Source organism: Haliotis cracherodii, unplaced genomic scaffold (assembly GCF_022045235.1).
Source record: "Haliotis cracherodii isolate W230 unplaced genomic scaffold, xgHalCrac1.p SCAF_2, whole genome shotgun sequence".
Lineage (NCBI taxonomy): Eukaryota > Metazoa > Mollusca > Gastropoda > Lepetellida > Haliotidae > Haliotis > Haliotis cracherodii.
Window position 1 is genome coordinate 61,078,262 of NW_027266275.1, and position 236,426 is coordinate 61,314,687.

The window sequence follows — 236,426 nt, forward strand, 5'->3', positions numbered from 1 at the left end:
AAAAAGATAGTTGTGACAGGAAGGATTGTATGGTAACTGTAGCAGACAGATTGACAGACGTTATTGACGAGAGTTGCGTGTAACACCAAGTTATTTCAACGGCAGTGGCCTCGTAGAATGTTACTATACTTTAAGTGTTTCTGTGGGCAGTGACGGTCGTAATTCAAACTCCTTGCACACTGACACCGCATCAACGTTATTTGTGCATCGCCACAACTTTTACTGACAAAGTGGGGAAGTTGGGTTGTGGTTCACGCGGAACGGACGACACTGTCTGTGTTTGCTGGGCTGCACCTTTGATATCGCCTCCAAAAATGTAATAGAATGACCCATTAAACGATGCTACACATCAAGAAAGCGTAGAAAGAACAAGATTCGTTCTTTTGGTATATCAAGGCACCAATTCATCTTTCATATTTTTTTTACTTACTTACTTACTTACTTACTTTGGAGATTTAACGTGCGCTTTCCGACTGATGCGTATTTCGCACACGGGCCCGGCCAGGCCATTTAATGTGTTTCCGAAAGGGGCGAAAGTGGTCTGTGCATAATTTTTGTGTGTCTTTGTGCCTTATATATCCACAGTTAACGAAAACATGGACTACATGTATCTACATTATATATATATGTGTATATATACAGGCTAGGTATTTGCCCACAGCAACACCTGCATAACTGTTTATTCACGCGTGGTGTGGCAGATTGTAATTAAACGATTAAACGAGAGCAGATATTGTAGACTCACCTGTAAATTGGGCCGACTCTGTAATTAGACACAACTTTGTCTGAGGCGAGTGACATTGTGCATTCAAGAGTAAACTGACCTAATTATAAGAAGAAAAGATTTTACTGAAGGTATTAGCCAATTCGCATATTCAAAGAGACAGTTACAATGAATTGCGATTAGTGCGCTTTACTGGGCGGACTTCTTCAGATCCAATTAGCGTTGTGGGCGCTAATCAGTGCATTAATTTGATTTGCTAAGCATTTTAGAAGCATTAGGTGTGGGTGTGTGTGTGTTGAAGATACTGTTATTAATGTCCTGGAGTACGCTGATGACCAAGCGCTACTCGCTGAAAATGAAAACGACCTAAACATGTTAGTAGACTGTCTGAATAGTGAGTGAGTGAGTGAGTTGGGTTTAACGCCGCTTTTAACAGTATTCCAGTTATATCGCGGCGTGTCAGCTTAATGTGGGAGGAAAGCCCGAAGTGATGCAGGTCTCAGACGTTTACCACTTCGGTGAAACCCACGAGCACGGTAATCGGGGCGAACCGGGATTCGAACCCACAATCATAGGTTTCTGGCGTGCCCAAGGGACGCAACTCTGCACAGCGAATCGCGGCGCCTTAGACGACTGGGCCACCCGTGCCCCCGACTGTCTGAATACCTTGTGCCATACCAACAATATGACCGTTAAAAAGGCCAAATGGAAGATAATCCACTTCGGGCCTCCATCAATGAAAAAGACTAACGTTGCGTTTAAGTATGGTGACGAGACTTTAGAAACTGTTGACTCATATTCTTACTTGGGGATTCTACTAACGGAACACCTGGACTATAAGCGTGTGGCGAGAGCAGCCGTCGGCTCTGCTAGTAGAGCACTGGGTCTACTCATGTCTAAGTACAAGATGCTGGGCGGGATGGAAGTTCGCACATTTATAACCCTCTACGACAAAATGGTGTGGTCAACTATAGAATACGGGCATGTATATGGGGTACATGCAACATGTGATGTATCAACGCAGGAAAGAACAGAGCTATGAGGTTTTATCTTGGTCTTAGGAAGTATGCCCAAAAAACCCTGCTGTAAACGGTGATATGGCCTGGATTCCACCTAGTCTACGTCAGTGGTGCAGTACGGCAAGACTTTATAAAAGACTCTCTTATATAAAGCCGGACAGAATAACAGGCACGATTTATATGAGGTGAAATAGATGGGCTTCCAGAAGAAAACGAAATTTGAACTTTAGAATACATCACAAGTTTAGTGAACTGGGCCTTGAACATTTTATTCCTTATGAAAATAACTTTAATTCGCAATTTATTGTATCTCAGGTCAAAAGCAAGGCTATGGATTTGTATGTGAAGAGTGGAAAGAGTCCATCAAGAAAGGGAGGTAATAAGTTGAGACTATTGTAAACTAGTAGGCAACAGCTGTCCAGCAACGTATGTTCTACTACCTGTGCCTCGAAGTCACAGAAGTGCAGTAGCCAAATTCAGATCTGGTACAGCCTCTTTACACATCGAGACAGGAAGATTTAATAAAACACCAGTGAATGAAAGGTTTTGTTCTAATTGCCAAACTTTTATTGAAGATGAAATACATACTTTATTGAATTGTACTGTTTATAATGATGAGCGTCAACCTCTTTTAGCACAATGCTCTTGAAAACGTGTCTTTTGTTTTATCAAATAATGTTATGTGTAATCTTAGTGCCAAAACCTGCCAAGCAAATTTACAAAAACGTAAATAGGTTATTTATAACAAAGTGTGATATCTCTTTACTATTTCTATACACGTTTGCTGTACATAACCTTAAACGTTTTAGTCTCTCATAACACGTACTGTATTGAGCATTGTTAAGTGGCCCAATTAATAATTTTATGTTGTTTTATATATGTTTAAAATTTTATACTGTATTACTCGGGTGAGACTTAAATAAACAATTGTTGGTCTGTATGTCTGCATTAATTTAATTAGTTTAAAAAGTACATTAATTAACCGACGCTCTACCACTGGACCAAGAGCGCCATCACGTAAGAGGTGCTCGTTTAACCCGAACGCAGTTCAAAGAAGATTTGATACAAGAAAAAGAAAACTTGAATAAATATTATCTAATTTAGATTAGGAACACCGACACGCCGACACTATTTACAAATCGTATTAACGATATCGGTAACAATTATTATAGCAAAACCACCCAGAAAAAAACAGTGAAAATTTGTCAATACAGATTCTCTGAAGTGGTTTGATAAAGAATGTTATGAACAAAGGAAAGAATTTAGATTATCTAAAAAGTGCTTGAAACGTTCATCTAACAAACAGAGACAGAATATGTGCTACAGCGCAAGAGATTATATAAGAAGACAATATGGATAAAATTTGTGCATCATAACTTGGTCACTTGAAAAATAAACACTCAAGAGAATTCTGGAAACTTATTTATAAAGATAAAAGGAAAAGACGCGATTGTGATCCTAATATATCAGATTTCTATGAACACTTCAAGGCTTTACATTCAGATATAAACTTTATAAATGTGACTGTGGAGGAAGAATTATTGAAAAATGCCTCAACTGAGTGTTATGGTACTTTAAATTTTCCAATAACATTGGAGGAAATACATGTAGCTATTAAGCATATGAAAAAGAATGAATCACCTTGTATGGATAATTTTTGATTGAATATGAAAATTTCTGATTGAGGTTATGGGTAAAGATATCGTCAAATTATTTCATTCTTTATTGGACACAGGGTGTTTTCCATCAATATGGCCAGTTGGTGCTATTGTACACAAGAAGAATTCCTGAGAAGACCCTAATAACTACAGGGGGGTCACTCTTCTAGAGCAGTTTTCGAAAACTCTTCACCAAGGTTATAAATTGTAGATTATGACGTATGTCAAATTTGTTTAATTTAATATCTGATGCTCAATATGGATTTAAAGAAGGATGTGGTACCATAGATGCAAATTTTTATTTTGAATATTTTAAGGTAATATTAACATATATTTAAAGGTAAAGTATTTTGTGCATTCATGGAGTATCCAAAAGCATGTGATAGTATTTACCGAAATGGGTGGTGGCTTAAACTTAGTAAGATGGGAATTTAATCGGTGGTAAGTTTATAATTATGTCCACTGCGCCAAACATCCAATGTATCTTGTGTACACTGCCAGAGGCCAAATATGGCCTGAGTCTAAATAAAGTCTGTCTGTCTGCCGTTAACGGGTCATTTGCACCTCATTAACACGCATGCGCAGTTAAGCAAACAATGATTTGCGCATGTGGGTACTGACATCACATCCCCTATAAACATTTGTCGATCAATGTATAATGATGTCATGTATTATCAGAGACCATATAATCTATTATATGGTCTCTGGTATCATGTATCAAAATATGTTTAGAGAAATATTCAGTTATAGTTCTGGACTTAGGCAGGTAGAAATCATGTCGCCACTTTTCTTTCTTTATTGAAGATTTAGAATTTAGTTTGCAAGAAAATTTACAATCTGGCATAGACATAAGTGATCTTATGTTTCTTTTATTACTCCTTGCTGATGCCATGGTCCTAATGAGTAAAACTGCTTCTGGTCTGCAGGGACATCTTGATAAACTTGCCCATTACTGTAACAAATGGCGGTGGACTGTCAATATTGACAAAAATAAAGTTGTAATTTTCAGAAAATAATATCAACCATTAGACATACAGTTTTTAAATGAATCAGTTTCTGTAGAAATAGTAAAACAGTTTAATCATTTCGGATTTTTATTGGTGTCAAATAGTAATCTTACTCCAGCTATCAAAGCGTTATCCGAAAAGGGATTAAAGGCATGTAATAATATTAATAACTGTGATAAAAAAATAAATTGATGTGAAATCTTCCTGTGAACTATTTGACACATGTGTGTTACCAGTATTACATCATGGTTGTGAAGTATGGGGTTGGAAAAAAGCTTATTGTATTAAGAGAGTACATCGTAAAATTTGTAAATTGATTCTGGGTGCAAAAGATAGTACTACTAATGTGCAGGTATAAGGGGAGTTGGGGAAATTTCCATTAAATATCCAATGTCAAGTATGTATGGTTAAATATTCGTTTAAGGTCATGTCTTCTTGTCTACTACTTGTATAATAAAAGACATGTATACGACTATATGTAAAATCACACGAACAACTGGTATAGTAAAGTCTATATTTTTTGTCAGAGAATGGCTATTACCATGTGTGGATTTAACCTTGTAACGTAAACGTTTCTTCCTTTTGTAAAGTACTGAGGCAGCGTCATAAGATAATTATATAACACCGTGGAATCGAGAATTAAGAGAATTGTCATATCTTTTATATAAACAGTTTAAGCCAATCTTTGGCATAGAAAAGTATATTAGTAGTGTATTGATTTATAATCATAGAGTCGCACTTACTAGATTGAGATTATCATCTCATGCTCTCCGAACTGAAACTAGGGGACATGGTAGTAACAGGATTGCACGGGGGAGAGAAAATGTATCAAATGTAATATCAACGACGTGGAAGCTGAATGTCACTTTGTATTAATTTGTCCTTTCTATAGAAAAGTGAGATGTTTGTTTATTAAGAAATATTATTATGTAAAGTCATCAGTTACCTACCCTGATTGAGTAAGTCGTGTTGTCATTTGCTCTCATACTATTTTAAATATATCGATATAAAGGAACTTTTCTGAAGCTCTGTCGAAAATAGACACCCGACAATGAATCAAGACGCATCTACAAAGCGAAAATCCGGCGAAAACACCCCAGAATTAGTAAAACAGCAGAAGACGACGACCCACGAGTTGGGCGATTGTGATTTTGTCAAGTGTGTAATGGCCGCTCCCGTCCCCACCCGGGTCGAGACAGAGACACTTCTCCATGCGTCCGCATGTGCCAATTAACTCTTTAAAGTGCTATTTCTATGACAGAATGTGTAAAATGGAGGCACGAATGATGGAGCAAGTTATGATTGCATTCAGGACTGAGATTACTGCAGTGAGAGATGAGTTTCCGTCTCACATCGACAAACTTACTGATAGAGTCCTGGGGATTGAAAAGACTTATGCTTCTGTCGTAAAACAAGATTCTTCTCAATCTGCGACGTTTGTTGTGAAAAATCTTAAGTTTGATGAAAACGAGGATAGTGATGAAAACGTGACTGTAAACAAAGTGCAGTGTGTGGGGCGAGACGGACTCCAGCTCCGAGACGTGAAGGTGGTGAGTGCAGTGTGTGGTGCGAGACGGACTCCAGCTCCGAGACGTGAAGGTGGTGAGTGCAGTTTGTGGGGCGAGACGGACTCCAGCTCCGAGACGTGAAGGTGGTGAGTGCAGTTTGTGGGGCGAGACGGACTCCAGCTCCGAGACGTGAAGGTGGTGAGTGCAGTGTATGGGGCGAGACGGACTCCAGCTCCGAGACGTGAAGGTGGTGAGTGCAGTATGTGGGGCGAGACGGACTCCAGCTCCGAGACGTGAAGGTGGTGAGTGCAGTATGTGGGGCGAGACGGACTCCAGCTCCGAGACGTGAAGGTGGTGAGTGCAGTTTGTGGGGCGAGACGGACTCCAGCTCCGAGACGTGAAGGTGGTGAGTGCAGTGTATGGGGCGAGACGGACTCCAGCTCCGAGACGTGAAGGTGGTGAGTGCAGTTTGTGGGGCGAGACGGACTCCAGCTCCGAGACGTGAAGGTGGTGAGTGCAGTGTATGGGGCGAGACGGACTCCAGCTCCGAGACGTGAAGGTGGTGAGTGCAGTATGTGGGGCGAGACGGACTCCAGCTCCGAGACGTGAAGGTGGTGAGTGCAGTATGTGGGGCGAGACGGACTCCAGCTCCGAGACGTGAAGGTGGTGAGTGCAGTGTGTGGGGCGAGACGGACTCCAGCTCCGAGACGTGAAGGTGGTGAGTGCAGTTTGTGGGGCGAGACGGACTCCAGCTCCGAGACGTGAAGGTGGTGAGTGCAGTGTATGGGGCGAGACGGACTCCAGCTCCGAGACGTGAAGGTGGTGAGTGCAGTATGTGGGGCGAGACGGACTCCAGCTCCGAGACGTGAAGGTGGTGAGTGCAGTATGTGGGGCGAGACGGACTCCAGCTCCGAGACGTGAAGGTGGTGAGTGCAGTGTGTGGGGCGAGACGGACTCCAGCTCCGAGACGTGAAGGTGGTGAGTGCAGTTTGTGGGGCGAGACGGACTCCAGCTCCGAGACGTGAAGGTGGTGAGTGCAGTGTGTGGGGCGAGACGGACTCCAGCTCCGAGACGTGAAGGTGGTGAGTGCAGTTTGTGGGGCGAGACGGACTCCAGCTCCGAGACGTGAAGGTGGTGAGTGCAGTGTATGGGGCGAGACGGACTCCAGCTCCGAAACGTGAAGGTGGTGAGTGCAGTTTGTGGGGCGAGACGGACTCCAGCTCCGAGACGTGAAGGTGGTGAGTGCAGTGTATGGGGCGAGACGGACTCCAGCTCCGAGACGTGAAGGTGGTGAGTGCAGTATGTGGGGCGAGACGGACTCCAGCTCCGAGACGTGAAGGTGGTGAGTGCAGTATGTGGGGCGAGACGGACTCCAGCTCCGAGACGTGAAGGTGGTGAGTGCAGTATGTGGGGCGAGACGGACTCCAGCTCCGAGACGTGAAGGTGGTGAGTGCAGTATGTGGGGCGAGACGGACTCCAGCTCCGAGACGTGAAGGTGGTGAGTGCAGTTTGTGGGGCGAGACGGACTCCAGCTCCGAGACGTGAAGGTGGTGAGTGCAGTGTATGGGGCGAGACGGACTCCAGCTCCGAGACGTGAAGGTGGTGAGTGCAGTTTGTGGGGCGAGACGGACTCCAGCTCCGAGACGTGAAGGTGGTGAGTGCAGTGTATGGGGCGAGACGGACTCCAGCTCCGAGACGTGAAGGTGGTGAGTGCAGTATGTGGGGCGAGACGGACTCCAGCTCCGAGACGTGAAGGTGGTGAGTGCAGTATGTGGGGCGAGACGGACTCCAGCTCCGAGACGTGAAGGTGGTGAGTGCAGTGTGTGGGGCGAGACGGACTCCAGCTCCGAGACGTGAAGGTGGTGAGTGCAGTTTGTGGGGCGAGACGGACTCCAGCTCCGAGACGTGAAGGTGGTGAGTGCAGTGTATGGGGCGAGACGGACTCCAGCTCCGAGACGTGAAGGTGGTGAGTGCAGTATGTGGGGCGAGACGGACTCCAGCTCCGAGACGTGAAGGTGGTGAGTGCAGTATGTGGGGCGAGACGGACTCCAGCTCCGAGACGTGAAGGTGGTGAGTGCAGTTTGTGGGGCGAGACGGACTCCAGCTCCGAGACGTGAAGGTGGTGAGTGCAGTGTGTGGGGCGAGACGGACTCCAGCTCCGAGACGTGAAGGTGGTGAGTGCAGTTTGTGGGGCGAGACGGACTCCAGCTCCGAGACGTGAAGGTGGTGAGTGCAGTGTGTGGGGCGAGACGGACTCCAGCTCCGAGACGTGAAGGTGGTGAGTGCAGTTTGTGGGGCGAGACGGACTCCAGCTCCGAGACGTGAAGGTGGTGAGTGCAGTGTATGGGGCGAGACGGACTCCAGCTCCGAAACGTGAAGGTGGTGAGTGCAGTTTGTGGGGCGAGACGGACTCCAGCTCCGAGACGTGAAGGTGGTGAGTGCAGTGTATGGGGCGAGACGGACTCCAGCTCCGAGACGTGAAGGTGGTGAGTGCAGTATGTGGGGCGAGACGGACTCCAGCTCCGAGACGTGAAGGTGGTGAGTGCAGTATGTGGGGCGAGACGGACTCCAGCTCCGAGACGTAAAGGTGGTGAGTGCAGTGTGTGGGGCGAGACGGACTCCAGCTCCGAGACGTGAAGGTGGTGAGTGCAGTTTGTGGGGCGAGACGGACTCCAGCTCCGAGACGTGAAGGTGGTGAGTGCAGTGTATGGGGCGAGACGGACTCCAGCTCCGAGACGTGAAGGTGGTGAGTGCAGTTTGTGGGGCGAGACGGACTCCAGCTCCGAAATGTGAAGGTGGTGAGTGCAGTGTATGGGGCGAGACGGACTCCAGCTCCGAGACGTGAAGGTGGTGAGTGCAGTTTGTGGGGCGAGACGGACTCCAGCTCCGAGACGTGAAGGTGGTGAGTGCAGTGTATGGGGCGAGACGGACTCCAGCTCCGAGACGTGAAGGTGGTGAGTGCAGTATGTGGGGCGAGACGGACTCCAGCTCCGAAACGTGAAGGTGGTGAGTGCAGTGTATGGGGCGAGACGGACTCCAGCTCCGAGACGTGAAGGTGGTGAGTGCAGTTTGTGGGGCGAGACGGACTCCAGCTCCGAAACGTGAAGGTGGTGAGTGCAGTGTATGGGGCGAGACGGACTCCAGCTCCGAGACGTGAAGGTGGTGAGTGCAGTTTGTGGGGCGAGACGGACTCCAGCTCCGAGACGTGAAGGTGGTGAGTGCAGTGTATGGGGCGAGACGGACTCCAGCTCCGAGACGTGAAGGTGGTGAGTGCAGTTTGTGGGGCGAGACGGACTCCAGCTCCGAGACGTGAAGGTGGTGAGTGCAGTGTGTGGGGCGAGACGGACTCCAGCTCCGAGACGTGAAAGTGGTGAGTGCAGTTTGTGGGGCGAGACGGACTCCAGCTCCGAGACGTGAAGGTGGTGAGTGCAGTGTATGGGGCGAGACGGACTCCAGCTCCGAGACGTGAAGGTGGTGAGTGCAGTATGTGGGGCGAGACGGACTCCAGCTCCGAGACGTGAAGGTGGTGAGTGCAGTTTGTGGGGCGAGACGGACTCCAGCTCCGAGACGTGAAGGTGGTGAGTGCAGTGTATGGGGCGAGACGGACTCCAGCTCCGAGACGTGAAGGTGGTGAGTGCAGTTTGTGGGGCGAGACGGACTCCAGCTCCGAAACGTGAAGGTGGTGAGTGCAGTGTATGGGGCGAGACGGACTCCAGCTCCGAGACGTGAAGGTGGTGAGTGCAGTTTGTGGGGCGAGACGGACTCCAGCTCCGAGACGTGAAGGTGGTGAGTGCAGTGTATGGGGCGAGACGGACTCCAGCTCCGAGACGTGAAGGTGGTGAGTGCAGTATGTGGGGCGAGACGGACTCCAGCTCCGAGACGTGAAGGTGGTGAGTGCAGTTTGTGGGGCGAGACGGACTCCAGCTCCGAGACGTGAAGGTGGTGAGTGCAGTGTATGGGGCGAGACGGACTCCAGCTCCGAGACGTGAAGGTGGTGAGTGCAGTTTGTGGGGCGAGACGGACTCCAGCTCCGAGACGTGAAGGTGGTGAGTGCAGTGTGTGGGGCGAGACGGACTCCAGCTCCGAGACGTGAAGGTGGTGAGTGCAGTTTGTGGGGCGAGACGGACTCCAGCTCCGAGACGTGAAGGTGGTGAGTGCAGTGTATGGGGCGAGACGGACTCCAGCTCCGAGACGTGAAGGTGGTGAGTGCAGTATGTGGGGCGAGACGGACTCCAGCTCCGAGACGTGAAGGTGGTGAGTGTTGTGAGAAAGCAGGGCAGGGGATCTAGACCAGGGGTCATCGTCGCCAGGGTCCAGTCCGTTGAGCAGAAGATACAGATTTTGAAAAATAAAATAAAATTAAAAGACAATAGATCATTCCCGAATGTGTTTATTGAGAATGATTTACCATATGATGTTCGAAACACTGAGGCATCTCTCCGTACCCTGTTGAGAGAGATGGGTAAGGACAGAGTACCATGTACGTGGTACCCGTCTCATCAGGAATGGGAGACAATAGGACACCAGGCGTCTTAGACTGAGTTGTTAGAACTGTAGTGGGTGGTCTTTGAAAGACAATGATAATTCGAACTTTAGAAACGATGTCTTATTGTGAGGAAATTATGATATTATAGGTTTGAGTGAGACTTTTTACGTGATGATGAGAAAATCACAGTTCATGTAGATGGCTACCAGTGGATAGGGCATAACAGAATGACATTCGATAAACATGCTAAAAGGGGATCAGGTGGGGTTGGGTTTTTAGTTAAGGAAATACTTCTTGATTTTTATGACTGTTCTGTACTTAACAATGAATATGAAGGGATTCTGTGGATAAAGCTGAGCAATAAGAGTGCAACCTACATATACTGTGTGTGTTACCTACCCCCCTGCCTGCTCCTCTCGCTATGGGACTGACCCCTCAGCGTTCTTCTCTACACTGCGTCAGCATGTTTATACTTACCAGAACGATGGAGTGTTGTGTATATTTGGAGATTTCAATGCTCGGAGTGATGACAGTGATTATATCGAAGGGGTAGACAGAGTACCGGCACGTTCTGTCATAGACCAAACATGTAATGTGCACGGACAGGAGATGATAGACTTTCTTGTAGACTGCAATATGTGGATGTTAAATGGTCGCATCGGCAAGAACGATTTCACGTACGTATCGACGCGTGGTAAGTCTGTAATTGACTATGTGTTCGTGCCCCACGAACAATTACCCCTGTATACTGATTTCTCTGTGGTGTGGATGAGTGATTTCATCTGAGAAAGGCAATTAGTAGTACCACATGCTATACCTGATCACTCCATCATTGAGTGGGTCACTGATGTACCTGTGTTCGCTCACAGTAGAGACAAGGACACTCAACCTGCAGGGGGAGAGCATATACGGCGCTTCAACGTGAAAGATATCCCAGGTGTTTTTCTGCAGGATGGGAACTCCGAGGCTGTTGTGGCTGCCATATAGCGTATAGAAGATAGTCTGTCTACACAGAGAAATATCAACTCAGCATACGATGAATTTGTGTCTCTTATTACCAAGAGTCTTGATGTTTTCTGCTCCACGAACTCGAAATCACCTAATGCTACTACCCGACACAAACGCACCGGTAAACCGTATTGGAATCGGGAGTTACAACTCCAGTGGAATAAAGTGTGTCAATTGGAACGTCAGTGGCGACGAGCTAACAACCAGGGACAGAAACGGAACCTACGTAGACTATACTGTAGTCAGAGAACCCACTTTGACAAGTTGCATAGAAAGGTTAAAAAATCATACCAGCTAAAAGAACAGAGCAACTACAGTATTGTAATTCCTCAGTATTTTGGAAATCCTTTGGTAAAATTGAAATTGGAAACGATCGCAAAGTCCGTATTCCCATGGAAGTTGCTAACGATGATGGTACCGTAATAACCGACCCTGAACTCGTCATGAAAAGATGGAGAGATGACTACGAAGTGCTCTACCACGACAACACCAACACAATGTCCTTTGATGATACACACCTGTCGTTTGTACGTAACTCTTTGACGACGGATGACGTCACAACGGTCCGTGATGACATAACAGCCATCAACCGTGAGATAACTCGGGATGAAGCCAAGGCTGTTGTTTGACTCTATACCAGCTGAAGCAATTAAGAACGATGTTTGTATTGACATTCTCCAAAGGTTGATCGAATACTGTTTCGAGAGCGGATGTGTTCCTGAGTCTTGGAAATCTGGAATTATCAACTTTATCGTTAAACCTGGCACCACTGATGTTCGGCAACCACTAACATACAGAGGTATTTGCTTGATTTCAGTCCCGTGCAAGGTATATTGTGACATTATCAGCCTCCATCGAAGATCATCACTTATTAGCTGAGGAGCAAAATGGCTTCAGGAAACAACGTAGCTGTATGGACCATATATACAGCCTGTATGAGATTATCAACAACAGGAGATGCTCTGACCAATCTACTTTCGCCTGTTTCATCGACATGAAAAAAGCGTTTGACAACGTAAACAGAGACTGCGTATGGTATAAATTGAAAATGTCAGGTATTGGAGGACCAATGTTGAAAGCAATTCAATCTCTATACGAAGGGGTCAATTGTGCTGCTCGGATAAACGACTCTTTAGCTCCATGGTTTAAAGTACAAAATGGTGTTAAGCAAGGATGCCTTTTCTCACCAAGCCTTTTTGCCATTTATATTGATGACCTTGCTCGCAGCATTAAGAACTTGAACTGTGGTGTTAAATGCGAATAAAAGTATTCCTCTCTATGCAGACGACATAGTGTTACTTGCACCGACATAAGAATATTTACAAATGATGCTCGACAAAGTTCATGAATGGTGTTTTAAGTGGAGATTGGAGCTTAATAGTGAGAAGTCTCAAGTCGTTCACTTCAGACCAGGCAGGCGAGAATGCTCCAAAGTAACGTTTAAATGTGGTGATATTACATTGAAATACACGCAGTCCTACAAATACCTCGGCCTCTGGTTCTATGAACATTTGGACTTCAAGACAGCGATCAACCAGTTGGCAAAATCGGCAGGCAGAGCTCTGAGTGCACTTTTCACCAAGTTTTGTGATGCAGGTGGAATCGCTATGAGGTATTTACTGCCCTCTATAATTCTTTGATCCAGCCTGTTCTGACGTATGGGGCAGGTATTTGGGGACTCTATGAACACATATGCCTTAACACAATCCAAAACAGAGCGTGTCGCTTTTTCCTTGGAGCCATTTGTAAAACTTCGAAAATCGCTACGAGAGGAGTTATGGGTTGGACCTCTTGTGTAACCAAAAAGCGTCTTGAGGTCTTCAGATTGTGGATGAGAGTAGGACTTATGCACGAATCCAGACTACCTAACAAGATACATAAGTGGTCGCTCAACCGGAAGAGATCCTGGGAACACCGAGTGCAGAAGCTGAGTTAAGCCTTGGGACTTGAGCAATACTTAACCGCAGTTAATTCTAAATCCACTGTACAACTTATTCGCAAGCAGCTGAACATTCAGGGTGAACAGAAGTGGTGTACTGACCTAAAGGACGATAAAGGACAGTTAACAAACGGAAATAAACTTAGGACTTATCGCATGTTTAAGAAAGACCTGTGCCCAGAAGCTTATGTAACCAATACAATGTCTAGACACCACCGCAAGTCCTTCATACGACTGAGACCCTGCAGTCTGCCTCTGTGTGTAGAGACAGGCAGATATTCTAAGCCACCTATTCCACTTCATGACAGAATCTGTCCTCTCTGCCCCCTAGAAATCGAGGATGAAGCCCATTTAACCATCACCTGCCCACTCTACTCAGATATAATGTACGATGTCTTCAAGTATGCCCTGAATGTAGACGATGAATTTACGCATAAAAACCCAACAGAAAAATATGTTTTTAATGCAAAATCCTAATTGCCAACTCTTACTTGCTTCTAAGATTCATCGCATGGTCAGAAGAAGGAATACTATTTTATGATTTATGTAGTTAACGTAATTTCTGTAATGCATGTATGTATGTATGTATGTATGTATGTATGTATGTATGTATGTATGTATGTATATATGTATGTATGTATGTATGTATGTATGTATGTATGTATGTATGTATGGTCTGTGTGTCTGTGTGTCTATGTGTATGTGTGTATGCTTGTATGCATGTGTGTGTATGCGTGTATGTATGTGTGTGTATGCGTTCGACTGAATGCATGTTTGTGCGAGAATCTATGTTGTTGATAGACCTGTATGATTGTTCTCATACAGGTTTATGTATAATTCATGTTTTAATTATATATTGAATGTATGTACTGTTTGTCATTTGTACTTTCTTAACTTATTGTTGTTCTGTTATATTTTAGATTATAGTGTCTCATAGGCCATATGGCCGGGTGCCTTTTATAATTCTATGAATGTACATTTTGTATTTTATCATATGATATGCACGTGACACTTAAATATACATTTCCCTCTCTCGGTCTTGGATCGCCTGGGTGACGGTATAGCGAGACAGCGGTAGCGCTATAGCGTGGTAACTGAGCTGGAACTTCTTATTCTAGTCATAGCACACATGGCAATAAACGTTAGTCATATGCCGCAAAGGTTTAACCTCATAAAAATAACACCCCCCGACGTTAGTTCATTCTACTACATCTTTTGGAGGCGATATCAAAGGCGCAGCCCAGCTGCCTGCTTGTGAGTGAGGTATCTATACATTGCTTTTGTTTTGTTTGTTTGTTGTTTAACGCCGCACTCAGGAATATTCCAGCGGCGGTCTGTAAATAATCGAGTCTGGACCAGACAATCATGTGATTGACATCATGAGCATCGATCCACGCAATTGGGATCGATGACATGCATCAACCAAGTCAGCGAGCCTGACCACCCGATCCCGTTCGTCGCCTCCTACTACAAGCATAGTCGCCTTTTACGGCACGCATGGGTTTTATCTGTACATAGAATGTTTGAGGGTACAACACAGAAGGCAAGCATTGGTTGTATTTGTGCATAGAATGTTTGAGGGTACAACACAGAAGGCAAGCATGGGTTGTATCTGTACATAGAATGTTTGAGGGTACAACACAGAAGGCAAGCATGGGTTGTATCTGTTCATAGAATGTTTGAGGGTACAACACAAAAGGCAAGCATGGGTTGTATCTGTACATAGAATGTTTGAGGGTACAACACAGAAGGCAAGCATGGGTTGTATCTGTACATAGAATGTTTGAGGGTACAACACAGAAGGCAAGCATTGGTTGTATCTGTTCATAGAATGTTTGAGGGTACAACACAGAAGGCAAGCATGGGTTGTATCTGTACATAGAATGTTTGAGGGTACAACACAGAAGGTACACATGGGTTGTATCTGTTCATAGAATGTTTGAGGGTACAACACAAAAGGCAAGCATGGGTTGTATCTGTACATAGAATGTTTGAGGGTACAACACAGAAGGCAAGCATGGGTTGTATCTGTACATAGAATGTTTGAGGGTACAACACAGAAGGCACACATGGGTTGTATCTGTACATAGTATGTTTGAGGGTACAACACAGAAGGCAAGCATGGGTTGTATCTGTACATAGAACGTTTGAGGGTACAACACAGAAGGAAAGCATGGGTTGTATCTGTATATAGAATGTTTGAGGGTACAACATAGAAGTTGAATGTCTTTTCCTGAAACCGGTTTGGTAGTCGTAAAACAGCATCTGTACCGCCAACTGGGTAAAATGGTTTGCTTGTACCAAGGCCATCAAAAGTAAGGGGTTTTTTTTCAGTATATCGCCGCTATGAAATTGGTCTATACCGAAGTGTCCCAGGATGTTCTATGCCCATTTCCGACATCGTCCATAATCCAATCTTCAAACGGTTTGCTTGAACCAACGCCGTCAAAAGCACCGCTCGCGGGACATCACCGCTATGAAACTGGCTTGTGTCGGAACGTCACCCATTTAAGACGTCGTCCATATTCGAGAAACTTCAAAGTACACCGGGAATCGCCTTCATGCGAATACCTAAAATTACCGTGCAGTGACCCCAATACAACACGTGGCTGTGAAGGCCTTGGATAGCGTTAGCGCTTGGGGGACAAAATGGCGCCCTTGTGTCAAGCAATTCGGCAGTGAAGGAAAGCGAGCGCTCCGAATGGTTAAATGGCTCCCGGTCGGTACTATGTATTATAGATCAGATCGTCTTGAATTGGCACCGCCATTTTGTTTAAAACAATTGCAAGTGGTATGAGTGATTGAATCCACTCCTGTTAATCACACTGGCTTCGTCATCACATTGTTATCTTTGTACATTCATCCCACCATGTGTTGTGTAAACATATCATGATAAACGTCCTCAGCATCACCTGATGAAGGAGCAAGAAGTAACTCTGAAACGCCGTGAACAAAGAATAAAAAAAGTTACTATCCATAAAAAAAAGTTTCATGTCATCATTTTCTTCTAACTTGTAAATGCCTTCAGTATGATACGCCTTTGTGTACAAATAAATAATGAAATAACTGGTCAGCGTATTTTGCTAAAAGCAAGGCACCGAACAGGAAATGTTATTTTGTTATTTCTATGTGCAAGTCTTTTGAAAACATACGAAATGAATGTAATATGCAATTTCCCATTCACCCGATACAGGGAGATGCATCCAAACTGAAGCTGTTGCTTATTTAGCAAATTCCCGAATACTGCGCCCAACACCGAAGTTATCCATGAAATACCTGGGCCCACCTGCACAAAGCGAACTTAGTACTGCGATTATCGTAAGTCTATGTTAAAGTATGGGAGTTACGATCATCTATCGCCAACATCGCTCTGCACACATCACTGATTGAATACGCACTTATAAAATCTCAGTAGACAATTGAGGTCTGTTAGCGAGCGGAAGTTGTTTAAGTTCGACAGCTACTTAATTGCAATTACGCAGAAACTATGTAAGCCGATCATTCAAAGTGTGAACTTTAGATTGTGTGGGACTACTTTCACTGTTTATAAACCAACATGGCGTCGCCCTCGTCATTCGGCGATCGAGTCAGAATTAACCATCGTGAATCTGGATAAACTTCAGGGATAATTGCTATCATTATCAAAAGAACAGTCTAATATACTGAAAATCCGTGTTTAACTGTGACGTATCTAAGGCATTTTATAAGTTTTGGCAACTTTGGAGATATAAATTTAGAAACATTTTTTGCGAGGGCACGAGGCCTAGCCGAGCGGGAACAATAGCCATATCTGTGCTTGTAGACCTCTGCGGCTTGAAACCTTCTCCACAAATTAAAATGGTTTTATTTGGCTGAAATATATTTGAATTGTTACCTTGTTTCTTTTAGTCGCTGTGTGTACATCTGACTACACTTCTTGACATTATGACAGAGGGCAGTTACTCTAGCGGACAGACCGATGGATTGCCGCGAAAGGCAATTAAAAACAATTGTTGTTTTGCGTATATGTTGCTTGGCACTGGATAAGAAACAGATTTTCGGTTGGAACTATATTGGCTACTGCCACTGTCCAACTGACATATCACTTACCCTATGACGTAATAAATATTAATGCGCCCATTCCAGGAAAACTCGCAATGTTTCGGTAATGTTTGTGAGATAGGGAAAGCGATTTTGAAGAACAGAATTAAAGAATGACATTATATGATAAAGAGGTTATCACGCTTGTGTGTTTGGTGATGGTAAATATCATGTATTAGGAATAAACACTATGCATTCCTAGAGGATATTTACCATCCCCAAACACACTCGCGTGATAACCCCACCTCTCTCTCTCTCTCTCTCTCTCTCTCTCTCTCTCTCTCTCTCTCTCTCTCTCTCTCTCCCAAACACACACATACACACACATACACACACACACACACACACACACACACACACACACACACACACACACACACACACACACACACACACACACACACACACACACGAATAATGAATATAATCATCTACTGAAGACATTAAATTACAAGACTTAATAAACCATAATTTAATGTATAAAATTACAAACACTAATGCGACACGACATCACACATTCAGCCTGGAAATACATATCAACCACCCGATGCCCAATTCGTCTCTTTCGGCGAGAACAGAACCTGTTACGTTGATCCTGTATCGTCAGTGGGGTGGTGACAGGAGCAATGTTGCGAGAGTAGAGGAATCTGGATGGGTAGGAGGGATGTTGATAAGTACAAATGCGAGTGAGCTTATTTTCCACATCCTAATTGGTGTAGAGTGAGTGAGTATAGTTTTACTCCGCTTTTAGCAATATTTCAGTAATATCACGGCGGGGGACACCAGAAATGGCCTTCACACATTGTACCCATGTCGGGAATCGAACCCGGGCCTTCGGCCTGTCGTGCGAACGCTTTAACCATAAGGCTACACGAAAGCCACAAATGCGTCTAGAGATGGAGATAGTTACAGACTCAAGATATCTCTACAGACTCCATATATTGATGCCTGTACGAACCATCAACTTCTTAACACTCAGCAATGTTTGTTTTACGCCACACCCATCCGATGGATTGAGCTATGAGCTACGTCTCCCACTGTCAAGATAGTATGCCACACAATCAACCAAGTCACCGAGTCTGGGGTCCTATCCAAAATATTCTGAGAACTTCTCAGAGATCTTGCTCTCTAAGAATGTTTATGAATACCCACCTCGACCGCCAGATCCATTTAATCCAATCAAACGACGAACATAGATTGCCGGAAACCTATAGCACATAGAATCCCACAAGTTGAAACACCTGATGAAAATAGCTCCCCGTTCATTCCATTCCAGTCCATTTGGGGTAAAAAAAACTTGAATAGTCACTACTAAACAATTTTCGTAATACAGATCCTTCTCTTGCTGGGTATTTATAATACACAACAGTACCATTGTTTAGAAATCCAGACCACCATCCATACGTCCCGGTAGTTTGAATCAAATGATCACATCTCGCCATAATGGCCATATCTGCTATCGCTGTACCTCCAGTCACATGTATGACGCTACTGTCCTTCAGAAGATCCTTTAAGAAGTCAGGGGACTCAGTTGCAAGGACGAAAGTCACGTGACTGTACCTCGAGCGGAAGTACTCCATTGCACGTTTAATGTATTCCACTGGGGCAAGCTGATAACCAAAATCTTGGTAATATTTCGCGACTAAGTCCCCTCTTCTGTAATGGATGCCGACTAAGGTGGCACTCGCGTTGGCTGTCAATGACCTTTCCTCACGAATCTTATTAAGAATACCATCTGCCAATGCTTTTGTAGAATCTGAGAAAACAAATTGACTCCGGATTTTGTCCTCGACGTGAGGGAAGTATCGCCATGACTGCAAATAACGTTCTATCCTGACATTTCTGTTTGAGTCGAACTTGGTCAATGCTTGGTCGAAGTCACACGGACGTTTTTCGACCAATTTCAAATGACCGCTCAGTGACTGAATCTTCATAATTGTCGCGTCCAATTTGAAATGTTTCACCAGCGGGTTGCTTTCATCAATGGCAACACTCATATTCTTTCTCGACGCAATACCATAAATAGATGCATAAGTAAACATCAGGTTTCCAAGGCGACCAGATTCCATACATATGATGAAATGTTTGTTTCGGTTTTCCGAAATACTGTTAGACGGGGTTTTATTCAGGTTTTGGCTCGGTGTTCCTATAGTTGTCTGCTGATTCTCCTCGCCGCCATCTTTGATGACGGACTTCGAAGGTTCTACGACTGTTGGTAGATGACTTGACACGTGGAATCCGTACACCACTATGGAGGCAATACCAAGTAGAACCATATATATTAGTTTTCGATCTGAAACAAAAATATTATTGAGTGAGATATTCGTCTTTTCTTCATGGTTTCTGCAATATGATCTCGGGGGACGCCATGGATGGACATAAATATATAGAGAATCGAACATGGGTTTTCAACTTGAGAACGAACTCGATGCTCAGTGCACGACTAATAAGCTAACCTGTTCTTGATGGGAACTGTAGTTAGTCGTCCGTCAATTGAACTACAGTAGTTTCGACAAAATTTGAACATGAAATCTGGTGGTTTTAGTGGGGCAGAAAGGTCCTGGCTCTATCGTACCATGCCCGATGTCCTATAAACTATATAAATATCGGACTGTTGAAAAACAAATGGATTGTCTGTCACAAAAATTACATTGTCAAATAGTATATGAAATTGACGATCCCTAAATGGGGGCCCTTTAGGAGTAATTTAAAAAAAGCAATATATACAGTTGTCCGAAGAAATTACTTCTAAATGCATTTATACAGAAGACTGGTAGCCATGAAACTAATGTAGCAAATATATTTACCTCTTTTAAAAACATGCTTCCAGGTGACGTCCCGACAGACCATCTTGCAAACAGGATTCACGTCTACAGTTTTCCCAAACCTTTCCAGATGCACCTGTGGATCATCACAAAACAACATAGTTTTAAAATCGGAGTTGAAAAGAATTGTACTAGCTAAAAGCGGCATAAAGCCATACTCAAACACTTTTACTAAGGCCATTATTTCGACTGCTGCTAATGCGCGATGTCGGGCAACAAACACTTACTGTTTTATACAAATTGTGTGAGTGGCGGGTGCTACCGGTAGGGCAGGTAATGCTTCCCCTTTTCGCGAACAGCTTGTGTCATCAGTGGTTTTCAGTGATCCAAGCATATAATTTTCACCACAATATGGCCCTCTACGATCAAATGAATATATTTTGTAGGATAATCGAGACTGGTTACTCTCTGGCGTTGATGTTCTATATCATCATTATCCATCTTCAGCCTTTATATCCATTATTCACATCTAACAGAATTTACTATAATTAACTATTTAACTAAAAGTGGTGTATAGTATACACAAAACACACACTTTATATAACATAATATTATAATTTACTTTTCTTCCTTTATGTCCAATATTCACATCTCACGTGCACATAATTTGTTTCTGTCGATTACGAATAATAATCTGTTGAGCCATACCAAGTAGATATTTTCATATTGACAAATGATTCTTTGCGGTAAATAATGATTGATTTAGTGTTGTTTTTAACCACCGCCAGACATATCCAACCTATCTCACTACGGCTTGTAAATAGTCCCGTCTGGCCCAGACAAACCACTGGTGGATATTTTGAGAATATTTCATCGAGATACCACAAAAAATGGTATAACTCAGTACACTGATGTGGCGGGGCAGTTGGCCTGGGAGACATTTCATCTATCTATCTATCTAGATATCTAGAGAGAATACAAAAGTTACTATTACTATAATTAAAATACAGCTACTATAATTAACTATTTAACTAATAGTGGAGCATAGTATACACACAACGTGTTACATGTTTATATAACCACGCACTGTTACACGGGAATAAATATGAACAAATCTGTATATTACACGGCTGTTCTAGATGCCAGTGGCTTTTAAGTGTATAAATAAAATTTGATATTATGGGAAACTCTCCACACCCAATTGCAATGGACACGATGGTTTTCGTCCTTAACCCCTTGGATGCGAGAGTGACAACGCAGAATGAATTCTCGGACAAGTCTCAGCAATATCTTTTATCAAACCGGTTTAAATATTTGTAGTTAAACACAATCGGGTAGGAAATTTTATATTCTATATTTTTACGTAATTTTATAGCCGGGAGTAGATACAGTGCCGCGTGAGCGCAATTCTCGCATAACCCTCGACCCGTGAAGGTCCGGGGTAGAATAGGTCTTTAGCAACCTATGCTTGCCGTAAAAGGCGACTATGCATGTCGTAAGAGGCAACTAACGGGATCGGGTGGTCAGGCTCGCTGACTTGGTTGATGCATGTCATCGATGCTCATGATATCAATCACTGGATTGTCTGGTCCAGACTCGATTATTTTCAGACCGCCGTCATGTAGCTGGAATATTGCTGAGTGTGGCGTTAAACAACAAACAAACAAAGCATAACCTTCACTTTTCAGGTCTTAGGAAAATGTGCGTCAGAAAAATTAACTTGGCATCCAGCGAGGGTTAACAACAACAAATATGTGACGAATAGCGAGGGGTGCATTCTACTCCTGAAAATCCCCTCAGGTTTGCAACAAATGATTGAACATGGTTTTAACCGATATACCCAAACGCCATGTTTCTCTCGCTTGACCTAACACGAATGCCCCCACGTCTGATTGACATTAATCCCTTGAAGACGCTTAGCTAATTATAAGGTTCACTTGGGGGCTAAATACAGTGACCACAGAACCCCGAACGATAATATGTCAAAATGATCTTCTGCATACTTTGTATGAACATATCTAATACCCTCAACCAGGTCACACCACCATCAACTAGAGCCCCGATCATGGATACGACAGAAGGCCGCTATTCCACACGAACGCTCTTCGTCCGAGCCGTTGTTTGTTATGTAACGGATACAGTTACTGGATGATGTGTTTCGCCAATCTGCTGGTTGATACAAAATATGCATGTGGTCAAATGGTTTTGTTGTGTGTGTTGCTATGGCACCGATCACCTGCATCTCAGTGTGTGCCATTCTTCACGTTGGAAATGAAAGATTAACCATCTAATGTGTATATGATCGATTGAGTGAATAGCATGAATATTTTCTGTACTAAAACAGGATCCAGCACATAGTTAATACATAACATGAACAGACAGAGAAAAGATTTCCGCCAGTAAACCCTGCTTCACATTTTGTCTGGGTTAGGGCAACCTATCCATAACACTAACACTAACCCGATCTCAACATAAATGATTTTTTTCAATACTTCTAGCCGGGGTTATGATGTTTCTAAATTTCGAGAAACATTTACCTTGACAGTAGTACATATGCTGACATAAACGAATTAACGGACGTCATAAACTGGTTGCGTAAAAACAAAACAAAACAAAACAAAAACGCCCAGTCTCTTTACGACTTTCGATCTGGATCAAAACTTCAGATCCAAATGGTCTACTGCTTCATTTGTATTGTATAGAAACCAATGTTGGGTAGAATAGTGTTGGCAGCAATATTCATTGTGTCAGCTGAACCAAAATAATCACTGTACGAATCGATTCTCCTCCTGTCAATGCAGTGTAACATAAAAGATAGTAACTCTCTTTCGCATAAGACTGTATATAGTATCAAGCTTGACACATAAGCTATGAATAAAACTGTCCCTCAAAAATCAAGCTCGTCTTACCTCCTCCCTCACCCTTTACCGTCCTCAAGTGATGTCAATTGCAAAATGCCAATCAGTAACATTGAGCCCGCAGGTAGACTGGTGTCCGTGTCTGCGCATGTTCGGTTTATTACAGCCTGAGGCCGAATAAGCGATGCATTGTTATCGACACAATAGTAAGCTTATTACATAGACAATTGTTCCAAGACAAGCGCGACTTGATGCCTGCTTGTCAAGAGCCAAATACCAAGAATTAATCTCATACCGCCAGAGAGTATGGATAATTAAAGAGTTTCTAATTAATTTGTACTGTACATCGACACAATATCTGATAATAATTATACAGTTTTTAGACCCTTAAAGGGACAAGACATCTATCAATCCATCATTATATCCTTGTTATCCTCTTTTATCATCCGGTCGTGTATACTTGTTCCCAAATTGAAATAAAAAAATCTAAAATGTCTTGTATTCCTGTTAGTACTTCCCTTCTTTATAGCAGATGAAAAACACATGAACGGACTGCGTAAGATGTGACGATGTGGCAAAGGTACTCGGCTTGCAGCAAGGAACCGTGGGTAGAAGAACGATTGGCTTCATACGACCGAGGCCTATATGGAGGTGAAGGGGTCGTTGTCGGCAACTCTACTTCTCAACCGCCAACCGAAGAGATAATATTTTAACATACACGTCTAAGACACTCTCGCAGTTCCCCAAAACGCAGATCTCTTCAAAGTAAATTTATCTGATACTTTGTCCTGCTCTTGTGAAAATCCATGTGAAAAACAACATACACGTCTTTCTTGAATGTCTCAATTACACTATTCCCCAAAATGTCATGTTCGCTCACATTAATTAGAGCTGGAAGTTCACGTACAATGCAACATATTCTCTACGGTGATGATGTCCCTCGCCGTGATATTGCTGGAATAGTGATAAAAGCGGCGTAAAACCATACTCACTCACTCACTCTACGGTGATGAATCTAAAGGTGAAGGTCACACTAACCTCATTTTCAACAGTGGTGGTATGGTGTCATGTAAATACGATAGACATGAATTATCAATAATACTGTAAATTGTACAAAGCTTTTTTCTTGTAAACTTGCAACTTGTAATTTGTATATGGAAGCATACCCACAGCATGAAAAACACTTGCTACTCGTCAGTCTACAACAACTCAAAACAGTCAAACACATTGTGTTATTCTATCCCCGGGAACCACTTGTGAATAGGCTAGTTGTTTAGAACAATATGCTTTTTATCAAGATCAATTTAAATTTGATTTCAGCGTTTTCTCTATACCCTTTTATGCATGTTTATGTTGCTTTATCTTATTGCTGATGTCAGTGTTCACAATTCTCGTGTATCTTTATGATACACTTTAAAAATGTTTCTCCTTCCTAATCTAACGTTATAACACTTCAGATCATAACAATCATCTGATACACAGCAGATGATGACTAGACATGTTGTATTTGGTTTTATTGTCCGTAAGGTCTTAAAATTGATTTTATTCGTCATTAAATCTTATGTCTAGTGCATATTTTCACAAACAGGACTGTTAGCTAATATAAGGAATCTAACATCCATTTGATCTTCCAGTTATCTTACTGACTGTTTTTTTTATCAAATAAGAGGATATACAACACACGTCAGACTAAGTAGAGACATTTTATGGATAACAATTTCTTTAGTTACATTTAGACATTAAGGTACAGATCCTTATACCGTTGTCAAACAAGGCAAGGATCTTTTCCGGAACATCCACCTTACAGTAAATATCGAAGTTGTTATCCATAAATTGTCTCTACTTTGTCATCCGGCGAAGAAATGCCTATCAAACATGTCATATGTCAGTCTGTTAACGAAGTTTTTTTCATATTTTGAAAAAGATAGTTGTGACAGGAAGGATTGTATGGTAACTGTAGCAGACAGATTGACAGACGTTATTGACGAGAGTTGCGTGTAACACCAGGTTATTTCAACGGCAGTGGCCTCGTAGAATGTTACTATACTTTAAGTGTTTCTGTGGGCAGTGACGGTCGTAATTCAAACTCCTTGCACACTGACACCGCATCAACGTTATTTGTGCATCGCAACAACTTTTACTGACAGGGTGGGGAAGTTGGGTTGTGGTTCACGCGGAACGGACGACACTGTCTGTGTTTGCTGGGCTGCACCTTTGATATCGCCTCCAAAAATGTAATAGAATGACCCATTAAACGATGCTACACATCAAGAAAGCGTAGAAAGAACAAGATTCGTTCGTTTGGTATATCAAGGCACCAATTCATCTTTCATAATTTTTTTACTTACTTACTTACTTACTTTGGAGATTTAACGTGCGCTTTCCGACTGATGAGTATTTCGCACACGGGCCCAGCCAGGCCATTTAATGTGTTTCCGAAAGGGGCGAAAGTGGTCTGTGCATAATTTTTGTGTGTCTTCATGCCTTATATATCCACAGTTAACGAAAACATGGACTACATGTATAAACATTATATATATATATATATATGTATATATACAGGCTAGGTATTTGCCCACAGCAACACCTGCATAACTGTTTATTCACGCGTGGTGTGGCAGATTGTAATTAAACGATTAAACGAGAGCAGATATTGTAGACTCACCTGTAAATTGGGCCGACTCTGTAATTAGACACAACTTTGTCTGAGGCGAGTGACATTGTGCATTCAAGAGTAAACTGACCTAATTATAAGAAGAAAAGATTTTACTGAAGGTATTAGCCAATTCGCATATTCAAAGAGACAGTTACAATGAATTGCGATTAGTGCGCTTTACTGGGCGCACTTCTTCAGATCCAATTAGCGTTGTGGGCGCTAATCAGTGCATTAATTTGATTTGCTAAGCATTTTAGAAGCATTAGGTGTGGGTGTGTGTGTGTTGAAGATACTGTTATTAATGTCCTGGAGTACGCTGATGACCAAGCGCTACTCGCTGAAAATGAAAACGACCTAAACATGTTAGTAGACTGTCTGAATAGTGAGTGAGTGAGTGAGTTGGGTTTAACGCCGCTTTTAACAGTATTCCAGTTATATCGCGGCGTGTCAGCTTAATGTGGGAGGAAAGCCCGAAGTGATGCAGGTCTCAGACGTTTACCACTTCGGTGAAACCCACGAGCACGGTAATCGGGGCGAACCGGGATTCGAACCCACAATCATAGGTTTCTGGCGTGCCCAAGGGACGCAACTCTGCACAGCGAATCGCGGCGCCTTAGACGACTGGGCCACCCGTGCCCCCGACTGTCTGAATACCTTGTGCCATACCAACAATATGACCGTTAACAAGGCCAAATGGAAGATAATCCACTTCGGGCCTCCATCAATGAAAAAGACTAACGTTGCGTTTAAGTATGGTGACGAGACTTTAGAAACTGTTGACTCATATTCTTACTTGGGGATTCTACTAACGGAACACCTGGAGTATAAGCGTGTGGCGAGAGCAGCCGTCGGCTCTGCTAGTAGAGCACTGGGTTTACTCATGTCTAAGTACAAGATGCTGGGCGGGATGGAAGTTCGCACATTTATAACCCTCTACGACAAAATGGTGTGGTCAACTATAGAATACGGGCATGTATATGGGGCACATACAACATGTGATGTATCAACGCAGGAAAGAACAGAGCTATGAGGTTTTATCTTGGTCTTAGGAAGTATGCCCAAAAAACCCTGCTGTAAACGGTGATATGGCCTGGATTCCACCTGTTGTACGTCAGTGGTGCAGTACGGCAAGACTTTATAAAAGACTCTCTTATATAAAGCCGGACAGAATAACAGGCACGATTTATATGAGGTGAAATAGATGGGCTTCCAGAAGAAAACGAAATTTGAACTTTAGAATACATCACAAGTTTAGTGAACTGGGCCTTGAACATTTTATTTCTTGTGAAAATAACTTTAATTCGCAATTCACTGTATCTGATGTCAAAAGCAAGGCTATGGATTTGTATGTGAAGAGTGGAAAGAGTCCATCAAGAAAGGGAGGTAATAAGTTGAGACTCTATTGTAAACTAGTAGGCAACAGCTGTCCAGCAACGTATGTTCTACTACCTGTGCCTCGTAGTCACAGAAGTGCAGAAGCCAAATTCAGATCTGGTACAGCCTCTTTACACATCGAGACAGGAAGATTTAATAAAACACCAGTGAATGAAAGGTTTTGTTCTAATTGCCAAACTTTTATTGAAGATGAAATACATATTTTATTGAATTGTACTGTTTATAATGATGAGCGTCAACCTCTTTTAGCACAATGCTGTGATATGTTTCCTGGTTTTAATACTCTGAAATACTCTTGAAAAAGTGTCTTTTGTTTTATCAAATAATGTTATGTGTAATCTTAGTGCCAAAACCTGCCAAGCAATTTTACAAAAACATAAATCGGTTATTTATAACAAAGTGTGATATCTCTTTACTATTTCTATACGTTTGCTGTACATAATCTTAAACGTTTTAGTCTCTCATAACACGTACTGTATTGAGCATTGTTGAGTGACCTAATTAATAATTTTATGTTGTTTTATATATGTTTGTAAATTTTATACTGTATTACTCGGGTGAGACTTAAATGAACAATTGTCGGTCTGTCTGTCTGCATTAATTTAATTAGTTTAAATAGTACATTAATTAGCCGAGGCTCTACCACTGGACCAAGAGCGCCATCACGTAAGAGGTGCTCGTTTAACCCGAACGCAGTTCAAAGAAGATTTGATACAAGAAAAAGAAAACTTGAATAAATATTATCTAATTTAGATTAGGAACACCGACACGCCGACACTATTTACAAATCGTATTAACGATATCGGTACCAATTATTATAGCAAAACCACCCAGAAAAAGCAGGGAAAATTTGTCAATACAGATTCTCCGAAGTGGTTTGATAAAGAATGTTATGAACAAAGGAAAGAATTTAGATTATGTAAAAAGTGCTTTAAAAGTTCACCTTACAAACAAAAGAGACAGAATGTGCTACAGCGCCAGAGATTATATAAGAAGACAATAAGGATAAAATCATAACTTGGTCACTTGAAAAATAAACACTCAAGAGAATTCTGGAAACTTATTTATAAAGATAAAAGGAAAAGACGCGATTGTGATCTAAATATATCAGATTTCTATGAACACTTCAAGGCTTTACATTCAGATATAAACTTTATAAATGTGACTGTGGAGGAAGAATTATTGAAAAATGCCTCAACTGAGTGTTATGGTACTTTAAATTCTCCAATAACATAGGAGGAAATAAATGTAGCTATTAAGCATATGAAAAAGACTTAATCACCTGGTATGGATAATTTTTGATTGAATATGCAAATTTCTGATTGAGGTTATGTGTAAAGATATCGTCAAATTATTTCATTCTTTATTGGACACGGGGTGTTTTCCATCAATATGGCCAGTTGGTGCTATTGTACACAAGAAGAATTCCCAAGAAGACCCGAATAACTACAGGGGGGTCGCTCTTCTAGAGCAGTTTTCGAAAACTCTTCACCAAGGTTATAAATTGTAGATTATGACGTATTTCAAATTTGTTTAATTTTATATCTGATGCTCAATATGGATTTAAAGAAGGATGTGGTACCATAGATTTTTATTTTGAATATTTTAATAGAACATATATTTAAAGATAAAGGTTAAGTATTTTGTGCATTCATGGAGTATACAAAAGCATTTGATAGTATTTACCGAAATGGGTGGTGGCTTAAACTCAATAAGATGGGAATCGGTGGTAAGTTTACAATTATGTCCACTGCGCCAAACATCCAATGTATCTTGTGTACACTGCCAGAGGCCAAATATGGCCGGAGTCTAAATAATGCCTGTCTGTCTGTCGTTAACGGGTCATTTGCACCTCATTAACACGCATGCGCAGTTAAGCAAACAATGATTTGCGCATGTGGGTACTGACATCACATCCCCTATAAACATTTGTCGATCAATGTATAATGATGTTTAGTCATGTATTATGTATCAAAATATGTTTAGAGAAATGTTCAGTTACAGCTCTGGACTTAGGCAGGGTGAAACACGCATGCGCAGTTAAGTAAACAATGAATTGCGTATGTGTGTACTGACATCACATCCCCTGTAACCATTTGTCGATCAATGTATAAATTAAAGATATTTAGTGATGTGTTAAGTATCAAAATATGTATGGAGAAATATTTAGTTATAGTTCTGGACTTAGGCAGGGTGAAATCCTGTCGCCACTTTTCTTTTCTTTCTTTATTGAAGATTTAGAATTTAGTTTGCAAGAAAATTTACAATCTGGCATAGACATAAGTGATCTTATGTTTCTTTTATTACTCCTTGCTGATGCCATGGTCCTAATGAGTAAAACTGCTTCTGGTCTGCAGGGACATCTTGATAAACTTGCCCATTACTGTAACAAATGGCGGTGGACTGTCAATATTGACAAAAATAAAGTTGTAATTTTCAGAAAATAATATCAACCATTAGACATACAGTTTTTAAATGAATCAGTTTCTGTAGAAATAGTAAAACAGTTTAATCATTTCGGATTTTTATTGGTGTCAAATGGTAATCTTACTCCAGCTATCAAAGTGTTATCCGAAAAGGGATTAAAGGCATGTAATAATATTAATAACTGTGATAAAAAAATAAATTGATGTGAAATCTTCCTGTGAACTATTTGACACATGTGTGTTACCAGTATTACATCATGGTTGTGAAGTATGGGGTTGGAAAAAAGCTTATTGTATTAAGAGAGTACATCGTAAAATTTGTAAATTGATTCTGGGTGCAAAAGATAGTACTACTAATGTGCAGGTATAAGGGGAGTTGGGGAAATTTCCATTAAATATCCAATGTCAAGTATGTATGGTTAAATATTCGTTTAAGGTCATGTCTTCTTGTCTACTACTTGTATAATAAAAGACATGTATACGACTGTATGTAAAATCACACGAACAACTGGTATAGTAAAGTCTATATTTTTTGTCAGAGAATGGCTATTACCATGTGTGGATTTAACCTTGTAACGTAAACGTTTCTTCCTTTTGTAAAGTACTGAGGCAGCGTCATAAGATAATTATATAACACCGTGGAATCGAGAATTAAGAGAATTGTCATATCTTTTATATAAACAGTTTAAGCCAATCTTTGGCATAGAAAAGTATATTAGTAGTGTATTGATTTATAATCATAGAGTCGCACTTACTAGATTGAGATTATCATCTCATGCTCTCCGAACTGAAACTAGGGGACATGGTAGTAACAGGATTGCACGGGGGAGAGAAAATGTATAAAATGTAATATCAACGACGTGGAAGCTGAATGTCACTTTGTATTAATTTGTCCTTTCTATAGAAAAGTGAGATGTTTGTTTATTAAGAAATATTATTATGTAAAGTCATCAGTTACCTACCCTGATTGAGTAAGTCGTGTTGTCATTTGCTCTCATACTATTTTAAATATATCGATATAAAGGAACTTTTCTGAAGCTCTGTCGAAAATAGACACCCGACAATGAATCAGGACGCATCTACAAAGCGAAAATCCGGCGAAAACACCCCAGAATTAGTAAAACAGCAGAAGACGCCGACCCACGAGTTGGGCGATTGTGATTTTGTCAAGTGTGTAATGGCCGCTCCCGTCCCCACCCGGGTCGAGACAGAGACGCTTCTCCATGCGTCCGCATGTGCCAATTAACTCTTTAAAGTGCTATTTCTATGACAGAATGTGTAAAATGGAGGCACGAATGATGGAGCAAGTTATGATTGCATTCAGGACTGAGATTACTGCAGTGAGAGATGAGTTTCAGTCTCACATCGACAAACTTACTGATAGAGTCCTGGGGATTGAAAAGACTTATGCTTCTGTCGTAAAACAAGATTCTTCTCAATCTGCGACGTTTGTTGTGAAAAATCTTAAGTTTGATGAAAACGAAGATAGTGATGAAAACGTGACTGTAAACAAAGTGCAGTGTGTGGGTCGAGACGGACTCCAGCTCCGAGACGTGAAGGTGGTGAGTGCAGTGTGTGGGGCGAGACGGACTCCAGCTCCGAGACGTGAAGGTGGTGAGTGCTGTGTGTGGGGCGAGACGGACTCCAGCTCCGAGACGTGAAGGTGGTGAGTGCAGTGTGTGGGGCGAGACGGACTCCAGCTCCGAGACGTGAAGGTGGTGAGTGCAGTGTGTGGGGCGAGACGGACTCCAGCTCCGAGACGTAAAGGTGGTGAGTGCAGTGTGTGGGTCGAGACGGACTCCAGCTCCGAGACGTGAAGGTGGTGAGTGCTGTGTGTGGGGCGAGACGGACTCCAGCTCCGAGACGTGAAGGTGGTGAGTGCAGTGTGTGGGGCGAGACGGACTCCAGCTCCGAGACGTGAAGGTGGTGAGTGCTGTGTGTGGGTCGAGACGGACTCCAGCTCCGAGACGTGAAGGTGGTGAGTGCAATGTGTGGGTCGAGACGGACTCCAGCTCCGAGACGTGAAGGTGGTGAGTGCAGTGTGTGGGGCGAGACGGACTCCAGCTCCGAGACGTGAAGGTGGTGAGTGCAGTGTGTGGGGCGAGACGGACTCCAGCTCCGAGACGTGAAGGTGGTGAGTGCGGTGAGAAAGCAGGGCAGGGGATCTAGACCAGGGGTCATCGTCGCCAGGGTCCAGTCCGTCGAGCAGAAGATTCAGATTTTGAAAAATAAAATAAAATTAAAAGACAATAGATCATTCCCGAATGTGTTTATTGAGAATGATTTACCGTTTGATGTTCGAAACACTGAGGCATCTCTCCGTACCCTGTTCAGAGAGATGGGTAAGGACAAAGAGTACCATGTACGTGGTACCCGTCTCATCAGGAATGGGAGACAATAGGACACCAGGCGTCTTAGACTGAGTTGTTAGAACTGTAGTGGGTGGTCTTTGAAAGACAATGATAATTCGAACTTTAGAAACGATGTCTTATTGTTAGGAAATTATGATATTATAGGTTTGAGTGAGACTTGTTACGTGATGATGAGAAAATCACAGCACATGTAGATGGCTACCAGTGGATAGGGCATAACAGAATGACATTCGATAAACATGCTAAAAGGGGATCAGGTTGGGTTGGGTTTTTAGTTAAGGAAACACTTCTTGATTTTTATGACTGTTCTGTACTTAACAATGAATATGAAGGGATTCTGTGGATAAAGCTGAGCAATAAGAGTGCAACCTACATATACTGTGTGTGTTACCTACCCCCCTGCCTGCTCCTCTCGCTATGGGACTGACCCCTCAGCGTTCTTCTCTACACTGCGTCAGCATGTTTATACTTACCAGAACGATGGGGTGTTGTGGTGTGGATGAGTGATTTCATCTGTGAAAGGCAATTAGTAGTACCACATGCTATACCTGATCACTCCATCATTGAGTGGGTCACTGATGTACCTGTGTTCGCTCACAGTAGAGACAAGGACACTCAACCTGCAGGGGGAGAGCATATACGGCGCTTCAACGTGAAAGATATCCCAGGTGTTTTTCTACAGGATGGGAATTCCGAGGCTGTTGTGGCTGCCATACAGCGTATAGAAGATAGTCTGTCTACACAGAGAGAAATTAACTCAGCATACGATGAATTTGTGTTTTTTATTACGAAGAGTCTTGATGTTTTCTGCTCCACGAACTCGAAATCACCTAATGCTACTACCCGACACAAACGCACCGGTAAACCGTATTGGAATCGGGAGTTACAACTCCAGTGGAATAAAGTGTGTCAATTGGAACGCCAGTGGCGACGAGCTAACAACCAGGGACAGAAACGAAACCTACGTAGACTATACTGTAGTCAGAGAACCCACTTTGACAAGTTGCATAGAAAGGTTAAAAAATCATACCAGCTAAAAGAACAGAGTGTTTTACTGGATCAACTACAGTATTGTAATTCCTCAGTATTTTGGAAATCCTTTGGTAAAATTGGAATTGGAAACGATCGCAAAGTCCGTATTCCCATGGAAGTTGCTAACGATGATGGTACCGTAATAACCGACCATGAACTCGTCATGAAAAGATGGAGAGATGACTACGAAGTGCTCTACAACGACAATACCAACACAATGTCCTTTGATGATACACACCTGTCGCTTGTACGTAACTCTTTGACGACGGATGACGTCACAACGGTCCGTGATGACATAACAGCCATCAACCGTGAGATAACTCGGGATGAAGCCAAGGCTGTTGTTTGACTCTATACCAGCTGAAGCAATTAAGAACGATGTTTGTATTGACATTCTCCAAAGGTTGATCGAATACTGTTTCGAGAGCGGATGTGTTCCTGAGTCTTGGAAATCTGGAATTATCAACTTTATCGTTAAACCTGGCACCACTGATGTTCGGCAACCACTAACATACAGAGGTATTTGCTTGATTTCAGTCCCGTGCAAGGTATATTGTGACATTATCAGCCTTCATCGAAGATCATAACTTATTAGCTGAGGAGCAAAATGGCTTCAGGAAACAACGTAGCTGTATGGACCATATATACAGCCTGTATGAGATTATCAACAACAGGAGATGCTCTGACCAATCTACTTTCGCCTGTTTCATCGACATGAAAAAAGCGTTTGACAACGTAAACAGAGACTGCGTATGGTATAAATTGAAAATGTCAGGTATTGGAGGACCAATGTTGAAAGCAATTCAATCTCTATACGAAGGGGTCAATTGTGCTGCTCGGATAAACGACTCTTTAGCTCCATGGTTTAAAGTACAAAATGGTGTTAAGCAAGGATGCCTTTTCTCACCAAGCCTTTTTGCCATTTATATTGATGACCTTGCTCGCAGCATTAAGAACTTGAACTGTGGTGTTAAATGCGAATAAAAGTATTCCTCTCTATGCAGACGACATAGTGTTACTTGCACCGACATAAGAATATTTACAAATGATGCTCGACAAAGTTCATGAATGGTGTTTTAAGTGGAGATTGGAGCTTAATAGTGAGAAGTCTCAAGTCGTTCACTTCAGACCAGGCAGGCGAGAATGCTCCAAAGTAACGTTTAAATGTGGTGATATTACATTGAAATACACGCAGTCCTACAAATACCTCGGCCTCTGGTTCTATGAACATTTGGACTTCAAGACAGCGATCAACCAGTTGGCAAAATCGGCAGGCAGAGCTCTGAGTGCACTTTTCACCAAGTTTTGTGATGCAGGTGGAATCGCTATGAGGTATTTACTGCCCTCTATAATTCTTTGATCCAGCCTGTTCTGACGTATGGGGCAGGTATTTGGGGACTCTATGAACACATATGCCTTAACACAATCCAAAACAGAGCGTGTCGCTTTTTCCTTGGAGCCATTTGTAAAACTTCGAAAATCGCTACGAGAGGAGTTATGGGTTGGACCTCTTGTGTAACCAAAAAGCGTCTTGAGGTCTTCAGATTGTGGATGAGAGTAGGACTTATGCACGAATCCAGACTACCTAACAAGATACATAAGTGGTCGCTCAACCGGAAGAGATCCTGGGAACACCGAGTGCAGAAGCTGAGTTAAGCCTTGGGACTTGAGCAATACTTAACCGCAGTTAATTCTAAATCCACTGTACAACTTATTCGCAAGCAGCTGAACATTCAGGGTGAACAGAAGTGGTGTACTGACCTAAAGGACGATAAAGGACAGTTAACAAACGGAAATAAACTTAGGACTTATCGCATGTTTAAGAAAGACCTGTGCCCAGAAGCTTATGTAACCAATACAATGTCTAGACACCACCGCAAGTCCTTCATACGACTGAGACCCTGCAGTCTGCCTCTGTGTGTAGAGACAGGCAGATATTCTAAGCCACCTATTCCACTTCATGACAGAATCTGTCCTCTCTGCCCCCTAGAAATCGAGGATGAAGCCCATTTAACCATCACCTGCCCACTCTACTCAGATATAATGTACGATGTCTTCAAGTATGCCCTGAATGTAGACGATGAATTTACGCATAAAAACCCAACAGAAAAATATGTTTTTAATGCAAAATCCTAATTGCCAACTCTTACTTGCTTCTAAGATTCATCGCATGGTCAGAAGAAGGAATACTATTTTATGATTTATGTAGTTAACGTAATTTCTGTAATGCATGTATGTATGTATGTATGTATGTATGTATGTATGTATGTATGTATGTATGTATGTATGTATGAATGTATGTATGTATGTATGTATGTATGTATGTATGTATGTATGTATGTATGCATGCATGCATGCATGCATGCATGTATGTATGCATGCATGTATGTATGTATGTATGAATGTATGTATGTATGTATGTATGTATGTATGTATGTATGTATGTATGTATGTATGGTCTGTGTGTCTGTGTGTCTATGTGTATGTGTGTATGCTTGTATGCATGTGTGTGTATGCGTGTATGTATGTGTGTGTATGCGTTCGACTGAATGCATGTTTGTGCGAGAATCTATGTTGTTGATAGACCTGTATGATTGTTCTCATACAGGTTTATGTATAATTCATGTTTTAATTATATATTGAATGTATGTACTGTTTGTCATTTGTACTTTCTTAACTTATTGTTGTTCTGTTATATTTTAGATTATAGTGTCTCATAGGCCATATGGCCGGGTGCCTTTTATAATTCTATGAATGTACATTTTGTATTTTATCATATGATATGCACGTGACACTTAAATATACATTTCCCTCTCTCGGTCTTGGATCGCCTGGGTGACGGTATAGCGAGACAGCGGTAGCGCTATAGCGTGGTAACTGAGCTGGAACTTCTTATTCTAGTCATAGCACACATGGCAATAAACGTTAGTCATATGCCGCAAAGGTTTAACCTCATAAAAATAACACCCCCCGACGTTAGTTCATTCTACTACATCTTTTGGAGGCGATATCAAAGGCGCAGCCCAGCTGCCTGCTTGTGAGTGAGGTATCTATACATTGCTTTTGTTTTGTTTGTTTGTTGTTTAACGCCGCACTCAGGAATATTCCAGCGGCGGTCTGTAAATAATCGAGTCTGGACCAGACAATCATGTGATTGACATCAAGAGCATCGATCCACGCAATTGGGATCGATGACATGCATCAACCAAGTCAGCCAGCCTGACCACCCGATCCCGTTCGTCGCCTCCTACTACAAGCATAGTCGCCTTTTACGGCACGCATGGGTTTTATCTGTACATAGAATGTTTGAGGGTACAACACAAAAGGCAAGCATGGGTTGTATCTGTACATAGAATGTTTGAGGGTACAACACAGAAGGCAAGCATGGGTTGTATCTGTACATAGAATGTTTGAGGGTACAACACAGAAGGCAAGCATTGGTTGTATCTGTTCATAGAATGTTTGAGGGTACAACACAGAAGGCAAGCATGCGTTGTATCTGTACATAGAATGTTTGAGGGTACAACACAGAAGGTACACATGGGTTGTATCTGTTCATAGAATGTTTGAGGGTACAACACAAAAGGCAAGCATGGGTTGTATCTGTACATAGAATGTTTGAGGGTACAACACAGAAGGCAAGCATGGGTTGTATCTGTACATAGAATGTTTGAGGGTACAACACAGAAGGCACACATGGGTTGTATCTGTACATAGTATGTTTGAGGGTACAACACAGAAGGCAAGCATGGGTTGTATCTGTACATAGAACGTTTGAGGGTACAACACAGAATGAAAGCATGGGTTGTATCTGTACATAGAATGTTTGAGGGTACAACATAGAAGTTGAATGTCTTTTCCTGAAACCGGTTTGGTAGTCGTAAAACAGCATCTGTACCGCCAACTGGGTAAAATGGTTTGCTTGTACCAAGGCCATCAAAAGTAAGGGGTTTTTTTGCAGTATATCGCCGCTATGAAATTGGTCTATACCGAAGTGTCCCAGGATGTTCTATGCCCATTTCCGACATCGTCCATAATCCAATCTTCAAACGGTTTGCTTGAACCAACGCCGTCAAAAGCACCGCTCGCGGGACATCACCGCTATGAAACTGGCTTGTGTCGGAACGTCACCCATTTAAGACGTCGTCCATATTCGAGAAACTGCAAAGTACACCGGGAATCGCCTTCATGCGAATACCTAAAATTACCGTGCAGTGACCCCTATACAACACGTGGCTTTGAAGGCCTTGGATAGCGTTAGCGCTCGGGGGACAAAATGGCGCCCTTGTGTCAAGCAATTCGGCAGTGAAGGAAAGCGAGCGCTCCGAATGGTTAAATGGCTCCCGGTCGGTACTATGTATTATAGATCAGATCGTCTTGAATTGGCACCGCCATTTTGTTTAAAACAATTGCAAGTGGTATGAGTGATTGAATCCACTCCTGTTAATCACACTGGCTTCGTCATCACATTGTTATCTTTGTACATTCATCCCACCATGTGTTGTGTAAACATATCATGATAAACGTCCTCAGCATCACCTGATGAAGGAGCAAGAAGTAACTCTGAAACGCCGTGAACAAAGAATAAAAAAAGTTACTATCCATATAAAAGTTTCATGTCATCATTTTCTTTCTAACTTCTAAATGCCTTCAGTATGATACGCCTTTGTGTACAAATAAATAATGAAATAACTGGTCAGCGTATTTTGCTAAAAAGCGAGGAACCGAACAGGAAATGTTATTTTGTTATTTCTTTGTGCAAGTCTTTTGAAAACATACGAAATGAATGTAATATGCAATTTCCCATTCACCCGATACAGGGAGATGCATCCAAACTGAAGCTGTTGCTTATTTAGCAAATTCCCGAATACTGCGCCCAACACCGAAGTTATCCATGAAATACCTGGGCCCACCTGCACAAAGCGAACTTAGTAATACGATTATCGTAAGTCTTTGTTAAAGTATGGGAGTTACGATCATCTATCGCCAACATCGCTCTGCACACATCACTGATTGAATACGCACTTATAAAATCTCAGTTGACAGTTGAGGTCTGTTAGCGAGCGGGTGTTGTTTAAATTCGACAGCTACTTAATTGCAATTACGCAGAAACTATATATGTAAGCCGATCATTCAAAGTGTGAACTTTAGATTGTGTGGGACTACTTTCACTGTTTATAAACCAACATGGCGTCGCCCTCGTCATTCGGCGATCGAGTCAGAATTAACCATCGTGAATCTGGATAAACTTCAGGGATAATTGCTATCATTATCAAAAGAACAGTCTAATATACTGAAAATCCGTGTTTAACTGTGACGTATCTAAGGCATTTTATAAGTTTTGGCAACTTTGGAGATATAAATTTAGAAACAATTTTTGCGAGGGCGCGAGGCCTAGCCGAGCGGGAACAATAGCCATATCTGTGCTTGTAGACCTCTGCGGCTTGAAACCTTCTCCACAAATTAAAATAGTTTTATTTGGCCGAAATATATTTGAATTGTTACCTTGTTTCTTTTAGTCGCTGTGTGTACATCTGACTACACTTCTTGACATTATGACAGAGGGCAGTTACTCTAGCGGACAGACCGATGGATTGCCGCGAAAGGCAATTAAAAACAATTGTTGTTTTGCGTATATGTTGCTTGGCACTGGATAAGAAACAGATTTTCGGTTGGAACTATATTGGCTACTGCCACTGTCCAACTGACATATCACTTACCCTATGACGTAATAAATATTAATGCGCCCATTCCAGGAAAACTCGCGATGTTTCGGTAATGTTTGTGAGAGAGGGAAAGCGATTTTGAAGAACAGAATTAAAGAATGACATTATATGATAAAGAGGTTATCACGCTTGTGTGTTTGGTGATGGTAACTATCATGTATTAGGAATAAACACTATGCATTCCTAGAGGATATTTACCATCCCCAAACACACTCGCGTGATAACCCCACCTCTTTCTCTCTCTCTCTCTCTCTCTCTCTCTCTCTCTCTCTCTCTCCCAAACACACACACACACACACACACACACACACACACACACACACACACACACACACACACACACACACACACACACACACACACACACACACACGAATAATGAATGTAATCATCTACTGAAGACATTAAATTACAAGACTTAATAAACCATAATTTAATGTATAAAATTACAAACACTAATGCGACACGACATCACACATTCAGCCTGGAAATGCATATCAACCACCCGATGCCCAATTCGTCTCTTTCGGCGAGAACAGAACCTGTTACGTTGATCCTGTATCGTCAGTGGGGTGGTGACAGGAGCAATGTTGCGAGAGTAGAGGAATCTGGATGGGTAGGAGGGATTAGAGATGTTGATAAGTACAAATGCGAGTGAGCTTATTTTCCACATCCTAATTGGTGTAGAGTGAGTGAGTATAGTTTTACTCCGCTTTTAGCAATATTTCAGTAATGTCACGGCGGGGGACACCAGAAATGGCCTTCACACATTGTACCCATGTCGGGAATCGAACCCGGGTCTTCGGCGTGTCGTGCGAACGCTTTAACCATAAGGCTACACGAAAGCCACAAATGCGTCTAGAGATGGAGATAGTTACAGACTCAAGATATCTCTACAGACTCCATATATTGATGCCTGTACGAACCATCAACTTCTTAATACTCAGCAATGTTTGTTTTACGCCACACCCATCCGATGGATTGAGCTATGAGCAACGTCTCCCACTGTCAAGATAGTATGCCACACAATCAACCAAGTCACCGAGTCTGGGGTCCTATCCAAAATATTCTGAGAACTTCTCAGAGATCTTGCTCTCTAAGAATGTTTATGAATACCCACCTCGACCGCCAGATCCATTTAATCCAATCAAACGACGAACATAGATTGCCGGAAACCTATAGCACATAGAATCCCACAAGTTGAAACACCTGATGAAAATAGCTCCCCGTTCATTCAATTCCAGTCCATTTGGGGTAAAAAAAACTTGAATAGTCACTACTAAACAATTTTCGTAATACAGATCCTTCTCTTGCTGGGTATTTATAATACACAACAGTACCATTGTTTAGAAATCCAGACCACCATCCATACGTCCCGGTAGTTTGAATCAAATGATCACATCTCGCCATAATGGCCATATCTGCTATCGCTGTACCTCCAGTCACATGTATGACGCTACCGTCCTTCAGAAGATCCTTTAAGAAGTCAGGGGACTCAGTTGCAAGGACGAAAGTCACGTGACTGTACCTCGAGCGGAAGTACTCCATTGCACGTTTAATGTATTCCACTGGGGCAAGCTGATAACCAAAATCTTGGTAATATTTCGCGACTAAGTCCCCTCTTCTGTAATGGATGCCGACTAAGGTGGCACTCGCGTTGGCTGTCAATGACCTTTCATCACGAATCTTATTAAGAATACCATCTGCCAATGCTTTTGTAGAATCTGAGAAAACAAATTGACTCCGGATTTTGTCCTCGACGTGAGGGAAGTATCGCCATGACTGCAAATAACGTTCTATCCTGACATTTCTATTTGAGTCGAACTTGGTCAATGCTTGGTCGAAGTCACACGGACGTTTTTCGACCAATTTCAAATGACCGCTCAGTGACTGAATCTTCATAATTGTCGCGTCCAATGTGAAATGTTTCACCAGCGGGTTGCTTTCATCAATGGCAACACTCATATTCTTTCTCGACGCAATACCATAAATAGATGCATAAGTAAACATCAGGTTTCCAAGGCGACCAGATTCCATACATATGATGAAATGTTTGTTTCGGTTTTCCGAAATACTGTTAGACGGGGTTTTATTCAGGTTTTGGCTCGGCGTTCCTATAGTTGTCTGCTGATTCTCCTCGCCGCCATCTTTGATAACGGACTTCGAAGGTTCTACGACTGTTGGTAGATGACTTGACACGTGGAATCCGTACACCACTATGGAGGCAATACCAAGTAGAACCATATATATTAGTTTTCGATCTGAAACAAAAATATTATTGAGTGAGGTATTCGTCTTTTCTTCATGGTTTCTGCAATATGATCTCGGGGGACGCCATGGATGGACATATATATAAAGAGAATCGAACATGGGTTTTCAACTTGATAACGCACTCGATGCTCAGTGCACGACTAATAAGCTAACCTGTTCTTGATGGGAACTGTAGTTAGTCGTCCGTCAATTGAACTACAGTAGTTTCGACAAAATTTGAACTTGAAATCTGGTGGTTTTAGTGGGGCAGAAAGGTCCTGGCTCTATCGTACCATGCCCGATGTCCTATAAACTATATAAACTTGCTTCGGACTGTTGAAAAACAAATGGATTGTCTGTCACAAAAATTACATTGTCAAATAGTATATGAAATTGACGATCCCTAAATGGGGGCCCTTTAGGAGTAATTTAAAAAAAGCAATATATACAGTTGTCCGAAGAAATTACTTCTAAATGCATTTATACAGAAGACTGGTAGCCATGAAACTAATGTAGAAAATATATTTACCTCTTTTAAAAACATGCTTCCAGGTGACGTCCCGACAGACCATCTTGCAAACAGGATTCACGTCTACAGTTTTCCCAAACCTTTCCAGATGCACCTGTGGATCATCATAAAACAATATAGTTTTAAAATCGGAGTTGAAAAGAATTGTACTAGCTAAAAGCGGCATAAAGCCATACTCAAACACTTTTACTAAGGCCATTATTTCGACTGCTGCTAATGCGCGATGTCGGGCAACAAACACTTACTGTTTTATACAAATTGTGTGAGTGGCGGGTGCTACCGGGAGGGCAGGTAATGCTTACCCTTTTCGCGAACAGCTTGTGTCATCAGTGGTTTTCAGTGATCCAAGCATATCATTTTCACTACAATATGGCCCTCTACGATCAAATGAATATATTTCGTAGGATAATCGAGACTGGTTACTCTCTGGCGTTGATGTTCTATATCATCATTATCCATCTTCAGCCTTTATATCCATTATTCACATCTAACAGAATTTACTATAATTAACTATTTAACTAAAAGTGGTGTATAGTATACACAAAACACACACTTTATATAACATAATATTATAATTTACTTTTTTTCCTTTATGTCCAATATTCACATCTCACGTGCACATAATTTGTTTCTATCGATTACGAATAATAATGTGTTGAGCCATACCAAGTAGATATTTTCATATTGACAAATGATTCTTTGCGGTAAAAAATGATTGATTTAGTGTTGTTTTTAACCACCGCCAGACATATCCAACCTATCTCACTACGGCTTGTAAATAGTCCCGTCTGGCCCAGACAAACCACTGGTGGATATTTTGAGAATATTTCATCGAGATACCACAAAAAATGGTATAACTCAGTACACTGATGTGGCGGGGCAGTTGGCCTGGGAGACATTTCATCTATCTATCTATCTATCTATCTAGATATCTAGAGAGAATACAAAAGTTACTATTACTATAATTAAAATACAGCTACTATAATTAACTATTTAACTAATAGTGGAGCATAGTATACACACAACGTGTTACATGTTTATATAACCACGCACTGTTACACGGGAATAAATATGAACAAATCTGTATATTACACGGCTGTTCTAGATACCAGTGGCTTTTAAGTGTATAAATAAAATTTGATATTATGGGAAACTCTCCACACCCAATTGCAATGGACACGATAGCACGCCGTTTTCGTCCTTAACCCCTTGAATGCGAGAGTGACAACGCAGAATGAATCCTCGGACAAGTCTCAGCAGTATCTTTTATCAAACCAGTTTAAATATTTGTAGTTTAACACCATTGGATAGGAAATTTTATATTTTATATTTTAAAGTTATTTTATAGCCGGGGATAGATACAGTGCCGCGTCAGCGCAATTCTCGCATAACCCTCGACCCGTGAAGGTCCGGGGTAGAATAGGTCTTCAGCAACCCATGCTTGCCGTAAAAGGCGACTATGCATGTTGGAAGAGGCAACTAACGGGATTGGGTGGTCAGACTCGCTGACTTGGTTGATGCATGTCATCGATGCCTATGATTGTCTGGTCCAGACTCGATAAATAACAGACCGCCGTCATATAGCTGGAATATTGCTGAGTGTGGCGTTAAACAACAAACAAACAAAGCATAACCTTCACTTTTCAGGTCTTAGGAAAATGTGCGTCAGAAAAATTAACTTGGCATCCAGCGGGGGTTAACAACAACAAAAATGTGACGAATAGCGAGGGGTGCATTCTACTCCTGAAAATCCCCTCAGGTTTGCAACAAATGATTGAACATGGTTTTAACCGATATACCCAAACGCCATGTTTCTCTCGCTTGACCTAACACGAATGCTCCCGCGTCTTATTGACATTAATCCCTTAACAGACGGAGGAAAGATTTCCGCCAGTAAACCCTGCTTCACATTTTGTCTGGGTTAGGGCAACCTATCCACAACACTAACACTAACCCGATCTCAATACTTCTAGCCGGGGTTATGATGTTTCTAAATTTCGAGAAACATTTACCTTGACAGTAGTACATATGCTGACATAAACGAATTAACGGACGTCATAAACTGGTTGCGTAAAAACAAAACAAAACAAAAACGCACAGTCTCTTTACCAATTTCGATCTGGATCTAAACTTCAGATCCAAACGGTTAACTTCTTCATTTGTATTGTATAGAAACCAATGTTGGGTAGAATAGTGTTGGCAGCAATATTCATTGTGTCAGCTGAACCAAAATAATCACTGTACGAATCGATTCCGCTCCTGTCAATGCAGTGTAACATAAAAGACAGTAACTCTCTTTCGCATAAGACTGTATATAGTATCAAGCTTGACATAAGCTATGAATAAAACTGTCCCTCAAAAATCAAGCTCGTCTTACCTCCTCCTTCACGCTTTACCGTCCTCAACTGATGTCAATTGCAAAATGCCAATCAGTAACATTGAGCACAGGTTGATTGGTGTCCGTGTCTGCGCATGTTCGGTTTATAGGCCGAATAGTCGATGCATTGTTATCGACACAATAGTAAGCTTATTACATAGACAATTGTTCCAAGACAAGCGCGACTTGATCCCTGCTTGTCAAGAACCAAATACCAAGAATTAATCTCATACCGCCAGAGACTATGGATAATGAAAGAGTTTCTAATTAATTTGTAACGTACATCGACACAATATCTGATAATAATTATGAGATGCAAAGTATTTTTTTTATATATATTCAGGCTAGCTCAATAGAAACTTTGATACACGTTTATAGTATCCCCAAAATAAGTAGGAATAAACTGATATAGTAAAATGACATAAAACTAAATTACATTTGCTGTTTACATATGAAAGTTTGCTACATTGATAAAAAATGTAATATATAAATATACAATTGGCCAATTAAAACTGTTTAATCTCACTCCACTTTATAATTAGTACTTTATTGTGCCAGAAAGTTAGAACCTCACTGTTCTTTCTCTCAACCCAACTCACTCACTCACACCTGTGCCTCGAAGTCACAGAAGTGCACTAGTCAAATTCAGATCTGGTACAGCCTCTTCACACATCGGTGTTTAACGTCGCGTCCAAAATTTTTGCACTTATATAGCGACTGCATGTACGTGTGTGTGTTTGTGTGGCTGCTTGTACTAGTCCGGACTGATGCCGATTTGTAGTGCTAGCTCACTGAGATGCCATGCCGCAGTTCAGATACAGACACAGTATACTGACTCCGAGCCGACCAGTCCTTGTTTTAGCCCCTTAATGTCGGAAAGGGTAACAACAAGTACCATCTTTTAACGTCTTTTGGTATGACGCAGTTGGGGATCGAACCCCGGACCTTCCGCTTTCCGGGCGGACGCTCTACCACTAGACCACGGAGGCGGTCTCTTTACACATCGAGACAGGAAGATTTAATAATACACCAGTGAATGAAAGGTTTTGTTCTAATTGCCAAACTTTTATTGAAGATGAAATACATATTTTATTGAATTGTACTGTTTATAATGATGAGCGTCAACCTCTTTTAGCACAATGCTGTGATGTGTATCCTGGTTTTAATACTCTGAAATACTCTTGAAAAAGTGTCTTTTGTTTTATCAAATAATGTTATGTGTAATCTTAGTGCCAAAACCTGCCAAGCAATTTTACAAAAACATAAATCGGTTATTTATAACAAAGTGTGATATCTCTTTACTATTTCTATACGTTTGCTGTACATAATTTTAAACGTTTTAGTCTCTCATAACACGTACTGTATTGAGCATTGTTGAGTGGCCTAATTAATAATTTTATGTTGTTTTATATATGTTTGTAAATTTTATACTGTATTACTCGGGTGAAACAATTATAGGTCTGTCTGTCTGCATTAATTTAATTAGTTTAAATAGTACATTAATTAGCCGACGCTCTACCACTGGACCAAGAGCGCAATCACGTAAATGGTGCTCGTTTAACCCGAACGCAGTTCAAAGAAGATTTGATACAAGAAAAAGAAAACTTGAATAAATATTATCTAATTTAGATTAGGAACACCGACACGACGACACTATTTACAAATCGTATTAACGATATCGGTAACAATTATTATAGCAAAAACACCCAGAAAAGCAGGAAATATTTGTCAGTACAGATTCTCCGAAGTGGTATGATAAAGAATGTTATGAACAGAGGAAAGAATTTAGATTATCTAAAAAGTGCTTGAAACGTTCATCTTCATCTAACAAACAGAGACAGCATGTGCTACAGCGCCAGAGATTATATAAGAAGACAATAAGGATAAAATTTGTGCATCATAACTTGGTGACTTGAAAAATAAATACTCAAGAGAATTCTGGAAAATTATTTATAAAGATAAAAGGAAAATACGCGATCGTGATCTAAATATATCAGATTTCTATGAACACTTCAAGGCTTTACATTCAGATATAAACTTTATAAATGTGACTGTGGAGGAAGAATTATTGAAAAATGCCTCAACTGAGTGTTATGGTACTTTAAATTCTCCAATAACGTTTAAGGTGTATACTTTAATATACTACTGGTATATTAAAAGACATGTATACGACTGTATGTAATCACACGAACAACTGGTATAGTAAAGTCTATATTGTCAGAGAATGGCTATCACCATGTGTGGATTTAAACTTGTATCGTAAACGTTTCTTCCTTTTGTGAAGTACTGAGGCAGCGTCATAAGATAATTATATAACACCGTGGAATCGAGAATTAAGAGAATTGTCATATCTTTTATATAAACAGTTTAAGCCAATCTTTGGAATAGAAATTAAAGTATATAAGTAGTGTATTGATTTATAATCATAGATTCGCACTTACTAGATTGAATTTATTATCTTATGCTCTCCTAACTGAAACTAGGGGACATGGTAGTGACGTAGTGCGTCTTTTTGGTGACGCAGACGTCCTTTGGGTGTTACTACTTAATTGGGTGAATTAGCGGTAGTAGCGGTCACGACTGGCTATCACCTTGAAGAACAGAGAAGGCTGCTGAGTTGATGGCGTTTATTCGGAGGAAGCAGAGTCAAGAACATTTAATTATGATAACAAGATACTATGATACATGAAAACAAGTGTTCAGAGGTAGAGTTATATTCATATAATCGTATACATATAATTATAATAATTCGATACAACACGTATGATCATAATAATAGTAGTATCGGCATACAAGAGATAATGACATGACTGTATAGATGTACAATATATTGTATTTTAAGGTTTAAAAGATGGTTATAAAAAGGCATTTATTAAGAGAAAATATGTCTAGTAGAAAACAGTACACGGTCTCACGCTGTCATGCGTGGATATTTAACAACATACTGTTATAACAGACAATATAATATAATGTTGGCCGACTCAGTTTTCATTGCTACTAAGTTGCAGGCAAATCATTGTTATGAGTAAGTGTAACTGAATGTAGGAACGTACAAGTTATTGACATTGGTACACATACTCATATCGGGATGTTGCCGTGCAACTAGTATGCTAATATACAAAAATATACGTTCGCGAGAGGAAGTATTGTCTGGATATTAAATCAATGATAATTTTCCCAACGCTAAGATATAGTCGAAATAGATCTAACCTACACCAATCATATTAAGATCGTAGCTGACAGAATAAGTTAACAGTTAGGTCAATAATGTCTTACCTTGAAGAACAGAGAAGGCTGCTGAGTTGATGGCGTGGAAGTAGAGTGAAGTTTGCTACCACCGACCGCCGTATATATACAACTCAGGCCTTCATTACGCTACATAACTAAAGATCACAACATCCAAGGTGTCAGCGGTTGATCGGCTGTAACCATGGATGGTTGAGTCATTATTTAAGGATTTATTAAAGTAGCTTGTTATAGTGCCTAACTGACGGGATTACCTAAAAGTCGGGCCGGGCCGGGCCGGGCCAAAGTTTTATTGGCTAATTACTCCATTATCGGCGACCATACCTACATATTATTGATGCAACATACACACATGACATTAATGAGCAATCAGAAACCAAAAACGTGCACCATATATAAGTGATTCGGAGTAAATCGCTTGAAAACCAGAAAGTGGAGCTGTGTGTAAGCATCGCTCATCGAACATGTTTGATAGGCATTACTTTGAAGTTGGCGGATGACAAGTTAGACACAATTGTATGGATAACAACTTCTTTAATACTGTAAAAAGCGACGTTTCGGTATAGATCCTTATACCGTTGTCAAGCAAGACTGAATGAGGGACATAGTGCAGAATATATATAGCAAGTGGAGGATTAACAGTAGAGGATTAACAGTAACAACAAAGGCATACATGGGTGGGATAACATGGGTAGGTGTGACAACAAAGGATGGTGCTATCACAACACGATGGACAGAAAACACATAGCTACAAGCCAATGGGGCACGAAGCCAATAAACAGGTGATTATTGTTTGATGAGTTCATAGTAGGCGGATGGGATGAAATAGCCTTGATCTCTGTTGATTGATGGCTTGTGGCGGCGAATGTGGACTGCTTCTGTTAGTTTTCTTTTGGTGAAATCATGGAGGTTTTTGGTGAGGATTTGGACGTTATCCCAGTTGATGTTGTGATTGGGACAGTTGATGATAGAATCAAAGAGCATAAAACCTCCACCATCAAATCCGACAGCAAATCAGCCATCTCGGACCATATCATCAACTGTCCCATCGTCTCACAATACGCTAATTTGATTATTCGATTACACTGAATTATACTGGAGAAACGTTTTTGCTTAACTTCAAGTCTTGTGTCTCATCAATCCTTCTCATAGCGTCCGTATATGCACGTTAAGTATGGAATTAATCCAAATTACACCTGTACTCAGCTTGCTTAATTGCCCCTTGTGTAATTGCAATCAAGTAGGTGTTGTGTAAATAATCAACCATTGGCCCTTAATTAGCTGTCCCGAGCTTTTAGTGGTAGTTAATAGGGGGTGTTCTCACTTTGCCATGGCCAGTTCCTATTGTTCCAGGTTCCAGGTCACTGGAGCATGGTAATCCCTTAAAACAACAGGTGCTACACCAAATTAGTTGCCCCCGATGGTTCCCTCCCTTAACGTAGACCTCCAAAATGCAGACCTCCCCAAAAGCAGTTAAAATTAGCTCACTAATTAATTGGGCCATGCTGGTCACACCTAATTAATGAATGGACTGGTCCACTCCCCTGCTATGAGGAGTTATCAATATGTTGAGACAATGAGCAGTAGTGGAAAACAACATTGTCTTACAAAAACTCCCCCTTTCTTTAATCTGCTCCCGGTACATCACAAATCTTATTCAAACATTACCTTTAAACAAGTTGTGGGATTTGTGTAAGAATATACCAAATGTTCTCAATCATATATTTGAACATGAGATTCAACCTCGTCCAATTAAGCTATGGCCGGACTTATGAAAGTTGAGTATGTCTTGTCCCAGAAAGGTGCCCCACATCACCATGTTCACCAGTATTAGACATACATGTTGACCAGTAATCACAGATAAATATGAATAGTGTTCATTTAATGAAATTAACAAACTAAACAATTTGAGTGAGTATGTATTCAAAGACGGATATAAAAAGGGAACTTTCATGTTGGAGTATAACCTCGCCAACCACTTTTCGGCAGTAAGCAGTAACAACAACTTTAGCCAAAAATTTCAAGATAAACTTAAAACAGAAAAGAAATCCACCAAAGAACCAAATAATGACAACCTAGAAATAAACCACCCTTACACAATTGAGGAGCTACTCTACGTCATCCAAAACAGGAAAAAGGACACAGCCCCAGGATTGGACCTAACTTCCAACCAAATAATTAAAAAACTCCCCCCTAAACTACTCCAGGCACTACTTAAACTATACAATCTCATCTATCAAAACGGACAAGTACCTCCCCCCTGGAAACAGGCCTTAGTCATACCAATCCCTAAACCTAATAAACCAGCTAATCAGACTAACTCCTATAGACCAATCTCCTTAACTTCAAACTTATGTAAAGTAATGGAATCTATGGCTAAAAACAGACTACAACATTACCCAACTCAAAATAACATCGTAAACCCAGATCAAAGTGGTTTCACTCCTGGCCGCTCAACCTTAGATAACCTCGCCCTTTTAGAGCAGGACATTAAAACAGGACAATTCAGCAAACAATATACTACAGGCATCTTCATAGACTTCTCCAAAGCTTTCGACATGGTATGGCGCGACAGGCTAATACAAGAACTACAAAAAATAGGACTCAAAGGTCAAATAATAAACTACATCCAGGACTTCCTAAACAATCGTAAAATAACCGTGGGTATAGACCAAACGCTATCGGACCAATGTCCCCTAGAAAATGGCACTCCCCAGGGCAGTATCCTCAGCCCCACACTCTTCAATATAATGATAAATGATCTATTCGAGGGCCTATCCCCTAAAATAAACATATCTAAATTTGCGGATGATGGAGCCCTCTGGATCCGCACAAAAAGCATTAAAATGGCCCAAAACCTACTTAAAAAATCTCTAAACAAAATACAGCAATGAGCTGACAAATGGGGCTTCTCCCTCAACTCGGAAAAAACTACAGGAATAGTATTTAAACACAAAAACATGAAATCCGCCACCCCAAAACTCCAGCTAAACAACAAACCAATCCAATTCCTAAAACAAACCAAATTCTTAGGACTATTTTTCGATGAACATCACCCCGGACGCTCACATAAATAATCTAATAACTAAATATAGCAAAGATCTAAACACGCTAAGATGCCTAACTGGCTCAAACTGGGGGGCCTCCAAAGACACCCTCCTCTCACTCTATATATCACTAATTAGATCTAAAATAGACTACGGATGTGCCAATACGACACCCTAAACAAATCCCTAAGCCAAAAAACTAGACTCAATCCAATATCAGGCTCTAAAACTAATAACACGCACTCAACATGGTACCTCCTACACTTCACTCCAGGCCTTAACAGGAGAAATGCCACTAAATCTACGCAGGGAACAATTAACCCTAAATTTCTGGGCCGCGTCTCAATCCAACCCCCTAATCCAAAACCTAATAAACAAAAATATCAGCCACGAAAAACCAAGCCCTAGCTCGAAAACACCCTCTACTTACTCCAATATCCCAAAGAATAACCAATTACTTAAATGAACACCAAATAAACAATCTTAAACAAAACTGTAAAAAATCAAATATCTTCACCCCGAAACTTAAAACACCCAAAATAGACACAACACTAGCTAGCACAATAAATAAACAAACAGACCCAAACATAGCAAAAACCACCACACTAGCATACATACATGAAAATTGGCCAAATTGGTGTCACATTTACACAGACGGATCCTCAGATCCGATCTCCAAACACACAGGTTTCGGAGTCCACATCACACAACCAACTAAAGCCACACAATCCTACCGACTCCCAAACAATCAATCAATATTCACGGCCAAACTAATGGGCATGGCCTCAGCCCTTCATAATCAACAATCTAAAAAACAACAAAAAATCCTAATACTTACCGACTCGCTCAGTGGCCTACAAGCCCTCCAAAATAAAAACACCAAAAACCGCCCTGAACTAATAAATCAAATACTAAAAAGCTCAAAAGATTTAACTAATAGTATTCATTTGGATCCCCGCCCACGTAGGAATATACGGCAATGAAAACGCCGATAAAGCAGCTAAACTATCCCTTAAAAGGGGGCACGGGTGGCCCAGTCATCTAAGGCGCCGCGATTCGCTGTGCAGAGTTGCACCCCTTGGGCACGCCAGAAACCTATGATTGTGGGTTCGAATCCCGGTTCGCCCCGATTATGTTTCTAGGTTTGTCAGCACCATACCCGTGATCGTGGGTTTCACCAAAGCGGTAAACGTCTGAGACCTGCATCACTTCGGGCTTTCCTCCCACATAAAGCTGACACGCCGTGATATGACTGGAATACTGTTAAAAGCGGCGTTAAACCCAACTCACTCACTCACTCACTCACTATCCCTTAAAATCCCAGAAACAAGCTTAAACTTACCCATCTCAAAATCAGAAATTAAAAGTGTCAACAAACATAAAATCACCAAAAATGGCATAACCTATATTAAAACTCAAATAGCCAAATCAAAAAGGTTCTAAAAAAACCCTAACCAAACCAAAAATTCTACATCCGTCCAAAAAAATCGACAGAGTAATCACTAAACTCCAAACAGGACATACCAACCTAAATAACCACCTCAAAATAATAAGAAAACACGCAACAGGAACCTGCCCACATTGCAAACAACAAGAAACCCCAGAACACGCACTCATACACTGCACCCAGTACCTAACACGCCGAACTACACTACAAACCACCCTAAATCTAAATAAGGCTCTTACTCTAGAAGCAGTCCTAAACCCACAAAATAAAATAGAAAAATTCAAAGCCTTAGGCGTATACTTAATCAAAACAGGACTAATAAATCACATTTAAAACCCCCATAAACTACCAAAACCAAACCACATAATCAAACTAACAAACTTCCATACTCAGCTCCCTTAGTTCGCCCCCAAACCCTCTTGTCATTTTTTCCAAACCTCAAAATTTCCAAAATTCTATATAAGCAACCACTAAAACACCCCTACTGGATTGCCAAACAACTTTTCCCCCTTTTCGGAAACACATTAAATGGCTTGGCCGGGCCCGTGTGCGAAATACGCTGCAGTCGGAAAGCGCACGTAAAATCTCCAATATAAGTAAGTAAGTATGTTGGAGTTCATTGTAAAATGGCCAATGCTCAGGTACAGCTGCAATTCATCCAAATTCGCGTGGTGGCCAGAGTTTAGTTTATGAAGGTCACAAGTTCAGAGTTAAGACAAGGAGACGCGAGACAGTTCACTGGAAGTGATGTAAGGCTGGATGTCCTGCAACGATCAACACCGCTGACAGCCTCATCACCATTTCAAGAATATCCACAACCATCTTCGAGATCCTGCTAGACTGAAAGTAGATACTTTCATTGCCAATATGAAGGACCTTGTCCGAACAGACTACAGACCAGTGCCTAGTATATTTCAAGAGGAACTTAACAGTAACTAATCAATTTAAATTTTCTTATTAAAATAATATGTTTGCATTCATAAATCCTTGCCTTCAAGGCATAGCATAGCAGTGTTTTTCAATGTCAGGTTTATTTTATTTTTCAATGTCAGGTTTATTTGAATTTGTGACATTTTTCTCAGATTTAGAGAATATTACTTAATGAGTAATATCTGTTATGCAGTGTTTTTTATTATTATATTGTTTTTTCAGAGCTGAGAACAACTGAGGCTGATGACATCCTGCAGACCGTTCCTACCCTCTACAGCGTTGGCGCCAGTCTATACCGTGCCAGAGCCAAGACACTTCCACCTTTGCCAAAACAACGACAGGATATCCAACTGCCTGACAGCTACCAGAGAACCGTCAGCAGCCAAGATTTCCTGCTTCACACCGAAGACGACAATAAGCTCATGATCTTTGCCACATCCCAGAATATTCGTCATCTTTCAGCTTCCAATGTGTACTCCTGCGATGGAACATTCTGTATGTGCCCCAGCCGCTTCTACCAGATATACACCATCAATGCCTGTGTCCACAACAAGATGGTCCCTCTGGTGTTTGCCCTGCTACCAGACAAGAAACAATCCACTTATCTACGTCTGTTTACCATCTTGAACCAGATGAACCTCCAGCTACAGCCCAACTTCGTCTCCACTGACTTTGAAACCGCAGCCCAAAATGCCGCCAAGATAGAATTCCCATGCCAGATTAAGGGGTGTATGTTTCACTTCAGACAAGCAGTATGGAAGAATGTGCAATGTTGTGGACTTCAGGTAGCATTTCAGAACAATCCATCAGTGAATCGTTTATCCGTCATGCAGCAGCACTTCCACTTCTCCGACTTTGTGGCATCGAAGACTTCTGGCTCCATGCTTTGGAATCGGTTGATATGGACATCCCTGGTGTAAGGAACTTTGCTGACTATGTGACTGAGCAGTGGGTGGATGGTGGAGAGAGATTCATGTGGAATCATTTCGACACTGTAGGTCCAAGGACAACAAACCATGTAGAAGTATGGCATTCGAAGTTGTCCAAACTTGCTGCTTGTCACTCCAACATATTTAAGTTTGCGAACCTGATCAAGTCCGAACAGAACTCTGCAGAGTTGACGGTGATGCAGCTGAATGCAGGTGGAATTGTTAGACCCACGAAGAAGGTGTACCGCCAGCTAGAGGAAAGGTTAGAGCAGCAAAAGAGACTACTTGTGACAGGTGTCACAACCACCCTGATCTATGGAGACAATGTCTCACATCTTGTCGGACTATAAATTGGATGATATGTTTCATATGTTGTTTGACTTTGGAAGCTGTGTGAAATAAAAGATGAATGTAAAACTTTGTTTTTTGGTTTCTTTTTTTAGTTAATATAACATATTTATTGACTGTTGAATGTGTTGCAAATAATACTTGAACCTGACATTCTTTTAGTTAATAGCGTACCGTTTCGTTGATAACTTATGCATTTGTTGAGGCTAATTAACAAAACCCATTTATATTTACTTTTGAACTTCCGTTAACATGTCTGTCCTAAAATGCTTCCAGAATACTTTTGTAAGCCATGATAGTGTCGTGTCCCTCACAAATACGAAATAAAGTTATAACATATCGCCATATTGGTATGAAAAATACTATTCCATAAATCATCCTATCACTGGCCACTGACAAACATTAGCAGTATTAGAATAAGAAACTTAATTAAATACAGTATGACGTGATGATGTGTAAGCATACAGAAAGTCGGACCCAACACAAGCCAAACACTTCTGATAGAGACTATGTTGAAAATGTAGAGGGAAAAGGGCTTCACTTTGAGCACCTTGTTTTCCATAAATACTGCGATCTGTGACATTATAAAGTGGTATATAGGTAGATATAACACTAATCTATAGATGTGAACACATTTGAAGATACATCTGTGTGTTTAAAGTTGATATTGACAGCCCGGGCCAAGTCGGACCCAACACAAGCCATTATAAAGTGGTATATAGGTAGATATAACACTAATCTATAGATGGAAACACATTTGATGATACATCTGTGAGGTTTAAGTTAATTTTGACAGCCCGGGCTAAGTTGGACCGAACACTTCTGACATAGATTTTCTTAAGAAAATACAGTAAAAGTGCTTGTCTTTAACGGACCAGTTTCCTATACACTGTGACATTATAAAGTGGTATATAGGTAGATATAATACTAATCTATAGATATGAACACATTTGAAGATACATCTGTGTGTTTAAAGTTGATTTTGACAGCCCGGGCTAAGTCGGACCCAACACAAGCCAAACACTTCTAATAGAGGCTATGTTGAGAATGTAGAGGGAAAAGGGCTTCACTTTGAGCACCTTGTTTTTATCTAATACTGCGATCTGGGACATTATAAAGTGGTATATAGGTAGATATAACACTAATCCATAGATGTAAATACATTTGAAGATACATCTGTGTGTTTAAAGTTGATTTTGACAGCCCGGGCTAATTCGGACCCAACACAAGCCAAACACTTCTGATAGAGACTATGTTGGGAATGTAGAGGGAAAAAGGGCTTCACGTTGAGCCCCTTTTTTTCTTTTAAGTACAAGGATCTGAGACACTATAAAGTGGTATATAGATAGATATGATACTAGTCTATAGAGGTGAATCCATTTGATGATACATCTGTGAGGTTTAAGTTGATTTTGACAGCTCGGGCCAAGTTGTACCGAACACTTCTGACACTTCTGAAGAAAATAAAGTAAAACTACTTGTCTTTAACGGACCAGTTTTCTTTAAATGCGATACACTGTGACATCATAAAGTGGTATATGGGTAGATATGATACTAATCTATATAGATGTAAACACATAAGAAGATACATCTGTGTGTTTAAAGTTGATTTTGACAGCCCGGGCCAAGTCGTACACAACACAAGCCAAATACTTCTGATAGAGACTATGTTGAGAATTTAGAGGGAAAAAGGCTTCACTCTGAGCACCTTGTTTTCTTTAAGTACAGCGATCTGAGACTAGTTTTGCTGATGTTAACCTCCATTTTCCATTGATGGCAGTATTTTTCAAAAATATTCAGAGCTTTTTGTAATTCATCTGGTGATTCAGCTAATAATACTGTGTCATCAGCATATAGTAAGATTAGTAGTTTAACGTAAGTATTTAACTGATTGCTGAACTCGTTACTGACTAGCTGCAGTCCTTGGAATTCTTTTTCTGCTAGAAATGCTTCTAAGTCATTCAGGTAAATAGAGAATAAGAATGGAGATAAATTTTCACCCTGTCTGACTCCCATCATGCTTGGGAAAAACGATGAAATCTTTCCATCAAGAGAAACACACGACTTAATTTCTTTATACAAATCATGAATTACACGAAAACATTTTCCTCCAAGATTAGAAATTTAAACATTTTAAGCCACAAGCTGCATCTGTCTGTAGTATCAAACGCCTTACTGAAGTCTACAAATGAACTGAACATTTTTTGTTTTCGGCTAAATATATGTCTATTAGCGATTTTAAAATAAATATGTTATCAATTGTTGAATGATTGTTTCTGAAGCCTGACTGGTTGTCTTTAAGCAGATTAATTGAATCAGCGAACGTTTGTAAGCGACACGAAATAATTGAGGTGAAAAGCTTGCCAAGACAGCTTACAAGACTAATACCCCTATAGTTTGAAGGTTCGCTTGGGTCGCCTTTGTTTTTGAACAGGGGTTTTATAATACCAACAAGCCAGCTTTCTGGTACAGGACCGGTGTCGAGGATTACATTGAACAGCTTGTTGTATAATTGTAACATTTTGCACGCAGATGCTTTTATATACTCATTGAAGATACATTCAATTCCGCTCGATTTATTATTTCTTAAATTATTAATTGCCTTTGTAACTTCAGCTTCGGTTATTGGGTTATCTAGTCGCTCGTGTACAAAGTTGGAATCAATGTTGAGCTCAAATTCATTGTGTGGGTTTTCATTTAGAGTCTTAAAATGCTTGAACAAACAGTCTAGTTAAATCTAGTTGTTGCGCTCGTTTCTCTTATCAAATGATTTTAATAGTGACCAAAAAGTTTTAGGATCATTAGTTTTTGTTTCACGAAGTTTGTTTTTACATTGAACCTTGAACCGTTTATATGACGATTTTAGGGTTTTATTATATCTTTTACTTGCACATCTAGGATTGTTTTTACTATCCGCAGTTTTCGTCTTCCTGTGTAAACGTTTACGTCTGTGATACTCTTTCCGGTCCATTTTACCGTCTTTATTAAACCAAGATTTATTTCTAAAGTTAACATTATGATTTACACGAGTTCTGCCATAGGTGAGTTCTGTTGCCTTTATAAGATTTTGTGCAATGCTATCTACAATATCGTTTATGTCACTATCTGAATAGTGTTGAGAGTTCACGTTCAAACTTTGGTGTAGATTATCTATACTTTTGATATCAATATTCTCTATAATGTTATGTTTCTTTTCGTCCAGCCATTTCTTTACTTGTGTTTGATTAGTGGTCTCAGTAGGTGTTGTGGAGTCACTAGATGTGACAACGTTATTACAATTATAACAGGACATAATTCCACAATGTATATCTGACATAATACCATCAAAATCTAATACCCCGAAGTCAGACATTATGGAGAATGTTTCAGGTGATACAATACAATAGTCAACAACGCTTGACCCCTTGCATGTGAATTTACCAACATCTTTATCATCACCGAATCGTCCATTTACAATAAAGACATTATTATTTCTACACAAGTTTAAAAGTTTGTTTGTAACCATTTGCATTAACTGATAGATTCCATTGAGGTTCTGTGCCATGAAGCGTTGTTGTTTTGTAACGTTTCACACTGTGTCGTAATACTGTCGTCTGCTAGATGGTTATGCAATAGGAAGTCATCTTTTATGAAATAATCATAAAGCGTCTTCGTTCGCGCGTTAAAATCAACTGTAATGCAAACATGTTTGTAGCTGCTAGAAATATCAAGATAATCTTGTTCCAAGGTATCAAATATTTCATTATAGAAATACTTACTATTGTCTGGGGGAATATATGCACAACATATTATGAGGTCACCAGTATCATGCATGAGAGTTTTTGATACTTTACACCATAATGCGAAATCAAGGGATTTGTGAAGTAAGTAGATCTGTTTAGCGAGTTCAGTTCTCACCGCGATCATTATTACTCCACCAGAAGCTCTAGCTAACACATTTTTGTGATGGTAATTTGTAAAAACATGAAAACCAGGTAGATCATTATCATCATTCTATATCTGTAAGCTTTGTCTCCGTGAGGCAAAGAACATCATAGTGACTTAAATTCTGAATAAAATCAGGATTTAACAATCGAGATCTTATGCCACAGACATTGAGGGAGAGTACTTTAAGTTTACCACAGTCCACAGCATGCTCATGCCTGTGTTATGTCGAGTCCATGGACCCTTATCTGGTCTAATAGCGTTGCGTCGGAACTCTTCTAGACCGTGATTTCTGGCGATTATTCTAGACTGGTATGGCATTGCCTTGAATGTACAGAGTGTTATTAATAAAGAGTTTGTCTACACTCAGAGCCGCCCGGTCTCCTGCTTGCAATGCAGCACGTCTAACTGGGTAGAGTACTTTGCGTCTCTCTTCAATCTCTTTAGGGAATTGTTCATTAACAAAGAACTGTCTGTTTCCCTTCAGATGATCGAAAGCTGCTTGCCTGACACTTTTTCTGTCTTCATAATCGTTAAGCTTGGCGACAATAGGCCTAGGTCTGTTGTTTCGTCTTTGCCCTACCCTGTGCACTCTTGCAAACGGAATCTCACGCTCAATTTTCAAATGTTGACGAATGAAGTTTTTTATGAGATTCTCAGTATCTTCATCACGTGCTTCGTATATGCCAATGAAAACCAGATTGTCTCTCATTGACCTTGTCTGTAGATCTAGTACAGTTTCTTTCAAAGTGTCAATCTCTATCTTACTTGTTTCATTTGTGTTCCTCCTGAGTTTGTCCATCTCTTCCTTGTTGTTCTCGAGTGTGTTCTTCATATCTGTGAGCTCCTCCGACTGAAACTTTACACTTTCCTCAAGATCACCTGTTAAACTCCGTAATGAATTAACATCCTCTTCTATTCTGGTCATCCGAGTATCCATTAGAGACAGCTTTGTTTCAATCTTGTCGAGTGTAGCAAGATTCCCATCAATATTCTCAATATTACTCTCCATTTTCCCAATTCTTTTAAGTAATTCTTCCACCCACGTCGATCGTTCATATACTTGATTTGGAGGGGCAAGACAGAGGACCCGTTTAATAGTGGTAGAAGGAAATTTCAATGGACAGCGCTGCCGCGACGAGATCATCGGCCCTGTTGCTCTACCGTCTTTACGTCGTCATGGCCCAGGCATTACCTTTCAACATGACAACGCCCGGCCTCATATTTCTCGCCTTGTTCAGGACTCTCTTCAACAAAACAACGTGAATGTCATCCCCTGGCCGGCTCGCTCCACTGATCTCTCACCAATCGAGCACATTTGGGATGAGATGGAACGGCGCTTTCGACGTCAACCATGTGTTCCACAGACACTCCAGGAACTTCGAAACATGCTCCAGCAGATATGGACAGATATCCCACAGGACTTTGTGCGACGCCTGGTCCATTCCATGAGACGAAGATGTGTTGCTTGCATTGCAACCTGAGGTGGACACACACGCTATTGATTTGTAAATTGACATTTTGGCATGTTCATGGTTTTTTTTTATGAAATCACGCATTTTCTGAAGTCAGTATGACAAATTAAACCTTTTGAACACTTACAGGAGTCTTTTATCTGTTGCAAACCGAAATTGTTTCAGATTTGCTAAAAAACATAACTTTGCATTAAATGTTCTAGGTCTTCAGCAACCCATACTTGCGTTAAAAGGCGACTATGCTTGTCGTAAAAGGCGACTATGCTTGTCGTAAAAGGCGACTATGCTTGTCGTAAAAGGCGACTATGCTTGTCGTAAAAGGCGACTATGCTTGTCGTAAAAGGCGACTAACGGGATCGGGTGGTCAGGCTCGCTGACTTGGTTGATACATTGGATCGATGCTCATGATGTCAATCACCGGATTGTCTGGTCCAGACTCGTTTATTTTACAGACCGCCGTCTAGTCATAGAGCTGGAATATTGCTGAGTGCGGCGTTAAACAACAATCGAACCAAACCAACCTAGGCTGTGTAACAACTGGGAATATAGAGGTGTGTGACAAATAGTACCTGTAACTAAAGGGAGATAACCCGCCAGACCCTTAGCGCCATGAAATTATTGACCTTATATGGGCCTTGATGCCAGAGGGATCAGCATATGTGAAAATCAAGCAATGTGAACCCAAAATTTTACAAGGTTGAAAATCTATGATGTTCCTGTCTTAGTACCGGTTATAAGGGCATCTAGAAACTGTTAAATTGACACCCTTTTACAAATGTACAGATGTTTCCTCCTCATATTTCAAACCTTTTTTCGAAACTACACCAGTTAAAGAAATTCATTTGAAATACTCAACGGGCCAGAACTTACGGGAGTAACAACTCCGAAAATCATGCCTGGACATTTCTGAAATTCCGGTCACAGCAAACATGTATTAAATAGTACCTGTGCATACGACAATAAAGAATGATCGTATGTTTCAAAGGTGGAGTTCACATGACACACGCCCAAAGCTACCTGTGTATATCCGGGTTGGAAATGATTTTCATCAACCCATGCTTGTCGTAAGAGGCGACTTACGGGATCGTGTGATCAGGCTCGCTGACTTGGTTGATGCATGTCATCGCATACCAATTGTGTGGGTCGATGCTCATGATGTCAATTACTGGATTGTCTGGTCCAGAATTGATTATTTACAGACCGCCGTCATATAGGTGGAATATTGCTGAGTGCTGCGTTTAACAACAAACAAACAATCAAATCAAAGCCTCGATATCTATCGTAACGATGACAGAGGACTCCTTTGTAGTGGGACGTCACAGGGATTTCCAAGCCGCAGACAACAGCATAGACGGGGAATCGAAAAGCAGGCAGTAACACGGAGTTCATAACCAACCGATGGCTGTCATCAGGTCATTGCTTAAAACGCATCAAAGACTTTCCGCACAATCACACATATTTCCAATATTATATTTTGGGTAGTTTTAAAAAAGGAAGAGTACATGTACATTTAATTGTAGCCTCGAAAGCATTTTAGGGAATTATTCAAATTATTGGTGTTGAAACATGTTTAACATCATGATTATAGTGATGCCAATTTTGGGCTACAATTTCTTATTTAAACTTCGATGAACTGCAACGATTCAACTATTACATAAACCGCTATTGAACATAAATGTTGATGATGCGGTGTAGCCTCGTGTTAGCGTTATGGATATTATCGTAAAGTTGTTGTCCTTTTTTATATATGTTATGATAGATAATTATTTAAGACTAATATATAAAATTCGAAAGGATGATGCCGATGGAAAACGAAAATGTTGTAAAAATAGACGCGTTAATAAGTAGCAATGATCGACACCGGTAGCGATTTTGCTTTCAGGGAGCGTTGCATAAGCCACGTCACAGTGGCTGGACGTCACAAATATGTCGTATTGTTGCGATATATATTGGGACTCACATTTAACGACGTTATTTTATAGGTTTAAAAACACACATGCAACCGATATAATGTGTAAACAAAGCTAGTTCTTGGCAATTAGCCTTAGAAACAACTATTTTCAACTCAAACAACAACTAGTCTAAATGCCTCACGGTGAAATTATTCAACTGGTATTGTCTACCATATTATTTCAGACTGCAGCAAGATATAACTATGCCATCCCGGGGCTACTGAACAATCACATGGGCAAGTTAAAAAGCCTTTTATCACTAAGTCAGTTGATTAAATAATCGTATCGAAACTGATTATATTAACATGGAATACGGTTATTTGTGCATGTCTTCTGAGCATCGTTAATTAAACAAACCTTCAAGGAGTTGAAAATGACTGATATCTATGGAAGCCGACGAAAGCCTTTTAGGGGCATTTGGTTTTTTTAAATTGTATTCTTGAAATTTCAAGTTACTAAATTGAAATTTCAAGATACTAAGTTGAACTTTCAAGATACCAACTTGAAATTTCAAGATACTAAAAAAATATTTGTAAAAATGTCCCTTAAAGGCATCCGTAGATATCTATTGAAACGCAAAGAAAAAAATAAATACAATATCCTGTATGCATTTTTCCCTATTGTTTTGTTGACAATATGGTCAGTCACATGACATAACAGACAGTAATTGAATTTAACCTGAAGTGTCTACCTCGGTTACGTCATGACGCGTGGTCACGTATTTATCAGGGTTACCTCCCATTAGTAAGACTGTTTTAAGTTGTCTCACAACTGGGCTGTCTGACTAATGGGAGGAGACCTTTTTCAGGGGCTCATTTACGTATAGGCATTCAAGACAAGTTCTCCTCATATAACCACATTTTATTGTAAAATATTACAAATACAACAACTAATCTCTTGACAAAACAATAAATAACATTTAATTAATTACACTTGTTTTGTGACTGTTCATTTATTATAAGATTCGAGTATTCTTTTAAATTATCGAAGAGCGATTCCCGAAAATGAGGCGCCGGTTTACGTTATTGTCTGTATATTATTAAACCATTAACTCATTTAATTATATCACAAAATGATAGATTCGACCTAATGATATCACAAATATAATCATAAACTATTTATTGACATCACAGTCGATTTTTAGATATCAACAAATGAATTTGTGATAATTTAACCTAATCATGTTTTTGTGATGTCTTTAAGTATATTTTGTAATATTAAAAAACGTTTTTTGATTTAGTTATATAAAAGAAAATCGAATTTGTGACATCAGTGAAGGAATTTCTGACCTAACATAGGGAATAAATATTGAAACGGCACTTCATACGTCCATAGGTTGACAGATCTGGTAGGTAACGAGAAATGAGAATGCTACATTCGGTATGTAAGAAAATACTTGAAAAGATCTTTCCCCTCAAGTACCCCTATCACACATAAACAAAACAAGTGTCCTGATAAGAAAAATATTGTCGAGCCCAACAAACTTCTTAGACGGCTGAGTGGAGACAAGAAGTTAGGCATGTAGAGTTATCTGCTCTTTACGGCCTTCATCTTGTATACCAACAGCAATTGTTTCGCTGCTTTTTTTCTTTCTTGTTTTATGTCTAGCCACTTTCGCAGGCAGGTACAGAAACTGGCCGCGATATCACAAGGAGTGTGCCTTATTATCACAAGAAAGGTGTTTATTGTGCCTCTCTCTCATAACTTGTTCATTTATTCCGTCGATACGTTCAATCTGGACCGAGGCAGCCCGAACGTTTCAAGGTGGCGGACATCACGTTTTCTTTGTAGAATTTACAATGGAAGTGTCAGATAATTCACGTTGTACTTTGCCTTATTTTAGAATTCTCAATATCAATTTTCAGTATTTTACAAGTTCTATTATTTCATATTTCGAATTCACACGAACCCCATGCCGTTCAGTCAGTTTTATAACTCTTTCAATGTTAATGTTTTTGACTGATTTTCGCAAAAAAAGACTATTTTGATCGTTGGGAAATAAACAAAATTTAAATTTGTAAAACCACAAATTAAACAGTATCCAAGGAAATAATTTAAACATTGCGTTAATTTCACCATTTGCAAGCGAAAATTAAACAATATCTTAATATTATCAATATTAAAAAAATCTTTACATATTTATGACGTCTCATAAATGATACTTTCGTCTTACGGTTGATCTATATCTTTGTTAAAGCAATGTATAAAAGTTATCTTTTAAATTTATCAAGAGGGGGGTTATCACCTCCCGAATAACGAGAAAAGAGTATCTCCACTCTTGCTTATCATTACACTAGGATGATGCTGAGATAGGATATGTATGACGATTGAGCTCAGAAACTCATACCAATGTAACTGAGGTATATTCGTAGTGTGAGGTTGCTGGTAAGCATTTCACAATTCGCCCCATGATTTATAAAATAAATGTCCTCATTGTTTACTGGATGTACCGAATAAAAAATTTGGTCTCCAACGAAAAACCATTGGACTAGCCGATGGATTTTGTACAATATATTTTTGTCAGAGACAGCACGTATTTGTTTCTGTCACTGCTACAAGTCATGCAATTTTGTTTAGTGAAAGGAGTAGCCGATCAGTTTAATTTCTCATCACTGCTAACTTTTTGTGGACATCCAGCCTGCCCAGCGATATTTATTTATTTATTTATTTATTTATTTATTTTCCATTCATGTATTTACGTATTTATTTTCTATTCATATATTTATATTTGTGTTGTGGGGAGGGGGCAACCCACGAAGACAAATTGTGTTTTGAAAGTGTAAATCAAACACTCACTGAGACGACTAAGTGAGTTATGAAATTAAGGTTAGGGTTATAAAACCTCATGGAAGAGAGTGGATCATTCATTGTTATAAAAAGCTCTGGTCCTCGCCACTTCAATCATAATCACGAAATATCGCCAGCTGCACAGACTGTTAAATTTAGTCGCTCGCAGTCACCTAACTGTCGAGTCTCACTCGGATTGTAACTGGGCATTCCTTGAAAAGAACACTTTGCAAGTACTGTGAGTAATATTCCTTATTTGCGGAATGGCTCGTTTTCACCTGTTAGGTATTAGAACACATGCGGTTAGCTTCGTTAATTAATCATCGCGATATTTCGTGTTTTTAGTGGCGAGGTATCAGATACTAAACATTTTTCATTACCGTATTGGGCCAGTCGTGCTTCAATATTGCAAGATCCTGCAATGTTTCAAAGGATCTAAAAAGTAAAACACAGGACAAGACGTCCTGACATTCCCAATCTGATGTGTCCGGGGAACCGGCACCAGTGGCGCTGACAATGTGAGGGGATATTTTATGTCCGCTTCAAGCTTACGTTAGGAAATGACATCACCATAATCACACAAGTGGGACAGCTGTTCTCTCGCTATTGAGCTTGAGTGAGTGAGTGAGTGAGTATGGTTTTACGCCGCTTTTAGCAATATGCCAGCAACATCACGGCGGGTGACACCAGAAATGGGCCTACTGAGCTTGAACTTTACAACTGGTCATTCGGTATCTATATATATATGTAATCATCAAACGTTACAAGAGAACACACGTAGGTCACTGCTACAATCAACACACATCTTTATTCCGTTACTGTACAAATCCAGCTGTGTTGACATCTCAACTGCCCTGTCCTCTCTTCTATTCTTACCGTGCACCCGCTGACCTATCAACACATCACCAGATTCGTTCTACAACCTTTTAGAGTTATTCCCCTTACATTGACCGTACAGAAGCTCCCAATGTTATTAAAATCAGATCTTAGTTCTCTAACAAAGATCTGAAGACATCCCATTAGGGATCACGTCAGAACGACCTTACGTCCGACCAATCAATGCGTCGCTTACCAGATTATGAAAGTGACAGTTGGAAAGTGATTTCTAATCATGCACTCTCGAAAACTTTAACATGGGGTATTCCGAACGATGGTTACGGGTTTAACGACTGAATCCTTACAATCTACACCATCTAATAATCATTCCAGAATGTTTTTTTGTTCAGATTTCAAATTTGTAATCGAGAATTTGTCAAAATATGCTTCGAAGCGTAGTAGCCAATTTCAAATTTGTGCCGTAAAGCACGAGAGAGCTGCCTTCTGATTGGTCATTTAATTGGTCAGTCAAAGTTCGCGCAAGGTCGGTCTGACGTGACCCGTAATGTGATGTCCTCAGATCTTTGTTTAGCGGTAGCGAGGACTAAGATCTGATTTTAATGAAATTGAGAAGCTCCTTCCCAGCACGTGAAGCCGAATACCCCTACCCCCGCTAAATTATTTTATTTGTTTGTCAATTTGAAGTTCTATTTCACTTCAACTATCATGCAATTGATATAGTAAGAATGTAAGAGGGAACTTGCTTGATTATCCGTTCGTCTGCAATCTCGAATCAATCGGATCAAACAAACAAAAAGGCAAATTCATCTAGGAAATCTGGTCAGTCATAAACCTTTTCAAAATTCACTATGATTGCATTCCTAAAGACATTAACAAAAGAATAAACACTACTACATTTGGGGTTAGAGGGACAATTTCAAGATTCTTGTAATGGCCGCGCCCACACTGGTGGCAGCGATGTTACCGAGAGTGTAACGAAGGTGTCACGCGCTGGGAAGGAGCTTGGTGGCAGCGATGTTACCGAGAGTGTAACGAAGACGTCACGCGCTTGAAGGAGCTTGTACATACATATCTAATTTTAAAACTGCAGCCTAGTAGGAACGAGCCGTCTGCATACTTAAGACGTGTTGTTGTTTTTAAATGAACGTTTAGCTGGAAAAGATGTTTCAAGAGTATTAAGACGGTCATGTCATTCGAGCGGGCTCAAAAGGAGTCTATGGTGGCGAATGGTACATGGTCATCCACGATAATCCACTGCATATTTGTATGAAATGGATACCAGGGTCCACTTGCACAAAGCGATCTTAACGCTAAGATGATCATAACTCCCATACCTTAACATAGGCTTAAATTAGTCGTAGCGCTAAGATCGCTTTGTGCAAGCAGGCCCAGGATTCGTCGCTAACATTCATACAGCCGCGTCCGGTCATGACGTCACCTCCGTCTCTGTTTTGAGCAATCTCATTAAAATCAGATCTTAGTTCTTGCTACCACTACTAAAAAAAGAACTGCGGACATCGCATTACGGGTCAACAACCTTTCGCGAACTTTGACCGACCAAATCAATTACGGCGCTTGTTTCAAACTGGCGACTTCCAGTCCCGACTACGCTTTGAAAAATATTGTTTCAAAATTAGAAATTTGAACCAAATATAATTCGGGAATGTCTAATAAATAAAATGTTTATGGTCGATATTGTGTGGAAGTACTGGCAGTACTTTCCATGGGCAATGGAAAGTCTCTTCCGTTTCAAATCTGTAACCCGTTGAAGCCATTCGTGACCAACTCGTGTTATTCCGGGACAATACCTTCTTGCAGGTTACGGAAAGGGGCGAGTGGTGACGAATGCCGTTGGAGCGAGAGACTGTCGTTCGGAATACCTCGTGTTGCACCTTTTCGAGGTTGCATGAAAGGAAAACACATTCCGACTGTCACTTTCCCGATCTGGTAAGCGACGCTCTGATTGGTCGGATGAAAGGTCTTCCGGACATGACCCGTATTGGGATGTCATCAGACTTTTGTTTAGCGGTAGCGAGAACTAAGATCTGATTTTAATGAGATTGTGTTTTTTGTAATAGACATGAACGTGGGTTCGAATCCCAGATTCACCCATAATATATTTTAAGGTTTGTCAGCACGATACCCGTGCTCATGTGTTTCACCAAAGTGGTACACGTCTCAGAGCTGCCAAACTTCAGAGTTTCCTCCTCTCAGAAGATTTAAATACGTGTCGTCGGATCCTTATACTTGGTGCCAGGTTTTCATTTTCACAAAGAAAGGTCTTTGAATTCAGTGCTTCTACGTGTAAAATTTGTTGGAGATGACCAAAGGTGAATTTAATATCATCAACCCATGCTTGTCTTAAGAGGCGAGTAACAGGATCGGGTGGTCTGGCTCGCTGACTTGGGTGATGCTTGTCATTGTATCCCAATTTCGTGGATCGATGCTCGTGATATCAATCACTGGAGTGTCTGGCCTAGAATCATATCCCTGGAATACTGCTGAGTGCTGCGTTAAACAACAAACGAATAAAATATCATATTATCATCGCTTCGTACAGTTGTCACGATTACTTGTCAATTCGAAAACGTTGTGATCGTCAAAACAACCACCAGTTCAGCCACGGAGAGTTGGGATGTAAAGGAGGCGTTCGTTATGTCACAGGGAAACGGATGACATAGAACCATACTACCCATACCGGATTTTACACCAGGCGATTGGCTTGGAATGTTTGGGGGTCACTGGGTTGCCTCCCTTTCACCACACTTTCATATTTTTATTATACATAGAAATTCCACGAACAAACAACGCCGAGAAAGCACTGCAGCACCTTTATAGGAGACGACGGTTGGGGCAGCTCTATGGTAGTGTGTGTGTGTCAGTGTAAGTGGAGGTCAGTGGTAGTGTGTGTGTGTCAGTGTAAGGTTGGGGCAGATCAGTGGTAGTTTGTGTGTCAGTGTAAGGTTGAGGTAGCTCAGTGGTAGTTTGTGTGTCAGTGTAAGGTTGGGGCAGCTTATAAGACACCTTGTAGGAAGGGGTAGCTCAGTTTCTTGGACCAACCATTTGATATTCTTGGGGCTGTTGGCTGAGCTTTTGTATCGAGATTAGATATTAGTACCCTGAAGCATGATTATTTTTTTCAACAATTTTCGGAGGCAATTTATCCCTCCTCTTCCCCCTCCTGCTTCTGTTCCTGAATGCAGAAAAATCGGAATTTATCCCCAGTGTTCATGTAAAAGATCATAGTTCACTGGGCAGGCTGGGTATTCTGAAAGGTATTTTGATGTTTGGCGCATACGTTCAATGAAAAAGGGTCTTGAAACGCTGACTGAAAATATGTTATGTCTAAGTAATAAAACTTACATTTTGACTCGGCAATGCTCGCACTTTTTTCTAAAGTATATTTATGGCGTGACTCGACTAAAACAACTGGTTAGCTATTGTGATCTATTACGGTGAAAATTAGATGTACTTTTACTTCCCTTCATAATTTCTAGCTGAAGACAATCTTTAAGTGGATAAAACAAGGACTGGTCGGCTCGGGGTCAGTATACTGTGTCTGAGTGGGGTAACCGTGTTAAACTGTGGTAAGAAGTGCGGTGTCACTATAAAACCGTGATTGGTTCAACAGTCCCTGGTATATTCGTGGGGCTCTAAATGTGTAACCCTGCATCGGCTTTTCATCCCATTATATAACTGAAATACTGTTCAAAGCGAAGTTAAACAAAGCACACTCTCCCAAAATGCCTACCGACCATCTCTTGAAAAAAATATGCTTGCTTCAGACTGTTGAAATATTAATTTTAGCCAAGTGGTCAAATCGTTGGCATGGCACGCTGAAATCCCGGGTTTGATTCCCTCCATACATGGAGGTACAATGTGTGAAACCCATTTCTTTGTCACCCACCGTGATATTGTTGGAGTATTGCTGTTTGGACCAATAGTTTCCAAATGGCATCTAGCCACCTTGGTCTATCTTATTGAAGGTTTCTTGCGCACACCGTTGAAAAACTCTGTGTAGCAATATAAAGTCCATTTTATCATTTTTTTTATTAATTTTCAATTATCAATATTCTTTTATGATTACTGCTATTTTGCTCGTTTGGTATTAATAAACCTTTCCTTAATAATCCTCAGGGTCGGAATAGGTCTCTTGAGCCTCAATGTGGTCAAATGGTAGAGCGTCTGCCCGGAGAGCGGAAGGTCGGTGGATCGATCTCTGGCTACGTCATGTTGAACGATGGTACTTGTTGTTACCCACCTTCCCGAGGCAAGAGAGTTAACTATAAAAAGTCTGGTTTCCACCCTTGCCGAACTAGGCTGGTATTATGGAGTTACGTTTTGGCTGGACTAACGAGTCTATGCATAGTCCAATCAAAATCGCGCAATGAAATCGAAATCTGGTTCGTGAACTGTCGTGCAGATTTCGGTCGATTGCAGGATTTGCAAAGCATGTGCACCCGCCAACTCGTCGTCAGCAGATATTTTCCAAACCTTTTCATGTTTTTAATCAAGGTGCTCGCGTGATTTGATGCACCTCGCGATGTAAGACCCGTTTTATGACAATATAGACCTTGATGATCGACAATATCTTCTTGACTGGGCGCCACCGTTTTGTTTGAAACAAATGCAAGTGATTGAATCTGATTGGTCCATAGGAGAGGCTTAGAAGGGACATAACTCGTAATAACCACTGGTGGCGCTACGATCGAGCCCAGGAATTCCAGCCAAGTTCGGCAAGGGTGGAAACTGGACTTATTAAGTCAGTTAACTCTCTTGCCTCGGGAAGATGGTTGTTACCCTACCAGGCGCTCGTCATTAAGGGGATAAAACAAAGACTGGTCGGCTCAGAGTCAGTATGCTGTGTCTGAGTGAGGTATTCATGTTGAACTACGGCATAGTATATCAGTTGGCATTATTAAATCGACATGCACGTCGTTATATAAGTGCAATAAGCATGAACATGACGTTAAACCCCATTCCACCTCACATCAATGCCCGTAAGAGTCTAATGTAAGGATCGAGTGCCAGGACGCGATCACAAGGCCCACAGCGTGTCATCATGACCTGAGGACATCGGGCGTTGCTCGCGCTTTCACTCACTGGTTTAGATGCTCCATATTCAATTAGTTACAGGCCGCCGCTCTAAAGAAACATTTATTTCAATGCAGTCGTCGAAGTCTTAGTACATCCAGAGTGTATTGTTTGGACTGGTTGCAAACCGCAGGTCACCGAATACGTTTCTAGGTTTACCCTTGAAGACCAGGTTAGAATAGGTCTTCAGCAACCCATGCTTTCTGTAAAAGACGACTATGTCTGACGTTAGAGTTGACTAACCGGATCGGGTGGTCAGGCTCGCTAACTCGGCTGATGCATATCATCGTATCCCAATTGCGTGGATCGGTGGATCGGTGCTCATGATGTCAATCACTGGATTGTCCGGTCCAGACTCGATTATTTATAGACCGCCGTCATATAGTTGGAATATTGCGTTAAACAACAAACAAAAAAACAAAATGTTTCTAGGTTTGTCAACCCAAAGTGGTAAACGTCTGAGACCTGCATCACTTCGGGCTTTCCTCCCTCATCAAGCTGACACACCGTGATATAACTGGAATACTGTTCTAAAACAGACTCACTCACTGAAACTGTTGGATTCAAGGACTCGCAGACATAAATAGAACGACCAGATGCGTCGCAGTGTACGGATCAACATCAAACGAAACTTAAGTACCACGGCGTCACTAGATCTTGGCGTGCCCACGTGTTTAGCTGCAAGGTTAAGTTCCGTTTCGTAAGTGTCGACTCTCCTTTCGAAGCTATTTCAAATTTAAAGAATTTAAAGCAAGATCTTCCGAAATGTGATTTGAGATATTTAACCAAGGACATAAAAATATTGGTTAATATCAGTCTGCACAATGCAAAAACGAGGCTATAGACGACCGTAACACCGTCATCAGTGGCCTTGGATACAAGGTGAGGTGAAATGGGGTTTAACGTCGCGTCCAAGATTATTGCACTTATATAGCGACGTGCATGCACGTGTGTGTGTTTGTGTGGCTGCTTGTACTGCCGATTTATAGTGTTCGCTCACAGAGATACCATGCGGCAGTTTAACATGAATACCCCATTTAGACACAGTATACTGACTCCGAGCCGACCAGTCCTTGTTTTAGCCCCTTAGTGCCGAGCGCCAGACAGGGTAACAACAAGTACCATCTTTTAACGTCTTTTGGTATGACACGGCCGGGGATCGAACCCCGGACCTTCCGCTCTCAGGGCGGACGCTCTACCACTAGACCACGGAGGCGGTCCCTTGGATACTACATTATGCTCACGTGTCTTCATTCTTCTATAAACGTACGACGAACACTCCAGGAACTGTGGGGGTATTTTTTAACATTGCAAACACGAACACATCGTTTGTTTACGTTCATTGGCATTGGAATGAGAGAATGAGTAATGTTGTACGCCGCTTTCAGCAATATTCCAGCAATATCACGGCGGGGGACACCAGAAATGGGCTTCACACATTGTACCCATATCGGGAATCGAACCCGGGTCTTCATAGAGATGATTTGCTTGTTTGTTTGTTTGTTTGTTTGTTTTTTAACACCGCACTCAGCAATGTTCCAGCGATGATATGACGACGGTATGTAAATAATCGAATCTGGACCAGATAATCCAGTGATAGACATCATGAGAATCGATCCACGCAATTGGGATACGATGACATCATCCAAGTCCACGAGCCTGACCACCCGATCCCGTTAGTCGCCTCTTACGACAAGCATAGTCGCCATTTAATAATTGACTACAATTGATTGATTGGTTTAATGGTAAAAATTCCATCAACAAAAAGTTTAGTCAGCTATGTACAAACACTTTGGCCGAAAGACCCCAAACAGGAAAGAAAGTAAGTATACTCCCATGTTCTTTTTTATGGTGTCTAAAAAATGAAACAAGGAGGAAATGCTTATTCGATGATGGTGTATTTGATACGGGTATCTCACAAAAGGATACTGTTTTCAGCATAGTAACATTTGTAGTTTTTTGGTCACAACCAATTATCGTTTGCCCGGCAGTTTATATCGTTTCAATATAATCAACAGGCATATAATCTTTCTGTTGATATTCATGCCTATATTTAAATGTGATTTTGTAGTTCAAGTCTCATATATATTATCACCAACGTGTCATTCAATACATATTTAATAACATTCACGCTCACACGCTCAATTGTCAGTTGGTGTATTTTTCGTCCATGTTCTGAAACGCTGGACGACACACTTACGATATATGTCATTGTTTCAGCGACCCTCTTATATTATGCGTTTCAATTTCTTTCACGAGTCTTCGCAATTATTGCACAATTTCCACAGTAATGTGAAAATTACTACGGTTATAACGAACTCAAAGGGACTACTAATTTTAGTTCGTTATAACCGTAATTCGTTATAAGCATATATACAGCATAACTACAGCATAATTATAGTCAGTACTAAAAAGTTAGTTCGTTATATCCGTTAGTTCGTTATAAGCGTGTTCGTTATAACCGTAGTTTACTGTTTATATTAAGATTCTAACAGTAAAATACCTGTCTCCTTGCACTTCTTCTGCTCATGACACTCCCCATCAACCTGTTTTGTTGTTTGTTTCAGCGACCCTCCTCACCTGATTCCCCCCGATCCGCGACCCCCCTCCCCTCCTCTAACACCCTACTGTAATCAATTGTCTCCGTACTGATAGCATTAGTCTGTGTGTTGAAGTTATCTCAGTAATGTTGCCTCATTTCAATCGAAAATGACCGTAATCATTTCGGGTCCTTCCGGCTCTTCTCGGCTTTCATCTCTGACGTCACTGCAGCTGTATGGTTTCCGCTCCATGTTTGTCGTAGACTTAACCAGGTAATACCGGTAATTGGTTTGTTTGGAAGCACAGTGCCCTGTTTCTGTAGTGCTGTCTTACATTGATATATTAGCTCTTTCATGTGTACTTCCCGGCAAGAAAAAACAATTCTGGAAACAAAATGTCTGAATTGGATCAAGTTGTTGCGTTTATGGAACAACAAACGTAATAAATCGGCATTAAAAGATATTGAAGTCAATCCTTAAAGAACTAAAGACAAAGAAGGAGCTCTATGAAATATATACCATACCTACCGAGCCTGAAAACGGAATTCGCTTTCCCCAATTTACAGTGACGTGTTTCCACATGTTCTGATATGTTCACTCTCACATGAAAAGAGTATTACATAAACATGTAATAAATAGACATTATTACACAAGCATGTGTGTCATGGTGATTTTACGAGACGATTGTCAGAATTATCATATTTCCCGAGCGAGAGCGAGTGTAATGCATGCATTCTTACACGAGTTTCGTAAAATCAGAATGACACATGTGAGTGTAATTTCTTTATTATCCATTATGTCGTTATCCTTTTGAGGCCCCCTTCAGAAAAAATGCATTGACACGGTATTCTAGTGGGAACAGTGGTTCCCAATGCACCGGAAAGATTTACTTTTTAACTTACATTTTTGTAATCCTCATAGTGTCTACGAAACGAACTTGGATGTGCCCCAGGCGAAATATTGTTCCATAGTGTCCATTGGAGGCCATATTAGCGGCCATATTGGATTTCCGACGAAAATCTATAATCTGCATAACTTTTCAATCAGCCATGGCACATAATCATCAAAGACTATCTTTTGCCTGTAATTTAAGCATGAGGAAGCGATTGAAAGGGTTATTTTCATGATTAGAATAATATGTAAACAAGTTTGGTACATTAAAACACGAAGCACTTGAAAAGTCAGAATAATTTAGTATATTTCAGTAAGACTTGCAAATATCCATCCACATACAAATCAAATTCATATGATTTCCACGAAGGCTGGAAGGAACAGTATTTAATTTCTAAATTGATAGCTATGCTCAAAAATAAGTCAGAATAACAAAGAAACGATTTTCTGAATGTGTGAAAAAATGAGTGCACACGCTGCACCGGTGTTGTGCTGGTCAGACCATATGTGAGGGGGATATTTTCAGTTAGAACTTCAAATGTGTGTCTGTTCAGATTCCCATGATGTTTCTCAGTGACTGCCAACTCCAAACATAAGGACTCTAACTTGTGTGAGGGGCGGTGGCCTATTGGTTATAGCGTTGGCTCCTCACGCCAAAACCCCGGGTTCGATTCCCCACTTGAGTACAATGTGTGGAGCCAATTTTCCGGTGTCACCAGCCGTGATATTGATGACATATTGCTTAAGGAGACGTAAAACCATACTCACTAACTCACTACCATTTGTGCAGCATGGTCTTGTTCTGATTCTCACGACTTGCATAACTGATTACATACTCCTCCCTACCTTGGTTAGAGCGTCCGCCCGGAGAGCGGAACGATGGTGGTTCGATCCTCTGGCCGCGTCATACGAAAATACTTTAAACAACGGTACTTGTTACCTGCCTGGCTTTCGGCATTGAGGGAATATAACAAGGACTGATAGGCTCGAAGTCTTCTGTGTCTGAGAGGTTATCCACGTTGAACTTCGGCACGGTATCTCAGTGGGCTAGCACTATCAAAACGGCAACAGTCCGTAGTAGTACAATCTGACACAGACACACACACACACAGACACACACACACACACACACACACACACACACGGGGCGGTGGGGTAACCTAGTGGTTAAAGCGTTCGCTCGTCACGCCGAAGACCCGGGTTCAATTCTCCACATGGGTACAATGTGTGAAATTCATTTCTGGTGTACCTTGCCCGCACTTTATCATGAAGTAAGACTTTGTAAGAGAGCATTGTAACAGGTATCATATTTAAACGATCCATATTTTTAACGAAAGGATAATTGGTTGTCAGTTATTTATGCCTGCATTATCTTGAACCGACATTTCAATTAATGTATCATCGGGATTGACGAATTTTTTTATTTGACACTAAAGAGAACAACTTTCACATTGTTTCAGATTTGTGTGTTTGTTTGTTGTTTAATGCCGCACTCAGCAGTATTCCACCTATATGACGTTGGTCTGTAAATAATCGGTTCTCCAAAGGGCACACAAATAAACAATTAATGCACACTGTTTCTTAATGTTTGGATGGGCTTTTGCTATAAACCATGCTGGGTGAGGCTTTCTGATGGACTGGCTTTGTCTGAAATGTTTAAGATTTGCTTATTTGTTTATTTGTTGTTTAACGCAGCATTCAGCAATATTCCACCTATATAACGGCGGTCTGTAAATAATCGCGTCGGGACCAGACAATCCAGTGATTGACATTCTGAGCATCGATCCACGCAATTGGGATACGATGACGTGCATCAACCAAGTCAGCGAGCCTTACCACCCGATCCCGTTAGTCGCCTCTGACAAGCACAGTCGCCTTTTACGGCAAGCATGTGTTGCTGAAGACCTATTCTAACCCGGATATTCACGGGTCCATTGTTTCAGAATCCGCATCCCATGACATGTGATAGTCTACCAAGGCTAAGGCGACACATGACAAGACGGTGTGAGATTAACAATTACATATTCCCAATATGTGTATATTCCTTAAAAGCTTAGAAAATAGTATGTATGTTGTTGTGGTACATTACTGTACTTATAACGATGTCACATGCTTAAAGTGTAATGAGATAACATGGGATGAGAAAAAAACTATGAAATAGATAATCATACATATCCTTGTTCGCGATCGGTACTCCAGATTCTCTCGATCTCCGTACCGGGAGCATTGGCTACTCGGTCCCGGTGTGCGTTCTGTCACATTATTATCAACCTGTACCCTTTCGACTTATTCCAACCTATCAACAATAAACATGGCTGTTGTCTTAAACTTGACCCCTGAGTTTTTCGAGGGCGAAACGTCCGCCCTTGGACAGTACCGACTCGCAATTTAAGTGAGTGAGTATGGTTTTACGCCGCTTTTAGCAATATTCCAGCAATATCACGACGGGGGACATCAGAAATGGGCTTCACACATTGTACCCATGTCGGGAATCGATCCCGGGCCTTCGGCGGGACGAGCGAACGCTTTAACCACTAGGCTACCCGACCGCCCCCTCTCAATTTAATACACTGCCCATAGTTGTATACGATATATTTACCTTATCGGAAATATGTTTTTGCAAGTTATATAAATGTTTTTGATACATCGCTTTGTCCTGTAACGAGTCACTTGTGAGGTCATAAATCATATTTTAAAACAAAACTCTACAAAAACACATAACAGTGCTAGGTTTGCTTAAATTGTGTCATATGTAGGCTGTCCCCCATGCCACGTGAACCGTTAGCACACGTTGACGTGAAAGGTACCACGCGAAACTATCACTCATAATGGTAACTATCTATTTCAAGGTTAAAGAACCTTTAAAATATAATCTCGATCAGGGCATGATGTTGTGAAAAAGTAGCCCCGAGCATGCCCTCAATAACAACAGTTTGAAAATCGTTTTTATTCACTTGCCATTTCTTGAAATAGACTCGACGCCGAGGCTATTTGTCTCCTTATACGGACATGAGAGGCGTGGAGACGTCATACATAACAGTAGTAATCTTGAACTTGAACTTGGCGAGATATGGCATCTGGGAGAAATGCCCACATAATCTGTATTGAGTGGGTTGTGATGTTGGGGCACATCGCATGCCATGGCTTCTTCAAGAAGCGAGATTCATCATCTTGCGTGTAAAATACATGGTGCCATTAGCACCTAAAACAACAGAAGCACCAAAATAACCATCAGTTTCGGAAGGTCAGGGTGTATCATGTTGGATGAAGATTTCCTGTGCGTATGTCCTCAGACAACCCCACTTTTCTTTCACAAGGCATTTTATCATTTCAGCATAATTAACATGCATATTATCTTTCTATCGACATTCATACCTATATGTGTACGACATTTTGCATTTAACGTATGTTATATTCATTATTCTGAGAGTGAGTTGGGTTAAATATCTTAAATGGCAAGGTTTCTTAAAAATCCTTTTTTTCCATATTCAATTTCTTTGTTTTCTTTCACGTAAGCTTGTATTTTCGTAGATAAATCAGTACTGTATCATTCAATCATGTCGTTTTTTCCAGTAATGTTCATACTCAATTGTAAGTTGTTTTGCTTTTTCTTCCATGTTCTTAAATGTTCGACGACACTTTTGCCATACATGTCAGTAACAGTAGTCGTTTCCTTTGGCCTGGCCTGTTTTATTCGTGAGTCTCCCAACCAACCTGGTTTATTTGTGTTGACTGGGACTGGATTGAAGCACTGCACTACTAAACATTATGACATTCATCAGATACCTGCCAGTGACCCCATTGAAAATCAGGGATTGAATTGGACTTCAGCAACCCGAGCATGTTTGTCTTAAGAGGCATCTAATAGAATCGGGTGGTCAGACTCGCTGACTTGATTGATGCTTGTCATCGTATTAATATATGCGTAAGGAAGAGAATTTATGGATGTCAACTTGTTCCTCATAATAAAAAAAGTGACTTCCATAAATTCTCTTCCCTATGTGTATCATTTCTAAATGCCTTTCAAAGATATAATTGCGTAGATCGATGCTCAATGTGGCAACCAATGAATTGTCTGTTCAAGAGTCGATTACCGGTATTTACAGATACAGTGTACACAGCCTTTTTGGGGGGAAGTTATGTTAAGTTGTTTCATTTCAATCAAAAATGGCCGTAATCATTTCGGGTCCTTCCGGCTCTTCTCGGCTTTAATCTCTGACGTCACTGCAGCTGTATGGTTTCCGCTCCATGTTTGTCGTAGACTTAACCAGGTAATACCGGTAATTGTTTGTTTGGAAGCACAGTGCCCTGTTTCTGTAGTGCTGTCTTTGATATATTAGCCCTTTGATGTGGTGTACTTCCCGGCAAGAAAAAACACAATTCTGGAAACAAAATGTCTGAATAAGGTCAAGTTTTTGTGTTTATGCAACTAGAAACGTAAAACATCGCTGTGCACCAATATGCACACAGTTTTTACGTTTATGCCTCCTGAATGCAAAAATATATTGAAGTCGATTCTTAAATGAACTTAAGTCCAAGTTGGAGCTCAATGAGCTATATACCACACCTACCGAGTCTGTAGACGGAAATCTCTCGCCCAATTTATAGTGATATGTGTTTCCACATGTTCTGATATGTTCACTCTCAAATGATTTTTATTTACATAAGCATGTAATAAATAAAGATTATTACACGAGCATGTGTGTCATGCTGAATTCATGAAACGAGAGTCAGAATTCTTCTATTTCCCGCACGCACAAACATACAAACATACACGCGCGTGCGCACACACGCACACGCAAACGCAAACGCACTGAGAAGCATCACCATCGAACACACAAAGACCGACTGCGTGGTTTAGTGGATCGAGCGTCATCCGGAGATAGAAAAGTCGGTGGTTCGACCTCCTACCAAAAGGCTTTAAACAATGGTACTTGTTACTCTGCCTGACGCTCGGCAATACGGGGATAAAACAAGGACTAATCAGCTCGGAGTCAGTATACTCTTTGTGGGTGTGGTATCCTTTTTAAACTGCAGGATGGTATCCCATAGCACTCAAAAACCCGGCAATAGTCCGGACTGGTACAAGCACACACACGCGCGCACGCACGCACGCACGCACGCACGCAAGTGCAATGATTTTGGTTGACCATTTACATCAGGATTTACATACGACATGGAAAATAGTTCGACCAGAGACTTGCGAAAATTATCTGATACAACCAAACTGAAGACGCAAATATTCCTGAAGTAAGACAGTTATCAATGTGTATTGTAACAGACCTCTGTTATTTTAGCGATACATTATTTTTTAACGAAAGGATAATTGTTTTTCAGTTATTTATGCCTTCATTATCTTAAAAACACATTTTTAAAAATGAACCCTCGGCTCAGAAAAAAGTATGAATTAATTTTGTGTTATACTATTTTACCTAAAACGATGATATGCTAATAAACATTTAATGAGAACAACCGAGAAATCGATAATCATAGATATCCTTGTTCAGGGTTCTAGATTTCCTGTTATCCCCGTCAGCATGTGTTTCAACGTTTTATCTAAATGATAGGTTTTCACCATATGTCACTGGAAGTTTTGTTTTTTGTTTGTCTGTTTGTTTGTTGTTTAACGCCGCACTCATCAATATTACAAGTTTTTGGCGGCGGTCTGTAAATACCGGTAATCGACTTTGGACCAGACAATCCATTGATTGACATAATGAGCATCGATCTAAGCAATTATAAAACGATGACATGCATCAATCAAGACCACCCGATTCTATTAGATGCCTGCATAGGTTGCAATTCTATCAGAGATTTTCACTGGGGTTACTGACAGGTCTATGATGAATGTCATATTGTTAAGTAGTGCAGTGTTTCAATCCCAATGTGCCTACATCCCCATGTACCGTCATATAGCTGGAATATTGCTGAGTGCGGCGTTAAACAACAAACAAACAAACAAACAAACAAACAAACATCCCCATTTGCTTACAGAAATTGCTGTAGGCACATTGGGAACTCAGTTTCATCCCTATTTATGTAAATGGACTCAACCACTATTGTGTTTGAACTATTTTTGCTGAGAGATGTGCGTCAGAATAAATGTTTAAAATTAGCCTGTCAATAGGGTCTATGGGAAACCCTTATGAAAAAATAGGGGTAGAAGCCATGCTTGCCGTAAAAAGCGACTATGCTTGTGAAAGAGGCGACTAACGTGATCGGATGGTCAGGCTCGGTGACTTGGTTGATGCATGTCATCGTATCCCAATTGCGTGGATCGATGCTCATGATGTCAGTCACTGGATTGTCTGGTTCAGACTCGATTATTTACAGACCGCCGTCATATAACTGGAACATTGCTGAGAGCGGCGTTAAACAGTTAAACAACAAACAAATAAACTTAAGGAAAAATCGAGTTGTCTCCCCGAACACCTCTCCACGACACAGAGCATGACAGATGATGAATACGTGACACTTGTTTATGAATAACAACCACTTTCGTCTTGACATGGACTTTTCAGGATCCATTCATTATATATCCCGTATTTAGTTTATATTCATTACAAAAGGTTTGATTAATGTACAAAACACTATTATGACCATCTTTATTGTTATATTTGCTGGTAACAAACCAAATACCAACATCAATCACCGGAAAATAGGAAACAGCATGTTTCATTTCACATTATAAATCCCCAGAGGAATAAAATATGTACTATTGTATCAACAAAAACAACAACATCAACAACAACAAAATAATAGAGAACCAATGAACTATTTTAGGATGAATGCAAGTTGTGTGTAATCCATAGGTGTTCAAACAAGCGATCAGGCCAGTACATGGCCATCAACACCTAGTCTGATTGGTTCAACCCTAAGGGTGGCGTGAGACAAGGAACTGTGCTCTCTGCTCTCCATATCTCAGCACCAACTCAGGCCGACGATATATTATCCCCCAAGCCCGATGACATCCTAGCTCCAATCGATGGTATGTGAGAATTACAGCTCAAAGTGGATTAAGGTTTACCTTTTCCTCATCCAAGAGCTATGTGATGACATTCCATAAGTCAGAAGACGTTCCATGTCTCATGCAATTACACGGAAAGGAGTTATCAATGGCGGACGCAAAGTACGTGGTTGTTGAGCTTGATTCCAACTTCAATTCTTGGGAGGGAGCAATAAATGCCTGCTCAAAAACGAAACATCAATGAATAACCCAGGCAAGTAAAGAACGTTTCGTCATGTCTCAGGACCAACTTTCGATTGCGAATTCGACCTCAGACGTGTTTATTATTGGTCCTTTACCCACATATTCAAAACCCCCCCCTTTGAAGAAACAATTTCGAGTCAAAACCGCTTTATGTTATTTGTGTTTCTTTTCTTAATTATTGTTTCATCTTTAAAACCTGTCCACTGAATAAGTTTACAAAAGATAAACCTGTGTCCATTTTGCAAAATCCAGGATAAATGTATGTACTGAGCGGGGAGTGCGTGTCGGTATACTGTCCTCTTCCTACTGGACTGCCGTCAGCTTCATTGTTATTTGCTTGATATCGATCTTTGATACCGGGTGATGTGATAGAATAGAGGCTGACAGGACAGGCTGGTAGGGCTGTTTTCAGCTGTATTATCTACTAAAACTACTGCTAAAGTTATAGATCTTCAAAGCCTTTGTCAATATACATGTGCAGGTCGATGGGTAGTTATTCGATATTTCAATAGCAACAATCTGTGAAAAATTCTATCTTTTTCTAAGGGGCAAAAAGCATTTTTCTAGCCTTTCCGACAGTACTTTAGTGCAAAATTGCGCTCTTGCATAGTAAGGGTAGTTGTTGGCCTATAAAAGTTTTGAACAACTGAATCACCAGCCTTGTCTGACGAACAGTACACTCTGCCTTTAAATTACTGAGGTCGAACCGCCCCATCCCCCCTTGTACGATATTCATCAAATAACAGGCGATGGGCGATTGCCTTGGAGTCTTAGCGGGAGACCTAATTCAGGTGTGATCTACAATCGATCAACCTCAATATACCTGGGAAATTGATTGTGTCACGAATTTTTCACCGGGGACCGTTTATCGAGGCGTCTTAAGTGACGGCAGCCATGAATCAACGCCTAATGGAATATAACGCGTTAAGGGTTTTATTACGAAAATGTGAATTTTGTCCATAGAGAGACTGGAACACAATTATTTCGACAGTAGAAGTAACTTAAATTGGCATATAAAGTTTAGCGGAGCATTTTACAGTATTCAGTCAAGATGCGTCAGCTTAATGTCAAGACGGGCGATGGTCTTCGTACTATCTTATAACCAACCCTATGTACAGTGCTGTAGCTATTCATTGTATGACTTTCACAAACGTCCATTTAAAAATACTGTTTGAGAGAAAACGTAATTTCACAAGTGAATCTATCTATTTTTCATCATGAAGTTGGTTTGTGATTAAACTAATGTGTAAATATAGCCGAGTGATACAGCAACGGGATGGGGGATGCATGTCATCGTATTCAAATTGCGTGGATCGATGCTCATGATGTCAATCACTGGATTGTCTTGTCCAGACTCGATTATTTACAGACCGCCGTCATATAGCTGGAACATTGCTGAGTGAGGCGTTGAACAACAAAGAAACAAATTATTTGGCGAGGGAGCTGTTACATAAACATATCATGTGGCGGATTATATGCCTAACAGTGAAAGAATTGCAAATGTTGATGATACGATGTTCATATTATTTACTGAAGATACCGAACCGCCTCCGGGGTGTAGTGGTGCATTGAAAGCGGAAGGTCGGGGTTCGATCCCCTGGCGGCTTATTAAAAAAATAGAAGATGGTACTTGTTGTTACCCTGGCGCTAGGCATAAAACATGGATAAAACAAGGGCTGGTTGGCTCGGTGTCAGTATATTGTGTTTGAGTGGCTTATTAAAAAAATAGAAGATGGTACTTGTTGTTACCCTGGCGCTAGGCATAAAAAATGGATAAAACAAGGGCTGGTTGGCTCGGTGTCAGTATATTGTGTTTGAGTGGCTATCTATTTTAACCCGTGGCGTTGTATCTCAGTGGGCTAGAAGTATGAAATCGCATTTGTCCGGAATAGTACAAGGAGGTGAGGTGAGGTGAAATGGGGTTAACTTCGCGTCCAAGATTATTGCACTTATATAGCATATGTAGGCATGTGTGGCTGCTTGTACTAGTCCGGACTGATGCCGATTTATAGGGCTAGCACACTGAGATACCATGCAGTTTAACATGAATACCCCACTCAGTCTCCGAGCCGACCAGTCCTTGTTTTAGCCTTTTAATGTCGAACGCCAGACAGGGTAACTACAAGTACCATCTCTTAACGTCTTTTGGTATGACGCGGATGGGGATCGAACCCCGGACCTTCCGCTCTCCGGGCGGACGCTCTACCATTAGACCATGGTGGCGGTCCTAGTAAAAGCAGACACAGACACGTGCAGTAACCTCGAATGTGACGTTAAACCCCATTTCACCTCATCAAACATTACGGCTGATCACTGTTAACTAAACACATGTTTCTTTAATTCTACTCATACCTTGTTCTTGATCTGTTACGTTCTTGTGGAAAGTTGACAATTTTACAAGTAATTCTATTTTTGGATCAACCAAATTTTTCACTCCTGAACGCCAAATTAAGTGGGTGGATTTCGAGTAGCAGTTTACGATAGTAATACGCCTTTTTTCAATATCATTTTCAAATTATGTCTGTTTAATTGTAAGATAGTCAGTGTTAAAAGGGGATATTGCAATGCGATACACGGTGTTTTTAATGAGTGGGTATGGTTTTACGCCGCTTTTAGAAATATTCCGGCAATATCACGGCGGGGAACACCAGAAATGGGCTTCACACATTGTACCCATGTCGGCAATCGAACCCGTGTCTTCGGCGGTGTTTTCAAATGTAGTGTACTGTAAAATGTCCATAAAATAAGAATAGAAAGTTTTTTCTTTAAAAGTCAGTATAAGAAATAGAAAACAGACCTCGGTTTCATCAATGTCACGGACAAACCCAACGGAATTTGAGCACGTTTACATAAAACAAAACACTAATTTATTTCACATAAAATGGCAAAATCGCAATATGAAGTAATATGAAGTAATGGCGGACACACAAGATACTGACTTGTGATGCCATTTTCTCAGAGACTAGTGTTGTGTTTCACTTTAAGAACATTTGACATTTTAATTTCAACCTTGATGATCAATTTCGCCAAGTTTCATCTTTTTAATATGCCTCAAAGTATGTTTACAGTGTTTGGACAAATAAGGTCTCTCTCATATCAATCCATGGTGACGTTTCTTTTGCGGTACAGTATATTTAAAGACTGTTATTGGTCGTACGGTTGTTTTGCAAAATATATGTAACCGCAAACTTAAATACGTGTCTGTAGGTAGTCCAGCTATTTGTTTTCTCATACACACGTATTTTGCCACGTGGTACGTCCAGGTCCTATACATATCACGTTGCTTGCAGGGGTAGAATTCTGCATAGCGTTATTGTGTCGTCCAATAATATAATGTCGCAACACGTTTCACTTTTTTCCCTTTCAGAAACATATATTGACATATATATTTAATACAAACTGATATGGATATGTACTTCTTCAATGTCTTAATCCTGTAATAGCATTGCACCTCCAAAATAATGCTTGTGGATCAGGTTTTTTGTACATACGCACACAAAAGACATACGAATAAATTGACACGTAGAAAACACGGGGAAAGTGATAGCTCATAACGGTAAATGCAGTGACGTATTATGACCGTCCATCATGTGATCGCATAACAAGCCGCTCACGCTACGTTGCTACCATATTTAGTTCTTGCAGCGCATGATAATGCATCATGCTGTCAAAACAGTGTTTGACCATTGACAGATGTGCAAATAAAACGTTATGGACACGGACGAACCTACGTCATCTGCGACCCTGAGAGCTGCTGGAAATAGAAGAACGGGAAACAAGATTCTGCTATGATGCGTGTGATTCAAGAAGTATGTATACTTATTGATAGTCCGACTTTGTTTTTGCTATGCAGTGGTTGGTTGGTTGGTTTGTTGTTTAACGCCGCACTCAGCAATATTACAGCTATATTACGGCGGTCTGTAAATAACCGAGTCTGGACCAGACAATCCAGTGATTGATATCATGCGCTTCGAGCCACGCAGTTGGGATCGATGACATGCATCAACCAAGTCAGCGAGCCTGACCACCCGATCCCGTTAGTCGCCTCTTACGACAAGCATAGTCGCCTTTTACGGCAAGCATGGGTTGCTGAAGACCTATTCTACTCCGGATCTTCACGGGTCTGCCATGCAGTGAGACGGTCCTGTCATTATCATCGGCACCCAGGCCTATATTTTCTCCACCCTTACATACAATACCCTGGAAAACCGATATGGTCATAATCGTCATAACTTGCAATGGTATGTGGTTCTATGTGTGGCGCCTTGGTAACAATTTAAGTGAAATTACACCAGTATAACCAGAATAACCAGTCTTGATTATCCGACTGAAAGATGACATTGGCCTTTAAGAAGGCAAAATAGCGGTGAAATATATATGAATGGATCACTGAAAATCAGTGATGACACCACGTGTTTGCGAAAATGGTAAATATGTCCTGCCCTACCGGTAACACATACAATTTGTATAAAAAGAATGTGTTTGTTGCCTGACACCGCACATCAGAACTCAAAAAAGAAAAAAGTGATGGATCGCTGGCGGCAGAGGTTATGGGGATGGGTGACCGTATTTATCAAACTTGTCCTCTGAAAGCTTCTAAATGTTTGACCCGCCATTACACTGACACATACGACGTGTTTTCTCATTATGCGAGTGAAAATGCGTTTCTCTTCATATAGCGATGAAAGGGTACCCGGAAGGATGAGATGGTTATGCGAATCTAAGCCTTCTAGCGACTAACCATCAACGTGGTTTGTATACTCCCCAGGGAGCTGAGAATACACTTTGAACACGTGAAGATTACAATGTCATGAACTTCGAACATTCCCCTCTGTGGAGCGAGTCTGACGCTGCATATATATAATTGTTATTATATACTGAACCAACTTAAAAACTTCACAATCCTAAAATTTTAACATTTTGACCAGTTATCATTGTGGCCCCTTATTGTGTATTTGAACAGTAATGGCCACGTATTGTCTTCAGATAACACCCGTTTTTGTGCAGGTGAATCGATCAAAATCATGTGCACAGCACTATAGAGGCAAAAGTGTTTTTTCACGTGAAACTGGTCACGTGGCCGTAATACCGCACGTGTTTTCAGCCATACTTGTTAGCAGTCATTAAAAAAAAAGAAAAACACAAGAAAACAAAAGTCTTTACGGCCATTTGTCTTGCCACGCCTTTCAAATGTGCAACGTGAACGTGCCATCGGCATGTTTCACACGGGAACGTCCGTAGCTGAAGTCGCAAGGACGATGGGCTGTAGTCAACGGACTGTTTATGATTTACAGAGGCGTCTACAGCAAACGGGTACCACCGCTGATCGCCCTCGGCTAGGTCGACCACGTGTGACGTCACATGCAGAGGATCGTCAGATTGTCTTACATCACCGCCGTAACCGATTTTTGACGGCTACATCAACCAGAAATGAACTGTTTAGGGGTTGACTGAGTGCGCAAACTGTTCGAAACCGTCTGAGAACTGCTCGCCTTCAAGCACGACGGCCATACTGCGGGCCCATTTTGACTCAATTACACAGACGTCAACGTCAATTGTGGGCACAGCGACACTTACGATGGACTCAGAGGAATTGGATTCAAGTCGTCTTCAGTGATGAATACCGATTTAATCTTCGATTTGCTGTTGGATCTGGCGAGGGTGTGGAGGCGCCGTCATGAACGTTACGCCCAGTGTTGTGTACAGGAAGTTGACAGATTTCGAGGCGGAAGTGTCATGGTGTGGGGAGCTTTCTGTGGCAATGCACGTTCCAGGCTTCGTGTCATCCGTGGCAACCTCAACGCTGCTGCTTACCGCGACCAGGTACTGGCACCAGAACTTCTGCCTTTTATGGAAGCACATGGACCCGGTTTGATCTTCCAACACGACAATGCCAGACCCCACACAGCAATTTTGACAAGGAATTTCCTTCAGAGTGCGGGAGTCAACGTCATGGACTGGCCGTTAAGGTCTCCCGACCTCAATCCCATCGAACACGTCTGGGATGCTCTTGGCAGAAGTCTGCGCACTCTCCAGAACCAACCACAGAATTTGCAAGATCTTGGCACCATTTTGAAGCAACAATGGCGTCGTCTTCCCAATCATGTGTTCACAAGCATCACAAGGTCCATGCGGAGGTGTTGTGTGGCAGTTGTCCAAGCACATGGTGGCCATACACGCTACTGAACTTGTGTGCCATCAGATTCTCGTGCTTGGGACTTATGATTTAAACTGTTGATGTTATTACCGAATACCGTAGGTGCTTGGAACAAATTATGGTTACCACCGTTAATTAGAATCCTTCTTTGGACATTCATGATTAAAAATTACCTTCTCTGATACATTTGTCCGTTGTATATCATATATGGGATTACTTTTAAAAATGTGAAGTTTTTAATTTGACTCGCTGTGGTTTTTACATCCATGCCTATTATGTTTTCTCATAATGAACAAACACTGAAGCTGACAAACCAATGCTTCACTGAAGACGGACAACCATGTCACTACATAGTTTAGACCTAGACTTAGCCCAATGATTAATATTGTGAGTAATGACACGATGGGACACAATCAACCACGTCCCTGAACCAGACCACCCGATCCACTTAGTCGCCTCTGACGTTAAGCGGGGCACGGGTGGCCCAGTCGTCTAAGGCGCCGGGATTCGCTGTGCAGAGTTGCATCTATTTGACACGCCAGAAACCTAGGAATATGGGTTCGAATCCCGATTCGCCCCGATTATGTTTCTAGGTTCGTCAGCACTTATCCGTGCTCGTGGGTTTCACCGAAGTGGTAAACGTCTGAGACATCCATCACTTCGGGCTCTCCTCCCACATTAAGCTGACATGCTGCGATATTACTGGAATACTGTTAAAGCGGCGTTTAACACAACTCACTCACTCACTCACCCATTCATTATATACTGAACCACAAACGCCTCCCCAAGTAACATTTCATGAAAAGTTGTTATTTAAATATCTGGGTAATTTTTGTCTAAGTTTCTAAAATTCAACATTAATTCCTTCCACATTAAGCTTACACGCCGTGATATAACTGGAATACTGTAAAAAGCGGCGTTAAACACAACTCACTCACTCAACTGTAAAATACATCTTTTTTTAGACTATAACAAACATTCTTTCGTGGAAATATTTCTATTCTGTAATTATACTGTCATCCGTGCTCGATGCACGTGGAATATATTCTCTGCAGCTGTCGCACGTGCTCCAAACTCCATCGTTCAGCTGTTCTTTACTATGAAATCCTAGGAGTTACACTGCCGCGTTGTCAGTGCATGGGTCAAGACTCTTCACAATAGTCGGGGCGTTGGGTAGCCTAGTGGTTAAAGCGTTCGCTCGTCACGCCGAAGACCCGGGTTCGATTCCCCACAATGGGTACAATGTGTGAAGCCCTTTTCTGGTGTCCCCTGCTGGAATATTGCTAAAATGGGCGTAAAACCATACTCACTCATTTCACAATAGTCCCACCTCCGGTACTCAAGATTTCCTTCGATTCTGCCTGTGCTCATTGCGTGACGCTGGACACGCCATCCTGACAAAATGGCCTCACTTCTGCAGCAGAAGAAGGAAGACTCGGCTGGAGACATGAAAACCCGTCTGCATGCCACTTTACTCCAATTCTCTGTCAGTAACCGACTGATCATTGACCATGATCACCATGACATACTCCACAATGAGTTTCACAGTAGCCATTTTGAACTGTAGCGTGTCCTTTAGCCTGCCTTTTATAACATGATCACCGAACTGAGCGGAAAGTCAAGTATTTCGTGGGGCCCAAAACTGGTAATTTTTCAACTGCTTGTATATTTTAGCGATAAAAGCGACAAAACCCTTTCCATAATCAACAAATATCTCCTAAAACCAGAGTCCACTGTGGCGGTCGGGTAGCCCAGTGGATAAAGCGTTCGCTCCTCACTCCGAAGACCCGGGTTCGATTCCCGACATGGGCACAATGTGTGAAGCCTATTTCTGGTGTCCCCCGCCGTGATATTGCTGGAATATTGCTAAAAGCGGCGTAAAACCATACTCATTCACTCACTCACTGACCTATGACCTAGGTAAACACGGATTAATTAGTTTTATTCTTGAAATAAAACAAAACGACAGTACGATTCCGACTATATCACAAGCGAGTGTTTCTGAATCACTAATAGTGATGATACCAGGTGTTTGCGAAAAGGTGAGGTATCCTGTCCCCCCGGTGGCACCAAATTCGATGCGTAAAATTCGGTATGACCTCAACACTTGAATGCTGTAACCCTGCTAAAACAACTTTTGAGCAAGATTCGTATGACTCTCTTTCAAACCTGATATGCTGATTTAATATTTATACAAACATTTAAAATATTTATTTGATCATTCCATATCATTCTGTTATGTGTCACTATAGCCGAGGTCGACTATAGGGCGTCCGCAAACGGTGTCCACCATGTTGGCGTAACGTTTAAAAAAATATTTGTAACAATTCACTTGAGTACCGAAATTAACAATAGATCCGTCAAATCCAAGTGAAATGTTGGTTCAAGATCAAATGGACATTAACAAGTGACAACTACTTGTCCATCCGTGATAAATGCATCGTTTAAAGAATAGAATAATGTCTCATAAGTGTTTCAACAAAATATAATTGGGTAGCGTATGTTGGGCATTCGTGTATCATTTTCTAGGAATTAGGAATTAGGAATTTCTAACTGGAATTAGGTATTAAATGGCTAAACCACGATGTTGCCGGCAAGCAGATGTTTTGGATGTTTTAATATTCACTGTGATGAAGATTTAGTTGTTTAACGTTTATAGTTAGTGGATGAGTGGATGTTGTTTTAGGCCGTCGTCAGACCGGGCTATAGAAAGTATCCACTTGAAAATTGGATTGGACCAAAGAATAACAAAAAACGTCATGAAAACATCACTAGGCTGAAACAGCCGCTGAAACACAGCAAACATAAAGTCCAAAACACAACTATGATACCCATATGAAATACATCACCATCGAATAATCATGTCTTGTTTCTTTCAATTCTAACCAACATCAAAGATGGGTGCAATAAGCAGGATGACATTCATTGAACTGCACAGATACCACACCCACGTCCCAGATCCCAGCAACGTCCAACGAAGCTAAGTGCAATCAAATGGTATCCGAAGGTTGATAAAAGTACTATTATCAGTGTTCCCGTTCGATTACAAAACCCTGGACGACCGTGATGACCCCGCCTTGACCAAGGTATAACCCAATTGTTTGACCAAAATTAGCACACGTCAACTGATATACGTCATACTGCGGTTTATCAAAGCTGGCAATGTCTACTCAACCCCTTCCTTGCTGGTTAGAATCCTCCATGTGACGTCATCGTTATAATTAATTAGCTGACTCAATCATAGATAAAGGCATTTAATGACTATAATTAACAAGAAGGCGTTTATAGTATGTATGTATACAGATATGCATCATGGATGTTTAACTTTCGCTTGTTGATAAAAATACTAGAATCAATCATGCAACTTTCATCTCTGCACGATGTTCATCTCGTTGTTTTGAACTTTCTTGTTGTTTTACATGCATAAAATAGGAAAGATACAACGGCAACTTTATCAAGCAACACAACACTTGTTTATATGTCACAACTGTGTGTTATATTAAATCATATCGCTGCTGTGTTGTTTTTGTAGATCTAAAGTTGCCTTTGATGGGTTGTATTTCGGGTATTGCCCTAAGTTATGCTTGATTAACACTGGTAAACACAGGCTGAATCTAATCCACCCCGTTGGCCAGAATTTTTGTGTTTGTTTGTTTGTTGTTTAAGGACGCACTCAGCAGACAGATCCAGTGATTTACATCATGAACATCGATCGACGCAACTGGGATACGATGACATACACCACTTGACTCAGTTTACTCAACAATTAATAAACAAACGCCGGATTTGATTTTTAAATTTATTTTGGCCATATATTCGATTCGTGAATGAATGTGAGTGGTCTGAAAACGCTGCATTAAACAGTATTTCAGCTTAAAAGTGAGTGAGTGAATTTGGTTGAACGCTGCTTTAAGTGGGTGAGTGAGTGAGTTTGGTTTTACGCCGCTTTAAGCAATATTCCAGCAATATCACGGCGGGGGACACCAGAAATGGGCTTCACACAGTGTACCCATGTCGGGAATCGAACCCGGGTCTTCAGCGTGACAAGCGAACGCTTTAACCACCAGGCTACCCGACCGCCCCACGCCGCTTTAAACAGTAATTAAGTCATATCACGGCGTGTCAGCTTGATGTGGAAAGAATGTCTGAAGTCATGCATGTATAAGACGTTTACCATTTTAATGAAACCCACGTAAATCAGTACGCCAAAGGGACGCAACTCTGCACAGCGAATTGTGGCATCCTAGGCAACTGGTCATGCGTACATTGTGATGTGGGACAACAGCCAGAGCGATGCAGACCTAAGACATGTACGCTTTGGTGAAATCCACGGGCACCGGTATGGTCCACACAAACCGAGGCTCATAATGAAAACGAATCTGGATTCGAACTCTCGGCGGATTCTTGCTTGACCCTGAGCAGTAACGGGGCGTCTTACACAACTGGACCACCCGTGCCTCCGCATGGATAACAGAGTGACCTTCAAATTTGATATACGTTATAGGTGTGTGAAAATACTTCCGCTACGGGTCATTCGTTACTTCTCGACCAATTCCGTATTCTGAAAGGAAACACGTTCCTCTGGGATAATACCAACCTCATAAGGTATGAGAGTGTACTAATATTACCAACCGTGAGACCGCCTGAGTGGTCTAGTGGTAGAGCGTCCGCCCGGAGAGCGGAAGGTCCGGGGTTCGATCCCCAGCCGCGTCATAAAAAAAGACGTTAAAAGATGGTACTTGTTGTTACCCTGTCTGGCGCTCGGCATTAAAGGGCTCGGCTCGGCTCGGAGTCAGTATACTGTGTCTGAGTGGGGTATCCATGTAAAAATGCGGCATGATATCTCAGTGTGCTAGCACTATAAATCGGCATCAGTCCGGACTAGTACAAGCAGCCACACACACACACATACACGTGCATGCACGTCGCTATATAAGTGCAATAATCTTGGACCCGACGTTAAACCCAATTTCACCTCACCTCACCAACTGTGAATGCAAATATCAAGAGAACGGTGGGGTAGCCTAGTTTATGAAGCGTTCGCTCGTCTCACCGAAGACCCGGTTCGAACCCCAACATGGTCATGGGTACTTTGCGTGAAGCCCCCGCCGTGATATTGGTGTCCCCCGCCGTGATATGGCCAAACTCACTCACCGCAAATATCAAGAAAAGGTAATGCATCTGGAGGCAAGCAGCTGACTGTGATGTTCTATATGCCTCTTTGCATTGTGACAGGACAGCGTCCGTGGTGTAGTGTATAGAATGTCTGTCCGGAGAGCGGAAGCTCGGTGATTCGATCGGTGGTACTTGTTGTTACCCTGCCTGTCGCTCGGTATTAGGGGATAGAACGAGGACTGGTCGGATCGGAGTCAATATACTGTGAGTAAGTGGGGTATCCATGTCAGGAGCTCGTCAACTGAGGCATGGTATCCCAGTGGGCTAGCAATAAAAAACAGCGGTATTAGTCTAGACTAGTACAAACAAACACACGCACGCACGCAAGCACGCACGCAAGCACGCACGCACGCGCGCGCGCCATATAAGCACAATAATCTTGAACGCGACGTTAAACCCCATTTCATCTCACCTCACTCACCTCATGACGGATTCCAGTGAATGAAGTGGCAGCTCGTGGAATCCTTACCTTGCTGACGGTAAACCTCTAAGGTCATATGGACAAGGGGTCTGGCGACGAATCAGACAAATCCCATCAAAAGGTACTCGGAAAATGCATGACGGCTACAATGTTAGCGTCGAAAACAAATCCGAATCCCGTGCAGGGATTCGAACCACAGAACTTCTAGACCAAGGAGGGGGTCTCGTCCTCATACCCAACCTGACAATGTAAGGATGTTAGCTATAGGTGAGGTGAAATGGGGTTTAACGTCGCGTCCAAGATTATTGCACTTATATATGTTTGTGTGTGTGCTTGTACTAGTCCGGACTGATGCCGATTTATAGTCCTAACTCACTGAGATACCATCCCGCAGTTTAACATGAATACCCCACTCAGACACAATTTACTGACTCCGAGACGACCAGTCCATGTTTTAGCCCCTTAATGCCCAGCGCCAGACAGGGTAACAACAAGTACCATCTTTTAACGTCTTTTGGTATGACGCGGCCGGGTAGCGAACCCCGGACCTTCCGCTCTCCGGGCGGAAGCTCTACCATTAGACCACGGAGGCGGTCGATGTTAGCTTTAGAATTACTCCACTTCCAATAGGGGCGGTTGGGTAGCCTAGTGGTTGAAAGCCTTCGTCGTCACGCTGAAGACTCGGATTCGTTTCCCCGTATGGGTACAATGTGTTAGGCCTATTTCTGGTCCCCCCCCCCCCCCCCCCGCCGGAACATTGCTAAAAGAGGCGTAAAACATACTCACTCACTCCACTCCCAAAACATTAGTACGACAAAACACACAGTTTCATGCACAAATAACTTTATTTCTCTCATCATTTAGCGTCCACATCAGAGTGATGTGGAGTATTGACTTCACGCTGACATTTCCATAACACGTATCCGTGAAGACATGGTTCATACTACGTACGCTAACGTATTGGTATGCGAATTACAACAGTGACTGCCGTTACGTCAATGAATGAGACATACTTTACGTTGACACGTCACGACACATCTATCTGCTGGTAAAGAGACATTTAGTACACATGATCAACTGCGCATAGGACATCGACGTCTGGATTTGTATTAACTCTGTATCGAAGGCGGTTCCATTAACTGAAGATTGGTAAACGCCATTGAAGAGTTTAGAATGAGTGAGTGAGTGAGTGAGGTTTTACGCCGCTTTAAGAAATATTCCAGCAATATCACGGCGGGGGACAATAGAAATGGGCTTCACACATTGTACCCATGTCGGGAATCGAACCCGGGTCTTCGGGGTGACGAGTTAACGCTTTAACCACTAGGCTCCCCGACCGCCCCAGATTTTAGATTGTAGTGGAAACATTAAGTGTCATTTAGAAGAGTATTAGTGACAGCTTAGACAAGATTTAAACTTCTTTACTCTTTCAATACGACCTTTCAGAACAGGTGGGTGCTATATACATTTATCAATCAAGGTAAATGCAGGTACTGGCTCTTTTTATCAAGCAAATGACCTTACTTCAAATTAATATCGGGGTAGCCTAGTGATTAAAGCGTTCGTTTGTCACGCCGAAGACACGGGTTCGATTCCCCACATGGGTACAATGTGTGAAGCCAATTTCTGGTGTCCCCCGCCGTGATATTGGTGGAATATTGCTAAAGGCGGCGTAAAACTATACTCACTCACTCATATTTTTATCTGCACCTGTACTGAAACCTCGCTTTGAAAGGATAGTGAGGTCTTCATCAAGTGCAGTGGTGTTTGAACGACAGGAATCCGACCAGGGACTGTTATTTTACCTGAGCGTACAGCCCCTTTAACGGTAGAGATATGTATCAAACATTTACTACGGCGAGCACAGGTGGCGATAGGACATGATAAACTTCCAAAACTTAACAATTATACAAAAATACAACAGGTCATATCAACAACCGCACACTCATAGCTATATCACAAAGACGGGTTGTTGTATCGTAGGAAAATAATGTGACATTGTTTGTTAAAGAGTACATTTCTTCTTTGCTGATTTTTTTTTTAATATATGAAACACAGAATACAAAATTAACTTGTGAACATCTTGTGTTTAAGTTTGTATCCACATTCCTGTGTACCGTTACAAAATCGGAACGGTTTTGTTACAAGAAAGCGTGTGGTGTCATACCATTAACCGTTGTCATCGGTACAAAACCTTACTCCCAGTTTATATTTACGCGAGTGTGTGTGCGTGCGTGCCTGCGTGCGTGTGTGTGCGTGCGTGCGTGCGTGCCTGCGTGCGTGCGTGCGTGTGTGTGCGTGTGTGTGCGTGTGTGTGTGCGTGTGTGTAATAAGTAATAAGTAAATTTGCTCAGTTCTTAGAGAACAAAATTTTGACAAACAAATGCTGAAGAAATATATTGTATGGTGTTGTAAATTAATTGCAAGCAAATATAACTAATTTATTAAATTAAACAGTGATGAAAGATGTTTAACGTTTGAAACGACAGTCAATTGTTAAGGGTAGAAACGATTTGAGCTTGGGAGTTGCAAGACAGGCAATAGAACAAACAAAGACACACAAGAATAAAAGATACAACACTTCGGACTGGTACATATCAACAGTTATTTGTACCAGCTTCAGGTACATGATACACAATGTACCATATCCATCATCTTTAATACGTCGAACACTGAGTATGAGCCAATCATTTAACATCGCAATATGGCTCCATTTATAAAAAATACTTTCAAATGCTATCAAGGGAGTCTTGGTCAGTGAAACACATATGTAAAAAAACATTCGGGATACAAACAACACATTTGGTATTGAGTACCAGTATACATTCTTGATAGTATGTTATCGACATATTTAAATCCATGGGTGAACCATTAGCCCGTTCTCAATCACATGCACGGGAGATTTGAAATTTGAAATACTATACTACCGGGCAAAAGTAAGTATACTTTTGAAAATTGGATCTGGCTAAAATATTACAAACGTCATCAAAACGTTACTTGGCTTAAGGTCCAAATGAAACGATAGCATATCGAATGAGCATTTCTTGTTTATTTCATTTTTAGCAACATCAAAAATGGGTGTATACTTTCTTTTGCCCGGTAGGGTTTTTCAACTTGGTATAATGTTGCTTAATAAATGTGAAAAACTGACAAATCTCTTCTGTAGGTCTGGCATATATGTAAGCACTACTTTGTACAAAATACAGTATAAAACAATATATGTACACGCATAAGTATCACATGTGCATTGTATGGACTTCAACGAGGCCTCATTTTCTGTTTGTTTGTTTGTTGTTTAACGCCGCAGTCAGCAATATTCCAGCTAGATGACAGCGGTCTGTATAATCGAGTCTTGTCATGAGCCTCGACCACAACTGGGATACGGTGACGTGCATTAACCAAGTCAGTGAGCCTGGCCATCCGATCCCGTTAGTCGCCTCTTACGACAAGCATAGTCGCATTTTGTGTCTGAACTTGACACATCACATCACATCAAATGTGTGTATATATCTCTACACTATCGAAGCGTGTTTTCCATGCGCGATATAAAGATTTTTATTCAAAGTACGCATGGTTTCGAGTTGTTTTTGATGAACATAATTATGGCCAACGTGACTGTTGTGTAACACTCCAGTGCACTGTGCGTTTGGGCAAATAATATATTGTTACGCTCTATTACGTGTTTCACTGTACCAGCGTAATAGTGAGTGAGTGAGTTGCGTTATTGCCGCTTTGAACATCATTTCAATAATACCTTGCATTTCTGTTTGTTTTGGAAGGAAGGCTCGAAATGTCTACGCTTTCAGAGTCACTGATGCCGCGATGAAGGGAGGAAGGCGTCTTGTCAACATTTAAAACGAGAACAGACTCTCGCCATTAACTACAGAGCGACCGCCGCGAATACCTGCAAGATTACGATGTGGCGTTAAGTAATAAGCACTCACTCACTCACTATAGAGCGAGTATCGGAGTTGTACCCTCGATTATACTAGATGCCTTTACGCCTAAGGGACGCAACTCAGCACGGCTCTAACTGTTCCTCATCTTTCCGAGGCAAGGGCGTTAACTGACTGTAAAAGTCCAGCTGGACTTTTACAGTCAGTTAACGACCTTGCCTCGGGAAGAAGACTGTTCCAGTGGTTCTGATAGTGTTAAGAACTACCTAATCGGCATATTCAATGCTTTAGTGACTAAGCTCTTATAAAGTTAGTTTTGGAAAACGAGTAATCAGGAAAACATATCTTCGAAAACTAAAAGCAGAATATTTTTTTGTTTTTGTTTCAGATCTTGGGAGGGAAATGGCGTTAATAAAAATGGACTTGCGACAGTTCATTCAGGTTGACCCAAGGCCTGTAGACACGATGCGGCCTGCCGCAGTACTAAGTACTAAGGGTAAGATACATTTGATGCGGTTACAAGGATAATACGCAGTATGTACAGTCAGTTTTGATTAATTCTCACTGTGATGTTATCATGGATATGCGTTTTGCGGCACAAAGGACATGAGCTGGACTGTCATCACCTTGGCAATGCGTTGTCATCTTCTTCTCGTCACCTTGGCAACGCTTTGTCATCATCTTGTCATCACCTTATCATCACCTTGTCATGGCCGTGTAAACAATGTCAGATTAGGCCGTGATCTGTGCAACCATAATATACATGCCGCACACATATCGTAAATCAATTCAATGTTTCACTAACATCTGTCATCAAGAGTCCTTCTGATGTGTCAAATGTGTCAGCATTCTGGCTGATATATTGTTCAGACAGTACGTCATATACATATTCACTTCGACGTACTATGTACGTCAAGGACTGATTCTTCTTTCATGTACAGAGATGGCGATATGACACTATGCTAAGTATATCAGCGTCCCTCTATACGGGATCTACAAGTTTGTCCACCTTTGAGAAGGTCGTCCAACGTCATGACGTCATGGCCAATGAGAATTACTCTTATGGAACCGCAATGGAAGCGGGCGACACTTGATCACAATCTTGACGCGTGCGCAGTGAATGCCACTGTGCCACTGGGCATCTCTGTGATTGAAGCATGCGGTTCCAGTGTGTGAATTCGTGAGGGCCGGAGCCGTATTTGCCGATGACCACTCGACCAACGAACTCGTCTCTGCTCTTGGAGTTGTGGTCCCACGCAGAGACGACGAGGCTTGTGTTGTCCAGTTGCTGGGGGGTCAGGTTGAAACTGACCGACTCGTTGAAGACGGGGTCCAATGTATTCTTCTTGCACGACGTCTTCTTGGTCTTGATTGGTTTCTCGAAGTGGACCATGGTGATCTTTACGAAGGGATCTGAAACCAAAAATTTGAATAATATATATTTTTTTTTAAATTTAAAATTTAATACATCAAATTTTCATTTCTTGAATGCATTTTAACTGCCGTGCAAAAGAAAATATACACTTATGTTTGATGGTGGCTAAAATAAAAAAACAAATAAGAAATGGCTATTGGATGGAGATGTATCAGGTATTCTTATCATAGACGACACATGATACATCATATATGTATCTCACAACATGTGACGTGCACGTGACGATTTCATAGTACACAGTAATGAGTAAAGCTGGTATTGTCAAGTGTACACTTTCTTTTGCCCGGCCGTGTATATGTGATGGTTTTACTTCGAAAACCTTTCCTATGGGAAACAGTGAATCATCCATTAAACGCGACCCCGTCAATCCGGAAAGCCTACTTTCTGGGCGATGTTGCTCTGAACACCCTTAATCCAGGTACACTATTCCTTAAGCCAGAAAGTTGTTCATCTGGCAAATGTCTGTGAGAACAGTACCATCCGGATTAATGAGGTTTCACTGTAAACTGTACTAAAACTTGTACAAAAATCAACAATCGAGTAGATATGAAAATGCAAATTATTTCTATTGCCTGTTTCTTTTCCAATTTGGATAAAGAAGTATTCTGTCTACCTACATGTTTTTATTTTTTGCTACTGCAGTTTATGTTAATATGAGTGTATGATATTTATATTTACTCATCGAAGCAATAATTTGTTTCCTGAAATCCAGAAAGCGATATTAATCTCAGTACCCCACAAAGAGCGTCGCCACCACGACAATAGGCTAACATCTAGTCTCTGAAATGAACATATCGTACAGAAAACAAAACAAAACAGTTGATAAATTATCTTTAAAAAAATAATAAAAGAGAGGCCAGAGACTCTCTTCTGCAGAATGCGTGAGTGGGTGAGTTTGGTTTTACGCCGCTTTTAGCAATATTCCAGCAATATCACGGACACCAGAAAATGGCTTCACACATTGTACCCAAGTCGGGAATCGAACCCGGGTCTTCGGCGTGACGGACGAACGCTTTAACCACTAGGCTCCCCGACCGCCCCTCTTCTGCAGAAATCTAGACTTGCCAAACATTATAGACTTGCATGGGCTGTATTTGATATATTTGTATCAGGGTCTGTAAGACAGACTACCACTACAACTGAATCCTTCACACACAGGCTTGCCATTTCTCTACCGGCTTCTCGCTACTCACTCACTCATTCAGTCACTACTCTTTCGCACTCTCTTCCAACGAATCTTTTTTAAGCGATACATGTTCTGGGATTGCCACTATTTTTATTGTTCGAAAATGTTCTGTCGAGCAATATTCTGAGACCCCCTAGCGTCTGTGTGCATAGATTAATGTTTTCTATGCATCTCTGTCATTTCCTGGTCTGAGGGCATCGTATACACTCATGGTGGTCAGGCTCGCTGACTTGGTTGATGCATGTCATCGTATCCCAACTGCTAAGATCGATGCTCATAATATCAATCACTGGATTGTTTGGTCCAGACTCGATTATTTGCTTGCTGCTGTGATTAAGCTGGAATATTGCTGTGTACGGCGTTAAATAACTAGCAAACAAACACATATCAACAATACGACGCAGATTGTCGCAACATGTTTCCTATGTAATTATATTTACAAAAGTCCAAAAATAAGGATAATTTTGGTGGCCATCTTGGATTTGGCGGCCATATTGGAAAATGTCGGATGGCCCTAGAGCCATAAATGCTCGTACCGGTATGACGAACTTATGTACCATATGTCATGCTTATAACTCAAAGTGCACTATTCAGTCAATAAGCCGCTCCACTATAACTTATAATTCCCGACTGCTCCCTAATAAATTCCGGGGGGAAATACCAGACGACCGTGGTGGAAAAAGACACAGGTCGAACAAAGAAACCATATTAAAGTATTTACTAAATCTCTTTAAACGTAGGGGCGAAGGCTTCTGGTAAAAATAAACGCCTGTCACAACATTCTCCTTGTAATAGAAGACTGTCCAAACGAAACCGCCATTGACATCTTTCAAGTACACTAACAACATTAACATGACAATTATTTACACGCAAACTGAAATTGGACTGCGACAAGAATAGTTTGATTGTAATGTCAATTCAATGTATTTCCAACCACAAAGCAGAATTATTTTGTTTTTTATTAGAATCTTGATCGAGAACAGAGCTGTGAAACCATCAATGATAAACGAAAATGTGTTGGTCAACGCATATGTTATTCGTGCTAAATCTTATTTCGTTCTTATTTCCAGTAGAAATTTCGTTTGAACAACTGTTCAATCTCTAGAACCATTTAAGCAGAGCCACTGGAAGCCCTTGGTGGCGATTTCAATGAAAAAAACACTTAGGGTGACCTTTAAAAACTGAAATCGATTTTCACTTTAACTTAACCATTGCTAAACGTTTAACAAGATGACGATAACTGACTGGAACCGTTTTAAGGATTCCACTGTGTGCTTGCTAGACAAGTTCCTTCTAAGATCTGTAATTACCGACTAGACTGCCGTGTATTCTAATTAATAATCTGCGTAAGATAGATGATTACTACACCTTGAAGTGAGTGCGAGAGGGAATATTGTTTCACGCCGCAACAAAATCCCACCTGTAAATACTCGCGCCAGTTAAAGCAATGATTAAAGTCACGAACGATCGACGCCGTCGGGCAAGACGACACCAAACATCCCAGGTCACACATTGTAAAAACTGATCCTCATTGATCCACCAGGGACAGGGGGTACTCGAGACTACTTCTGTAATGGAATTCCAACGTTGTCGTTAATCTATTCCAATGCATCTAAACTGTCGGACAAAACATAAAACATTTGAAAGTTGGACTTTACACATAAAAATAAAAGTGAGTGAGTATGCCTTTACGCCGCTTTTAGCAATATTCCAGCAATATCAAGGCGGGGGACACCAGAAATGAGCTTCACACATATTGTACCCATGTTGGGAATCGAACCCGGGTTTTCGGAGTGACGAGCGAACACTTTGGCCTCTAGCCTACCCCACCGCCCCCGATAAAATTACAATCGCTATCAATACGTTGGAAGGCTGAAAACAGCAAACTTAAGGTCCAAAACTCAACTATGAAACCAATCGAAAATCAATTTCTTGATTGTTTCATTTTTAGCCACCATCAAGCATGTGAGTGTATTTTTATTTACCCAGTAGTTTGCATGCATCTCACGACAAATACGCATCTGCCAGCTTGTGCCAATGCTTTAAAATTATTTCTGAATGCAAAAATCACGTTTCTTTGGCGTACGAGCTAATGGCAAGACCAGGTAATTTAAAGTACAGGCCGCGTGATCTATAGATGGCAGTTCCTCCTAATGAAATAAAGTCTGACACGCGACTTCGCAAGATGATCTCACCACCAGCCTTCATTAACAGGTGCTTGACAAAAATCTCGCGCGGTTCTAACTCACGTGTCATGTCGCATGATTGTTGACATACATTTCGACGACAAAGTGTATGCCCTTAAGGTTGTACTATAAAATATATAAAAAATAAAAAGACATTGTTGCGAGGCATTAACACGGCGCCATAATCAATGCTGTTTGCTGGAAAAAAAACACCTTTGTATTCCATTTACAGAATTTTTGTTGCCAGACACACTGAGCAAACTACTATTGAAATCAAGTGCACCCATATGCTATTTGTTAAGCGCCTCCTTCGGTGTCCGGGTGATGTTTGGAATCGCCCATCTTAACCCCGGTCTGTGAATCAAGCACAGTTATGCAATGCTGGAATTCAAGGCCTCTTAAAATACACTTCTTCTTCTTCTTTTGTTGGATTTAATGCCTATTTTAACAGTCTTACAGTTATATCGCAGCGTGTCAGCTTAATGTGGGAGGAAAGCCCGAAGTGATGTAGGTCTCAGACGTTTACCACTTCAATGAAACCCACAAGCACGGGTATGGTGCTGACAAACCTAGAAACATAATCGAGGCGAAGCGAGATTCGAACCCACAATCATAGGTTTCTGGCGCGCCTCGGGGACGCAACTCAGCACAGCGAATCGATACACTTTATATCTTCAAAATATATACTCCATGTATACAACCCATTTCACGTTAATTCAAAAGATTCAAAACAAACATATTCAAAACTTTGACTACTTTGACCATGCATTTCACGTACTTACATGGACTTCCCACAAATGCTTGACCGCGTGCAAAAAGATCTTATCCCCTACAACCTTAATTTAAGTTTAAAACTCTATGAACATTTAAATTCGTCGATCAAGGAAGGACGGTGCGTCAAGCAATTACTAGAATAAAGACATTCCCTTTTCTTAAAATGTTCCACTTGTTTTGCCGTCGTATGCCACGTGTTAAACATGATGAATCAAATGTCTCAACCACTGGCATATTTCGATGATAAATAAGTCGATCGAATTAGATAATCTGTGATCATTAAATGAAATCATTGCTGACATGAGAGTAAAAGTTCTTGAAAACACATTTGATGTCTCGAGACTGAAGCAAAGCGCAATTAATTTGAATAATTGACTCGTTACCATCAGATTCAAATTTCAACTCGTATTTCAACTATTGCAGCTGGATCCTTCCAACGTGGACATTGACGTCAAACAATCTCGAGTTACTCAACCTATGGAAGGCCGGCAGGGAGAAGACTAACCAAGAAACACTTGGACTGGCCTGGCTTAGTCTTAACAGTCGCCTGTCACAATGACTCATCACCCAAACTCAAAAACATGCTCTCAGATAAAAAAAAAAAACATGAAAAGACCAATTACTCGGCCGTACAAAAGAGATCCGGATAATTAGATTGGTATAAACGTCAATGACGTCGATGGTGTCACGACTGACGTCACTGAAAACTATCGCTCCCCGCGGGCATCCAATCCCCCCCCGGTCGCGAACACAGAGAATGTTAAATTTCCTTAAGCCAGAAAATACCAGATTTTGTCCCAAGGTGGAAAATCTTGCGCTTATCAATCCTTCAAGTTGTCATTTTCTGGAATGGTTCCAACAGACTGTGTCTACGCTTTTATCTAAATCCGTCCGCGGTAGCTAGGCTGTGAGCTTAAGTTGTTAAGGATCGCGTAAAAGTATCATTAACCGCAATAAAATGTCAAAAGTACAAATATAGCCCGAAAGTCCCTTTTCACTTTCTCCCGACAAAGGGGACAGGCCTTTTGCCACATGTTGGCCTGAAATCGACAGGAGTTGTTCAACACGGACCGCTTGGAGCGAAACGAAGAATATGATCTGAAAATATCTCCCGTGCTGTATTTGCTTCTAAATCTGTCATGAAGTAGGCAAATTAGTGCAACAACTCTATAATTGAGATCACTGCATGAAATGTATTGAATCATCATCATCATCATCATCATCATCATCATCATCATAGTAATTTTTGAAGGTGAGGTGAGGTGAAATGGTGTTTTACGTCACGTTCAAGATTATTGCACTTTTATAGCGACGTGCATACACTACTATGGCGACACTAAACAGAATCATCTGACAGAGTTAAATTGCCATGACAATTATTTGCAGACGTTTTATCCTTCGGAGAAAAGAAAAGTCCATCGATTTTGTGTCAATGTGGCATTTTGTATGACAGTTGGTTGGGTTACCTTAAATCTACATGTTGAACATTCAGCCATCTCGCCGCTCACCTGTCTTCTCTACCATTATCGGGAAATATTTCATATCTACTAAAGTCTTGTCCTTCCTTTTGCATCAGTCTGTGATTCCGCGCCAAACGACGGCACAATTTATCATCGGTATGTTTTTGTTCTCACAGGTCTCCTCGTTATACCACCAGGCTCCCCATTACACCGCCCGGGCGCTCATCTAGATGTCAACTGACTGTTGACTCACATTGATATCTGCACACTCAACCAATCAGATGACGCATACAGGACACTTAGGTTGGGAAGCAAGGTTGATATGACATTCAAAATATATTACCTCTTTATGCTCTGTTGATTTCAATTTATAGTCTCATTTCATCACTTGACGGTTTCAATATGATCACAATTTCAAAACAAACGGTTTCTCCAAAGCTAAATATAGGAATGCAGCGGGATCTACAATCGAACCCTCTACTGGTTTGTTTCTTCGGTTGTGTTTCAAATGTTTGTATGTATACAATGAATAGTAACAATGGCAAGGAACCACAGTCCCATGGTCGCGCGGTATGGAGAACAATCCCTCTACTTCTGAATGAAGCGCCCAAAGACTTCGGTCGTCACTTCATTATTAAACATATAATTCATATAGCATCCTTGTCGTCTGCAGCAAACTTGCATCCGAGGATCTACTTCAGTTCGTGGTCTTAGGCAAGACTAGACAGTATCCCAGTACCGAGGACCCCAAAGGAAATAGCAATATTGGCCTAGATTGTATACTGATTCTATAGACCTTGTAGAAGAGTCCATCTGTAGATTTTGGTATTACTTGATAAATCAGCTTAGTGTTGGCATAATCATGGTCACCCGTGAAGATCCGAGGTAGAATAGATCTTCAGCAACCCATGCTTTCTGTACAAGGCGACTATGCTTGTCAGAGGCGACTAACGGGATCGAGTGGTCAGGCTCGCTGATTTGGTTGATGCACGTCATCGTATCCCAATTGCGTGATCGATGCTCATGATGTCAATCACTTGGTTGTCTGTCCCAGACTCTATTATTTACAGACCGCCGTCATATAGCTTGAATATTGCTGAATGCGGCATTAAACAACAAACAACAAACAAGCAAACAAACATGATCATGATAATGCATAGACTGGCAATTCGTATGAGGTTTGTAAAGAAGTGGTGTTTGCATAATATAATTTAATATGTCATACATTTTTTCCATGCCTAATACACTAATAGACGGAACCCAGTCGTGCTATGAGAAGAGTACTAAAAAAACCAGCTGAACGTCCCTAGCGACACAGAAACTATTGTCACCACTTGCAATTTTCTTTAACAGGCAAGAAAGGCCGTCCCCATATAGATCAATGTTACGTGAGAAAAACGACGAACCAATGAGACTCTAAAGTACTTTGGTCAAAGTATCACTCCTTTATATTTATTTTATTTAATATTTATTTTGGTTATCTAAAAATACAGTAAAGTGACAGACAGTCTCAAGTGTTTCTCCACACTGAATATCAAGGGATTGTAAAGGGCACCTTGTTGTTTTTAGAAAATATGCACATATGTACGTAAGCAAGTCAATGGCGGATGACAATGTTTTTGCTGATGCCCGTTTGCGTGAAGACGGAACCAAGTTGACAAAATGGCCACGATACTAGATACAGGAGCCACCATTCCGAACGACACGATTTGTCACGAGTGAGATTAATATCTTTATTTCCATAATGTGCTATTTATGATCAACCAATCTCTTTGGAAACATTCATATTTGTTCCTCGGAGATGTTACGGTAAATGACGGAAATGTCCAAGATTCACTCACCTGAGCCTCCGACGAGGTCGGTTTGTAGAAGTTGTTTGGCCTTCATGACGTCGATGTTGAGCCGACCGGCACTGGGCAAGTAATTGAGGGAAAGCAGGATCTCTCCAAGGTCCTGACGCTCCTGAAATACACAAATAGAATTCTTAAAACTGCAGTCATATTTTTACATTGGAATAAGGACCCGTGAAGATCCGGGGTAGAATAGGTCTTCAGCAACCCATACTTGCCGTAAAAGGCGACTATGCTTGTCGTAAGAGGCGACTAACGGGATCGGGTGGTCAGGCTCGCTGACTTGGTTATGCATGTCATCGATCCCAATTGCGTGGATCGATGCTCATGATATCAATCACTGGATTGTCTGGTCCAGACACGATTATTTACAGACCGCCGTCATAAAGCTGGAATATTGCTGAGTGCAGCGTTAATTAACAAACCACCCAACCAACCAACATTGGAATAAGAAAAACACAGACATGTGTGTACATGGCACTGACAAAGATAAGTGAGAATTGTTCTATAATCCAGCAATATCACGGTGGGGGACACCAGAAATGGGCTTGATACATTGTACCCATCGAACCCGGGTCTTCGGTGCGACGAGCGAACACTTTAACCACTAGGCTACCGCACCGCCCCTGATAAAAATGAAGTAAATTAGGTCATGTTTATTACGAAAACAACAAGGAGCAATAGTTGTCTACAGGGCTAAGGTGCCGCAATTCGCTGTGAAGAGTTGCTTATCCTAGCCCTACCAGAAGCCCTTGGTTGTAGGTTCGAATCCTGGACTCTCACTGATTGTGATCGTGGTTTTGGCGGTGTAAAGTTCATTAAGGCGGCGTTGCATTGGTGCACCATCGTTCTGCTTGGGGTCTTCTTGGTGCCCAGCCTGGCGCCCTGGGTGAAGCGCAAGCGCATCCTACCCAGCAAACCAACTGCTTTGAACAGTTGGCATCATCGCAGCAAATGCTGCTACGCGATTGGTCAAATACCAGTGTCTTGAGTTATATGTATGTTTGGGCATTCGTACAGCGTTAACACTGTTAACACCTGTTGTGCACAGTGTATAGTCTTGTAAGGTCTTCAACCCGCAGGAGCGGTCGGGTAGTCTTGTGGTTAAAGTGTTCGCTCGTCACGCCGAAGACCAGGGTTCGATTCCCGACATGGGTACAATGTGTGAAGCTCATTTCTGGTGTCCCCCGCCGTGATATTGCTGGAATATTGCTAAAAGCGGCGTAAAACCATACCAACTCACTCACTCTTCAACCCACATAGTAATCAACAGCGAAATGTCCTCCCTTATTTCAGGAACATAAACATTTATTGACCATAAAAATATCTCTATTTGACGTCAGTTATTAAAATCAATATCTAGTGTGTCGTGACAATTTATATTCCTTTTCATCTGAATGTGAGGTTTTAATGTTTATAAAGTACTTGATAAAGTAAATATCATACGGCAAATATATCGAATCATTAGAAACCAAAATAATCTTCATTGTAGGCGAGAGTTAAATGTCGTTGAGTTGTTTCTCACACGTGAGACCAGAGTCCATTAAGGTACATAAGACGTATTTCCAACGCCATGCTGTGTGATATATGTCCCTGAAATTTCGATCTATAGATATTACAATCGTACATACTGCTTCAACGTGTATAGACTACATCGGTTAAAGTGATCTTGAAACGTGAAATATATGACGGCAACGCCTGAGAATAACAGATTCCATCGGGACAAAAAGTGATGAAAATTATACGAATTGATAACTGAAAAACTAGCGATGACAGCTGGTGTTCGGGAAAATGGTAATTCAAATTACTCAATCCAATTTGTTCCGTAATGATGATAATTATTGATTTGAAACTACTTTTGTCTGGTGATCAATTTGAAAATCGCTTTTAACAACACTGACAATTCTTTTAGACTGGCGCCGAATAGCAGCTGTTATCTTGCGTTGATCCTTGTACATATACAAGAATAAAATACATTTTCGAAATCTAGTGACAGACCCAATACATGCATCAAGCTACGTTGAACGTGGCTTGTTTTGCCCCTTATCACAAATGTAACCAGCACGCATGTCGGAAGCTGGAGAAACACAGGCGCTGGCATCTAAAGGGGTGTCAAACTACAAATGATGTCATTGTTCCTCCGTGCCAGACAGTGATAGAGCATCCGCCCGGAGAGCGGAAGGTCCAGGGTTCGATTCCCGACCGCGTCATACCAAAAGACGTTGGTACTTGTTGTTACCCTGTCTGGCGCTTGGCATTAAGGGGCTAAAACAAAGACTGGTCGGCTCGGAGTCAGTATACTGTGTCTGAGTGGGGTATTCATGTTAAACTGCGGCATGGCATCTCAGTGAGCTAGCACTATAAATCGGCATCAGTCTGGACTAGTACAAGCAGCCACACAAACACACACACTCGTACATGCACGTCGCTATATAAGTGCAATAATCTTGGACGCGACGTTAAACCCCATTACATCTCACCTCGCCCGTGCCAGACAGACAGGCGATAACGACGTAATACAGGTGACAATTCGACGTAAAATGATAGAACTGCGAAAACATGTTTGTTTGGACAAACGGTATTATACTGAATTACGATCAACTCAATCGATCGGACAAACGCTATGAAACCTTTTCTCATTGTTTAAGTAGCGATTAGTGCTTTTTCGAAAACAATATGTTCAAAGAGTGTCACAAAAAACAAAGGTCTTGCCAACTTCTATTTATGTATATGGTTGTTGGCAATGTATTGTGATGGAGGAATTACTGTTAAAGCTACCCACCTCACATATGGTAGACACAGATGTGACGGAGATGCGCGGAGACACATTTGGGAAAAGCGCCATACGCGTTCAGACGATCCCAATATTTACAAATAATTTTACTTTCCACCGTACGGCCCGTGTACAATATACATCAAGCCATTGTACAAGGCTGTTAGGCCACACTTTTTTTCACTTTACGGATCGCCGACTCTTGGGGAAATATTCCGAATTTGCTCTTTTTTATCCCGCCGAAAAGCTGATAGCATATTGCCTCCCAACTATTTTCTAAACAAGAACCCACTGAAGTTGATATATATTAAACATGGAAATCAAAATAAATTGATAGGATGCGGAGATGCACAACCGTGTTGATTCGCCAGGTTTGCATGGCTAAGAGAAACAGTGATCATCTGTATTACAGGCTCTCCTCCTATTAAACCATCTTTATATACCAGCCGACCTGTAGTGGTGCAGAAAACTAAACCATCTTTTCCTGTACAAAAAGTCCGTAAAGTAAGTAAAAAAGAGTGGCTTATCCCCTGCAACACTTGAATTCATTTATATTTGGGTCACTACGCAGGTCCCTCTATCCCTTCTGTGTGTAGGGGTGTGGCAGTCAGTGAGTGAGTATCTCAGTTATATCACTTAAATAAGACCCGTGAGGTTCCGGTGTACAATAGGTCATCAGCAACCCATGCTTGCTGGAAAAGGCGACTATGCTTGTCGTAAGAGGCGACTAACGGGATCGGGTGGTCAGGCGCGCTGATTTGGTTGATGCATGTCATCGATCCCAATTGCGTGGATCGATGCTCATGATGTCAAACGCTGGATTATCTGGTCCAGACTCGATTATTTACAGACCGCCGTCATATAGCTGGAATATTCCTTAGTGCAGCGTTCAACAACAAACAAACACAGACTAAAATCATGTTCAAAACCAACTCACAAGCTCACTGAACTGAGAATGTTCCAAAATAAATCTGGTCTTGCAGCTTTAAGTAAATCGTGTAATGGAACGAATGCCAACGCTGTGTCACATTGAAGCCATCACTACCCTCAACCACCTGCGCACGCAATTACGCACAACCATGCCATCTGGTCCTTCTTCAGGTTACCAGCATTATATCGCCCAAATGTGTTTTAAAAGATAAGCTTGCCACATGTGCGGCCTTGTAACAGAATCACAACGCCAAGGCTCACCACAGAATATTTCAACATAGCAAAAGCCATTCATAAGTGACTATAGACGCAATGGAAACGAGTCACTCGCCTTTGCCCACGTCAACAGACTTGAACTGACTCGACACAGTAGACAAAGCTTGAAGCAATGTTCAAGTCGCTGATGTAAATCTCTACAATGTTCTCTCACGGAAACGGTTGAAGCGTTCTATTCGTAATGTTTACCGGAGCATGACTATTGTACTCTCAATGGCTTAATGAAGCGTGGAGCATGGTTGTGTCTCAGTGGATGGGCGTCAACTGAGTCAACTGAGTCTTAAAACACCACTTTCAGGCCCATTGACTGCCGAGTTGTCGGGACAATGGGTTGTAATAATAAAGGGTGGTGATGTTTGTAATCAATGGCTAATAACAACACAATGTATCAAACAATTCGTGTCAACGCCCTCGTTATTTGTTTTAACTGCACAGCGTGAGAAAGGTAAACGATAAATCAGGCTCAACAAACTGAATAATTACCAGCTCATTTTAAAACTAGTTTCTTCGAATAAACTTTAAACATGTTGGTTAAGCACTGGTTAATGTATGATAGGCTACAAAAAACAATATTCTGATTAACGTAACTCCTCGTGGTTTGGGTGGACATCCTAGGAATGGCAAGCAGTCCGATGATGAGATGAGGTTTAACGTCGCGTCCAAGATTATTGCACTTATATAGCGACGTGCATGCACATGTGTGTGTGTGTGGCTGCTTGTACTAGGCCGGGCTGATGCCGATTTATAGTGCTAGCTCACTGAGATACCATGCCGCAGTTTAACATGAATACCCCACTCAGACACAGTATACTAACTCCGATCCGACCAGTCCTTGTTTTAGTCCCTTAATGCCGAGCGCCAGAAAGGGTAGCAACAAGTACCATCTTTTAACGTCTTTTGGTATAACGCGGCCGGTGATCGAACCCCGGACCTTCCGCTCTCCGGGCGGACGCTCTACCACTAGACCACGGAGGCGGTCGAACTTGACCTGAAGGTATCGAGTTACAAGAACAAACTTCATATCACTGGAAAGCTCTGGATGAGATGAATTGATCTGGTTTATGTCCAAATACGTACTTTGGCCATTTGTCCACAAATGGGCTCAAAAAAGCATTTCCTGCAGACATTTCTGTCAGAGGCTTATTTAAAAATTTCTGACGAAATATCTGCCAGAATTTAAATGTTTTTCACAAATATCACTTTATTTGCATTATTTACTTCAGTTCGTATAAACACTGACATTGTATATCGTGTTAAATATGTATCTGCATAGAAAAAAAGCCGCCTCTATTGAGACAAGGGCGCGAACATTTAGAGACCCGGTCGCAATCGTGAGGGCGTTTGTACACAAACATCTCCCGATCGCGACCGAGGGATTCGCCAAGAGAATAACTTAGAAAGAATTTGAGGATAAATTGTAACTATAATTTAAGTATTTCGTAGTAACATTATCACGTTAAAAATACTATTACAATTTGAAATTATGAATTCCTATACATTTCATGCGTGTAGGCTTTGACTTCAGAAGAACTTTTGACACGGTTAAGAAGAACAGAAAAAAATCATATCAATGTACACGCTAAATTTGAACACTTTATATAACAGTCGAACCATTCAAAGGTCTGGGTGGTGATAGCGTGTGGGACTAGGGTTGGGGCGGAACTTTTGTTTGAGAGAAATTATTCTGCCAAACAGCGCTTCAAGACAAACGGTTACTCTGAAAGGAAGCGCCAAACATTTTTTTTAGAATATCCAAAGTCCAGTGTACAACGTACAAATTATTCTTTTCCCGCACTTATTGAATATATCTTTTACAAAAGAATTCCCAGACCCTTTTGTCGGCCCTTTATAAGAAACTATGTATGTGACCTTACCGTGTTTCCCGGAGACAAGGGCTTCCACATATGACCTCCCTTTATCAGGTTGACATTAGACAAGGGGAGTAGGACTCTCCCAATGATGCAGTGCCGGGAATATTTGTCAAAGTCTTTCACTATGATTTCTAATGTCCTCATATGCACTTCTTTGTAGGAGATCTCGAACATAAAATACTCATTCCACATCGGGCACTGGCTCTTCCGCTGAACTGTGGTCTGCTGGGAGTTCTTTTGGTCAGGAAGGAGTGATATTTTACAATAAGGATTTGAATGCGCCATGTCTTGTTTGTTCTCGTCGAGACTAAACGGCGGGGGAAGCTCTTTCGCCTCAATAATTTTTACCACAAGGACCTTTGAGGATACTTCGTATTGAAGCCCAAAATGTAACTGACCAAGCTGATACTGGGCCAATTTCTGCTCGTCCGTCAAACACGGCTCATCCACTGGTTCGTTATCGTACAAATCTCGTTGTAGGTTCTCAATGCTGATTTCGCTCTCACTGGGTAGACGACGTTTCGGCTTAGGCTGGACGCTCTCCCTGTTGGCGGCCCAGAATTCAATAGGTTTCATGTCAATGACGGGTGTGGACTTATAATGTTTATATTCCCCGCTAATGTTGCTTGAAGAGGACACGGAGTCTGTTCGGGAGTTGTCGGAGTCGTGACGTTCCCTGCAGCTTCTGATGCTGTCGGCGTTGCTCCCCGTTGAGTCGAGGCGGGAGAGGGACTCCCGAAAAGTATGTTGGATGTCTGGTTTGACTTGGGGTTTGGGTTTGTTGGCCAGCCAGCAGTCGCAGCAGTCCTGTTTGCAGCATATCACCTCCAGCACCTTCTCAAGGACCTTCTGAGACTGAAACAGGGATGGATGGGTTAGAGTCTGAAAGTTTAGAGGAACACCACAAACACTACTCAGAGACCTTCTGAAACTGAACCACCGACAAAGAGGTTTATATGTTAGTGACGATATGTTTAGAGGAACATCCCAAACACTAGTTAAAGACCTTCTGAAACTGAACCACTGACAAAGAGGTTTATAGGTTAGTGTCGATATGTTTAGAGGAACACCCCAAACAGTACTTAAAGACCTTCTGAAACTGAACCACCGACAAAGAGGTTTATAGGTTAGTGACGATATGTTTAGAGGAACATCCCAAACACTACTCAGAGACCTTCTGAAACTGAAACATTGACAAAGAGGTTTATAGGTTAGTGACGATATGTTTAGAGGAACACCCCAAACACTAGTTAAAGACCTTCTGAAACTGAACCACTGACAAAGAGGTTTATAGGTTAGTGACGATATGTTTAGAGAAACATCCCAAATAGGTAATTACATACCTTTTGAAACTGAAACAATGATAAAGAGGTTTATAGGTTAGTGTCGGTATGTTTCGTGGAGCACCTCAAACGGTACCCAAAGACCTTGACCTTAATTAACATTGGTAAATATCGGGATGTTAGGGGTTCACCGCAAACGCTACTTAATGACCCTCTGATATGGATGGGTAAGAGTCTGAAAGTCGTGAAGAGGGTGGATGAACTCCTTCATCACTACTCGAGGTTAGAGGTCAGTAGCAAAGGTCAAAGAGCACATCCATTCCCTTCTCGAAGGCCTTAACCAACTACAACAAAGACAAAGTTACAAAGAGTACCGGACATTCATCAATGTTAGTAAGTATTGGCGAGGCATTCGATACCACTATGCTATTATCTGTCGCTTACATGTTCGTTATATTAGATTACCATGGATTTAGCATTTTTGGTAGAAGCAAAGCCAGGTTATAGATCTACAGATCAGTTTACAAGCCATACAATAGCAACAGTGGTCAGCTAATGCAGAAATTCACGAAACAGTAAACACGTTTCATAACAGCTGTCATTATATTTGTTTAAAGGACAAATATATCGCCACTTTGGTATTTTTAGAAGACCGACTCCTCCCAGTGTTTGGACAGCCGTGCTGAGAATAATTACCCGGTTATTATGTTCTACAAAGCTTGTGAAATCAACAACATCATTATTTCAACACGCACTGCCGTAGCTTGGGGATTTATGCCGAGTTCAGCAAATTTGACAATCATCTTCATTTTCTTTTCCAATTAGCAGATATCCAGATACTCGCGTCTCCCGCGACGAGTTCAAGGCAGAGTGAAGATAATAGCTTCCTGATAGTATTCATTAACCCTTGTGAGCTGTCATCGACTGCGGGAAAATGCGTATCGACTGGAATCGACTTTTTAAACCACACACTGGGCGCATTTGTTCGCCCCTTTAGATGTGGATTTGTATGTGATGAGAATATGCCAGGTTAAAGGGCGCCTTGGTGGCCTATATGTTAAATCTCGGCTTGTTTTTGTCTGGGGTTGTTCAGTGTACGTGTTGTGATTAGTAAACTTTCTAATACAATGTCAGTGAGGACACCCTAAATAATGCCAAGTGTATTTTTCACTTTAATTGTATATAAAATAGTTCGGACCCTGTTTTACGTATTTGGACATCTATATGATAATTGAACTACAGTGCTTGTCTTTGGCTTGAGAAGGGGGTGAGTACAAGTTATGTGAGGATGGGTAGGGGTGATGTGAGGATGGGGAGGTGTTATGTGACGATGGGGAGGTGTTATGTGAGGATGGGGAGGTGTTATGTGAGGATGGGGAGGTGTTATGTGAGGATGGGGAGGTGTTATGTGAGGATGGGGAGGTGTTATGTGACGATGGGGAGGTGTTATGTGAGGATGGGGAGGTGTTATGTGACGATGGGGAGGTGTTATGTGAGGATGGGGAGGTGTTATGTGAGGATGGGTAGGAATGATGTGGGATTGGAATGGGTAATGCCAGGATGGGTAGGTGTGATGCGTACGGGCGATCTTAGAATGGGCAGGGTGATGTAAGGGGTGAAGTTAGGATGGGTAGAGATGAAGCGAGGATGGGTAGGGATGAAGCGAGGATGGGTAGGGATGAAGCGAGGATGGGTAGAGATGAAGCGAGGATGGGTAGGGATGAAGCGAGGATGGGTAGAGATGAAGCGAGGATGGGTAGGGATGAAGCGAGGATGGGTAGAGATGAAGAGAGGATGGGTAGGGATGAAGCGAGTATGGGTAGAGATGAAGAGAGGATGGGTAGGGATGAAGCGAGTATGGGTAGGAATGAAGCGAGGATGGGTAGGGATGAAGTGAGGATGGGTAGAGAGGAGCGAGGATGGGTAGAGATGAAGTGAGGATGGGTAGAGATGAAGCGAGGATGGGTAGGGATGAAGCGAGGATGGGTAGGGATGATGCGAGGATGGGTAGGGATGATGCGAGGATGGGTAGAGATGAAGGGAGGATGGGTAGGGATGAAGTGAGGATGGGTAGGGATGAAGAAAGGATGGGTAGGGATGAAGCGAGGATGGGTAGGGATGAAGGTAGGATGGGTAGGGATGAAGCGAGGATGGGTAGGAATGAAGCGAGGATGGGTAGAGATGATGCGAGGATGGGTAGAGATGAAGGGAGGATGGGTAGGGATGAAGCGAGGATGGGTAGAGATGAAGCGAGGATGGGTAGGGAGAAAAGCGAGGATGGGTAGGGATGAAGCGAGGATGGTAGGGATGAAGCGAGGATGGGTAGGGATGAAGCGAGGATGGGTAGGGATGAAGTGAGGATGGGTAGGGATGAAGAGAGGATGGGTAGGGATGAAGCGAGTATGGGTAGGAATGAAGCGAGGATGGGTAGGGATGATGCGAGGATGGGTAGAGATGAAGGGAGGATGGGTAGGGATGATGCGAGGATGGGTAGAGATGAAGCGAGGATGGGTAGGGATGATGCGAGGATGGGTAGAGATGAAGCGAGGATGGGTAGGGATGAAGCGAGGATGGGTAGAGATGAAGCGAGGATGGGTAGGGATGAAGTGAGTATGGGTAGGAATGAAGCGAGGATGGGTAGGGATGAAGCGAGGATGGGTAGGGATGAAGCGAGGATGGGTAGGGATGAAGCGAGGATGGGTAGGGATTAAGTGAGGATGGGTAGGGTAATGGGGAGGATGGGTAGGGATGAAGCGAGGATGGGTAGAGATAAAGTGAGGATGGGTAGGAATGAAGTGAGGATGGGTAGGGAAGAAGCGAGGATGGGTAGGGATGAAGCGAGGATGGGTAGAGATGAATTGAGGATGGGTAGGGATGAAGTGAGGATGGGTAGGGTAATGGGGAGGATGGGTAGAGATGAAGCGAGGATGGGTAGAGATGAAGCGAGGATGGGTAGAAATGAAGCGAGGATGGGTAGGAATGAAGCGAGGATGGGTAGGAATGAAGCGAGGATGGGTAGAGATGAAGCGAGGATGGGTAGGGATGAAGCGAGGATGGGTAGGGATGAAGCGAGGATGGTAGAGATGAAGCGAGGATGGGTAGGGATGAAGCGAGGATGGGTAGGGATGAAGCGAGGATGGGTAGAGGTGAAGTGAGGATGGGTAGGGATGAAGCGAGGATGGGTAGGGATGAAGCGAGGATGGGTAGGGATGAAGCGAGGATGGGTAGGGTGATTGGAAGGATGGGTAGGGATGAAGCGAGGATGGGTAGAGATGATGGGAAGGATTGTGGCGGGTTAGTCATGTTTCATCATCAACAATGAATGCTCTCGTGTCGAAATATTTCAATAATGAGTTCCACAGTTTGCCATTTGGTTGTTATCACGTCAGCGGTAAACACACATAACGATGGCAGCGACCCATCTCTGTATATTGCAACTTGTAATGAGTCAGTCTTTTTCCCAATAACTGGAAATATTATTTCATATTCTATTATAGTCTTAAAAAGCCCCCTTTATGTTATACTTCGTTTTAAGAATATTCAGAGAAGTTATGCCTTATGCATTGCAAATATCCTTTAAAAATGAATGCCTTTCTTAGACCAGCTTTCCTCAAAATACTTTGGGTCATAAGACTAATAATTTAACCAGAGCGGTTCTGTAAAAATATTTGCAATTATTTCATGATTTGTTGCATGTTTTCTATAATATCTTCCCTATGTCAAAAGAAGTTTCCAAAAATGGTTATCAACCTTAGTAAAATAGTAACAGTCGATATTTGCTCTCATGTGGAAGATGTCTCTTAATGGAAAGAAGCTAGGGCTAGTAAAATTCATTTCTGAAAAAAAAAATTTAAAGAGGATTCTTTTAGAGATTCAATAAACATGTTCAAGTTTATGATTCTAAGTCTTCCATCCTTATAATTCTTTATTAAGTATGTTCTTTTAATTTTATACAGTTTATCATTCAAAATGAATTCAAAGAAAGTCCTTGATAGATTAGTCAAGGATGAACTGATGTGTATGTAGAGCAAGAGTTTCATGTAAATTCTTCAATTAATGTTAAATTTCTTTTTCTCCAATGAGCAAACATTTTTTTTTATTTCTTCATGGTTTTACGGGTGTTTATGACCCCAAACTGATTAATGAGTTTAATCCCTAAAACTTCAAACTGACCTTCATGCCAGTCTAAGTTTTTTATCTTGACAAAGTTTAATGCTACCGCCTGCCATCTATCCAAATTACCTTTGTTTTGTTAATTTGGATTTTTAACCAAGAAGAATTATATAAATTTGTCAGAGAATCGTGAAAGGCTTTTAAGCTATCTTCTGTACCATCTAGGTAGAATTTTAGAGAAGTCCATTTTGAATAACACATGTTGAAGAATTATTTATAAAGATATTACCAATTTAACAAGCCATCTAAAACAGCAAGTATAAATGGTGAAGAGACAGTATCAATTTTTTTTTCAAAATCAATTAAGAGCAGCATCCCAGGTTTGTTGCATTTTCGGGTTTCAAATATAATTTGATACAGTGTGTTGGGTTGTTATTTGTCACTGTTGTTGTCACTGTTAGGCATATAATCCGCCACATAATATGTTTATGTAACAGCTCCCTCGCCAAATAATTTGTTTGTTTGTTGTTTAACGCCGCACACAACAATAGTCAAGCTGAATGACTGCGACCTTTAACTCTATCGAGCCTGTACCAGGCAAACCAATGATTCATATTACCTCGATTAAACGCAGGACCTCGATTAAACACGGGGTAGTTTTTATGCACGGAATTTCACATCATTATCTTCGGGATTAAACGCCGGGGATAAAGAGTGTCTAAAAGAAATATAAACCCGTGCGTTTAATCGAGGAAATACGGCATGATCAGCTTCCAAACCCGTCAGGTAAGATGGTAGCAATCGACTAAGTGACCGTCCTCGCCATTTAGTCACCTGCAGTCTCACCCAGAATAACGTGCGCTAGAACCATTGACGTCAGCACATATCGTTGTAATGAATATGAATAAGCTGTTTAATTTCTCCAAGCATTCTCATTTGCGATTACTCGACATCGACTCACTAAATCAATACATGAAATGTCAGGTTTTCGTGAAATCAGTTCCCAAACACGTTAACATGGTAACTTCCTATATCCGTGGCGACTTTACGGGGTCCAAGCAACTACTCCAATACACCCAGCCAGGTTACACCAACCTTCACGACCCAAGACCTCTGGCATATTCCTTGGACTTAGGTGCCAAAATATGCCAGACAACATCTCCGTGAATACATTGGTTCGTTTCCAAATGATTCATTTCATTTTTATTGCCCATTGTTCGCCAGAACTGAACCTTCATCTGAAGAGGTCTCTTCGCCGTTGTATGAAATTGTCGCAATCCGACAAAATCATGACAACTATTTCACGCCGCTGGGTCCGCGAAGTAGGGTGTTTATTATGAAATCGATAATCACTAACCACTACATGGCCCTCATTACAGTTTATGTTCCTCCCTAAAGTCTGCTTCTCTCGTGGAAACAGATGGCGTTTATGTTTATTGCAAGCGGTGTTCACTGGTTAGGGGGCGAAAAAATGGTTTATTAACCGACCGTGTGTATTGGATATTACGCCGACGGGCGTAGAGAAATCTTGAAACGTTATCGCTCGTGCAACGGCCTCGTCGTGAACTCATCACTGGCAACTAGGTTATGTCCTGTTAGTTGCCCATACATACGTGGTATTTACTTGCGTCTTGTGTTAATGTTTTCGAGATGTTTTTTTTAAAATATAAAATGTTGTCTTATGTCGTTGAAAATGTTTGACATTATTCGGAGCAACGTGTGACGTTTCATGAACGCTCTTGTAAGATGTGAGATGAGTCGAGTGAGAAGTTATGATTCACCATTGATTTGGTGAGCTCACTCTTAGCTGTACATACGTCTTCTTTTAAAACTGTACACATATCTACTCTTAAACTGTACACACATCTACTCTTAAACTGTGCACACAGCTACTCTTAAACTGTACACACATCTACTCTTAAACTGTACACACATCTACTCTTAAACTGTACACACATCTACTCTTAAACTGTACACACATCTACTCTTAAACTGTTCACACATCTACTCTTAAACTGTTCACACATCTACTCTTAAACTGTTCACACATCTACTCTTAAACTGTACACACATCTACTCTTAAACTGTACACACATCTACTCTTTAACTGTTCACATATCTACTCTAAAACTGTACACATATCTACTCTATAACTCTACATATATCTACTCTTAAACTGTACACATATCTACTGTTAAACTGTACACATATCTACTCTTACTTTGTACACATATCTACTCTTACTTTGTACACATATCTACTCTTACTTTGTACACGTATCTACTCTTACTTTGTACACATATCTACTCTTACTTTGTACACATATCTTCAACATGAGAAGAGTGTAGCCAAGGGCATCAATGTCGCTTACATGTTTTGTTCGTCCCTGGAGTCACATGACATTCGTAAATCGTCACTGCGCGCAAACCTATTCAGACGCAACAAGTCAGAGCTGTGGTGATGCGAAAGCCAAAAGCGATCGATACTGGCCATATTAGGCCCGGCGCTTCGCATACCCCGACAACTCAAGTCGCGAACAGAATACGATTGACAAGCCAATACTGGCTGATAATCACATCATACATTTGAGACAAGCAAACCATATGTGTTAATTTCCGATAAAGAATCCTTCCGAATGTGGCTTTATGTCAGTGCCTGACTCAGGCCGTGTGTGTGTGTGTGTGTGTGTGAGAGAGAGAGAGAGAGAGAGAGAGAGAGAGAGAGAGAGAGAGAGAACGTCGCATCCAAGAATATTGCATGCAGTCCAAGAATAGTGCATACACGTGTGTGTGGCTGCTTGTACTTATCCGGACTGGTGCCGATTTATAGTGCTAGCCCACTGAGATACCATGTCGCAGTTTAACATGAATACCCCACTCAGACACAGTATACTGACTCTGAGCTGACCAGTCCTTGTTTTAGCCCCTTAATGCCGAGCGCCAGGCAGGGTAACAACAAGTACCATCTTTTTTGGTACGACGCGGCCGGGGATCGAACCAGAACCCTCCGCTCTCCGGGCAGACGCCTTAACCACTAGACCATGGAGGCGGTCCACTGGGATTCCGGGTTAGAATTGGTCCACCACACTCTGCAGCTTGTCGTAAGAGGAGGTTTAAGGGAAGGGGATGTCAAAACAGTCAGGCCCCGGGACTTTCCCGACGACATCGTTGTCCATTATATCATTCACTGCATTGTCTGCTCCAGACTCGATTATTTACAGACCGCCGTCATATATTTTTATTTTCAATGAGTGCGGCTTTGAACAACATACAAACAAAAATAACTCTACATTATGACCCAAAATTCACGTAAGACAGTATAAAACCGTCCTTAGTCTAAGACCGCTTCGTTTATTTGTTTGTTGGTTGTTTGCTGTTTAACGTCACTCTCAGAAATATTACATTACAGTATACACATTGTACCCCGAAAAAGCGAGGATTCGAACCCGGTCTTCTACGTGACGAGCGAATACTTAACCCAGTAGGCCCATCACCTCCCTTCGTGTGAACGAGAATTGGGGGGTAACCGGGAGAACTCGAATACAATAACGGTAATATAAATATAGTCAGAATTGTACAAAATGAGCTTTCAGCAAAACTTTTTATGATTATGGAATGGTTTTGTCGCTTTTGTTATTCACGAAACACGTATAATAACCCACGCTACCGACGTGGTGTTTCGCTCCAAAATCTCCCCCAAACCGACGCTAATCCAAAATCGCCCTCAGTACTGAAGGCGTTAATTTCCGTCTCGTGGAAGTCGATTATTTCTAAGAACGTAGGTGGGGTCTAGGCATATAAGCTATTACTTTACAATGAATACGTGAATTAAATATCATTGACGGGGACGAAAGCCGCAATTTATTCCGCCATACAACGCACCACCACCACCAACAACAACAACAACAACAACAAACAACAACAATAACAACCACCCCCGCGCACGTGCGACAAACATTGACTCTTTTGTCCAGACAGCACACTTTAGTGAATTAGCGTTGTCACTATTACTGAGATAGCATTTTAACATACAGTTAGGTGGTGAGGCGGGTATCAACGTCGCGTTCTAGATAATTGCACCTGCCAAACGACGTGTGTATGTGTGTGTGTTTAAGTTGTGATAATTTGTATCCACATTCCTGCTTACCGTTACCAAATCGGAACGGTTTTCTTACAAGAAAGCGTGTGGTGTCATGCCATTGACCGTTGTCATCGGTACAAAATCTTCAGTTAATATTTACGTAAAAAGAGCGGTAAAATATAAATAAATATTTCTGAATCTCCATTGCAACACAACGCCTCTGTTAATTATTTAATTGCGTGCGTGCGTGCGTGCGTGCGTGCGTGCGTGCGTGTGTTTGTATGTGTGCATATCCTTGTTTTATCCCGTGAATGTCGAGCGACAGGCAGCGTAAGAACTACCATATTTTTACGTTTTTGTATGATGAGGCCCTTAGGTCCTGAGGAATTTCCCCAAAGAGTTTCGTCTCTAGGGGTATTTACAGGTAGAACTACTTCTGCGTGCATGCAAAATATGATGGATGGCTTCTTACCAAGTCATGCCTAGAACGAATCAAAAGGAGACTTCCGGTTCGGGGGATAGGGTTAAGGGTAGTGGTATTTCTGTTCTTGAAATTTCTAGAACCACAATTACTTTGTCCTCATTTCTTACCCAAAGACATAAATCGGTCACTGGACATACAGAAAATGGGTCTTGAAGCACCCCCAAACAAAATCTGTCTCAAAACACGATTGGTCCCGAACAGTTATAACCCTGGTCCTCAATATACGTCATAGGTATTGTAGATTGAGCTGCCTGACATATTTGTAAAGGGGGTAAGTGCTGTATTGCATGAGTCAGATCTAATGATGGAATTATATCCTATTTTAACGTGGCCTCTTTGATTCTGTTGAAGACACTCTGTGGAGTGGTAGATCTGTTTATATTGCCATACGCGCGTCTTTGTTTTAAGGGGATGACTAACCATATCCTACAACTGACAGACTGCCACCGCTTGTCGGAAGTCTCTTGCCGTCAAAAATGGATGAAGCAGAGTAGGGGCGGATCTTTGACTGGAAGAACGTTAAACCTGCGCCATTCTCATACCTCCATTAATAACTGACCTCGAGCTAATGTCATGATTGAGTAAGCATTTTTAAGCCCTTGTTAGCAATATTCTATCAGAACCGCCATGTCAACATCGCTGATGCGGGACCAAATACGTTTCTGATTTATCGTTAGTCTAACCAGTGTATCTGTGATTGCGACACTCGTAGTAAGGAAGTCAGTCTAAACGTTTCTAATATCAAGGCTACCAGACTAGAATGATATCTGTAATGACTGATAGTTTACACATAGTTTAACAAGGTCACAATTGCCATGTCATAGTCGCTGGTACACGCAATGGATGTGGCCGAGATTCCCATTTGGGTATGAAGCCCAAATCGGGTGTCCCTCCCTCAATCGGTACATGCGCTCTTACTGTAACCTTCCGAACAAATGAACGCGCGAGACATCAAACGCTTTCCCAGGTAATTGTAAGAGATCTGTCTGTATCAAGTTAATTTCCTCTCTGACAGACTGCCGACATAGCGTGCAGTTACAGGGACTTTGACCCTGATTGGCCGTCCTAAGCTCTGAACATTCAGAATGTCACGAATGACGTCAGTTACGGTATCTCGGTTGTCATCACAGAACGACTCTCTGGTTCAAACGCCGGTTGATGTTCAAGAATGTCCGGTTTACATTCAGATTTCCTCGATTTATATGGTATTTTGATGTATTAAAACTAATGTGAACTTCAACAAATTTAGGCAAATAAAAATTATATAAATTATTATTATAAATTATATAGAAAAAACAATACAAGCCGTTGTATAAACTTGAGTTGGAGAGGTCTGAATAAGTTTTCATATTTGAATGATTACATTTCCGAATGTGGATCTCTTACACCGATGAGGGATGTCATGTCTTACCAACTGAAGCCAAGCCTTGGAATCAGAAAAAGGTTATGAGACGAATGTCGCAAAAAAAACATGTTTTTCAAAGATTAGTTTTTTTAATGAACTCTTTGCGAAGATGTATGAAAGACACGTATATCAGCCGAGACTGTTGTGATACAAGGATGTCTTAATCATGTTTACAAAAACGAAAACTCCAGATTACTACCGTGTATATATCAGGAAAAAAACACCTTGTCAAAGAGCAATGTTTAAATGTCACAATGTCAGAAGCAATACTGAATAGGGTTTCAAAGACACTGGTAAAGGTCGGGACGATTTGATTGTCTTTTCAGCACATCCACTCTGCTAGTCCGTACCTCGCGCTCGTCGGATTATCTCGCCTAGCAACTGACGTGTGTGCATCTTTGCTTCCATGGCAACGCTGACGTCATGGGAATATAATGGGGAAAATAAAACAACATTTTCTAACAGTGTGACATTTAACAGTGTATATCTACCGAATCTACCTGTCGTGAACTTCAGTAAAAGCAATTTGCGTCAACAAACACTCCGTTCTGTCAAATCGTGAACTAATTTGATAGCCTGAATCAAATTCATGCTGGATTAATGAAATAAATGTGTGCTATTAACACTGACTGTCGTAGGTATTCGTCTGCACATCCGTAGGACTATGGAACTCAATCTCATTCAGATAAACATGACCATAGTTTCTGTTGAGAGTCACGAAAGGTAAACTGGTACAATTGTAAAACATAATCAAGATTCTTCAGTTCTACCCTGTTTTATCCTGCTTTACCCTGCTTTACCCTGCTTTACCCATTTTGGCACTGGTTTACCCTGATTTAGCCGTTTTGACACTACTGGTTTACCCTGATTTACTCAGATTTACACTGCTTTACACTGCTTTGCCCTTTTTGACACTGCTTTACCCCCATTTACTCAGATTTACATTGCTTAACACTGATTTACCCACTCTGACAATAGTTTACCTTGATTTACAATGCTTAACAATGCTTTACCCTGCTTTACCCGTTTTGACATTGGTTCAGCCTAATTTACTCAGATTTACACTGTTTAACACTGCTTTACCCTGCTTTACCCGTTTTGACACTGGTTTACACTAATTTACTCAGATTAACACTGCTTAAAACTGCTTTACCCTGCTTTACCCCGGTTTACTCATATTTACACTGCTTGACACTTCTTGACATTGCTTTTCCCTGCTTAAAAATGCTTGCCATTGCTTTAACCTTGAAATAGAATCGCCGATTTTAAATAGAATCACGAAATATCGCGACGAGTAATTAACGAAGATAGCTGCATGTGTGTTAATACTTATAAAGGGAAAACAAGCCATTCCACCTTTAAGGAATATAACTTACAGCAATGAAAAACATTTTAAGTGTGCTTTTCAAGAATGTCAAGTTCTGTCAAGAATGTCATTGAGTTTTGATCACGTGGTTTCAACTCGAGTAAGAATCGACAGTCAGGTGACTGCGAGCGGTTATATTTGGCGGTTCGTGCTGGTAATGTACGCACGATGCTGCAAATGTAATCTCTTGCAGTCACCTGAATACCGATCCAAACTCACTCATGATGTTTGTCCCTAAGAAAGGTGACAATTGACAAGCGCACATTTTTTATCATTCTTATAAGTAATATTCCTTATCAGCGGAATTGCTCGTTTTCAATTTATAAGTATTAACACATGCAGCAGTCTTTGTTGTTTAATGATCGCGATATTTCGAGATTCGCCTGGGAGAATATATACCTGGCGACATAAAACGACGGTGACAATACATCCCGTAACACGAAAACTATAGATTTTTGTAACAACACGAAAAGGCCATACGAACGATTTGCTTCGAACATCTAAAACCAGGTAATAATGAACAGTAATCTATTGCCAAGACGTACAGTAGCTTATATACAGTGAAACTCCTTTAAACCGAAAAGCCTCGTTCTCAGGGTAATCGTCCGAATTAACAACTTTCTTTGTTAATGGATCATCCGTTGCTACTGTGGACTTAAATTGTATATCGACGTTCCCTTCAGAGTGAAGAATAGAGTCTCCAAATTATTTAAAGGGTTACACTGGATAAACATTGTTAGGTATACTTCACTGTTACGCAAGCACATATGTCTTCACGTGTTACACTATATGATATATTCATTCAAGAATAATATAAATATCAGATTTAAACGTCAGTCATCAGTGTATTATGAAATGAACAATTCTATAAGGTAGCTAAAAGCTAATGGCAAAATAACTTGTTCAGACAAATAAATAAAGGGCACTGAATCTTTAATCATATAATATATTGTTTATACTTCTTCCAAACTGAGAGATAATCTAGGTCAAAAGATGCTGCTTTTTTTCACTTACCTTAGCAAACATGATATACGTATTGTGTTGAAGACGTCAACAGGAGATGTTCACCGTTGTCCTTTATTGATTAGTATTCACCGTAGGTCATCGTGATTCTATGGAACACCGCTAGTGCAATGATGTTATCTGGCCGCACGGTCATAACAACATGGGCTACACTCAGCCTCTGAAAGAAAAGGGATATTTATGAGAGTAAGTTAATCACTTCGCAATTACAGCGGCATCACCAGCGAGATATTGGCAAAAGAACATAATCTGGGATGCCGCTGCTTATAGAGCAGGCCTTGATAACATGTGCTCAATCAGGGCGAGTCTTACTTCCTTACTAACCCTTAAAATGACTAATTTTCAACTAAGCCATATACGGAGCTGCAGTCATACATTCATAATACACTGCCTTACCTAAGCCCCCGAGGAGATATTAGGTTGTATATAATTTTCCCATCGAGAACTTGGAATTGTATACTCGTTCGGGAACATCATTTAGATTGACTAATGAATTTGGTTCAGTGGAGTAATATACACTTTTAAGTTCAATATATTTACACCAAAAGGGGATGTGTCGTGTTTTCACATGATAGAAGTCAGGGACAGAGTGGAGCTGGAGAACTAAATAGTATACTCAAATGAAGCTCATCAAATATTCAAGGGGCGGTCGGTTTAGCCTGGTGGTTTCAGCGTTCGCCCGTCACGCCGAAGACCCGGGTTCGATTCCCGAAATGGGTACAATGTGTGGAGCCCATTTAATATGTCCACCCGCCATAATATTGCTAGAATATTGCTAAAAGCGCCATGAAACCATATTCACTGACTCAATTTATTCAAAGGATGCTGATAAACAGTTGCAATAGATCATCAGTTTGAAAGATACTGACACAACATCTTGGACCTAAACATATTTCTCTTGCAAACATCTCCAACCTGAATCAAACCATACATGAAATATATTTAATTATGTGTATGCATAACAAACACGTAAAACATTTTGTTGTCTCGTTAGAGACTTTTTCAAAAACTTATCCATAGATTTAAAGGTAAGCTACAATGCGAAAGATCACATACTGTCGCCTTTACACAGATATCATAAAGGTACATTTAATTCCGACGTCTTGCTATTTTGTATTTTATTCCTTAAATTGAAATCCATATTGAATGACTCGTCTATTGCAAGATCCTACAAGGGCTTCTACGCAGTCTCGGGCAACAGGTAGTGAAATCTACAAAAGAAGACATATGTCTATTTCATGAAATAAATACCAGCCTGCTCGGTTGACATTTCCCTTGTCTGTTTACAAGACAGTCCAATTACAACAGCCCCGGGCTCATAATTGGTATTGATTATTGTCACGTCCAAGCTAGCGATCGATTCGGGGGAAATTATCGGAAAGTCATCACCATGGCAACTGAGATGTCGTCTATCACAACGCGAAACATATTACAGAAAGATTATGACACAGAAGAAAAACAATAATGCAAACATTTGAAAAAATGCAAAAACTTGGACAAAAAAAGTTTGTCAGTTATCCATTAAGATTTTGTTTACAACACGACATTATTCACATTATGAATCTTAACCTCAATAGTTGTTGAGGGCATAAAAGTAGAGAAATTACAAGTCGAACAAAAAAACGACAGATATGTTTCCCTTCTTGAATAGACCGCCGCCGTGGTCTAGTGGTAGAGCGTCCGCCCGGAGAGCGGAAGGTCCGGGGTTCGATCCCCGGCCGCGTTATACCAAAAGACGTTAAAAGATGGTACTTGTTGTTACCCACTCTGGCGCTCGAAATTAAAGGGCTAAAACAAGGACTGGTCGGCTCGGAGTCAGTATACTGTGTCTGAGTGGGGTATTCATGTTAAGATGCGGTATCTCAGTGGGCTAGCACTATAAATCAGCAAGTCCGGACTAGTACAAGCAGCCACACACACACACACACACACACGTACGTGCATGCACTCGGCTATATAAGTGCAATAATCTTGGGCGCGATGTTAAACCCCATTTCACCTGACCTCATCTCACCCTTCTTGAATATCCTCGACAAATACAGAGAGGGCATTTTCCTTCATAAACAAGGACTCAGGTGGCAAGAAACACACACGACTTTAATAGGTGACAAAAAGATGAACGTACCGAATAATAGACAACTAGATAGGAACATGATATAGAGAAATGGCGTATTTTACCTGCTGACACGAGTGACAGGCACATTCTTCATATATCACCTTTTAAGTCTTGACTATGTCATGAATGAAATGCACACCAACTGAAGTTTTGCAAAAGGCTCCTTGATCTACTGTGTGGGTTGTGTGGCTGTGTGAGCGATTTTTTAACACCATACAATATGGATGTATGAACTTTCCAAAAATCGATAGGAATGTTCAGATCGAATTACAAACTAAGCTGGAAAAATAATCTGCTGTCAGGTATGAATGGCAAATGATATTAACGTTTAGTAACGCGATCACTCCGACTGACATTTGAATAATCGCAGTTAGTGGTTTACGTGTATGCCGTATGGGTATGTTTTGTTTGTTTGTTTGCTGTTTAACGCCGCACTAAGCAATATTACAGCTATATGACGGCTGTAAATAATCGAGTCTGGACAAGACAATCCAGTTATTGATATCATGAGCATCGATCCACGCAATTGCGATACGATGACACGTATCAACCAAGTCAGCGAGCCTGACCACCCGATCCTGTTAGTCGCCTCTTACGACAAGCCCAATCGCCTTTTAAGGCAAGCATGGATTGCTGAAGACAGATTCTTCTCCGGATCTTCACGGGTCGTATGGGTATTTAACCTACCGTCAAGGTGTGACGGATTATACATTAAGAATCCATTTTCGCATATTCTTTTCTGTTTTAGAAAGTCTGGATTACTTGTAATCGTTTCGTAAAGGTTCCTACGCGCTGTATGTATAAATCTAGTATATAAATATTATACTGTGAGGACATGTCTGTTGTTGTGTTTTCGTCAAGTAGTATCAGTAAGGATAATCGATCATCGGTATTATCGTGACATGAACATTTAATCAAGCCAGAATCTGGACCCATCTTCCTGAAGCAAGGGTGTTAACTGACTATAAAAGTCCAGTTTCCAACCTTGCCGAACTGGGCTGGAATTTCTGGACACGATCGTAGGACCACCAGTGGCTATCACGAGTTATGTACTTTCTATGTCTTTCTTGTCGACCAATCAGATATCATATCACTTGCATTTGCTTCAAACACAATGGCGGCGCCCAGTCAAGACGATCTGATCAATAATCAAGATCTATATTCTAATAAAATGAGTTGACCCCGCGAAGTGCATCAAATCACTTGAGCACCTTGATTGAAATCATGAAACGATTTGCAAAATATCTGTCGACAATCAGTTGACGGTACACATTCTTTGCAAAACACACAGTCGACCGAATTCTGGACTTTGAAATCCATGTTGTTTCCGAACCGCATGTGTAGTTCGTTACGCGATTCTGGTTGAACTATGCATAGAATACTCTGGAATTCCACCCTAATTCGGCAAGGATGGATCCTGGAGTTTTGTAGTCAGTTAACGCCCTTGGCTCGGCAAGATAGTCTGGGCCAGACACTCCAGTGATTGACATCAAGGGCATTGATCTACGCAATTGGGATACGATGACATGCATTAACCAAGACAGCGAACCTGACCACCCGATTCCGTTAGTCGCCTCTCACGACAAACATAGTCGCCTTTTACGGCAAGCATTGATTACTGAAGACCAATTCTACCCCGGATCTTCACGGGGGTAGACAAGCATGGGTTGCTAAAGAACAATTCTAACTCGGGTCTTCACGCGGATAGACAAGCATGGGTTGTTTGAAGACCAATTCTAACTCGGGTCTTCACGGGGATAGACAAGCATGGGTTGCTAAAGACCAATTCTAACCCGGATCTTCACGGGGATAGACAAGCATGGGTTATTGAAGATCAATTCTAACTCGGGTCTTCACGGGGATAGACAAGCATGGGTTGTTGAAGACCAATTCTAACCCGGATCTTCACGGGGATAGACAAGCATGGGTTGCTAAAGACCAATTCTAACCCGGATCTTCACGGGGATATACAAGCATGGGTTGTTGAAGACCAATTCTAACCCGGGTCTTCACGGGGATAGACAAGCATGGGTTGTTGAAGACCAATTCAAACTCGGGTCTTCACGGGGATAGACAAGCATGGGTTACTGAAGACCAATTCTAACCCGGATCTTCACGGGGATAGACAAGCATGGGTTGTTGAAGACCAATTTTAACCCGGATCTTCACGGGGATAGACAAGCATGGGTTGTTGAAGACCAATTCTAACCCGGATCTTCACGGGGATAGACAAGCATGGGTTGCTGAAGACCAATTCTAACCCGGATCTTCACGGGTGCCATCATCAACTTCTCCCCTTGGTAGAATCAGTATCTCAACCTTGTCGGAGGAATCGACAAGAATGGGTATCGGATGGATACAATGTGAGACCGTGTTTATTTAACTGCATCGTACTCCGACAACGAGGTTAGTCTGAAAAAATCTCGATTATTTAGTCCGCAATGAACTAGCTGAAATATTGCTTTTTGTGGCGTAAAATAACATTCACTCGACCCATGGGGTTTCCGGGTTGGAATTGGTCCCTAGCAACCTATTCTTGTCGTTAGAAGCTATTTAATTAAACGAGTGGTCAGGCGCGTTGACTCGGTGCCATCGGCCCCCAACAGCGTGGGTCGTTGCTCATGATATCGACTCCATCATTTAAAGGCCACGGTCATATAGCTGGGTTGTTGTTTAGTGCAGCGTAAACAACAAACAAACAAACAGAAGAAAACAACTTGAAAGCAAATGACAACGCATACAAAAACAGGGACGATGCGTGGTAACAATGCATTTCCTTTCAGGGTAATACAAATGTTTAATAACAATAATCATACATATATATACTCATACTAATTATAATTACCCCTTTACTAACAAGCATTATATTTAGAGGGGGGTGGGGGGGTGGAATTAGCATGGGTGTATTATATACAACTTAAAATCGGAATTAACTGAATATTTATACAATTGGAAAACCAATAAGTATACAGCCTGTATAACCTAAATATATAAAATGCTGAATTGACAAAAAAATATATATACTTTTAATAAACAGCAGCGCCCTTGACATTTCCAATCATGTAGATTTGTACTGTTAAAACCACGGATCTGACATGTGCGACGACCGATAACGGCACCAGCTGTTGCCACTGCCACTGCCTCGCAAACTACCTGGTATCGGTGGCTTGATCAATCACACCTTTTATTCTCAAATAGAGTGATATGTATTGATATAGCGTTGGACGAACACCTGTCGAGATCCACTGTATGATGCACGTAGGAAGAGTGGTGAACCGTTATCCATACGACAAACAAAAGATATATATTTTTATAATTCACGAAATGTACACATGGTGATGATAAATAATAACTAACGGTTTTCATTTCGGGTAAAAAAAATGTTCACGCGGGATAGATTGACGTTCTTACTGTACTTTATTACTTGCCCGTGAAGAGATCACCCGTTTAATAAACATACAGCTTTATTACACATTGTGTAATACCAAAACGCGTGCTTATGTACTCTCGGAACACGTTTCACGAACAAATATTGAAAGCTCTCAACATCCCTTGGCGTATTCAACGACATTGTGTGTGGATATGATAGATCACTGGGATGAGCTCGATGACCCCAGCAACCTTGTTGCTAGGCTGACGTCACATGGTATTGTTTTGCCGATGGATCTTACAACAACATTCCACAAATTACGTCATCGGGTATTGTGACGTCATTGTAAACTTTGAGCTGCAAGGCCCCGTTCCACAAGGCGATCGTACTCTAGCGCAACGACAGTCGTTAGTCTAAGTTAAATTATGAGAGTTGTGATAGCCTTAGCACTACGATAATTTTGTGGGACGAACGCCTGAAATCTAAAGGTGGACCATTGTATGATATTAAATTCATACGTTTCAACTTTTGACGTGTTTGAAGTATTATTCTGTTAAACTCAATTGGATTATGCCATGCATGGATCGTGTAGGTGTCAGCCTATTTACACTCAACAGTATAATTCTAAACACATTATAAATGACAAGTAATAAATAAAATACTAAACTCGCTCTCGTGTAAAACCAATTTTATGAAACTCGTGAATAGTTGTAGTATCTGACTCGCTTTCGCTCGTCAGATACCACAACTATTCACTCGTTTCATAAAATTGGTATTACACGGGAGCTCGTTTAGTATTCTATATTTATTACCCTATACAAACGTGTGTTGTTTTTCCTTCATGCATGTAAAATAGAAGAATGTCTTTGAACGGTTTTGGGACCAATATTGTGTGAAAAACAAGACATCAGCCTGATAGCTTTCCGACACTCAATCACCATAGGGAGATGCTGAAAGGTAGCAATATAGGCTTGGACAAAGGAACTTATGAATATCACATGGATTTTATTATAATTTACAGTAAAATAAGTGTCATTTTTATGCCCCTCCACAAAACACTGTAATTGTTATTGACACACACACGCACAACACACACAACGACCTGCGCCCTGGCTGTTCCACATTAAAAGCCAAACGTTGCAGGAGGTCGAAACGGTCTTTAGTTAATCGCCTTCAGTTGTAGAAATGCCAACAATCAAGCACCGCGTAACCATGCCTCGTAATTCTCAGCCTTGTCTCCAGTCATCAACCAGTCTCAGCCACCCTTCCCAATCTCAGTCTCGCCCTCATTAATCACACCGAGAGTGATGACACATTTCTCCCGGTGAGAGCGATCTGCAGGAGTTGGAGTCTGGTCGTGCCTGCATGACATTTTGAAGGGATGCAAGAACAGTCCCTCAAGACTTGATCATGCCCCGGTCTTCTCGGTTAATGGAATTTTAACATTGTGTTTACTTTACAATAGCCGACGGTTGACAGTACGGTTGTTGAAGCAATATGCACCGAAACAATGAATCCTCTACCTCCATATTCATTTTAAGGGGCCCTGCTAAAACTGAAATGATTTATTGGTGAGATTTCAGAGCATTTAACAAGGGCGTATATAATGGTGAGTCAATAATGCATGGAATAAGTAGAGAGGGGTATTCGTAAGTCGAGGTGACAAAACATATTTTTTGGTTGTTGACACCTGGGCAATGATTAAATATAAAACGTCAATGACAGAGAATACCCAGTCTCGATTATCCGCTGAAACAGATCCCAAACAGCTAGGACTATTGTTTCTATGTCATCATGGCCTATGTTATAAGCAAGCTCTCTGTGTTAAACTGTTACAGTGGCGTTAGAATCTTGTTACCATATTCCGATATAAACATCACGTGAGTACAGTGCTTCGTGGTGTTGTTGATAGTGTGAATGAAGCGGTAGGGTAGTCAAGTGGTTACAGTGACGCCTCGTCACCCTAGAGACCCGGTTTGGGTCCATGCTTGAAGGCAGTGTGTGATGTGTTAGAGTACCCCGTGGTGGTATAGTTACGCTATGATACTTATTTTACCCTAAAGTTTCACGTGTAAGTTTCGTAAACCATCATGGTGCGCTGGGGCCCGTTCCACTAAGCGGTCTTAGCGCTCGGTCGATCGTAACTCCAATACTTAAACATAGACTTACGGCAATCGTAGCTCGGAGATGGCATGTTGAACAGCTCTGGCCTATAAGTGTATTGTCCATTCACGAACAGGTGAGCGTTAACTTCAACTAGAATTCATACCCAAAGGACCAGCTAAATATTCTTTGTGAAATGGGTCCTACTTTTGTAGCATGGTCCAACGTCCCTGTCCAATACTAGACGATTACATCACTTAGCTGTTCTCTGTCGCCATGATACGTAGGTTTGTACTGGAAGACTATCGCCTATACGGTGCAAAGCGTCGATACGCGAAATGGTCGTCACGTGGACTGGTTTAGTTGTACAATATTACAATGTTATAATGTTACAATATGATTGAGGAATTCATAATTCAATGGTATAACAATTGTTACTTAGCCTTGCTGTATCGAGTATGTCAAACATACATAAGGCAGGTGGCTGTTGGTAATGTTATATCGAACACACATAAGCACGAGATTATTGGTGCTGATGTGTCGAACATACATAAGTCATGTGGCTGTTGGTGCTGTTATGTCGAGCATACACAAGCACGAGGCTATTGGTGCTGATGTGTCGAACATACATAAATCATGTGGCTGTTGGTGCTGTTATGTCGAGCATACACAAGCACGAAGCTATTGGTGCTGATATGTCGAACATACATAAGTCACGAGGCTATTGGTGCTGATATGTCGAACATACATAAGTCACGTGGCTGTTGGTGCTGGTATATCAAACATATAGAAGACACGAGGCTGTTGGTGCTGATATATCGAACATAATCAAGGCACGTGGCTATACATGCTAAGAAACGAAAACACACACAAGGCACGTGGCTATAAGTGCTGATATATCGAACACACGAGGCACGTAGTTGTAAGTGCTGTTATATCGAACACACACAAGGCACGTGGCTGTAAGTGCTAATATATCGAACACACACAAGGCACGTGGCTGTAAGTGCTGATATATCGAACACACGAGGCACGTGGCTGTAAGTGCTGCTATATCGAAGATACACAAGGCACGTGGCTGTAAGTGCTGATATATCGAAACCACACACAAGGCACGTGGCTGTAAGTGCTGATATATCGAAACCACACACAAGGCACGTGGCTGTAAGTGCTGATATATCGAACACACACGGCACGTGGTTGTAAGTGCTGTTATATCGAACATACACAAGGCACGTGGCCGTAAGTGCTAATATATCAAACACACGAGGCACGTGGTTGTAAGTGCTGTTATATAAACACACGAGGCACGTGGCTGTAAGTGCTAATATATCGAACACACGAGGCACGTGGTTGTAAGTGCTGTTATATAAACACACACAAGGCACTTGGCTGTAAGTGCTAATATATCGAAACCACGAGGCACGTGGTTGTAAGTGCTGTTATATAAACACACACAAGGCACGTGGCTTTAAGTGCTGATATATCGAACACACACAAGGCACGTGGCTGTACATGCTGATATATCGAACACACACAAGGCACGTGGCTGTACATGCTGATATTGAACACACACACAAGGCACGTGGCTGTACATGCTGATATATCGAACACACACAAGGCACGTGGCTGTACATGCTGATATATCGAACACACACAAGGCACGTAGCTGTACATCCTGATATATCGAACACACACAAGGCACGTGGCAGTATCGAACATAATCAAGGCACGTGTCTGTAAGTGATGATATATCGCACAAGGTACAGGTGCAAGTACTGTTAGCATGCGGTTCCAGATGCCAGCACAGTTAGCATGCCGTACAAGTGCTAGCACCGTTAACATGCGGTACAAGTGCCGGCACCGTTAGCATGCGGTACAGATGCCAGCACCGTTAGCATTCGGTACGGATGCCAGCACCGTTTGCATGCGTTACAGATGCCAGCACCCTTAGCATGCGGTACAGATGCCAGCACCGTTAGCATGCGGTACAAGTGGTAGCACCGTTAGCATGCGGTACAGATGCCAGCACACTTAGCATGCGGTACAAGTGCTAGCACCGTTAGCATGCGGTACAGACGCCAGCGCCGTTAGCATGCGGTACAGATGCCAGCACCGTTAGCATGCGGTACAGATGCCAGCACCGTTAGCATACGGTACAGATGCCAGCACCGTTAGCAAGCAGTCCTGATGCCAGCACCGTTAGCATTCGGTACGGATGCCAGCACCGTTAGCGTGCGGTACAGATGCCAGCACCGTTAGCATGCGGTACAGATGCCAGCACCGTTAGCATGCGGTACAGATTCCAGCACCGTTAGCATGCGGTACAGGTGCTAGAACCGTTAGCATGCGGTACAGATGCCGGCACCGTTAGCATGCGGTACAGATTCCGGCACCGTTAGCATGCGGTACAGATGCCGGCACCGTTAGCATGCGGTACAGATGCCAGCACCGTTAGCATGCGGTACAGATGCCAGCACCGTTAGCATTCGATACAGGTGTTTGTGTCGTTAGCGTTAGGTACAGATGCTAGTGCCTTGTATATATACACTTATTGATAAGAACATGCAAGAGGACATGTATCTGACATCGCATTAAAGAATTAAAGAGATGAAATCCGTGGTCAACATGATCTTCATCGCATATGAGTTGGTTCAAAATTAAAACAAAACAGTCACATTTCTTTTAACAGGTAAATCAACCTAGTGGTGTCGGAGCACAGGTGCACGCGGTATGGAATACCTATTCCCATACACAGATGGATAATTTGTATCAAGCATCACAACGTACCACACAAGGTATAGACAGTGGACAAAATACATTTGATATGTGACGTACATACCAACGTCTGCATTGACCTATGGTGACCTTTTGCTGTCACGCGTAGTAAACAATACACGCTGAATAAACAAATTGTTGAACATAAAAATTTAATATTATCAGCACTTACTTTCACTGCATGTGCGTTATGTACAAAAATTCAGCAGGCTTTTCGTGTTTAACGGTCCCATCTGGAGCCATATACGCACTAGGTTAATTAGCCCGTTCTTTTCAATGTCAATTTCAAAACACGATGTGACAGCTGTCACCCACAATCTTATCTCTGCAGGTAGCACGACGAACAAGCACTGGTAACACAGAGAAAGCACGGAATATAAACATAACGATATGAAACAGCTTTTAAATAGCGACATATCATTATACACAGCGACGGTGTTAAATGCACACAAAAAATACCGTTGCATATTGCATGTCAATTGCATCGATGTATGTCAATATCACTTCCCCTGTCGCGTGCTGCACGATGCCAATAGCATTAAATAAACAAGACGTCGCCTACCTGCTTTGTATATTCCTATCTGTTGACAAGTGACCACGCGAAACGACCTGATCAGCAACAGGATGTCCTCTCGAATGATTGACCCACGGGGAGACTTGATTGAAATAGAGATCGGTTGCCGGGCAACACAATCCCAAATCGATTCTGATTGGTTCTTGCCTTAAGCATTCATTTCCTTTGATAGTCAAATGGTGTTTTCTTAGAGCGACAGAATACCGTTGACTAGACTGAAGGTGACTACAACTATGATCAATAATATGTGGCCGTATCTGTCCACTGTCGTCCTCTCTACACGATGTGCTGTATAACGAGGGGTTCGCTTATTACGTGATATTGACAACCTTCGAGCACTGCAAAATGTCATTGGTAAGTAAATTAATTACACGGGCACAGCTTGAAAACAGATCATACATACTTGTATTGATCAATAGATAAGCTGGAAAACAGTGATTACATTTTACGAAAAAATGTTTAAAAATATTTCTTGAAGTCATATAATATGACACATTGTTTATGTCAAAAATCGAATGCTTGTTTGACACATTTTGTTTTCACTTGATACACATATGTAAACATGTTATTTTTTATGACAAGGTCGTGTCAGTATTTACATTGTAAAACGACCTTTCATGGATGCAAAACAACTTTAATCGTAGAAGCATGTCTGGTTTCAAACAGAATACGTAACGTTCAAAAAGGAAAAACAATATTATTCAATTTATCTTTTAGACGCATGCCATAAGGCAATAGAAATAGAAGATAAATATCAGACATTCGTACAGTGTCAGTATGTGCAAGCGTTGTTTTCGATGTCATATAAATTACCTTTGAGGTGAAAAGCAGTGTTAATCATTTTCACCTGTTTGTCAGGTTTTTAAACATGGCTTGTTTATCATTTATCACTTTTCGTAAACAACACTTGACCTAGCATGGCCCTTAATTCATCAATCATTAAAAGGATGGGTTCATTTGTTCTAGGACAGGCAGACCAGCGAGATTCATATGGGAGTCACCAACGTAGCCATGGCCAGGCTCCATCATGCGAGTCTGACCCAGGCAACCAAGTGGTTGATAACATGAGCAACGACCCAAGCCGGGCCTGATCACCCAATCCCATTTAGTCTCTCTTTGACAAACATGGAATTATGACCAACTATTCTTTTCCGGAGTCCCCAATGTTATTTTCACCATATCTTGAAACAGAAAGGGGAGAGTAAGTCGCATGAGTCGAAGAGAATAGGATCGGGTTGTTATAGTATATATGGCCACTTTTCTTCATCTAACCCCGAGGGGCGTGGGGAAGCCTAGTGGTTGAAGCGTTAGCTCGTACAGCCGAAGACCTGGGTTCGATTCCCCGCATGGGTACATTGTGTGAAGCCCATTTCTGGTGTCCCCCGCCGTGATATTGGTGGAATGTTGCTCACTCAATCATCTAACCTGGCGGTGTGTATCGTTGTTCATGCTGTCAATCACCGGTTTAACACGCCACATATTCCATTATTTACAAGCCGATGTGACATAAAATGCCGGTTAAAAGAAATTATACACTTGAAAATTGGATTTGACCAAAAATTGCCAAAAGTTATCAAATCATTACTAGGCTGAAAACAGTCACCGAAACACCACAAATGTAAGGTCCAAAACGCAAATAAGATACCCGTATGAAATACATCACCATCAAATAACCCTTTTTTGTTTGCTACATATTTAGCCACCATCAAACATGGATGTATACGTTACGGAACACATTGTGCGTAGCATGCTGCTGAGACTTATATCAGATATGTACTGTAAGTCGAGTTATAGTGAAACTATTACGTATATATGCGAACTTTTAAGGTGCAGAGGGGGGTAGCCTAGCGCCCAAGACCCGGGTTCGATTCCCGAAATGGGTACAATGTGTAAAGCCCATTTCTGGTGTCCCCAACCGTGATATTGCATAAAACCATACTCACTTTAAGGTGCAGAAGTCAGGTGACCTATACTAGGAAGTGAGTTAGTTTATTTATACGTAAGCGAAGTAAAGGTTTGGGCAAAAAAAAACACACTTGATAATTGCATTTGAAAAGTACAAAAAGTATTCAAACGTTATTAGACTGAAAACTAAACTAAAACACTTGGGGTACAAAACACAACTGTGATACACATTTCAAATACATCACAATTGAATAACCATTTCTTCTCAGTTTCATTTTAACCACCATCAAACAGGGGTGTATATTTTCTTTTGTCCGGCAGTTTATGATGCTGGAAGAGTAAGGATAACGGGGTAGGATCTGGGATTCAAACCCACGACCAACAGAGTAATTGATTTAACCATATGCGTCGGCTTTGTGTGAGATTGCGTCCCTTGGGCGTCCCAGGATTCTATGATTGTTGGTTCGAATCCTATTTTCTCCTTGTTGCCCCAACAGTTAATTGACAAGATGTGATTAAACTGTTTGAGATTGCGTCCCTGGTGTGTCCTACGATCCAATAATAACCTATTTTTGTTTGTTTCACTTTCAGCCACCATCAAACATGAGCGTATCCTTTCTTTGACCCGACAGTTTAGTTTAGCAGATATGCTACCCGTGAAGATCCGGGGTAGAATAGGTATTCAGCAACCCATGCTTGCCGTAAAAGGCGACTATGCTTGTCGTAAAAGGCGACTAATGGGATCGGGTGGTCAGGCTCGCTGACTTGGTTGATGCATTCTATCGATCCCAATTGCGTGGATCGATGCTCATGATATTAATCACTGGATTGTCCGGTCCAGACTCGATTATTTACAGACCGCCGCCATATAGCTGGGATATTGCTGAGTGCGGCGTTAAACAACAAACCAACCAACCAACCAAAGTTAGATATGCTGACTGTCGTATCCAACTACATTAATACATCTTTTCTACCTGTCTAGCTATTCAGTGCTATTTGAATAAGATACATGACGAAAATAATCAATCAGTTATGCTGCAAATAAATATAACAACTGTATAATCTTCACGAAGTAATAAAATTCTGATAAAAGCAATGAATAGGTAAAGGGTAAGGATGCTTGACATTTGCCAATATGTCATCAGCAGCCTCAGCCTTCACCTCATCATTGCTTGACAAAAATGAGGTCCAGTGCAATTCCCTATCTTTACTTGTACCATATGTTCTGTGTTTTTTAGGTGAACACTTGACTTGCCTTTGCATGTGTTTGTGACGTGTGCCACCGGTTGGGCAGGATATGCTCACTTTTTCGCGAACACCTGGTATTATTACTGTTTGATAGTGATTCATAAACACATGGACATGATGATGTCAGAATCGTACAATCGATTTCTAATGGATATGGAAAGGGTTTTGTTGCTTTATTTTATCTGAATTATATTACTTCGTGGCGATAATAGTTTGATATATTATTTTTATTATAGGTTGATTAATTACGGAACACAAAGATAAAAAGCAGATGATAAATGCATCAAAAGAGGAATAACCCTAATTGGAACGGAAATCGTCCTTATATTCTGGCTCCCTGTATGGTGTAGGAAACAGTAGCACATGCTATTTGTAGGCGATGTGATCAGTCGCGTTATCGAGCAAAATCTTTATCTGTTATCCCCACAAGGGTCATTCTAATAGTATTGTAGTATTCTGTAAGAAGTTCAGTCAGACAATGTGTCGTCCAATCGGAACGTCTACGTGACTAGTCGTATACCCTGTATCGAGCCAATGGAAACATGTCATGTGTGAAACCAATACAAGCATACCCTGTCTCAAACGAATACAAACATACCCTGTCTCAAACCAATACAAGCATACCCTGTCTCGAACCAATACAAACATACCCTCTCTCGAACCAATACAAGCATACCCTGTCTCAAACCAATACAAGCATACCCTGTCAGAACCAATACAAGCATACCCTGTCTCAAACCAATGCAAGCATACCCTGTCCCAAACCAATACAAGCATACCCTGAATCAAACCAATACAAGCAAACCCTGTATCAAACTAATACAAACATACCCTGTCTCAAACCAATACAAGCAAACCCTGTCTCAAACGAATACAAACATACCATGTCTCAAGCCAATACAAGTATACCCTGTCTCAAACCAATACAGAATACCCTGTCTCAAACCAATACAAGCAAACCCTGTCTCAAACGAATACAAACATACCATGTCTCAAGCCAATACAAGTATACCCTGTCTCAAACCAATACAGAATACCCTGTCTGAACCAATACAAACATTCCCTGCCTAATCCAGTACAAGTAGATCCTGTCAAACCAATGCAAGTATATCCCGTGTCAAATGAAAACATGTATATCCGTGTCAAACCCAATACAGTATGTCCTGTCTCATACCAATACAGGAATATCATGTGTGAGACCAATGCAAGAATATCAAGTGTTAGACCAGTACAAGAATAACATGTGTTAGACCAATACAAGAATGTCAAGTTTTATACCAATACAAGAATATCATTTGTGAGACCAATACAAGTATATCAAGTGGTAGACCAATACAAGTATATCAAGTGGTAGACCAATACAAGTATATCAAGTGGTAGATCAAGACAAGTATATCAAGTGGTAGATCAAGACAAGTATATCAAGTGGTAGACCAATACAAGTATATCAAGTGTTAGACAAAGACATGTATATCAAGTGTTAGACCAATACAAGAATATCAAGTGTTAGATCAAGACAAGTATATCAAGTGGAAGACCAATACAAATATAGCAAGTGTTAGACGAATGCAAGCATATTCTATGTCAAAACTAATACAAGTATATCCACATGAGTGAGGGAGTGAATGGGTTTCTTGTCTTGTTTATTTCATTCTTACGACGTCCATGTGCTACATGAAAGCATAGGTACAACACAATCACTTTCAAAACTCTGCTTCTTAAAATTCATCCAATGAATAATACACGTTGCATTTAAACAAATATTGACAGATCCGTATGTGATTTCTTTCCGTAATTTCTGCAAACATACATAAACACCCATGCAAAATAATCTCTTCGAAGTTGCGATCGCGACTCTTGAATGAACTGCAGAGGTTAGACATGTCCTTTAAAAGCCAACTTGACAGGTCGAGACAGTTTAATCTTCTTTTTCAAAGCATCAGTTTAATTGTCCTTCAGCCAAGCTGCCTCGAGTGCAGAGAACGCGTGTGTACTTTGAACCGGAGCTTCCCGGCATGACGCTGTCACATATGTGTGTGCTTCGTGTACTTCTTACGACAGTAGACTCTACTGATTCCACCGATCAATAATGATGTACTGTGATGCTCACTCACATCAGCAACAGCTCCAAGGCACCGCTCCCAACAGCGAATTATACACAGCGCTCGTTACGGAACACATTGTGCGTAGCATGCTGCTGGGACTTATGTTAGCTATGTACTGTAAGTCGTTTTATAATGAAACTATTACGTATATATGCGAACTTTTAAGGTGCAGAGGGGGGTAGCCTAGCGCCGAAGACCCGGGTTCGATTCCCGAAATGGGTACAATGTGTAAAGCCCATTTCTGGTGTCCCCAACCGTGATATTGCTGGAATATTGCTAAAACAGGCGCAAAACCATACTCACTCACTTTAAGGTGCAGAAGTCAGGTGACCTATACTAGAAAGTGAGTTAGCTTACTTATACGTAAGCCGGATCGGGCTACGGTCGGGCTAAAAGAACGCACTTGATAATTGCATTTGAAAAGTACAAAAAGTATTCAAACGTTATTAGGCTGAAAACTAAACTAAAACACTTGGTACTGTGATACACATTTCAAATACATCACAATTGAATAACCATTTCTTCTTAGTTTCATTTTAACCACCATCAAACAGGGGTGTATATTTTCTTTTGTCCGGCAGTTTATGATGCTGGAAGAGTAAGGATAACGGGGTAGGATCTGGGATTCAAACCCACGACCAACAGAGTAATTGATTTAACCATATGCCTCAGCTTTGTGTGAGATTGCGTCCCTTGGGCGTCCCAGGATTCTATGATTGTGGGTTCCAATCCTATTTTCACCATGTTGCCCCAACAGTAAATTGACAAGACGTGATCAAACTGAAATAATGTTCATAGCGGTTAAAAAGCAACTCACTCACTCACTCTCACTGCAAGAGAAAAGCGGGACACTCGAAATCAGCTATGTTTTAACTTGTTGATATGCGTGTTTACCGATGAAAATGGTTCGCAGACAAAGGTTCAACTGTGCTAAATATTTATTGGTGATTTTATCTTTAAACATTCAACTATGGGCCATAACAAAGTGAACTAGTCAATGTAGTACATTGTTTGAGTAGTTCATTGCAAGTGTATTTGGTCTGCTGAGGCGGGGCCACGGGTGGCCCAGTCGTCTAAGGCGCCGCAATTGTCTCTGCAGAGTTGCGTCCCCTGGACACGCCAGAAACCTATGAGTGTGGGTTCGAATCCCGGTTCGCCCCGATTATGTTTCTAGGTTTGTCAGCACCATACCCGTGCTCGTGGGTTTCACTGAAGTGGTAAACGTCTCAGACCTGCATCACTTCGGGCTTTCTTCCAACATTAAGCTGCTGACACGCCGTGGTATAACTGGAATACTGTTAAAAGCGGCGTTAAACCCAACTCACTCACTCATTATTGTGTACTGGTATTGTGATTGATGTGCAGTAATTTGTATTGATTTGTAAATCAAGTGAATTTTGTAATACATTTGTTGATTGTATACCATTTGTTGGTTTCACACTAAGTTCTTTTACGTACAGATTTCTGGGTTAACATATTGTTTCAATTTGGGAATCGACTCGAAACACAAGTGAACGAACTGCTTTATTAGGGGGAAACCGGAGGACAAATTATATTTTCCAAAATAATCAGGAGCAGTTTTTTTTTTTCAGGAGTACATGTAGGTACCAATGTTTGATCAATTTGTTCGCCTGAATAAATATGGCAGTGCCTTTGAGGCTTGTTAGCTTGAACCCTAAAGCTCTATCCGGATCTCGTCATGGCCAAAGATATCCCAGTCTGAGTGTGAACCTTATAATGAGCAAAGGATTCTACCTTCGTTAGGCCCAGTGTTAATCTTATAATGAACGCTTTATAAAATGTGTTTAAATCCAAAACAAAATACCTAACTGCGTTCCTTGACCCATAGTTTTGTCTGGACATGTTGAGGATTGTCTTTAACAGCTGAACGTGTTACTCCCCACCATCACAGTAATTCATTTCATGTCCTTAGATAGAAATCTGTATTCCGTTTATGATTTAAGCACATTCCTGAACAAGTCTTGTATGCGTTTATGTTCTGAACACATGTTTTACAGCGCGGTTTCAGCCTTCGTGAGGCTTTTTAGGACAGAAAATGTTTTCAGTGCTTCTAAACACACACTGTTTTCCCTGAAAGCAGGCGCCGAAGATATTTTCTTCCACTCACAACAAATTAGGAATCTGGGTGACGTTGTACAAAACAACGTTAGCTCTACGACTGTCGTAAGTCTGTGTTAAGGTGTGAGATTTAGGATCACCTAAGAGCTAAGCTCGCTTTGTACAATGGTACCCAGGGCCCACTTGCACAAAACTGTCTTAGCGCTACGACTATTTTAAGCCTATGTTAAAGTATGGGAGTTACGATCATCTTAGCGCTAAGATCGCTTTGTATAACGGAACCAAGGGCCCACTTGCACAAAGCAATCTTAGCGCTACGGCTATTGCAAGCCTATGTTAAAGTATGTTTAACCACTAGGCTACCCCATCGTACACTCCATTCTGAAAGCCCACTCCAAGTTTAATACATGTCCATCAATAGTTTCTAAGAGAACCAGCAGTAGGTTGTACAGACGTACTGAATTGTAGTTCTGATTTATAAATATACATTGTTGATGTTGTAAACGAAATGAACTGTCTGTTGTGTAACGTAACCAGAAGCTGAATTGCAGAGAAGGAAGTTCGACCGAGATATAATACTGCATCGGGCATTGTTACCCGAGTAATCGCCGCGAGGCATATGTCGTCAGCCTGCTATTGGTCGACTCGCAGGCAGATACAATTATTTTTTTTGAGAATTCAGACAATGACGAATCGCTGGAACATTAAGTGCAAAGGTTTTTTGTTTTTTTAAAGGTTACTAAGTCATTTTTATTCGATCGTTAACATGCAATTCACATTTACAAGTACTGGTGGTTATAAAACACACACATTGCCACGTGAATCGCTGTGAACGGAATACGATATAGCACATAGGTGATGTGTACATATGTCATACGCAGTGCTGAGGTACGATGGTGTTTGTTTGTTGTTTAACGCCGCACTCAGCAATAGTCCAGCTATATGACGGCGGTCTGTAAAAATAATCAAATCTGGAACGGACAATCCAGTAATTGACATCATGACCATCGATCCACGCAATTGGGATACGATGACATGCGTCAACCAAGTCAGCGAGCCTGGCCACCCGATCCCGTTAGTTGCCTCTTACGACAAGCATAGTCGCCTTTTACGGCAAGCATGGGTTGCTGAAGACCTATTCTACCCCGGATCTTCACGGGTACGATGATGTACCCCTTCAAAATGTCATGCCTGACCTCGACTCCCACCTGCTCTCACCGGGAGAAGTGATACATCACTCTTGATGTGATGAGGGAGAGACTGAGATTGGGGAGTGAGACTGAGACTAGTTGAACTGACAGTCAGGGCGCGGGTCGTTATAGATGGTGTGTGTGCGCGTGCGTCCAAGTATTGTTTTAAAAAAAACACTTTCGTCTGTACAGTTATCACGTTTTAGTGAATAGTGAAAAAGTTTAACATTCCTTTCATAGGTAGAATTTAAAACGTGACTTGAAACATTTCCAGCACTCTTTTATGAAGAAAACACACCTCAGCCCTAAAAGTGAAGAAAACAACATGACACCCCAGCTCAACCCATATTAAATGGTCTAAGTAAAACTATTACATGTGGCTACCCCGTGTGGAATCTGGGTCAGAATAGATCCCAAACTGCTCCTTGTGCCTATCTTTACGAGGCTACCAGATGAATCAGGAGACCATGCTGTCCATGTGCCATTGATTGCGTGCCATTGCACCAGACAGCGAGGGATGTGGCTCGTAATATGAATCACTGCTTTGTGTGGTCCAGACTCGATTAATTACAGGCCACTACAAATAAACATATACACAAACCGGTTTCAACGACATGGTGCTGCTCTATGTATTTAATATGCCTACAATCACGGTAAATAAAGTACCGCGTGTTTTGTGGTTTTGCTGTTTTTAACCTGGGTGAAATTTCCGTTAGGATTTGCAAGCCTACAGACATTTAGTCACAACGAACACAACAAAAGGGGATACGTATTTCTCTCTAGATTGTATCAGTCTTTGAAGTAAGAATAGAATGTTTTTTAACGGGCGATTTCTTCATCAAAAACATGTTTGAACATTTCATTATTTGCTGCACGGCTTACATCCTTTTGAAGGATTGTAATAGTGATGTCAACAGCTACAATATCGTGTCATAGACTACAGACAGGGATAGCATACTTTACACCGCGCCACCATATCCCTTTTGTGTCGTGAAACATCACTCGCGAACTATTTCATGCACTGTGTTATTGTCCTAGTTACACAACGTCAAGGGTATTTCTCAGTATTGATCACAATAGAATGGGGATATAATATTCTGTGTGTTCGGGTATACAAAGTATACTTGGCTGGTCGTAACACTGATGTCACCTCACTGTGGACAGCCGTGAACATCCGGGTTAGAATAGGTCTTCGGCAACCAATGCTTGCCGTAAAAGGCGACTAACGGGATCGGTTGGTCAGGATCGCTGACTTGGTTAATGCATGTCATCGTACCCCAATTGCTTGGGTCGATGCGCATGATATTAATCACTGGATTGTCTGGTCCAGACTCGATAATGTGCAGAGCGCCGTCATATAGCTTGAATATTGACGAGTGCGGTGTTAAACTGCAAACGAACACACTTTGGATTAGTTTGCGCTGAAGTCTCGCCCACATAACACATATAGTGAGTGAGTGAGTGAGTATGGTTTTACGCCGCTTTTAGCAATATTCCAGCAATATCACGGCGGGGGACACCATAGATGGGCTTCACACATTGTACCCATGTCGGGAATCGAACCCGGGTCTTCGTCGTGACGAGCCAACGCTTTAACCACTAGGCTACCCGACCGCCCCATAACACATATAGATCTTAAGGTCAAGGTCACGATGGGCGCGATGAGATCTCAATGCTGCACGTAAAACTGATGCACGAGAATAACACAAAGAGGTCGGTTACTTGAGAATACACTTACACACGTATATTATTTACACACGGATTGATCAATGCCGAAAATATATGACAGAAATCTGATTTTTCATAATCTTAAAAATAATTAAGGACATTGGCACATTAAATTTGAACTGTGATTATATCCATATTAATCAGATTGTGATTTTTCGATAAATATACGTCAATGCTTATCATTTTTCAATATTTTAAAGTATTCGGTTTGATGCTGGAATAAGGTTTTTTAACAGATTTAATATTGTTGATTGTTGGTAAAAATACCTAATACGAAAACAGCACGGGCTAACTTGGAATATGTCGTGCACTTTCTTTTCATTTTGTACAGTTATTTATAATTTTCACTCATCAATAAATTACACTATATTCACAATTATGGTTGGTTGGTTTGTTGTTAAACGCCGCACTCAGCAACATTCTAGCTATATGACGGCGGCCTGTAAATAATCACGACTGGACCAGACAATCCAGTGATTGACATCATGAGCATCGATCCACGCACTTGGGATCGATGACATGCATCAACCAAGTCAGTGAGCCTGACCACCCGATCCCGTTAGTCGCCTTTTACGACAAGCATAGTCACCTTTTACGGCAAGCATGGGTTGCTGAAGACCAATTCTACCACGAATCTTCACAGGTCTTCACAATTATGAAACTGTTGGTAGGACAGCTGAAACCTTAGACCTTTTACCCTGTTTGGGATGGGGTGGGGTGGGAATTCTGGGTCATAATACATCTTCATGTAAACTGACCTCAAAGTTGATTTTATATGTTTGATTTTCAATTGAAAATATCTTTAGTTAGCGACGTTATATCCAAAAATACACAACTGCTGGTGGGTATCTTAGGCATTGTATCTTTGAAAATCAATACTTTAGCTTTTTTCGGCACATGGTATGTGTCATGTGGCTGCAAGCTCATTTCTTACCCCTCTTTTCGTTGAAACAATATACTTTTACTTTTTACAAACTGTTGCAGGAATGAGTGATGATTATTAAAACATGTAATCAGATTTAACAAGAATTCTTTCAAGTTTCGATTACATTTACACCAAACTCGATATGCTTTCTTTTTACCCTCAGTTTAGTCCTTCGTGTTTCTCGGGGATCGGCTAGTCAGGGCCTGTGACATTGCTGCTTGTGTGCATATATTTTATCGACGGGTGACCCCCGTAGGGTTTCCGGGTTAAAGGTCGCAAGATGGAACCAAAGAATTGGGTGGTCATGTTCGGTGACTTTGTTGATTTGTTTGTTTGTTGTTTAACGCAGCACTCATGTATATTCTAGCTATATGACGGCGGTCTGTAACTAATCTAGTCTGGACCCGACAATCCAGTGATTAATATCATGAACATCGATCCTAGCAATTGGGATACGATGACATGCATCAAAAGTCAGCGGGCCTGGCCACCCGATCCCGTAAGTCGCCTCTTACGACAAGCTTAGTCACCTTTTACGGCAAGCTTTGGTTGTTGAATACCTATTTTACCCCGGATCTTCACGGGTCGATTTGGTTGATAGAGTGCCATAGTACCCCAAAGGCGTGGATCGTTGCTCACAATATCGATCCCTGGATTGTCTGGTCCAGATTCGATTATCTACTGGACGCCGTCATACACCTGGCATATTGCTGAGTGTGGCGTTAAACAACAAACAAAGCAAACAAACAAACATGGTAAATACATGAAGCCTGAAGGAATGCATTTATGTTTTGGGCTGACGTGAAAACGGGATGCGCGTAGGCCAACTTGGAACATCGTAAAGACCGAGAACGGTTGGCAGGGCCAACAATGGTCTGAGGCGCGGTAGCTGGATCAGGGTCCGATGGTCATCCTAATGATCCTTGGCCTGTCAGTGGCGTGATCGCGGGGTGACCTGTCACATTTTGCTGCCCTCCCTCTTTAAGTGCTGTTCGACAAGGCGTTAAAATCGACTTCCTCTTTCCAACTTTCTAATCACCTTAGGTCAACCAAAGCCTTTCTTTCTCTTTCCTCCGGTAACATTCTCGGGCGGTTTCCTGGGTTTAGTGCACGAAATGGGCAGGTAACTCTAACTACATTTCATGTCATCTTCTCGAGGCAAGGGAGTTAACTGACTGTAAAACTCCACTTTCCACCCTTGCCAAAATAGGTTGGAATTACGGAGTTACTTCCGGTTTGTAAACAACATGAAATTCTACATGCAGATTCTCGATCGACTGAAGGAATTGTAAAGCATGTGTCAACTGGACGTCTTCAGATATTTTCCAAATCTTTTCATGTTTTTAATCAAGGTGCTCAAACGATTTGATGGACTTCACGAGGTAGGACCCATTTTATTATTTACAAAATAGATCTTGATTATCGATCAGATCGTCTTCACTGGGCGCTGCCATCTTGTTTGAAGCAAATGCAAGTGATATGAGAGATGGAATCTGACTGGTCATTAGGAGGTACATGCAAGGGACATAACTTGTAATAGCCACTGGTGGCGCTGTGATAGAGCCCAAAAATCCCACCTTAGTTCGGCAAGGATAGACACTGGACTTTTACAATCAGTTAACTCCCTTGCTCTGGGAAGATGACTTCATGTATGATGTAGTAACCTGTATTTCTGTTTTGTTTGTTTGTTGTTTAACGCTTCACTCAGCAATATGCCAGCTGTATGACTACGGCCTGTAAATAATCGAGTCTGGACCACTGATTGATACTGAAAGCATCGTTCCACGACCTTAGGTTACTATTGCAGGCAGCAACCAGCCAAGACACGGAGTTTGATGCAATGCTCTTGGACATGTCTTCTGATGCAAAACAGAAACCAGACAAAAAGAATGACAAACACTTGAAAACTAATCTTGCACCTTTTATTAATATTAATTACTATATGGACAATACATTAATGTGTTTTAGGCTCATACATAGCTACGTCCACTAAATGCGATAAGGAAGATTCCAAACTGCGAAACCAACAAGGTTTCACATCCAGTAGCAATTAAAAGGGATGAATCCACTATTGTTTGGTCTCGTAATAAAAAATTCTTCCAAATGTCCAAACGTATATATTCGGTAATGGGTATTAATGGTTATATAATCATTTTAGTGTGAAGCAAAATACCGTATTTCCTTTATATATATATTTAGAATCGGCCCATATTTTAGATGCAAGGGCCTCGTTCCACAAAGTTGTCTATCGCTACGAATGGCGTAAGTCTATGTTAAACTATGGGAGTTGCGATTGTCTTAGCGCTAAATTTGCTTTGCTAAGATTTCTTTGTAGAACGCAACACAGGTACTTGGTTCATTTACAAGGGACGAGAATGGAAGGCTTAGTTTAGTGAACTGCGTGGTATTCAAATGACGTTTGTTATTGTTTGTTTGTTGTTTAACACCACAATCAGAAATATTCAATCTATATGATGGCGGCCTGTAAATAATCGAGTCTGGACCAGAAAATACAGTGATTGACATCATGAGCACCGATCTACGAAATTGGGATACGATGACAAGCAACAAACAAGTCAGCAAACCTGACCATCCGAACCGATAATAAATTCTCCCCGAAATTTCTTGCAAGACACATTTCTGTTTCATTTTGTTAGGAAAAATGGAAATAGTCTTCCACAAAAAATACATTGTTGCAAAGTGATGTTTTAGAAAAAAAATATGGGCGCATGGTTTTGATATAAAAAAATATATCAGGTTTTGCAGCTGAACCTGAAAAAATATCTAGTCTCAATACCAAATTCCAGGCCCCCCTCCAGAATATCAAATGGCGTTTACAACACACTTAGAAATATTCATCGACTAGTTCATCCGACCTCGCTAAAGCGCCCTCTATCCACGCTTGGTTGTCATGGAATGCGAACACGGACCCTACTGTGTACACGTGGTCCTTGCTGGAGGGACGCGTCATCGTCTTTCTGACGTCATCCCAGTCGTATCCAGGCAACCACATATTGTAGCCTCCTCCAAATGGGTAGTCGTCCCACACTGACAATGCCCCTGATATGGGGTCAGGAATTTGCCGGGTCTCAAGTCCAAAGATCTCCGCCAGGTGGCGCTTAATGTGAGCAACCATCTTGGTTGTGACAGCATAGGGTGTTTTAAGTGTCCCGCGGATGGGCTTGCCAAGTTTTGATAGCTGTTTCCAATAAGAAATATCAGTGTCTTTATACGCAACAAGAAGCACGGCTCTTCCAGTATCTGGTGACACTCCCCCTTTCAATACAAACGAAAGAGGCAAATCCGTAGTGACTTTTGAAAAAGTCACGTTGAGCTCATCCCACCATGGGCCACGGAAGCCAAGGTATATTTTTGCAACTGGCGTATCAGTGACGGACGAAATGTAGCGTTTGAAAAGTCGATGTTTCTTGAAACCATGCCAGTTAATTCCTGCAAGCGCCATTCTTGGAAGAGCCAAGATCACTTTCTTTGCGCATGTCTTTACAAATGACTTTCTTCCCTATAAATCAGAAAGAAGGTTTATATGACATATACAAACATTTCGAGATAGATTTACTTAATAGATGTATTAGAGATAATTTTTGTACATGTACTAGAAATTAACCATTATATTACCTACACAATTTCTTCAATTTCTTCATTTTATGTAGCCAAAGGTTCATAGATCGGGTATTTTTTCCGTTAAAGGCAGCCTGTTGTTCGATTAGCATGTGAATCGTTTTACCATAGAGGTATGACTTACGAATTTGTCCCGGGTGTAGCCATCTTTCTTCGTTACCGTTTCCTTAAACGTCAGCTGATACTTCCGTGACGGTAGAGTCTGTATCTTAGTCAAACGGCGATTAAGATGTAACCGGTTGCTGAAGACAAGGGTATTATGAGTTACTTATGTATAGATAAAAAAACAAAAGTGAATTTAAACAATGACCATCGTGAATGAGGTAATTCCCATTCTGATACACTCCATATACACTTGACTATTCCTAGAACACCCGACCCTCCCCGTTGACAGTTGACATACTTCACATACACGTGGCCATTCCTAGAACATTCGACCCTCCTCGTTGGCAGTTGACATACTTCACAAACACGTGGCCATTCCTAGAACACCCGACCCTCTCCGCTGACAATTGACATACTTCACATACACGTGGCCATTCCTAGAACACCCGACCCTCCCCGCTGACAGCTGACATACTTCACATACACGTGGCCATTCCTAGACCACCCGACCCTCTCCGCTGACAATTGACATACTTCACATACACGTGGCCATTCCTAGAACACCCGACCCTCCCCGCTGACAGCTGACATACTTCACATACACTTGACCATTCCCAGAACACCCGACCCTCACCGTTGACAGTTGACATACCCCACATAAACTTGACCATTCCTAGAACACCCGACCCTCGCCGTTGACAGTTGACAAACTCCAAATACACGTGACCATTCCTAGAACACATGTCTAGCATACGCGTACAAACACTTCTCTATATCCTCGCCTGAGAAAACCCATCAGTTGTTTACCCGCACACAACATAAGCTCCCTTGGTCGTATTCTCCACTGTCAGCTTCCGCCCAGTGTGCATCATGTTAAAATACCATGGTTACTCATATGTTACCCTCGACCATAAGCATAGCCCAATTTCATTCACATCAGAGGGTTTATTCCGATACGATAGCTCTCTGCGTGAGGAATGTCCAAAGGACATCCAAATGAGGTCGCTCAGGGTTAACAATGGGCAAACTTTGACCGCCCTAAGACCGTCCTAAGAGTGAGTCAGTCAGTCAGTGAGGTTTTACGCCGCGTTTAGCAATATTCCAGTACTATCAGGGCGGGGAACGAGAATGGGCTTCACTCATTGGTGAATTGAACCCGGGCCTTCGGCGTGATGAGCGAACACTTTAACCACTAGGCTACCGCCCCGCCCCACAATGTAATTGAAGGATGCGTGAGTTCCTGAGCCAGCCTAAAACGATTCGGTTGCATTACTTTACCAACTCGGGGCGGTCGGGTAGCCTAGTGGTTAAAGCGTTCGCTCGTCATGCCGAAGACCCGGGTTCGATTCACGACATGGGTACATTGTGTTAAGCCCATTTCTGGTGTCCCCCGCCGTGATATTGCTGGAATATTGCTAAAAGCGGCGTAAAACCATACTCACTCCCTCACTCTTTACCAACTCTATTCGGAAAGAAGCTCAATCTTAGCACAAGAAAACTGCCACAGAATGCAAATATACACTTTATAGAACACACTCTGGGTGAGCGTGCCAGGCGCCGAGAAACGACAATATGTGTAACATATCCACAACATTATACAAATGAAGAGCTTTGCGCCAGAAGGGCCAATCTCATGTGGAGTCCGTTTGGAAAAAAGTAATGAAAACCATAACCATATGCCTGCAAATTAACATTTTTTATTCACCGATAAATTCCTCAACTTTAACACATTCCGACAGCAGACATATAAATGTTCCTATAAAAAAAACATTCCAAAAAGTAAATAAACTTAATTTTTCATTTGTGTAAGGGCGGAAATAGTCTAAAAGGGCCAATGTCTGTATTTTGGCCCGTTTTACCCTCAAGCATTTGCATGGGATTTAACATGTGAAATTACTAATGAAAGTATAAACAGATACTATAGAAAATCTTTTAAATGATTAAAGTAATGCCAACTTTATTGAAATAGTTGAAACAGAATAATAATGTTTCCAAACTTTCAAAATCTCTTGAACCACCAAGTGTCAAGCATCCATGGAAATGATAGCTAAAAGGACTCAAATCTAGCAAAGTGACTTTGGCCCTTTCGGAACTTGACTCTGGCCCTTTTACAGAATTTTAAGTAGCTATATTTCAAAAACTTATCAATGAGATAAAAACAATATTTCTTTCTACAAGTAGACAAGAACTCATAGATGTTATTTATGCAATAATATGAAAAAAGGGCCAAAGTGCATTTTGGCCTCTTTCGGCTCTAAGCTCTTAAAATACGGCTTTATTTATGCAATCGAAACTCAGACATGCAGAAACCATATGTGGCTGAATGCTTCCCTCACGCGTACCGGGAATTTTGAAGACACAATGCTGAATTGGCTGATTAGATTTTACCTGATTTGAAAGGTGTTCAGATCTTCAGGCAGAGATGTATCGTATCGGAGTTAAAGAGTTTATCCTGATGAGACTGTCAGCATTGCCACGTGCATGTCCTCGCACAACTTCCTGACAACCCACTAACAGAATCACGTGACACGCTTACCTTTGTCCCTCCAGGGCCGCTTTCAACAATGACTTAGGGAGATGGTCCATCCCATTCTTCAGGGTTTTGTAAGGGGAGTTGTTGGACCAGCCTTTTGGACCAGACAAGGGGATGTGCACTGCGGCGCTTGTTGAACCAAAGAAACTTTGAAAACCCTCGGTATCCCGGATGTAACTGTAGGCCTCTTCACTCGCAACACTACGAAACACGCCCTCGTAACTGCAAAGATATAGAGTTAACAGTAAGCTCAACATGTTTAACGTTTTGCATGCATAGGTACAAAAAAAGAAGAAAGAAAAGCAGCCGTTTCTAAATGAAATGCCCCACTCTTTTATTAAAGACGGGTGAGAAGGTGTCGTATGACTTGTTTTATGTTTTTATTTGACGGGATGCATTGTTATGATCACGAAACCAAAGGCCAAAACTAAGCGTTTGTCTATCTCCAATTGCAAACTCGGCGTCAGTCAAAAATCACACACCGCCCCTGTTTTACGGAACTCTTCCTATACGTACTCGGTGTTAACGTCCACCATCACATATGTACTGGGTGTTACGTCCATCATCATAAACGTACTCGGTGTTACGTCAGTCACCATATATGTACTGGATGTTACGTCCATCATCATATATTTACTGGGTGTTACGTCCATCACCATAAACGTAGTCGGTGTTACGTCCGTCATCATATATGTACTCGGTGTTACGTCTGCCATCATATATGTACTGGATGTTACGTCCATCATCATATACGTACTGGGTGTTACGTCCATCACCATAAACGTACTCGGTGTTACGTCCATCACTATATACGTACTGGATGTTACGTCCATCATCATATATGTACTGGGTGTTATGTCCATTATCATATATATACTGGGTGTTACGTCCATCACTATATACGTACTGGATGTTACGTCCATCATCATATATGCACTGGGTGTTACGTCCATCATCATATATTTACTGGGTGTTACGTCCGTCATCATATATGTACTGGGTGTTACGTCCGTCATCATATATGTACTGGGTGTTACGTCTATCATCATATATGTACTGGGTGTTACGTCCATCATCATATACGTACTGGGTGTTACGTCCATCATCATATACGTACTGGGTGTTACGTCCGTCATCATATATGTTCTTGGTGTTGCGTCCATTATCATATATATACTGGGTGTTACGTCCATCATCATATACGTACTGGGTGTTACGTCCATCATCATATATGTACTGGGTGTTGCGTCCATTATCATAGATGTACTGGGTGTTACGTCCATCATCATATACGTACTGGGTGTTACGTCCATCATCATATACGTACTGGGTGTTGCGTCCATTATCATATATATACTGGGTGTTACGTCAATCACCATAAACGTACTCGCTGTTACGTCCGTCACCATAAACGTACTCGGTGTTACGTCCGTCATCATATATGTACTGGGTGTTGCGTCCATTATCATAGATGTACTTGGTGTTACGTCCATCATCATATACGTACTCGGTGTTACGTCCATCATCATATGCTTACTCGGTGTTACGTCCATCATCATATACGTACTCTTTGTTACGTCCACCATCATATATGACTTGGTGTTACGTCCATCACCATATACGTTCTCTGTGTTACGTCAATCATCATATACGTACTATGTGTTGCGTTCATCATCATATACGTTATCTGTGTTACGTCCGTCATCATATACGTACGTGGTGTTACGTCAAACATCATATACGTACTCCGTGTTACGTCCATCATCATATACGTACTGGGTGTTACGTCCGTCATCAAGTATGTTCTTGGTGTTACGTCCATTATCATATATATACTTGGTATTACGTCCATCACCATAAACGTACTCGGTGTTACGTCCATCACTATATACGTACTGGATGTTACGTCCATCATCATATATGTACTGGGTGTTACGTCCATCACCATTAACGTACTCGCTGTTACGTCCGTCACCATATATAAACTGGGTGTTACGTCCATCATCATATATGTACTGGGTGTTACGTCCGTCATCATATATGTACTGGGTGTTACGTCCATCATCATATATTTACTGGGTGTTACGTCCATCATTATATACGTACTGGGTGTTACGTCCATCATCATATATGTACTGGATGTTACGTCCATCATTATATACGTACTGGGTGTTACGTCCATCATTATATACGTACTGGGTGTTACGTCCATCATCATATACGTACTGGGTGTTACGTCCGTCATCATATATGTTCTTGGTGTTGCGTCCATTATCATATATATACTGGGTGTTACGTCCATCATCATATACGTACTCGGTGTTACGTCCATCATCATATATGTACTCTGTGTTAAGTCCATCACCATATACGTTCTCTGTGTTACGTCAATCATCATATACGTACTATGTGTTGCGTTCATCATCATATACGTTATCTGTGTTACGTCCGTCATCATATATATACGTACGTGGTGTTACGTCAACCATCATATAAGTACTCCGTGTTACGTCCATCATCATATATGTACTCTGTGTTGCGTCCATCATCATATACCAACTCAGCTTCACGCCCATTATCATATAATCGGAAAGGTGCAACTTCTTATCACAATATAATGCACAAAGAATGATGTCTGTCGTAAGAGCCGTCTAAAAATGTTTTGGCGGTGGCAGAGATGGTCACGTGATATCGTGCCCGGATGAGGTGCCCATGGTCCAGTCAATGGTTTATTTAGTCCGTGATATATCTGGACTGTTGCTGACTGTGGCTTTTCACAACATTCACACACTTACTCACCTCTGATCATGGAGCAGCAGGCCATCACGTGTAGATATCTGGAGCAGATCTTTCCCTATCCGGAACTCACGGGGACCCCGATCTGTGTAGTTGGTGTTCTCGGAAAAAACCTTCCTATAAAATCACTGCAACCTTTTAATTCTTTTTGTACACTCGTCATTACATTTTGCTGTTATAATAATACACATACCTTACAAAATACATGTGCACCCAAGAAAGCAGCATACATCCCTGCTTACTGACAAGATAAATACCCAGCTACCCTGACCGTTTTGTTCAAACATCAGTACGATGTTTCTGGCAGAGTGTCGTATAACGTCACATGGGTACGCAGCGTTATGGGGAAACGCTGTTCCATTGGGCAAACGCGGAGTTATTCGCCGCGCACCTGGTGACCCATTCGCCTAAGGCAAAGAGTTGCGCTACATCGACCATGCCGCGGTTGAGGCGAGGTGAGGTGAGGTGAGGTGAGGTGAGGTTAGGTGAGGTTAGGTGAAATGGGGTTTAACATCCCGTCCAAGATCATAGCACTTATATAGCGACGTGTGTGTTTGTGTGTGTGTGTGTGTGTGTGTGTGTGTGTGTGTGTGTGTGTGTGTGTGTGCGCTGTGTGTGTGTGTGATATTTCATACATTTTGTACAATCAACTACCCTTCACTATAAAAGAAACGACACTAGGAATGCAATTTCAAAATGTATGCACTCCACTCCCATCTATCTGCCGTATTTCATTAACAAAAATCAAAGTAATCGGATATTATGAATACGGTCCTGGTATGATAATAACACTAAATACATAGGTGTAGTGCGTTATTGCCCATCCGTTGAAGCATGCTCAAAGCGCTACCACCATTATTACCACGATCGATGAACCAGCGTGCACTCAATTTTCTTTCCAAGCTACCTTGGGAGTATACAACCCAAGCTGAGTGCGGCGTTAAACAACAAACAAACCAATGCTAAACAATGTATGTGTGTTAGTTTGCAACCGCTCTTCCAAATCCGCGCCATACTTCACATTTGTTTGGAGTGCAGAATGTTTTACGGGATATTCATAGAGTGTTTTATCCTGTCATAGAATCTATGCCTTGTTTACATCACAAACATAAACACTGAATGATTTCAATGCGTCTTCAACCCCAAATCACCCACATGCTTACGTTTATAGAATATAATAATACATATTAAATTCATATAACAACGCACCATCTTAGAGCATTAGGGCTCTTCCCTTTCTCTTCGCCTTTCAGGTTGTAGGGCAACTTGCCGGTCGTGAAATCTGCTTCCCTGAGTTGTCTCCCCCTTACGTAATACAGCGTTTCCTTGCTGGCGTTCTTGGGCTGAAAGTCTACCATATCCAGACCGAGAGCCTTGATTACCTTGTACAGACGTGGGTGCCAGTCAGGGACGAACCTCATGCCACCGAGTTCGATGTTCACGTCGGGGATGTGGGGTAACTTGGCGGTGTGTAGACGTCCTCCAATTCTGTCGGAGAATTCGTACACGTCGACGGTGAGGTTGCGACTACGTAGAAGCCAGGCCGTGTACGCGCCTGCCACGCCCGCGCCGATGATGGCGATATCAGTGCAGTTATCTGAAGAAGTTTAAATAATCAGTTTACGCACTTTCTAGAACTGATCCCGCCTTAAAGGTGAAGTGTAATATATTCAACGTCGTTCAAAATAAAAGGTTACTAAAAAGTGGTTTTCAAGGCTAAAAGTCGATATATGGCTGAAAAAATGCCGATGCGACGTTAACTTTTAACTCGATGACACATACGCTCATGGGATCCAAGAGAAGATCAGACTCGCAGCACCCCCAGGTCCCACGAAGATCCCCTAAAATGGGGATATCGTGCTAACGCAGGCTGTCATGGCTGATAGTGTCATCGTAAGCCCAAGGCGTGGGCTGCCCCCTGTACCCACAGAGCAGCGTAGATCGTTGCTCATGCCACCGGACATTATGTACAGGTTGCTGGAATATATTTGTAACAATGCTCACTGCGACGAAAAACATTCCATCACTTACACGTTCGAACCTGTTTGTTCGCACTGATTCGAAAACACCTCTGACGTCGGCATAGAACACGTTTCACTGTCACTCACTCGCTCACTCACTCACTCACTCACTCACTCAAAGGTTCAAGTCATTTGTCAGGATACAGACTCAGCCTGTGTATTTGATAAGTGCTTGTTCATTCATTTTAGGGGGCACGGGTGGCCCAGTTGTCTAAGGCGCCGCGATTCGCTGTGCAGAGTTGCGTCCCTTGGGCACGCCAGAAACCTATGGTTGTGGGTTCGAATCCCGGTTCGCCCCGATTATGTTTCTAGGTTTGTCAGCACCATACCCGTGGTCGTGGGTTTCACCGACGTGGTAAACGTCTAAGACTTGCATCACTTCGGGCTTTCCTCCCACATTAAGCTGACACGCCGCGATATAACTGGAATACTGTTAAAGCGGCGTTAAACCCACTCACTCACTCATTCATTTTAATTAAATTCATTTTCTTCATAAATAATTCACTTCATGAATAAAGATCAAATGCGCTTTTAAAACGATTATTACTAATAACTGAAATATCAGCTTACCATTCTCTACCATTGTGCCGGGGGTGCGCCTGAACTTGTCCAGGCACAGATATTTACAACACCCTTCCACCTGGGCCACGTGTTTGCAGTTTTTGGGGGGAGGGGAACATGGGAGTTGTCTGCACATGCTGGGGAATCCCTTCTCGCATTTGCACGCCTTGCATGGCTCTTCTTTATGCGGTATGTATTCCTCCGCGTTATGAAACAGTGCTCCCTTGTAATCGGAGCATTTCAAAATGGCTGCCGTGGTTATCGTTACAAGGGCGCTTGCAAATATCACAACTAAGGCGGCACCGGTCATATTGTACCTGAAAATAAAAACTAAATTCCAAAATATTGTTTTTATTACAAAATCCCATTCATCTTTCAACTACATCCGCTGCTTCTCACGCCGAACACAGATTAGTGTCTGATTCTCGCTGTTACGATAACTGGCTTCAAAAGAAAGTCGAGATAATTACAAGCATCCGCAAGTACACTGACATGTAACCCAACGCTTTTAGGCTTGACAACATACTGCAATGGACGTTGACTTCAAAATATGACGCACACATTCTAAAAATACAATAATACTCTATATTTATTTCAGTTCAATGGCCAAATTGTACTTCATAGCTTAAACATGTTCGACCATACTATTGTTCTCGTAAAAAGGTTAATTCAAAGCACGTGTGTGCAGGTCAGGCGTACTTGCATTTTGAGGGGTCGTGAACATTGTTTCTTACGTCGACTTTTCATTCCTTTGCATTCACCCATAAAAAAACATTTATATACAATAATTACATGGACATTTAAACCGTTATAAAACCCATATCAATGTTTTGTCCTTCAAAATACCAAAAATTGTGATCAGAAAGGATTTGAAGGAGTGTTAAACGTTCACTCACCTGTTGAGTCGGTGTGAAAATGACGGGTTACCGCTGGACTAAATTTCCGTGCATGTGTTGACAAGTGGAAAACACCAAGGGGCTGTCTCAAAACATTTCTTGTCAGTTTTGAAGGCGTGAACTCGTCCGTGCGATTACTGCCCATATCGCATATCCAAGCAGTATACTTTCACCTAGTTTTCACTTCCTACATTAAACTTTTATTGTATCATGTATTCTGTGTATATTTTAACATTTGCACTTGTGTATCAAATTTATGTATTATATATACCGAATTTCAGTATCGTATATATAATGTTACTGATTCATTATAAATCAATTCTCAACAATATATACTTTCCAATTCTAAGAAATTGTTGAGATGCCCCCTAAAACTTTCCAATTTCAAATAGTTTTCATAATATCAGTAACAGTATCTTCTAAAGGTCAGGAAAGGTCACTGGCCCCATTCACGTATTATGCAAGTCTCCTTTATTCACAAACTTGAAAAACCGGATTGTAGCTTTAGCAACGGCAATGTGCAAGTCAAACTGTTTACACATCATTCAAGTATTTACCACAAAGCAAACATGATACAGTCGGGCCTTGGAACCGGGTTCATTATCATAATAGGGCATTCAACCAGAGCCAGCAAGTGAGTGAGTGAGGGAGTTAAAATTTAACGTCGCATCGGCGATATTTCAGCCATATAGCGATGAGACAAGTTAATTTATTCACAATTGCGTCATTTATATTTAAAAATAATGTATGAAATATATTTGAGCATAACGATATCATGTATACGGTTTTAAAACATGGGCTATAGGCCACCAGTAACCATAGCTAGGCCACCTCGCTGGGGATCTTGGGGACTTACAGTACCTCGGCTTCCTGCATGATATCCCAGCAGGATTTACGTCATCACTTCAGCTACTGGTGGTGGTGCACAATGTAAACGAGAGGAAGGTTTTTTCCCTAAACCCTGCGTCGTAAGCTAAATTGGTGTTTTAGGATTTAGATCAGTTTCAGAGGACAAAGGGTTACATGCAGTTTTTTTTAAATGTAGTTTGAAGTCTGATTTCATTAGAGATTGTTTTTTTGTATTTTGTAATAAAACAAAGCAGGGGCATATTTGGGTAGGAAGGAGTTCTGAGGACCACAGGAAATAGTTCGATTCTTCCGTAGTTCGAGATAAGCGGAGTGACGATGTTAATGTTTGTTTGTTTGTTGTTTTACGCCGCACAGCAATATTCCAGCTGTAAATAATCGAGCCTGGACCAGACAATCCAGTAATTGATATCATGAGCATCGACCCACACAATTGGGATTCGACGATGTTAGGGAGTGAGTAAGTATGATCTTACGCCGCAATTGCAATATTCCAACAATATCACGGCTGTACACCAGAAATGGCTTCACAAATTGTACCCATTTGCAGAATCGAACCGGGTCTTTGTCATAACCAGCGAAGTCTTTAACTACTTGGCTACCCCACCGTCCAGTGACGATATTGGACGTAGTGTTATTATAGGTGTGTCGTCTTAAAAGATATTCCGATCATTATTATCGAGTTAGCGACATTTTTACAGTAGTTTTAATAAATATCCCCTATATGTTGTATGTACCAACTGACATTTCATGTGTATAGCAACTACAACACATCAACTGATATTCTCGTGACGACACATATAGTCTAAGACGTTCTCCCGCGTTAGGGCGGCATTCAAAGCAACGATGAATATTCATGTACAACCGTTAAATTAAAAGTTTCACGCTGTAAATGTTTGTTAAAACTCCAACGTCACGCTAGCTCGCAGTTGGAGCCCATTTGCAGAGAATTAACATCGCTTGTGTTGCACCCTTTCAGCTGCTGCGGGCGAGGCAGTACGACCTCAGGAAGGATAAAGTGGAAACTTTGTTTACGTTATTAAAGTTAACAACTAAAAACATGACGCGTTCATTTTGCTGACGTCGAAGTTGCTTTTTCTCCGGCAGTGCTGCCCCACAAAATATTAATATGTTCACGAAATTAGGATCCGGGATAGGTTTCACAAAAGTATCTTAGCGTTAGGATGGTCCGTGTCCGTGTGTACGGTTATCACTGTCACATCACTCAGGTGTGTGAAGCGTGTGCGATGTAGAGGGAGTCGCTGCTATCCAAGCCACTGGTGTAGCCTTCAGCTACCTTCCTGTTAATGGTCGTGTAACTCTATCAACAACATAGCTGTAGCTTCATATACGAGCTGACCATGGCGCTATATCTTTGTTGTTTAACGCCGCACTCAGCAATATTCCAGCTATATGATGGCGGTCTGTAAATAATCGATTTCGGACCAGACGATCTAGTGATTGACGTCATGAGCAGCGATCCGCGCAATTGAGATACGATGACATGCATCAACCAAGTCAGCGAACCTGACCACCCGATCCCGTTAGTCTTCTCTTACGACAAGCATAGTCGCCTTTTCCGGTAAGCATGGGTTGCTGAAGACCTATTTTTCCCCGAATCTTCACGGGTCGGGCTTTATGTGAAATGTCCACAGAATGCATGTCGGTACTTACTTACTTACTAACTTTGGAGATTTAACGTGCGCTTTCCGACTGATGCGTATTTCGCACACGGGCCCGGCCAGGCCATTTAATGTGTTTCCGAAAGGGGCGAAGGTGGTCTGTGCAACCCAAGAGGGGGCTTTAGGGGTTGCTTATATAGAATTTGGGAATTTTGAGATTTGGAATAGATGCCGATGGGGTTGGGGAGGAGAACTAAGGGAGCTGGGTATGGTGGATGATTGTTTGTTTATGTGATTTTGATTTGGTAGGTTATTATGGTTTTAGATGCGTTTTATTAGTTCCGTTTTGATTAAGAATACGCCTAAGGCCTTGAAGTTTTCTAGTTTATTTTGTGGGTTTAGTATTGCTTCTAGAGTGAGAGCCTTGTTTAGATTGAGGGTGGTTTGTAATGCGGTTCGATGTGTTAGGTAGTGTGTGCAGTGGATGAGTGCGTGTTCTGGGGTTTCTGGTTGTTTGCAGTGTGGGCAGTTACCTGTAGTGTGTTTTAAAAAAAAAATTAGGTGGTTATTTAGGTTGGTGTGTCCTGTTTGGAGTTTAGTGATTACTCTGTCGATTTTTTTTGATGGATGGAGAATTTTTGGTTTGGTTAGTGGTTTGCTGAGCACTCTTTTGATTTGGCTATTTGAATTTAGATATAGGTTATGCCATTTTTTTGTGATTTTTTGTTTGTTTACACTTTTAATTTCTGATTTTGAGATGGGTAAGTTTAAGCTTATTTCTGGGATTTTGAGGGATAGTTTAGCTGCTTTATCGGCGTTTTCATTACCGTATATTCCTACGTGGGCGGGTATCCACAAGAAGGTTATTTGTTTGCCTGCCTTAGTTAGGTCGTTGGAGCTTTTAAGTATTTGATTTATTAATTTAGGTCGGTTTTTGGTATTTTTGTTTTGGAGGGCTTGTAGTCCACTTAGGGAGTCAGTAAGTATTAGGATTTTTTGGTGGTTTTTGGATTCTTGATTGTGGAGGGCTGAGGCCATGCCCATTAGTTCTGCCGTGAATATTGATTGGTTATATGGGAGTCGGAAGGATTGTGTGGTTTTAGTTGGTTGTGTGGTATGGACTCCGAAACCCGTGTGTTTGGAGGTCGGATCTGAGGATCCGTCCGTGTAAATGTGACACCAATTTGGCCAATTTTTGTGTATGTATGCTAGTGTGGTAGTTTTAGCTATGTTTGGGTCGGTTTGTTTATTTATTTGGCTAGCTAGTGTTGTGTCTATTTTGGGTATTTTAAGTTTAGGGGTGAAGATATTTGATTTTTTGCAGTTTTGTTTAAGATTTTTAATTTGGCGTTCATTTAGGTAGTTTGTTATTCTTTGGGATATTGGGGTAAGTAAGGGGTGTTTACGAGCTAGAGCTTGGTTTTTAGGGCTGATGTTTTGGTTTATTAAGTTTTGGATGAGAGGGTTTGATTGGGACGCGGCCCAGAAATTTAAGCTTAGCTGTTCCCTGCGTAGACTTAGTGGCATTTCTCCTGTTAAGGCCTGAAGTGAGATGTAGGAGGTGCCATGTTGGGTGCGTGTAATGAGTTTGAGAGCCTGATATTGTATTGAGTCAAGTTTTTTAGATAGAGAGTTGTTTAGGGTGTTGTATATGGCGCAGCCGTAGTCTAGTTTTGATCTAATTAGGGATATGTAGAGAGAGAGGAGAGTATCTTTGGAGGCTCCCCAGTTAGAGCCAGTTAGGCATCTTAGGGTGTTTAGGTCTTTACTGCATTTAGTTGTTAGGTTTTGGATGTGAGCATCCCAGGTGAGATGTTCATCGAAAATAAGTCCTAAGAATTTGGTTTGTTTTTTAAATTTGATTGTTTGATTGTTTAGCTGGAGGATTGGGGAGGCGGGTTTCATGTTTTTATGTTTGAATACTATTCCTGTTGTTTTTTCTGAGTTAAGGGAGAAGCCCCATTTGTCAGCCCATTGTTGTATTTTATTAAGAGATTTTTGGCGTAGATTTTTGGCCATTTTCATGCTTTTGGTGCGGATCCAGATGGCTCCATCATCCGCGAATTTTGATGTGTTTACTTTAGGGGATAGACCCTCGAATAGATCGTTTATCATTATATTGAAGAGGGTGGGGCTGAGGATACTGCCCTGAGGAGTGCCATTTTCTAGGGGACATTGGTCCGATAGAGTTTGGTCTATACCCACGGTTATTTTACGATTGTTTAGGAAGTCCTGGATGTAGTTTATTATCTGACCTTTGAGTCCTATTTTTTTAAGTTTTTGTATTAGCCCATCGTGCCATACCATGTCGAAAGCTTTAGAGAAGTGCAAGAAGATGCCTGTGGTTTATTGTTTATTTAGTTGTCCTGTCTTAATATCTTGTTCTAGTCGGGCGAGGTTATCTAGGGTTGAGCAGCCAGGAGTGAAACTGCTGATCTGGGTTTATGATGTTATTTGGGGTTAAGTAATGTTGTAATCTATTTTTAGCCATTGATTCCATTACTTTACATAAGTTTGAAGTTAGGGATATTGGTCTATATGAGTTAGCTTGATTAGCTGGTTTATCAGGTTTAGGGTTACCACATCGGTTACCACATCCTTTGGTTATAAGCCGTTGATCCAAGACACTGACCCTGCTTTTTATCACCTATCATATATACTGACCCTGCTTTTTATCACCTATCGTAGATACCGACACTGCTTTTTATCCCCTATCATAGACACTGACCCTCCTTTATATCACCTATAATAGATACTGACCCTGCTTTTTATCACCTATCATAGATTCAGACCCTGCTTTTATTTCACCTCCCAATGTAGATACCAAACCTAAGGCACCGAGAACAATGGGGAGTCGGACAACTTGGTACTTGGGTTGCAAGCGTGACATTTCGAAAGCGAGGTCCGCATATTTGCCATGTTTTTGCTCAATCTTGTCAATCACATTATTGTCAAATGTTATATTCAATGTTATAAATCATTTCATTGGATTTATCAAAAGGACAAGATCAGTTTGTTGTCCTGGATACGTCTGAGGCTGTAAATGGGCCTATTTCAAAGAATTTTGTATTTATCATTTTCCATGATGCCCTCTACATATTCATATTCTGGGTAGTACCATGGATGGACCTCTGTGTCAAAACCACAAGCATTGCAAAGCCACTCCATCATGTAGCTTAAGATACTGTGTTTGTGCCACAGCTGGGCATCCACTGAAAATGTGTTGGACAGTCTCACTAAATTCATTGCATAGTTTACATTTCATATTTACATCTGGATGCAAAATCACTCATTGACAGTTTTGAGTGGGAGGTGACTGGTCCTGAGGAACAAACAGAAAGCCTTCTATTTCACTCTTCAGGCCAGCCAACTTCATCCAAGCAAAGGAATGCGCAGGGTTGCTGATCTTCTCAACATACTGCACATAAACTCGACCTAATCATGCAACCTCGAGAACTTTTAACACGGGGTATTACGAACGATAGTTGTGGGCTTAACAACTGAATCCAGACAGTCTAGACCATCTATTAGCCATTCCAGAATGTTCTTTTGTTCAGGTTTCAAATTACTTTTAATCGAGAATTTGTGAAAATTTGCTTAGACGCGTAGTCGTCAATTTGAAATTAGTGCCGTAAGGCACGAGAAAGCTGCCTTCTGATTGGCTAATGTTGGCTTCTTGTCAGTCATTCCATAGGTCGGTCAAAGTTCGCGCAAGGTCGGTCAGACGTGACCTTTAATGGGATGTCCTCAGATCTTTGTTTAGCGGTAGCGAGAACTAAGATCTGATTTTAATGAGATTGGTTTACTAATGCACCTCACAATATTCTAAAAAAAGAGCCCAAAGTCTGACTCCACATGGTCAAACCTTGTAATAGTTTTAGTGTGAAAAAAATTCATTACCAAAAGGAATTCGTTTTCAAGAAACGCTTCTGTGACATGAAAGTAAATTCGAAATAAATAGCTTTGCTGATTTGAGTCACAATCTTTTCTCTTTTAATCCTAATGTTAGAAATCTATATATTGCCTTCCATGAAATTATACTCCCACAATGTTTTTGAAGCTGACATCTTTTATCAATGACAACAGATATGTGATCATAATCAATATTTAGAATACACGAAAAACTCTTCTAAAGGTTATAAAAATATTATGAATCATCCCACATATTCTCTGTGGGCGTAGTTAAGTGATTATAACGGTTCAGTTAAGGAAATGTCTTTTATGAATCTGCTTTGGTTATTCAAAACGCTGTCAATGTGACGATGGTAAATAGGACATTTCCCTTGTGGATTTGACACTTGTATCATCATCAATAGCTTCAAACCTGGTATTGTTTTTGTGATGACCTATTGGTCGTGTTTACTCGGATACCCTTTGACCTGTGAAGATCCAGGGTAGAATTGGTCTTCAGCAACCCATGCTTGCCGTAAAAGGCGACTATGATTGTCGTAAGAGGTGGCTGAACAATTCCAAAACACTACTATACTCAACCGCAAAAGAATCGCACTTGTACATGAAATGCGTATATCGTTAAGACCATAAAAGATATGTAGATAATATTAAGAAATGATAACAGAGACAACATTTGATAACATATGGGTATTGATTGTTTGATGAGAACCATCCGTATTTATTGAAAAATGCCCCCGAAAACAGCAACCAATAATGCCAAGTGTCAGTCTTGTCCATCAATAGTGTGTGTGGTCTCCGTTAGTTGCGATACATGCCGCACATCAACTTCTCATTAAGTCGACAAGGCTTTGGAAGATGGTTTGAGGAATCCCTTTCCATTCCCGGGGGGCACGGGTGGCCCAGTCGTCTAAGGCGCCGCGATTGGCTGTGCAGAGTTGCGTCCCTTGGGCACGCCAGAAACCTATGATTGTGGGTTCGAATCCAGGTTCGCCCCGATTATGTTTCTAGGTTTGTCAGCACCATACCCGTGCTCGTGGGTTTCACCGAAGTGGTAAACGTCTAAGACCTGCATCACTTCGGGCTTTCCTCCCACATTAAGCTGACCCGCCGCGATATAACTGGAATAAAGTTAAAAGCGGCGTTAAACCCAACTCACTCACTCACTCACTCACTCACTCACCTTTCCATTCCCGCATCAAAAAGGCTTCCAGTTCCTGAAGTGTATATGGCTGCCTCGTCCAAGACTTGCTCAAATGGCGCCATGTCCGGTGACAAAGACACTTAGGGCATCACAGGAATCACTCTGAGGAAGTCCACAGAGACCCATGCTGTATGGGGACGAGTGTTGTCCTGCTGAAAGACCTGGAGCTGAGGTTGAGCCAGGAAGAGAGGCCTGACGTGATTACGAAGAACATCGTTCCTGTACACATCAGTCACACGCTGACGGAACACGTGTAGAGGGGTCGTGTGAGGCCGTCGTGTGATGACAACTGAAGTCAAACAACATCGTGATGCTTCCTCCTCTCAACCGGTCGACCTGTAAGACACAGCAGTTAGCGTAACGCTCATTACGTCGTCTCCACACTCTGATGCGGCCATCGACTTGAGAAAGGTTTAACCTTGATTCGCCCGAAAAGACAACTTGTTGCCAATGTTGACGTCGCCAACGCAGCTGCTGCTGGGCCCACTGCAGGCGTTGGCCGTGACATTGAGTCAGTATGGCCCCAACATAAGGACGACCACATCTGATTCCCGCCGCACTTGGACGACGATGAACTACGTCGGCTGACAAGGGATGACGTGGACCTTGAATGGTTGCAGCTGTCTGTGTTGCTCATCGCTTTTGGTCAAGCAGTTGTGTCACCTGGATGTAACGCTGTGAACCTGGTGAGCTAACTGCCAACACTCGTCAGACACCTTTGCATGAACCCTCAGTTCCAACAGTAGCATAACCAACATTATAAATGAACGTTTGCATTATTCTTTCTAAATAACCCGATGCATTTGTCACTGATGACCCCCACATGGGCTCACAAAATAGATCCCACAACCCACGCTCTTCCCTCAATCGCTTAGATTTACCAATTATAATGGGAGGGCGTGGTTTGACTAACATGGAGGCTCTTCAAGATAGAATTGTAATGTGCACTTTAGCACACATTTGTCTGTTGATTCTCATGATGAAAACAAGGCATTCCACAGTGTCCTTAAAGGAGCCAAGAATGAGGGACATAATCTCAATCTCAGTGTTGATTTTGTTGATGATTCTGTACTGCTGGATGGTACAGATATGAGTGTCAACTAAGTGAAGTGCCATATCAAATCAGCCCAGACTCAGTTTTCAAGGAGAAGCTCTCTGAATGTCCACTGCATCGTTTGTTTGTTTGTTTGTTGCTTGACGCCACACTCAGCAATATTCCAGCTATATGATGGCGGTCTGTAAATAATCGAGTCTGGACCAGACAATCCAGTGATTTATATCACGAGCATCGATCCACACAATTGGGATCGATGACATGTATCAACCAAGTCAGCGAGCCTGACCACTCGATCCCGTTAGTTGCCTCCTACGACAAGCATAGTCGCCTTTTATGGCAAGCATGGGTTGCTGAAGACCTATGCCACTGCATCGAGTTTATGTGCAGTATGTTGAGAAGATCAGCAACCCTGCACAGTCCTTTGCTGAAGTCAGCTGGCCTGAAAAGTGAAACAGAATGCTTTCTATTTGCTCCTCAGGACCAGTCACTTCCCACTCGAAACTGTCAATGTGTGATTTTGAATCCAGATGTAAATATGAAATGTAGAATATGCAATGAAATTAATGAGACTGTCCAACACATTGTCAGTGGATGCCCAGCTATCGCACAAACACAGTTTCTTAAGCGACATGATGGAGTGACTTGATCATTTTATTACTGTCTTTGCAATGCTTGTGGTTTGACGCATAGGTCCATCCATGGTACAACCCAGTATATGTAGAGAGCGTCATGGAAAATGATAAATACAAAATTCTTTGGAATAGGCCCATATACAGCCTCAGACCTATCCAGGCCAACAAACCTGATCTTGTCCTTTTTGATAAATCCAATGAAATCATTTATATCAATGAGTTTCTCTGTCACCTTTGACAATAATGTGATTGACAAGATTGAGGAAAAACATGGCAAATAATTCAAATATGCGGACCTCGCTTTCGTAATGTCACGCTTGCATCCCAAGTACCAAGTTGTCCGACTCCCCATTGTTCTCAGTGCCTTAGGTTTGGTACCTCCCAATCTTATAACTGGCATTGGGAGAGTACCTGGGTTTGCTACCAGGAATACAGCCCTTCTGACAATCTGGATAATGCAGAAGGCTCCAGTGTTGGGGAGTCTTCCCATTCCCCGAAAAGTTCTGAGTGGGTTTGACAAGGCAGCGCTTCCTGGGAGAAGTCCCATTTGCTGTCTGGGCTGCGTGTAGAGGGGGCAAGGGCCCTGAGCTGATGATGAGCCTATCCAGCCTGACTGTGCCAGGATCACCCAAACCCTCTATGCTGCATTTTTTTTTAAATCGGTAAATAATAATGATAATGATGATGATGATGATGATGATAATCCTAATAATAATAATATTTAAATTTTTTTTAAAAATCTAAACATTTACATAGATGTTACTCTTAGTTGCCTTCAGCATATCTCTCCATACTGACGACCATACAAATATCTCGATTGCTGGTTTCTGTCCTTTCTGTGTAAAACTAAGATGCTGACGCTTATCACGATAATCATGAACACATAACAGATACTGACTTCACAACAAATAAAAATTTATTCAAATGAGTACAAACATTCATTTTGAACACATACAATATTTCTGTGACAATTAACCATTATGACCACAAACAATAAAGTCTTTTTGCAGATGACACTGTCTTCAGAAGGCAAAACTACAAAAAACCAAAAACGCATTAACACATCTAAAATGAACTTTTTGAAATTAGAAAAATACTGATAATACAATGGCTTACTATGATCTGAATATTTTGATACAGAATCTGCATCACAATCAGGCTAAGCCTCAAAGTGAAGATGTTTCAGAGCCGAAATGCTACAGAAACGTGGGATGGTGAGTATTGAAACTGGAGGGAGCAGTAACTGATTGTCAAAATATTTATCAGAAACTCAAGATTAAATTTCAGGAACAACAAAAACAACAAACCACCAAGCATATCAATCCAAAAACATGGACCACTGTCACCTTCATAGAAAAAAATGTTTGCAGCATTGTAACCTTGATTGTGAGAGCTCTTTAAAAAACTCTAATATATTCTTCGATGAATATTTAATAATCTGAAATTATCAAATGAGTAAAAAATGTAAACAATATATGCTCAGACCATTTTCCCAAGGCAAGCGTGTCCACTAGCCTATAACAAAGCCTAGTTTCTACCCTTGCAACATCGAGGCCACTTTTTTTGGCTCGACCCTGGCACCACCTCACGTAGATCACAAGTTGTGCCCCTTGTAATGAAAACGCAATATCCAGTCAGATCGCTGTTCATATCTCGTGTACCTTCACAAAGATGGCGACTACCATAGGCGACGACCTAGTCGATCAGATAACGAAAACATACACGATTCAACCCTAAGACAAAAACATCGGCAATCGTTGGGGGGTTTAAAAGATTAAAAAGACATATTCGTGTCCACAAAGACAGGCAGCGTTGAACCAGTTTCATACGAAGGTGTACCAGTCGTGGATGTTGATTTTGTGAAACATTCTCTGATTTGACTCGATATGTGCATTAGTCCCATCATATTTAACACAGGAAAGTGGGCTTGTTGTGGCAAGGGTAGAAACAAGACTTTAATAAAAAGGCTAGTGGACGCTCCTGCCTCGGGGAAGAGTGCTCAGACATGAATTTATCATTATCACATGTACATAAAAATCCATTTACTGTCAGTGGAAACAAATATAAATGAACATCTGAAAGACCACTGGAAGATAATCTTAACTTATCTGTAGCTGAATAAATAGTACACTGTAATTAGAATACTTAGATCTTAAAATGTCAAAAGATAACAGATCACCTATTATGAAAGTTTTCATCAAGCTTAAGGTGCAATGTAGGGCTGGGACGGGTAACTCGGGTACTCGGGTCGGGTGGGTACTGAGTAGGACCCGGGTAGCCACAGGACTACCCAGACACCTGGTTAGTCACGTGATATATAATGACAAAATTTACATAGAACTCTCGTGTGGTTACACTACAAGTCACTAATATTCTCATTTCTTTCTGACTATGCACCCATTGCTTCTGATTTTTATGTGCTTGAATGAAGATAAATCTTTAATAAACTTCAGTGTGTGCTTGACCTGATGGTTTAATATTTGTATGTAAATAGTTTTGCTAGGGCTCTGGTGAAACTATTCCCAATCGGACACTATGTACCCAATTCTTGAGACCTACAGCAGGTACCCGGGTTGGGTCGGGTAATAGTGGGGTGGGTACCCGGGTAGTAAATTTGGACTCGTCCCAGCCCTTGTGAAATGCAATACATGTGTGTGTGTACTAAACCTTAAACCCTAAAGTGAATCTGACATTAAAACATTTCCAAATTAGTCTGATTACCTGTCAGCAAAGTGTTCCATGAACATTCAATGCAATGATGTAACACATGTGAGGAGCAAGCATAAACATCAGTCAATAAATATGATAGATAAACAAACACATCATCACAGTGCATCTAGTGTGGATGTCTCTTCCCTGACTAGACTAACATCTAGTCTCTGAAATGAACATATTTTACACACAAAAAACAGTTGTTCAATTTTGTTAAATTATAGTTATGAAATATAATAAAAAGGAGCCCAGAGACTTTTTGGATACTGCAGTAATCTAGACTTGCCTATAATTATAGACTTGCATGGGCTGTATTGGACATATTTGTTTCAGGGTCTGTATGACCGACTATTCCCTGACAACTCCACCAAGCTTCAGTGCTTGTGAGTGAGTGAGTGAGTGAGTGAGTGAGTGAGTGAGTGAGTGAGTATGGTTTTACGCCACTTTTAGCAATATTCCAGCAATATCACGGCGGGGGACACCAGAAATGGGCTTCACACATTGCACCCATGTCGGGAATCGAACCCAGGTCTTCGGCAACTGACAATAAACACAATAACAACGCCACACAAATTGTTTTTTTGTTTCTCATCGCCAACTGTCCTACATTTGCATCAGTTAATTTTGTATGTAAATATTTTTATATGCACCTATTCACTTGCTTGAATATAAATTATCCAGGCCAGGAAAAAAACAAATTAAAAAAAGCGTTTCATGTACATGTATTTTATCAAAGTGATATTTAGAGAAGGGAGGTAACTCTTTCGCCTTCCACTTTCAATCTCTAAGCACCAAAGCAGTATGAAACACTTTGAAAATAGCGCCATAAAGATAAAATTTTGAACCATATTTCTGTACGTATCACAAACAGACAATTTATTGTTTGATTATCAAACAGTTGGGGTTCTTTTTAATTTTCTTCTGATTGGCATCTTCCTTGAGGATAGAAATGAGAAAAACACAAAACAATTTGGAGGGCTTACCAAAAGTGAGAGAGATTTCCATATGAAATATGTACAGTTCCAGTTCAATCTAGCTACTAATAGTATTCATATACCATTATGTATACCAAAAAACATACCAAGATCAAATGCTCTACTTGTAATACTACCACTGTGGAAGGTTTGTCCCTGGTGTAATTGTAAGCTGATTAATAAATTTTAAAGACTGAAAACATAAATTCAGTTTTTAAACTTTGTTATTTTGACATATGGAATGGTTCAAATATGGTAAAGGGAGTAAATATGATCTAAGATTTAGAATTATGACAAAGTTCTAACATAAAATATGATATGTCGACAACACAAGGGAGGTAACTCATCCCAAGTTTTCATGAACAATTTCTTGGAGTGAAGAAGACACATTTTGAGTCCTGTTGACACAATTACAGATAACTCCGCTTCTACACATACTTACATCCCTGATATACAGATATATACTACTCATTCACAAAGGCAAGAGTCTGACCTTTGCATAATTGTGTTTAGCATAGTGTACTTAGAAGTGAAACTATACAAGAATAATGATTCTACACAAACATCACAATCAAGACACGACTCACATACTAACAAATATCTTAATATGGTTTAATGAAGAATACATTAATACTTATACAAATATGAGACAGAAGTGAAGTGAGTTATAAAAAGAGTATCTGGAGCAACCAGCCCTTGTAGCAGGTGTGTAGAATCCAATGAAACGTCTGAAAATCAGACTGAAAAATGCAAACTAAAGCGTATAAAACAGTCTCCAGTACATCAGGTTCGTAGACACCACAATTCTCACATGATACAGGCATTTAGACCAAGTTTGCCATAATCTGTTGACAGAATAAATCTTTTTAACTTCTTTGACTTGCTTGTTAACGGTGTTACAACCTACACCGAAACGTCGCTCTTAATTGTAATAAAGAAGTTAGTCATCCATAAATCTTATCCTTACTTGGAATAAATCTTTCCTCAATTATATTCTACAAAACAATAAATCTGTTCACAGCATTTTTCAAAATCCTTCAATGGGTCGTTATGACTCTGAAAAGTATTACATGTGCGATGTACCATAATACACATTACTCGTGTTCCAGAGTTTACCCAGAAGGCATTGGGAGAAGGTACCAGGATAGAAGAGGGAGTAAACAATTATCTTAACTAATACATATCTCACAAAACTGGTAGACATGTATCTTCATGGTACTTATTCAGGCAGGGGACCTCAATGTGTTGCTAAAAGTATCTTCATGTACATGTTTGTTTGTTTGTTTATTGTTTAACGCCGCACTCAGCAATATTCCAGCTATATGACGGTGGTCTGTAAATAATTGAGTCTGGACCAGACAATCCAGTGATTGACATCATGAGCATCGATCCACGCAGTTGGGATACGATGACATGCATCAACCAAGTCAGTGAGTCTGGCCACCGAATCCCGTCCTGCCTCTTACGACAAGCATAGTCGCCTTTTAAGGCAAGCATGGTTAGCTGAAGACCTATTTACCCCAGATCTTCACGGGTCTTCATATACATGTAATCTATTTAGATATTTTATATGAGGCCCATACCTTCAGCTCCTATCAATAAATTGCTGACCTTGGTTTCAAGAAAGAAGACTTGATACAGAATGTATACTGTAAATCTGGAAATTTATACAACTGCCAACCCAAAGCCCAAAATGAGACTCCATATGAATGCAACTCACCCCACCCCATCCCCAGTGGAATGATACATATCCTTACCTTAATCCAACCTTACCTTAATACATCCTTACCTTAATCCAACCTTACCTTAATCCAACCTTACCTTAATACATCCTTACCTTAATACAATCCACAGCAAATAGTGCGGCTTATTACTGCAGAGTAGTGCACGTCCATAAAAACAATAAACAGTCTTTTCATAAAAACAACACAGGTTTAGATGTTTACTCTGTTGACTGGCATTAAGGAAGTTCGTAGGCAATGAAATAATTGAACCAACAACAGTTCACTGATTGGTATGCGGAGAAGGTATCAACAAGCTTGATCCGAGTGCGTAGAACTCTTGACCCCAGCGTTGATAACTCACCAGATGCCCATAGTGTAATTCCTATTCTTTGAATGACAATGTTATATACTTGTTACAACTGCTCCTCAATAAACCGTGTTTGTGTTTATAATAAAGTTGGTATTTCCTCTATCACAGTGTGAAGCGAAGTCGTCTTATTGCTGATAATCAATTTGGAGACATACATGTGAAGTTTATCAATGCGAGCAAAGACCACTTGCATTTTGCGCATTTAATTCACACTCACGTTAATTTCAAGATTTACAGTATATCCCAGTGTGCACCAACTGTAATACATCTTCGCTGTAACCAGTGTGTGAAATAGCTATAAAATACAATTATTTTGTTATTTTTGATGGAGGTACTGATCTACAGAAATGAGAGAACTGTGCACAAAAAAACCAGTTAAAATGTCAGGAGTCAGTCAGGAGTCTGTCAGGATAGGGACATTTCAGAATCTTTAGCCTGATCGGAATTTCGCTAGCCATGGGCTAGTGGACCGGCAGCTTCTTGGCACACTGTAACCATATAACAACCTACAAAGGTCCTGCATGAGGGGTTCTTGGTGGATTCCATGATAAAACAAGTTTTCTTAACCCACATCTTCCCCTTCAAATTGAAAAGGGTAGATTGAAATACATTCAGATACAAATAATACAAAGACAAAATTGTTATTATATTCAACAATAGAAAATATCAATTTTTTAGAGCTAAAATACTATAGGTATACAAACACTATAAGACATAAAAATGGCAACTTTTAATGAGCACAAGAAAAATGTAACTGTATGTAAATTTTCGATGACATCATCATTTAAATGTAATTGTCAAAAATACATCTGTCTATAAAGCTAGTTATGAAGACCCAATAGGGGAATAGTACCTGATGTTATGTGTCAGGTGTAAAATACTATGTAACTATACATAAAGCACTAATCTATTCTGAGCATTTCAACATGGTGAACTATATACTAACAGTGTTAACAGCAATATTTGTCTGCTTATCGTCTTCCATCATCGGTTAGGGGTAAAACTATACACTGGTGCATCGAGCTTTCATGCATTAATATGATACACAATACCGTATTCGACGTAATAAGCGCCCTGCTCTAATAAGAGCATATATACAAGAGATACATTTGTCCAGGATTTAACTGCCCATAATTAAGGGGGCATATAACACACAAGGGTGTATTATACACGAATAAATAAGTCGTGTGAACGTTGATCAATTGGAAGGGGTGCTAACTGGGATTGTTCACTAGCCAATATATTAGCAAACATCGCCATGGGCGCTTATTAGAGCAGGGCGCTCATTTCGACGAATACCGTATTTTGAAACATTTAGACACCAAAACATCATTGGCAGCGAAGATTTGATATTCTTAATTCATAGCACTTTAATCATTATTATGTAATGAAAAAATTAATTATTCTACCCGGGACCTGGGAAAGAGCACCATTAAAGATGAACTTCAGTAATGTGATAACATTTTGATACAAATATTACCAAATCATATTTACTGCTATGTAGTAATTTCATATTTGAATAAAAATAAAAAATAACCCAGAACATGAAAACACATCTGTTTGTCGGATTTCTTTTAAATAAAGACAAAAAAGCCATTTTCCTCACGGAATAAAAAAATGTTCCCTTATGAAAAAATTATAAAAAACTATCATGTATATTTCACTGTTCATGACAGATGTACTAGTGGGTGAAGCTAACACAACAGATCATCAATAAACGTGAAGGAAATTTGCCCTGTAGCTAAAAATATCTGCCCCAAATAAACTTAGCAATGTCGCAATAAAATATCACAGATATATGCTGCAGTATAGAGGATGAAGGGTAGAGCTAGAGAACAAACAACGAAACATTACTGTCATGTTAGCATGGAATACTTGTAGTATACTGTGTGTATAGAACTCGGTAAAAAGCATAAATGTCGAACATATCTACCTCAGACAACAAAACTATCAAGGTTTTTCCCTTGTGGGACGTTAAGTCATGATGCGTATCTCATTATCTCGTTAGTATGTTTGTTTAAAAATTAAGCACATTTTCAATGCTTCAAGTGAGTTGCAACTTGATATATATCACAATTCACGGGTGCAACTCTCATACATCACGAGACAGTAACCAACAACATGTCTTTGTTTATTCAACTTGTCGATCTCATTAAAGTCAGATCTTAGTTCCTGCTATCACTAAACAAAGATCTCAGGACATCCCATTATGGGTCACGTCAGAATGACCTTTCATCCAACCAATCAGAGTGTCGCTTACCAGATCATGAAAGTGACAGTCGGAATGTGTTTTCTAATCATGAAATCTCAAAATATTTAACAGAGGGTATTCCGAACAACAGTTACGGGTTGGTTGATTATATCCATACAATCTAGGCCATCTATAAGCCATTCCACAATGTTCTTTTTATCAGTTTTATCATTTTTAATCGAGAATATGTCAAAATATGTTTCGAAGCGTGGTCGCCAGTTTGAAACTAGTGTCATAATGTCTTCTGATTACCTTGTGTCGATTTTTTTGTCAATCATTACAATGGTCTGTCAAAGTTCACGAACGGTCGTTCTGATGTGACCCGTAATGGGATGTCCTCAGATCTTTGTTTAGCGGTAACGAAAACTAAGATCTGATTTTAATGAGATTGTTCAGCTTGTGCACTTATTTTTTTACACCATGTGACATAAAAAAACAAACTCTGGAGTTAAAAGTAGTTGCCCATATAGGACTGTCCAACGTTAAAGTAGATCAAAATATATTCGCTGAAGCTTGTCATGGGATGCGATTGATTAACCCGAAAAAATGAAGAGGTAGTTGAAATATAATCTGTAAGTAGAAAGTAGAATCTACCATTTCTCTATTGAGTATTTCCTGTAACACTAGATAATCCGGAGTCAGAATGTTTTCAAGTTTACTTAAACCTTTGACTGACAAATTTCAAAATATGAACACACAATGCCTAAAAAGTACGAGAATCTGCACTTTACACAGAAAGTGCTATCCCAAATATAACATTTGTGACATGTTAAATTTCAGAATAGTATACTCGCCCGGCCAGTGTGTTAAGGACGAACCTAGCCAACCAAATATTAAGAATACATTTTACTAGACACCTTCTGACAGTTCGGTAAATGATGTGCACGAGATCCTTCCTGAGTGTAAATTTTTAAGTTCTTCAGACACCATTTTTTGCAGGGGGAATGGGGGCATTGCCCACAACACAACAACTTGAAATAACCACTTTTGTCAGTATATGTAATAGTTTGTTGAAATGGATGTCACTGATGAGGTTGCCATTATGGAACTTCTGTTTTGAGGCATTTTGTTTATGAAATGCTTTGATTTTCAGAGTTGAGGTTTAATCACCTTAAATCATTTAAATGCAAGTGAAGTCATACTTCATTCTTATTTTGAGCTTTATTGCCCAATTTTTAAAACAGTACCGCTGTCATGTGCAGTTATATTTTAGAATCAACAAAGATGGCAGATAGGTGTCTGGTAAAATGCATGTGTAACATTAAATGTTGGATTTGACTGATAGAAAACGCTTCTCAAACATTTTGTATGTATTCTATTATGCCTCCATCTTATTGGCATATCGACCAAGAAAATCGTCAGAAGATAAAGAATTTGGTCTGGTATAAAATATTTTTGATAAAGCCCCAGTTACATTGGTGTAAATATCTAACCCCATTTGATCTTGTTCTGATGTGTCATCTCGGTGCTGATAATGGAATGGGTGGATGCCGAAGGGGAGCGTATGTTACATCAAAGTTCATCATGTGGCGTGGTGTTCTGACCTCCAGCATGGATGGCGCCTGTTCCCAGGAGATACGTGCATACAGCATAGAAATGGAACAGTGCCCCAACAAACACGAAACAGTGCCAGATGGCATGGGCGAAAGGAATAACGCCGTCACTTTTAAAGAATACGACTCCACATACGTACATACTCCCGCCGATGAGCAGCTCGTAGATGCCGGAGCACTCTTCCTGTTGAGAGATCAGAAAATACAGTGCAGACATTGGTCCAGAGGCAGGTGTAGGGATGCTCATCAGATTTTAGGCTATCCGAGGCAACCCAGCTTTGTTTATTAGTCGTTTAACAACACACTCAGCAATATTCCAGTTATGTGATAGCGGTCTGTAAATAATCATGTCTGGACCAGACATTCCCGTGGTTGACATTGAGAGCATCGATCCACGCAATTGGGATATGGTGACATGCATCAACCATGTCAGCGAGTCTGACCAGCCGACCCCGTTAGTCGCCTCTTATTATGATTATTACAAGCATGGATTACAAAAGATCTTTTCCAACCTGGATCTTAACGGGGGATCTGCAATATATATAATTAAAGTCAGATCTTTTACTCGGATATGAAAACCTTTTGTGTGAAGATCTCAGAACACCTCCATAGGACGTTACATCAGTTCTAATCATCCAATCAGAGCTGAGGTTTCTAAATTCTTGTTACAAGAGAGCCAATAAGTGAGACAAGCATATGTGAATTCTGTTTTTTCATGCTACTTTCTGTTTCCTTTGCAGAATACATTTATAGACATCCAGTGCAATTGTTATTATTTCAAAAAGTTAAGCAAGGAAAAAGAAGTTTTTGATGATTCACAAAACGTGTGTCCTGATGTATAAGAGGAAATGTTTCTGTGTAGCGTTTTCAACTGAACCAAGGGAGATAATTATTCACTTCAAGTCAACAAGACTTTTGGTTACAGAACTCTGGTCTGCATAAGACACTTGATGGATAAAATTCTTTTTCAAACATTCTAATTTGGTAAGCAAAATCTAAAGATGTTCTTTATTGTACAAATACTGAGACATTTCGGTATGGTTAGCTAAGTGTTGGACTTTGGTAACAGCATTTCTCAACAAAATAAACTATTTTTATCAAATTATGTTCAATAGAGTGAGTGAGTGAGTGAGTGAGTGAGTGAGTGAGTGAGTGTGTTCAGTGTGCTGACTTACCATGAGAAATACTGCTGAAGCTGGAAGGATCCCGATACCCATGTAGAACACAATCTCCAGCCATTTGTACCTGCAGCAGAGAACACAGTCACACAGATGTCCAGCATATCACTCACACAACACTGACACAGTCTCTTCACACACAACACTGACACAGTCTCTTCACACACAACACTGACACAGTCTCTTCACACACAACACTGACAGTCTCTTCACACACAACACTGACACAGTCTCTTCACACACACAACACTGACACAGTCTCTTCACACACAACACTGACACGGTCTCTCCACACACACAACACTGACACAGTCTCTCCACACACACAACACTGACACGGTCTCTCCACACACACAACACTGACACAGTCTCTTCACACACAACACTGACACAGTCTCTTCACACACAACACTGACACAGTCTCTTCACACACACAACACTGACACAGTCTCTTCACACACAACACTGACACAGTCTCTTCACACACAACACTGACACAGTCTCTTCACACACAACACTGACAGTCTCTTCACACACAACACTGACACAGTCTCTTCACACACACAACACTGACAGTCTCTTCACACACAACACTGACACGGTCTCTCCACAAACACAACTCTGACACAGTCTCTTCACTCACACAACACTGACACAGTCTCTTCACACATAACACTGACACAGTCTCTTCACACACACAACACTGACACAGTCTCTTCACACACAACACTGACACAGTCTCTTCACACACAACACTGACACAGTCTCTTCACACATAACACTGACACTGTCTCTTCACAGGGGCGTCCACAAAGCAGCCTGCTTCAGAGACCACACAAACAAAACTGTTCATGTCACTACTCACTGTTCATGGCACTACTCACTGTTCATGGCACTACTCACTGTTCATGGCACTACTCACTGTTCATGTCACTCCTCACTGTTCATGTCACTACTCACTGTTCATGGCACTACTCACTGTTCATGTCACTACTCACTGTTCATGTCACTACTCACTGTTCATGGCACTACTCACTGTTCATGTCACTACTCACTGTTCATGTCACTACTCACTGTTCATGGCACTACTCACTGTTCATGTCACTACTCACTGTTCATGGCACTACTCACTGTTCATGTCACTACTCACTGTTCATGTCACTACTCACTGTTCATGTCACTACTCACTGTTCATGGCACTACTCACTGTTCATGGCACTACTCACTGTTCATGGCACTACTCACTGTTCATGGCACTACTCACTGTTCATGTCACTCCTCACTGTTCATGACACTACTCACTGTTCATGTCACTACTGACTGTTCATGGCACTACTCACTGTTCATGGCACTACTCACTGTTCATGTCACTACTCACTGTTCATGTCACTACTCAGTGTTCATGGGACTACTCACTGTTCATGGCACTACTCACTGTTCATGTCACTACTCACTGTTCATGTCACTACTCACTGTTCATGTCACTACTCAGTGTTCATGTCACTACTCAGTGTTCATGGCACTACTCACTGTTCATGGGACTACTCACTGTTCATGTCACTACTCAGTGTTCATGTCACTACTCAGTGTTCATGGCACTACTCACTGTTCATGTCACTACTCAGTGTTCATGTCACTACTCACTGTTCATGGCACTACTCACTGTTCATGGCACTACTCAGTGTTCATGGCACTACTCACTGTTCATGTCACTACTCACTGTTCATGGCACTACTCACTGTTCATGTCACTACTCACTGTTCATGGCACTACTCACTGTTCATGTCACTACTCACTGTTCATGGCACTACTCACTGTTCATGTCACTACTCACTGTTCATGTCACTACTCACTGTTCATGTCACTACTCACTGATGTCACTACTCACTGTTCATGTCACTACTCAGTGTTCATGGCACTACTCATTGTTCATGGCACTACTCAGTGTTCATGGCACTACTCACTGTTCATGGCACTACTCAGTGTTCATGGCACTATGCACTGTTCATGTCACTACTCACTGTTCATGGCACTACTCACTGTTCATGTCACTACTCACTGTTCATGGCACTACTCACTGTTCATGGCACTACTCACTGTTCATGGCACTACTCAGTGTTCATGGCACTACTCACTGTTCATGTCACTACTCACTGTTCATGGTACAGACACACTACTCACTGTTCATGTCACTACTCACTGTTCATGTCACTACTCACTGTTCATGTCACTACTCACTGTTCATGGTACAGACACACTACTCACTGTTCATGGCACTACTCACTGTTCATGGCACTACTCACTGTTCATGGCACTACTCAGTGTTCACGGCACTACTCACTGTTCACGGCACTACTCACTGTTCATGGCACTACTCACTGTTCATGTCACTACTGACTGTGCATGGCACTACTGACTGTTCATGGCACTACTCACTGTTCATGGCACTACTCACTGTTCATGTCACTACTCAGTGTTCATGTCACTACTCAGTGTTCATGGCACTACTCACTGTTCATGGCACTACTCACTGTTCATGGCACTACTCACTGTTCATGTCTCTACTCAGTGTTCATGGCACTACTCAGTGTTCATGGCACTACTCACTGTTCATGGTAGATGTACTGGTAGGTGATGCCGAAGGCTGCCAGTGACCAGATGAGCAGGATGAGATGATGGCCCCACCAGCCCAGGTCCTTCAGGGCCAACCTACACACAGGGCACACGGCGGTCAGTGTGGAACAGACAATCAGTGGCTGACAGGGGTCAAGGTTAGTCTTGGTAACATCCCTCTTTCTGCGTACAGCTAGAAGCCATTGTGATCAGCCAGTCCCCATTTAAATGTATCTTACAAGCTAATAGGCCAATGGTAAAGCCATATTTATCAAACTACCATTTAAACCATGGCTCCTTTGTTTTTGACCACACATTTACTACCAGTAACTGAATTGTCAGTTAAACACCACTTGGCAATGACGGAACTTCATTTTTTCCCCTATCAATTACCTTGATGAAAGAACAATTTCATGAAAATGTGTCGTCAGTGGGATTCAATCCCGCAAAGTCCGCACCGAAGGCTAACGAATGTAGTCTTCTGCCACGGTGACATGGAAGAAATTGTAGTTAAGTTAAGAACTAAAGGTTTACTTTCATCAGGACTAATTATTATCCGTTTATTAACTGCAAAATATGTGTTTTGATATATATTTAACTCTATACATTGTATGTACGTGTGATTTGGTGGCTTTTTATTCAACTAAACGAATAGATAGAAAAGAATTTACTATTATCTCATCTTTCCGATGAAAGGGTGTTAACTGACTATGTAAGTCCAGTTTCAGCCCTAGCTGAAGAACTGTTTTATAAAAGGAGGGACAGAGAAGGGACATAACTTGTAATAGCCACTGGTAGCACTACGATTGAGCCTGGAAATTCCAGCCTAGATCGGCAAGGGTGGAAACTGGACTTTTACTTTACTTTTTACTCTTCATTTAACCCCCTGGATGCAAGATCCTCATACATTTTAGAATCAAATGACAAATGGACGAAATCAAGCGAAATAAATTAAGTATGAAAACAAATGCTGTGCTCGGAAAACAGCACTTGTTTGAAATATAAACAAAGCAAAATTCAGATTTTACACTGTGTAGCACTCGCTCCTATTTTGAGCGATCCATTCTTCTATTTCCATTGCATACATTGGCTCAACATACATTGGAAGAGAATCATGGCAAGGTATTATGGAATTAAAATTAAAAACATTGCAATGATTTGGTAAATTCAACAGAAATTGTCAAAGTTCCCGTCCTGCTTGATGCCATGACTGACGCCAAATCATGCAACGACAACAGTATTTATCAGAATTCCTGACTATTTCTCTTGGTTACATTGAAAAACATAAAAACAAATAACAGAATGTATCTGATTACTAGCATAACATTTATGTAGATACGATCCCTAAATCAACCAAAAATCCTGCATTCTGATGTCAGTGAAAACGCCATTTTGTAAAAGTAAAAGCCAGTCACTGGTAGTGGTCTCATAAGTCAACATTGTTGAACATATTTGGTATTTCTTTGAGGTGAAGGTAGGTGAATGAAAGTTCACATGATCATTGCATCCTGCTGTTTACACTTTCAATTATGAAGTTTAATTGATTTCACTGTGGATATTTCTCAATGGTCAATATGATCTCACGTAGATATAGACCACAAAATGTATGAACCTCATCTTCCTGAGGGAAGTTAATTGACTGTAAAAGTCCAGTTTCCACCCATGCCCACCAAGACTGGAATTTCTTGGCTCGATCATAGCTCCACCAGTGGCTATTACGAGTTATGTCCCTTCCATGTCCCTACTATTGACCAATCAGATTCCACCTCTCATGACACTTGCAAACAAAATGGCGGTGCCAACAAGATGATCTGATCGATAATCAAAATCTATATTTTGATGAAACAAGTTTTACTTAGCAAAGTGCATCAAATCAAGTGAGCACCTTGATATAAAGAAATAACAGACATGTCCATATCAAAAGTTGAGAGGTGTATTTCAAACATGTGCTTAAAAGTCTTACTTAATCAAAGCCCTGCCATATCTTGAAAATCAGAGTGAGTGAGTTGGGTTTAACTCCCCCTTTTTTAAGTTGAACAAGACACAATTGTGCCTCTACAGAGAAGAGCTGCAAAACCCTTGGTGCATGTGTAGAATCAAACCAACTAACCCATCCCACCTAGACCACAGAGGCAGAACTCACCATGGGGTGTAGGAAGCAGCGATGAAGACATAGATGACTGCACGATCACCAATATGGAAGAAGTTCTTGATTGAGCTGAAAGGGAAGTAGATCGAGATGTGTTTCTGAAGAAGATAAGCAATACATGAATTCAGACTTGTGGTGGTTATATTTAAGAATTCAGAATCAGGTAATCTCATCTTGAACCAACAGCAGAAGACAGATGTTCAATTGTTGAAATTTCAGAGCAACCGAGCACTACGACTGTCGTAAGTCATGGTTGACGTATGGGAGTTACGATCATCTTAGCGCAAAGATCACTTTGTACAGTGCTACCCTGGTAAACAGAATGCAAAGAAGAAAAAACAAGGTTGCTAGGAATATTACAAATATACTCAGTATATCAGGATTACTATGCTCGTTTCAAATGACACTTGTCAAGGAAAATATTCAAAGTCCTGAAGATGTCCGGGCGTCAACATTTTCAACCAGTTAGAAATGGCACATGGTACCGTTTATCTAAAATTGAAATTGAAGTTGCAATTTGGAAGTTCGTCTAACAATATGTTTTTTGTTTTTATAATCACTTGGTTTTCAGATATTTATTCCCAAACAGTAAGGTTGGTTGTCTAAATAACAATAACATTTAAAAAAATGTTCCCTTAAGTGATCTAATGAAAAAGGGCCAAAGGTCATTTTTACATCATTGTCATTACTGAAATACATAAACATGATTGCCAGAAAGAAAAACAGAACTTTTTCAGTCAGAGTGGGGTGAAATGTGGTTTCAAACGTTCAAGATTACATTGAAATAGTGACGTGTGTGTGTGTGTGGCTGCAAGATAAGTCCAAACCAATGCCAGTTTAATAGCGCTTCCCACTGTGATACCATGCCGCAGTTTTAACATGGAAACTCCACTCAGACACAGTATACTGACTCCGAGCAGACCAGTCCTTGTTTTACCCCCTAAATGCCGAGCACAGGGAAGGTAACAACAAGTACCATCTTTTAATGTCTTTATGATGCAGCCAGGGAGTGAACCATCGACATTCCACTCTAAGCTGGGAAGATGCTCTAGCAACTAGACCACAGAGGCTTCTGTCACAGCATCCAGTCACACCCATATGCAGTGATGCCAACCCTAACTGAAGCTTTGGAGTAATCAGTGGAGTAAAACAGCATAATTTCATGAGAACAGTTAGGGTGGCCTCTTGCCTCTTGCCCACGCGGCAATTCAATTCCCATAACTCTGTGTAGAAATTCAGTTTGGCCTGTTTTTACATTTTTTCCCCTTTTTGTTATCAAAAAAGTATTAACTTTCATGAAGAAAGACACAAATAGTAGCATACATTTATTATGTTTGTATTAATGTACTTTTGAAAAAAAAATTAACAGTAATCTTGACTTAGAAAGGGAAAATGTTAAACAAAATTATGCAAAACAGTAGGGTAATTTCAATTGGTAACTGCAAACTTCATGTGATGAATTTTGTAATAAAACTTATATCATTAGAATCGCAAATGCTTGAGGAACACTATAACGTGATTTTTTTAGATTATTTTCGCCAACTTCCATGCGTAACACTATGGAAAAATTAGATAATTATGTGTAAAAATATCAAAAGCAGGAGAAATGTGTTGGAATTGGAGGGCAAGCTGTTAGCTTGCGTTCAAGGGAGATAACCGAGTGCGGCTTATTTACCATCAACTGCCAAGAAGAAGAAGTGGCAATAAAATATACACCTGTAAGTACATCGTCATTATTTAGCGTAATAAAATGTTTTCTTCAACCAAAAAGACATTGGAGAGAGAATGAGGAAATTCTCAAAAGCTTTGACTGTCTCAGGTACCCAAGAAATGACATTTCATCACATTTTGAGAGCTCCTTGACAGGATGAGCAGACCATGAAGAAAAACAGTAATGTTAGGAGTACCATGCCATGTTGGTGGTTTTCACTTGGACATTTTCATCAGGCTGATACGTATGTGATGCATGGGTACACATGCATTGACGCTAATAATTATACCTGCACACACACGCCTTACCATTTAAAAAGGGGCAACAAAGCTCAAAATAAGCAGAAAGAGTGAGTGAGTGAGTTGGGTTTAACGCTGCTTTTAATATTATTCCAGTTATATCATGGCCTGTCAGTTTAATGTGGGAGGAAAGCCCGAAGTGATGCAGGTTTCAGACGTTTACCACTTCGGTGAAACCCACGAGCACGGATATGGTGCTGACAAACCTAGAAACATAATCGGGGCGAACTGGGAATCGAACCCACAATCATAGGTTTCTGGTGCGCCCAAGGGACGCCACTCTGCACAGCGAATCGCTGCACCTTAGACGACTGGGCCACCCATTCCCACTAAGCAGAAAGAATACTCCTCTTGTGGCTGTATGGTAAAGTATGGCAAAACCTAGAAATTAAATATCAATCCAAACATTGAAAAAAATGAAGATCAACATCGAAAATGTTTTCGAAAATAGAAGGTCCATAACAGCATGCGAATACCTCATAAGTGACATACATCTGGGCCACATTTTAAACAAACATGTATTTTGAATAACTTTCGTAATTTTATGTTATAAATCATGTACGAAAGCATTTGATTCAAGCTAAAAATGGCCTTTGAGACACTGCAGTCATGGCGAAACACGTGATCAAAGCTCCACACATTCATACAATTGATCATGTGACAATATTAACTGTTTTGCTTGAAGACAATGTGGTGTTTCAAGTTCCTTAGAAATATCGGTGCACATGCAATTAGTTCCTGTAGAATGCTTCACATGATCGGTGTATTAACAATTTGCTCTCTGTGATATTTTATACATGTAAATAATTAGTGAAAAAATGTCAAAAATTGTAATTGGGGAGGATAAGCAGAATAGCATATTTTTGGCTCAAAAGCGTAATGGTTGGCATCTCATCTCATTAAAATCAGATCTTAGTTCTCCCTGCCGCTAAACAAAGATCTGAGGACATCCCATTACGGGTCATGTCAGACCAACCTTTCGGAAACTCTGACCGACCATTGGAATTACTGACAAGAAGTCAACATTAGCCAGTCAGAAGGCAGCTTTCTCGTGCTTTACGGCACCAATTTCAAATTGAGACTACACTTCGAAACATATTTTGACAAATTCTCGCTTAAAAATTTGAAACCTGAACAAAAGAAACTTCTGGAATGGCTAATATATGGTCTAGATTGTATAGATTCAGTCGTTAAGCCCGTAACTATTGTTCAGAATACCCCGTTTTGACGTTTTCGAGGCTGCACGATTAGAAATCACATTCCGACTGTCACTTTCATGATCTTGTAAGCGACGCTCTGATTGGTTCGATGAAAGGTCATTCTGACGTGACCCCTAATATGATGTCCTCAGATCTTTGTTTAGCGGTAGCGAGAACTAAAATCTGATTTTAATGAGACTGGTTGGCATCTCTGCATATGTTGAACAGGCCTGTCTCTGGGTGAATCACTGGAGACTCCCCTCAAGGCCTCCTTACCTGTTGAACTTGGTGGCACAGAAGGAGACAGTGTGGAAGGTGGTGGACACACTGAACAGGATGGCCAGGGCACTGCCGTACACCACTGCGATGATCAACTGCACCTGCGTTGTGGACAGGTACACCATCCACAGGAGCCCCAGCAGGCTCGGCAGGATGCCCAACTGCAGCAAGCAAAGCTCAGTAAAACAAGGAATGAGGGCACTCTTACAGTCAGAGAGAAAATACAATTGGTTGGTTGGTTTGTTGTTTGATGCGGTCTGTAAATAATCGAGTCTGAACCAGATATCCAGTGATCGATATCATGAGCATCGATCCACGCAATTGGGATCGATGATATGCTCCAACCAAGTCAGCGAGTCTGACCACCCGATCCTGTTAGTCGCCTCTTTTGACAACCATTGTCTCCTTTTACGGCAAGCATGGGTTGCTGAAGACCTATTCTACCCTTGGGAGAAAAATATCCTGGCAGTATTCACATAGCAGATCTACTAACTTTTATTTGTTTGTTGTTTGACGCCACACTCAGCAATATTCCAGCTATATGATGGCGGTCTGTAAATAATCGAGTCTGAACCACACAATCCAGTGATTGATATCATGAGCATCGATCCCCGCTATTGGGATACGATGACATGCATCAACCAAGTCAGCAAGTCTGACCACCCGATCCCTATAGTTGCCTCTTACAACAAGCATAGTTGCCTTTTATGGCAAGCGTGGATTGCTGAAAACCTATTCTACCTCGGATCTTCACAGATAGATCTACTAAGTTTTATCATCAATTTCTTGATATGTGACCATGAGATAAGAGACCTTCTGGACAAGAAAATCACATTTTGATTTCTCATTATATTCTAAAACTACAGTATCTTAGGAACACAAAAATACAATTCACACGCTTCAATTCATAATTAAGACGGAGATACCTGGCATCAAACATTTAGACTAATTATCTGCGAAGTCACATTTTCAGACTTATTAACTGTTTATGTAATGATTGAAGCTTTTATATATAATGTCATATTAATTGAAAGTGTGTTTATTAGTTTGCTTGTTTGTTTGTTGTTTGACACTGCACTCAGTCTGGACTATCGGCATCAGTCTGGACTATGTCCGGACTACAAGCAGGCAGACAGACAGACAGACAGACAGACAGACACGTGCCTGCACGTCGCTATATAAGTGCAATAATCTTGGACGCGACGTTAAACCCCATTTCAACTCACCTAACCTCTGACGGAAACATTTTTGAAAATAAAAAAAACACTAAAATCTTGGCAGTGCAACCATTTAATACCTCTGGACAAGCACCACTTACCCCGTGAGATATAACATTGGCGATGTGTTCTACATCTGTGGGAATGTAGGCCTGGCCCGGCTTGGCTCGATTGTTCATCAACCTGCAACCAAATCACCAACATCACTGGACATTCTAAACATTCCAGCAGTCATCTGAGGAGCTGGTCCATAAATACAGGGAGAGTTGACAGTAGATTCTGATCTCTGAGGTACAGAAAATGAAGTCTGTAAAAGTATGTATTAATTTTCATAACTCTCCAAAACGGCTATCAGTAGTCTTCAATCCCTTCCAAACACTGTCAAATTGTATCATATTATTATCTAGGTGTATCAGCTTAGTCAATCAAAATATGATGAACTAGATTTTGAAATTGGTCTGAACATCAGCATTGATCATGTGTTCTCATCAGTATATTTTTGGGCTGGGCCGGGTAACTCGGAGTACTCGGGTCAGGTGGGTACTGAGTGGCACTCGGGTACCCACAGGACTACCCGGACCCGTGGTTAGTCATGTGATAGATTGTTTAATGACAAAAAGTATCTAAAACTCTATGTTTAAACTATAAGTCACTAATGTTCGCACTACTACACCCATTCCTTCTGACTTTTACATGTTTGAATAAAAATAAAACTACAGTCAACTTCAGTGTATTCACCAGATCGTTTCATACATGTATCTAAACACATTTTACCAGAGCTACTGTCATACTTTACTCAATCGGACATTTTGTACCTATCTCTTGAGACCTACAGCGGGTACCCGGGTAGGGTCAGGTAATAGGAGGCTGGGTACCCTGGTAGTAAATTTGGACTCGTCCCAGCCCTAGTATGTTTCAATCATTCATTAATTTACTGGAATTTATTTACTGTATTTACTGGAATTGACATACCAAATACCTGCTATTATCATAATTTGAAATGTTTATAATCCTATTCCTTAACAATGGCAAAAAATGTTTTCTATCAGAATGATTGTTTGTTTGTTGTTTAACGCCGCACTCAGAAATATACCAGCTATATGGTGCCGGTGTGTAAATAATCGAGTCTAGACCAGACAATCCAGTGACTGATATCATAAGCATCGATCCACACAATTGGGATACGATGACATGCATCAACAAAGTCAACAAGCTCGACCACCTGATGTCTTACGACAAGCATAGTCGCCTTTTATGGCAAGCATGGGTTGCTGAAGACCTATTCTGCCCCGGATGTATCAGAATGAAGAGTCCCAAATGTGGATCCTTCACCAAGAAATAATATTTCGCAAACAAATCAAGAACCAAATTACCTCTTATAGTCAGTATGTGAGGAGATTTGTCGCAGTAGGTGTGGCATCTTGCTGAAGTTGATGTCACAGCCGCTGCTGCTGCTGCACCTCATCTCTCCTGCAGCTGTCACATGTTCACACTCTGAAAGAGAAGAGAGTGAGTGAGTGATTTGTGTTTAAAGCCACTTGAAATAGCATTACAGTTATATCTCGTTGTGTCAGCTTAATGTGGGAGGAAAGCCCGAAGTGATGCAGGTCTCAGACGTTTACCACTTTGGTGAAAACCACGAGGACGGGTATGGTGCTGACAAACCCAGAAACATAACCTGGATTGCCCAAGGGACGCAACTCTGCACAGCAGGCTGCAACACCCTAGACAACTGGGCCACCCGTGCCCCTGAAAGAGAAGAGAAACTAACCTGCATAAACAACAACACATGATCATTTCATCTGAAAAGTTTTGCCTTGGAAAAAAAAGCATGCTTCAGTTCATTCTTTTTAATTAAAGCTTTCAAATTGTAGACATAGATAAAAGATTAATGTAAAACATTTTAATTAACAAACCTTTCATTTCTCATTTGAACAACAAACCTAACAACTGAACCCTTTGGCCACATCTCATCATTGACATGACTCAGTATTTCTTTCAGTGGTTATCAAAAACATAATTCACAAAGGCTTCCTTCTAACAACGTCCTCATTTTCTGACAATGATGCTGGTTTTTATGTTTTTGAAATGACCTCAAGAAATAAGTGCTACAAATTGTTTGTAGCTATATTCACCAAACAAGATCAACATTAACAGCAGAGCTCCAGATAAGCTGCGTATCTGTGTAAAATACGCATCAGAAATGCAGAAATATGCAGTAAAATATAATCCAAGCATATCATATAATCCGATACGCTACAAAAATAAAACTTATGCGTATCATCAAAATATTGTGAAGTAACCCTGCCTATTCGATTAGCAAATCAGCAACTTATTTTGAAATTATAAACGGGCATTCCGTCAACCTTGCCAAACTCCACGATGACAGTTACATCATGTACATCATGATCATTGGCCATCACACTTTCTTGTGGAAGTATTGTGGTATGTTTGAGTCCTATAAAGCTCTCAAACCCACACGACACCAGTTTGCAGGGACTGGATGAATAGTGTTTTTAAATATTTAACTTAAATACCCACATGTGTAAAAACTAGTGGGTAACAGAAATTTGAATACCCAGATAGAATTACTGATACCCAATGATTTTAAAATGCATGGGTAAAATACCCACAACACCAAAAGCTTATCTAGAGCTCTGTTAACTGCATACATTTAGTACGAACTCACACTTTTTGAACATGTGTCGATGTAACCATGGTAACATCTGAAAGGGTAACATGAATCACGCTTGTGGTTATCTTGTCCAAACAAAGCAGAAACTGAAACTATCCCAACACAACATTCAAATTTATAATCACCAACCACACTAGAATGCGGTCTATGTTTTAAAGTTTCAGTTAAACAAAGAAACTGGTAAAAATGGAACCTCAGGTATATATCTCAGTCGGCTGTATATTCAATGTATTGTCACTGCCTTGTGGCCAGTCTAAAGGGTATTTTTACACCAGAGTAGACTTTTCTTTTATAAAATAATTCTGCTTAGAATGCTATTTCAGTTGAAATGTAATTTGTATTTGTTTATGACATCATAGATGTAATGTGCGTCTCACCAACCCTGGACCCATGTTGTTAAAAGACACAACTTCGTACAACTACATGTATATGGGTCATTCTCAAAAAATGTCAGAATTTCAACTAAGCAAAAACATCAAAATTGTCTTTTGTAAAATTCCATTTTTATTGACTCAGTACACAAAGTAACTTCTGAATAATAATGTTAAGCAAAATGACACCTTAATAATCAATGATGTCCTAATTATGATAATTAATTAACACTGAATAGGAAAAATATGTCTGTCCTGTTACCATTTTAACAATTATATTTTCTGTAACAATATTTTTCAAAGTTCAACACAAATCATGGCAGTTCTTGTTTTTAAATGTATTGTTTAATATTTCAGTGAGTACAATTAAAAAGAGATTGGATACATTATTTTATGGACAGATTTGTCCAGCATTTGAGTCAAATGAAAACATTTGAATTCATTCAAATCCAATATGACAAACATACCCTGATTATTGCATCTTATATTTGACACATATACTTCATTAGATGATATATGTTTGAATTCAAATATGTTCTTCTGAAAAATAAAAATAATTAATCAGTATATTTCTATTTTAAGTGCTGGTAACAGGACAGACAACGTAGTAACAGGACGGACAATTGAAAGTAACAGGACGGACAATCGGCTTTGATTGCAGATAACTATAATGTTCAGGAGTTTCAAGATTTTGAAATATCTGACAAATACGAAAAAAGTATGTGCAATTGATTACACCTGAACATATAAGGTGTAATTAACTGAATATTCTTGTATGTAATCTGAACTATAGAAACCGGTCGGTAACAGGACGGACAATTGAAAGTAACAGGACGGACAAACTTATGTTTGCAGTCAACTATCCTGTTCAGAAGTTCAAAGTTTTGAACTCTGACAAATAAGAAAATGTTTTGCTTAATTAACAGTATCTGATCATATGGATGTTATTAACTGAATGTTATTTTATGTAATCTGAATGTAGGATACTGGTAGGTAACAGCACAGACGGAAGTAACGCCAAAGACAATAACTTTTGCATTTTGGGTTAATCCCTAGAATTACAAAGAATTTAAATTGATTTAAACTTACACTAAATAGTCATGTGACAGTTTTTGTCATGAAGCAACAACACAATAACCAACTTTATCCATGTCAAACATCAACATAATCTGGAGAAAAAAAACTTGTCAGAAGATTTCCTGTTGAAGCTGTATTCTTTTGCAATTGTATTCGCAAATACTCAAATAAACGGTCTGAAAAGGTGAATTATAGTTTCCTTAAAAGTACAATTCACTTGTATCTATGATTATTTGATTAGTGCCAGAATTAAATGGTGCCTTTCATTCACCCAGAAACCACAGGTTGTTTATTGTTTCTGTTTTATCATATCTGTAATAGCTTCCCAGTAAATGTTTTCAACACTGAAGTGGGAAGCAGTGCCTTCAATCTTCTTTCGTTCAGGCATGATGGTAATTATGTCCTCGTGCTTGTACCAGCATTTGTCCAGCAGGAGTCTTGGCCAAAAGAATCATTTTTGATCCCATTTTTTTGCCAGGCTTGTGCATGCATTCCACATATATATCATAGGTAGAAACATCTATGTATCCTGGATATGGAAAACCATCATATAACACAACAACACATTTTACAAGACACTCTTCTGTATCATCTGGAGCGGATAGTAAAATGTCACTCTCACTTTTCTCAACCTCACCCTTCTCCACCACACCACCTGTCCTCTCCACACTTTTCTCAACCTCACCCTTCTCCACCACACCACCTGTCCTCTCCACACTTTTCACAACCTCACCCTTCTCCACCACACCACTTGTCCTCTCCACACTTTTCACAACCTCACCCTTTTCCACCACACCACCTGTCCTCTCCACACTTTTCTCAACCTCACCCTCCTCCACCACACCATCTGTCCTCTCCACACTTTTCACAACCTCACCCTTTTCCACCACACCACCTGTCCTCTCCACACTTTTCACAACCTCACCCTTTTCCACCACACCACCTGTCCTCTCCACCTTTTTCTCAACCTCACCCTCCTCCACCACACCATCTGTCCTCTCCACACTTTTCACAACCTCACCCTTTTCCACCACACCATCTGTCCTCTCCACCTTTTTCTCAACCTCACCATCCTCCACCACACCATCTGTCCTCTCCACACTTTTCACAACCTCACCCTTTTCCACCACACCACCTGTCCTCTCCACCTTTTTCTCAACCTCACCCTCCTCCACCACACCATCTGTCCTCTCCACACTTTTCACAACCTCACCCTCCTCCACCACACCACTTGTCCTCTCCACCTTTTTCTCAACCTCACCCTCCTCCACCACACCATCTGTCCTCTCCACACTTTTCTCAACCTCACCCTCCTCCACCACACCATCTGTCCTCTCCACCCTTCTGTTGTTTTTTCATCAGATAACTATCTTCAACAAAGTAGTCTATTTTTTTATGTATATATGTTTTCTTCTAAACTGTGATAAATTTGAAAACATATCTCTTAATGTTTCATAAAATTAGAATATTTAGTGATTGGATAAGAAACTTTAGATAAAGATGACCAAATGTCTGTGCTGTTACTTTTAAGTCTTAACCAATTGTTTTTATTTAGCTTGGAAGATTTGTTCAGCCATAGCCTCTTGAATGCCTGTGTTATTTGAAAAGAATTATTTGTGTTAATATGGTAATTATATTATTGATTGGTTATACTAGGAAAGACAGTTTAAGGTGATGATAAGTCTGTGCTGTTACCACGGAATGTCTGTGCTGTTACTTTTTCATCAGATAACTATCTTCAACAAAGTAGTCTATTTTTTATGTATATGTTTTCTTCTAAACTGTGATAAATTTGAAAACATATGTCTTAATGTTTCATAAAATTTGAATATTGAGTGATTGGACAAGAATAGTTAGATAAAGCTGACCAAATGTCTGTGCTGTTACCAATATTTGTCTCTGCTGTTACTTTTAAGTCTTGAACAACTTGTTTTTATTCAGCTTGGAAAATTTGTACAACTATAGCCTTTTGAATGTCTGTGTTATTTCAAAAGGAATTATTTGAGTTATTATGGTAATTATATTATTGATTGGTTAAACAAGGAAAGACAGTTTAAGATGATGATAAGTCTGTGCTGTTACCACGGAATGTCTGTCCTGTTACAGGTTTGAAGGTAACAGCACAGACAGTAACAGCATAGACAAATTGACATTAATTACAGGTTTTTTTAATGAGACCTCCCTTGAAATGTTGAGACCACATGGCATTGTGAACAGTTCATATTTTATAATATTCTGAACAAATGGTTTTAGAAAAAAATATTTGTTTTGGCAAAAATGAGCAGTAACAGCACAGACATAAGAAAAGAGTATTCATGATAGGAATAAACTTCCCTGTCAAGCAGAATTATCCAAGGTCTTCTCTCACTTGAAGGACACTGCTGCCATGATAGTACAGGAAGTAAGCTGTATTTCTGTTATTTTGAATCATGGGAATCTTGAAGGATTATTTATTTTTCAGTTTTGATCCATCCTGGTAACAGGACAGACACTTTTTTATGTACAAGTGTTTCTTACCAAAAACCAATATAAATAAAAGAGTGTATCTTCAAAAGATAATTTTATATCATGAGTTAGAAAGGTAATGTACAATATATAAACATTATTTACATAATATTTTTTATTTTTAGCAACATTAAACAATGTTGATGTGCAAACATAGGGTTACGGACACACCCTTCAGCTCAATTTAACTGCAATTAAGCAGTTTTAATTAAAATAAAATACCTAATAAGAAATACTGAAACTTAACTTTCAGACACCATGGTATGTTCTATGAAAAACACTTGTGTTTAAACATATCTAAAATAAATATTTTACTTGTTATTCAACTCGGACTAAAAAACTCACTTTTTTTGAGAATGACCCATATAATAAATATAATTTGCTAGATGACAATATTTTGCAATGAAATCACCCAATATATCGAGCATAAAAAGTGATACTGTGATACATATCGTGGACATGGTGGAAAGAATGAACCTCAGTTCACAGGAACTCGTTATTGGTCTCTACTCACATATAGGGGGTATATATTTTGATTAACTGACCAATAACGAGGTTCCTGTGCCTCAATTTACCGATTTACCAATATACTGATAATACCTCACATCCTTAGTAACAACAGAGGCTTGTTATTCTGTAACAAGAGTAGATCATATTCTAACAGTCTTTGATAGTATTTTAGAAGTTGGAAGAGTGAGTGAGTGGGTTTGGTTTTACGCCGCTTTTAGCAATATTCCAGCAATATCACGGCGGGAGACACCTGTAAATGGGCTTCCATATTGTACATGTTGTACCCATGTGGGGAATCGAACCCTGGCATTCATGATGATGAGCCAATGTTTTAAGCCCTAGGCTATCCCATCTCCCTAGAAGTTGGAAGAACATGAATACATGGCATTCTTTTATGGATAACAACTTCTTTTATTCTTGAGTAAAGATATTTCAGAGCTTCTTCTTGGCCCTTCATCAGGTGGATACTGAGAAAGCGTATAGTGCAGGCAGACAGACAGACCGACAAACAGGATATGTTTACACAAGGTATAGTTAATGTACAGAGATAACACTATAACGATGAAGCCAATGAGACTAACAGGACAGCAGCCAATACAATGGAGGTGTAGTGATTGGGCTGGGTGTGATATAGAGCTGACTACGGTCAACGAACAATGAGGCAATCAGTATGTCTATTTGTGGCTGATGATATGATTAAAGCACAGTGGAGTCCAAATATTTCAGAGCCTGATTCAAAGCTAGCTGTATACACATGTTTGAAATGGCTATTTTTAGTAGTGAACTTGAAACGCTAATTACAACTCATTTTCCTATATCTGAACGATAAAAATGCCAGGGGTCATTAAATGAGAGGTAAGTAATATATTTCAGCAAGTGTATCGTCTTGTATCAATACATAGAAATACCGTATTCGACATAATAAACGTCCAGGGCGCTCTCAAACTTAGAAATAGGTGGTTCTTATTAGAATATTATTTTGGTGAAAAACAACAGAGTTGAAAGATCGTAAATTTTGTGGTTTATGCCGACATCCTGAAATGTTCAAATACGACAGATATATTTTTTCCAGAATTTAATTTCCCATAATTAAGAATGCATATAACATACGTATTAAACACGAATAAATAAGTCCTGTGTACATTGATCAATCAGAAGGGGTGCTAATTGGGATTGTTCACTAGCCAATATATCTTATTATTACGTCGAATACGGTATGTATCGTGTATCTTATCGTCACATGAAAAATCATGATGCACCGATGTATCGTTTCACCCCTATTTGTTTTATATGCATGTTTTTCATAACAGTATCTGTGTTTGAACAGCAGACAAGCCTGAAAGATCAACTAATTGAATGGTCGTTTTGTTTAATGAGCCGCTTTACAATGCATCTAATGAGCAGAGGGGGAAATCCAACAGAACAACACAACCTGACTGAGGACAATTATGTCTTGTAACAAGAGGGGGTAGCGAGACAGGGTATACAGAGGTGGAGTTCAATACATGTCTTATCAACAATAAGCGAATAACGTCTTTGAGAGGCATTTAGAAGTTGGAGTACTAAGTACTAAGGATAAGATATATGGATGAACAACTTCCTTATTACCATGATTACAATTAGGAGCGACATGTCGGTGTAGGTTCTAACACCGTTATCAAGAAAAATAGTGTGGTTGACAAGCATAAATACAGGTATGGGGCAATGTCTATACAGTTGTGTAGATTAGTGTTACTACATCCTCATAGTTTCACAAAACTCAAAGTTATTGGCACAGACAACTTTGAAAACAGAATATTTCAGAAATAAGACACAAAAAATGGCTGGTCAGTGACTAGTAGAAATAATACAAATGAATAAACTTTTGCTGATAATGTCAAAGTCATCCATTTCCAGCCCTGTCGCTAACAAACTAAAGGGAAGTAACGTCAAGTGAAGTTGTCGTAATCAACACACGAATTGCTTAAAGAGTTTTCTGATGCATAATGTATGTTCTATCATTAATTAACTATGAATGTTGAAACTATCGAAAGTTTTGTTTCAAAGGCATCACTTAGAAGTTGACGGATGACAAAGTACACACAATTGTTACACTCATCACGCTCCTGTAAATCCATGCATTTCTGACATAAACCATACAAATGCTGTGGCAGTCAGACCCTTCTGAATGTACATAATGGAGCACACTATTCATCGATCATGAAAACATTCACAATGGCGATAATATTGGAAGTGGGAACGAATAAGAAACATGCCTCTTGATATCCTTGTCAATCTATACCTTTTACGATAAGCCAACAAACATATAATTGTTATCTCCGAAATTAGAAACATATCTTCCAATGTTATTCAAAAATTTAGGCATTACAGTGTTACATTTAGTTTATAGTCATAAAACCCATAAACAGTAGACAATATTACAGCTAGAACCTTGAATATTTTAGCTCTTGGAAGTGAAATCGTCAGGTTTTCATTAATGTGTAATTAATAATTTTACCTAACTCAACAGAGCCTTGACTCTACAATTAATAAATAACATTGATAAAAAAAACCTGCTTAAATCAATAAAAGCTTCTCTAATGCCATGAATGTAGCCTTATGTGACGTCTTACTCTCTGTAGAAATTAGACAACATTGAAGACCGCAAAATGACACGTCACTTAAGTTTAAGATGAAGAAGTTACCATAAACATCATTTTGTGTTGAACTCCCCTCCCTTGCTGTATCAGGCAGCAACGACCCGCCCTCTGATCATTATCAGCGCTAAATGTCACTGAACTCTTGTCAGCTGAAGTTTGGATCCAGCAAGGTATCACTTCCGGGTTTGGGTCTAAGGGAGGTTACTCCCTTTCCGGTAAGCAGTTGCGTGAACTGGTTCTACTGTTGATACGCGCCGCAAGCGCAGCGCCAGTACTAGTTTACGTAGTCAGAAGCCTCGTCAAACAGAAGAGACAGGCAAGCTCGGGCGCAGTGATTATTTAAATAAATGGTTTTGCATACATTAGCACTGCTGCATGTAGAACACGCACGTAAACGCATGATTACGCACGTGCTTCGCATTGATTTAAATAATAATATGGCAAGTCGTTTTTATACTAAATAGGTATTTGCAGATATCTCAAATTATTTGGAGAATACAATTTCATACACGCACACACACACGCACGCAGGCACACACACACGCACGCACACGCACACACACACACGCACACATTAGAATTACAATGTACTCCTTAGTGCTCGGGGATATTCCGGGAGGAGGCATTACTCGAGCTGTTGAACTTGACTCTGTGTCAAGGATCGTACAACAAAATGTATGGTTCAAAATGAGCGGTTATTTGTACAAAATATGTAAACCGACACCTTGCTCAGAGCCCCAGATAGCTTTTTAAACAATTGAGTTTTTATTCCAGGGTTTCAAATTTAATTGGGTTATTACATTTGTCATTGGGTAACTAATATTTCTTCACTAATCTATTCACCACTCTATTGGGGTTTTCCAAAAATTAGTGAACATTTTAAGATTTAAAAAAAATCAAATAATGTTTTAGATGTATATAATTGTTCTAAATATATTGGCTTAACTCGGAAAGTAAAAATAGCTCACAATTGTGTGTCGGAAATTAGCTCCTTCGTACGCATGATGAAAAAGCTTCATTGGGTATGTACGTGTAATTGAAAATAATTGGGTTTTGAATATATATATTTGTAAAAAAAAATTAATATTTGTTTTATTTTATATATATATATATATATATATATATATATATATATATATATATATATATATATATATATATATATATATATAAAATTTAATTATTTTTTTTTGGGGGGGGGGGGGGTATTTTGCGCTAATACGCTGCTTATCTGTAGCTCTGCCTGGGTACTCCCAAAACATTGTCTAAACTAACCATAACATTTGTTCCAAGAAGAATAGTCACACCAGTCATGTTTGCTCCACACCCAAAAGTATACGCTGTTCGCTTTTGCGATCATTCTGAATATTTGTACTGGTCACGTGTTGATTAAATTGCCGGGCAAATCAAAGTGCATGTATACACTTGAAAATTGGATTTGACCAAAAATTACAAACGTCCCCATAACGTAACCAGGCTGACTACAGTCTCCGAAACACTGCAAAGTTAGGTAGAAAACACAACTATGATACGCGTTTCAAATACATCACCATCGAATAACCATTTCTTGTTTGTTTCATGGTAGCCACCACTAAACATGTGTGTACAGTACTTTTGGCGGTACTTAAAAGCGGTTTGGATACGTTAGGCGAAGTGAGTGAGTGAAGCTTTACGCCGCTTTTAGCAATATTCCAGCAGTATCACGGCGGGTGAACTAGAAATAGGCTTCACACATTGTACCCATGTCGGGAATCGAACCCGGGTCTTCGGCGAGACGAGCGAACGCTTTAACCACTGGGCTACCCGACCGCCCCTTTAGCGAAGTACGTACATAAACTATACGTGATTGAAATACATGTACCAGCTTCATGATTTGAATACATGAGTAGTAACCGATCTTAGTTAGTATTGGAAACAAATGGTTTCCATTGACATTGTTTATCATTCCACATATAACCACTTACAGTGGTATATGGGGATCCATACAAGCAAGTCATTTGAATAACAGAGGCATTCGCATGAGTAGGAGAGTATACACTAGACGTTTTTAAGTATACAGGAGACAAATCTTCTGAGGTTTCTTAGCACTGGGACTTTGGGAGTACAAAATAGTTGATGTCGTTTATGGAAAGCCGACTTATATAATAATACTTTATAAGAGAGCGCTTGACGATCAGTTTCTAATTATGTACACTCAAACAAGTAGTGAAACCCGTCACCGACAGTAGTATTACAACGTGGACAGATCCCAGCAACATAGGGTAAATCTATCCATCGTCCCCTCTCAACAGGTAGGGAGTGATTGCTAGTTCTAACCTTAGTCAATGGCAACAAGTTTATGTAACTTTTATAAATATATGTTTCAAGGCCAAATTCTGGTTTGATATTCGAGTAAAATCTCCCTCTTGGTCACAAAGTTTGATCGTTGTGCCATCCCTGTATAAACTGGTCTTAAAGCCTACTTTGTACAGTGGACAGCAGCCAATGTGTTACCAACGCTTTGATTTAACCATACAATACATACGTGATTTGAATACATGTACCTGCATCATGTTTTGAATACATGAGCAGTATACGATGTTAGTATTGAGAGCAAATTGCTCCTAAACCCCCGCTTCCCCACATTAATTAAGTCTTTGGGAACAAAGGAGTTACATAATATACAGAAGACCGCCCGAGCCCTCATCCAGATGAATATATAATAAACAAATTATTATGGTAATGCGCACTCCTCGGCATATATCATTACTTCTGTTATTGAGCTGTGAAGGTCCGGGGTAGAATAGGTTTTCAGCAACCCATGCATATGGTAAGAGACGACTAACGGGATCAGGTGGTCAGGCTCGCTGATGCATGTCATCGTACCACAAACTGGGCCTCGGCAGATATTTTGCAAATCTTTTCATGTTTTTAATCATGGTGCTCAAGTGATTTGATGCACTTCGCGAGTTAAGATCCGTTTTATTATAATACAGGTCTTGATTATCGATCAGATCTTTCTTGACTGGGTTGGACCCGTGAAGATTCCGAGGTAGAATAGGTCTTCAGAAACCCATGCTTGCCGTAAAATGTGACTATGCTTGTCGTAAAAGGAGACTAACTGGATCGGGTGGTCAGACTCGCTGACTTGGTTGATGCATGTCATCAATCCCAATTACGTTGACCGTTGCTCATGATGTCAATCACTGGAATGTCTGGTGCAGGCTGGATTATTTACAGACCGCCGACGTATAGCTGGAATATTGCTGAGTGTAATGGTCACCTCTTGCGACTAGAATGGGTTGCTGAAGACCAATTCTAACCCGGATCTTCACGGGTATGACTTACATGTAATTTTGATCACAATTGTGTTCAGCGAACGATTGTTTTCTTGTTCGTTTGTTTTTTTGTTTGCAGTAATCGGCTTATGGAAGGCACACAGCAATTCGCTGTGCCGAGTTGGATCCCACACACGTGCCAGAAACCTATGATCGTGGGTTCGAATCCAAGATTCAACCGGGTGATGTTTCTAGGTTTGGTAGCACCATACCCGTGCTCGTGGCTTTCACGGTAGTAAGCAGTTGAGACCTGCATCTCTGTCGTGATAGAACGCCGTGATATAACTGGAATACTGTTCAAAGCAGCGTTAACCATTCAATGTGCACAATGTGACAGGGACACTTTTATACGAGGGAAAACATAACGGGGCTCATAAAAAATCATATGTGCCCTATAGGGTCATATCACGTCACGAGACAAAAGTGTATTGTTTCCGTCATCCGGGCGGCTTTGTACATTGTCATTCGAATCTTTTTGCTGTAAATTCGTCTCCGTGTGTAGATATCTTCTTCGGTAATAAACAGAACATTATATTCGTGTTCATGTCATACTATGTTTACGACACTCCTGACTAAATTCCGGTATTTACCGAGCGAAAGCAAAAGACACTCGTGTCGTAAACATAGTATGACATGAACACGAATATAATATCCCCTATTTCTTAAGGAATGTAAAAGAAAGTAAAAACAAAACAAGCTGAACACACAAACTGTAGACACTATAAGTATACACTCAATATGATCCCGAAGTTTATCTGTTATATATATACATACATCATTTGCGATGTTTCAAAAGCAACATGACACTTCCTGGCATATCTCCATCCTCCAATATCTGCAGGGCTAGCATTTCTGTAATTCTATACTGAAGTTAGTGTAGGTTTCCCGAAGTGCGACCCCTGCAGATATAGAACATGACATGTATCGCGTTCCAGTCTGGCAGTTGATCGCACAATTCAACTAAACCAGTTCTGGTTCAGAACCATAATCACAATGCTATATATCAAAAGCTTCAGGAAAGGTGCCAATGACCAAAAGGCCAAATATATTTATGCTTGCAATGCCGTATCATGCAGGTTGCAGCCAAAGAAAGCACAAACACATTCAGTGAAGTGCTGGAGCAAGATCATGGAATCGGATATGATCACGCTATCTTAACTATTTTGTTTGTTTGTTTGTTTGTTGTTTATCGCCGCGCTAAGCAATATTCAAACTGTATGAAGGCGGTCTGTAAATTATCGCGTCTGGACCAGACAATCAGGTGATTGATGTCATGAGCATCGATCCACGCAATTGGGATACGATGACATGCATCAACCAAGTCAGCGAGCCTGACCACCCGATCCCGTTAGTCGCCTCTGACGATAAGCATAGTCGCCTTTACGGCAAGCGTGAGTTGCTGAAGAGTGAGTGAGTGAGTATGGTTTTACGCCGCTTTTAGCAATATTCCAGCAATATCACGGCGGGGGACACCAGAAATGGGCTTCACACATGTACCCATGTCAGGAATCGAACCCGGGTCTTCGACGTGACGAGCGAACGCTTTAACCACTAGGCTACCCGACCGCCCAGTTGCTGAAGACCTATCTATTGATACGTGTGAATAGATAGAACTTATTTCCTCAATATAGGATTTTGTGTATGGTTATTGTTTGGCCTATTTTAACATGGTATGTTAACACTTTGGGGGGATATTTATTGACCAAAAATAAACTCTTCCCTACATTGTTGTAACTAAATAATGTGTCCTCATGTTTTATATATAAAAATAATATTTCACTAGACATGCTGGAGGTTCTGACAAACTCCTGGTTTGACAAATAAATCATCAAATATAGACACATTTTATTCCGTTTCTATTTCTGTACTTAGTATCTTTAATTATTGTTTCAAAGAAATGAATCTTATCACTATTACGTATTAGAAACGAGATAGCGTGTATTACAGACGCTGGTGTTGATTTATGTATTCGTTATGCAGGGGCTCGGTTCTTGGTTGGAAGAGACAATATCAGTGGAGCTTGGGGTATATAGCTTTTATACAATAGTTATATAGTGAGTGAGTGAGTGAGTGAGTTTCACGCCGATTTGATAATTATTTCAGTTAAACCACGGCGTGTAGGGTTTCTATACATACCTTTGACGTTCCCACTTTGGTTTAATCTACGAACACGAATATGGTGCAGACGAACCTAGAAGGGTTTCTAGTTCACCCAAGGGACACAACTTACACGACTGTCCTACCTACGGCAGTGCCCCAGGTATATGAACCAGTAGGACTATGCGTCAAGTCAGCACATAGTGGTATTGGTTGTGGTCCCTGGATGGGAACAACGGAAATGGTCGCACATTGTATCGATGTTGGGAATCGAACCCGGACATTTGGCGTAACGAGTGAATACTTTAAACACTAGGCTATCCATTACACCTTGAGTTAGCAGTTAAACTTATTGGTGTCTGGGACTTGCATCAATCTTGCTGGGACTGTCAGTTGTCCAGAGCCTTTAATGATCATTTGTTATCAGAGGATGCAATCTCATTAAAATCAATTCTAAGTTCTCGCTGCCGCTAAACAAAGTTTAGTGGTAGCGAGAACTAAGATCTGATTTTAATGAGATTGTCAGAGGAGGTGTCCGGGTTTTCACACGGCTTCGTTTTTAAACAGAACACTTTGACACAATCTCGCAGAGTGATATACAGCAAGTCTCCGTCCAGCCAAAGACCACGAGGGTCAACTAGTCCGTCATCTGTGAGAAGGTCTCGGACAAACTGACCCCTCTCTGTCAGCTGAACCACTTTGTGGGAACCACCATCAACAAGTAAAATATCTCCCGTACAAGACGTCAGTACTCCCTGGGGCCATCGCAGGGTCCCGTCTCCCGTCGGGGTGTATGTGAATATAGCTTCTCCTTCATCCGTCACAGACACAAGGGAATCAGCCTTCCCCTGACTGACGATCAGGTGCCTATTGCTGGTGACGTGGATCCAGTCTGGGGAATATATCCTACCGGTTTGGATTGATCTCAGAACATTGCCGGACATGTCTATAATGTCAACAGAGTATTCCCCACCGGCAGTGCTCACAACAAGCTGACGTGAAGTAAGACAGGCGAGGGCGTAATATTGCTTACATGTCGTAATAGACGATTCTACTTCAAGATCAGGGTTGAAGTGTATGAATACTATTCCATTACTCTGAGGAACACTCACTGCAATCCGACGGTCGCTTATTTTAGCAATCTGCCACGGCCTGTTTTTGAACCTTAGGTGTTGCTGAATTTGCTTGTATTTCGATATGAAAACTGCCGTGGCGCTTTTGTTGTTGAGATCCGTGACCACGGTTACCTTCATGTCATCAACAGTCAAAACGGTGACGTCTTTCAAATCCGGACATTCTTTGGCTTTCCATCTGTAGTCAATAATGTGAAGTAGAGCAGACGACTTCCGGTCCCGTACTTCCTTGACCTTCGCCTCAAGCTGCGGTTCTTGATTGCTCAGGATTGCGTTTTCCACATCGTGTTTGTACACGACCCTTGCAGCAGTTTGCCCATTGTCCACATCGACAATAATTCTTGACGAAATTGTGTCTGCAATTAATGTAAAAGGGTAAACATCCGCATGGTATATAATTTGGCGAGCACTATAAAACTAGTACACGCAACCACTCACACACACGTGCATGCAGGTCGCTATATTTAAACCCCCTTTCACTTCACCAATAATTATTACGTTTCGATCAATGCAGCGTCAATCATTATATTTACATCCGGGTTCAATCGAGGGTATAGGCCTTCGTGTGAGGGCTCAAATATCCTTGTGTTACCAATGGAAAAAGTAGGCCCCGAGTACAGGCTTGTCGTAAGAGACGAATAAAGTGAGCATGGACAACTGATCCTAACTCTATTATTTACATGTCTCCGAGATACAGCTTTATAATATCACTAATATGAAACATAAATCACCGACTCACCTAATGTTGCTGGTCCAAAGTCGTCAAGCAACCCTTGTATGACAAAGCTTGGTTTCAGCTGTCGGACCCAGTGATCGGGACGCCCACTCGGGGCGTCCACCTCAGACAGGGACCTGCAGGTAGGACATCGGACGTGGCCTGTCTGTGGTTGGGTTTGAACGTATTGCAGCAGACAGAACTTACAGAATGTGTGCTGGCACTGAAGCGTGGCTGGGTCTGTAAATACCCCCATGCAGATTGAGCACGTAAGGTGTCTCTTTAACAGTTTCTCAGCCATCTGAAGGTCAAATAGGAAATATTTTTAATATATGATATTTGAAGACTTGATAAATTGGCTTTTTACATGGCTATTCTGACTGGTCTAAACGTGTCCCTAAACATAGTGCGACCGTTTGTTCCACTGGACAAGCACCGGTCGTACTGATGCGGAGATTCACACAACAGGAACTTTATAAAGTGATATACATATCATTGTTCAATCTTAAGTACATGTATTGAACAATTATGATGACGTCACGCTGTTGTTGTTGCACCTGATTCTGAGCCAAGAATTTACTTCCCATTTCAAACAAAGTTTAAACAATTAAAACTGACGCAACTATAGTTCATTATGCAAAATTACAGAGAAATTATCTGCCAATCATAATATGGCTTAAGTCAACAGAGGACGCTGGCATAATATTTTTTCTAGTCTTGACGGAAATTGACGAACGTGAAATTGAGCTCGAACCTGTTAATTTTGGAAGTAGAACTAACCCGCCCCTTTGGACCCGATGATTCTTCTTCCGGAAATAACAGATTCTCATGAATTCTTATACCCGTGAAGATCCGGGTTAGAATAGCTCTTCACCAACCCATGCTTGCCGTAAAAAGGTGACTATGCTTGTCGTAAGAGGCGACTAACGGGATCGGGTGGTCAGGTTCGCTGACATGGTTGATGCATGTCATCGTATCCCAATAGCCAGGATCGATTACACAATATGTTACCAAGCAAAGTACGCGTTATCGTACCCCGACAGCATGAATGGTTTGTCAAGCATCTACCATAGGTACTCTTGTCCGTGCGGTTTCTGGGTCAGAATAAATCCCCAGTGTCCCATGCTTGTCGAAAAAAACAGTTTAAATTGGAAACGGATGGTCAGACTCTGTGACTTGCGTAATTGAAAATACGCTGTCTAGGCTGGACGTTTATTATGGATATCAACTACTGGTTTGCAGTTGTCTTGCCCAAACTCGGTTATCTACAGGCCATCGTTAAAAACTGAAATAGTCCTGACAGGCGTTATAGAACTTTCACAGCAAGATTCCCTGTGTTTTCAATCTTTAATTTCACATAAATCTTTGAAGCAATGGCGGATTTATTCCATCACAAATGTATAAACATGCGACAATAATTATAAACAATCTTGTCAGTCAACTATGTCAAATGCATTGTTCATGATCCGAAAACTTACCAATCGTTTTAAAAAATTAGTAATTTAGGTGATGTAATATAGAATTAGATTCACAGAAAGAAACATTATTATTGTCATAAATGAAGGTTATAAACATTCACACGAAAAAGAACCGGAGCCGGAGGTGGTCATCGTAGCAGGCTGTGTTCATATAATTTAATATAGTTGTAAACTGTAGCGTGAAAACATTCGCTCACTCATTTCATTACGCACATCTCAGAAAGAACGCCTAACCGGATCGGGCGGTCAGACCTGGGGCCGTATTTATCAAATAATTTAAGTCAAAAATAAAAATTAAGTCAAAACTAAGTTGTTTGATAAATACGGCCCCTGATTATTAACAGACCGCTGTTATATCGCTGGAATAGTGCTGAATGCGTCGCTAACAACAAACATGTCAAAAGAAAGTAATTCCGCCTACCTTTGTAGTCAAATAGACGCACTTGTAACCATCCAATATCAGAATCGACTTTCTGAATCTTTTCGTGTCAGGTTCAGCGTTTCGATTTGCAATACAGCATAACATGTACAATAGGTTCAGGGCTTGACCTGCGCGTTTTATTTTACACGTGACAATGTGACTTGGGTCAAGGGTCACAGCGAGGTTTTCCGCTCCTTGGTCCATTCATTGTTAGTTGTGTCATTGACTGATACAGTAAGTGGCACTCGTAACATCAAACTCGTACATATCCTTGAATTCGTAGAATCAAGGGAACTGCAAGGACTCCGAAATCACGTTTAAAGTCGTTCATTTCCCTGAAGTTGTAGTATCCTAACAACACTCATGAGGTCATCCCATTTGTTTAACGGGGCCTTTTCGTAAATAACCCCTAAGTATGAACTTTCTTCTGAAATATCCCTCTGTCCTTCTGGCTGGTAACGCCCCAAAATAGCAGCAATAAGATGTATGGTCTCAACCAATGTCAGTTCTATATAAGGACTTTATAGTACTGACACCTTCCACAGTACTCACACTGGTTAACTGGGACCATATGTCTCGTAACTGCTAAATTTTGCGTTACACGCCATTGTTGACGTGTACAAGCAGCCGTAGCTACACACACACGCACGCACGCACGCACACACGCACACACACACACACACACGCATGCATTCACGTGGCTATGTGCAATAATCTTGAACGCGATTATTTAACCCACTTCACCTTACCTCACAGCATCCCCCTCCTCGAATGTCACTGCAGTACGGGCGAGCAGAGAATATAATGTAACTTACTTCGCTTGTTATATGAGTGGTGGTGACACACTTACTTACATTCACAGTACTGAAGTCGGAGTTTGGAACACAGGAATTCGGAGACACAAATGGAAATATATTCATTTATGGCCAATGAATAATCGAATCCCGTACAGTACAGATACAGTTTTAATTGAGTGAATGAGTTTTTAGCAATATTCCATCAAAATCACGGCGGGGGATAAAAGAAATGAGCTTCACACATTGTACTCATATGGATCCCACATTGTACTCATATGGATCCCGTGTTTTCGGCGTGACGAACAAACACTTAACCACTAGGCTACCTCACCGCCCCAAAGCAACATTAAATGACATGGTTGTTATATCACGACATGTCAGCTTCATGAAATAAATCCTAAACATTGAAAGTATTTACCTTCACTTTGGTGAAATTACCAACGACCGTCAGAGAGAATAACAACTCACTCATTTGGTTACAATATCTCCAACGTAGTTTGTTTCAAGTCCGTTATCTGAAAATACACACAGAAGAGTACGGCTCATGATAAGCGTGGTTTAACTGGAAAACGAAACGAATCCTTCCGCTATAATATGCGTGTTTAATATGCGAGTCATGAAAGATGTTAACAATAATAAATTGTTTTACAACTTTCAACACTATTCTGTACAAAAAAACAGCTTGAAACCTTCTGTTTGTCCGTAATGTGTGCATCAATCTACGTGTATGAGTGAGGTGAGTTTTACACAGCTTTTTTTTCAATAATCAAGCGATTTCACGGCGGTTGGGGACGGGTGGTGTATCACCAATGGGCTTCTCACATTGTACCCATGTGGGCAATCGAACCCAGGCCTTCTGCGTGACGAGCGAACGCGTTAACCACCCCACCGCTATGTGCCTGACGTCAAGACCCTGATGTACGCGAGTACACAGTACACATATTTTACACAGCTGTATATACATAATCCTGTCGATATATATACACCCACAAGGTCTGTTTGTTTGTTGTTTAACGCCGCACTCAGAAAAATGCCAGCTACATGACAGCGGTCTGTAAATAATCGAGTCTGGACCAGACAATCCAGTGATTGATATCATGAGCATCGATCTACACAATTGGTATACGATGACATGCATCAACAAAGCCAGACCTCCCGATCCCGTTAGTCAGCTCTTACGACAACCTTGGGTTGCTAAGGGAATAATTCTAACCACGGATCTTCACGGGCCACACGCACAAGGGATACCCGGTAATGTGTTGGTTTCACTGATGTTGTACCAGATTATTAGCTGGTATTTTACTAGTTAATTAAACGTGTACAGGGTACTGGTAACCCGAATTGCTTGACTTCTCCATATTTTAACAATGAGGTTGTCTGACTTTTGGCTTGATACATGGGTAGGCTCAACCAATCATTGAACGCTGCGTTAAACTAACACCAAATAATTATTTGTTTGTCATCCAAATTTCGTTTTTGAAGAAATAATTGACAACATTTAACATAGAATTACCCTCAATCTCATTAAAATCAGACCTTAGTACTCGCTACCGCTAAACAAAGTTCTGAAGACATCCCATTAGGGGTCACGTCAGAACGACCTTTCATCCGACCAATCAGAGCGTCGCTTACCAGATTATGAAAGTGACAGTCGGAATGTGGTTTTTAATCGTGCAACCTCGAAAACTTTAACACGGGGTATTCCGAACGATAGATACGGATTTAACGACTGAATCCATACAATCTAGACCATCTAATAGGCATGCCAAAATGTTCTTTTGTTTAGGTTTCAAACTTATAATCGAGAATTTGTCAAAATATGTTTCGAAGCGTAGTCGCAAATTTGAAATTTGTGCCGTAAAGCCTCCTGATTGATCATTCCATTGGTCTGTCAAAGTTCGCGCAAGGTTGGTCTGACCGTAAGCAATGGGATGTCCTCAGGTCTTTGTTAAGCGGTAGCGAGAACTAAGATCTGATTTTAATGAGATTGAATTACCCTTTACAAATTGCCTCCTCACTTAGGTTCCACCTGAACAAAAACAAAGCTAAAGGCTATGAGTGATTGCGTTGGGTTTAACGCCGCTTTGAGCATTGTTTCATTAATATCCGCTGTATATGGGTAGAAGAGTCAGGGCGATGAAGGTGTTAGACGATTGCCATTTTGACGAAAAACTGGGGCTCTGACAAACCAAGAATCATGGTTAGAGCGAATCCGGGAATCAAAACCATGATCGTCGAATTCTGGCACAGCGAATTGCGGCGTGTGGACTACCTTGTCAGTCCGCGCCACCACAACACTTACGCTGTAGTGAAGTATTAATGAGTCAGGTTTAATGGCGCTTTTAACAGAATGCCAGTCAGATTTGTCAGATTAAGGTGGAAGGAGAGCCCAAAGTGTGCAGGTCTTAGGCGTTTACCACTATGATGCTGACAAACCTCGGGGCAAACCGGGATTGGAGACACAGCCACAGGTTTCTGGCGTGCCCAACGGACGCACCTCTGCACAGCGAAATGAAAAAGTATAACTAGCTGTTTTGATATAAAATAGATTTTGTAAGATATCTTAAATTCATACTATACTATATCCGAAATCATCTTCCCGAGGAAATAGCGTTAACTGATTATTAATGTCCAGGCCACCCACAGGGCTTGCCGAGGTAGGCTGGAACTCCGGAGTTGCATTTTGGCTGGACTAACGAGTCTATGCATACTTCAATCAAATTGTGTAACGAGCTATAGACACCGGGTTCGTAATGAACATGGATTTCAACGTGCAGAGGTTTATTAAAGATATAAGAGTATCTCACCCGAGTTCCTTCTGATATCAAATATATCATTCATCACGTGTCGATAAAAGTTTAAAACGCCTCAGCCTGGTGCCCTGGGTATGCTGCGCTGGCCCTACGAATGTAGCTCCTGAGCTTGCAATACTTTTATGCATGTCGTAATATTCTGATACTGTCATTTCATCCTTCATCAGAGGCATTATTTATTTGTCAACATTGTAACAACACAAAGATACATGTTCTATAATTTTTGGTGTTTATATGCTATACATATGTCGATTGGCTGAAATAAAATACCAGGACATTGTAAAAATATAATTTGATGTAACTTCCTTTCCAAATTATAAACTTGTGATAAAAGTCTTTTTTAAAAGGCCATGATACTCCTCAGTATGGCCTTGTATCTGACGCATCAATCAAGAAAAGCACCGACTGACCTGATGTCATCAAGTAATAATAAAAAAGACACTCACATGGTACATCAAGCAGATCGAGGCTATGTTTATGCAAACACGAGTGACTAAACAACTAATTAGAGATGTGTTACTTAAAATAGCTCAACCGGAAGTACCTCAATTTCAGTGACACGTGAAGATCCGGGGTAGAATAGGTCTTCAGCAACCCATGCTTGTCGTAAGAGGTGACTAACGCCAGTAACGTGATCGGGTGGTCAGGCTCGCTGACTTTGTTGATGCATGCCATTGATCCCAATTGCGTGAATCGATGCTCATGATGTCAATCATTGGATTGTTTGATCCAGACTCGATTATTTACAGACCGCCGTCATATAGCTGGAATAGCGTTATAGAAGTCCAATATAAGCAGTAATTGTAATCAGAGGACATTTAGTTAACCTTGTCCATCATAGGTGTCACCTATTTTCGTTATATCACGATCTATCTGCAAATGTCCATTCACAATTTTCACATTAAAGCAAATAATAAGATCATAGTATCATGGATAGTTACCTGGAAATGAACTTCATCTATCTGAATCAACTTTGTGGGTCATGTTCACTGTTGATGGCTATGTTTATCTATCACTGAACGTTCGCGCGAGCAGGAGTTGTCAGGCATGACCTGATTACCACTGTGTGTCACTACGCTATTTACATCCATGAATGATATACCTAGTCCTACTGTTATCATAATGCCCTATCATTATACAGGGTGATGCATCCCATGTTACCTTGTGATTATATTTGTTCACTGTTTGGATTCATGATGTATTTTGAGTGATAAGAACAGTGTTTGTCAGGGACTATTTCTTGTATACACTCTTGCATCGTGGCTATTTTTAGAGTGAGTGAGTAAATTGACATTTGATCTAGACAAACAATGACCTAATACACTGGTTATTGAAGATTTTCCGAAAACTTCTTTGCTCTAAAATGTTTCAAAGTATATTTCACTTTGGATTTTAATGATAATTACACTTGATCGCACTGAATATCTAATTTGATCTGTTTGACATTTCTGAGGTTACGGTAACCTGTCAATTATGTTTACGCTTGGCATATTGACTGTTTCTGACTTGGATGTCCGTTTTTACATCAAAGTCATAGATTCATGATAAAGTATTTTCCTGCAGTCTAATCTAAATTTGCAATATTCAGACACATAGAGGACAACATAATGAACATATACGTTTCGATATTTCTTGCATTTGTACCTGCGATATGACAGTCGTTCTGTGTTATGACATTTCATTGCCGACAGTTCAAGGCAATATTGACAATCTGTTTGTCCGTTTCTCTGTTAATATTTGCCAAGTATTTTAATGAATCGTGTTACTGTCCGAATTATTAAAGGAAGTATAGGACAACATCAATACTTGGAATGAGGGCATATTTTCTTCTATAGGCCTATATTTGCCAATGGTCTTAGCGTACGTTTGACGTCTGTCAAACTGTCCTCCCAGTCGCTTGGTCTGAATCTATCCTTGTCCTTAATATCATTGTATCAGATATTAGCACAAATTCTGTTTGTTTAACATGTTCGATCTATTCGGACACTGTGTACAATATAAGGACGTACAATACCAATTGATTAAACAAACAGATTGTTTTGTAAATTTCACTTGTAACGGAGATGATCACCAACCAAGATGGCGGACACTGACGCTACATTGGCGTAAAGATCTTGTCCATTTAATTGTAACAAATTGTCTCCATGCCCTGATTATTTCTACAGTGTCCTTATTGTATTCGGACAAACAGGACAAAACAAGGACATTTTGTAATCACTTACTTGTGTTGGGAATGACATTACCTATGCCATGCTTGTGATATGAAAGCCATCCAACTTGAGTTCTGATTGGCTAAGAAAGGTCACATGACCTGTTAATGATGCCTATTAAATACGATGACGGGTCGAGGTCTAGGACACTTCTACTTATCATACACTACCACTATATGTACATATTTTGATACATTTTTAGGCCAAATTTAGAAGAAATCTCTTGACATTTTATTACTTATAATAACATTTTCTCAAAACAATAAAGCTAATATAACTTAATATCATTACTTCTTTGGAGACTGAGCCCTGTAAATAAAATATAATAGACTTAATAGTAGATGATCAAAACTGGGGGTATTTATTGGCATCAATTTTCATCACATTTGTTAATAATTTGCGTCCACATTGTTGACATTTAAAACCAAAATTAAACATAAAGTTTGTAAACGCCATTACAAACTTGGACTGCCAAACTTCAACTTTGCTTGTGTTATTTGTGCTTTCACTAGCACCCTAGGGGTGTTACGCTATTGCTCAGTGCAGCGTTAATAAACAAAACCTCTATTACTGATCTTAAATTGAATTAGCGATATCTTGAATTTGAAATGTCTGGAACTGAATTTGAGATATCTCGAATTGAATTTCAAATATCTCGATTTGAAAGTGTTGGATCGTGTACTCATAAGAGATATCTCGAACTGAATTCCAGATATCTGCAAATAGACATTTAATATAAAAACAAACGGCTTACCAAAAAGAACTCATCTATTTTGGAAGCGGTAAAGTAAAGCTGAAAGGACATGACGTTAACAATTGTCCGTGGTGACGTCTCTCCTATTGTGACGTCGGGACATAATATGTATCAACAATGCCGTCTGTGTTATTCCAAAAATAGCATTTGTATTATTAAATGAATTACTGATATTTAACAAAGAGAGACTGGATAGCGGCGGTTTCATTAATTCCGTCAAAACCTAGTCGCACATCAAAAACCTTTTGTGACAGAAATATATTGTTCCATTGTTACGGTGTGGTCGTGGTTTCACATCGTGTGCAGTAAGTATGTTTCCGCTTTTTAACATTCTAAATTGCGCCTCTCTAACGCTCATCGCCAATGTCAAATTGTTTGCTTGTTATTTAAGAGAGAGAAAACGCTATTTCATAGTGCTAGTCCACTGAGTTACCATGCAGTTTAACATTAATACCCCACTCAGACACAGTTTAATCCATTCGATCAGTGCATATTTTAGTCCCTTAGTGCATGGCGGGAGGCAGGGTAACATACTAACAAGTACCATCTTTTAACGTCTTTTGGTATGATGCGGGAGTGAACCGGGGATCGAACCCCAAACTTCCACAACCCACACGTATCAGGCATGGTGTGACTGTATGATGTTAACGCATTTAGCTTCTTGCTGTGTGTTTTTTTTCTCTTTTTTTTGTGTGTGGCCAAATAGTTTAAGTGTCCGTCATGCCAAACATTTCAACAGAGTGGTACATTATTTCAGTTATATAAGGGTGTGTCAGCCACTATGGGCATCCCAAAGTGACCAAGATGTAAATGTTTACCCTGCTAACTGTCAGCTACGTATGTACACCATAACATGACATTTGTGTCAAACCACAGCATCACATTCCATTCAACAACCATCCACTACAACGTGCGTAGGCTAATCCAAATGTCACAGCATCACATGCCATTCAACAACCAACCACTGCAACGTGTGTAGGCTTATCCAAATGTCACAGCATCACATACCATTCAACAACCAACCACTGCAATGTGTGTAATCTTATCCAAATGTCACACCATCACATGCCATTCAACAACCAACCACTGCAACGTGTGTAGGCTAATCCAAATGTCACAGCATCACATGCCATTCAACAACCAACCACTGCAATGTGTGTAATCTTATCCAAATGTCACAGCATCACATTCCATTCAACAACCAACCACTGCAACGTGTGTAGGCTAATCCAAATGTCACAGCATCACATGCCATTCAACCAACCACTGCAACGTGTGTAGGCTTATCCAAATGTCAAAGCATCACATTACCTTCAACAACCAACCACTACAACGTGTGCAGGCTTATCCAAATGTCACAGCATCACATTACCTTCAACAACCAACCACTGCAATGTGTGTAGGCTTATCCAAATGTCCCAGCATCACATTACCTTCAACAACCAACCACTGCAATGTGTGTAGGCTTATCCAAATGTCCCAGCACCACATGCCATTCAACAACCAACCACTGCAACGTGTGTAGGCTTATCCAAATGTCCCAGCCTCACATACCATTCAACAACCAACCACTGCAACGTGTGTAGGCTTATCCAAATGTCCCAGCATCACATTACCTTCAACAACCAACCACTGCAATGTGTGTAGGCTTATCCAAATGTCCCAGCCTCACATACCATTCAACAACCAACCACTGCAACGTGTGTAGGCTTATCCAAATGTCCCAGCATCACATACCATTCAACAACCAACCACTGCAACGAGTGTAGGCGTATCCAAATGTCCCAGCATCACATTACCTTCAACAACCAACCACTGCAATGTGTGTAGGCTTATCCAAATGTCCCAGCCTCCCAAACCATTCAACAACCAACCACTGCAACGTGTGTAGGCTTATCCAAATGTCCCAGCCTCACATACCATTCAACAACCAACCACTGCAACGAGTGTAGGCTTATCCAAATGTCCCAGCATCACATTACCTTCAACAACCAACCACTGCAACGTGTGTAGGCTTATCCACGTCACAGCAACACATTACCTTCAACAACCAACCACTGCAACGTGTGTAGGCTTATCCAAATGTCACAGCATCACATTACCTTCAACAACCAACCACGGCAATGTGTGTAGGCTTATCCAAATGTCCCAGCACCACATGCCATTCAACAACCAACCACTGCAACATGTCGCAGGTCATGTGTATAAAAAATAACTGAACAATCTACAAGGATTTTTTTACATTTATTTTCAGGGAGGTACAATCTATTTCTTGGCAGCTTCCTGTGCTTTGAGAACACGAACAACAATCTTCTGTTCTTCAATGAGGAAAGCTCTTACTATCCTGTAAAATAAGGTACACCTTGATGTTGTAACCATGGCAAGACTTTCATTTCAATTTCATGTATACTCAAGCATTTTGTAAACATGTGATTTTTTAAAAATCTTTGGCAAAACGATCACAAAAATCAAATTTTGTTCTGGTATCTTTTTTTTAGAATGAGATAACATACACAACATCATCATACACGTTTGAATGTCATTTCATGTGTTCATGGATTGACTTGAGCAAAACAACACATCTTTCCCTCTTTTGAAATTAAATCTTATTATGCGTTTTCCATGTTTTTCAGTCAAGGAATATTGCTGAGAGAAGCATTAAACAACATACCAACAAACACTGCCACCATCATGGAAATTTCCTCGAAGTGCACAGAACCTAATGTAACTACATTCAAATAAATAATAAATAATGTCACCTCTCCCTGACACATCTGTGGCACCTAGATCCTCCGTACGTCCTTGTAACGGTCTTCAGTCTTTTGGACATGGCCGACAGTTGGAGGGGGCGGGCAGCAGTCACCTAAAACATCATTGCAATCAGTAAACAGATAAACAAAAAAAACTAATAAAGGCGACTTCACACAGACAACTGTTTGAAAAATTTGTGATTTCACATGATTACTGAGAGCAAAAGGGCATCTTGAAATTATTCCAGGTTATAGTCAATGAATTAAAGGTTCATGCACAAGTAGTTAACTGTGTTGATCTTTGGCAACAAATACTTACACCCTGTAGTTTCTGCTTGCAATCACCACATTTAGCACGGGTGCCGAGTTTTTTCTGGTACAAGTATACAAGCTTACCACCTGGAAATAGACAAAATACAGTGCAATTTGTATACTTGTGTAGAGAACCTCAAATTCTCCTTTCATTCTGTAAAAAAGGTGATGATATTTAAAAAAAACATTTATAACTGACTGGGGCTTGATTTAAGGAACTTGATTTAATTTGCACCAGGTGTATGATATCAAGACCTAGTTGCACTAAAAAGCGATAGAAACTGTTTTAGTCTACTCGTCCTTATAATAACATATAGCAAAATTCTACTAGTACTAGTCCTTGTGTACATAATGTGTACATTATCTTGAAGTACCCACAGTTTGATGACGTCAGGCCCATGAGAGCAAGACAAACATATAAGGAAGGTCTAGTCAGACACAAATGTGACCTTTAAAACATGCACTTGGTGCATGTAGACATAAATATAAGGTTGCATTTTTCAATAATAGTCTGCACTGGTGAATGTTTTATATAGCTAAATCGAACCCTGCTGACCCAACACTTGTTAAAGACCCCAAACCTAAAGTATGATAAGGTAAACAATTTGATTTAAAAAAAATAAATGTAAGCACATTCTTGTTTCGGCCTATATGTCACAAGACTGAGTTCATTAGCTTATATAACACATCTATTAACTTCATGATGCAAATATATATGGGAAATGAAAATGTTTTGGTTAGTAAACAAATTATTTATACATAAAGACTTAAAAGATTCTGAACTAACCTGGAGTCTTGGAGCTGTTAATTCAGGATAAGTTGCAGGAAATGAAAATAAACCAAATATAATTGTTAGACAACAGAAATGGATCACATGAAAACAGTAATGAATTCATAAGACAAACTAAACCGACTTTTAGACAACGACGTTTTGTCGAAAGTACTGAGCATTGTGGTCTTGTACAATAGGATATTTTGTCTTGTTTTGTTTGTTGTTTAATGTTGCACTCGGCAATATTGCAGCCATATGATGGTGGTCTGCAAATAATCAAGTCTGGACCTGTCAATCCAGTGATTGACATCATGAGCATTCATCTGTGTAATTGGGATACGATGACATAGATCAAGTGAGCCTGACCACCTGATCCTGTTAGCCGCCTCTTACGACAAGCATAGTCACCATTTACAACAAGCATCAATAGGACTTGAATCATACATGTAAGTCAAGTCTGGAGTCGATATTGTCTTATGCTGGAGTCAGAAAATATTTCTAACACGTGACTTGTAAATGATCTACTGGTAGTCTGTTAAAGCAGGACTAGCTGCAAACTGTGAGGACTAGTAAAATAAAGTTTACACCATTTCTCTGGACTAGCTATAACCAAATTGTACTTCTAAGGCTGCATGTTAACCTGAAAGGATAGATTGAATAGTGATCATGGTGACATTACTGATAAATAAAAAGCTAAAGAGTTTGAAATTCTACCAGTCCTCGGGATAAGGTCTTTGCTTTAGACCAACTGACTCAGGCTGGTTCCAACTTGATTATACATTTTCATAAAATCCAGGTTAAAATAATAGTTTAGGTATACTATTATTAATAATATGACATGCAGGGCACACATGTTTGACTTCAGCAGTCAATGGTAATTGCAACTGACATAAGATTTTCAATCCCTTCTGAGACGTCAACATGGTCAAGTGTATTGCACGAAACTGAGAGAGCAAGATAGGGTTATTCTTTCGATGAGAAAGAAAAAATATGTACTTTGTATAATGTTTTGCACTACAGGCCTATATGTATCGTGTGCCAGATGTCATGGTGCATCAGAGCTCTGGTGTATCAAACCATTGTTACGAGGGACTTTCAGTTATATTCACTTTCACTGCACACAGATGTTTCAAAGAGAAAATATGAGTAGGGTTGTGCAATGTAACTGGTATACTGGTATATTGCAATTCAGCTGTAAGCCATATATATATTGCAATACAACCCTTGTGAATTGATATTTTCCAATACAGTCACACAGGAATTAATATATAAATTAGATAACTACTATCTCCAGGCATTAGCATGGACGACTGAGTTCCTATCTAAACTGCACACGCTTCACACCATTTACATTAACATTCCATACTGATGACATAATAGGTCTTGTTTATGCATACTACCAGTCTCACAATCTGAAGTCTGGATTATCAAATGAAGAAGTACCATTTGAACAGTACATATATATATATCTATATATATATATATATATATATATATATATATATATATATATATAGATATATATATATGATTTGGTTCCCAATTCATATGCAATATGTATTGCAATATATCTCTCAGTATTGAGCATGTTGAGATATATTGCAACACTATTTATGTGCCAATATGCCAACCCTGATTTTGAGCATGATGATAATCAAATAACATAAAGAAACTCACACTTTTCTGCGGTTGGAGTTTGTGTTGTACGAAAGACGGCGTCTGAATGTTAATCTCTGCGCCATCTGTCAAAGAAAAAAATGAATAAGATGTATCGAGAATTGAGATAGCCAAACAAGAATATTTTACAACTTTTGGTAAGTTTTCTGCCCGTATCCCCCAACTCAATAATATATAATGAAAAGGATTGAGCGGCAATGCATTGGACACCGTATGAAACATATAATAATGACACCCCCAAACTTCTAAACCTCCAATAAATGCTGCAGCCCCCAAAAATATTCGACCTGTAGCCCTGTAGCAAAACATCAATTGGCATATATGAGTTTTGGAGGTGGATACAGGCGAAATCTTTCCCAAAATGATGATTGACATGAACAGATAAATCAAAACGTGTGCATATTCAAAGCTCTTCTATCAATACAAAACGAAATACAAAACTGTACCAATATATAAATAATAATATGAGATGGGGCATTGCTTCAGTCTCATACTTGGTTATATTGCACACTTTTTATCAGAAGTAGATTTCTTTTCCACAATGACAGGGCATGAAGATAATAAACTGCACTACATGCAGCTTTCTAACTGAAATATATGGCATATTACTTGTGTACGAGATATATTTGGATGGGCTCCACGCAATCAAGTTTAATACTCCTTTTGGTGCAGTAATCACAAGATCTATGGTTTTCCCCACCAATATATGGGCTGAAGATACATTTTTAACATGAAGTTATAACAATAGCTCAAATGCCAAAATGTTAGCAAAGCATGACTCTACTTCAGTGTAAATGTTTACATCGTTAGGTACATGTTTTCATGTGCAAACTTATCTACATCGATGTTTCAGAAGTGTCATTATCTGATTACAAATTACATATTTTATTACAATAACAATTTACATCGTTTGTTTGACTACGGAAGAATATATTTTCTGTTTGAATTCGGCACTATGTGATGAAATGATAGAGATGGAGATAGATTTTAACTAGCATGTCGTTTATGCATCTACCTTGGTTTTTGTGAAACCGGAAAGAGAGAGACAGACAGGAAGTAGAATTACTAAATACTGTCATGCACAACAAACGTCCATACAATATGATGATTAATATTAACGCAGTTTTATTGTCTATAGTTGTTTTGTATGATATATATCATTGAGCAGATATACTTAATTTATTAAATTGGTACTTAACATTGACTGTATTCTATTATCATTGGTAAATTAACAATTACCACTAAGTACATATACAACTAGTTGTATGGGAAGACGCACATTACTGACTCATTTACAAACATGGCCACCAGCTTGTTGGAGTCTTATGAACAACAATATTCTACGGTGACAGCCGACATTACATTTCATGTCGGTCAGATAGCCTGTCACCATGGAGGTATGTTTCAAGCTTATGGGGTTTTGTGACATAAATATGTATTCACTGTTGCTGCGAACAAAACCAGTGACTCCGATCTGAGCGAATGACGTTTGATTTTGATGTCTTTTCTTGACGCCGGTTTGTGCCTATTTACTGTCAGAACTGGATACTAAACTATGATTTGATGGAATAAAATACGTTGGTGATTACCTTGGAAATATAACCATTTAGAATCCTACATTGAGACTGTCATGAGAAAAATATAGATGGGTATACAAATATTACTTCTATTAGAAATGATAACGACCATTAGCAGATAGTGGACACTCTCCAGACAGGGATGCAATGCATGATCTGAAATATTTACTACCCAGTGATAATATGTCTGTCTAGTGCCTGAGGTCTAATATTTGCTATCCTGGCTGTGATTGAACTCGTTGAAACATATTTTCTTAATGTTAAGCAGTTAGGTTTGATTATACTTTAAAGGGACACAACACTCCAACTTTGAAATATTGAAATATGGATTAGCTTTCTCTTTTCGCGGATTCAAAATTTGCTTATTATGGACTATAATTTAGACAGGTTTGACTTGTGTTTGGCACTATTCTCACACCGCTACACAAAGCGAACCAATGGGAGGATTGATGAATGAGAAGCTGTATATCATAAGAAAGGATATACAATGAACAGCTGCAGCCAAACTGACATGTTTTTGTTGTTGATTAATGCATACATGACTTGAAAGGGTGAAGCATTCGGTCAACATCATACTATGCACAGTTAAAAAGACTACATACTATCCTTTCAGAGAATCCATGTAAACGATTAGGTGATAACATTAACAAACCTGGTCAATAAAAAATGTAAAATTTGAGATATATCATCACGAGACATTGTGTTTACCAGTTAAGTTGTATTTCTGTTCTGCTACTGCTAGGCATTGTTTTATATGCAGAAATTAATATTACCTTGTGTATTTTCTGGTAAACTAATCCGGAAATAGCAATCAACTGTATGTACATTTTCTACCAATCTATCAATGATTTGGTTGGAAAGTGTCCACTAATATGACTTCAGAGAAATTTGATGCAATGGTCGGATGATTTGTATCTGAAACTATTAATTTATCAGAAATATATATTCCAATATCGAGTTTATTATTTTAGTTGCAACTAGATAATAATAACCATAAGTGTTTCACTTTGGAACATCCGATAATTATTGCCGGATATTTTTTTGACGTGTGGAACAATTGATCAGTGACCGTTGAGGTCTCCCACATTCTTGGTACATGAAATGAATGAAAACAGAATACAAAGATCATATTACAACCGACAAAAGTAATGTGTATGATATCAGGCAGTTAACTTGTTCAAGGAATCTATCCGTCAGTATCCACACAAAGGAACAATATCCCATACATCTGAAGCTGAACAAAGAAACTTTTGTTCAAAGAAACTGTTTGTTAAGGTGTTTCACATAGGTGTTATGTCTCATTGGTCAGCTGAGATAGCACACATGACAAATATGTTCATGGTAATCTTTAAAAAAATCCCTAGGGTTAGCAATGGTTAGATAACAGTGAGAAATCAATCAACATATTATTGGCTAATCTTTTGAACAATGTACATAGGCACTTCACGCCCAGATATGGGTGTATTCTTCCTGCTTTAGTAAACCTCACATTTATGAACACTTACTTCTGACAAATCCGCTATGCAAGATACCAATTATTAATCAATCAAAATTTTATCGATTAAACCTTTGATCAATGTTTTTTGCAACTCAACTGACCATTCCTCTCTTGCTACGCTGTCACATGCATATTACCTAACATGTTATACATTCACAACATCAGACCAATTTTTATAACCCAATCTTAGATTAAATAATTACACCAGACACCAGAAACCACTGATTGTTATATATCCTTGACACCCTCAGAGGCATGGGTGAACATTATTGAGTTATTTTGCATAGTCTTTGTCAGGTAATCTGAGTAGTTCTGCCAGTATTTATGCATGTAATATAGATATTAACTGAGCATTAAGTGAAGGACGACAGATTCACAGGCGTTGAGTTATACCATGAAACATGGATGACAAGAAGGCAGTAGCATTGAATACAAATTGCCTGAAAAATAAGGGTCATTGTTGTTTTGAGTATATGAACGGAACTTTATTGTTCAAAACATAATATGTACATGTATCTACTGTATACTAAACTACATATTGGTACATGCAACAGTCATGTTATCACTGTCAGACAAATTTGCAATAGTAAGCATCATCTAATCAAAGTTGAGGATTCTAGGGGATTTCACCCTCACATGTCAACGAGGTCCTCCAGTTGCCTGATCAATGGCCCGAAGCCTAGTTTGTTGGGTCACTGACGCTAATGGCATCTGGTGATTAGGCTGGCTAATTAAAACGGCGCTGAATAGACGACTGAGAATTGACGTGTTGTTTCCCTTTAAAGTGTGTCCACCCGAAAATAATTATTCAGTAATATCATGAATATGGTAATGTTACTTCAACTACAGCATATGTTCAGTTAATCCTTTTGAAGAACAAAACAAATAAGGCTAAAAAAAGAAATAGTCTTGGTTCTCACATGTCTCAGGCACCGCCTGCATCTTCATAAAGTTCGTCACACGTTTCCTTTATTTTCCATTTTTAAAAGAACAAAAACATATTCCGAGTCCGGGGGTAGTCAAATACTGTTCCATATTTTACTCATCAAGAAATACATTTATATTGGGAGGCCTTTTCCCAGGTTGATTGTACACAACAGTTTATTTGGTCAAACAACAGTTTATTTGGTTCCATACAAGTTTGAACAACAACCTAAAAAAAACCACCCGCCCACACTATATTTTCAAAAGCCATTGCCTGAGAAGCAATTCTTTTATTTTTTTAAGCCTAGGAAATGTCTTCTGTTTTTCGTCTTCCAACTAGGATTTTTCAATAAATGTAAACCAAGAAACAGTGTGTCAAGAGAAACAATTTCCTTTCTTTTTTATTGTCCTTGTCTCATGCTATGAATGTTTCAACTTGTAGCTGAAAAGCAGTCACATGTGCGACAAGCAGAGAAGCTCTTCGATGAAGCTTCGGAACTGGTAAGATGCTATTGATGTTGTCTTGCAATTTATGGATCAGTAATGATACATTTGACAAAGGTCTAGTGTGGAAATATAATATATTGTGATCATGGTTGATGACTGCATTATTTAGGACTCCAGTTGTTTATATACAAAAGTAAATAACAAATGTCTGCTTTGATTTCATTTGCAGTTGGAACAAATGGAATTGGAAGTAAAGGAGCAGGATCCTCGAGAGAGACAGAAATACTCCACACGTGTCAAGAGCTATAAGACGGAACTGTTAAAGCTGCAAAAAGATATGGTATGGACAAAAACACTGGAGAAAATGTATTATGCACCCTTGGACATTTGGAGTAATAGCCAACTGGGTCAAAGCTACAGATAAGCAGCGTATTTGCGTACCCCCCACCCACCAAGATACTCAAAACCCAATTATTTTCAATTTACTTGCGTACAGAGACGCATGCATGAAATGAAAAACTCAAATGTATAAAAACAGCATGCATAAATAAACAATGAAGCTTTTTCAGCATGCCTAATTTACTCTCGGGCCAAGCCTATATATTTAGAACAGTTATATACATCTAAAACATTATTTCTTTTTCTAGATCTTAAAATGTTCACTAATTTTGTGAAAAACCAAATTAAGTGATGAATAGATGAGTGAAAAAATATTGGTAACCTAATGAAAAATGTAATAACACAATTAGAAAAGAAACCCTGGAGTAAAAACTCATTTGCTCAAAAAGTTATCTGGAGCTATGGGTTCTTACCTCACACATGCATGCATGGCATGATAAGTGCAATAATCTTGATAATAAACTGCATTTCACCTCACATCAAGGCACTGATGAGGGGTGGTGGAGTAGTCTTGTGATTCAGACATGTGCTTGTCGTGCTTAAGACCCAGCTTCGATCCCCATTGGGGCACAATGTCTCAAGCCTATCCTTGCTGTCCCCACTTTGACATTTGGCGTTAACCAGTTCTCACACACTCAGAAAAACGCATGTTAATGCAAGTTATGAGACTCCTGCATACTAGACTGTACTTTGTGGGATACACCAGTGACAGATTCATGGATTCCAGACAGTTAATAAAATGTATCCTTAGCAATGAATATGTATTCTAAATAATTGTGAGTTTATGTAATTATTATGTGTAAACATGATAAATGTTATGTGTTCCATGTGATGTATAGATCATGTGATGTATAGATCTATAAATAAGAATGTTTGTTGACAGGGATTCTAATAAAATGAGAATAAAGTTCAGTTATGATTTTTTTCCAGAAAAAGGCTAAACTTGGCATTGATGCCAATCGAGACGAGTTGCTAGGTGATGATACCCACGACTCAGAGGATCAGGTATGTGAGTTAGATTTATGTCAAACATCTTGCACTTCAAACAAATGTGAAATATGGCGCGGATATGGAAGAGCAGTTCAAACTTACACACATACATTGTTCAGGTTTTGTTTGTTTGTTTGTTTGTTGTTTAACGCCACACTCAGCAATATTCCAGCTATATGATGGCGGTCTGTAAATATCGAGTCTGGACCAGACAATCCAGTGACTGACATCATGAGCATCGGTCCATGTAATTGGGATACTATGACATGCCTCAGCCAAGTCGGCGAGACTGACCACCCTATACTGTTAGTCGCCTCTTACCACAAGCATAGTGTCCTTTTATGGTAAGCATGGGTTGCTGAAGACCTATTATTCTTCTAAATTTTCTTGTCAAGATTTTATTTCAAGACACGTTATCATACCCAATTCATCTCTCTGACCTAATCAACTTGAGTACCAATGACAGTGAGGCATAGATATTTGTTGTCAGTCAACTAAATGACAGACACATGAATCTTTGTGGGAACTGACAGTGTATATACAGAAAACAACGTTGTCTCAATCACTGACTTTGCAAACTAGATTTTACTTCCTGATTAGCTGAATACTTATCAAGGCAACACAAATGAACCTGTTTTTGTCAAACAGTGTACAAGCAAGTTTGGGCATTTGCTATGTAAATGTTAATGCATTATTTTATTGTGTATTTCCAGAGAGCAAGACTGTTGGACAACACAGAGAGACTGGACCGGACATCGCGCAGACTGGACCATGGATACAGAGCGGCTGTGGAAACAGGTCAGTCATGTTTTCATCTGATGAGCGCGGCCCTGAAACCCTTATTCACTCACCCACTCATACAAGGGGAAGGCGACTATCGTGTAATAATTGAAGCCAGCACTACAGTGAGACTGTTGTCGTTTGTTTGTTGTTTAATGCCTCACACAGCAATATTCCAGCTATATGATGGCGGTTTGTAAATAATCGAGTCTGGACCAGACAATCCAGTGATTGACATCATGAGCATCGATCCTCGCAATTGAAATACGATGACATGCATCAACCAGGTCAGCAAGCCTGACCACCCAATCCAGTTAGTCACCTCTTACGACAAGCATAGTGCCCTTTTACGGCAAGCATGGGTTGCTAAAGACCTATTCTACCCTGGATCTTCACGGGTCTATGTGAGTGCCCAAACTTTTCCCTGTGCTTATATAGAGGATTATAACATGGCCTGATATTAGGATCAACTTATTGTGTAATTGATGCTCCCTAAGTCTATAAGCCGTCCAATTTTTCACTCGAACATTGGGTTACTCGTTCTCATTAAGGAACTAATTGTAAGAAATGGCCTCATTTCATAGGTAACACTTCTATGGTGACAGGATAAAAACATATTACTGTATTCGACATAATAAGCGCCCACTCTAATATGCGCCCACAGAGATATTTGCTAATATTTTGGCTAGTGAACAATCTCAATTAGCACGCCTGTCAGCATGAACCACTAAATTTACGATCTTTCAACCAATATATTATTCTATTAAGAGCCCCCTGTTTCTAATATTGAGAGCGCCCTAGGCGCTTATTACGCCGAATACAATATCTGTGATGAGTCAAAGATGTCACTGCTTCCCTGGTAAAACCTCTACCTGTATTTTCTATTTACCACTGTTTTAAAAAACAATGTTTGGATGTGTGTTTTTATTATTATGACTATTCAAATCATGTTTAACATACCAAGAGATGTAATGTTTGCTAGAAGTAAATTTCTGATGGCTAAACTGGACCTAAATCTCTGTCCCGAGCTGAAGATCACTGGCTGGATCCGTGTCCACGTCATACTACAAGATGTTAAACGATGGTACTTGTTACCATGTGTGGCGCTTGGCATTAAGGGGCTTAAAACAAGGACTGGCTGGTGTCTGAGTGGGGTATCCATGTTAACCTGTGCTCACACCTGCTTAAGCCCTGATTAGTACAAGCATCTAAACCACATTAAACTTTATTTCAACTCACCTAAAACTCAGTCACAAGCAAGGACTGTTTTGTCAGATTCTACTGTACAGTGGTACCATCAGTAGTCTGTATATTTTTGTAGGTAAGATGCACTAATTGTCTCTTATTTTTGATAGAATGATCATTAAAATCGATAATGCTACATGCTCTGATTAGCACATCCTCCTGAAGCAAGCATGTCTACTAGCCTATATCAAAGCCTAGCTTCTACCCTTGCCTCATCAAGGTCACTTTTCTTGGCTCGACCCTGGCACCAGCTTGTGTAGATCACGAGTTGTGCCCCTTGTAATGAAAATGCGATATCCAATCAGATCGCCTCAGGAAGATGTGATTAGCATGGTTAGCTCTCTCTTTCTAGGACATATATAAGGGAAAAGTTTGCTTTAACATGAACACATGATAGAAACAAGACATCCACAAATGTGATAATCATCACGATTGTGGAAATTGAGTGAGTGAGTGAGTGAGTATGATTATACGCCTCTTTAAGCAATATTCCAGCAATATCACGGCGGGGGACACCAGAAATGGGCTTCACACATTGTACCCATGTCGGATATCGAACCCTGGTCTTCGGCATGACGAGCGAACGCTTTAACCACTAGGCTACCCCACCGCCCCTGTGGAAATTGAATTCCAGGAGGGCAGATGAGTGTGTGTTAAGAGATATGATTTAATGTGACAGTGTCATATTTTCTGTTTCAGAACAAATTGGGGCACAAATTATGGAGGACTTGCATGGCCAGAGGCAGACAATACAAAAGTCACGAAATAGGGTATAAATATGACTCATTATTTTGAAGTAGTTCTTTGAGTACATAGTTCAAACCACATTATAAATAAAATAAAATGGACAATTCCTTTTGTGTCTATGATTTAATTTAGTGTAATTCAACTACTAGTCATTTCAACAAACCAATAGCTTTTTGGTAAATGCGTTGTCCCATGACAAGGGAGCTAATGAAGGGATCCTGTGGATGTGATTGACTCGATGAGTGTTATCTTGCAGCTGGAGGAGATGAACACAACACTGGGAAAGAGTTCCCGTGTACTGTCTGGGATGATGCGAAGGTGTGCTTATTCTTGTATTATCAATGTATGACATGAGGAGTACATTTTTAGCTCAACATGCTCAAGGGGAGATAATTCTTCTGCTGTAATATCTCCCCTTAATAATGCATTGCTCTACAAATAAATGTCAGATAATGTGAATACTCTTTTTCAACACCATATTATGGTGCCTAAGGCTTAAAAAATTAAAAGAATTTTTCTAAGGCAATGACTTTTAAAGATATTTTATATATTTTCCTTGTTGAAACTAGTATGTCACCAAATATACAGTTGTGTTCCATCAACCTGGGAAAGGGTCTTCCTATATCACTATATAATAAGCATACAACTCCTATTGCCACCATTATGCAAGATGCGCAGTAAAGCAGTGCACATTTAAAGGGAAGTAACTATGTTATATTTGACATAGATTTTAAGTATTAGGATTTTCTTGTTGTTGAAAATGGAAATTAAACAAAATGTGCTTCAAACTTTATGATGATGCGGGGGGTGATTAATAATTACACTTCTGACACACATTTGCCCATTTTTTAGAAAAAGTCACATATCATCTGAGAGGCAGCTGGTTATATTTTCAAAGCCTAATTACCCTCAGCTTCAAATTTAACTGAACATATATTTTATTCTTTTGTCATGTGCTTTTTTACATAAAATGTCTATTGTGTTTTACAGGATCATACAGAATCGGATTCTGCTGATAGGCATCGGACTGTTGTTGGTGATTGTGATAAGCGTTGCTATATATTTCACTGTGCGAAGACACTCATGATACTGATCTCGGCATCCTCATCCTCCTACATTCCTTCAGGCAAGCTGATTAAGGAACCCCCCAGTTTCCCACACATGAACAGGAAACTTGAAACTGGGTGGAACAGCAGAGAAGAACATTTTATTCAATATCTGATTGTTTATCTTTATGTCAATCGTCTTTATAAGTCTCTTGCATTATTCCGAGTAATGTTTCCGATCTGTGCTGTCATTAATTAGCCTTTTCAAAAATATGTATCATTTCATGTCTCGTTGGGGCGGTCTGGTAGCCTAGTGGTTAAGGCGTTCGCTCGTCACGCCAAAGACCTGGGTTCGATTCCCGACATGGGTACAATGTGTGAAGCCCATTTCTGGTGTCCCCCGCCGTGATGTTGCTGGAATATTGCTAAAAGCGGCGTAAAACATACTCACTCACTCACTCATGTCTTGTTAATTCTATTTATATATGTAATAAGGTTCAAACATAATTATTTCAAAAGTATGGAAGAAGATTATTCGCAAACCAAGCATTTATCAATATAACCGTACAATCAATATAACTGTAAAAACATTTGAGAAGAAATTTGCAGTGTTTTGTGGTTAGATGATTTATTCAGGAAATATGTTTTCGTGGAGAATTGACATGACATAGTGGTAAAACAGTCCCCGATCCTGTCTGGTAGAAATTCAGCTGGATTACTTTTTGTTGAACAGTAATAGAAGACCACCTTCTAAAACAGTTGAGACCATACAAGGAACCCAGGTTACCTGTCACATTGGACATACTGGCTAGGATTGAGTGTCAGCTGATACTGAGTTATCTCGGCCCATATTGACATGGGGAGAATTCATTAACATGTGCTAGATGTTGTTCCCCGAAATTCACTGTCTCTCCATTGGATTTTACTGTTGCTCCATTGGTTTCCTGTTTTAGAAAATCTTTATGTAACTATCATCATCTAGGGCATTTTATAGCTCACCTGAACATAGCGTTCATGTGAATATCTGTCCTTGCACATTGTCTGTTATCCATCATCCCTCCCATGTTTACACTTATGACATCTCAGAAACTAAAAAGTGTTCTGTGTTAGAATTGTGCATGTGTGCCCCTATCTTCCTGAGGCAAGCGTGTCCACTAGCCTATATCAAAGCCTAGTTTCTACTCTTGGCCACATCAAGGCCACATCAAGGCCACATCAAGGCCACATCAAGGCCACTTTTCTTGGCTCGACCCTTGCACCACCTCGCGTAGATCACGAGTCGTGCTCCTTGTAATGAAAACGCGATATATCCAATCAGATCGCTGTTCTTATCTCGTATTACTTCACAAAGATGCTGACGACCACTTTCATATGAAGGTGTACCAGTCGTGGATGTTGATTTTGTGAAACATTCTCTGATTGGCACTATCGATATGTGCATTAGGCCAAGGAAGGAAAGTGGGCTTGATGTGGCAAGGATGGAAACAAGACCTCGATCAAAAGGCTAGTGGACACTCTTGCCTCGGGAAGATGGTGTGCCCCTATAAAAGTGTTTCTGAATATCAATCTTCTTGCATGATAGTGTTTTCATTTTTCACAAGTCATGTATATCAGCATGTGATAGAAACAAATTAATGCTTAATTTGATATGCAGTAAGGAAGTGATATGTGCCAAATCTAAATTTTTAAAGTTATCTCACACTTTTCCCTTCTTCTTTCCCATTCCCCTCAGTATGGTGTAAAAACAGCTGCACTAAGTAAGGGGAATTGTTGAGAGAGAAAAAACAAACACAGTGTATTCTCTAATGATCAAACACGTCACCACGGAGGCAAATGATCAGGTTGTGTAGCTGCTATGTACGGGATTACGTGCACGACCCATTTGTTTGGGAGGTGACCATGGTGATGCTGGGATGTGTTGAGGTGGATAGTTTTTTAGAAGCTGGAAACTGGAAATTTGTGAGATATGATAAGTATATAAATATAATAATTATTAGAAAATTGCCAATGTCTGTTTTAAACTTTGAAAGAATGCTTGGGTAATCTCAATGATGTAGTGAAACATTGCCGCAGAAAGTTTTTAAGCATTAAACATTAACCAATCGAATGAAGCAGTTAAAGAGTTGAAACTTTTTATCTTCCGTTTAACTACGTATGATGAGGTAGTATATGTGTATAGATGTCAGCATACATAATTACCTTAGTTTGGATGCTGCCAGTGTACTAGCCTATGCTGTCACTGAATCTTTCAGTCTTATGCAGATCATACTCAATAGTTAAGGTGAGCTACAAAATCTTTTGGCTTTTTAGTAAATGAAGCAGTCATCTTTTTGAACACCACTGTAAGCTGTTTGATAGTGTATCACAGTAACCATGGTAACTGCAAGGTGACGGAAATGTGCAATATGAACTGCAGGAGGTGTCAAGATTATTAAATGTACAGCTTTAGGAGACATACAAACATGTTTATTCAGAAGCAATGCTGTTGACTGTACTGATACATACAGTTACACTGTTATCTGGATGGTACAATGTCATGTGTATGGAGTAATGCTTGTCGTAAGAGTCGACTAATGGGATCCGTTGGTCAGGCTAGCTGACTTGGTTGATGCATGTCATCATATCCCAATTGAGTGGAGCGATGTTCATGATGTAAATCACTGGATTGTCTGGTTCAGACTCCATTTCTTACAGCCCACCGTCACATAGCTGGAATATTGCTGAGTTAAACAACAAACAAACAGTACTGAGTAATGGGGTACTGGTGGCCCTGTCATGTTAAGCCCCAAAATTTGCCATGCAGAGTTGCGTACTCTCAGTGTTCCAGAAACACATGATTGTTGCTTCGAGTCCCAAGATTTGCCTTGATTATGTTTCCAGCTTTGTCAGTACCACACCCTTAGTTGGTTTCACCGAAGTGGTAAACGTCTAACACCTGGATGACTTGGGGCTTTCCTTCCACATCAAGCTGACACACAGTGATATAACTGGAATACTGTTCAAAGCAGCGTTAAACTTCATCCCAACTCACCTAATACCATTTTCTCAAACAAAGTCGCTTCAGATACACATTTTGCGTACATATGCATCGGACTATTTCCTAATAATTGCAGACATGTTTTTTCACACAACCCTGATTTAGTTCACTTGACGAAATTATCTTCATTTAAGTTACTGTATAAACGTGTGTGGGGGAGAATGAATGCATGAAACATCATGGGAGTGATGTAGGTCACATTAGACTTGTGTATGTAACAGATATACCACATGTGGCAGTTTATGTATGAGTGAATAATACATTCAAACAAAACTGTGGTTCTATGTGGACTTTATTGAAATATTATAAAGATATATAACAGGGGAACATGATTGGATGGGCGTTATAAAAGACGTGCACACGCTATGGTAGGCGGGATATTTTAGCTAACAATTTGCACAAGCACAAAGGTAGAAGTGTTGTACTGTACAAGAGTTTGTCAAAACTGCACTGTGGGTGTTTGTTATTAGCTTTGACCTTAATACAGCATAAAACTACAGGGAAAGACATGATTAATGCTAATTGATCATGTTTGGGGGCATGGGTGGCCCAGTCATCTAAGGTGCTGCGATTAGCTGTGCAGAGTTGCATCCCTTGGGCACGCCAGAAACCTATGATTGTGGTTTCAAATCCCAAATCGCCCTGATTATGTTTCTAGGTTTGTCAGCACCATACCCGTGCTTGTGGATTTCACCGAAGTGGTAAACGTCTGAGACCTGCATAACTTCAGGCTTTCCTCCCACATTAAGCTGACACGCTGTGATGTAACTGGAATACTGTTAAAAAACTCACTCACTCACTCACTCTTATAAAAAATTGGTAATATCATCAAAATGTCCAGGTGATATTTGTCACAGCTGATGAACCTTTTTTTGTATTATCTCCTGCCTACTTGTGTATTGACCAAGAAAATCCACATGGCCAGAAGAATAGTTGGTGTGGCCTGATAATTAAATATTATTTTGTGCAAGATTTATGTCATGTCCAAGTAACAAGCTTTATGGGTACTTTCTGGTCCTTGACAATGTGTGCAGCCCCTGTGTAGTATCCTAGCGACTGTATGAAGAGTCTTCATACAGTCGCTAGGATACTACACAGGGGCTGCAGACAATGGTTTATTTATTGGTAGCTGGTAGTAACCATGGTAGCCACAATGTTTTGTAGAACTGTGATGCGTTTTGAACAGTGTGAATCCTCCAGACGATGGATCTGCCCAATGTTGTTGTATAGAAAAGCATGGTAGTTCGATGGTTGATGAATCTTATATTTGAGAAGCATGGGTCTGTGTTTACAAAAAAGCACTGTTGTTTCTAATAGTCGGAATATGTTGGCATGATTCTGATTTAGGCAAAAAAAAAGAAGTTTGGGTTCTCAGGCACCGCCCGCATCATCATAAAGTCTGCTGCACATTTTGTAATATTTCCATTTTCAAAAAAAATATAAAATCCAAATACTTAAAAACAATGTGATCCAATATACCACGTAGTTCCTTTACTGTGTATCTCGTGTTATGGTCATGGCGGCAATAGGAGTTTGTATGCTTTCCCAGGTTGATGGTACACAACTGTTTATTTGGTTATATACATTCAACAAGCAAAACAAAAACACCTCCGCCCACACTGTATTTGCAAAAGTCAGTGTCTGAGAACCAATTCTTTTATTTTTTAAGTCTCAGTTTCAGATATACATATTTTCCTGTTTTCAACTGATATGATTTGCCAATGTGTCAATGAATTGCAAATTTACATCTGAACATAAGGAACATGATATGCCTACTTACGTATTTATTCAAGTCTTTAATTATCTATGGATTTTTAAAACTTCTCGCCAATTGAGAAACAATAAGTAGTAGAGATGATGGGGTTTCTGCCGCAACCCACTCCGGACCAGGCCCAGACCCTGACAATGCTTCTATGGAGGTCTTATGTGTATGTTAATTATGTGATAACGATCCAGGGATCGTCATGTATCAAGGAAACATTTAAGCCAAATTGTAATGAAAATATTCTCTATTATTTTTACTCATACGCATACCATTATTTTGGACAAAGTGATATTCAAATTTTTTACTAAGTTCTTCATACATTTTACAAGGAGACCAAACTGTATACTCTTCTTCGAAATTGGAAAGACAACATGGATAACCATATTTGGATGGCTTGGCTCTGATTGGATAGATCTATGAGAATTAGCCTGTTAACCAGAGAGTAAAACACGAACTACCTGATAGCAATGACCTCTTTAAGCCAGGCCACACAGAACTTGAAAAATGGTGCAGATAAAATATATAATATGTATCGAATAGTTACTTGGGAATTATAATATGTATTGATGTGTGAGGTAAGCATATCTTGACACCCATACCGAATATTCACTACCAAAGATGTGCTAGAAGTACTTGAGATATTAGGACACCAACATGTCCAAGGTGAAGTCCCTTGTGAATAACAAAGTGTTGAAGTAGAGGTCTGTGGGTCCCTATTCTAATTCCGACTACAGATATCAGTGAAACCATGTTAACTTGAACCCAGCATGTTGAATTTCTTTAACATGAGGTGCAGGAAATAGTGTTTTGTCAATTGGACATATCTGTGATGCTGGACGTTCATGAATGAATAAAGAGAATAAACTCAAGTGTTACTTTCACATAACATATATACATGATATATATATACGATTTATTAACAATTCAACAACACATAGATCTAATATATCAGTATATACAATTTCAACCTATTGGGATGTTGGTTTACTAACTTGGATTTTGAACGGTTTCACACTGTATAACAAGCCTTATGAGGGGGCACAGGTGGCCCAGTCGTCTAAGGCGCCGCAATTCGCTGTGCAGAGTTGTGTCCCTTGGGCACACCAGAATCCTATGATTGTGGGTTTGAATCCCAGTTCGCCCCGATTATGTTTCTAGGTTTGTCAGCACCATACCTGTGCTCATAAACTTCTGAGACCTGCATCGCTCTGGGCTTTCCTCCCACATTAAGCTGACACGCCGTGATATAACTGGAATACTGTTAAAAGCTGCGTTAAACCCAACTCACTCACTCTAGCCTTGTGTCTAGTGTTACATGGTCGGTGGTGGGTCAAAGTCTGTCAATTTTGGTCCACAAAGTGATATACTGATAAGTCTGTCCAGTGTCTCCGTCGCTAATCATTGAGGTCACTTTATTGTCCTAGCAGAATCCTTACTGGCCCTGGTCTAGTATCAGCACAACGCTGGTCTTAGGGTCCATTTGACTTTTACTGTCAAGATGTATCATACTTCCAGTTAGCCACAGTACCATGTGACCTCATTTCGCCACGTCCCTGCAGCTCGAGAATGACGAGACTGGAACCTGAGACGATGGTGACATGGTAAATTCTAGTACCTCTGTTAATGTGTAGAATGGATCAATGAACGCAATTATCTTCCCACAACAATTATTAAAATGACGCCTTTTCCAAAAGCATTTTTTGTGTGATACGGAAGTTTTTTTTATGGAATTATCATAAATGACAACATTGTTTTCAGATTAGACATCCACTGCTTGTGATGTTGTCAATGACTTGTATTTGTATATAGTTCTTTCAAGGTTGTACATATAGTACAGACAAGATCTGACAAATGTCGATTTGAATGGTTCAGATTTATTGTGATAGCTGTGTTTTTGTGAGGTCCACAGTTTATGTTATTTGTCAATTGCATCAACCATGGAATTACTGGTAGCCATAATCAAAATATATTCCTGGATGTTCCACCCTGACGATGAGGTCGATTCATTGAAGCATTTCTCATGTTCCACCAATTAAAATGTAATTTGTTTACATTGGGCTAAAAAAATAATAACCTTGGTTCTCAGGCAACGCTCACATCATCATAAAGACGGCTGCCTG

The 236,426-nt window shown here is 40.6% G+C and overlaps 11 protein-coding genes and 1 long non-coding RNA gene across 12 annotated transcripts; 2 read left to right on the plus strand and 10 right to left on the minus strand.

Annotated features, from left to right (window-relative positions):
- Nucleotides 1-5,831: 5,831 nt before the first annotated feature.
- Nucleotides 5,832-10,217, minus strand: LOC139467712 (uro-adherence factor A-like). Its single transcript, XM_071249222.1, has one exon. The coding sequence runs from the start codon at nucleotides 10,215-10,217 to the stop codon at nucleotides 5,832-5,834; it is 4,386 nt and encodes a 1,461-aa protein (XP_071105323.1).
- Nucleotides 10,218-18,691: 8,474 nt separating this feature from the next.
- LOC139469883 (galactoside alpha-(1,2)-fucosyltransferase 2-like) lies at nucleotides 18,692-20,279 on the minus strand. The gene is made up of 2 exons (XM_071252204.1): nucleotides 20,237-20,279; nucleotides 18,692-19,722 (listed from the first exon to the last, which is right to left on the minus strand). The coding sequence occupies exons 1-2, from the start codon at nucleotides 20,277-20,279 to the stop codon at nucleotides 18,692-18,694; spliced, it is 1,074 nt and encodes a 357-aa protein (XP_071108305.1).
- A 19,610-nt stretch (nucleotides 20,280-39,889) lies between these two features.
- LOC139469870 (galactoside alpha-(1,2)-fucosyltransferase 2-like) lies at nucleotides 39,890-41,481 on the minus strand. Its single transcript, XM_071252184.1, has 2 exons — nucleotides 41,439-41,481; nucleotides 39,890-40,920 (listed from the first exon to the last, which is right to left on the minus strand). Exons 1-2 carry the CDS (start codon nucleotides 41,479-41,481, stop codon nucleotides 39,890-39,892), a joined length of 1,074 nt encoding a protein of 357 aa, XP_071108285.1.
- Nucleotides 41,482-52,422: 10,941 nt separating this feature from the next.
- Nucleotides 52,423-53,764, plus strand: LOC139467713 (uncharacterized). Its single transcript, XM_071249224.1, has 3 exons — nucleotides 52,423-52,486; nucleotides 52,708-53,214; nucleotides 53,319-53,764. The coding sequence occupies exons 1-3, from the start codon at nucleotides 52,423-52,425 to the stop codon at nucleotides 53,762-53,764; spliced, it is 1,017 nt and encodes a 338-aa protein (XP_071105325.1).
- A 42,599-nt stretch (nucleotides 53,765-96,363) lies between these two features.
- Nucleotides 96,364-135,610, minus strand: LOC139469361 (synaptotagmin-17-like). Its single transcript, XM_071251513.1, has 5 exons — nucleotides 135,546-135,610; nucleotides 124,608-124,776; nucleotides 110,866-111,717; nucleotides 105,004-105,124; nucleotides 96,364-97,534 (listed from the first exon to the last, which is right to left on the minus strand). Exons 2-5 carry the CDS (start codon nucleotides 124,617-124,619, stop codon nucleotides 97,182-97,184), a joined length of 1,338 nt encoding a protein of 445 aa, XP_071107614.1. The 5' UTR covers nucleotides 124,620-124,776; nucleotides 135,546-135,610; the 3' UTR covers nucleotides 96,364-97,181.
- Nucleotides 135,611-148,658: 13,048 nt separating this feature from the next.
- LOC139469362 (L-amino-acid oxidase-like) lies at nucleotides 148,659-159,353 on the minus strand. The gene is made up of 7 exons (XM_071251514.1): nucleotides 159,289-159,353; nucleotides 158,402-158,709; nucleotides 157,020-157,407; nucleotides 155,814-155,927; nucleotides 153,018-153,236; nucleotides 150,501-150,618; nucleotides 148,659-150,257 (listed from the first exon to the last, which is right to left on the minus strand). Exons 2-7 carry the CDS (start codon nucleotides 158,700-158,702, stop codon nucleotides 149,583-149,585), a joined length of 1,815 nt encoding a protein of 604 aa, XP_071107615.1. The 5' UTR covers nucleotides 158,703-158,709; nucleotides 159,289-159,353; the 3' UTR covers nucleotides 148,659-149,582.
- A 10,589-nt stretch (nucleotides 159,354-169,942) lies between these two features.
- On the minus strand, nucleotides 169,943-176,523 carry LOC139468316 (uncharacterized). The gene is made up of 2 exons (XR_011653682.1): nucleotides 174,082-176,523; nucleotides 169,943-174,017 (listed from the first exon to the last, which is right to left on the minus strand). It is a non-coding gene; the product is annotated as an uncharacterized lncRNA (long non-coding RNA).
- Nucleotides 176,524-176,601: 78 nt separating this feature from the next.
- Nucleotides 176,602-198,778, minus strand: LOC139469363 (monocyte to macrophage differentiation factor 2-like). The gene is made up of 8 exons (XM_071251515.1): nucleotides 198,651-198,778; nucleotides 190,182-190,302; nucleotides 188,910-188,991; nucleotides 187,589-187,752; nucleotides 184,098-184,172; nucleotides 181,949-182,050; nucleotides 179,339-179,408; nucleotides 176,602-178,347 (listed from the first exon to the last, which is right to left on the minus strand). The coding sequence occupies exons 2-8, from the start codon at nucleotides 190,271-190,273 to the stop codon at nucleotides 178,123-178,125; spliced, it is 810 nt and encodes a 269-aa protein (XP_071107616.1). The 5' UTR covers nucleotides 190,274-190,302; nucleotides 198,651-198,778; the 3' UTR covers nucleotides 176,602-178,122.
- LOC139467714 (neurofilament medium polypeptide-like) lies at nucleotides 192,743-195,339 on the minus strand. The gene is made up of 3 exons (XM_071249225.1): nucleotides 195,320-195,339; nucleotides 193,574-194,295; nucleotides 192,743-192,765 (listed from the first exon to the last, which is right to left on the minus strand). Exons 1-3 carry the CDS (start codon nucleotides 195,337-195,339, stop codon nucleotides 192,743-192,745), a joined length of 765 nt encoding a protein of 254 aa, XP_071105326.1.
- Nucleotides 198,779-203,466: 4,688 nt separating the features above from the next.
- On the minus strand, nucleotides 203,467-207,825 carry LOC139469364 (uncharacterized). Its single transcript, XM_071251516.1, has 3 exons — nucleotides 207,767-207,825; nucleotides 205,892-206,168; nucleotides 203,467-205,508 (listed from the first exon to the last, which is right to left on the minus strand). The coding sequence occupies exons 2-3, from the start codon at nucleotides 206,166-206,168 to the stop codon at nucleotides 204,517-204,519; spliced, it is 1,269 nt and encodes a 422-aa protein (XP_071107617.1). The 5' UTR covers nucleotides 207,767-207,825; the 3' UTR covers nucleotides 203,467-204,516.
- Nucleotides 207,826-216,568: 8,743 nt separating this feature from the next.
- LOC139469365 (large ribosomal subunit protein eL34-like) lies at nucleotides 216,569-220,892 on the minus strand. The gene is made up of 6 exons (XM_071251518.1): nucleotides 220,867-220,892; nucleotides 219,852-219,916; nucleotides 218,190-218,203; nucleotides 217,410-217,489; nucleotides 217,100-217,203; nucleotides 216,569-216,684 (listed from the first exon to the last, which is right to left on the minus strand). The coding sequence occupies exons 2-6, from the start codon at nucleotides 219,914-219,916 to the stop codon at nucleotides 216,606-216,608; spliced, it is 342 nt and encodes a 113-aa protein (XP_071107619.1). The 5' UTR covers nucleotides 220,867-220,892; the 3' UTR covers nucleotides 216,569-216,605.
- Nucleotides 220,893-221,151: 259 nt separating this feature from the next.
- LOC139469367 (vesicle transport through interaction with t-SNAREs homolog 1A-like) lies at nucleotides 221,152-230,580 on the plus strand. Its single transcript, XM_071251519.1, has 8 exons — nucleotides 221,152-221,248; nucleotides 224,293-224,351; nucleotides 224,527-224,637; nucleotides 225,627-225,701; nucleotides 226,400-226,484; nucleotides 228,411-228,481; nucleotides 228,715-228,776; nucleotides 229,449-230,580. Exons 1-8 carry the CDS (start codon nucleotides 221,152-221,154, stop codon nucleotides 229,543-229,545), a joined length of 657 nt encoding a protein of 218 aa, XP_071107620.1. The 3' UTR covers nucleotides 229,546-230,580.
- The last annotated feature ends 5,846 nt before the right edge of the window (nucleotides 230,581-236,426 follow it).

What these genes read in the sequence shown, in the direction of transcription:
- LOC139467712 (XM_071249222.1), bottom strand. Translation starts at nt 10,217, where the DNA reads ATGACCCCTGGTCTAGATCCCCTGCCCTGCTTTCTCACAACACTCACC.
- LOC139469883 (XM_071252204.1), bottom strand. Translation starts at nt 20,279, where the DNA reads ATGGTCTGTCGGGACGTCACCTGGAAGCATGTTTTTAAAAGAG. An exon ending in GAAGCATGTTTTTAAAAGAG is followed by an intron (nt 19,723 to 20,236) that starts GTAAATATATTT and finishes TTTTTGTTTCAG; the next exon opens with ATCGAAAACTAATATATATG.
- LOC139469870 (XM_071252184.1), bottom strand. Translation starts at nt 41,481, where the DNA reads ATGGTCTGTCGGGACGTCACCTGGAAGCATGTTTTTAAAAGAG. An exon ending in GAAGCATGTTTTTAAAAGAG is followed by an intron (nt 40,921 to 41,438) that starts GTAAATATATTT and finishes TTTTTGTTTCAG; the next exon opens with ATCGAAAACTAATATATATG.
- LOC139467713 (XM_071249224.1), top strand. Translation starts at nt 52,423, where the DNA reads ATGAAGGACCTTGTCCGAACAGACTACAGACCAGTGCCTAGTATATTT. An exon ending in ATTTCAAGAGGAACTTAACA is followed by an intron (nt 52,487 to 52,707) that starts GTAACTAATCAA and finishes TTGTTTTTTCAG; the next exon opens with AGCTGAGAACAACTGAGGCT. An exon ending in CCCATGCCAGATTAAGGGGT is followed by an intron (nt 53,215 to 53,318) that starts GTATGTTTCACT and finishes TCCGTCATGCAG; the next exon opens with CAGCACTTCCACTTCTCCGA.
- LOC139469361 (XM_071251513.1), bottom strand. An exon ending in CCTTGTCTCCGGGAAACACG is followed by an intron (nt 105,125 to 110,865) that starts GTAAGGTCACAT and finishes TGTGTATTTCAG; the next exon opens with GAGCGTCAGGACCTTGGAGA. An exon ending in CGACCTCGTCGGAGGCTCAG is followed by an intron (nt 97,535 to 105,003) that starts GTGAGTGAATCT and finishes TTTTGGTTTCAG; the next exon opens with ATCCCTTCGTAAAGATCACC.
- LOC139469362 (XM_071251514.1), bottom strand. Translation starts at nt 158,702, where the DNA reads ATGACCGGTGCCGCCTTAGTTGTGATATTTGCAAGCGCCCTTGTAACG. An exon ending in CTGCTGCTCCATGATCAGAG is followed by an intron (nt 153,237 to 155,813) that starts GTGAGTAAGTGT and finishes ATATCTTTGCAG; the next exon opens with TTACGAGGGCGTGTTTCGTA. An exon ending in GCTACACCCGGGACAAATTC is followed by an intron (nt 150,258 to 150,500) that starts GTAAGTCATACC and finishes TCTGATTTATAG; the next exon opens with GGAAGAAAGTCATTTGTAAA.
- LOC139469363 (XM_071251515.1), bottom strand. Translation starts at nt 190,273, where the DNA reads ATGAGGTGCAGCAGCAGCAGCGGCTGTGACATCAACTTCAGCAAGATG. An exon ending in CCAATGTTATATCTCACGGG is followed by an intron (nt 187,753 to 188,909) that starts GTAAGTGGTGCT and finishes TGCTTGCTGCAG; the next exon opens with TTGGGCATCCTGCCGAGCCT. An exon ending in TGTGCCACCAAGTTCAACAG is followed by an intron (nt 184,173 to 187,588) that starts GTAAGGAGGCCT and finishes CTTCCCTTTCAG; the next exon opens with CTCAATCAAGAACTTCTTCC.
- LOC139467714 (XM_071249225.1), bottom strand. Translation starts at nt 195,339, where the DNA reads ATGGCAGCAGTGTCCTTCAA. An exon ending in ATGGCAGCAGTGTCCTTCAA is followed by an intron (nt 194,296 to 195,319) that starts GTGAGAGAAGAC and finishes AAAAAACAACAG; the next exon opens with AAGGGTGGAGAGGACAGATG. An exon ending in GAAGGGTGAGGTTGAGAAAA is followed by an intron (nt 192,766 to 193,573) that starts GTGAGAGTGACA and finishes CTTATTTGTCAG; the next exon opens with AGTTCAAAACTTTGAACTTC.
- LOC139469364 (XM_071251516.1), bottom strand. Translation starts at nt 206,168, where the DNA reads ATGGCTGAGAAACTGTTAAAGAGACACCTTACGTGCTCAATCTGCATG. An exon ending in CTTTGGACCAGCAACATTAG is followed by an intron (nt 205,509 to 205,891) that starts GTGAGTCGGTGA and finishes CATTAATTGCAG; the next exon opens with ACACAATTTCGTCAAGAATT.
- LOC139469365 (XM_071251518.1), bottom strand. Translation starts at nt 219,916, where the DNA reads ATGGCGCAGAGATTAACATTCAGACGCCGTCTTTCGTACAACACAAAC. An exon ending in GCAAGCAGAAACTACAGGGT is followed by an intron (nt 217,204 to 217,409) that starts GTAAGTATTTGT and finishes ATGATGTTTTAG; the next exon opens with GTGACTGCTGCCCGCCCCCT. An exon ending in CACAGATGTGTCAGGGAGAG is followed by an intron (nt 216,685 to 217,099) that starts GTGACATTATTT and finishes CTTATTTTACAG; the next exon opens with GATAGTAAGAGCTTTCCTCA.
- LOC139469367 (XM_071251519.1), top strand. Translation starts at nt 221,152, where the DNA reads ATGGCCACCAGCTTGTTGGAGTCTTATGAACAACAATATTCTACGGTG. An exon ending in CCCACGACTCAGAGGATCAG is followed by an intron (nt 225,702 to 226,399) that starts GTATGTGAGTTA and finishes GTGTATTTCCAG; the next exon opens with AGAGCAAGACTGTTGGACAA. An exon ending in CAGAGCGGCTGTGGAAACAG is followed by an intron (nt 226,485 to 228,410) that starts GTCAGTCATGTT and finishes TTTCTGTTTCAG; the next exon opens with AACAAATTGGGGCACAAATT.